The 244719-nt window shown below is 46.0% G+C and overlaps 7 protein-coding genes and 1 long non-coding RNA gene across 21 annotated transcripts; 4 read left to right on the top strand and 4 right to left on the bottom strand.

Moving 5' to 3' along the window:
- Positions 1 to 4987: 4987 nt before the first annotated feature.
- Positions 4988 to 55115, bottom strand: LOC141172635 (myelin protein zero-like protein 2). The gene is made up of 6 exons (XM_073657055.1): positions 54963 to 55115; positions 24417 to 24571; positions 13665 to 13875; positions 11937 to 12078; positions 9054 to 9125; positions 4988 to 7841 (listed from the first exon to the last, which is right to left on the bottom strand). The coding sequence occupies exons 1-5, from the start codon at positions 55015 to 55017 to the stop codon at positions 9077 to 9079; spliced, it is 612 nt and encodes a 203-aa protein (XP_073513156.1). The 5' UTR covers positions 55018 to 55115; the 3' UTR covers positions 4988 to 7841; positions 9054 to 9076.
- On the top strand, positions 54640 to 78891 carry CD3E (CD3 epsilon subunit of T-cell receptor complex). Of its 7 annotated transcripts, XM_073657050.1 has the most exons (7): positions 54658 to 54782; positions 54917 to 55118; positions 73091 to 73120; positions 74722 to 74934; positions 76914 to 77075; positions 77509 to 77552; positions 78522 to 78891. In XM_073657050.1, the coding sequence occupies exons 2-7, from the start codon at positions 55052 to 55054 to the stop codon at positions 78576 to 78578; spliced, it is 573 nt and encodes a 190-aa protein (XP_073513151.1). In that variant the 5' UTR covers positions 54658 to 54782; positions 54917 to 55051; the 3' UTR covers positions 78579 to 78891. The 7 variants fall into 7 exon arrangements, with proteins under 7 accessions (XP_073513149.1, XP_073513155.1, XP_073513151.1 ...); XM_073657048.1 differs by lacking the exon at positions 54917 to 55118 and having other exon boundaries at positions 54640 to 54782; XM_073657052.1 differs by lacking the exons at positions 54658 to 54782; positions 54917 to 55118 and adding an exon at positions 58205 to 58250.
- A 3304-nt stretch (positions 78892 to 82195) lies between these two features.
- LOC141172629 (T-cell surface glycoprotein CD3 gamma chain-like) lies at positions 82196 to 93095 on the bottom strand. Its single transcript, XM_073657044.1, has 6 exons — positions 92959 to 93095; positions 92721 to 92738; positions 88688 to 88873; positions 85684 to 85815; positions 83166 to 83209; positions 82196 to 82408 (listed from the first exon to the last, which is right to left on the bottom strand). The coding sequence occupies exons 1-6, from the start codon at positions 93017 to 93019 to the stop codon at positions 82340 to 82342; spliced, it is 510 nt and encodes a 169-aa protein (XP_073513145.1). The 5' UTR covers positions 93020 to 93095; the 3' UTR covers positions 82196 to 82339.
- Positions 93096 to 96780: 3685 nt separating this feature from the next.
- On the top strand, positions 96781 to 142746 carry UBE4A (ubiquitination factor E4A). 3 transcript variants are annotated; one of them, XM_073657035.1, is made up of 20 exons: positions 96781 to 96928; positions 99847 to 100016; positions 106810 to 106983; positions 108007 to 108119; positions 108558 to 108710; positions 108794 to 108953; positions 113048 to 113250; positions 113430 to 113621; positions 113772 to 114105; positions 114195 to 114321; positions 115639 to 115946; positions 129048 to 129180; positions 129701 to 129888; positions 129982 to 130082; positions 130692 to 130805; positions 131279 to 131453; positions 133742 to 133922; positions 134034 to 134181; positions 135325 to 135482; positions 142212 to 142746. In XM_073657035.1, the coding sequence occupies exons 2-20, from the start codon at positions 99896 to 99898 to the stop codon at positions 142348 to 142350; spliced, it is 3222 nt and encodes a 1073-aa protein (XP_073513136.1). In that variant the 5' UTR covers positions 96781 to 96928; positions 99847 to 99895; the 3' UTR covers positions 142351 to 142746. The 3 variants fall into 3 exon arrangements, with proteins under 3 accessions (XP_073513136.1, XP_073513137.1, XP_073513138.1); XM_073657036.1 differs by having other exon boundaries at positions 96916 to 96983; XM_073657037.1 differs by lacking the exon at positions 96781 to 96928 and adding an exon at positions 99094 to 99736.
- On the bottom strand, positions 132399 to 146201 carry LOC141172630 (uncharacterized). Of its 2 annotated transcripts, none has more exons than XR_012252499.1 (3): positions 146082 to 146201; positions 145931 to 145998; positions 132399 to 135235 (listed from the first exon to the last, which is right to left on the bottom strand). It is a non-coding gene; the product is annotated as an uncharacterized lncRNA (long non-coding RNA). The 2 variants fall into 2 exon arrangements; XR_012252500.1 differs by lacking the exon at positions 132399 to 135235 and adding an exon at positions 142386 to 143991.
- ANAPC4 (anaphase promoting complex subunit 4) lies at positions 146177 to 185305 on the top strand. Of its 5 annotated transcripts, none has more exons than XM_073657041.1 (30): positions 146177 to 146305; positions 147618 to 147767; positions 148055 to 148160; positions 148239 to 148371; positions 148686 to 148760; positions 149996 to 150022; positions 153043 to 153087; positions 153854 to 153938; positions 155933 to 156031; positions 156112 to 156195; positions 173568 to 173654; positions 174394 to 174458; positions 175695 to 175737; positions 175820 to 175896; positions 176179 to 176279; positions 176580 to 176631; positions 176845 to 176900; positions 177970 to 178016; positions 178096 to 178152; positions 178226 to 178282; positions 178497 to 178590; positions 179246 to 179343; positions 179457 to 179518; positions 180575 to 180613; positions 180694 to 180795; positions 182275 to 182352; positions 182818 to 182988; positions 183562 to 183685; positions 184600 to 184826; positions 185068 to 185305. In XM_073657041.1, exons 2-29 carry the CDS (start codon positions 147660 to 147662, stop codon positions 184789 to 184791), a joined length of 2364 nt encoding a protein of 787 aa, XP_073513142.1. In that variant the 5' UTR covers positions 146177 to 146305; positions 147618 to 147659; the 3' UTR covers positions 184792 to 184826; positions 185068 to 185305. The 5 variants fall into 5 exon arrangements, with proteins under 5 accessions (XP_073513142.1, XP_073513140.1, XP_073513141.1 ...); XM_073657039.1 differs by having other exon boundaries at positions 183562 to 183689; XM_073657040.1 differs by having other exon boundaries at positions 184600 to 185305.
- A 19799-nt stretch (positions 185306 to 205104) lies between these two features.
- Positions 205105 to 217832, bottom strand: PI4K2B (phosphatidylinositol 4-kinase type 2 beta). Its single transcript, XM_073657034.1, has 10 exons — positions 217367 to 217832; positions 212860 to 213014; positions 210877 to 211077; positions 209567 to 209698; positions 208686 to 208839; positions 208191 to 208324; positions 208014 to 208104; positions 206184 to 206317; positions 206007 to 206066; positions 205105 to 205778 (listed from the first exon to the last, which is right to left on the bottom strand). The coding sequence occupies exons 1-10, from the start codon at positions 217671 to 217673 to the stop codon at positions 205605 to 205607; spliced, it is 1542 nt and encodes a 513-aa protein (XP_073513135.1). The 5' UTR covers positions 217674 to 217832; the 3' UTR covers positions 205105 to 205604.
- Positions 217833 to 227093: 9261 nt separating this feature from the next.
- ATP5MG (ATP synthase membrane subunit g) lies at positions 227094 to 231315 on the top strand. The gene is made up of 3 exons (XM_073657032.1): positions 227094 to 227292; positions 229966 to 230126; positions 231122 to 231315. Exons 1-3 carry the CDS (start codon positions 227229 to 227231, stop codon positions 231218 to 231220), a joined length of 324 nt encoding a protein of 107 aa, XP_073513133.1. The 5' UTR covers positions 227094 to 227228; the 3' UTR covers positions 231221 to 231315.
- The last annotated feature ends 13404 nt before the right edge of the window (positions 231316 to 244719 follow it).

Below are 244719 nucleotides of genomic sequence, written 5' to 3'. Positions count from 1 at the left end.
TCATGTCCAATATTTTTTTTTTCCTGGGACCAAGTGGTCCTCGGGAAATATCGGAAACATGTTAGATTTTGATCCGAGAGTCGGATGAAAATCAGCAATGCAAGTCTATGGGTCTGAGAAAAAAAATCGGACTGCAGTCGGATGTCATCCAAGTGAGTGTGTTCCAATTTTCACAGGCTGTCAGAAAGGAGAAGATGGAGATACAGAAACCTTTTTTATTTTATTTTTCTCTCCACGTATGAGAAAAACTGACCCAACTATGATCAGGATAAGCCCTACATTTTCTCAAAAATACTGACATCTGAATAAGCCCTTAGGTTAATTTCCCACAATGAGTTTTTGGTGAATTTTTTTTACGCTGTGAAATTTGATAAAAATGCAAGTAACCTATTTTACGTAATGGGTGCAGAAATGTTGCAGAAAATCTGCAACATCAAAAACTCACCAAAAAAGCTCATTGTGGGAATGTAGTCTTAAGGCTATGTGCCCACGTAGCGTTTTTCAAGCGTTTACGCTGCGGAATTTCCGCAGCGTAAACGCTTGTTAAACGCTAGGTAATCCGCTCCCCATGGTCCCCAAGGGGATTCCGCAAGTTCTATGCCCATGCTGCGGATTTTTCCGCAGCGTTTATGCTGCGTTCAAAAATCCGCAGCATGTTCATTAATTTTGCGTTTCCGCAAGCGGAATTGCCTTGTGCAATGCATTAAAAACGCAAGGCAATTCCGCATGTGGAAAACGCGCGATAAGCGCGCGATAAACGCTCAATAAACGCGTGCGGAATTCTGCATGCGTTTTTCCGGGAGAGGACATGCGGAAATGAAACAGAAATTTTCTGCTTCATTTCCGCAACGTGGGCACATAGCCTTAGGCCACGGCCCCACTATCAGTATTTGGTCAGTATTTGATCAGTATTTTTTCTCAGGAGTGGGAGCCAAAACCAGGTGAGGAACAGAGAAAAGGTATAATAGAAGCAAGTCACCAATTCTGCATTTATCACCCACTCCTGGTTTTGGCTCCAACTCCTGAGAAAAAATACTGACCAAATACTGATACTTGGGCCGTGGCCTTAGACATATTTCTGAACTTTATTTTTTATTTTATTTTTTTATTATTGCAAAGTTTTTTTGCACAATTCCACTTCTGTAGGTTCGTGGAATAAAAAATTAAAAAAATATATAAAAAATCTCGGCCAACAAATGTTATCAAACTCCATTTTTTGCAAATAATGGCAACGTTGCCCTTTGCAAAACTTACTTAAAAAATAGCGCAGGTGATAAATGCTCTCCCACCTCCGTGGTTTTATTGGTGGGATTTAACCTGGTGAAGATGCTCCGTTATAAAAAGAAACCAGGAGCCTGCCAGATTGAATTGAAAAGTATGGGTTCATATTTGTGTTAGTTTTTCTGCTTTCTTGCTCCATTATTGAACCCTGAAAAAAATTAATTAATGGATGTGCCAGATCCATCACACAATGGACGCCAACAGACCTTGACATTCACATATCCTGGTTAAGGTTAAGTTCGATTATTGGGAGCAAATTTTTCTGCAGCTTTTCTGAAGCAAATTCCGCACATACTACATGCAGATTTGACACTTTGTATTGCAAAGAGTGAAGTCCATATGAAGACTTGACACACTGGGGATTTAAAAATCTGGACCTGATGTCAATTTCTGTGCAGAAATTTTCAGCAACGTGTGGATGAGATTTGTTGCAATGATATCAGTTTAGCTGGTACTGTATTTTCTGCACACAAATCTGTGCTGAAAATCAGAACCAAATACACATGAACATAACCTGAAGGTAAATGCAAATGGTGCAGATTGGCGTGCTGAAAATCCAGAACATGATACAGTACCAGCTAAGTAACATTTAAAAATAATCTTATATTTCTTTGAGTGTAAATTGATCTACGGGGCGGAATTTTTAGATCTGCAGTGTTGTCAAATCCAGAATTAAAAATCTGCAGAAAGAATTATCTTTCCAATGTATAGAGTGAAACCCAGAACATAATCCAAATCACATGCGGGTTTCGCTGAGGTGTCTGTCCCTCTGTAAAGAGTCTTCATGTCTGTGTCAAGTGTGACTTGCTGACACGTGTTCCATTATATCCTTCTATTATTTGTGTCTTAAAACCATCAGGTGTCACATATTGAGGTGACTTCTCCCTCTCCACCCTGGAGCAAACAGGTTCTTCAAGTTTCTGCCATGAAATGTGAGCAGGAAAATAAAGACAGGATGCAATGGAAAAAATAATTACCTGCAGTGATGACATCACGTACATGTGACCACTGCAGCCAATCAATGAGCAAAGTACCATACATGCTAACATCACAAGTGATTGGCTGCAGAGGTCCTTCTTTCCACCAGGCTACATAAATTAAAAAGGTATTTCCAGTATTTTTTTTTCTAATTCTTCATACTTGCCTATTGTAAAAATATTAAAATAAGTTTGTCTCACCTAATGCTACCTCTTCGCCACTGGTTCCGGTCTTTGTCGACAGGCTGCAGCGGTGATCTCACAACTACAAGTGACTACTGCAGCCAATCACTGGGCTCATCGGTGACATACTCAGCATGAGACCGCCAAGTATTTAAACACAAATGAGCGTTCTCACGAGCAAACGTTCTCACTTACCACTGCGGCCAGTGAATGGCTGCAGGGGTCATATCACTGTCGCTGCAAGAAGACGAACCAAAGACATTGCTGGTGAGTATTCTTTAGGATTTGTTTGTTTTTTTTGCACACGGTTTAAAGGGGTATTCCGGCTTTGCATTGGAAGGGTAGCCGGGCTAGTGACATCAAGTCTACTGATACATCCCATAAGTGGAAGCGAGCAGAGCCGGAATACCGCGCCACTTGCCATAAATATTTTTTTTACCTGGTGCAAATGCCACTTTTCTCCTGAATGTGGCGCTGTTCTCCTTTTGTTCCTGTTCCTCTCCATTCCTGAGATATGACCCCTTCTTCCCAGTATGTAAATCTGGTCTTTTTAACAAAGGGGGCATCATCCTCAAATCTTCTATGGGAGTCTAATTGAAAACCACACCCCCTTGGCTAAATATAATAGATTTAAAAACAGGGAATACAGGGCCATATCTCAGTAATTCCAGAAGACACGTGGAATCATGGGGGCTAGGAGTAACTGGAAACTCAGGACAGATAGAAGGGAAGCCAGCAGGGATGGATGCAAGTTGAAACACAGCAGTACAGATAATGGAGCAACCCAATCAATTAACACTAGAGTCTCAATCCCAAGACACAGGTCTTATATATGTCTAGAGAGATGATGTCAACTGATCAACTCTGGCCAACCTGCAAAACCCAATGTGGAGCCCAACGGAGGGCAACGGACAGAGGGGAAGGGAGCGGAGCCCAGTATACCCGGGTCAGGTGTATAATATGTGCTTTGGTTTACTCTACAGCCAAGGGCAAAGAGGACTATGCATGGAGTGGTGGTCGAGCATGTGCAGTGGAGCTAACAGAGACCCCAGACAGCTGTACTCAACTATTGCCATCAGTCTTATAGAGCATTCCTTATACACTCTCATTCATCATTTTGGACCCACTAACAGATATATTGCCAGAATCCCCCTTAAAAAGGGAATGTGTCATCAGAAAATGACCTATTGTTTTAATCAGGTTTTATGTTAAATATTTTTTTTTTTTACTTTTTGGATTTTTTTTTTTCATATCACCATCTGAAGTAAAAAATAAAAATTATCTTTATAGGGTGTAATTATATTCCTTCTTTTCCCTCCTCCTTCCAATTTCCTTCCCAACTCTCTTTCCCTACAGGATTATTTTGTGTATGTTGTTTGTATAATGTTTGTTTTACCCTTGAACATTTTGAAATCCCAATAAATAATATTGAAACAGAAAAAATAAAAATGAGAAATCTTGCAATTTTCACATTGACCACTGGGGCTTTTCTTACACTCTAATTTCCTGTCTTTTTAGGAAATTCACATGTACATTAGCCACAATGATCAGACATCTCATGCGAGTGAGCAAAGGTCATGGGTGCGGAGTCACCTGTGATAACGCCTATTCTGGTTGGTGGATCCTGTGTTATCAGTAGGGATGAACGGACCCATGGATGTTCGGGTTCCATCAAACTTTGGTCCAAAGTTTGGTTCGGGTACCAGAACTCCACCCGAACTTGAACCCAATAGAAGTCAATGGGGACCCGAACTTTGGTCTATCTCTCTCAACAATAAAACAGACTTCCGGGAGAAGTCTGTGTTCAGTACAAACCCCGAACTTAACTTGAGATGAGCGAAACTGAACTGCAATCAGCTGTGTATAAAAAGTGTTACCTGTCATTAAAATCCTGTCTGTGATGATAATGAACCTGCTGAAAACTCTTTCTGAAAGGACAGGAAGTATCAGTCTAAAATATCCCAAACTGCCAGTGTGAAAAGTGCAAGATTACCAATTTTGTTTTTAATAAAAATCGTGATATGAAAATGAAATTAAAATTTTTTTAAAAAAATGTACAAAAATGTAACACAAAAAAAATGTGATTCATATTCTGACGACACATTCCCTATAATCCACACATATAGCAGATGTCAAATTCTTGTCTGGAGCCCGGTTTTTGTAGACTTGAGACACAATTACGGTTAAGCTATGTTCACACATGTTGGGTTTTTCAGCGTTTTTTGCTGCAGATTTTTATGCAAAAATGCACAAAAATTTGCATCAGCGATTTTTCAGCGTTTTTGATGGTAAAATAAAATGGGGTTCTTTTTTTTCACAGAACTTTATGTACATGCATAAATAGAGAGAGAAGGACAGTGAAAAAAAATGCTGAAAAAAACGCATCAAAACCTGCATTTTTGACACAGCTGATTTCCTGCCAGAGATTAGGTTTTGCTTCAGATTTGTGATACTGAAAAACCCAACATGTGTGAACATAGCCTTATAGCCAATTTTTAAGTAGTTTAGCAGCTTTTAATAGGTCACTAAAACACTTTATATCCACCTTGATTTCATATACACACTTTAATATAAAAAAAAAAAACAGGATAACAAATTCTGTATATATACACATTTCACTAGATACATAGATATAAAACAATGTAATACAGTATATTCAGTCTATATGTATGGTAACAATATTACATGGAAAGTCGTCCAGAATACAGATAAGAAAGCAATGCTTTATTCTTATATAAAGGAAAAATGCTGGAACTAGGAAGATCCATAGTGGTCATCAATCTAACACTGCGAATACCTGTATGTTACCAGTATATTAACTTGACTAGCTTGTTTAATGAATGATTACTTTATACCCTTTTCTGGAAATTGTGAATCAAGTGTAATAGCACTACTCATTAGCAATCCTTCACAGGGGCGGCCTACCGGAGGATTCTCCTGCTCTGCTGTGGGCCAGTCCGAACCTGCTACAGAACAGCACAGCTCCGTGCTGTAGATCAGCTCATATTCTCTTCAATACGAGCTGATCTGCAGTACCTGACAGCGGCCACTAAACAGTGTACAGATTCGTTATCTATCAGGTATCATTTGATTGGTGGGGGGTGCCAAGTGTCGGGACCCCCACTGATCTTATAAAAGTAGTACACAGCCCCTTTAGTTAAAAAAGTTCTACCATTTCATTGTTGCTTGTTCCATGCATCTAGAATTAGACAGAATTTTTACTCCACTAGGGTTGTGGAGGACAATTGCACAAAAATTTTGCAGCGTGAAAAAGTTGCAAATGATGAATTAGTCTAAAAAATCTGGACAAGCAAAAAAGAAGAAAAACACAGACAAAACCAAGTAAGGGTATGTGCACAAAACATCTTTTTTATGCTTTCGAAGCCTACCCAAAAAAACACTAAAAAATTGCTAAAAAGAACGAACACATACACAAGCGGTTAAAAGAAGTGACCTGACTAGAGATGAGAGAACCCAAACTTAAAAGTTCGGGTTCGTAGCGAACATTTCGTGCACAGTGCTAAACTCCGAACACGGAAGTCAATTTTAATGTTCGGAGTTCCAGGGAGGAGGGAAGAGAGAGAGAGAATTTTCCAGTTCCAAAGTTCGGGTCCTCATTGTTTTCAATGGGGTTCAGGTTCAAGTTCGGGTACAGTTCTGGTATCCAAACCAAACTTTGGACTAAAGTTTGGGTCGAGCACCAGAACCCGAACTTCCACGGGTTCGTTCATCCCTAGACCTGACCATTCTTCAGCCAGCTTCCATTTGGAAGCCCCTCACTATGTTATACATAGCCATAAAATTTAAAAAAAAATCGTAGACGGCAAAGCTGCCACAAAAGACCGGATTAACGGCAAAAAAGACGGTTCTGAAAAAACACCGCCAGCGTTTTCCTGAAGCGTCTTCTGCTTTAAAAACACGACGGGTGTGACGGTCTCTAAAAGACGTTGTGTGCACATTCCCTAAGCAGAACGTAAAAAAAGGTGCAAAGTAAATAATAAGGTGCAAATAAAAAGGTTATTGTTTGCACCTTTTTTTTCTGGAGTCAAAATGGTTCTTAGACAGGGATGGATCGAGACCCAAGTGTTTCAACTATGTTTTTTTCTTTTTAACAATATAAAATCTTGCACACATACACTTACTAATTTACTATTTTACATCTCACAAAACAAACACCAGTTTATGGGGGAAGTTTTGTGCCGCAAAATAAAAGTAAAATCCCTGTAACAGTTATCAATGTGACTAAAGGCAGTGTGATCGGGATAGCAGCAGAGCGGTAAACTCTATGAAGAACTTGAATCAAGAAAGTTGGAAAATGAAAGCACATGAGGGTAAGTATGTGCGGGTGCGGAATTCAGTTATTGTTCTTGGAAATATTTATATTAAATCATACACAATTGGATATTATAAAATACAAAGCTCCTCATGGGAGTGTTCTTTTAAGAGAAATATGCCATGCATAAAGACTATAATTCATCAAAGCTCTTTTTCCAGTTTTCTGGTGTAAAAACACTTAAATTGTTGCAACATTTTTTGCATAATTCATAATTTAGTCCCAGCTTGATCTCCCGACTTTTTGAAAAGTAGGTGCAGCTTAGCCGATAGGGAGCGCAGCTGATAAATTTATTATAATTTATGCCAAAAAGATGGAGAAAATAATGGCAGAAATATACTAAAGTGACTAACTGGAGTTAATTACTTGCGGTGGTGCACGGCAACTGAAAGTTGCGCCAAATTCATTAAAGAGGAGCACGCATTTTGATGAACCGGAGCCAAAGCGTTTTATGATTTTTACACTTTTTGTGCATACCTGGACTGTTTTTGAAAAGGCGCAATGCCAAGACGCGTCCATTTTTTTTTATATGTATGGATGCCAGTCATCATTTTGCATAGAAAAATAAACGTGTAACAGAATGCAGAGCCATTAAATCTGGCACAGTCATAAACAGTTTGTAAACTCATTCATCCGTCTATATTTCCTGCAATGTGTCGCACTGTCAGCACAAGCATAAGCTCTGCCTATTTATAAAGTGTTTGACATTCATAGTCAATGTCCTATTCCGGTAAACCACACACACATTTACACCGCCATATTTCAAGTCTGTCATTCTGTCCATATTTTGAAGGGCAAAACACCCCTGGAGAGAAAAGAAGAGGTCCTCCGAGAAATGTCTTTTCCTCTTTTTTTTACTTGGATGAGTTTCCAGTTTTTTGGAAGAGTATATGGAGTGGAAGAATGCAAAGTCCATAAGATGCAGCAGGACGTTAGAAGAAGCCTCCATTCTCCGACTGTTAACACGTTCATCATCTGCTCGTCATGAAAGCTTCTTTAGGTAATGAGTCTGACATCACAGATGTAATAGACTGTAGGGCAGGATAATCTAAATTTTCTCAAATGACCTGTGTAAGACAGAAGAACAGTGAGAAAATAATTAGAACTTATGCTAATTTGGTTCACATGGCATCTGCTGGTTGGTTCACATGCACAAAGCTGGCGATCATCTGCAGAAAGTTTTGCTGGCAAACATGTATATTATTAAAATACTCCTGTTTGTATTGAATGGTTATAAAATGCTACAAACAATAAATGTAAGAATATTTTTAAAGGCTATGGCCATGACTTGTTTTTCGGTGGGGGTTTGACCATTTGGCAATGATTGCTCCTTTTATTTGATAGAAAGTTACATTGTTTCAAAAATAACTTGCATAGTACAATACACACCCTGGACCTTGCTGTTCACCCCCTGGACCCGGCTGTCCAACCCCCTGGACCCGGCTGTCCAACCCCCTCCCTGGACCCGGCTGTTCACCTCCTGGACCTTGCTGTCCACCCCCTGGACCTTGCTATTCACCCCCCTGGACCCTGCTGTTCACCCTCTGGACCCTGCTGTCCAACCCCCCCCCTCTAGACCCGGCTGTCCAACCCCCTGGATCCTGCTGTTCACCTCCTGGACCTTGCTGTCCACCCCCTGGACCTTGCTATTCCCCCCCCCTGGACCCTGCTGTTCACCCTCTGGACCCTGCTGTCCACCCCCCTGGACCTGGCTGTCCACCACCCTGGAGCTTGCTATTCACCCCCCTGGACCTTGCTGTCCACCCCCTGGACCTTGCTATTCACCCCCCTGGACCCTGCTGTTCACCCCCTGGACCCTGCTGTCCACCCCCCTGGACCCTGCTGTCCACCCCCCTGGATCCTGCTGTCTGGACCCTGCTGTCCACACCCCTGGACCTTGCTATACACCCCCCTGGACCCTGCTGTTCACCCTTTGGACCCTGCTGTCCACCCCCTTGGACCCAGCTGTTCACCATCTGGACCCTGCTGTCCACCCCCCTGGACCCGGCTGTCCACCACCCTGGAGCTTCTATTCACCCCCCTGGACCTTGCTGTTCACCCTCTGATCCTAGAAGCCCAGTGGGGGCTGATGGCAGAAATACCCATATTGTATTGGGAAAAAGTTGGTCCTGTAGGTTTATTTTACATCATTTTAGCTTTGTGTTTATTTGGAGTTTTGTGTTTTACTTTTGTGTTTATTCGGGTTTTGGGTCAGAATTTATAAATGGTATAATTCAGTTACATGTACTTCGCTATTTCTTTAGTTTACAGCCACTGACCTTTATGGTGGCTTCTCCAGGAATCACGCATTTACAGACGAATCATGCAATTTGTCATTTAACTTCTCACTACTAAGGAGGAAAAGGAATTGATAAATTAGTAACATATTTCAATCTCTTGCCAGAATATTGACTTAAGCTATGCAAATAAGCTCTCCTCCAGCCAAAAGAAAACTGCCTCTCTAGCGCCCCCTTTTGGAGATAGTTATCCTATAGTGAGCCATGCAACATGACTAAGCATGTCATTACCGGATCTCTTTCCCTCCTAATAGAAGAGATTACAATAAAAGCAGGAGATTTGAGAATTGTTATGTAAAGCGTAACAATCGGGTTTTTTTTAAACAAAAAAAATTTCCCATAAATCAATAGTACACATGAAAATAAGAAATTTTGTAATATGTTATCAGAAAAATCTGCTTCTTTCTCCTCCTTTACTAAATTTTCATTCCCAATTGATGGGTAAAATGTGTCTTCAGTGAAAACAGATTTTCCCATTACTGAGATGATAGCTGGTGCTTATAAAGTTCTATGGTGAACTGTAAGGCTGTGTTCCCACTATGAGTTTTTTAAGCGTTTCCGCAGTGGCAATTCCGCTGCAGAAACGCTTAAAAAACGCTTGATAGAGGGTCTGCCATGTTCCCCAATGATAATCCACATGTGGAAATTTCCGCTGCGGATTATCATTGCTGAAAAATCCGCAGCACTACCAATTATTTTGCGGAACCGCTGCGTTTTCGCTGCCATTGACTTGCATTGGAACGCATGGAATCTGCATCACTGCATCTGTACATGCGGATATCATGCGTTTCAATGTGCGGATGGTACCCGGGTGTGGAGGACAGGAGACTCTCCTCCGAACCCGGGTACCATAGAACCTGTAAAAAAAAGAATAAAATAAAAAATAGATATTATACTTACCTTCTGATGTCCCCCGGTGTCCTTGTCTCGGCTTGCCGGCAGCTCGCGGTAGACTAAATGGACCTGCGGTGACGTCATTTAGTCATGTGACGGGTCACGCAACCGCTGACATTGGCAGGTCCTTTAATCTACCGCGAGCTGCCGGCAAGCCAAGACAAGGACACCGGGGGCCATCAGAAGGTAAGTATAATATTTATTTTTTTACCATTCTTTCAGTCACACTATATAAATCCATGCTGGTTGCACAGTCACACTATATAAATCCATGCTGGTTGCACAGTCACACTATATAAATCCATGCTGGTTGCACAGTCACACTATATAAATCCATGCTGGTTGCACAGTCACACTATATAAATCCATGCTGGTTGCACAGTCACACTATATAAATCCATGCTGGTTGCACAGTCACACTATATAAATCCATGCTGGTTGCACAGTCACACTATATAAATCCATGTCGGTTGCACAGTCACACTATATAAATCCATGCCGGTTGCACAGTCACACTATATAAATCCATGCCGGTTGCACAGTCACACTATATAAATCCATGCCGGTTGCATGGATTTATATAGTGTGAACAAGTTGTCAAGCACTTTCCAAGTGATGCTAAAATCGCTTGGAAAAGCGCTTGTCAATCCGCATGTGGAAATGCATGTGAAGAACGCTTCACATCCGCATGTCCCTGGCAGGAAAAACGCATGTACAATCCGCATGTACAATCCGCATGTACAATCCGCATGCGTTTTTTCTGCCAGGGAGATGCAGAAATGCTCAGGAAAAATCCGAAGCATTTCTGCATCGTGGGCACATAGCCTAAGGCTATGTGCCCACGATGCAGAAATGAAGCAGAAAATTTCTGCAGCATTTCTGCATCTCCCTGGCAGAAAAAACGCATGCGGATTGTACATGCGGATTGTACATGCAGATTGTGCATGCGTTTTTCCTGCAGAATACATGCGGATCCACATGCGGGTTCACATGCGTTTCCGCATGCAGATTGACAAGCACTTTCCAGGCGATAGCATCACTTGGAAAGTGCTTGACAACTAGGTCACCCTGTATAAATCCATGCAAACAGCATAGATTTATATAGTGTGACCGTAAAAATAAAACAAATAAAGCTATACTCACCCCCGAGGCCCCGGCGTGGCTGCAGCGCTCGTTCCTGTCTGGTTCCCGGCTGCCGGCATATCGCGAGACAGAGCGGTGAAGGGCCTGCGGTCACATGACTGTGACGTCACCGAAGGTCCTTCAGCGCTGCTGGCATTCAGAGAGAAGACGCCGGACAAGTGAGTATAAACTTTATTTGTTATTTTATTCTTTTTTTACAGGTACAATGGTACCCAGGTCTGGATGAGAGTCTCCACTCCTCCAGAACTGGGTACCATCCGCACATAGAGACGCATAGAAGCCGCTTGTACAAATGTACAGTCGCGGTTTCTGTGCGCTTCCGCAAAATTAAATGACATGCTGCGGATTTTTGTACGTAGCATAAACGCTGCGGAAAAATCCGCAGCATGTGCATAGAACATGCAGAATCCCCTTGGGGACCATGGGGTGCAGATTACCTAGCGCTTCACAAGCGTTTCCGCTGCAGAAATTCCGCAGCATAAACGCTTGAAAAACGCTACGTGGGCACACAGCCTAAGTGTAGTTTCAGGAGAACTTGCAGCAGAATGTCTGTGTGTTCCACTAGCTCCTCCCCCTCAGTCTGTGTGTTCCACTAGCTCCTCCCCCTCAGTCTGTGTGTTCCACTAGCTCCTCCCCCTCCCAACTCCATAGAATTTTGTAAGCAACAACTGTCATCTCCTATCTCAGTAATGGGAAAATCTGTTTTCACTGATTACAGATTTTACCCCTGAATTGAGAATGATTGATCAGTCCAGGAGGAGAAAGAAGCAGATTATTCTGATAATATTTAGTCTTACACTCTCTTAATAAACCATCAGCGAAGCTTACCATTCCATCACGGCTACAGCGGTGCTGTGAGTCCTCTGCTTACGATAATAGCGAAAAAATACCACGGCTATTACTATTAGTATTATCACCACGCTGCCAACCCCAATGATCAGCGCCAGCAACATGATCTCTGAGAACTTCACTGTGAAGACATAGAGGGCAATGGCTGGTTACTGAGGGGCTGAAACAAACGTACAAGAGTTCAAAGAATAACACACAAAGATAGTATTGTTACACAGAGAACAAAATAGTCTGCGGAACTGGACTGATACAATGTATCCCTACTGTGAAAACTATAGCAGACTTGGAACAGGCTCCAGGTTTAATCAGAGGGACTGGTCACACTTCTGACCTGTCCATTGTAAAAAATACATAAAAAAAAAAATATTCTGAAGCATCTTAGAACTTTGCATTGTTCTGTTCCTCTATTATTTTTTTGGGAAATGTATGTATATATGAATAAATTGACCGGACCCCCTAACACTGACCAATCAGCAGACCGTGGAGGGACTCCTTATCCACGGAGAGAACAATCGAGCCCAGTTGTCAATATTTATGCAATTCTAAGAGGATCAATTCAACACAAAAGTGTTAAGAAGTAATGCTTCAGAATTCATTTACATGGGAATACCAGTATCTACCACAACAGACAGGTCAGGGGAGCAATTTGATAGTTTAGTAAATCGGTAACAAGTAACCCCATACAAAACTTAGAAAAGTCTGATAAGTTATAAAATGAATAAAAATGTATTTGATTAAAAAAAGAAAAGTCTGATAAAAATCTGTCATCAGCACTAGGCTAGAAATGGGTCACACAAGCTTATATTCTCTCATCCGGGAAAATTGGCCCATTATGCTGATGACACTCTGATCAGAGTCTGATAATAGTGTGATCCGATTCTCTCGGATGAGGAGAAGATGGAAAAAATAATGTCTCCATCTTCTCCATTCTGTCAATTGGACTGCACTCAGATGTCATCCAAGTGCAGTCCGATGTTTCCACCGACTCATTGACTTGCATGGCTGAGTGCAATCCGAATATCAGATCAAAATCTGGCATGCAGTGATTTTTACTTTGGACCGGCGGTGTCCTAAGAAAATATTGGACATGACCCCATAGGGTAAGATCGGATCGCATTCGGACCAATGTTTTGTCGGATCGCACTCGGACAGAAAATGCGCTCGTCTGCACCTGCTCTTACTTGCAGGATTTACCAATGTTTTTTGTGAATAATAAAATAGCACAATTGCTTTCTTTTCCATTCTCCCTAAAAGTGATAAATACAATTTAATCACAAAATTCTATATACCCCAAAAATTGCCATTAAAACATACAATTTCCCTCTAAAAAAACCCAAGCCATAATACAGCTATTCCAAAAAGTTATAGCTCTTGAAATGTGACTTAAAAAATAAAATCTAAAATTTGCCTGATCCAAAAAGGAGTATTTCAGGACTGAGATAATGGCGATATATCCTCAATATCACATCAGCTGGGCCCCTGGCACCCAACAGCCCATCCCTCACTAATAAGTAGATACCTGGTGTAGTGCCTGCTGGATATACACAGTATATACAAAAATCAGCCTAGCTCAGCCCACTTGGCTATTTCCATGGCCAGCGTGCAAACAGAGATATTTTAGCAATAATAGATTAATATGGGAATAACCCTTTAATATCTAAAACATTTGTGGTAAAATCACAAGTAGGAGTGTTAATGACTACTTGCCTTGGTCGACAACGCTCACCGTAATCTCCCCCATCTCTCCATGAGCATCTGGCGGATTCTTAACTTGGCACAGGTAGGTCCCATTATCTGTTTGCTGAATGTTCATGATAATGATAGACCCATCGCCGCGGTTAGTGTTCCCATCCCACACTGCGCGATTTAGGAAACGGCCTTTTTTCGGAGGATATGGCTCCCTGTAGAAGTAGAAAACCTAACAGAGCAAGAAAGGATTGAATAAAAATTAGTCCATTGTGTAGTATCTTGTGATGCACCATGGACTATCCCCCGAAGGCAGATTAGAAAAGGATTGGGCAGTTTGTTTTCAACATGCCCAATCATTTTCTTCTTAGAAAAGTAGCTGGTAGCAGCTTGCTCTCCTTTTCTCCACTTAAAACACATACACGTTATTGGGGGCTAGGAGGAGTAGCATTCGGCTGACACCTGTCTGTATGGCCAACTTAAAGCCCATCTGAGGGGCTCCTATGGGGTCACTGGGTGTCCCAGTGATGATGATGACAGTTAATGACTTGCTAAATTAGGACAACCCATTTTTAAAGGAGACCTGTCACTAGGTCAAAAGTGGCCAGTTTTTGTTTTTATTTTATTCCCACTACTCCCTTGAATATTCCACTTTTCTATTTTTTAAAATCCACCATACTGTTCCAATGATGTGGACCTTTTCATTTAGGACACATTTTTACAGTGTTTCCCGAAGGGGGTGTGGCTCACATGATCCTCAGGGGCGTGGCTCACATGATCCTCAGGGGCGTGACTCACAGGATCATCGGGGCATGGCTCACAGGATCATCGGGGCATGGTTCACAGGATCATCGGGGCATGGTTCACAGGATCATCGGGGCGTGGTTCACAGGATCCTCAGGGGCGTGGTTCACAGGATCCTCAGGGGCATGACTCACAGGATCCTCAGGGGCGTGGTTCACAGGATCATCGGGGCGTGGTTCACAGGATCATCGGGGCGTGGTTCACAGGATCATCGGGGCATGGCTCACAGGATCATCGGGGCATGGCTCACAGGATCATCGGTGCATGACTCACAGGATCCTCGGGGCATGGCTCACAGGATCCTCGGGGCATGGCTCACAGGATCCTCGGGGCATGGCTCACAGGATCATCGGGGCATGGTTCACAGGATCATCGGGGCATGGCTCACAGGATCATCAGGGCATGGTTCACAGGATCATCGGGGCATGGCTCACAGGATCATCGGGGCATGGCTCACAGGATCCTCGGGGCATGGCTCACAGGATTTACTGGGGCGTGTCTTAAGGCTGTTCTGCATTATTTTTCTATGAGCAGCGCCCCCTTGGTAAAGACTATAAAAATTAGCATTTTTGGCGTACTAAATAGAAAGGAACCATATGGCGTATTTTAAAAAGTGAAAAGCAGAATGTCCAGAGGATCAACAGGAATAAAAGGAAAGCAAAACTGAGCACTTTCAATCTACTGAAAGGTCCTCTTTTAAGCTGAAATGTCACCAGATTTCACAAAACAAGCTGTATATTAAATAGACCTATAAAAGGCTGATGTACTTACTATGAAAATCCATGCCATAGTAACTTTTTCAAAGTTTAATGGCCAGCTCTGGTTGGACTCATAAAATCCTCATTTTAATATCAGAATTATACAGCCATTCTGACTTAGATTTCCAAAGTAAGTACACCAGCCTCATTGGGTCCAGAAGATCTATAAAAAATTATATTCAGTTTGTATTAAGAAGTCTGGTGACAGATATAAACTTTAAGGTTGGAAATTGGTACTACAGATAATCTCTCCATGGGATTTGCACACAGCAGTGGTGTCTGCCACCAAAATATCTTCTTGTAGGACCTGTTGTACAACTGCCGTAGGAATGTCTACAAGTCCTTTCCTTTTTTATTAGAAACTCGCAGAACAGTAAGAATACAAAGAAGCTAAAAGACAACTTTCACAATGTGTTTTTTCCACTGCCGAGTATAGAGAGAAAACTAACTTTGCAAGTAGAGAAAAGTTTGTCTTGGCTCAACAAACCCAGCCGATGTCTTCCGTAACCAAGTAATAGTATTTGTCACTCCGTAAGAGAATTGGTACTTGAGTAGAGTTCCAATCCCTAAGTATAATTATACGGAAAAAAAACTTGGCACTCAGGTATGATGTAAAGTAAAGAAATTATTTATGCAATCCAAAATTATTCAGAATTGTTTCGGCCCTCAATCCGAACCTTCATCAGAATGGTGTGGATTGAGAGTGGTGATATGGACGCAGTGCCACGCCGCCAGTCACATTTTCCATGGCGCTGCGTCCATATTACCACTCTAAATTCACACCATTCTGATGAAGGTCCAGATTCAAGGCTGAAACTGAATGCCGAGCTTTTTCATATAATTATGTCTTCTGTAAGGGCATGGGAAAGTCATAGAGGGTTTCTATAGTGTATATACTCCGGAGATCTGTACCTTGTTTGCTACTTATAGAATGGAACATGTTCAGAAGCAACAGCATGGAGGACATTACACAGCAGTACTAAGCAGTGTAACTGTGAATCCAGCACTGGACTGAGATAAAACACTTTCTGTAAAGCAGCTGAAGAATCTGTGTGTGTGTGTAACGTGGAGCGGGGTGGTAGACGTGGGCGAGGTACTCATCTCTTACTTGTGCTATGAGGGCGCTACACCCTTGCAGGCCACATGTAACTGATTATGTTGGTTGGCCAGGACCAGATGTTTGACAGTTCAATGAGGGAGACCACCAGTCAAAAATAAACTTTTTACTCAATGATTACTTTGTGGGAATTATATACAGTACATAGTGGGTACACAACTTTATGAACGTTTCCTTCACAATATAGAGCATTTTCCTCACACAATTTCCATACCTCTTTACTCGCTTATTCTCTATCTTCACCGTTCATCTCTACTTCACCACAACCCAGCTCAGTACTACAGTCCAGTTAGCAAGAGTCCAAGTCTCAACCCGTGGTTCCGCGTATTCTTTCCCCTCTAGGGAACAATATTGCCAGTATGGACGGTACTCAACTTCTCTGTCCCTGACGCCTTGAAATTCCCACCGAGGCACTCTCTTCATCTTACGTACTCTGTCCCGTCTTCTCTCTGAGTTACAAACTCTGGGCTGCATTTCTAGGCGTCCTCTCCTAGGACCTGTCTCTGTCTTTCGGTCACTTCTATTCTTCCTTCCACTAGGATCATGCTACCCTCTGTCATGGTCTCCTCGCATATTAGGGACACCCACGTCATGCAGCACTGCTTACTGATCAGACCTTAGGTCTGCTTTCTATTCACAATGGGCACTATCTGACAGGAAACTGTCTCTGTCCCTTAAACTTAGCCCCTCCCACTTTGGGCTAGTCCTAATCTTTAAACTCTAACTCTCCCTATTGTCGGGCAACACACTATACCAACATCATTAACGCATATCACAAGTCACATTACACAATATAACATTACACTTGTTCTTCAAGGGGGAATGTGGGTAGTTTGTCCATCTCCTTACATGTCACCTACTCTTTCTCTCTGCAGCCACATTTTCCTCTTCCCCTATACACAGAATTTCATGGGAAGGGGTTATCTGAACCTTTAGTGAAGTGTCAGTCCATTGTGAATGATGAGCTCAGGGAAGAGAACAAGAGGACAAATGGTTCATGAGTGGAGAAAGAAGCAGATATCTCTGCAAAGTTTTTTTTATTATTGATTTATGCAAAGTTTATTGAAATGACAGCGATCATTTAAAATCCATATATTAGCACGCATAATGAATAGTTGTAGCATCTGTTATCACCTTTTATTTTCTTTACGATTCAGCGTAAAACACTTCAATATGCAAACACTACCATACCTGCAAAGGGTAACTTGATCGGACACATTTCTTTCTGAACAGACAGTAGGTCTCCTTTAGTACAGAGTTCCCTTTGTCTGTCTCCGAGCCTTGCCATGCTACATGCGCACACACAGGATAACCGTATCACTTTTGCATTTTACAGACTTCGTATTGTTCTAAGTAACACAGACAAGTAACTTTACAATCAGTGTAAAACTCGTTCTAGCCATACAAGTCATTATGGGGGGGGGGGGACTAAATGCAAAATTGTGCACAAAGTGAAGGTATGTTTACACTAAATGATCACTGGTCTGTAAATATTTACTGATTGGCGATCATTGTAAAGCCTGTTTCCACATTCCAATTGCGCTAAACAATACACACTGATCGTTCAGTGCACATACAGTACAGACCAAAAGTTTGGACACACCTCATTTAAAGATTTTTCTGTATTTTCATGACTATGAAAATTGTACATTCACACTGAAGGCATCAAAACTATGAATTAACACATATGGAATTATATACTTAACAAAAAAGTGTGAAACAACTGAAAATATGTCTTATATTCTAGGTTCTTCAAAGTAGCCACCTTTTGCTTTGATGACTGCTTTGCACACTCTTGGCATTCTCTTGATGAGCTTCAAGAGGTAGTCACCGGAAATGGTCTTCCAACAATCTTGAAGGAGTTCCCAGAGATGCTTAGCACTTGTTGGCCCTTTTGCCTTCGCTCTGCTGTCCAGCTCACCTCAAACCATCTCGATTGGGTTCAGGTCTGGTGACTGTGGAGGCCAGGTCATCTGGTGTAGCCCCCCATCACTCTCCTTCTTGGTCAAATAGCCCTTACACAGCGTGGAGGTGTGTTTAGGGTCATTGTCCTGTTGAAAAATAAATGATGGTCCAACTAAACGCAAACCGGATGGAATAGCATGCCGCTGCAAGATGCTGTGGTACCCAGGCTGGTTCATAATGCCTTCAAATTTGAATAAATCCCCAACAGTGTCACCAGCAAAGCACCATCACACCTCCTCCTCCATGCTTCACTTTGGGAACCAGGCATGTAGAGTCCATCCGTTCACCTTTTCTGCGTCGCACAAAGACACGGTGCTTGGAACCAAAGATCTCAAATTTGGACTCATCAGACCAAAGCACAGATTTCCACTGGTCTAATGTCCATTCCTCGTGTTCTTTAGCCCAAACAAGTCTCTTCTGCTTGTTGCCTGTCCTTAGCAGTGGTTTCCTAGCAGCTATTTTACCATGAAGGCCTGCTGCACAAAGTCTCCTCTTAACAGTTGTTGTAGAGATGTGTCTGCTGCTAGAACTCTGTGTGGCATTGACCTGGTCTCTAATCTGAGCTGCTGTTAACCTGTGATTTCTGAGGCTGGTGACTCAGATAAACTTATCCTCAGAAGCAGAGGTGACTCTTGGTCTTCCTTTCCTGGGGCAGTCCTCATGTGAGCCAGTTTCTTTGTAGCGCTTGATGGTTTTTGCAACTGCACTTGGGGACACATTCAAAGTTTTCCCAATTTTTCGGACTGACTAACCTTCATTTCTTAAAGTAATGATGGCCACTCGTATTTCTTTACTTAGCTGCTTTTTTCTTGCCATAATACAAATTCTAAGGCTGTGTGCCCACGTAGCGTTTTTCAAGCGTATATGCTGCGGAATTTCCGCAGCGTAAACGCTTGAAAAACGCATGTATATCCGCACCCCATGGTCCCCAATGGCATTCCGCAATGTCAATGCCCATGCTGCGGATTTTTCCGCAGCGAATATGCTGCGGTCAAAAATCCGCAGCATGTTCATTAATTTTGCGGAAGCGCTGCGGAATCAATGTGCGGATGGTACCCAAGTCTGGATGAGAGGAGACTCTCATCCAGACCTGGGTACCAAATAACCTGTAAAAAAAAGAATAAAATAAAGTTTATACTTATCTTCTGATGTTTTCCCTCCGTCGCGCTGTTGTCTGAAGGACCTGCCACGTCATTGAGTCATGTGACCCATCACATGACTCAATTACATCACCGCAGGTCCTGCACACAACAGCGTGAGCCGCTCAAGACTCCGGACGGGGCAGAGAATGCATCAGAAGGTGAGTATAAACTTTATTTTTTACCATTCTGAACAAGTTGTCAAGCACTTTTCCAAGTGATGCTTGGAGAAGTGCTTGATAACCCGCATGCGGAAATGCATGCAAAGACGCCTCACAAACGCTTCTACCTGGCGGGAAAACCGCATGTAATATCCGCATGCGATTTTCCCGCCAGGGAGAAGCGTAAAAAATATGCTTCAGGTCCGCAACGTGGGCACATAGTCCTACTGAATAGACTGTAAGGCTATCAGCTGTGTATCCACCTGACTTCTGCACAACACAACTGATGGTCCCAACCCTATTTATAAGGCAAGAAATCCCACTTATTAAACCTGACAGGGCACACCTGTGAAGTGAAAACCATTTCCGGTGACTACCTCTTGAAGCTCATTAAGAGAATGCCAAGAGTGTGCAAAGCAGTCATCAAAGCAAAAGGTGGCTACTTTGAAGAACCTAGAATATAAGATATATTTTCAGTTGTTTCACACTTTTTTGTTAAGTATATAATTCCACATGTGTTAATTCATAGTTTTGATGCCTTCAGTGTGAATGTACAATTTTCATAGTCATGAAAATACAGAAAAAAATTTAAATGAGAAGGTGTGTCCAAACTTTTGGTCTGTACTGTAGGTTGCCATTGTTCTTGGCAGCGTGGATCCTGTTTGCACAGAACAATGTGCTGCTGAGAACAATGATATTTGAGAAAACCTAAAAATCAGTTCACCTAGAGAACGAGTATTTTGCTCATTCATCGGGTGAGCGGCAGCCTGTTTACATTGTAAGATTATCGTTCTTAGAAGTCTTCGTTCACCGATAATCTTTCAGTGTAAATGCACCTTAATCCCTGCAAGTCATAAAGATGCGGTATCAATAATGACCAATTTACATATCAGTCTTTTTTAACATCCAATTTGCCCTTTTCACCCCTACAGAACCAACATTCAGCGCTGTTTCCTTATCTTTATTGTCTTTTTGTATGCTTTTACACTTATCGGCCATTACAAGGGCCGATAATCAACAAAATCTGCATTCGCAAAATCAGCAGACAAATAAGCAAATCTTTTATCATTACTGTCGACAGTTCATCTCTCGTGTAAACAGGGAATCTGCTACAAAGACTAATGCAAACATTACACGGATTGTATTAACGACGATTAATTCTCATATGGTTTGCATCGGCAATAGTAAAAAGCATTTAAATGAGAGTTTTTTTATTTCACCATTCGGCACCAAAATGCTTGTGCACGCCTAGCACTAGATAAGAATATCTAGATAATTGCTAAAACATTTGCATAACATATGTTTCAATGGTCACTATTATCTCAACAAACTTTGTATAAATCATAACGAAAAAGCAAATATAAGAAAGTATCTAAAATATTTTATCAGACAGATCTGCTGCTTTCAACACTTATGAGCCACTTCTCCCCACACTTCCTCCTGAATTCATCATTCACTTTAAAAAAAAAAAAAACAGCTAAAATCCGATGTAGACTAATGGATTTTAGCTGTTTTTCAGCAGCCATCTAATCGTTCAGCTGATCGTTCGGCCGCAGCTATCTCTGCTCCCATACACAGGAGAGCTTGTTCGGCCAAGCGTTCTCTAGGAGACGTCCATAGCCAGACATATCGGCAGAAGGAAAACAAATGGAACGACAGTCCAAAATCGGACATGTCCGCTCAACATCTTCCCTGATAAACAGTCCCATACACATTAGACTGACAGCCGAACACGTTGATATCAACTAGTCTTGGCCAACGCTAGTCTATTGTGTATGGAAGCATCAAGATGACCTGCCAGCTCAATGAGGGATCAGATTACAGCTGCTTATTGAAGTCTATGAAAGCACCTGCTTTCTTGTAAGTGTTTTATCTCACTCCCTAGCTGGATTCATACCATATAATGTCCTCCACACTGCTGCTTCTAAACCTACTACAAAGAGACAGCAGAATTGAAATCCCTTATGTCTGTGTGTCCTGTGTATGGGAGAAAGCATGAATTTACCTTTAATAACCCTATGTAAATATTCTAAGTAATTGCATTAATCACTATTTTCTAATATGTTGTTATCATATAAATATAAAATGTTCCCTTTATCATCAGGAACATTTGTATAAAACAACTGGGCAGCTAGAAAAGCATCAGATCCCTTACTCCTCAGCTAGCCTTTGGGGTATGTGCACATTAAGTCTTTTTAATGAGTTTTTGGAGCGGAAACTGAGCTTAAACTCCCAAGTTTTTGAGGAGGATTTGGAGAGTTTCCGTATACTTTCTGCTCCAAAAACTCCTGAAAAAAAACAACAAACAACTCAGTGTGAACATACCCTTTGGGAAGATTCACACTACAAAGTACAGTACAGACCAAAAGTTTGGACACACCTTCTCATTTAAAGATTTTTTTGTATTTTCATGACTATGAAAATTGTACATTCACACTGAAGGCATCAAAACTATGAATTAACAGATGTGGAATTATATACTTAACAAAAAAGTGTGAAACAACTGAAAATATGTCTTATATTCTAGGTTCTTCAAAGTAGCCACCTTTTTCTTTGATGACTGCTTTGCACTCTCTTGGCATTCTCTTAATGAGCTTCAAGAGGTAGTCACCGGAAATGGTTTTCACTTCACAGGTGTGCCCTGTCAGGTTTAATAAGTGGGATTTCTTGCCTTATAAATGGGGTTGGGACCATCAGTTGTGTCATGCAGAAGTCAGGTGGATACACAGCTGATAGTCCTACTGAATAGACTGTTAGAATTTGTATTATGGCAAGAAAAAAGCAGCTAAGTAAAGAAAAACGAGTGGCCATCATTACTTTAAGAAATGAAGGTCAGTCAGTGCGAAAAATTGGGAAAACTTTGAAAGTGTCCCCAAGTGCAGTTGCAAAAGCCATCAAGCGCTACAAAGAAACTGGCTCACATGAGGACCGCCCCAGGAAAGGAAGACCAAGAGTCACCTCTGCTTCTGAGGATAAGTTTATCCGAGTCACCAGCCTCAGAAATCGCAGGTTAACAGCAGCTCAGATTAGAGACCAGGTCAATGCCACACAGAGCTCTAGCAGCAGACCCATCTCTACAACAACTGTTAAGAGGAGACTTTGTGCAGCAGGCCTTCATGGTAAAATAGCTGACAGGAAACCACTGCTAAGGACTGGCAAAGAGCAGAAGAGACTTGTTTGGGCTAAAGAAAACGAGGAATGGACATTAGACCAGTGGAAATCTGTGCTTTGGTCTGATGAGTCCAAATTTGAGATCTTTGGTTCCAACCACCATGTCTTTGTGGGACGCAGAAAAGGTGAACGGATGGACTCTACATGCCTGGTGACCACCGTGAAGCATGGAGGAGGAGGTGTGATGGGGTGGGGGTGTTTTGCTGGTGACACTGTTGGGGATTTATTCAAAATTGAAGGCAGACTGAACCAGCATGGCTACCACAGCATCTTGCAGTGGCTTTCTATTCCATCCAGTTTGCGTTTAGTTGGACCATCATTTATTTTTCAACAGGACAATGACCCCAAACACACCTCCAGGCTGTATAAGGGCTATTTGACCAAGAAGGAGAGTGATGGGGTGCTACGCCAGATGACCTGGCCTCCACAGTCACCAGACCTGAACCCAATCGAGATGGTTTGGGGTGAGCTGGACCGCAGAGTGAAGGCAAAAGGGCCAACAAGTGCTAAGCATCTCTGGGAATGCCTTCAAGATTGTTGGAAGACCATTTCCGGTGACTACCTCTTGAAGCTCATCAAGAGAATGCCAAGAGTGTGCAAAGCAGTCAGTAAAGCAAAAGGTGGCTACTTTGAAGAACCTAGAATATAAGACATATTTTCAGTTGTTTCACACTTTTTTGTTAAGTATATAATTCCACATGTGTTAATTCATAGTTTTGATGCCTTCAGTGTGAATGTACAATTTTCATAGTCATGAAAATACAGAAAAATCTTTAAATGAGAAGGTGTGTCCAAACTTTTGGTCTGTACTGTAGGTACATGTCCACTATGTTGACCAGAAAAGAAGAAAAAGTATTAAAAAAAGTTTATAAAAATGTTAAAAAAATAAAACATTTTAAATTACCATAACCCCCTTTTTACCTATAAAATAATGATAAATAAATACACATATTTGGTATCTCCAAATCCAGTCTGTTGGATCAATAGTGTAAAGAAAAGAAATAATGAGATGCCAGAATTGCTGTTGTAACCTCTTTAGATGTCACCATATAATTCTGATATATACGGGTGTACTTATATGTACTTGTATGGCGGCAGTAGATTCAGCGGACGCATTAGGTGGTGTTTTTCTCTCTATTTTTCCATGTCTTGTAACCAATGTCAGACTGGGGTACCAAGAGCCCACCAGTAACCAACTCCAGGGCCCCGCTATTCCGCTACATGCAAATGTGACATTATCCTCAATCACAAATGTATATAACAGTGAACTGGGTAGATTGTTAAATGAATAAGATGCTGCCTTTGTCTATACATAGTGATTCATATCTAGTCTGCTCATATAAGAGGGTGGTGGCCCACCAGAGGATTCCCCTGTTCTCCTGTGAGCCAGTCCGAGACTGCTTGTATTTTTCCATGTTTTGTTTCTAGTTGTATATACATTTCTGAGTAATCCGGCATCTGCTTTCAGTGAGTAAGTATTGCGCCATCGGTGTGTGACACATGTACTCACATGCTGAGGAAGAGGAAAACCAAACAGAATCCTGGAATTACTTCACAAGTCTGACTGGTTCACGTGTCATCGTCCTCCATAAGTGGAATCATTAGGATAAACACTAACAGTAATTAGAAATCTCCAGCTGCAATGCTTGGCTACTTACAGACTCATCGTTGCCCCCTGAAAGAGGGCGAAACGTCCAGGACACAGACACATCGTCACCCAGCGCCACATACGAACTGAACATACACTTCAGCCGGGGATCTGTTCCATTCTGAACCTGGAGCTCCTTTGAGGTATATACTTCCATTGATGAGACTGATGGGAAAGGAGAAATTATATTTGTGCATTACGGGTGAAACACAAGCCCAGATCACAACTGACCCGCCATACCTAAGCAAAGAGTGTGTCCCTGCCCGGCCCCACATTAACATCAGGCGCGGCGGTTCAGATATTTTAAGGCCCTGGCACAGGAATATAGCGTCTGTGTATATTTTGGAGGTGTTGGGTCTGGTTTGGGTTCTGGTTTGATGTCCATATTAATTTAGAGGGTCTCGGCTGTGCTCTGTATGTAGGGTTTCTGATCTAAGATCTTTACTCATTTAGGGGGCCTGGGCTGAGGTCTGTATGTAGGGGTTCTGGATTGGGGTCTGCGTTAGTTTTGAGGGTGTGTATTTAGGGGTTCTTGACTCTGTATTCATTTTTGTGATCTGTTTTAAGGTTTCTGGATGGAGATCTAAGTACTTTAGGTGGTCTGTTCTGGGGGTCTTTATTAGTTTAGCTGTGCTAACTTAAGGTCTGTACTTAAAGGGGTATTCCCATCTCCAAGATCCTATCCCAATATTTAGTAGGTGTAATAATATTAGCAAACGCCTCCAGTTAGAAATGTAGTATAGTTTTTCTGATTCGCTATGTCTCTTTCCTCATGTGCAGGCATTGCAGTAGCTTAGGTATCCATGGTTATGACCACTAGCAATTAGCTAACTGTCACTACATCAGTGGTCGTAACTATGGATACCTAATTCCTGCAATGCCTTGCACATGAGGAAAGACGTAGCGAATCAGAAGAACTATACTGCATTTCTAATTGGAGATATTTGCTAATATTATTACACCTACTACATATTGGGATAGGATCTTGGAGACGAGAATACCCCTTTAATAGGCTCTGTTCTCAAGGTTGATCTGGGGAAATCTAATGGTTGGTCAGAGATCTGTATTTAGTTAGGAGGTTTTATTACTTTAGGAGTTTTGTTCTAGCGTCTGTATTTAGGGCTTGTAGACTGGGGTCTCTGTTTTTACGGGTTTAAGTCTAGGCTCTGTATTAGTTTACAGGGTCTGTTTTAGAGGTTACTGACTGGGATCAAATATGTTTGGGTGATCTGTTCTGGATTCTGTATTTAGGGATTCTGGATTATAGTCCGTATAAACTTGGGGGGAGGCTAGTTTGAGGATTTTATTTAGGAGTCCGGACTTGGGTCTATATTAGTTTAGGATCTAATAAAGAAAATGACGGCACTTCCACTATAAGAAATAGGTGTGAACAGGTGCTTACTAAGAGGAGCTACCTCCATATACAATGAAAAAACAAAGTAGCACTCTGTAACGCTGAGTATGTGAATATGAAGTATGAAATATGAATAGCATTACTGCTGTAGAAAATAGAAATAAATGAAAAATATTTGAAATTTTTTTGCGCGTGTAAATATGAAGTATGAAATATGAATAGCATTACTGCTGTAGAACATAGAAACACATGAGAAATCTTAGTGCATAAATTTGCCAATTCATGTGTACGTGACAGCGGCGATAAGGCGTTTCTCAATGTCAGGACCTACCAATGTGAATACCTCTCTAAGGGACATCCGTCTGCTTATGTGTGGGAAAGTAAGATCCTGATGCAATTAAAACCACCTGCGGCATGGGGGTGGAGTGCTCAGTCAAAGCTTGAATCTAATAAAGAAAATGACAGCACTTCCACTATAAGAAATAGGTGTGAACAGGTGCTTACCAAGAGGAGCTACCTCCATATACAATGAAAAAACAAAGTAGCACTCTGTAACGCTGAGTATGTGAATATGAAGTATGAAATATGAATAGCATTACTGCTGTAGAACATAGAAACAAATGAGAAATCTTAGCGCATAAATTGGCCAATTCTGTTCTACAGCAGTAATGCTATTCATATTTCATACTTCATATTCACATACTCAGCGTTACAGAGTGCTACTTTGTTTTTTTCATTGTATATGGAGGTAGCTCCTCTTGGTAAGCACCTGTTCACACCTATTTCTTATAGTGGAAGTGCCGTCATTTTCTTTATTAGATTCAAGCTTTGACTGAGCACTCCACCCCCATGCCGCAGGTGGTTTTAATTGCATCAGGATCTTACTTTCCCACACATAAGCAGACGGATGTCCTTTAGAGAGGTATTCACATTGGTAGGTCCTGACATCGAGAAACGCCTTATCGCGGCTGTCAGGTACACATGAATTGGCCAATTTATGCGCTAAGATTTCTCATTTGTTTCTATGTTCTACAGCAGTAAGGCTATTCATATTTCATACTTCATATTCACATACTCAGCATTACAGAGTGCTACTTTGTTTTTTTCATTGTATATGGAGGTAGCTCCTCTTAGTAAGCACCTGTTCACACCTATTTCTTATAGTGGAAGTGCCTCATTTTCTTTATTAGATTCAAGCTTTGACTAAGCACTCCACCCCCATGCCGCAGGTGGTTTTAATTGGATCAGGATCTTACTTTCCCACACATAAGCAGATGGATGTCCCTTAGAGAGGTATTCACATTGGTAGGTCCTGACATCGAGAAACGCCTTATCGCGGCTGTCAGGTACACATGAATTGGCCAATTTATGTGCTAAGATTTTCATTTATTTCTATTTTCTACAGCAGTAATGCTATTCATATGTCATACTTCATACTCACATACTCAGCGTTACAGAGTGCTACTATGTTTTTTCATTATATTAGTTTAGGGGGTCAAATCTGAGGAATGTAATAGTTGATCAAGTTTCTGTATTTCTCGCTATCTGTAATTCTGAACCATGGTCTATGTTAGTCTAGGGATCAGGTTTGGGTTCTATGGCTTCTGAACCATGGTCTGTATTAGTCTAGCAGTCTGGTGTATGTATTTAGGAGTTCATACCTGGGGTCTGCTTTCTGATCTGGTCTGGGGACTGTAATAGTCAGTCAAGGATCTTTGTTTCGGATATTTGGTCTGGTGTCAGTCGTTTAGAAAAGCAGCGCATATGGCAGCCATCCAACCCAGCGCCGTTTGGGCGATTTCACAATGCGTTCAGTGACCCCATTGGGGCTTTCGTCCAAACCCACCGCAAAATGGGATTAGGATGTATGCGCCAACGGGGCCATAGACTATCTTGGTTCTGACACAGTGAACATACACTCTGACGTGCATCATTTTCGAGCGTGTACGCCTACTGAAGGCGGACACAGATGTAGCAGACTGCGTCTGGTTGTCCGCCTCCAGTAGGTGTACACCCCCAAAAATGGTGCGCGCCAAGAGCGCACATTCACTCTGTCGGCACCATGATAGTCTATGACCTCATTGGCGCTTACATCCAAATCCAATTTTGTAGGGAGTTCAGACGTAAGTCCCGACTGGGCAACTGAACAGTTACCTAAACGCAATGCGAAAGCACCCTTACAAATCACTGCTGCTGTTGCTCATTTAGTTGCTTCTTTTTTTTCTGTAATTTTAAGAAAAGAACTAATACAACAGCCACGGTGCTTTACACGTATAAAACAGAACCGGTTTCCTGCATTCCTCTGACAAGTCCCACGTGTCTGTGCCATAATCTGGATTGCAAATATGGTGTCCTTGGTTCGTTTTAAAATGGAATCCACAGCATTCATTGATGGTGGAGTGAGTGATGGCAAGATTTTGTTGGGGAAATCATAGGCTATGTTCCCACGATGAGTTTTTCGTGAGATTTTATGCTGTGTATTTTCGAAAAAATACAAATAACCTATTTTACTTTATGGCTTGTAGAAAATCTGCAACATCAAAAGCTCATCGTGGGAACGTAGCCTTAAGGCCCCGTCACACTTAGCGACGCAGCAACGATCCCGACAACGATACGACCTGTCAGGGATCGTTGCTGCGTCGCTATGTGATCGCTGGGGAGCTGTCAAACAGGCAGGCTCACCAACGATCAGGGGAGCAGCGACATCGTGGAAAGAATCTTTCCACGATGTCCTGCTCCTGGTTACGAGCCTGCTGAAGCAGGAGCAGGCTGGTAACTATGGTAAACATCGGGTTACTAGGGGCACACGCGCTCCTAGTAACCCGTTGATTATCATGGTTACCACTCTGCTACAGTGAGCGGGAGGTTACCGCTCACTTTAGCAGGCTCGTAACCATGATAAACAACGGGTTACTAGGTGCGCGTGTGCCCCTAGTAACCCGATGTTTACCATAGTTACCAGCCTGATCGCTGCTCCCGCTGGTCACACACAGCGATGAGTGCTGACCAGCGGGAGACGAACGACCAAAAAATGGTCCAGGACACTTTGCAGCGATCAGCGACCTCACAGCAGGGGCCTGATCGCTGCAAAGTGTCACACATAGCGACATCGCTGGTGAGGTCGCTGTTGCGTCACCAAAACCGTGACACAGCAGCGATCTCGCTATGTGAGATGGGGGCTTTAGGGCTCGGGTGAAGAAATACCCAGCTATGACTCTGCCCCTATTGTTAGGTGGCAGAAATTCATGCTGAGACTATTGTGCCACAAATTTGCTGCTATGTGTGCACCAAATCTGCACAAAAATTAGCCCCATTGTCATTCAAGGGGTTTAACACTGCGCTTTTCCAAAGCAAAAACCTTATTCACATGCAGATTATCCACCAATCACACCTGTGAAATCTTTAGTTTGGATTCACACATTTCATTTCAGGATGCAAGTAAAGTAACAAAAAAAGAGGGCACACAAAAGGGAGAAAATCTATCAGCCTTTTCTTTTACGGTACACTCACACAGAGTTTTTTTAATGTAGTTTTTGCCATAGATTCTTCACTAACATCCACATCAACGAACGCTTCAAATCTGCTTCCTATCGATTTGAATGAGAAAAACGTTTATTGTGCTTGGCACAAATGTCCATTCTTCAACACATTTTCCAAGCTTAAATCAGTTTTTTATTACAGCTTTTGATGCAAGTTGTTTTTTTTTGCCAAAAACAGTCTGTTGCTAAACCCCATATTGAAATTAGAAAGGCAAGAAAAACCACACTAAAAAATGCGACAAAAATGGCACAAAAAAACGCAAGTTCTTCCAAAACTATGTGCTTTTAGGAGCAGTTTCTAGATGTGGATTTTCAGCCAGAAAAATCCATGTCAAAAACTCCATGTGAACAACGGCTAATACTTTACATTGCTTCATTCTTTCATAAAAAACTGATGTCCTCAACATGGTGAACCCAGGACAGCTGGATAATGAGTGACAAGTTGTGGCTTCATATCTACAGTTTCTAATTAATAGGTCAGCTAACCCGAGTCACATATTAACCAATATCCAAGCTCTAAAATAGTTGACACACGTCGCCAATTGTGGGTTCATATTGACACCTGGATGTGCAGCAAATTCCTTAGGCCTCATTCAGATGTCCATTTTTTTTTTTTTTTTTTGCATACACGGAAAAATGGACCATTTTTCACCAGTGTGCTTCATACGATTTTCATCCATTCTCAGTACGTATCTTCATTTTATGGCATCTATTTTTCACATATGCAAAAAAAATATATATATACATTCCAAGCTTCTCCTCCTACCCAGCACACAATAAAAAAACGGACTGCACTCAGATGACACATAGATGGCCTCCGTGTGCCGTCTGGGTTTTTTTTTTTTTTCAGTCCCGTTCACTACAATGGACAAGTTTGATCTGCAAATCATATAACAAACAGATCTGTCTCCCTTTTTTATTTTTGCGGACAGTTGGTCAAAAAAAAAAAATGTACGTGTGATCAGCCCCATAGACAATAGTGGGTAAGTGTGCTATTCATGAAAAACAGATCAAAACAAGTAAGTGAAAAATGGACGTCACTCAGATGTATATGGATGGTATCCAGGGGCGTAACGACCGCGGCCACAGAGGTCACGACCACAACCAGGCCCGTGAGGGTGGGGAACCCGTTGATGACTCCACAAATTTCAGCTGTATGTGTGTCCTCGGACGCACATTCAGCTGAAGTGTCTTGCGGCACACAGACTCGTCGGGTCCGTGCACAGCAGTACACGCTGCCGGCCAATCAGAGGCTAACAGCTGACGTCAGCGTGCATGTAACTGGGGGCGCATGGCAGTGACGTCAGGCGCTCCCGTCACTTGCACGCTGAAGTCAGCTGCCGGCTTCAGAAGAAGACGCCATGCGGCGGGAGAGCGGAGGGAAGGTGAGTATTTTTTTCTATGCATTAAAGAACAGCAGCAGAACGGGGGTGTCATGAAAGTTAGCCGCCATCTTAGGCATTATATGTCATACCTGAAGATATTCCCTATTGTCATTTCTAAAAATCCCTCACACAGCTTCTACCATGTCACAATTCTCCAGCCCCAGGTAAACAGAGCAACTCGCCCCCTTGATATGGGCCAGCTCTGTTGTGTCCAAGCAGGACAGAGTCAGCTAGTCCCCAGGGGGGTAATTAACACCTTGATGTCACTCGAAACCAGAAGCAAACCATTTGTGCAAGCCTGCAAACCTCTCCATTGTCCCAAGGAACCATGTGCTTTCTTTGTGGAAAATGGCCACCAAAAGCTACAGATACACTATCAATTCATAACCACACGATACAAGTTAGGGAACCCGAATAAAATATATCATGTGGGGAAGGTGCCCGCGGACACAATCATGGGACTTATAAATCCATGAGGGGCCTGGAAAGCTAGATATTTAGAAGAACCATATACAAGGTCCCAGGGGAGGCATGTTTAGAGTCAATGGCTTCCCCAGAAGAGTGGGATCACGACGAGACCTCTGGTGATACGATGAGATCACCCCAGGGAAAGTTATGGGTACTTTTCCCAAATGGAGCCAAAACTGGCATTGGTAGGGGGGGCGGGGCTTAGTAAACTGACATTACCAAGAGTGGGCGTGACAGGACTTTAGTATAGCCGACAGCCAGAAACCCCCTCAGTTTGGACCCAGGAGATGATGTGAACAACTCCTAACGTCGGGTCCAGGTCTCTGAGTGGGAGGCGCACCTTTGCCATGTGCTACTGAGGCCTGGATGACTGCAACTAAGCTTGAACCTGTGGGATAGCAAATCCTCCCTTGCACCACAAGAACGGTAACTGATTTATCGTTGTTATTCCTGTGTTTTGTATTCCTAATTGTTATATCTCTTATTCTGGCCAAATACCGTTGTATAGCTAATAGTATAGCTTTGTAATCTAGTGTATTCTTATAATCGATTAAATCATAAATTAATCGTGGGCTGTATCCTTTACTCTGCATATACGAATCCATTGGTCCGGAAACGCTTGGCTGAAACGCTACTGGGTTGGTTCCTGACCCGATACAAGTCTATTAACGGACCGGGCTTGTATCAAACGAGAACTGGTGGCAGCATACCATCTGGGGGATTTGAGGAAGGCTGGCAGTGACGGTCGGACGTGTGGATATATATTACTGGTGCGGCCAGGGAAATATATATACCGCCCTCGCTGCAGAGGGCCTCAAATACCCAGAGGGCTACAGGACGGCCTCTCCGACGACCATTTACTCTAGGTGCAGTACCTTGACTGACCTGAGAGGAAAGGGGGCGCCAGAGAGTTGTGCCTGTATCGTGGCGTCACGGATTGGTGACGTGTAAGGGACAACACACCACCGTGTTTTCCCCCGCTGGTAGTAGCTTCCTGGCACTACTTACTCTAGGTGCAGTACCTTGACTCACCTGAGAGGTAAGGGGGCGCCAGAGAGCTGCACCCTCCGGCCGGCATTTCATCACATTGGTGGTTGAGCAGTGGGATTGCAGAGTATAGTGTACGTGGGATCCCTACTCACAGACAATAAAGACTGCCAGTGGTAATTTCCACTGCTGGAGTCTTAAGGTCACCCCAACACTAGATGGTCAGAGTAAAAAAATTATAACAAGGTGTGTGCAAACTCAGGGTTGCAGCGGTGTCAGTGACCCAAGGTTACCAAGATGGCGGAAGGCATCAGGAACAAGGTGAAGGAGAAGACCAATGCTTTGGTCGGTGAGCAGTTGGGGGAGGACAATGTTACTCATGGCGGGGAGGAGCTCAGCTCGGGCACCTCAAGGAGCCAGACCCCAGTACTCGGTCCCGCAGTGGACTGCCCACCACCTGCCCACCACAGCCTGTCCAGCATGGATGCCCTACTGCAATTGGCCCTGGCCAGTCAGCGGTCTGGGGACACCGCCACTTTTCGGCTCCTCATGGATGAACGCCGGCGAATAGAAGAGGCGGAGCGTGCAGAACGAGATGCGGAGCGCAAGCATCAACTGGACCTGGCTCAGTGTGGATTCCTTCCAGCACCTCCAGCACAGCAGGAGGCGAAGACCTGTAAAGTCCGATCCGAGGACTTCCCCCTGCTTGAGAAAGATGGAGACCTGGACTCCTTTCTGTTGGCATTCGAAAGGACCTGCCTTCAACACCATCTGGCCCGGGATCAGTGGGCAAGATACCTGACCCCCCGTTTGAGGGGTAAGTCCCTGGATGCCTTGGGGGACTTACCTGCCGGGGAGGTACAGGACTACGACAGCATCAAGCGGGCTCTAATCCTGCAGTACAACCTCACTCCGGAGTCGTACTGCCAGAAGTTCCAGAGCCTGCTGCGTGGCCCCAAGGACACCTGGACCGATCATATGCGGGCGCTGTTGAGAGCCGCAGAGCACTGGACCTCGGGTCTAGCGCTTACTACCCGCCAGGAGGTCCAGGAACTATTTGTCACGGAGCAGTTCTTGTGCAACTGCCCGGAGGACCTCTGACAGTTCCTCCGTGACCGAAAACCAACAGGGGCTTCTGCTACAGCCGCCCTGGCAGATAAGTATGCCAATAACAGGGCACCTGAGCCGAAGAAGTCTGCCAGCAGCACCTGGAGAGGGGGTAAGCCCAATCCTGCCCCTGTTTCCCCAGCCCCCAGAACACAAGGGGTGTATCCCCCTGTTGCCCTCTCCAGGCAAGTGACGCGCCCCCTGGGACATATTCCTTTTTGAGGGGAATACCCGGCACCGGATCAGATGGGGGGTTGTAGTCTCCGAGCGGCTGTGACCCGGCCCGTGCCCAGGGCGTCAAGCTCAGTGTTATGTGGCAGTCCTACAGATGTTATTAAGAGTTCTTTTGTGTCGACTACGCCACCCGTTGTGATGCGGTCACTGTGGCCGCCGCTGCAGCAGGGTCCGCTGAGGCTGATGGTGCAGGTGCAGCTTGTGATGATATAACCCCCAACGGGTGGGGTATAGCCTCAGGGGGGACAGGTGCAGAGGATGGGGGTTGTGGTGGTGCAGTGCAGACGGCAGTGAAGACAGAGTCGGGTTGTGCAGTTAAGGGTGTTTACTTACTGCAGATGTTGTACTGGTCACTCCAGCTCCGAGTGACCACCCGAGCCGTGCTGCGTCCACCAGGTCCTGGATCCAGCCAACCCCCAAACAAGTCCGGAGCGTGGCCCTGAGCTCTCCTTCTGTCCCGTTCTCTGGCCGTCCCCACCAGTGATCCACCTAGGTCCAGCTCCCTCGGGCCTTCTGTTGGGACACCCTTGGCCTTGGGCTCCCTGACCCTTCATGTGGTGTGCCTTCGGGGTGGATGTGGTGGGTGACCGTGGCAAACGCTGCCCACGGTCTCCGGTCTCTGGCTGGGGAATGTTTTTACCCCCACCAGCTTGGGTTCCGGTACCCTGATGCCGACTCTTCACCCGGGGTTTTAATTTGGGATCTTAGAGTCCTGTTCTTCTGTGCCTCTGGGTCTCTCTCTTCTCCTCTCTCACTCTGGGTCTTTCTTCTCCTCTGCTCCTGACTTGTTCTCTGCATCTGACCCTGTTCTTAGTTGGTGCCCACCTTATATACACCCTCTATGTGTGAGCTCAGGTGACCAGCACCCAATGAGCTCCTAACTTTACCCAGGCTGCTCCCCCTATCTGCCCCTACACTACTTGGGATGTACCACCCCCCCTCCCACTCCAGCCAGGAACAGACTCGGTCGTACCTGCACATTTCTAAGTGGGAGTACCGTCGGTCTGCTCCTCGGAAATGGGATGTGTGTAGTGCATGCAGCCCACCGAGCTCAGTTCCACACTCCATCCTTACCCGGGAGTGGAATATCACACCTCTGGGTTGAGGTGCAATACCCCTGTAGCAGCCGAATCCTCAGGGTGCTACATTCCCCCCTGGTAAATCACAGCACGTCCTCGGGCTGTAAGACATAAAACATCTCCAAAACATACAAATTTTTCATATGAACATATAAAACATATAAAACATTATATAAAACTTTTCATATAACATTCTCGTCGTCTCTTGTTTCTGGTTCCTCCTCCTCCGGACACTGTGCAACGTGTGTCCGGGAAAAGCGCGACAGTCTCTTAGAAAAACTGGTTTTCTATAAAACCGGTAGGGGGCGCTTTAGGACGCGCAACTATATACAGGGGAAGTTGGCCGCTCTCAGTCCTCGGCCAGGTAAGGAGGGAAAGGGAATGGCTGCTCACAGTCCTCAGCCTGTGGGATTAAGGGGTTAACGGGTGAACAGTTCACTCAGCTGGTCCCAACGGGGACTATATTAGCAACAACAGTTTCAGTTTCTTTATACCCCGATCGGGTAACTTATTTACAGCACCTGCTCTGCCGCACTCAACGGCGTCTTCCTCCTGCTCTTTGCTTGTAGCTGGTGGTAACTTCAGACCCGTCCGGGTCCTCTTGCTCCTCCTCCTCGCACCGCAACTCCTCCTCCGTCAGGCGGTGTACGTGGAGGGCGTAAGGTCCTTTGGCACACTTGTGCCGGGTGAAGGTGACCTCGTCTCCGATGTAGAGGTCACGACCTCTGTGACCCTCCGGCAGATGGGACTCAACGTCTCTGCGCGTTACAAAAACGTCGCCGGAGGTGTTGTGGTCTCTGATGAAGCCCCACCCATGCTGCTGGTTGAACTTGATCACTGTCCCGATGGTGCGGGGACAATGCGCTGCACGGGGGTCCCTCCTGGTTCGACTCTTCTGCTCGGCGCTCCGTACTTGGGCCTGTTGCTCCCGGACCCGCCTCTCTCTCCGCTCCCTCGCAAACTCTTCGAGCTGCTGTCGGCAACACTCAGCACGCTCTGCTGCAGCTGCCCTGGTTTCCTGAGTGAACCCCATTAGGTCTTCTCCGGTGGGGTCCCACTCAAATTGGGCTTCTTCCAGAGGAGGCGAGATCCTTATCACGGGCTTCGGAGCCGGAATCAGGGGTGCACACATGGCCCCAACTCTCCTCTGGTGCTCCAGTTCATAATACTTCTGGGGCCAGATGAAAGGCTGCCCGTCCGGCCACGTGTGCTGGGCAAACAAGTCCTCTCCCAGACGCGGCACCCTTGGTTTTACGGGTGCGGGCGCGGTGGTGGTGGCGCCCGGGTTGCCCAGGCCTTGCGGCCAGGCCTGGGGCACCTGGAAGGTGAAGGGCACCGTTAGGACGGCGGCACCCTGGGCTACCTGGCCTTGCGGCCAGGCCGGAGGCTCCGCGGAGGTAGGGGGCGCTGTTGGTGATGCGGCGCCCGGGGGTACTAGGCCTTGCGACCAGGCTGTTGGTACTTCCTGCTTGGTCACGCTCGGGGTCGAGGCGTGTGACGTCACAGGGGTCGCGGCGGCGGCTTCCGGTTGGGGCCTAGTCTGCGTCGGTGACATGGCGTTTTCGGGCACAGCAGGGGGACTTTCGGGCTCTGCGACGGGGAGCTGGGGCAGGTGGGCGGTGTCCCGGCTTGGGGTATAGACGTCCCCTTTACCTGCCTCCATGCGTTCGGCTCCCTTCTCGGCGCCGTCTCCGGCCTTTGGTCCTCCCGCGCCATCCTCAGAGGCGGTCTGTCTCCTCATCTTGGCTGGCGTGCTCCGGGTCTTGGTTTCAGCTTGCTGGGCCATCTCCCGGCTCCATTCCGCCAATATCTCGCGCTGTACCCGGGCCATCCTCCGTGCGAGGCCCTCCAGGGCAGTCTGTGCACACTCCCGGTCTCGGGGGAGCTGTGCAAGGACCTCCACTAGGCCTAGTGGAGTCGTGGTGTCTAGCAGGCTCCTGACCAACGGGTCGGTGCTGCTCTGCTCTTCTTCCAGCAGGCTCCTGGCCAGCGGGCCGGTGCTGCTCTGCTCTCTGGACATCTCCGGGTGAGCTTTTCTGCTGCTCCTCTCCAGGCTTCCTGCCTCCGGGTGCGCTCGCTCCAGACTGCTCCAGGCGGCACCCATCTTCGTTCTTTTCTTTCGTCTCCTCCCACTTCGAGGGCGGTCCCGGGGCAACTCGGTGACTGTCAGCTCCAGGGGTAGTTCTTTCACGCTGACAGACACCTCCAGCATCACAGTCTCTGTTGGTGGGGGCGGTTTCCACTTTTGGCGCCATTTTCTGTCCCGGCCCACGATGGGAGGCGGCCTCTTGCCCTCCTTTGGCACGCCCATAATGGCGTCCGCTGCTCTTCCAAGGCGGGAAATCTTCGGATTTGGCGGGAAGCGTCGCCCAGTGGCGGGAAACTCTGCAGATGGCGGGAACAAGCTGGAAATGGCGGACAATCGGCGGGAAACGACCTGTGATGGGGTCCGATGGCGTGGACCCTCCGGAACCGGCGGGAGACTTCTTTCTGAGGTAAACTTGCACTTTTCTTCAGGCACGCAGTACCCGGGTGTTGCGGGCACGTAATCCTGCCGACTACGCCAAAGTAGACGCGCCCCCTGGGACATATTCCTTTTTGAGGGGAATACCCGGCACCGGATCAGATGGGGGGTTGTAGTCTCCGAGCGGCTGTGACCCGGCCCGTGCCCAGGGCGTCAAGCTCAGTGTTATGTGGCAGTCCTACAGATGTTATTAAGAGTTCTTTTGTGTCGACTACGCCACCCGTTGTGATGCGGTCACTGTGGCCGCCGCTGCAGCAGGGTCCGCTGAGGCTGATGGTGCAGGTGCAGCTTGTGATGATATAACCCCCAACGGGTGGGGTATAGCCTCAGGGGGGACAGGTGCAGAGGATGGGGATTGTGGTGGTGCAGTACAGACGGCAGTGAAGACAGAGTCGGGTTGTGCAGTTAAGGGTGTTTACTTACTGCAGATGTTGTACTGGTCACTCCAGCTCCGAGTGACCACCCGAGCCGTGCTGCGTCCACCAGGTCCTGGATCCAGCCAACCCCCAAACAAGTCCGGAGCGTGGCCCTGAGCTCTCCTTCTGTCCCGTTCTCTGGCCGTCCCCACCAGTGATCCACCTAGGTCCAGCTCCCTCGGGCCTTCTGTTGGGACACCCTTGGCCTTGGACTCCCTGACCCTTCATGTGGTGTGCCTTCGGGGTGGATGTGGTGGGTGACCGTGGCAAACGCTGCCCACGGTCTCCGGTCTCTGGCTGGGGAATGTTTTTACCCCCACCAGCTTGGGTTCCGGTACCCTGATGCCGACTCTTCACCCGGGGTTTTAATTTGGGATCTTAGAGTCCTGTTCTTCTGTGCCTCTGGGTCTCTCTCTTCTCCTCTCTCACTCTGGGTCTTTCTTCTCCTCTGCTCCTGACTTGTTCTCTGCATCTGACCCTGTTCTTAGTTGGTGCCCACCTTATATACACCCTCTATGTGTGAGCTCAGGTGACCAGCACCCAATGAGCTCCTAACTTTACCCAGGCTGCTCCCCCTATCTGCCCCTACACTACTTGGGATGTACCACCCCCCCTCCCACTCCAGCCAGGAACAGACTCGGTCGTACCTGCACATTTCTAAGTGGGAGTACCGTCGGTCTGCTCCTCGGAAATGGGATGTGTGTAGTGCATGCAGCCTACCGAGCTCAGTTCCACACTCCATCCTTACCCGGGAGTGGAATATCACACCTCTGGGTTGAGGTGCAATACCCCTGTAGCAGCCGAATCCTCAGGGTGCTACACAAGGAACAGACGTAAGACGTTGTCATCATTGCAACAAGCCAGGACACTTTAGGGCTGAGTGTCCCCAGCACTAAAAGGCCCCATCCCAGTCCCAGAGAGCGCCCAATGTTCTGTGTGTGGGAGGGGGTGGTGGTAGGTCCCTGGACAATATCCAACCCATCACCATAGGCCGTTCTGCGGTCATGGGACTGCGGGACACTGGCGCTGAACGAACCCTTGTTCGGCCTGAGGTGGTGTCCCCTCAAGACTTTGTACCGGGAAAGACCCTTTCCGTCTCCGGGATTGGAGGCGTGGAGCCGGCACTTCCCGTTGCCATGGTGTATTTGGATTGGGGTGCCGGGAGGGGGATGCGGGAGGTGGGAGTAACACCAAATAATCCCACAAACGTTTTATTAGGGACCGACTTGGGGCGGCTAGTGTCACAGTATGCACCCATTGAACCCCCAAGTTCGGCTCCCCCAGAATGTCTTGATTTATCTGCTTCTAACGCCAATAATGTTGTATGGAGTGTGTCTCCTGCGGACGAGGAGGGAGTGGAACCTGAGAGTAACACACACACAGACACAACACAAACAGGGTTGTTAGTGAGAGCAGGTGAGGAAGGTGAGGATGCCCCCAGAGGTGCTCAGCCAGAGCACAGGGACCTCTTGTTCTCCGGTGAGGGAGGAGGGGGGCAGGATCCTGTAGAGGGAGGCTGAGGGATGGAGAGGAAGGTTGCTACCGGCAGTGTAGGGCTTCCAGGAGAATCCAGGCCACTGAGTCTAGGGCCTCTTCAGGGGGGGAAGCGAGCCATGGGGGGTGGGGGTGTCCCAGGAGAGGAACCGCCAGGTAAGACCCCAGAGCAGGAGTTCCCCACATCCGGGATGTCAACAGGCCTAGGAAGCCTGCCTGATCTGGTGGTTTGGTCAGAAACCAAGGGGAAGCGGGCACTACCCACGGTCACAGCGGTCATAGCCGCTGTCACCAGGAGTGGGAGCACCGGAGCCCAAGGAGCCTCGCAAAGGTCCGAAGGCTTCCCCATTTCTGACCAAGTGGCAGCTGGGTCAGACAGCGGCCAGGAGACATGTCCGGAGGTGCTGACGGAAGATGTGGCAGTTTCTTCGATTCTTGCCCCATCGAGTCAGGAGTTTTGGGCTGCGTTGGAAGCCGACGACAGCCTGAAAGCGCTCAAGGAGCGGGCGGCACAGCCTCCCTAGGACTCAGACGGCGAGCATGTGGTCTGGGACCAGGGACGGCTGTACCGGATGACGGTCCAGCAGGGTTCACCGGAGGCGTGGCCCAGCGACCGACAGTTAGTGGTACCTTATCCGTTCAGGGCGGAATTGTTGCGGCTCGCACACGAGATTCCGATGGCTGGACACCTGGGGATCGCTAAAACCAAGGCCAGGATAGCTCAGCATTTCTAGTGGCCTGGGAAGGAGCCGAGGCGACGGCCTACTGCAAGTCGTGTGTCACCTGTCAGAGGGTGGGGAAGTCGGGGGGGCGCTCCAAAGCCCCACTGATACCTCTGCCAATCATTGGAGAGCCTTTCTCGAGGGTGGCTGTGGATCTCGTGGGACCCCTGCCCACTGGCCCCCTGCGGGAAACGCTTCATACTGACTGTAGTAGACTATGCCACCCGTTACCCGGAAGCGGTAGTTTTGTCGTCCACTAAGGCCGACAAAGTGGCAACCGCCTTATTGGAGATCTTCTCCAGAGTAGGATTTCCCCAAATACAGGTGCAACACCTGGTGGCCAGCCCGTATCACCCACAAACTAATGGCCTGTGTGAGCGGTTCAATGGCACCTTGAAACAGATGCTTAAGATGTTCGCCGACTCCTACGGGAGCGACTGGGAACGTCTTCTCCCGCACCTGCTATTTGCTTACTGGGAGGCTCCGCAGGCCTCAACGGGGTTCTCCCCCTTTGAGCTCCTGTACGGGCGACGTGTACGGGGACCCCTGGCTCTGGTGAAGGAAGCATGGGAAGGGGATTTAGCCTCCTCGGAGGTGTCGGTCATCGAGTATGTCGTGCGCCACCGGGACAGGATGATGGCCTTGGCAAAGCTGGTGCAGGACAATATGGCCCAGGCCCAGGCTGACCAGAAGCGGTGGTACGACCAGAATGCTTGTGAGAGGACCTACCAGGTGGGTCAAAAAGTGTGGGTACTGGTCCCCTTACCACAGAACAAGCTTCAGACAGCCTGGGAAGGTCCATACCTCGTGCACCAGAAACTCAACGCCGTCACCTATCTGGTCACGCTGGACCACGCCCGTGGAAGGAGGAGTGCCTTCCACGTGAACATGATGAAGGCTCATCATGAGCGGGAAGCGTATGCCCAACTAGTGTGCAACCTTGCCGAGGAGGGAGAGGTAGAGACACTCCTGGATCTGCTCGCCCAAGCCAAGGCGGGTGGATCCATCGAGGATGTGAGGGTTGGTCACCAGCTCACTGAGGACCAATGGTCCCAGCTGGAGGCCACCCTGCACTCCTTCCGGGAGCTGTTCAGCAGCCTGCCCGGAAGGACTGAGATGGCTGTCCACGATGTGGTCACCGGCGATCACCTCCCGATCCGGCGTTCAGCATATCGGGTCTCTTTCGAGGTGCAGGAAAACCTGCGCCAATAGATAGACGAGATGCTGAAGCTGGGGGTGATCCAGGCATCCAACAGCGCTTGGGCCTCACCTGTAGTCCTCGTTCCTAAAAAGGACCGAACTACGCGGTTCTGCGTGGATAACCGGGGGCTCAACGCGGTGACGGTCCCCGATGCGTTTCCAATACCACGCATCGATGACCTGCTCGATCGTATGGCTGGGGCCAAGTACCTGACCATCATGAATCTGAGCTGGGGATACTGGCAGATTCCCCTGACCCCCGCGACAAGGGAACGCTCTGCCTTTATCACCCCTTTCGGACTATACGAGCCCACGGTGATGTCATTCGGCATGAGGAATGCCCCTGCCACTCTTCAGCGGATGGTCAATACGCTGCTTGAGTGACTTGGAGGGTACGCGGCTGCGTACCTGGACGATATTGCAGTCTTCAGTCCCACCTGGGAGGATCACCTAGAGCACCTGCGGCAGGTGCTCGGTCGGATCCACTGGGCAGGCTTGACCATAAAGCCGGAAAAGTGCCAGCTGGGCATGAGTGAGGTCCTCTACCTGGGTCACCGGGTAGGCGGGGGTGTTCTGAAGCCAGAACCTGGAAAAGTGGATGCCATCGTATCCTGGCCCACCCCCAGGACCAAAAAGCAGGTGCTGTCCTTCTTGGGGACTGCCAGGTACTACAGGAGGTTCGTTCCACACTATAGCACCTTGGCCAAGCCCCTGACGGACCTCACCAAGAAGAAGCTGCCTGTCGCAGTCGACTGGACTGTCGCCTGTGAGACAGCCTTCAGGGCACTCAAGATCGCCCTAAGTAGCTCCCCTGTACTTCAAGCTGCCGACTTCGACCGGCCGTTTGTGGTACAGATCGACACCAGTGACTTTGGCCTTGGTGCTGTGTTAAGTCAGGTCAACACGACAGGCCAGGAACATCCTGTCTTGTACCTGAGCAGGAAGCTACTGCCACGGGAGGTGGCCTACTCCAGGGTGGAAAAGGAATGCCTGGCAATTGTATGGGCCCTCCAGCGTCTGCAGCCCTACTTGTACGGGAGCCATTTCACCGTGGAGATGGACCACAACCCCCTCAGCTAGTTACACACGGTCTCTGGGTCGAATGGAAGGTTGCTACGCTGGAGCCTCACTCTACAGCACTATCACTTCTCCATTCGCCACAGAAGAGGCCGTGACAACGGTAACGCTGACGGGTTATCCCGGCAAGGGGAGGGTGCAGAAGGACGCATGGGAGAACACAGGAATTTGTTACCCCCTCGCGCCATCTTATAGGGGGAGGTGTCATGAAAGTTAGCCGCCGGCTGATGCGCTACTGGGTTTGTTCCTGACCCGATACAAGTCTATTAACGGACCGGGCTTGTATCAAACGAGAACTGGTGGCAGCATACCATCTGGGGGATTTGAGGAAGGCTGGCAGTGACGGTTGCAGGTGTGGATATATATTACTGGCGCAGCCAGGGAAATATATATACCGCCCTCGCTGCAGAGGGCCTCAAATACCCAGAGGGCTACAGGACGGCCTCTCCGGCGACCACTTACTCTAGGTGCAGTACCTTGACTGACCTGAGAGGAAAGGGGGCGCCAGAGAGTTGTGCCTGTATCGTGGCGTCACGGATTGGTGACGTGTAAGGGACAACACACCACCGTGTTTTCCCCCGCTGGTAGCAGCTTCCTGGCACTACTTACTCTAGGTGCAGTACCTTGACTCACCTGATAGGTAAGGGGGCGCCAGAGAGCTGCACCCACCAGCCGGCATTTCATCACAATCATATCATATCACAAACAGACCTGTCTCCCTTTTTAATTTTTGCGGACATTTGGTAAAAAAAAAAAATAATGGACGTGTGATCAGCCCCATTGACAATAGTGGGTAAGTGTGCTATTCATGAAAAACAGATCAAAACAAGTACGTGAAAAATGGACGTCACTCAGATGTATATGGATGGTATCCAGGGGCGTAACGACCGCGGCCACAGAGGTCACGACCACAACCAGGCCCGTGAGGGTGGGGAACCCGTTGATGACTGCACAAATTTCAGCTGTATGTGTGTCCTCGGACGCACATTCAGCTGAATTGTATTGCGGCACACAGACTCGTCGGGTCCGTGCGCAGCCGTACACGCTGCCGGCCAATCAGAGGCTAACAGCTGACGTCAGCGTGCATGTAACTGGGGGCGCATGGCAGTGACGTCAGGCGCTCCCGTCACTTGCACACTGAAGTCAGCTGCCGGCTTCAGAAGAAGACGCCATGCGGCGGGGGAGCGGAGGGAAGGTGAGTATTTTTTTCTATGCATTAAAGAACAGCAGCAGAACGGGGGTGTCATGAAAGTTAGCCGCCATCTTAGGCATTATATGTCATACCTGAAGATTTTCCCTATTGTCATTTCTAAAAATCCCTCACACAGCCCCTACCATGTCACAATTCTCCAGCCCCTGGTAAACAGAGCAACTCGCCCCCACCTCTGGAGATCAGTCTCAAGGAACTTCTTTGATGTGGTAAATAGATGAGCCAGCTCTGTTGTGTCCAAGCAGGACAGAGTCAGCTAGTCCCCAGGGGGGGAATTAACACCTTGATGTCACTCGAAACCAGAAGCAAACCATTTGTGCAAGCCTGCAAACCTCTCCATTGTCCCAAGGAACCATGTGCTTTCTTTGTGGAAAATGGGCACCAAAAGCTACAGATACACTATCAATTCATAACCACACGATACAAGTTAGGGAACCCGAATAAAATATATCATGTGGGGAAGGTGCCCGCGGACACAATCATGGGACTTATAAATCCATGAGGGGCCTGGAAAGCTAGATATTTAGAAGAACCATATACAAGGTCCCAGGGGACGCATGTTTAGAGTCAATGGCTTCCCCAGAAGAGTGGGATCACGACGAGACCTCTAGTGATACGATGAGATCACCCCAGGGAAAGTTATGGGTACTTTTCCCAAATGGAGCCAAAACTGGCATTGGTGGGGGGGGGGGGGGGGGGGGCGGGGCTTAGTAAACTGACATTACCAAGAGTAGGCGTGACAGGACTTTAGTATAGCCGACAGCCAGAAACCCCCTCAGTTTGGACCCAGGAGATGATGTGAACAACTCCTAACGTCGGGTCCAGGTCTCTGAGTGGGAGGCGCACCTTTGCCATGTGCTACTGAGGCCTGGATGACTGCAACTAAGCTTGAACCTGTGGGATAGCAAATCCTCCATTGCACCACAAGAACGGTAACTGATTTATCGTTGTTATTCCTGTGTTTTGTATTCCTAATTGTTATATCTCTTATTCTGGCCAAATACCGTTGTATAGCTAATAGTATAGCTTTGTAATCTAGTGTATTCTTATAATCGATTAAATCATAAATTAATCGTGGGCTGTATCCTTTACTCTGCATATACGAATCCATTGGTTCGGAAACGCTTGGCTGAAACGCTACTGGGTTGGTTCCTGACCCGATACAAGTCTATTAACGGACCGGGCTTGTATCAAACGAGAACTGGTGGCAGCATACCATCTGGGGGATTTGAGGAAGGCTGGCAGTAAAGGTTGGACGTGTGGATATATACAGTCATATGAAAAAGTTTGGGCACCCCTATTAATCTTAAGCTTAATGTTCTATAAAAATTGGTGTTTTTGCAACAGCTATTTCAGTTTGATATATGTAATAACTGTTGGATACAGTAATGTTTCTGCCTTGAAATGAGGTTCATTGTACTAACAGAAAATGTGCAATCTGCATTCAAACAAAATTTGACAGGTGCATAAGTATGGGCACCTCACCAGAAAAGTGACATTAATAGTTAGTAGATCCTCCTTTTGCAAAAATAACAGCCTCTAGTCGCTTCCTGTAGCTTTTAATGAGTTCCTGGATCCTGGATGAAGGTATTTTTGACCATTCCTCTTTACAAAACAATTCCAGTTCAGTTAAGTTTGATGGTCGCCGAGCATGGACAGCCCTCTTCAAATAATCCCACAGATGTTCAATGATATTCAGGTCTGGGGACTGGGATGGCCATTCCAGAACATTGTAGTTGTTCCTCTGCATGAATGCCTGAGTAGATTTGGAGCGGTGTTTTGGATCATTGTCTTGCTGAAAGATCCATCCACTTTGTAACTTCATATTTATCACTGATTCTTGAACACTATTGTCAAGAATATGCTGATACTGAGTGGAATCCATGCGTCCCTCAACTTTAACAAGATTCCCAGTTCCAGCATTGACCACACAGCCCCAAAGCATGATGGAACCTCCACCAAATTTTACTGTGGGTAGCAAGTGTTTTTCTTGGAATGCTGTGTTTTTTTGCCACCATGCATAACGCCTTTTTGTATGACCAAATAACTCAATCTTGATTTCATCAGTCCACAGCACCTTCTTCCAAAAAGAAATTGGCTTCTCCAAATGTGCTTTTGCATACCTCAGCCAACTCTGTTTGTGGCGTGCTTGCAGAAACGGCTTCTTTCGCATCACTCTCCCATACAGCTTCTCCTTGTGCAAAGTGCCTTGTATAGTTGACCGATGCACAGTGACACCATCTGCAGCAAGTTGATGCTGCAGCTCTCTGGAGTTGGTCTGAGGATTGTCCTTGACTGATCTCACCATTCTTCTTCTCTGCCTTTCTGATGTTTTTCTTGGCCTGCCACTTCTGGCCTTAACAAGAACTGTCCCTGTGTTCTTCCATTTCCTTACTATGTTCCTCACAGTGGAAACTGACAGGTTAAATCTCTGAGACAGCTTTTTGTATGCTTCCCCTGAACAACTATGTTGAATAATCTTTGTTTTCAGATCATTTGACAGTTGTTTTGAGGAGCACATGATGCCACTCTTCAGAGGAGATTCAAACAGGAGAACAACTTGCAAGTGGCCACTTTAAGTAGCTTTTCTCATGATTGCATACACCTGGCTATAAAGTTCAAAGCTCCATGAGGTTACAAAACCAAAAAAAGTGCTTTAGTAAGTCAGTAAAAAGTAGGTAGGAGTATTTAAAACAAGAAAATGATAAGGGTGCCCATACTTATGCACCTTTCAAATTTTGTTTGAATGCAGATTGCACATTTTCTGTTAGTACAATAAACCTCATTTCAAGGCAGAAACATTACTGTGTCCAACAGTTATTACATATATTAAACTGAAATAGCTGTTGCAAAAACACAAATTTTTATAAAACATTAAGCTTAAGATTAATAGGGGTGCCCAAACTTTTTCATATGACTGTATTACTGGCGCGGCCAGGGAAATATATATACCGCCCTCGCTGCAGAGGGCCTCAAATACCCAGAGGGCTACAGGACGGCCTCTCCGACGACCACTTACTCTAGGTGCAGTACCTTGACTGACCTGAGAGGAAAGAGGGCGCCAGAGAGTTGTGCCTGTATCGTGGCGTCACGGATTGGTGACGTGTAAGGGACAACACACCACCGTGTTTTCCCCCGCTGGTAGTAGCTTCCTGGCACTACTTACTCTAGGTGCAGTACCTTGACTCACCTGAGAGGTAAGGGGGCGCCAGAGAGCTGCACCCACCGGCCGGCATTTCATCACATTGGTGGTAGAGCAGTGGGATTGCAGAGTATAGTGTACGTGGGATCCCTACTCACAGACACTAAAGACTGCCAGTGGTAATTTCCACTGCTGGAGTCTTAAGGTCACCCCAACACTAGACGGTCAGAGTAAAAAAAATTATAACAAGGTGTGTGCAAACTCAGGGTTGCAGCGGTGTCAGTGACCCAAGGTTACCAAGATGGCGGAAGGCACCAGGAACAAGGTGAAGAAGAAGACCAATGCTTTGGTCGGTGAGCAGTTGGGGGAGGACAATGTTACTCATGGCGGGGAGGAGCTCAGCTCGGGCACCTCAAGGAGCCAGACCCCAGTACTCGGTCCCGCAGTGGACTGCCCACCACCTGCCCACCACAGCCTGTCCAGCATGGATGCCCTACTGCAATTGGCCCTGGCCAGTCAGCGGTCTGGGGACACCGCCACTTTTCGGCTCCTCATGGATGAACGCCGGCGAATAGAAGAGGCGGAGCGTGCAGAACGAGATGCGGAGCGCAAACATCAACTGGACCTGGCTCAGTGTGGATTCCTTCCAGCACCTCCAGCACAGCAGGAGGCGAAGACCTGTAAAGTCCGATCCGAGGACTTCCCCCTGCTTGAGAAAGATGGAGACCTGGACTCCTTTCTGTTGGCATTCGAAAGGACCTGCCTTCAACACCATCTGGCCCGGGATCAGTGGACAAGATACCTGACCCCCCGTTTGAGGGGTAAGTCCCTGGATGCCTTGGGGGACTTACCTGCCGGGGAGGTACAGGACTACGACAGCATCAAGCGGGCCCTGATCCTGCAGTACAACCTCACTCCGGAGTCGTACCGCCAGAAGTTCCAGAGCCTGCTGCGTGGCCCCAAGGACACCTGGACCGATCATATGCGGGCGCTGTTGAGAGCCGCAGAGCACTGGACCTCGGGTCTAGCGCTTACTACCCGCCAGGAGGTCCAGGAACTATTTGTCACGGAGCAGTTCTTGTGCAACTGCCCGGAGGACCTCTGACAGTTCCTCCGTGACCGAAAACCAACGGGGGCTTCTGCTACAGCCGCCCTGGCAGATAAGTATGCCAATAACAGGGCACCTGAGCCGAAGAAGTCTGCCAGCAGCACCTGGAGAGGGGGTAAGCCCAATCCTGCCCCTGTTTCCCCAGCCCCCAGAACACAAGGGGTGTATCCCCCTGTTGCCCTCTCCAGGCAAGGAACAGACGTAAGACGTTGTCATCATTGCAACAAGCCAGGACACTTTAGGGCTGAGTGTCCCCAGCACTAAAAGGCCCCATCCCAGTCCCAGAGAGCGCCCAATGTTCTGTGTGTGGGAGGGGGTGGTGGTAGGTCCCTGGACAATATCCAACCCATCACCATAGGCCGTTCTGCGGTCATGGGACTGCGGGACACTGGCGCTGAACGAACCCTTGTACAGCCTGAGGTGGTGTCCCTTCAAGACTTTGTACCGGGAAAGACCCTTTCCGTCTCCGGGATTGGAGGCGTGGAGCCGGCACTTCCCGTTGCCATGGTGTATTTGGATTGGGGTGCCGGGAGGGGGATGCGGGAGTAACACCAAATATTCCCGTAAAAGTTTTATTAGGGACCGACTTGGGGCGGCTAGTGTCGCAGTATGTACCCACTGAACCCCCAAGTTCGGCTCCCCCAGAATGTCTTGATTTATCTGCTTCTAACGCCAATAATGTTGTATGGAGTGTGTCTCCTGCGGACGAGGAGGGAGTGGAACCTGAGAGTAACACACACACAGACACAACACAAACAGGGTTGTTAGTGAGAGCAGGTGAGGAAGGTGAGGATGCCCCCAGAGGTGCTCAGCCAGCGCACAGGGACCTCTTGTTCTCCGGTGAGGGAGGAGGGGGGCAGGATCCTGTAGAGGGAGGCTCAGCGATGGAGAGGAAGGTTGCTACCGGCAGTGTAGGGCTTCCAGGAGAATCCAGGCCGCTGAGTCTAGGGCCTCTTCAGGGGGGAAAGCGAGCCATGGGGGGTGGGGGTGTCCCAGGAGAGGAACCGCCAGGTAAGACCGCAGAGCAGGAGTTCCCCACATCCGGGATGTCGACAGGCCTAGGAAGCCTGCCTGATCTGGTGGCTTGGTCAGAAACCGAGGGGAAACGGGCACTACCCACGGTCACAGCGGTCATAGCCGCTGTCACCAGGAGTGGGAGCGCCGGAGCCCTAAAGAGCCTCGCAAAGGTCCGAAGGCTTCCCCATTTCTGACCAAGTGGCAGCTGGGTCAGACAGCGGCCAGGAGACATGTCCGGAGGTGCTGACAGAAGATGTGGCAGTTTCTTCGATTCTTGCCCCATCGAGTCAGGAGTTTCGGGCTGCGTTGGAAGCCGACGACAGCCTGAAAGCGCTCAAGGAGCGGGCGGCACAGCCTCCCCAGGACTTAGACGGCGAGCATGTGGTCTGGGACCAGGGACGGCTGTATCGGATGACGGTCCAGCAGGGTTCACCGGAGGCGTGGCCCAGCGACCGACAGTTAGTGGTACCCTATCCGTTCAGGGCGGAATTGTTGCGGCTCGCACACGAGATTCCGATGGCCGGACACCTGGGGATTGCTAAAACCAAGGCCAGGATAGCTCAGCATTTCTACTGGCCTGGGATAGGAGCCGAGGCGACGGCCTACTGCAAGTCGTGTGTCACCTGTCAAAGGGTGGGGAAGTCGGGGCGGCGCTCCAAAGCCCCACTGATACCTCTGCCAATCATTGGAGAGCCTTTCTCGAGGTGGCTGAGGATGTCGTGGGACCCCTGCCCACTGCCCCCCGCGGGAAACGCTTCATACTGACTGTAGTAGACTATGCCACCCGGTACCCGGAAGCGGTAGTTTTGTCGTCCACTAAGGCCGACAAAGTGGCAACCGCCTTATTGGAGATCTTCTCCAGAGTAGGATTTCCCCAGGAAATGCTCACCGATCAGGGGACCCAGTTCATGTCGGAGCTGATGGAGTCCCTATGTAAGCAAATACAGGTGCAACACCTGGTGGCCAGCCCGTATCACCCACAGACTAATGGCCTGTGTGAGCGGTTCAATGGCACCTTGAAACAGATGCTTAAGATGTTCGCCGACTCCTACGGGAGCGACTGGGAACGTCTTCTCCCGCACCTACTATTTGCTTACTGGCAGGCTCCGCAGGCCTCAACGGGGTTCTCCCCCTTTGAGCTCCTGTACGGGCGAAGTGTACGGGGACCTCTGGCTCGGGTGAAGGAAGCATGGGAAGGGGATTTAGCCACCTCGGAGGTGTCGGTCTTCGAGTATGTCGTGTGCCACCGGGACAGGATGATGGCCTTGGCAAAGCTGGTGCAGGACAATATGGCCCAGGCCCAGGCTGACCAGAAGCGGTGGTACAACCAGAATGCTTGTGAGAGGACCTACCAGGTGGGTCAAAAAGTGTGGGTACTGGTCCCCGAACCACAGAACAAGCTTCAGACAGCCTGGGAAGGTCCATACCTCGTGCACCAGAAACTCAACGCCGTCACCTATCTGGTCACCCTGGACCACGCCCGTGGAATGAGGAAGGCCTTCCACGTGAACATGATGAAGGCTCATCATGAGCGGGAAGCGTATGCCCAACTAGTGTGCAACCTTGCCGAGGAGGGAGAGGTAGAGACCCTCCTGGATCTGCTCGCCCAAGCCAAGGCGGGTGGATCCATCGAGGATGTGAGGGTTGGTCACCAGCTCACGGAGGACCAATGGTCCCAGCTGGAGGCCACCCTGCACTCCTTCCGGGAGCTGTTCAGCAGCCTGCCCGGAAGGACTGAGATGGCTGTCCACGACGTGGTCACCGGCGATCACCCCCCGATCCGGCGTTCAGCATATCGGGTCTCTTTCGAGGTGCAGGAAAACCTGCGCCAAGAGATAGATGAGATGCTGAAGCTGGGGGTGATCCAGACATCCAACAGCGCTTGGGCCTCACCTGTAGTCCTCGTTCCTAAAAAGGACCGAACTACGCGGTTCTGCGTGGACTACCGGGGGCTCAACGCGGTGACGGTTCCCGATGCATTTCCCATACCACGCATCGATGACCTGCTCGATCGTATGGCTGGGGCCAAGTACCTGACCATCATGGATCTGAGCTGGGGTTACTGGCAGATTCCCCTGACCCCCGCGGCAAGGGAACGCTCTGCCTTTATCACCCCTTTCGGACTATACGAGTCCACGGTGATGTCATTCGGCATGAGGAATGCCCCTGCCACTCTTCAGCGGATGGTCAATACGCTGCTTGAGGGACTTGGAGGGTACGCGGCTGCGTACTTGGACGATATTGCAGTCTTCAGTCCCACCTGGGAGGATCACCTAGAGCACCTGCGACAGGTGCTCGGTTGGATCCACCGGGCAGGCTTGACCATCAAGCCGGAAAAGTGCCAGCTGGGCATGAGTGAGGTCCTCTACCTGGGTCACCGGGTAGGCGGGGGTGTTCTGAAGCCAGAACCTGGAAAAGTGGATGCCATCGCATCCTGGCCCACCCCCAGGACCAAAAAGCAGGTGCTGTCCTTCTTGGGGACTGCCGGGTACTACAGGAGGTTCGTTCCACACTATAGCACCTTGGCCAAGCCCCTGACGGACCTCACCACGAAGAAGCTGCCTGTCGCAGTCGACTGGACTGTCGCCTGCGAGACAGCCTTCAGGGCACTCAAGACCGCCCTAAGTAGCTCCCCTGTACTTTAAGCTGCCGACTTCGACCGGCAGTTTGTGGTACAGACCGACAGCAGTGACTTTGGCCTTGGTGCTGTGCTAAGTCAGGTCAACACGACAGGCCAGGAACATCCTGTCTTGTACCTGAGCAGGAAGCTACTGCCACGGGAGGTGGCCTACTCCACGGTGGAAAAGGAATGCCTGGCAATTGTATGGGCCCTGCAGCGTCTGCAGCCCTACTTGTACGGGAGCCATCTCACCGTGGAGATGGACCACAACCCCCTCAGCTGGTTACACACGGTCTGTGGGTCGAATGGAAGGTTGCTACGCTGGAGCCTCACTCTCCAGCAGTATCACTTCTCCATTCGCCACAGAAGAGGCCGTGACAACGGTAACGCTGACGGGTTATCCCGGCAAGGGGAGGGTGCAGAAGGACGCATGGGAGAACACAGGAATTTGTTAACCCCTCGCGCCATCTTATAGGGGGAGGTGTCATGAAAGTTAGCAGCCATCTTAGGTATGATACGTCATACCTGAAGATATTCCCTATTGTCATTTCTAAAAATCCCTCACACAGCTCCTACCATGTCACAATTCTCCAGCCCCTGGTAAACAGAGCAATTCGCCCCCACCTCTGGAGATCAGTGTCAAGAAACTTCTTTGATATGGTAAATAGATGGGCCAGCTCTGTTGTGTCCAAGCAGGACAGAGTCAGCTAGGCCCCAGGGGGGTAATTAACACCTTGATGTCACTTGAAACCAGAAGCAAACCATTTGTGCAAGCCTGCAAACCTCTCCATTGTCCCAAGGAACCATGTGCTTTCTTTGTGGAAAATGGCCACCAAAAGCTACAGATACACTATCAATTCATAACCACACGATACAAGTTAGGGAACCCGAATAAAATGTATCATGTGGGGAAGGTGCCCGCGGACACAATCATGGGACTTATAAATCCATGAGGGGCCTGGAAAGCTATATATTTAGAAAAACCATATACAAGGTCCCAGGGGAGGCATGTTTAGAGTCAATGGCTTCCCCAGAAGAGTGGAATCACGACGAGACCTCTGGTGATATGATGAGATCACCCCGGGGAAAGTTATGGGTACTTTTCTCAAATGGAGCCAAAACTGGCATTGGTAGGGGGGGGGGGGGGCTTAGTAAACTGACATCACCAAGAGTGGGCGTGACAGGACTTTAGTATAGCCGACAGCCAGAAACCCCCTCAGTTTGGACCCAGGAGATGATGTGAACAACTCCTAACGTCGGGTCCAGGTCTCTGAGTGGGAGGAGCACCTTTGCCATGTGCTACTGAGGCCTGGATGACTGCAACTAAGCTTGAACCTGTGGGATAGCAAATCATCCCTTGCACCACAAGAACGGTAACTGATTTATCGTTGTTATTCCTGTGTTTTGTATTTCTAATTGTTATATCTCTTATTCTGGCCAAATACCGTTGTATAGCCTTGTAATCTAGTGTATTCTTATAATCGATTAAATCATAAATTAATCGTGGGCTGTATCCTTTACTCTGCATATACGGATCCATTGGTCCGGAAACGCTTGGCTGAAGCGCTACTGGGTTGGTTTCTGACCCGATACAAGTCTATTAACGGACCGGGCTTGTATCAAACGAGAACTGGTGGCAGCATACCATCTGGGGGATTTGAGGAAGGCTGGCAGTGACGGTCGCAGGTGTGGATATATATTACTGGCGCAGCCAGGGAAATATATATACCGCCCTCGCTGCAGATGGCCTCAAATACCCAGAGGGCTACAGGACGGCCTCTCCGGCGACCACTTACTCTAGGTGCAGTACCTTGACTGACCTGAGAGGAAAGGGGGCGCCAGAGAGTTGTGCCTGTATCGTGGCGTCACGGATTGGTGACGTGTAAGGGACAACACACCACCGTGTTTTCCCCCGCTGGTAGCAGCTTCCTGGCACTACTTACTCTAGGTGCAGTACCTTGACTCACCTGAGAGGTAAGGGGGCACCAGAGAGCTGCACCCACCGGCCGGTATTTCATCACAATCATATCATATCACAAACAGACCTGTCTCCCTTTTTTATTTTTGCGGACATTTGGTAAAAAAAAATGGACGTGTGATCAGCCCCATAGACAATAGTGGGTAAGTGTGCTATTCATGAAAAACAGATCAAAACAAGTACGTGAAAAATGGACGTCACTCAGATGTATATGGATGGTATCCAGGGGCGTAACGACCGCGGCCACAGAGGTCACGACCGCAACCAGGCCCGTGAGGGTGGGGAACCCGTTGATGACTGCACAAATTTCAGCTGTATGTGTGTCCTCGGACGCACATTCAGCTGAAGTGTATTGCGGCACACAGACTCGTCGGGTCCGTGCGCAGCAGTACACGCTGCCGGCCAATCAGAGGCTAACAGCTGACTTCAGCGTGCATGTAACTGGGGGCGCATGGCAGTGACGTCAGGCGCTCCCGTCACTTGCACGCTGAAGTCAGTTGCCGGCTTCAGAAGAAGACGCCATGCGGCGGGGGAGCGGAGGGAAGGTGAGTATTTTTTTCTATGCATTAAAGAACAGCAGCAGAATGGGGGTTATATACCAGGATGGGGCCCAGGATAAGGGACATATATTCCAGGATAAGTGACATTTATTCCAGGATAAGGGACATATATGCCAGCATGGGGCCCAGGATAAGGGACATATATTCCAGGATAAGGGACATATATGCCAGCATGGGGCCCAGGATAAGGGACATATATACCAGGATAAGGGACATATATGCCAGCATGGGGCCCAGGATGGGGGATATATATACCAGGATAAGGAGCATATATACCAGGATGGGGCCCAGGATAAGGGACATATATGCCAGGATGCGGGATATATATATACCAGGATGGGGCCAGGAAGGGGAACATATACATCATGATGGAGGGCATATATATATGTATAGCCCATCGGACTCTAGTTACACCACTGGTGGTATCCGTGCACTATCCTTTTTTTTTTTCCACAGACCCACTGATTTGCATTGATATGCCTCCATTTTTGGGGGTGTATTGGTGGTGCGGGTGTAGAGTTCTTTTTTTTTGTCTTTAAACACTCAGTCCCTCTTAAAAAAAAAAAAACACTGAAAAAACCCATGCCAATGGAACATTTACTCATCACAGTCTATCTGTGAAAAACAGACGTCTGAATAAATCGAAGGGCTGCATTCAGATGGACAGAAGTTTAGTCGGTCGCACACGGAGCCTTGTAATTCAACGTGCGAGTTCACATGAGCGATTTTCCACTTGAATCGCCATATAGGTAAGAAATAAAATAATCACAGCGTGCACAGGTCTGGTCCGTTTTGCAGATGACACTCTGCTAGCTTTACATGGCTTTTGCACTCGTCTGTGATACTGGGAACACACAGGGCTGCACCCACAATTTGTGCACGACTTGACCGTGAATTTAAACAGTTTTTCGAATGGAGCCATGACGCTGTAACCGGGAAATTTCTGTTTGTGCAGTCCTCTAACATAGATTGCAATCTAGAGCGTCCCTTTTAGAGCCCCCATATTGCATAACTGCCTGACGTAGCAGCTGTTGGACATGTATATGAAAAGGGCAAGACGAGACATATCAGCGGACAGACGTCAGGAGGGAGAAACCCCAACGAGAGGCTGCAACAACCACGATCAAGACTCCAATCTGGTCGCTACACCCAATGGTCAGAGTGCAACTACCCCCCCCCCAATGAGTCACAGCATAGAGGGCCAAGCCCAAGGGTAATCATAGGGTTAATAATCCCAACGCCATTATTTAAACTAAAGACCTCACTAGAATATTCTTGGATCCTTTTAGTTTCATGGATCTCAACTTGCAGGACGGATAAGTTGTATGGACTTACCTGCAGCCACCAGGGCTATCCGGACGGCTAATCCGAAGGAGCTGAGAGCAGGCATGGCTGTGAGTTTGGAAGCCTGTCCTTCCTGAGGAATGTCTGTACAGGTTCAGGGGAGTGGTGTTCCCACCTGTAGACGCAGCTCCTGTTACGTTGGGTGGGGTTAGTATTTACATGTATCTCTGTCAGACAAATGCAGGCGTGACGGACTCAAGAAGGACTGAAAGCAATCTGGGAAATAGTTTGTCATAGGAACTTGGTCACATAGTTCTCGGCTGGGTCATCTAATACGTATGGGGTGACTGGTTATTTAACATCCATGGATAAAAGAAAATTCAGCTCTTTATTTATGGAGTTGCCAACTGTAAACTCCTGGAAAGTTTGCAAAACAATCTTTGGATTTGCAGTGAAACCAGATGAAGCAAATAAAAATCAAATGCTTCTTCTATCCAACAGTGAGGACATGATTTTTATGCACTTCATCTGGACTTGGTGCAGAAAATCAAGGGAAGGTTGCAAGGCGGTATTGAGATATCACAGCTCCACAAATCCCACGTATAAAGCCTACTGAAATGTTTCACATGTACGACCCGGTGCTCATGTAATTCCCCTTATACTGATAGTACAGTGGCTTGCAAAAATATTCACCCCTCTTGGCTTTTTACCTATTTTGTTACATTGCAACCTGTGTTTAAATATTTTTGTAATCCGATTTGTGTGTGAAACATCAGCACTAAATTAGTCAAAGTTGGTGAAGCAAAATTTGAAAAATATAGGAATAAATTCAATTCATGGGATCAAATAAATAAAAATTGTCACGTGCATATGTATTCAACCGTTTTGAGATGAAGCCCCTAAAAATTTCTGGTGCAAGGAATTACCTTCATAAGTCACATGCTTAGTGACAGGACGTCCAACTTTGTGCAATCTAAGTGTCACATGTCTGTCAGTATATACACTTTACCTTTTCTGAAAGGCCAGAGAGGCTGCAACAACATTATGCAAGAGGCTCCACTAACCAAACACCATGAAGACCAAGGAGATCTCCAAACAACACCATGAAGACCAAGGAGATCTCCAAACAACACCATGAAGACCAAGGAGATCTCCAAACAACACCATGAAGACCAAGGAGATCTCCAAACAACATCATGAACACCAAGGAGATCTCCAAACAAGTCAGGGACAAAGCTGTTGAGAAGTACAAGTAGGTTGGGTTATAAAAAAATATCCCAGTCTCTGATGATCCCCCGGAGCACCATCAAATCCATTATCATCAAATGGAAAGAACATGGTACCACAACAAACCTGCCAAGAGAGGGCGCCCACCAACACTCTCAGCCCGGGCAAGGAGGGCATTAATCAGAGAGGCAGCACAGAGACCAGAGGTAATCCTGAAGGAGCTGCAGAGTTCCCAAGCAGAGACTGAAGTATCTGTCCATACGACCACAATAAGCCGTACACTCTATAGAGGTGGCCTTTATGGAAGAGTGGGCAGAAAAAAGCCTTTACTTACACACAAAAAATTGTAAGACTCATTTTGAGTTTGCCAAAAGACGTGGGAGACTCCACAAATGTATGGAGGAAGGTGTTGTGGTCAGATGAGACCAAAATGGAACATTTTGGCCAACAAGGTAAACACTATGTCTGAAGCCAAACCAACACAGCTCATCACCCCAAGAACACCATCCCCATAGTGAAACATTGTGGTGGCAGCATCATGCTGTGGGGATGTTTTTCGGCAGCAGGGACAGGGAAAATGGTCCGAATCGAGGGGAAGATGGATGATGCAAAATTCAGGGGTATTTTTGAGTAAAACCTGTTTCAGTCTGTCAGTGATTTGAGACTGGGACAGAGGTTCACCTTCCAACAAGACAATGATCCAAAGCATACTGCTAAACCAACACTCAACTGGTTTAAGGGGAAACATGTAAATGGTTTGAAGTGGCCGAGTCAAAGCCCAGACCTTAATCCAATTGAGAATCTGTGGTCAGACTTGAAGATTGCTGTTCACCAGAGGAAAACATCTAACTTGAAGGAGCTGGAGCAGTTTTGCCTTGAGGAATGGGCAAAAATCCCAGTGGCAAAATGTGGAAAGATCATAGAGACTTAACCAAAGCGACTTGCAGCTGTAATTGCTGCAAAAGGAGGCTCTACAAAGTACTGACTTTAGGGGAGTGAATAGTTATACTGTGCTTCAACATTTTGCGTCCTGATAGCCTATGAGATGTCAGCGTCCCCCCGAAGGTGGTGCAATTATGTCACTGCATTGTGCCACATGTGCCAGGCCCACTTTGTGTGCAGGGAAGAAAGAACTCATCTGCTCAGATTAATAGAGTATAAACTTTACTTTCTTGTGGGGAGTAACATTATTTGTTTTAAAGTCATCATTACATTTAATAGGGCACCAAGGGGCAATTAAAAAGTTCTAAAGGGGCATTATTTGTTTCAAAGAGTATTTAGGGGACTTTATTTAATTTTACAGGGCACTAAGGAACATTAGCACTTTTTGGATGTCATTAAAACTTTCCAAAGTGGACTTTTTTTTGTTTTGGGGTGGACATTATTACTTGGTGGCCTGGGCACTGGCAACCCACACTACGCCGCTGTGTATGAAACATGCAACAACATAAAAAAACAGCGAAAGCAGCCACAGACCACATTCACACAGCTTTGCCTTCGTACTTGCTGTTTTTGCAGTGTGGCAATGCTATGAAAGAAAACTGCACCAATAACACTCCATATAAATCTACCCTAAGGCCAAATTCTTTGAGACCGCACCACAATGCCACATGTCAGCACAGCCATTGTGGAATTACTGCGGGAACGTCTAGATTTTGATACTAATTTTTGGTTGCGGTTTTCTTGAGCCGTTCCAGGAATTATGCCTCTAATGTAGATTGTCCTGCATTAAAGTAAAAAATGCAAAGTTTTCAAACAATAAATGAAATTACTGGAAAGTCTACATTAACAGCGTTTTTGATTTTTGCAATTTTCGGCCGATTTTACACGTCCTACATAAGAGGCCGGTAACTCCAGTCAGTAGAGTTTTTAAACTAGAGACGGGGGGGGGGGGGGGGGGGACCAAGGAAATAGGTGGGATGTGAGGCAAGCAAGGGGGAAGGGGAGAAGTGAATATAATGAGGGTGGAGAGGGGGGTGGGGATAGTACAGTTAGATCGTTAGAGAAGAATAGGATGCGAAATAACCCCAAAGTTTTATCTTGCATGCTGACCAACGCAAGAAGCCTGACCAATAAGGCGGATGAGCTGCGGGCGCTTATATCGGAGGAGAGGTATGACATCGTAGGTATAACAGAGACTTGGCTAGACGATAGTTACGACTGGGCGGTAAATTTAACAGATTATAGTTTATTTAGAAGGGACCGGAAACAGGGGAAGGGCGGAGGAGTCTGCTTATATGTAAGGTCACGTCTAAAGCCCAGACTAAGGGAAGATATAGGAGAGGGAGAAGAGGGGGTCGAGTCCATGTGGGTAGAGATAGAGGGGGCAAAAAATAATAATAAAATATTACTGGGGGTCTGCTATAAGCCACCTAATATAACAGAGGAGAATGAGAAACTGCTATTAGGACAAATAGACAAAGTAGCAAAACATAATGAGGTGATTGTAATGGGGGACTTCAACTACCCGGATATTGACTGGGAAACAGAAACCTGTAGATCGCAGAAAGGAAAAAGGTTCTTGACAAATATCAAGGATAATTATCTCTCCCAACTAGTGCAGGAACCAACGAGAGGGAAGGCCGTGTTGGACTTAATATTGACTAATAGGCCTGATAGAATAACTGAGGTACAGATAGGGGGGCACCTAGGTAATAGCGATCATAATATTATCAATTTCAAAATGCCCTTCAGTAGGGTTATCAATAAGGGAACAACTAAAACATTAAACTTTAGGAGGGCGAAGTTTGATCAGCTGAAAGAAAACCTTCAACTTATAGACTGGGACAAAGTTCTTAATCAAGGAAATACGAATAGTAAATGGGAAACCTTCAAAAGAATTCTGAATACTCAGTGCGAGAGGTATATACCGTATGGGAATAAAAGGGCCAGAAATAAGAGGAAACCAATATGGTTGAATAAGAACGTAAAAGGGGCGTTAAATAGCAAAAAAGAGGCATTCAAGAGATTAAAACAGGAAAACAGCAAGGAGGCACTAATGTGTTACAAGGAAAAAACGAGAACCTGCAAAAAAAAAATAAAAATAGCAAAGGAGGAAACAGAGAGACGTATTGCTAGGGAAAGTAGATCAAATCCCAAACTGTTCTTTACGTATATAAATAGTAAAAGGATTAAATCGAATAATATTGGACCGATAAAAAGTGATGAAGGCAAAATCATAGAGAAAGATGAGGATAAAGCTAATCTATTAAATAAATTTTTTTCGTCAACTTTCACAAAGGAAAAAGAACTAACAGGCGAAATGAGAAGTGACAAAATTAATCCTCCACTAAGTATGACAAATCTAACCCAAGCTGGGGTACAGAAACGCCTCAGTAACATTAAAATAAACAAATCACCAGGACCTGATGGCATACACCCACGGGTACTAAGGGAACTAAGTAATGTGATAGACAGACCGTTATATCTTATATTTAAGGACTCTGTTGAGACTGGGTCTGTGCCACTTGATTGGCGACAGGCGAATGTAGTGCCAATATTCAAAAAGGGAGGAAAAAGTAACACCGGAAACTATCGGCCGGTGAGTCTGACGTCCGTTGTGGGCAAAATTTTTGAAGGCTTTATTAATGAGGCAATCATGGAGCATCTTGATGCTAATAATCTATTAACCCCGAACCAACATGGATTCATGAGGAATCGCTCCTGCCAAACAAACCTGATTGACTTCTACGAGGAGGTTAGCTCTCGAGTAGATCAGGGGGAACCAGTGGATGTCGTGTATCTCGACTTCTCAAAAGCGTTCGATAGCGTGCCACATAATAGGTTGGTATACAAAATGAGAATGATGGGGCTGGGGGAAAATGTCTGCAAGTGGGTAGCTAACTGGCTAAAGGATAGAAGGCAGAGGGTGGTTATAAATGGAATATACTCAGATTGGGTAAGCGTCACTAGTGGGGTACCACAGGGGTCTGTACTAGGCCCAATGTTATTTAATATCTTTATTAACGACATAGTCAGCGGGATAAATAGTAAAATATCAATATTTGCAGATGACACAAAGTTATGTAAAACAATTAATACAAAAGAGGACAGTGCAGACCTACAGAGGGATTTGGATAAGCTGGGTAGGTGGAGCATTAAATGGCAAATGAGGTTTAACGAGGAGAAATGTAAGGTCATACATATGGGAAGGAAAAATGGAAGTCACCAGTACTCACTGAATGGGAAACCATTGGGGAATTCAGAGATGGAGAAGGACTTGGGCATCTTGATTGATAGCAAACTAAATTGGAGTGCCCAAAGTCAGGCCGCTGCTGTAAGGGCAAACAGGGTAATGGGATGTATCAGAAGAGGTATAGCTGCAAAGGATGAGAACATTGTTCTTCCACTGTACAAAGCACTGGTCAGACCACACTTGGAATACTGTGCTCAGTTATGGGCCCCAATATATAGAAAGGATATAAATGAGCTTGAAAAGGTACAAAGGAGGGCAACAAAATTAATAAGGGGAATGGAGGGACTGCAATACCCAGAGAGGTTGGCAAAACTAGGACTATTCAGCCTGGAAAAGAGAAGGTTGAGGGGGGACATAATAAATGTGTACAAATATGTTAGGGGACAGTATAGAGATCTTGCCCGGGATTTGTTCAAAAGGAGGGATATTACGGTAACAAGAGGGCACTCACTAAGACTGGAAGAGAAAAGGTTTCAGCACCAGCATAGGAAGGGGTTCTTTATGGTAAGAGCAGTGAGAATATGGAATTCACTGAGTGAGGAGACGGTAATGTCGGATTCACTAAACCAGTTCAAGCGGGGACTGGATGCTTTTCTAGATACCAGGCAGATTTCTGCATATACTTAAAAATAGAATAAAATGGTAGGTTGATACAGGGATTTATTCTGACTGCTGGTTTCAGAGTCGGGAGGGAATTTTTCATCAGGTGAAGATTGGCTAAATCATTTGGGGTTTTTGCCCTCCTCTGGATCAACTTTAGCAATTACAGAACTAACAGGTCGAACTTGATGGACGCAAGTCTTTATTCGGCTTTACTAACTATGTAACTATGTAACTATGTAGATACGGTGGTTGTCCAGGTCTTCCGATCCTAGTATGGTCCACGTGTCAAGTATATGATAGACCGGGCCTATGGGCTTCTTCACTCAGTTTCTTTTATGTGCATTTTAGAGTGGATTCTTCTCCAAAATCTGCATAAAAAACAGCCAAAAATACTCTTTAAATAAGCTTCCTATTAATTTCTGTAGGAAACCACACCTAAAGTGTGGTTTTAGGAAAACCCTATTAAGCTATTTGCACATGGTGCTTTTTAGACACCGATGCAGCTGCCAAGTTTTGCCAGGCGAAGCCGCTTCAGGAAAACGCCGGCAGTAGATTTTCTAGAAGTGGTATTGCCATCGTTCTTGCAGGGGCTCCACCACAAGTGTCTTTTACTCTGTACTGTGAAGTATGGAGAGTGCAGGCAGCCGCCTAAAGAAAGAGGATATCACATAATTTAACCACTCCAGGATTTCCGAACCCCAAAGTGGAAGTGATAAAAGATGGAACTTGTGCCCAGCAATGTCGTTTTGGCATTGCTGTGCATTATGATCATTTTATGCTGCATTTTTTTCGGGCAGATCCTGGGCAGAATATGTATGTACTATTGTAAAGCACATGGTGTTACCCTTTTCAAAGTGTTTTTTTCTACATGGAAAAAAAGTGATATGTCAATTTTTGAGGCTGATGTTCACAGGACCAAGGAGAGGCGCGCGTCAGGGTTGACCGATGTTGAGCCTGAACGTCTCCTTTAACGAATGGACAATTCTAAAATCTATACAAAAGATTGACAGGTATCAGCTGCTGATAACTTTTAATGGTTAACCAAAAAGATAAGGATAAATCACAAGGATTTGATCCTACTGAGATCTCTTCATCAGGTCAGGGCATTGTCACATGCTGACCCCTTGCACACAAAGACCGGAAGGACCACCGGAGTGTATGCATTGGATCTTCAGTGTGTTTGAATAGGTGAGTAGTGTTTATTTTGTGTTTTTTTTATTATTTTACAGAAACTGGGTAACCTCTTTAAAGTAAATCAACCTCCTTGGGTGACCGTAAATTAAAGAATACAATGAAAATCAATGGCTTAGTAATTGGTGTTGGGTTTTTCGGATGATCTGCTTATGCAGCGTTTGTTGCTTTTTGATTCCGGAAAGACCTATTTTTAAATAAAATGGCTTCGGAAAATCGATGTGGTTGTAACTGTGGGTTTTAGTATTGCGCATATGTGAGAAAATGCAGGTGATGTGTTCGCAATGCGAATTGTGTAGATAGGGGTGGTAGAGTGATCAAGAAGGGGGGAGGAGAAGCCAAAAGACTCAGAGAGACAGGAAGCCCAAAGACAAGGAGATTGACACATCAAAGAGATTCAGTTCAGCAAACAGAAAGTAGAGAAATGTGAAAAGAATTGAAGTCAAGGAGAAAATAGTCAAAGAAGATAGAAAAATAGCAAATACCGGATAAATATCCATCACTGTCTGAAACAAAAAGTTGTAGATGATGAGTCCGAGGGTCATACTTTCTTTGCTGTTGGTTGGACTTTGTATTGGTGAGTAAATAGATGAGTCCAAAAATGTCATTCAAATATAGCAGAAAAAAATAACAAATGTCTTTAAAGCATAAAAAGTATATATCTTAATCACAGATGGGGGCCGTAAAGGCTGCAGCAAAAATGTAGTGGCACCTGCAACAGGCTGCTTCTTTGTTCAGCTTAACCTATGACCAGGTTATATATTTTAATGATATTTCCTAACACATAACATTTGGTAATATATATGTTATTACCTTTCACAATTCTTGACTAGTTAAGACCTGTGTTCCCTTTACTATTTTTTTTTTTGTTTGCAGAAGCGGAAATTAACTTTAGTAAAACAAAAGTTAAAAAAGAAAAAGTTTCCCTTTTTCTTTTTTAAAATCCAGTTATACTTTTGCAAAAAAAAAAATATAATGAAAGGAAAGGCAAATTGTCCAACCCTTAAATAACTCCTTTGAGTTAGAAGTACATTTCTTAGGTCATTGTTCTTTATTACTTTAATGTACCCGATCCACTGGACTAAGTGTATTATCTAGGAAATTCTAGCAATTTCCAGTCGTTTTAGACCTCAACTTTGGCTTTGTCTCAATTGACTTGTTTTGATTCTAACTTCCTTTTGTAAGCGTCTAATATAAGAAATAAATGACTAAATAACCTGAAAAACAAAAATGTCTTCCAACTATTAGACTATACTGGGTTTTAAGTTTAACTTAAGTTTCTGATAAGCTTGGGTAGTAAGTTTAAGAAAGATAAAATATATATATGTACATATCACTAAATTAGAATATCATATATTATATAGAGTCATTACAGAGTGATCTATTTCAAGTGTTTATTTCTGTTAATGTTGATGATTATGGCTCACAGCCAATGAAAACACAAAAGTCATTATCTCAGTAAATTAGAATACTTTATAACAACAGCTTGAAGAATGATTTTAAAATCCTAATTGTTGTCCTACTGAAGTGTATGTTCAGTAAATGCCCTCAATACTTGGTCGGGCTCCTTTTGCATCAGTTACTGCATCAATGTGGCAATGTGGCATGGAGGCGATCAGCCTGTGGCACTGCTGAGGTGTTATGGAAGCCCAGGTTGCTTTGATAGCAGCCTTCAGCTCCTCTGCATTGTTGGGTCTGGGGTCTCATCTTCCTCTTGACAATACCCCATAGATTCTCTATAATAGATTCTCTGTGGGGTTAAGGTCAGGCGAGTTTGCTGCCAATCAAGCACAGTGATACTGTTATGTGTAAACGAGGTATTGGTACTTTTGGCAGTGTGGACAGGGGCCAAGTCCTGCTGGAGAATGACATTTCCATCTCCAAAAAGCTTGTCGGCAGAGGAAAGCATGAAGTGCTCTAAAATGTCCTGGTAGACGGCTGCGCTGACTTTGGTCTTGATAAAACACAGTGGACCTAAACCAGTAGATGACATGGCTCCCCAAACCATCACTGATTGTGGAAACTTCACACTAGACCTCAAGCAGCTTGGATTGTGGCCTCTCCACTCTTCCTCCAGACTCTGGGACCTTGTGGAGTGTGTCAATGACTGCCTTCTGGACATCTGTCAAGTCAGCAGTCTTCCCCATGATTGTGGAGCCTACGGAAACAGACTAAGGGACCTTTTTAAATGCTTAGGAAACCTTTGCAGGTGTTCTTTGTTAAATATTTTAATTTACTGAGATAATGCCTTTTGTGTTTTCAGTGGCTGTAAGCCATAATCATCAACATTAACAGAAATAAACACGTGAAATAGATCACTCTGTGTGTAATGACTCTAAATAATATATGAGTTTCACTTTTTGTATCGAAGAACTGAAATAAATTAACTTTTGATGATATTCTAAATTAGTGAAATGCACCTGTATGTGTGTGTGTGTATATATATATAGTGAAAATAAGTATTTGATACTTTGCCGATTTAGCAAGTTTTCCCACCTACAAAGAATGGAGAGGTCTGTAATTTTTATCGCAGCCACACTTCACCTGTGAGAGACAGAATCTTAAAAAAAATCCAGAAAATCACATTATATGATTTTTACATAATTTGCATTTTATTGCATAAAATAAGTATCTGATACAATAGAAAAACAGAACTAAATATTTGGTACAGAAACCTTTGTTTGTAATTACAGAGGTCAGACGTTTCCTGTAGTTCTTGACCAGGTTTGCACACACTGCAGCAGGGATTTTGCCACCGCCTCCATACAGATCTTCTCCAGATCTTTCAGGTTTTGGGGCTGTCACTGGGCAACATTGAGTTTCAGCTCCCTCCAAAGATTTCCTATTGTATCCAGGACCTTGAAATGCTTCTTACGGAGCCACTCCTTAGTTGTCCTGGCTGTGTGTTTCGGGTCATTGTCATGCTGGAAGACCCAGCCATAATCCATCTTCAATGCTCTTACTGAGGGAAGGAGGTTGTTGGCCAAAATCTCACAATACATGACCCCATCCATCCTCCCTTCAATACGGTGCAGTCGTCCTGTCGCCTTCGAAGAAAAGCACCCCCAAAGTATGATGTTTTCCCCCACCATGCTTCACGGTTGTAATGGCTTTCTTAGGGTTGTATTCAACCTTCTTCTTTCTCCAAACACGGCGAGTGGAGTTGATTCCAAAAAGTTCTATTTTGGTCTCATCTGACCACATGACTTTCTCCCATGCTTCTTCTGGATCATCCAGATGGTCACTGGTGAACTTCCAACGTGCCTGGACATGTGCTGGCGTGAGCAGGGGGACCTTGCGTGACCTGCAGGATTTTAATCCATGACGTTGTAGTAATGTTTGAGACTGTGGTCACAGCTCTCTTCAGGTCATTGACCAGGTCCTACCATGTAGTTCTGGGATGATTCCTGACCTTTCTCAGAATCACGAGGCAAGATCTTATAGGGACCCCCAGACCGAGGAAAATTGACAGTCATCTTGTGTTTCTTCCACTCTCTAATAATTGTGCCAACAGTTGTTGCCTTCTCACCAAGCTGCTTGCCTATTGTCCTGTAGCCCATCCCAGCCTTGTGCAGGTCTACAATTTTGCCCCTGGTGTCCTTAGACAGCTCTTTGGTCTTGGCCATGGTGGAGAGGTTAGAGTGTGATTGAGTGTGTGGACTGGTGTCTTTTATACAGGTAACGAGTTCAAACAGATGTAATTAATACAGGTAATGAGTGCAGAGTAGGAAGACTTCTTAAAGAAAAAGTGATCAAATACTTATTTCATGCAATAAAATGCAATTTCATTATTTAAAAATCATACAATGTGATTTTCTGTTTTTTATTTTTAGATTCTGTCTCTCACAGGTGAAATGTACCTACAATAGAAATTACAGTCTTCTCCTTACTTTGTAGGTGGGAAAACTTGCAAAATCAGCAGTGTATCAAATACTTATTTTCCCCACTGTATGTATATGTGTGTGTGTGTATATATATATATATATATATATATATATATATATATATATATATATATATATATATATATATATATATATATATATATATATACATATACAACCCCTGGCAAAAATGATGGAATCACCGGGCTCGGAGGATGTTCATTCAGTTGTTTAATGTTGTTGAAAAAAAGCAGATCACAGACATGGCACAAAACTAAAGTCATTTCAAATGGCAACTTTAGGGCTTTAAAAACACTAAAAGAAATCAAGATTGAAAATGTGGTACTCGGTAAGGGTAATTTTTTTCAGACCAAGCAGAGGGAAAAAATTATGGAATCACTCAATTCTGAGGAAAAAATTATGGAATCATGAAAAACAAACACACAAAAGAACACTCCAATACATCACTAGTATTTTGTTGCACCACCTCTGGCTTTAATAACAGCTTGCAGTCTCTGAGGCATGGACTTAATGAGTGACAAACAGTACTCTTCATCAATCTGGCTCCAACTTTCTCTGATTGCTGTTGCCAGATCAGCTTTGCAGGTTGGAGCCTTGTCATGGACCATTTTCTTCAACTTCCACCAAAGATTTTCAATTGTATTGAGATCTGGACTATTTGCAGGCCATGACATTGACCTTATGTGTCTTCTTTCAAGGAATGTTTTCACAGTTTTTGCTCTATGGCAGGATGCATTATCATCTTGAAAGATGATGTCATCACCCCCAAACATCCTTTCAATTGATGGAATAAGAAAACTGTCCAAAATATCAATGTAAACTTGAGCATTTATTGAAGATGTAATGACAACCATATCCCCAGTGCCTTTACCTGACATGCAGCCCCATATCATCAATGACTGTGGAAATTTGCATGTTCTCTTCATGCAGTCATCTTTATAAATCTCATTGGAATGGCACCAAACAAAAGTTCCAGCATCATCACCTTGCCCAATGCAGATTCGCGATTCATCACTGAATATGACTTTCATCCAGTCATCCACAGTCCACGATTGCTTTTCCTTAGCCCATTGTAACCTTGTTTTTTTCTGTTTAGGTGTTAATGATGGTTTATGTTTAGTTTTTCTGTATGTAAATCCCATTTCCTTTAGGCGGTTTCTTACAGTTCGGTCACAGACATTGACTCCAGTTTCCTCCCATTCGTTCCTCATTTGTTTTGTTGTGCATTTCCTGTTGTGGAGACATATTGCTTTAAATTTCCGGTCTTGACACTTTGATGTCTTCCTTGGTCTACCAGTATGTTTGCCTTTAACAACCTTCCCATGTTGTTTGTATTTGGTACAGATTTTAGACACTGCTGACTGTGAACAACCAACATCTTTTGCAACATTGCGTGATGATTTACCTTCTTTTAAGAGTTTGATAATCCTCTCCTTTGTTTCAATTGACATCTCTTGTGTTGGAGCCATGATTCATGTCAGTCCACTTTGTGCAACAGCTCTCCAAGGTGTGATCACTCCTTTTTAGATGCAGACTAACGAGCAGAACTAATTTGATGCAGGTGTTGGTTTTTGGAAATGAAAATTTACAGGGTGATTCCATATTTTTTTCCTCAGAATTGAGTGATTCCATAATTTTTTCCCTCTGCTTGGTCTGAAAAAAATTACCCTTACTGAGTACCACATTTTTAATCTTGATTTCTTTTAGTGTTTCTTAAAGCCCTAAAGTTGCCATTTGAAATTACTTTAGGTTTGTGCCATGTCTGTGATCTGCTTTTTGTCAACAACATTAAACAACTGAATGAACATCCTCCGAGACCGGTGATTTCATAATTTTTGCCTGGGGTTGTGTATATATATATATATTACAATCATATTTCTTGTCATTTTATATTGTGCTCTTCTTGTATGTTTCTTTCTCTAATCTTCATTCCTTTTTACTTTTTTTTTTCCCAAGCTATAAGACAAATTAAAAAAACAATAAGGCGACAAAATATACAGAGACAGAAAGATAATGAATCTTCTTAAACTGCTGATAATCTTAATTTTTTTTGCATAACTCTATAGTATATGAATATGGTCAATTATTAAATACATATACGGATGGACAAACTGTTATTTTGAACTGATGCCTGAATTGAGCAGGAAAATTTCTAGAAAGACTTCTAAAATCATTCTAATTAAGAAAATTATAAGGTAATGTATCAGGTCTAGTGCCAAGCGTGCAATCCTAATTAATCAGAATAATAAAATGGCAGATTATTTCATATATTAATTGAATATTTTCCAAAAAGTGTAAGTGGTGGCAACGTTTTGAAAATATAATGAGCACATGAGTATTTTGCACAATGACATTATCATAATTATGGTTCACGTATATGCATCACATCGATAGTTACAGTGTAATTGCACTTTCACAAAACTTTTGACAAATCAGAAGTTTTTATTGGTTGAGGTTGAGGTGTTGAGACCCTCACCGATCACTAAAATGAAGTTGCAGAAGTGTTGAGCCGTGTGCTCCTCTCCTCCAGTCCATAGAAAGTTTGTAAGTCTTGCTTCACCTACCGAGTAGAAACAAAGCCCTGCTGAACACTTCTGCCCTTTACTGTAGTAAATGGCCAGGGTTTCGGCTCCAAGACCCCACTGATCAAAACTTCTGATGTGTCTACATTTTGTGAAAATGCTGTTACTCTTTAAACTTTTTTAGAGATGATTTGTTCTTTTCTCTTTGGAGAACTCCTCATTAAATGGATTAAAATAGGCCAAGAATTCTACAAGTTCATCCAATATGGTTATAAAAGTTTTCTATATCATACTCTACCCCTGCTGTAAATTATAAAGAATAAATGACTTTTGTGGCCACTTATAAATGAAGCTGCAGGCTGAGCTCAGAATATCAGGGTGACAAATAATAATCTTTATAATTTATGGTGGAGGGTACATTATTCCTTACAATACACATCTCAACTCTTTGAGGGATAATTCTGTCCACCACTAATATAACCAGAACTTTTTCCAACGTCTAAAATATTTACATTATTAGAGATGTGTTTTGTATCATTTGGAACACTGTACCTGCTGAAGAACCTCTTTTTCAAACGCAAAGAGGGAGCACTAAATGAGTCCATCACTGATTGTTCACAGGAAGTGTTTACTCCTGCGTCAGACTATTTCTGCATGTAGAGATAAGTAGTATATATTATCCCCAGCGTGTGATGTATTGGTCTTCAAAGGAACAATCAGCTTTTGAGGTTAATTTGATTGCAGCAGGAAAATGTGTAAGTGTAAAGATCGGAGCAACTATGACAAAGCCAACTGGTGATGGCTAGATGTCTTGGTTATGGAGTTCCCAAAAGTAAAGGTCTTGTACGATGTTCCTTGTATGGCTAATGTCATGCGTCTGGGTTCGAACCCTTGAGCCTGCGCTTTGTGGTCGGCTTCTCTGTCCACTGAGCCACAGCAGCTACACCTTTTCTCTGGGTGTTTATTGTCTTGTATTCTTGCTTAAGTCTTTTTAGGTTGACAAGTGTTTTCATGTATTCATTTGTCTGCCCTATCACCTTTTGGGTTCGGCTTTATATACTTTCCCCCTGATGGTGTTTCCTGCTGGTGATGGCAGCATAAGTCCGAGCTGCCATCGTTTAGTCTGTTGTAAGGGCTGTTCCAGACGACGTTGGAACCGCTATGGACTGCATGGTCAGTATCTCTAGTCTGTACAGGAACCAGCAGAGTCAGTTGCAGGTTTTTTAGTGTTTTACCTCTTTTTCCCTATGTGATTTGTTATACAATCATAACAGCTAGCATCTACCATAGATTGTCCAAGGAAGGACAACTGGTGACAGGGTTGTGGGTGCCCATATCTTTCTCAAGCACATGGGGAGCAAAAGTGGGACCGATTCCACAGAAGAGCTAATGATAATGGAAATTAGGGGAAAAGTTTTGTTGTTGACATACATTAAAATTACAGCTCAAAAAAGGTTGTGCAAATGCTTTTGGTCCAAGACTTGTGTGAGATTCATTGTTGTTGCTAAACATGATTGCTAGACATCTTGGTCAGAGAGTCTCCAAAATCACAGGTATTGTGAGATGTTCCTTGTATGGTTAGTATCAATCAAAACTGGTCCAAGGAAGGAATACTGGTGAGCAGGTCGTAGATACCTGAAGCTTTCTTATGCACATGGGGAGCAAAGGTGGGATTGATTCCACAAAAGAGCTATGGTAGTGGAAATGAAGGAAAAAGTTACTCTTGACGTACATTGTCCTCACGGCTCGAAAAACATTATGAAGCACGTTGTTTTTGGCCACAAGACTAGTCCAAGCTTCATTGTTGCATGAGACATGTACAGATGTAATAGAGGTTGATGGGGTCTCAGTACCAAACTATTTCACACATCTCTTTGACAAAAACTTTAAAAAAATGGTCTTCTCTAAGGATTTTCTTCAGTTTTGTGTCCTTTATGTCTCCATGGACAGAGACTACAAACGAACGCTATTGCCTAATTTTTCTTTACGTCTCATTGGATCAAAGGTAGAAACACTTTTGAGACAAAGTTTAAAAAATAAGACTAAAGATCAAAGGCTTATTTCTTCGAATGATTTTTCTATTTTCTAGAGATCCCACAGTTTATCACAACTGCCAGTATGATCATAGTCAGATTTCTTGGAATTAATTCCTCTTTTCTTCCGCGAAACCCGAAACTTCATGTAAGGGGTTGAGGTGTATGCAGAGATGGGAATTCCTTCTATATTAATTGAATGACTTTTTTCAGCAAAATATTTAATTATTTCATTAAGAAGCCTATGTTTGTATGTGTGTTTATATGACAATTTTATTCACTCTCTTGGTTTGCATAATTTTTTTCTGCAACCACCATAAACTTTAAAGGAGATGGTCACACAGATGAACCATCACTTTTCTATGAAATTCAATGGACATTTGCTGTCATTTGGTAAACAGGGTTCCTGGAAGCCCCAATTTTTCTACACCTCTAAGGCATATATTTGGGATGTTCATACAGCTCTGGCAAAAATTAAGAGACCACTGAACAGTTTTCTATTGGAAAGCATGGAAAGACTGGTGAAAAGCATAGCAAGACGAATTAAAGCTGTGATTAAAAATCATGGTTAGTCCACCAAATATTTATTTCTGAACTGTTCCTGAGTTAAAACATGAGTAATTTGAGGTCTGAAAGCACTGTTTCTTTTTTAGTATTTTGACGCTTTATCATTTTGCTGCAAATAAATACAAAATTTTTAGCTTTGAATTTTGGAGACATGTTGTCAAGTAGTTTATAGACTAAAACAACAATGTACATTTTACTCAAAAATATACCTATAAAGAGAAAAATCAGAGAAAATGAAAATTTTGCAGTGGTCTCTTAATTTTTGTCAGAGCTGTATATGGGATACCCCATTAAAGTAGTTTTTGCACTCCCAATAAATCAACTAAACATACTATAAATGTCTGATCAGTGGATGGTCCAAGTACTGGGGACCCAACCATGATCTTCTCCTTTGCGGTGGAAAAATTGAACACTTGCTGTGTTGTGAGTTGCAGTGCAATTTCATTAATGTTAATGTGACTGTGCTGCATTCCTAATTGCCTCCTGGTTGGGAGTATTGCTACAACAAGACGATGGTGGTCTTTACTTAAGGCGCCCAAGCACATGAGATTTAGCCAACCGCCATACTCGGACTGGCTCACGGGTGAGCAGGTAAATCCCCCGGTAGGCCTCTTTGCAAGAGAACTCCTCTACATCCGCCCCTGTATAAGCAATTGTAGGCACAATACATTTGATTCACCATGTACAAAAAAAGTTGGCATCTCCTCATTCAATAAACTATGCAGTTTATTATTCTAAAGAAGCATAGGTACATTTGTGAAAGAGGATAATGTAAAATTTGCATGTAGATGAACAATGGGGTCCCAGAGTCAATGTTACTGGTGGTTCTTTGGCACTCCAGTCCGACACTGCCATCAGCGATCTCTTCCGACTCCCCAATAATAAGCCGAGTATTCATGTTTTTTTTAAAGGAGAGAGGAAGAGGCGGCGGCTTCTCTTAAAACAAAAAGATATCATTGTAACCTTCCCGATTCTAAACTATTGAACATTCTAACATTCTAAAAGCCCATTTAGCTGAGCCGAAAATCGACACGTGTAAACATGTCAGTGACCACTTGATGAAGGAGAAAAAAGCTTGATCATCAGAGGGTCAGATTGTGTATGCCAGCATAACAATCATCACTATCGGCAGCACATCTCTCTTTGTAAGCAAAGATGTGCTGCCGAGAACATAATACTGTATGGGGATAGAGAAGGATCATATTAACAGTTCCCACAATCTGTGTAAAAAGACCAATAAACGAGTGCTGATAGAACGATGCTTAAATAGTGCCGAAGTCGACCCATCTAAAAATGCATTAGGAATGCCAATAATCGTCTTCTTCTCCCCCCCAAAATGAGCATCCTGATCAATTAAGTTTTCTCCTGTCTGTGTCAAGGAAGAATTATAAAAAAAAAAAAAATCAATAAATAAATAAGAAATGAATGTGCTGTTAGTCTTTCCTGTAAAATAGAAATACTGCACAATATCTGATTTTTGTGCTCCGTGTTGTGGGCAAAAATGAATATTATTTTGTGCCTTCCTTTCACAACATTAGACAGGACATACTGTATACCTGATCTTTATAAAAAAAAATAGTTTAAAATGCGATGCAAAAATGATCTTACTGAATAAGAAACTCATCCAGCAAAAATGGAACGTAAATGTAACTAATAATGAAAAAGTTACGATTGTCAAAAAGTTGTGAAGGTAAACAAAAAGTTAAAAACATTTACACAGAAACATTTTTGTCCTTGTCTTTAATTTGCTTTTCTTTTCATGGCTTGGAAAATGATATTTTTTTAGAAGACATAGGGTTTATTTCACAGCTGATCAGATAATTATCAGATATTGCATTACGTTTGGGGACATTTATTAAGATGCAGGGTAAGATGGATTAAGCGTTCACTCATATTATTATGTGACTGATAGAGAATGTGTTCATTTGTGTTTCAGATCACTTTTTGGCCCAAGATCAAAGTCTAGGTAAGACACTCATGATCCATCATCGATATAATCACTGTCGGTCAATGTGTAAGCGGCATGTGCTGCCCATCTATATGAGGACCATTTTACTGTGTGCCCCCATACTGTATGCATTTGCCCTTGTAATGAGCGCAGGTGGACTTTTGGGCTGATTCGCCCGTGTAATTGTGGCTTACGTTTCTGAACCCCATACTAGTTGGCTGCAGATGATCGTTACATGAAAATGCAGTTTTGAAAAAAAAAGTATTTCAATATCTATTGATCCTTTGTAATTCCTAATGTCAGTCATTGAAAAAAAATTAAAAATTCAACCCCTTTGGTGCTTCTTAAATTATCACTGCTATAAGTGAGCCCATATCCAAGGGATTGTGCCATTTCTAAAAACATCTTGGTGAAAGCTCTAAGCTGGCACCGGTAGAAATTGCTGGGTATCTACTGTACCTCTTTACACCACCAATTTAATATGGAAGTAAATCCAGTGAAAGCATTTATTCTAGGGGAAAATATCTCCTGATTCAGTCCCATACTGACGTACCCAAACTTAAAGAACCAGTTGACCCATACTTGCCAATCTTTTGGGCTGACGTTTGATAAGAAAAGCTCCCTGTGCCTCCTCTTTCTCAATCGAGTCCTCTCTATGTTTTGTGAATGCTCCCTGAATTTGGGTGCATCTTTAGACCCCCAAAACCTACTGTCTGTAAGGTTTAGGTAACGTATGGGAGATTTGCCAACTCCTCTTAGAGTCCGGGAAGCCTCTCCTTCTCCTAAGGGCCATTTGCACATTTCAGGAGAATGGTTGCCCTATGGCTTCTGGAGTTTTCATGCCTTCACACATGGATTAATCTGAACAGCATTCTAAGAGAGGTTGTCCAGCAAGACACAATTGTTTAGTGATTGACTTATAAGTGGAAAAATATAGAAATTTGCCTTCGCTCTAAGACATTAATTCCCAGCACTGTATGCTGAGGAGTTATGGTGATCATGTTCTTTTATAGCCACACGATGCAAAGCAAAACTGCTCCCCCTTTCCGCCACACGTTGCGTCTCTCACCCCACCAGGTTGCATTCCCCACCCCACTTACTGACTGCACCTCTTTTGGCCTCAGCTCTAAGCAAAATTATAGCAGATACCAGCGGAAATGGAAATACCTAAAATGGAGCTGGCTTTGTTGGGTTGGAAGGAAAAATTTGTGCCACAAAAGATACCAGGACTTATAGTTTTCAGGGGTGCACCTGTGTTGCGCCAGATGTATTATGTGCTTTAAAAACTTTGGGGGAAATTCCATTCTCCAGTCTTAAACTATTCCATGATCTATTAAAATGTGCCACAATTTTTTAACAGGTTCATGTCTCTTAAAGAATTTGGCCCATCTTTGCCTGCTTTTGCACTAGAAAATTATATTTATACCGGTTTTGTGCTTTGATTTGTAGTATCATTTACTCCAATTTTTTTGTAAGAAAGAACAAAAATGTCAATTTTTTTTTTTTTTTTTAGCAAAAATGGTGTTTACTAAATTGCAACATATCACTATGGTAATTACTTAGGAAGCAGGAATTCAGTTCTGTTTGTCAATTTACCACTTTTCTGTGTGTTACAACAGATGAAGATCGAGATCACAAATTCCAGGTGGATATCACAGGACTCGTAGTGACAATTACCTGTCCTAGTGGTCAAAATTACATAGATGATAAAGAAAAGAAGAACCAGAAAACCCTGAATGAAAATAAAAACCAGAAGATCCTGGAAAATTACTCTTCAGATAAAAATGGGTTACACAAGTGCAACCATGACTTCCTCTATCTACATGCATACGGTAAGAAAAAATGCATAAAGATTTACCAAATAGTATTATAGTAAAGACTGAGATTTGTATATTTGAGCTATCCGTATATTGTATATATATCTTTATAGAGTAGATAAGACAGGATCTAACATTCACAAATAGGAGATGTCACAGCTCACCTCCTTCTCCTGTACAATGACTGATAACACCTCTATATACAGTAGATAACACAGGATCTGCCATTCACAATAGCTGATATCACAGCTCACCTCCTCCTCCTGTACAATGACTGATAACACCTCTATACACAGTAGATAACACAGGATCCACCATTCACAGTAGGTGATGTCACAGCTCACCTCCTCCTCCTGTACAATGACTGATAACACCTCTATATACAGTAGATAACACAGGATCCACCATTCACAGTAGGTGATGTCACAGCTCAGCAACGCCTCCCCCTACTAAACTCAGCTGCACTAAGGGTATGTGCACACGATCAGTAAACTCTGCAGATTGGATGCAGCGCACTTGCGCTGCGTGCAAACCACAGTGTTCTACATTACAAGCAGAGTGGATGGGATTTCAAGAAATCCCGTGCCCACTATGAGTCTCCGTGCACCTGCGGATCACCCGCGGACACGGACATGCCATGCGTCTTCACAGACCGCAGCATGTCAATGCGGAGTTGCTAGTCTCCATAAGAGAATCAGTGCAATGTATTGATTGCAGTGAATCTGCACGGTCCAATGAACACATGCGGATTCACCTGCGTGCAGAGAGTATGCTGCGTCCAAAGCGCTGACAGTACTGACCGTGTGCACATAGCCTTCCTCTCCCCTCACACTGACCCATGCAGGAGGTTAGACCAGGAGATCAGGGCTCTATCATTACATCTCACACAGAGACACCGCTCTCAACTATGGTGGAGGCGTGTTCTTCTTTCCATTGAGTGCTGCTGCCTGCTTATGATTGGTCAGCATCATACAGGGAGAAGAAGTACACCCCCCCCCCTGTGAACACTATCCGATATCACCCACTTGGACTTAAAAAAAGTTAACTCATTAGACACCAGATACTTACATTGCTAATATCTCCACAATGGAGAAGCAAAATAAAAAACAACAACACTTTTTATACCCCTTTGCAGCCACAATTACATTGTGTGTCCACTTCAACATGACAAATTTGGTAACAAGTCCTCTGTAATGGTTACACATCGGAAAAATGACTCAAGTGTGGTGGACAGACGGTATTAGAATGCAACAGTCTTCTTCTTTAGATTTCTCTGGAGAGACGCAAGCTTAATGGTTACACTTCCAACAAGGGACACAGACATATTGGTTACACATCTGAAGAAGTGCACAAGTGTTGTACCCCTGGAGAGACCCAAAGCCTCACCAGTTAGAGGCTGAAATAAAATAATGTAGCTATTAGTGGCGACTCTTCTTAAAGGATCTTGACGTTTGCTAGTGGTTTAGTTTTGGATCCCTAGAATCCGGAAGACCTACCTGGACTTCTAATGTAAGGACTGCCTCATTTCAACCTGTACACTTTTTGTTTCTCAATCTCCAGTTGTAGTTGGCTTTGCCTATGCTGGAAGTTTTGGCACAGTTATGAAGACTCCTCAGAGGGAGACCACTTAAGCAAGGGGGCTATCTTCCTAAGTACACCCTGAGCGGCACCGCACCATCACACTCTGGATCCAAGCTCACACCACATAAGACACCTCTTCACTGGAGGGTCGGCTATAATTTTCAATAACATGGTTCTGGGACCAAAACTCCCAGGAAAACAACCGCAACTTAAGGGGGAAAGCTTCAACCACAGGAAACTCTACATATAGATCTAACATATCAGCAATGTAGAAATATTGAGATAGAACATGTTTACAAAATAACAAACATTTTTGTTAGCAGGTAACAATGGGAGACAGAAAATGCCCTCATCTTGCATTGTACGATGTTCTTGTAGCCACATCTGAAGTCATGTTCTCCTCTCTGTTGTAGTTTGTGAAACCTGCACGGAGGTCTCCTTTCTGATGGTGGCTTCTGTTGTGATCGCTGATTGCCTGATCACCATTGGAGTTTGTGTTTTTGTGTATATGTTCTGTAAGAAAAAACCTGCTCAAACTCGAGAAAATGGGTTTGCCAAAGGAGCTCGCAAAAAAGGTATCCAATAAGGCACAAAAGTAAATTATCTATGGATTTAAATAAGACTTTTCACTTGCATAACAAAAAATTATTTTATTACCTAGGGTAAATGCCGCTGTTCTTCTGAATCCGGCTCTGTTTTCCTTTTATTTCTGCGCCTCTCCATTCCTGAGATATGGACCCTTCTTCCCTGTAGGTCTTTTTAGTCAACTGGGCGTGACCACAGAGAAGAGTTGAGGGCCACGCCCATTTGTTAAAAAGTCTAGATTTACAAATGGGAAAGAAGGGGCCATATCTCAGGAATGGAAAGTCGCAGGAACATAAGCAAAATAACGCCGCATTCAGGAGAACAGCGGCAACAAATAAATAATATTTTTGGCAAATGACGGGTCCTCTTTAATTTCTGCATACAGAGTGTAAACACTATGATTTTTTATTTTTTATCATACAGGCAACAAAGAACTTCCTCCCCCTGTTCCCAATCCTGATTACGAGGTAAATATAGAAGAACACGATGCGACATATTTGGAATGGAAATGACTGCGGCGGTTTTTATTATTTAATACTCAAATACCTAAAATGTAGGGATTTTCTGACTACTATTTACTCTGGTTTCCCCCACAAGCTCACTGACACCCATTCTCCATGCCACTCTGTCTCCATATAGTCTACCGGCACGCTCCTCAGTAATTCGTTACACATGGTTATTCCACTCCCCGAGGCCATTTTTAGATAATAAAATAAAGAGTTGGGACCATTGGATCGTTAATATGAGCTCACTGATGGATTCTCAGTTAACTCATGCTGCAACCAACAATAGACAGTGCAACACACAGGCTATTGAAAGTCAATGGTGCAACATTTAGCCCAAAATAAATGCATTTTGGTAAGAACAAAAAAATTGTCACCAAAGTTGACAAAGTGGAGGGAACGTATACTAGCAGCTATGAACTTCTGCTCAAAACTCAGGAGCCTCATAGCTGGAGTGCAGTTTGCTTTGTTAAGAGGTATTTCACTAGCAGGGTACCACGGACCCTCCTCTCTTTTCCTGACCTCAAACATTAACTTTTTATAGACTCCCCTCTACCCTCTCATGCCAGCACCAAACTGGTCCTGCACTGATACTGGGCACCTACGACTGAAAGCTGGCCACCAAGAATATCAGAATGAGTATCGTGGCTACTCCATGTGCCGCCCTTGCTAGTCCTCCATAGAGACACTGGCAGAAAAAAAAGGGGGGGAGGCACCACATGACATGGTACATAACACATAATAGCAAAAGTAAGAAGAAACTTTCTTAAAGTGACATACACACAGTTTTACATGAGGGGTAGAATTTGAGGATTTCCACTTTGGAATTGTTGACTTCCGACTCATCTAATATTTTTCGCCCTACCAGAAGGACTAGAATGGCTGTACTTTTTATTTCGAGTTAATAAACGCTCTTCTCTTTTATTGTTGCAGCCAATCCAGAAAAAAAGGCAAGAAGTATACGATGGATTAAATCAAAACTCAAAATGATTTTTGTCAGCCCGCTTATGCTTCAGCAATGCATCTCTTATTATTTTTCACGTTGTATGTGTGTGAATTTGTTTTTTGTACATCCCATTTTTCCATATTGAAACACATCACTTTGGAACCGTTTCATTGTTAAAATAAATACTCTGGGAAAATTGCACATAAAAATGTAACATTTATATGGAAACCCCCGTGTATTTATGGTGTCCTTTAATAACCGATCAAGGAAAATAGTGTTATATAAAACAGCTGGAAAAATGGAGGAAAAAATGAAATTTATTGTGATGGAAAATCAAAATAAATAAACTGAAAATTGTGTAAGATTCTTCATTTGTCATTGTGTTTTTGTTTGTTTGTTACACAAGTTACCTAGTCTTTCTTATGTAAACTTGTCCCCTTGATTCTGGATTCTACTCAGTTTTTCTAATTGGCAACTTCAGGGGCTGTGAGGACGACACAGTGTGTATGTGAGTGTGCACGACGACACAGTGTGCACGATTGCTGCTCAGGAAAATAGCGAATGTGTTATTGGAAAATAATTTATTGATTAAAGAGGGTTTTTATGTTAGAATGTATCACTTAAAAAATTATGTTTTTACAATTTACATGACTACTGTATATAGAGGTGTTATCAGCCCTTGTACAGGAGGAGGTGAGCTGTGACATCACCTATTGCGAATGGTGGATCCTGTGTTATCTACTGTATATAGAGGTGTTATCCGTCATTGTACAGGAGGAGGAGGAGGTGAGCTGTGACATCACCTATTGTGAATGGTGGATCCTGTGTTATCTACTGTATTATATAGAGGTGTTATTCGTCATTGTACAGGAGGAGGAGGAGGTGAGCTGTGACATCACCTATTGTGAATGGTGTATCCTGTGTTATCTACTGAATATAGAGGTGTTATCAGTCATTGTACAGGAGGAGGAGGTGAGCTGTGACATCACCTATTGTGAATGGTGGATCCTGTGTAATCTACTGTATATAGAGGTGTTATCAGTCATTGTACAGGAGGAGGAGGAGGAGGTGAGCTGTGACATCACCAATTGTGAATGGTGGATCCTGTGTTATCTACTGTATATAGAGGTGTTATCAGTCATTGTACAGGAGGAGGAGGTAAGCTGTGATATTACCTATTGTGAATGGTGGATCCTGTGTTATCTACTGTAGATAGAGGTGTTATCAGTCATTGTACAGGAGGAGGAGGTGAGCTGTGATATTACCTATTGTGAATGATGGATCCTGTATTATCTACTGTATATAGAGGTGTTATCAGTCATTGTACAGGAGGAGGAGGTGAGCTGTGATATCACCTATTGTGAATGGTGGAGCCTGTGTTATCTACTGTATATAGAGGTGAAACCTACAAAAGACAAAAATATATCTCATACCCTACCATCATTATATATAAATGTAAAGCAAAGTTGCATAATAAATATAGGGTACTTAGTGAACTATTTTTGATCAAAAAAAGTATACAAGCCGTCCCACCAGCGGCAAGGTGACCCTAAATTGGGACGGTACCTATACTGCCTACATTAAAAACCTTACTGTATATCAAAGTTGAAGTAATGCATATAAAAGGGTAGACAAATAGGACCGGGTCCCAACTACAGACCACCTAGGCCCGTGGTAAGCTACATATATACTAATCAGCTCAACAAAGGGGATGCCACACCCTTAAATTGCACAGAATGCAAACAAGACAAAAAACCAAGCAATGTGAACTGAGGTCTAAGATGGTAGACATGCAAGAAATAGGAGCATGTTCACACTAGCAAAAAGAAGCAAAACCTACAAAAGACAAAAATATATCTCATACCCTACCATCATTATATATAAATGTAAAGCAAAGTTGCATAATAAATATAGGGTACTTAGTGAACTATTTTTGATCAAAAAAAGTATACAAGCCGTCCCACCAGCGGCAAGGTGACCCTAAATTGGGACGGTACCTATACTGCCTATATTAAAAACCTTACTGTATATCAAAGTTGAAGTAATGCATATAAAAGGGTAGACAAATAGGACCGGGTCCCAACTCCAGACCACCTAGGCCCGTGGTAAGCTACATATATACTAATCAGCTCAACAAAGGGGATGCCACACCCTTAAATTGCACAGAATGCAAACAAGACAAAAAAACAAGCAATGTGAACTGAGGTCTAAGATGGTAGACATGCAAGAAATAGGAGCATGTTCACACTAGCAAAAAGAAGCAAAACCTACAAAAGACAAAAATATATCTCATACCCTACCATCATTATATATAAATGTAAAGCAAAGTTTCATAATAAATATAGGGTACTTAGTGAACTATTTTTGATCAAAAAAAGTATACAAGCCGTCCCACCAGCGGCAAGGTGACCCTAAATTGGGACGGTACCTATACTGCCTATATTAAAAACCTTACTGTATATCAAAGTTGAAGTAATGCATATAAAAGGGTAGACAAATAGGACCGGGTCCCAACTCCAGACCACCTAGGCCCGTGGTAAGCTACATATATACTAATCAGCTCAACAAAGGGGATGCCACACCCTTAAATTGCACAGAATGCAAACAAGACAAAAAAACAAGCAATGTGAACTGAGGTCTAAGATGGTAGACATGCAAGAAATAGGAGCATGTTCACACTAGCAAAAAGAAGCAAAACCTACAAAAGACAAAAATATATCTCATACCCTACCATCATTATATATAAATGTAAAGCAAAGTTGCATAATAAATATAGGGTACTTAGTGAACTATTTTTGATCAAAAAAAGTATACAAGCCGTCCCACCAGCGGCAAGGTGACCCTAAATTGGGACGGTACCTATACTGCCTATATTAAAAACCTTACTGTATATCAAAGTTGAAGTAATGCATATAAAAGGGTAGACAAATAGGACCGGGTCCCAACTCCAGACCACCTAGGCCCGTGGTAAGCTACATATATACTAATCAGCTCAACAAAGGGGATGTCACACCCTTAAATTGCACAGAATGCAAACAAGACAAAAAACCACGCAATGTGAACTGAGGTCTAAGATGGTAGACATGCAAGAAATAGGAGCATGTTCACACTAGCAAAACCTACAAAAGACAAAAATATATCTCATACCCTACCTTAGTGCAGCTGAGTTTAGTAGGGGGAGGCGTTGCTGAGCTGTGACATCACCTACTGTGAATGGTGGATCCTGTGTTATCTACTGTATATAGAGGTGCTATCAGTCATTGTACAGGAGGAGGAGGAGGTGAGCTGCGATATCACCTATTGTGAATGATGGATCCTGTGTTATCTACTGTGGATAGAGGTGTTACCCGTCATTGTACTATATGTATTGTGACTACTTGTAATAGGCAACTGATGAGTGTCCCAGTGGTGAACTCTCTATTAATCGCACTTTTCTTTCATGTAGCCCCATGGACTGAATTGACCATATGCTAATATTAGGGTCCATTGCTGTATACTTCTCTCCTTTTCTATATCTTGTACTCTTATTTCTCTCTCTTGCACTCAGGTTTTCAGTTACGTTCTTGTCTCCACTTCCTTTTCGCTCGGCTTTGAACATGCAAAATCGCAGGTGGGAGATTCTTCCCCCCTCTGTCAGCTAAATAACCCCACAGGATTTCCGTTGTTTTCATGCATTTATTCAGCACAGAAAAACAGATGAGGACAGACAATATTTTCCATTGCTGAAGGTTAAAATCGTGTCATGAAGTCAACGCCAACATTGCTAAATGCTCCGAAGCGCAAAGATGGAGAGCGCACCGCCATCTCAAAAGCCTCCTCTCTTAGGGCGCGGAGCGAGGTGGCTGTACTGATCGTTATCACGCCGGCCCAACACCTGAGAAAAGAGAATAAAGATCATTATGGGCAAGAAACTAACAGCCACGTGTAAATAAAACCGTATCCTGCCCGCTCAAAATATAGCTCAGTTTATAGCTTAGTGTCCGTCGGAGGCAGACATGACCTTCACCTGTTTATTTTCTGCCTTTACTTTTTACTTTTAAGCTTTTTTTTAGGCAGTGTGGATGTCGTCCACCACATTGATTCCCTTAGTCCTGGGTGGAAACAGGGTAATCTCCACCATAGTGTACTTCCCTGCGGGTGCCAGTGTCGACACAGTTGTGCAAGACCACTAAAAGGAATGACCGAAGATGTTGGATAGGTAAGTATGTTATGGCCTTATCTGACCCTGCCCCGTTCCTTCTCTTTTCTAAAAGTTTTCTACTTATGGGACTGTTATTTCCCTTTGGGGTTCCTATCTGTTCTGCATTTCCCTGGGAGCCCACCATTGTGACCCTCTTTGCAGGACCACCTCAAATGAACGCTCCTCATACTGCTGTTTTTCAGCTCTTATGGAGGTCCTCGTCCAGTTTTTGAGGGTCCCTTCCAGGCCCCTTTGCCTCCGGTGCCCACAGTTGCTCTTTCTCTACTTTCGGACACATTCCAGGGTTATCCACCTAGCGGCAAAACCTAGTCCCCCTGTCCTGTGTTCCCCAATAATATTAACAAAAATAGTAATTTATTCAATTTCAGCCATCAGTTTCGCATCATATACTAATGCTACGGTATTACTCACCGTCCATGTTACCACTCACCTGATAGTCAGCATTGTCTTCAATCAGATTCTGTTTGTCAGAAGCTAAAAAGAGTGAAAATAGCTTTAACAAATAAATATATTGATGATATAAGTCTCTTCATTTTGAGTTTGGTGTATTTTGGACTTCAGTGTGCAGAGGGCGGGGGCCGTGGACGTGGGCAGATGATAATCCTCATGATTTATGCAAAAAGATGACATGATCTGATCAGTATTAAAATAAACACTTTATGACTCCTCAACACAGAGTAAGAAAGCTCATGAGTTCAAGTGTATTCAGTCTCTGCCCCCCCCCCCAGCCTGACTGACTGCTGCAGCTTATACTGAGCAGTGTGAGATCGCAGCAGCGAGGAGAGACACTGAGGAGCTGCAAGTCAGGCTAGGCAGGCAGAGATTCAGCAGCAGGGAGGAAGGACTTTGAGTAGCTGTCAATGAGCCTAGGCAGGCAGAGATTTACAGGTGCTTCTCAATAAATTAGAATATCATCAAAAAGTTTATTTCTGTTCGTCAATTCAAAAAGTGAAACTCCTATATAATATAGAGTAATTACACACAGAGTGATCTATTTCAAGTGTTTATTTCTGTTAATGTTGATGATTATGGCTTACAGCCAATGAAAACACAAAAGTCATTATCTCAGTTTATTAGAATAATTAACAAAAAAACACCTGCAAAGGCTTCCCATGTATTTAAAAAGGTCCCTTAGTCTGTCTCAGTAGGCTCCACAATCATGGGGAAGACTGCAGACTTGACAGATGTCCAGAATGCAGTCATTGACACATTCCACAAGGAGGGTAAGTCACAAAAGGTCATTGCTAAAGAAGCTGGCTGTTCACAGAGTGCTGTATCCAAGCATATTAATGGAAAGTTGAGTGGAAGGAAAAAGCGTGGTAGAAAAAGGTGCACAAGCAACCGGGATAACCGCAGCCTTTAAAGGATTGTTAAGAAAAGGCCATTCAAAAATTTGGAGGAGATTCACAAGGAGTGGACTGCTGCTGGAGTCACTGCTTCAAGAGCCACCACACACAGATGTATCCAGGACATGGGCTACAAGTGTCGCATTCCTTCTGTCAAGCCACTCATGACCAATAGACAACACCAGAAGCGTCTGACCTGGGCCAAGGAGAAAAAGAACTGTTGCTCAGTGGTCCAAGGTGTTGCATTTCATTTGGAAATCAAGGTCCCAGAGTCTGGAGGAAGAGTGGAGAGGCCACAATCCAAGCTGCTTGAGGTCTAGTGTGAAGTTTCCACAATCAGTGATGGTTTGGGAGCCATGTCATCTGCTGGTGTAGGTCCACTGTGTTTTATCAAGACCAAAGTCAGCGCAGCCGTCTACCAGGACATTTTAGAGCATTTCATGCTTCCCTCTGCCGACAAGCTTTATGGAGATGGAAATGTTATTCTCCAGCAGGACTTGGCCCCTGTCCACACGGCCAAAAGTACCAATACCTGGTTTACACAACAGTATCACTGTGCTTGATTGGCAGCAAACTCGCCTGACCTTAACCCCATAGAGAATCTATTATAGAGAATCTATGGGGTATTGTCAAGAGGAAGATGAGAGACACCAGACCCAACAATGCAGACGAGCTGAAGGCTGCTATCAAAGCCACCTGGGCTTCCATAACACCTCAGCAGTGTCACAGGCTGATCACCTCCATGCCACATTGCCGCATTGATGCAGTAATTGATGCAAAAGGAGCCCGACCAAGTATTGAGGGCATTTACTGAACATACATTTCAGTCAGACAACATTTTGGATTTTAAAATCATTTTTCAAGCTGTTGTTATAAAGTATTCTAATTTACTGAGATAATGACTTTTGTGTTTTCATTGGCTGTAAGCCATAATCATCAACATTAACAGAAATAAACACTGGAAATAGATCACTCTGTCTGTAATGACTCTATATAATATAGGAGTTTCACTTTTTGTATTGAAGAACTGAAATAAATTAACTTTTTGATGATATTCTAATTTTGTGAGAAGGACCTGTACTTGCAAAGAAGAGTGACACTGGGGAGCTGTCAATCAGGCTTGTTAGGAGGATATTCAGCAGGGAGAAAAAACACTGATGAGCTGTGAATCACCCTAACTGAATGAAAATTCAGCAGCAGCAAAGAGGAGGGACACTGAGGAGCAGTCAATCCCGTTTTGGTGGAAAGATATTCAGTAGCAGGGAGAAGGGACACTGAGGATTTGTCAATCAGGCTAAATAAGTGGAAGATCAGCAGCAAGGAAGGGAGAGCTTAAGGAGCTGTCAATTAGGCAATGAGGAGGTACACTGAGGAGTTGTCAGTCAGACTAGGTGGGTGGAAGATCAGCAGCAGGGAGGGGGGACAAGGAACTGTCAATCAGGCTGGTTGGGCAGAGATTCAGCAGCAGGAAGGAGGGACACTGAGGAGCTGTCAATCAAGCAAAGACTGAGTTTAAATTGTCAAAAATGAGCCACATAATAATGTACGCAATCTACTTTGTGAAATATGGTTACATATCTAAGATAGGAATTATCATCTAACCTCGTGCTGGGCGGCGCATTTCTGATCCAGAAACAAAATATACAGCCATGCCGATAAGACCAATCATAATGACATCAGCTACGATGAAGCCAGCAATGGTTCCCGGGTTCAGCTCTATGCAGTTCATGCACTCTGACAAACAGAGAAAGTGTACGCTTATATTAATGGTAAGGTGCTATAAAAAATTGCAATGGGGTTGTAAGGCAAGAGGGTAGCAAAAGGTGGACATAATAACTTTTGTCCCTAGGCATCAAACTAATACATTCTCATCTTTGAATTACTTGTAAATATTTAGCATTAGTTTTGTTCTTTGATCTCCTGTTTGTCTGTGTGTAGTCTGACTTAAGAGGACAAGACTAGTAAAAGTGATTGTAGGGCATACCCCCTAACTCACCTGTTATGTCTGGTGGACTACCAGCAATGGAGGGATCTCCTGGACTCTCAGAAAGCCGCAAAACTCCCACATGCCCCATAATATACCCATCTACACCCATTCCTGCATTTTTCTAGTCCCTAGGGTCCTGCCTAGGACCAAATCCAGATAGATATGGTTTGGGGGCTGCAAACGGTGAAGGGACTTGTCTGGGGCATGTGAACGGGAGAACTAGTCACAGCGGAGGACTGGTCTGGGGTTTGTACGCAGAGGAGGTCTGGTCTAGGGTCTGTGCGCAGAGAAGGTCTGGTCTAGGGTCTGTAAGCAGAGGAGGTCTGGTCTAGAGTCTGTAAGCAGAAGAGGTCTGGTCTAGGGTCTGTAAGCAGAGGAGGTCTGCTCTAGGGTCTATACGCAGAGGAGATCTGGTCCAGAGTCTGTATGCAGAGGAGGTCTGGTCTAGGGTCTGTAAGCAGAGGAGGTCTGCTCTAGGGTCTATAGGCAGAGGAGATCTAGTCTAGAGTCTGTATGCAGAGGAAGTCTGGTCTAGGGTCTGTAAGCAGATGAGGTCAGGTCTAGGGTCTGTAAGCAGAGGAGTTCTGGTCTAGAGTCTGTATGCAGAGGAAGTCTGATCTAGGGTCTGTACGCAGAGGAGGTCTGGTCTAGGGTCTGTAAGCAGAGAAGATCTGGTCTAGGGTCTGTAAAAAGAGGAAGGTTTGGTTTAGATTCTGTGAACAGGAGAGGTTTAGGGTTTGTATGCAAGAGTGATCTGGTCTGGGGTCTTTAAACAATGGAGAACTAATGAAGGGTCTGTAAACAGGGTAGATCAGGTCTAGGGTATAGCCCCCCGTCTCACATAGCGAGGTCGCTGATCGCTGCAAAGTGTCCTGGACCCTTTTTTGGTCGTTGCCCTCCCGCTGGTCAGCACACATCGCTGTGTGTGACCAGCGGGAGCAGCGATCAGGCTGGTAACCATGATAAACATCGGGTTACTAGGGGCACACGCGCACCTAGTAACCCGCTGTTTATCATGGTTACCACTCTGCTACAGTGAGCGGGAGGTTACCGCTCACTGTAGCAGGCTCGTAACCATGATAAACAGCGGGTTACAGACCCTAGACCAGACCTCTTCTGCTTACAGACTCTAGACCAGACCTCCTCTGCTTACAGACCCTAGACCAGACCTTCTCTGCGCACAGACCCTAGACCAGACCTCCTCTGCGTACAAACCCAGAAGAGGTCTGGTCTAGGGTCTGTAAGCAGAGGAGGTCTGCTCTAGGGTCTATACGCAGAGGAGATCTGGTCCAGAGTCTGTATGCAGAGGAGGTCTGGTCTAGGGTCTGTAAGCAGAGGAGGTCTGCTCTAGGGTCTATAGGCAGAGGAGATCTAGTCTAGAGTCTGTATGCAGAGGAAGTCTGGTCTAGGGTCTGTAAGCAGATGAGGTCAGGTCTAGGGTCTGTAAGCAGAGGAGTTCTGGTCTAGAGTCTGTATGCAGAGGAAGTCTGATCTAGGGTCTGTACGCAGAGGAGGTCTGGTCTAGGGTCTGTAAGCAGAGAAGATCTGGTCTAGGGTCTGTAAAAAGAGGAAGGTTTGGTTTAGATTCTGTGAACAGGAGAGGTTTAGGGTTTGTATGCAAGAGTGATCTGGTCTGGGGTCTTTAAACAATGGAGAACTAATGAAGGGTCTGTAAACAGGGTAGATCAGGTCTAGGGTATAGCCCCCCGTCTCACATAGCGAGGTCGCTGATCGCTGCAAAGTGTCCTGGACCCTTTTTTGGTCGTTGCCCTCCCGCTGGTCAGCACACATCGCTGTGTGTGACCAGCGGGAGCAGCGATCAGGCTGGTAACCATGATAAACATCGGGTTACTAGGGGCACACGCACACCTAGTAACCCGTTGTTTATCATGGTTACCACTCTGCTACAGTGAGCGGGAGGTTATCGCTCACTTTAGCAGGCTCGTAACCATGATAAACATCGGGTTACTAGGGGCACACGCGCACTTAGTAACCCGCTGTTTATCATGGTTACGAGCCTGCTACAGTGAGCGGTAACCTCCCGCTCACTGTAGCAGAGTGGTAACCATGATAAACAGCGGGTTACTAGGTGCGCGTGTGCCCCTAGTAACCCGATGTTTATCATGGTTACCAGCCTGCTCCTGCTTCAGCAGGCTCGTAACCAGGAGCAGGATATCGTGGAAAGATTCTTTCCACGATGTCGCTGCTCCCCTGATCGTTGGTGAGCCTGCCTGTTTGACAGCTCACCAGCGACCACATAGCGACGCAGCAACGATCCCTGACAGGTCGTATCGTTGTCGGGATTGTTGCACCGTCGCTAAGTGTGACAGGGCCTTAAGTAAACTTGGAAGGACGGGTCTGAAGTCTGTAAATGGGAAGAATAGTCTGTGGTCAGTATACTAGGAAGTCCATATAATTAAAATCTAACACTAGGATAAAAGCTTCATGACTTTTACCACATAAAAAAAATAATTAAAAAGTCTTTTAATTATTTCCAAAAGAAAACAGCCTTGTTTTTGAAACATGGACAGTCCCTTTAATGCTTTGTAACCCAGCTAAAAGAAAACTCTATAAAATCAAAAGTTTCTCCCCACAGCAGAAATGACAGTGTATACTCACTTCTCACAAACACATGGAGATATTTAGTGTCTCCACCGTCATCAGCTTTACTGAAGGCATAGACTTCACGAGGATCATTCCATAAGGAGCCCAAATTCAGGTGCTCACTACAAGCCATTTGTCCACCACCCACATTCATCCAGTTATAATTACCACATTTAAGGTACAAGTTGTCATCTTTTTCAACTGTGACAGAAGAAAGAAACAAATTGTTTATAATAACAGTATGTCTGGTTATTATATGACTTGTAGCCTGCTTTTTTTTCACCAGTTTTCCCTTCTGCAGGCTCTGCTTGTAATCTACAGTTGTTTCTGAGCTAGTGGATGGAAACTAGCAGCTATGGTGTCTACTTTACTCAGCACACACAGACATGAGTGATACCTGCTTCCCTGTCTCTAGGAAGCACATGTTTATGAAGGAGATTACATAGCTACTGAGCAGAATAGCTGTGAATCCAGTCCTGGGATGAGATAAACACTTACTAGAAAGCAGAAATACTGTCCATGAGTGTATTTGTCGCTCTCGCTTTCACTTTACTCCTACCTCTTCCCTCTCAGTAGACTTCAATAATCTTATCCCTCAATAAGAAGGCAGCTGGTCTTGTTTTGACCAAAAGGGATTTTAGCTATTTTTTATAATGAAAAATTAGTTAAAAGTAACCTGTCACCAGAAAAAAACGTTATTAACCTGCAGATATGGGGTTAATCTGTGCCGACGCCACCCCTATGACTGGAAGCTGAACGCTGCCAGGGGGGAATAAAGTTCATTTTCTCCCAGCAGCGTTCAGCTAAGTGCAGACACCGGGCAGATTAATAACGCTACTAACTTGCAGCTTAACCCCATATCTACAGGTTAATGTTTTTTTTTCTGGTGACCGGTTCCCTTTAAGGAAGCAGAGGGATCAGAAGAAGTGACTCATAAATGGAGAAAAAACATAAAATATATTGGAAAGTTTTCCATGTATTTTTGTACTATTGGTTTATGCAAAGTAAAACAAATATAGAACTTGACTGTCAATAATTAATTTATCTTCCTTAGTCAATGTAAATTTACTAAATGCCTTTAGTGATCTCATAAAGTACATGCTTTACTCTAATATATGCAATCTTATGGGTCAATATAGGGTCTCGGACCACGTATGCATGGTAAGTATTTTCCGTGCATGCGCATTTACAGTAGATGCAGTTATAGAGCTGTCCCATGTATGTATTGTTGGGGAGGACACATAAATTGGGGGTGGAAACCAGCCGGAACAGATCACATGGTTGGATGGTCGGCACGTGATCTACTAGTATGAAGACAGACAGGGCCATATGGGATCTATCAGGCTCAATGATAGAGAAGAATGGCATATTAGAAAGTACTTACACTTTGCATTGTGGCATTACTGGAAAAAAACATGGCATCCTTTGTAAAGCAGCAGACCCGGTCAGTTTTGTATTAGGAGCAGAACTCTGAGCAGGACCAACGCCAGCACCTGGCAAACCCAAGTAAGAATGGGGCCCACATTGCCTACTCTGCCCAGGTTTTACCTTATAATATAGAGCAGATGTGCACACTGCTTACATGGAGCAGGCTCATGAGCTGAGTCTGCTCCATACTACGCGGGTGTTGCGATCGGAGATAGTGCTCTCTCAGATGCTGTTATCAATCATGAGAGCGGCATTTAAGAGACTGGAAATGGGGCAAGGTCTCCCTTCGAGTGCCCATCGACTGCTCTGCGACATGATTGCAATGTGCCAGTGACATTGCTATTGATGACGGCGTGGGAGGATACTTTATTGCAGTACATTGTACAAGCGATCAAGTGATTGCAGGTTCAAGTCCCCTGAGAGGGACCAATAAAAATGTTTAAAAAGACAAAAAAAATAATGTAAATATAATATTTCAAATCCCCCTCTCTTTTCCCCGTCTAAAAAAAGAAACTCTAAAAAAATAAAAAAATGTGTTTGCTATCACTGTATGTATAACTGTCTAAACTAATGAAATACCACAATGTTTATCCCATACTGTGAATATAGAAAAAAAAATTAAATGGCAAAATTGAAGGGTTTTTTCTTCACCTTGCCGCCCCCAAAAACAGAATATAAAGACATCCTTAAGTTGTATGAACTCCAAAATGGCAATGCTAAAAACGACAAAAGGCAAAAATAAGTCCTGATATAACTATACTGATTGCAAAATAAAAAAGTTACAGCTTGAAGAAGAAAAATCTAAAGTGAAGAGGGTCCCAATGGGATACACCTGGAGATGGCCCTGATGTTGAGTATACTTTTTTTTTTTCAAGTATATCAGGTGATTTAAAAAATAAATAATAAGATTTATTTTAATATTCAAGGGTAATAAACCCCTGACGCACAGTCAGCAGCTGCATTTAAAATAAAAAAATAAATATATATATTAAATAAATATATATACATATATATATATCATATGATATATATAATATATATATATAAAATAATAATATAATATAATGTATAACATAATAATTTCCATTTTGAAGGCTCAGAGAAAGCCATTTGGAGACTGAAAACTGGAAGGTAAGAATCTGCTTTAATATACAAATCTTTTATAGGCCCGAAAAGAAAACATGTCTTTGTTTCCCATAGCAACCAATCAGAGAGCAGCTTTCATGTTTGAAATTGCCCTGGTAAAATGAAAGCTACGCTGTGATTGGTTGCTATGGGCAACAGTTTTTCTTTCACATAGTTATGCTTAATTTGCCCCTAATTTTTCTTATTTTTACAAGTAAACTGATTAATAAAAATGTAATAAATGAAATTAACATTGTTCTAAGCTTGCCTCATAGCAAATGGGGGTTGGACTCCATATTAATACCTACGGATTCAGGATGGGAAATTATAAAAGTTCCTATAGGTGTAATGTGGATGGGGCACACACATTTCTCCATATAATTCATGTACGTCGATCAGCAGATTGGATCAAATTCACACACACACGTCTCCACTTAGGATCGCACAGATATGTGAAAATAGGAGCTATGACGAACGGATCCCATTGAATTCTATCAAACTCCCCTGATTTATAAGGATCTTTGAGTTTTTTTGACAGCAATAATAGCTTTGTAGACAAACAAAGATACTAAGAAGTCTTTGGAAATGTTTACACAGATTTTTTTAGGTGTTATTTGGAACATGTCTGCTCAAAAAAAACGCCTGAAAAATTGCTAAAAAATAATACAGGAAAGAATATTCCCATTCATTTCTATTGAAAAACGACTTTGCTGTTCATACGTTCAATTTATTGGATTATTTTTAATCAGGATTCCAAAATTTTAATTCAGGATTCCAAAAATGCCAAATTGACCTGTCGTTTTATGAAGCCGCTCCATATTTTACAATACAAGTCAATGGGAAAGCTACAAAAAAATGCGTGTCTTTTTTTAGCGTTTTGTAAATCTTTTTGGGGCATATTTTTAATAAATTAAATAATAATAAAATATAAAATAATAATAATAATATGAGAGAAAATTGCACACAAAAATCCAATTAAAAATGTGTAATAAACATTATCAAAAAATGCTTCAAGGCAAAAAAAGATGCCTAGTAGGAGTTTCCCTGAAACGGTTTGCGATGGAAAACTTGTGAATATATATATATGTCCTGAATACACATTGTCTTCCCTGACCGTCCCCAAAATATAGCCATAGAATAGGATATGGCCACGGAATATAGACCCAGCAACAAGCAAAGATTCCCCTCCTTTGATGTTATGCATTAAGATTAGGGCTCCGTCTGCACGGCGACTTTTGCACAACATAGATGGCCATGTCGCATTGACGGTGTAGCACAAAACATAATAGAACTGTAAAAAACATATGTAACCAAAAATCCAAGTTTGATCCATTTTTGGACTGTGGTTGGCTTGCAAACTGGCTATGATTTGCTTGCATGTCATATTATTTTTTTGCAACAATTAAAAAAAAATAAAAAAAAATCGCAGAGCCATGCAACCCTGGCCTAAATAATCCAAGACTATGACAGTCACATGTAATGAGAGGTTACTTACACAATTCAGGGTCTTTATCTTTAGCAGGAACATCAGTATTTTCAGGAGAGACAGAAAAAAAAAATGAAAATAAGTCATCACAAATGATAATTGCATTTCCTTTTCTTAGTGCACAGATTCCCTTTTATCTGCAGTTGCATCCCTCAAATTTAGTTTAATATCTGTAATATCTGCAATATTTAAAAAAAAACAAAAAAAAAACCTAATTTCCACCATTTTCCATCTCCCCTCTACTGACCTTGTGAAAAGGCGCCCTTAAGGAGGAAAGCAACAACTAGCCCAAAATAAAGGGTGACCATGATGATGTGTCGGGTTGATTCCCAGCACTGTATATGATCAGTAATGAAAGCTTCTCTACCTTTTCTGTGCAGGAAACAAATAAATGCAGCTGACGCCGTCGTCTTCCTGTGTTTCTCAGCCTGTCATGTTTTTAAATGACTGTCATTTAGGGTTTAACTTGCATTGAGGCCGCTTGCACTTGACATGAAGTACAGCGATATTTTGGCATCATGGTCATGATTGCAACCCCAGGACCCTCCTGGGGCACTACTAGTCTGCTCACTTGCCATCAAGATTTGTATTCACAGGAACCAAGACAGTACCCAACACTGGCCACTACACAGTGGTGACAGACGTATAGTCATGGCCATAAGTTTTGAGACTGTCCCAAATTTTGGTTTTCACAAAGTTTGCTGCTGCAGTTTTCATAGTGACAATTCACATTAGCTCTAGATTGTTACGAAGAGTACGAGATGAATTGCAAAAAATGTAAAAGTCATTCCTTGCCATGAAAATTAACTTGAGAACTTGATCTGCTTATGTGGCGCCCCTGCGGGTTCAGTCGCCACAGAGGTACTGCATCTCATCCAGAGGTGTGGTATCCCACTCTCAGGTAAGGAGGGAGTGCTTCCCGGGACCCTAACACCTTCATCCAACACATCCACTTCAGAGGGATGGGCGAGTTTGCTCCTAAGGGAGAGCACAGTCCCTGGTCGATAGCTGGAGGGCGAAACCATGTAGTGGGTGTGGGTGGAGGAAGAAGTACAGGGGAGCACTTCAGAAGGAGCATATAAAGAGGGAACCACCTTGGGAGAGACAGATGAGTCCAGTCAGAGAAGACAGTCTGAGGAGAAGGAGCGAGAGCAGGAGCTCTGTAGGAGCTCTGCTCAGAGGAGCATGCCTAGAGTAAGAGGCCCAGGAGGGCTGGCAGGACGAGGAAAGGAGCAGAGGAAGGCTCCAGGAGTGAGGGGATCCCAGGGGCACAGGAAGTGCGCCCGAATCTGCAGGAACGTGGAGGGATCAGGCCGCAAAGGGGACTGGCCCCTAACTAGTGGAGAACTACAAGGCTCAGCTAGAAACCGGGGGCTTCTGTACTATCAGTGTGCAGCTGCTCACAACCGCAACTACATCGCTAAAAAGGTAACCACATAGGATTCAGGGGACTGCAGGTCGCCCGCCAAAATCCGAGATTACCGGCTTGGGACACTGGTTGCAAGGCGCAGGGCAGGAGGGTGAGAGCCAGCTCAGGAAGACGACCGAGGAAGGCACATAGAATGGGATCCCGTTATGTACTTCTGAAACACCTGGGAGTTTGCTGAACCCCTGCCTTGGTAAACACAGGACGGCGTGGGAGGTTACCCTTGTCCTGGTAACCTGGAGTTTAACAACTGTGAGTAAACCTTGAAGACTGCACCCCACTGTGTCTTAGAATTATTATCTGCGCCATCCCCTGCACTACACTCCACAGCAACATCTACCTCATCAAATCATCCCTACATTGCCCTGGAGCTTAGCTCTACCTGTGGAGAGCTGAACCAACTCTGCTGCGTCACCATCAGCTCCAGGGGATCTGCACCGCAGCGGCGGCTCCATATAGCCGCATACCACAGGTGGCGTCACGAATATTAAACTATAAAAACTATAATCCCCTTTTATTGACCGCCCTGGGTCACGGACAGAGTCACTGCCAGTGTGACATCCCCTGCACCGACCGGCCCGGCACCGAGTACCCCATGGCCCAGGGGGCGCGTCACTTACACAACTTCAGTGATCTTAAAGTTTTAATGAGGACAAGGCAGCTGATATGATTCTGTCATGCTGATTGAATTTTAGCAGCAGACTGGTTGCTTTAAAAGGACACGATTGCTTCCAATTAAAATGGCTTTACAGGCAAGAACATTGCTGCTTGGAAGATTGCCCCTAAATCAACCATTTATTGGATCATCAAGAACTACAAAGAGAGAGGTTCAATTGCTATGAAGAAGGCTTTAGGGCATCGAAGAAATATAGCAAGTGTTAGGACCGAATCCTAAAGAGGATTCAGCTACAGGATTGGTTTAACGCCAATGCAGAGCTTGCTCAGGAATGGCAGCAGGCAGTGGATCTGCACCAGGAGGCTGGCCTGAAGTCAAGAATGTCAGCAAAGAAGCCACTTCTCACCAAGAAAAACATCAAGGACAGACTGATATTCTCCATGAAGTAGAAGGATTGGATTGCAGAGTACTGGGGTAAAGTTATCTGATGAAGCCTCCTTCAGATTGTTTGGGACATCTGGAAGAACGATTGTCAAGAGAAAAAAAGAATAAAGAGGTTGTCCACTACTTTTTCATTGATGACCTATCCTTAGGAAAGGTCATCAATGTCTCATCGGCCAGGGCCTGCTACCCATGCTGATCAGCTGTTATCGGTGTTGGCGACGGAAGAACTCACTTGCGGAGCTGGCCGTCTTCTGATAGTGGCAGAAGCTTGGCATTTTTCCGCAATGATAATCCGCAGCGGAAATTTCCACAGCATGTGCACAGCACATACGGATTATCATTGGGTAACAAGGCAAACTTTCTACCAAGCGTTTTTTAAGCTTTTCCGCTGCGGAATTGCAGCTGCAGAAACGCTTAAAAATGCATAGTGGGCACACAGCCTTATAATCCTCATAGCCTGTTTCTCACTACTTATAGTCATATCTAGCTTGGAGCCTGTAAGCCGCTGTCAGACACCTCTGCTCTTTCTTTCAGTCAGCAATGAGCCTTAATAGTCTATTGTTTATTTTTACTGCACATTTTGGCTAAAAATAATTGTTGCAATTATGCTTCATTAGAAATGTTTTACCGGCTCTGTTCACATTGAGCTTTTGCAGTTGTTTTTATCTCCAAACTCCTCCTAAATAAAAAAAAAAAAAACTGCTTCAAAAACTATTGGAAAACTGTTCCAATTTATTTCTATAGCAAATTCACTGTAATATTCATAAGAGAAGTTTTTATTTTTAACTTTACTTAACTTTTGAATAGAAAATTCATTTCACTTCTGTAAAGCAGATGTTGAAAATAAACCTCTTCAGATTAGACACTGTTCAATTAAAAGGCTACAAAAAAACTAGAACACTTTCGAAAAAAACTTTCCTAAACTCTTCAACACAGCTTCAATTTTCCTAGTGTTTTGAGGAGTATTTGGAGAGAAAATCTCTTGGGAAAAAAAAACAGAAACAAATGCACATTTCTGGCTGCAGAATGAGTTCAATGTAAATCCATCAGTGATGGGAAGCTTTTAACCTTTTTTTTTTTAGCTCTTCTCGGCTGTTTTATGACCACATCAAAGTTGAGCTGAACTTTCATGTGGCCAAACTTTACCTTGAAGGAGGTCAGAAAAAGACTAATAAAAGAGTAACTGGCTCCCCGACAAATCGAGCTCACTGATGGACCCTCAGTTTAATCATTCTGCAGCCAACAATAGAAGTATAGAAGGAATTTTTTTTTTAAGAGAACCCATTTACAAAGTTTACTCTTAACCCAACATACATGCACTTAATTTAAAAAAATGCAACTGAAGGCATCTATATGTTTTAATCTAATTACACTGTTTGCTGCAGACTGCAGAGCATCACCCCTATCATAGTATAACCCTAAAATCCCCAACTATGCAGAGCATCTCCCCCTCTCTCCATCATCACCACCACCTCCTCCCTCTGCAGAGCATGTTTCCTATCAGTCGCAGTGTGCTGAGCCTTTCCCTGCAGAGCAGCCCAGCGCTCTCCTCCTGCAATGCACAGCGCAGCTTCTAGCTCCGCCCCCTGTCATACGCCCCTCCCCTTCCACGGCTATACTCGCTCATAAGCCCCGCCTCTTCCTGACTGGTCACATGATCGCCTGTAACCCTTTCTGCCCCGCTTGTGTGGTTGGGGAGGGCGGAAGCGGAAGTGTCAGGAAGGCAGAGCGGTGAGTCAGTGGCTCCGGGCTGTGCGCACTGTCCGTATGGCACGGCCGTGTATACGTGCGTGTGTGTATACGTGTGTGTGACGTTTCGCTGGGACTCTCATTACTCTCTAGGATGTAGCAGAGATGAATGTGTCGCCTGCTGATGTCACACAGCGGGTTTACATGGGACTGCAGCATTGTACTCCACTCCTGGTCACCTGACAAGCCGACTCTTCTCTCCTTCTATACCCCTGGCCCCGGGTGATGTCATCTGCTCATTAACCCCTTCCCTTCTTCCATGAGCCATAAATTTTCTATCCCCCCCCAAGCCCCCCATATGACGCCTTGTTTATTGCGGGACGAGTTGTGTTTCTCACGCATGTTGTTTATTTTTCCATATTATGCACTGAAAACGCGGAAAAAAAATCCCAAATGCGCTGAAATGGGGGGAAAAAATGCAATTCCGTCATTGTTTTTTTTTGGGGTTTTGTGTGTTATGCGGTAAAAGTAACCAGGCGGTGTTCTCCAGGTCACTACGACGCAGACCGTGCCAAATTCAGACCGTGCCAAACTCGTCCAGGTTTTTTTTTTCATTTATTTATTATTTTGTAATTTTATTTTTTAATTTTATATATATTTTTTTTATTTTATTTAATTGTATAATATTTATATATTTCTTTTTTTTATTTTGTAACTTTAATTGTATAATAAATATTATTATTATTATTATTATTATTATTATTATTATTATTATTATTATTATTATTATTAATAATAATATTTACATTTTAGTGGTTAAAAAAAAATCTGAACTTTTGTCAACACAACTTCACTTGTCGCTGTTTTCCGAGACCCGTAACTTTTTAATTTTTCCATGGTCGGATCCACGTGAGCACCTGTTGTTTCTCTGCCGATCTGACAGGTGCATCAACTGGGGAAAAAAAAAAGGCAATTCTGGCATCTCAATATTTAATGTTAACTGACAAAAATGTTATATTTTCACAGACTAAATATTTTTTATTTATTTTTTGGATAGGGATATATATATTTTGCGTGGATCTTATACTTATTAATCATCACGGATTAATTTTTATTAATTAAGTGTTTTAGTTATTTTTAGTAAATCTTTGAAAGAAGAATAATAACAAAAACTGATAAAAAGGTGACGCAAGAGTGACGTTACAAGGCAATTACAACCTCACTCTTCACCATCGTAGAGCAAAAGTCCAGGTTTAAATTACCAATGGAGATTTAATTTTTTTTTGTTTGTTTACAGTGACTCTTATTTTTATTTTTTTAAATTTTTATTTCTTTTTTTTTTACTCCCTTTTTGGGTCTTGAACCTGTGACCTTTTGGTTGCTTGTATTCTGTGCTGTAATATCGCAAGTATTGTGAGTACGTAGTAAAAACAACTATAGCTGGGCTTCATGGGTGTACCAAGATGGCGGCAGTTAGGGACTTTCATAAGGCTCCCCTGACTCATGGTGATACATTGGCACCCCGTGACTGCGTCATGGGGGTCTTGATGGGCCTCAGGCGCTGCTGCCTCTGATCAACCATTTAAATGCTGCTTGATCGCTGCTGTTCAACCATCAAATAGCTGCTATCAGAGCTCGATCCGGCCGCTGCTGCTGGTTTTATAACTCCAAACACAGCAGCAACATAAAAACAAGAAAATCCCTCCAGTCCTTCATATTAAAAAGGGTTTTCTTTTTTCATCCCTTTTATAGTTTATTATTTATTATGCTTCACTTATATGGCGCCATCATAGTCCTTAGTTCTTTACAGACATCATTATCACTGTTCCCATTGGGGCTCACAATCTAAATATTGTGATATAACAATCTGATATCTTGAGGACAAACCTTGTATTCGCAATGGAGAGACATGTCTCTCTGTTCATTTCTAAGATCGCCGAGTTTATTATTTTTTTTTACATTTATTTATCAATTTTTTTGCATCGCTGATTTCAAATCTGTACTGGGGAAAAAAAAAAAACCTGTTGCAGATTTCACTTTAAAATCGACGGGAGGCTGTTTGTGGACAGAACATGCACTATAGACTGCATGTGAAATCAGCCGAGAAAATCTGCAACAGAAATTAATTTTGCAGCTTTTTTTTTTAAAATGTAATTAAAAAAATGATATTACGTTTAAAAAAAAAAAAAAAAAATCCGCTTAATAGATCTTTTTCTTTCCTTGTGGATCTTTTGTTAAGGTCGCATCCAATTGCCCACTAATGTACACCAGGAAAATTCACCGCTTTTTTTTTATGTACCTGTGGCTGTGAATACCTGCAAACAAGAACAAGAAACATAATGCTCCAGAGCAGGCTGTTCTCGTGGTTGAGGTTCTGAGAGCCTCCAGAAAACTTTAGATTTTTGGGATGACACCATTTTTATTTCTTTATTTATTTCTGAGCGGGGAAGAAGGCTCTGCAGTTAGAGAGCAGCACTCTTTTCATTATTTATGGAACAATGAATAAAGCGGTTATTTTTGGGCACAGTGCAGACCTGAACGTCTGGATCGGAGGAGGGCCATCCCAACCCTCACCATCAGCAATAATCTCACCCATCAGAGCCCTGCCGTCCCTTGGTACTGTTGCCGATAAGCACCGCCCTTTTCCTTTCTTCCTTTTCCAGCAGGGGTATCTTGTGACCACTGCAGTCAAACAGCCACTACTGTTTGGCTGCAGTGTTCAGGTGCCATCCAAAATCACAAAAGAAAGCTAGGAGACGGCTTCTTCCTTCTTGGATGGCACAAGACCGCTGCAGCCAACCAGTGACCGCTGTACAAAGTGAGATCAGTGTGGGTAGTTGTATCCGGTAGGTGAGTGATGGTATCTTTTTTTTTTTTTTTTTTAATTAAGATAATGCGGCCGTCCCCGTAAAACTGTAACCCCCATATATCTAACCTGCGCTCACGTTACTTCTCCGCAGATAAGACGCCTCCACATCACACACTACATGGACCCTGCTGCTTAGCAAAATGACGGATCAAGAGAACAACAACAGCATCTCGACAAACCCGTTCGCCGCTCTCTTCGGGTCGATCGCTGAAGCTCGGCAGTTTGTCGCTGTGCAAAAGGAGCAGCAACGGCAGCAAAATGGCAAGTAACATAAGGAGAGGGGTTACAGCACCAGTTGCCACTATGTCACTATGGTCAACATGTCACCATTAGTGTTGAGCGATACCTTCCGATATCAGGAAATATCGTATCGGATTGGATCGGGCCGATACCCAAAAAGTATCGGATATCGCCGATTCCGATACCGGAAACCAATGCAAGTCAATGGGACACAAATATCGGAATGAAAATAAACCCTTTCTTTCCTTGTAGGTTAATTCTACATGAAGTAAAACAACTAAGAATAATGTAGAATGACATGAAAAGCCGGCAATTCATCAGCGGCATACACCGGTACCCGACAATTTACAACAGAAAGAATAGAGCATCACACATAGATTAGATAGATAGAAACATGTCAGTCACATATATATGAAGTACAGTGACAGTGTTGCTTACTGTACTTGTCATTTAGTGTAAAGGATTTATTAAAAAAAATATTAGTGTTTTCGTGCACCGTCTCTTTAAAAAAGCCGGCCGGCAATTCAGCAGCGGTACCCGACAATTTATAACAGAAAGAATAGAGCTTCACACATAGATTAGATAGATAGAAACATGTCAGTCACATATATATGAAGTACAGTGACAGTGTTGCTTACTGTACTTGTCATTTAGTGTAAAGGATTTATTTAAAAAAATAATAGTGTTTTCATGCACCGTCTCTTTAAGAAAGCCGGCCGGCAATTCAGCATCTGTACCCGACAATTTAGAACAGAAAGAATAGAGAATCACACATAGATTAGATAGATAGAAACATGTCAGTCACATATATATGAAGTACAGTGACAGTGTTGATTACTGTACTTGTCATTTAGTGTTAAAATAAAGGATTTATTTAAAAAAAAATTGGCGTGGGGTTCCCCTTAATTTTAGGCTCTAGCGGAGGTTAAGCAGACAGCTGGGGCAAATGTTTGAAGCCTGGGAAGGGGGTAATACCCACGGAGCTTCCCAGGCTACTAATATCAGCCCCCAGCTGAATACCTAGCCTTTACTAGCTATTAAAATGGGGGAACCCCCCCAAAAAAATAACGTGGGGTCCCCCCTAATTTAATAGCTAGCACAGGCTAGGCAGACAGCTGGGGGCTGATATTAATAGCCCAGGAAGGGTGCCATGAATATTGGCCCCCTCCCAGGCTAGAAACACCAGCCGTCAGCCGCCCCAGAAATGGCGCATCCATAGGATGCGCCAATTCTGGCACTTAGCCTCGCTCTTCCACGCTGCCCTGGTGCGGTGGCAGGGGGTAATAGGGTTGGGGTTGATGTCAGCTTATAATGCCAGCTGACATCAAGCCCAGGTTAGTAATGGAGAGGCGTCTATAAGACACCCCCATTACTAACCCCATAGTCAAAGTTAAAAGAAAACACAAACACCCAGAGTAAAGTCCTTTAATTGAAATAAAGACACAATTCTTTATTGTTCTAAATTAAACTATACTTACCATCACGCCCATTCCAGCTGAAGCCAACGATCTCCTGCAATAAAAGAAAAATAATAAAGCAACCTCATCCTTACCTTTCGATGGTTCCCAGGACAGCTCCAGCTCTGCTACATCGAGATGACAGGATGGACCGCAGCAGAAAGCTGCCATCCAGCCTGTCATCCCGCGGACACTGAGAAGCGCAGGCATGCTTGCGCTCCTCAGTGTCTCTCTGTGACGTCATCCAGATGAGCCGAGTTCATGTCCAATGAACTCAGCTCACCTCATGCACGTCACTGACAGCGTGGGAAAGTTCTCCTGCACTCAGCGCTTCAGCGTGAGAATTCTCCCACGCTGTCAGTGACATACATGAGGTGAGGTCATGTCCAATGAACTCAGCTCACCTCATGCACGTCACTGACAGTGTGGGAAAATTCTCACGCTGAAGTGCTGAGTGCAGAAGAATTTTCCCACGCTGTCAGTGACGTACATGAGGTGAGCTGAGTTCATTGGACATGACCTCGGCTCATCTTTATGCCGTCACAGCCAGACATTGAGGAGCACAAGCATGCCTGTGCTTCTCAGTGTCTGCGGGATGACAGGATGGATGGCAGCGTTCTGCTGCGGTCCAGCCTGTCATCTCGATGTAGCAGAGCTGAAGCTGTCGTGGGAGCCATGGAAAGGTAAGGATGAGGTTGCTTTATTATTTTACTTTTATTGCAGGAGATCGTTGGCTTCAGCTGGAATGGGCGTGATGGTAAGTATGGTTTAATTTAGAACAATAAAGAATTGTGTGTTTATTTCAATTAAAGGACTTTTTTCTGGGTGTTGTGTTTTTTTAAATACTTTACTAGAAATTCATGGTGGTCATGTCTAATATTGGCGTGACCCCATGAATTTTGGGCTTAGGGCCAGCTGATAATACCAAGCTGGCCTTAACCCCTTTATTACCCAGTGAGCCACCGCACCAGGGCCCTGGATGAGTTGGGTACAGCGCCAGAAGATGGCGCTTCAATGAACGCGCCATTTTCTGGGGCGGCTGCGGACTGCAATTTGCAGCGGGGGTGGCCCAGAAAGCTTGGGTCTCCCTGCGCTGCGGATTCCAGCCCCCAGCTGCATAGTTGTATCTGGCTGGACACAAAAATAGGGCGAAGCCCCAAGCATTTTTTTTTTTAATTATTTCATGAAATTCATGGAATAATTAAGAAAAAAAGGGCTTCCCTATATTGTTGTGTCCAACCAGGTACAAATAGGCAGCTGGTGGTTGGGGGCAGCCCATTCCTGCCTGCTGTACCTGGCTGGACACAAATATAGGGCGAAGCCCCACGTCAATTTTTTTTAAAATAAATCCTTTATTTTAACACTAAATGACATTTGAGGAGTTAATAAAGATGCAGTCCCTAAATTATTATTTATTTTTTAATTAATTTTTCCCAAAACTTTTGACGTGGGCTTCGCCATATTTTTGTATGCCAGCCAGGTACAGCATCCAGCTTCTATGAACGCGCCATTTTCCGGGGTGGCTGCGGACTGCAATTTTCAGCGGGGGGGGGGGGGAGAAAGCTTGGGCCTCCCTGCGCTGCAGATTCCATCCCCCAGCTGCCTAGTTGTACCTGGCTGGACACAAAAATAGGGAGAAGCTTCACGTATTTTTTTTTTTTAATTATTTCATGAAATTCATGAAATAATTAAGAAAAAAAGGGCTTCCCTATATTGTTGTGTCCAACCAGGTACAAATAGGCAGCTGGTGGTTGGGGGCAGCCCGTTCCTGCCTGCTGTACCTGGCTGGACACAAATATAGTGCGAAGCCCCACGTCAATTTTTTTTTAATTATTTCATGAAATTCATGGAATAATTAAGAAAAAAAGGGCTTCCCTATATTGTTGTGTCCGGCCAGGTACAAATAGGCAGCTGGTGGTTGGGGGCAGCCCGTTCCTGCCTGCTGTACCTGACTGGACACAAATATAGGGCGAAGCCTCACATAATTTTTTTTTAATTATTTCATGAATTTCCTGAAATAATTAAAAAAAAATTGACGTGGGGCTTCACACTATATTTGTGTCCAGCCAGGTACAGCAGGCAGGAACGGGCTGCCCCCAACCACCAGCTGCCTATTTGTACCTGGCCAGACACAACAATATAGGGAAGCCCTTTTTTTCTTAATTATTCCATGAATTTCATGAAATAATTAAAAAAAAAAAAACGTGGGGCTTCTCCCTATTTTTGTGTCCAGCCAGGTACAACTAGGCAGCTGGGGGATGGAATCTGCAGCGCAGGGAGGCCCAAGCTTTCTGCCCCCCGCTGAAAATTGCAGTCCGCGGCCGCCCCGGAAAATGGCGCGTTCATAGAAGCTGGATGCTGTACCTGGCTGGCATACAAAAGTATGGCGAAGCCCACGTCAAAAGTTTTGGGAAAAATTTATTAAAAAATAAATAATAATTTAGGGACTGCATCTTTATTAAGTCCTCAAATGTCATTTAGTGTTAAAATAAAGGATTTATTTTAAAAAAAAATGGCGTGGGATCCCCCATAATTTTAGTCTCTAGCGGAGGTTAAGCAGACGGCTGGGGCAGATGTTTGAAGCCTGGGAAGGGGGTAAAACCCACGGAGCTTCCCAGGCTACTAATATCAGCCCCCAGCTGAATACCTAGCCTTTACTAGCTATTAAAATGGGGGACCCCCCCAAAAAAAATGACGTGGGGTCCCCCCTATTTTAATAGCTAGCAAAGGCTAGGCAGACAGCTGGGGGCTGATATTAATAGCTCAGGAAGGGTGCCATGAATATTGGCCCCCTCCCAGGCTAGAAACACCAGCCGTCAGCCGCCCCAGAAATGGCGCATCCATAGGATGCGCCAATTCTGGCACTTAGCCTCGCTCTTCCACGCTGCCCTGGTGCGGTGGCAGGGGGTAATAGTGGTGGGGTTCATGTCAGCGCCAGCTGCCATGAAGCCCAGGTTAGTAATGATGGGTGTCTATAAGACACCCCCATTACTAACCTACAAAGTGTTAAAAAGAAAAAACACACTACACCCAGAAAAAAATAATTTATTTGAAATAAAACACCATTTTATTTAATTCTTAGTTTACTAAAAAAAAATAGTTACCTGTCCACGTTCCTGCGCTGATCTCCCATGCACAGCTGTCACATCTGGAGATGGTGACAGCTGTGCATGGCTGCTGTAAGCTCACGCTGCCGGGAACACGTCCGCTCCCGGCAGCGGGAGCCACTGACTGAGGTTACCGGAGTGCATTCAGGCAGCGCAGCTCCGGAGACCTCCTTTACGGCAGTGCTGTACCGTGGGAATTTCTCACGATACAGCAGTGCCGTAAAGCAGCTAACCGGAGCAGCGCTGCCTTAACTCTGGTGAACCCTTACGGCCCCGTCATTCTAGCGGCGGCAGCGGTTCAGAGCGGTCACATTCTATGTGGCTGCTCTGAACTGGAGATCTTCGTGGGACACTCGTGGACTGCTACGGAGGGGTAAGGATAAGGTTGTGGTTTATTATTTTATATTTTATTACAGGAGATCGATGGCTTCGGGGAATTAGGTGTCTAGGTGAGTATAGGTGTAGTTTTTTATTTTTTACTTTATTTTAGGTGACGATCGGCGGGGACAGGTAATGTATAAACTAATTTCTTTTAGGTAACCACTGGCCACCAATGACATGTATCTAACATTTATTGGGGACACAGTAGGGCAATTTATATAGCAGGATCAGGCTGATGGGAACTACTGCTCCCATCGAGCTGATCCTGCTGGCACGAGTGGACGGGGGACAGACATAGGCCGATGGGAGTAGTAGTGTCACATCGGCCTATGTCTGCCTGCACGCACAGACACCCCGCACACACACCCCGCACACACACACACCCCGCACACACACACCCCGCACACACTAATCATGACGGGTCTGGGAGGTGAGGCTGACCTGTGCGGCCGTGGGAAAGTTCATGTGAGTTCATGCAGTCAAGCATGAACTCACATGAACCCTCTGAGGGCACCGCGGCTACTTCAAATGAACAGCTGATCGGCATCACCTGATACCTCAGCTGTTCATTTGAAATAACCGGCGGGAAAGCGCAGCACAGAACGGGAAAGCCGGCGGTGAAGTCTTTTCACTGCCGGCTTCCCCGCCCGGGTCCTTCGCTCCTTGGTGCTGCGCTCCCCGCCCGGTCCTAATTTACGATTGGGATTGGAGGTGGCGAGGGGAGCGGAGGATCGGGGTGGGAGGCTGCGGGGAAGCAGTATGGGGCTGTGTGATTGTTTAAAAGCCGGCGGCTTTTTACCGCCCGCCGGCTTTTAAACAATCAGGAGAATTCTCCCACGCTGGGATGGCATTCTGATGACAAGCTGGATCGCAGCTGAGCGCTGCCATCCAGCTTGTCATCCTTCACAGACACTGCAGAGCGCAGGCATTATGGGAACTTCCGATTCCGGTATTCGATATTATAAAAGTATCGGAATTAAGTATCGGAATTCCGATACAGTGAATATCGGCCGATACCCGATATTTCAGTATCGGAATGCTCAACACTAGTCACCATAGCAAGTATGTGAAAAGGAGGACCGGACAATAGTGGAGGAGGAACTGCAGTGTTATGTATGACTTTATTTTTGGTTTAAAAGTTGCACTAAATTCTAGTCTGCAATCTTCATTCCTTCATTAATTTTCAGACCTCCCCCGCCCTCACCCTTCCAATAAGCCGTTTGAAATCTGCTCATTTTCTCATGTGAACGTGTCCCTTCCATTCATACAGTCTGTGTGTCCAGGATGCTGGTGTCTGCACTGGATCTTGTGTATTAGCCCAGCTTTATTTCCCTTCTATAGCTCCTGCAAGATAATGCGCTTTCCCCATATCTACAACCTTACTAAGCTGCCCTCACTGAGACTGTACATGCTTTCCCCCAACTCTTTAATTCCTGATCTACTGAGTACAACCTGCTCCAACCCTCCCACCCCCCTCCGAAAAGAGAGGGGGAGAGCTTTGGTGGGTTTGTGTCAGATTTTCTAGCTATCTATGTAAATTACTTGCTCTGCTGCAGCAAAATGGTAGGAACTTTTTAATGAAGATTATTTAGAAAGATGCTCAATGTCACATTTAGGAAGCAGATGCACAGTAAAAAAAAAAAAATAAAAAAATAATAAAATAAATAAATAAATATATATATATATATATATATATATATATATATATATATATATATATATATATATATATATATATATATATATATATATATATATATATATATAATATAATATAATATAATATATATATATATATATATATATATATATATATATTAATCAGTATAAAGTTTGACTAGTCCAGTAACTAACCTCTGACCCGTGTAGAATACGCAGGAGAGAGTCAGGACGACTCTGACAACAGCGTCTCAGAAAGCCTGGACGATTGCGACGACTCTGTGGCTGAAATAAGTCGCTCGTTCCGTTCTCAGCAGGAGATCTGTGAGCAGCTGAACATAAACCACATGATCCAGAGAATCTTCCTCATCACCTTGGATAACAGTGAGTATTGGCGGATCTACGTCCTTTACTGCATTTCTTAACCCTTTAAGGACGCCGCCATTTTTCATTTATGCACTTTTTCTTTTTTTTTTTTCCTCCAAGAGCTAAAGCTATTTTAGTCTTCCATCTGCTTAGCTGGCAAAGAGCTTGTTTTTTTTTTACACGTTTTACTCTTGAATAACATAATTTACTTTACAATATAATGTGCTGAAAAGCACGGTGAAATGGAGAAGAAAAAAAAACCTGTTTGCCATTATTTTATTGTTTTTACAGCAATTTTTTTTTGAATTTTAGTGTCTTAAAAAAAAGTCTAAACACGAGGCTTGTCACAGTTTTTTGAGACCTGCAACTGTTATTTTTTAGTTGATAGAGCTGTAGCTGCTTGTATTTGTACCAGTTTGATCACTTTTTATTGCATTTTAGGAGGAGATGCAGATATATATATATATATATTTTAAATAAAGTTTAACTAATCCCCGCTTCTTTTACCGATTCAAATATAATTAAAAAAATGAGCATATTTGCTATCACTGCACCAGTAAAAGTCCAATAAAAATTACCATATAATTTATTTTCAATGTTGTTTTTTTTTTTTTTTATTACTTTATTCTTGAGTCTCCCTAGAGATTGGAATCTGCAAATAGACTTGAGTGTTGCAGCATTTTGTAAAAAAAAAAAACATGATCTATGAAGCCAACCTTCATAGATGGGAGCCTTCAGAAGGCTGGTGATTTCCAAGGCAACCCATTGTGATTGCGTTGCTTGGCGATGGGCGCCTGAGCGCATTCCCCATCGGATCATGACGCTTAAATGTCTCTCTTTCTCTCTGACAGCGGCATTTAAGTGGTTAAACAGCAGAGATCATAACTAGCTCCGGTCGCTGCTGATCAAGGCAGGGGCCGGCTGTATAAATGGAGGCTATTACATCTGCTTGCACTTTCCTTGCAGAGAATCGCTTTGTGTAATCTCTTACATGTTTCCTCTAGTCCATTTGTAAGTTTTATTCCATGTTCTGTCCCGTAGGTGACCCCAGTTTAAAGAGCGGGAATGGCATCCCTCAGCGCTGTGTGTATCTGGAGGAGCTCGGATCTGAGCTCGATGGACAGGACTGGCTGGATATGGATAACGTAGAACAGGTAGATCACACGACATCCACACAAGATAAGTCAAGTAGATCTGTACTTTTAAAGGGGTTGTCCGGTCAAAAACCAAGTGATCTTCTATAGGCGATAACTTATTGATCGGTGGGGGTCTGACTGCTGGGACAAGCGCTAATTGGGAGAACGGGGATCTTTTATTCCTGGCTCGACCACCGCACCATTCATTCCCTGTGGGGCTGCACTCTACTTTTTACGGCAGCCCCATACTGAATAAACGGCGCAGCGATCGGGCGTCTGACCTACCACTCTGTTCTGTAAAGGAGACAGTTGTGCTGATTGATGCGGGTCCCAGCGGTTAGATACGCTCTGATCAATAAGTTATCGCATATCCCGGAGAACCCCTTTAATGCCATAGGAGGTACAATCCCTCCATTATTTCTTACAGGGAGCAGTACTTTCTTATTCTGATTTCAGGCCTTGTTCACACGGCTTCTTCTCCCTGAACCTGGGAAATGCATAATCTGTATGACATCGTCGGGAGCCCCCAATTTGTCTGCAGAACGAGATGCAGGGGAAAAGCATATCGTCCCATTCTTATTCTCCTGCTTCCAGAGAGCCAAGAAGGAGGTGAGAGCTTGTTTATGCCATGACCTGTCGACACTGTTCACACCACAATTCTTTTGTTACCTTTTATGTAATTGTCTTAACAGGTCACTAAAGTGCCGGAGAATCTGCTGCCATATGCGGTGCGCTGTAAGGCACTAACCGTCTCCAATGCTCGCACTGTTCTGCTGACACCGGAGATATATCAGGGGCAGGATGTCCCGGCTCAGGTGGTGGACCTCATGCTGGAAGGACTGCGCGGAGCAAGTAAGTCCTTGTTACATAGCCATCTGCATCTGTCATTCTGCGACTTCTAGATCAGTGGAGGCCAAATAGTGGATTTTACTCACAGTAGATCTCTCTTAAGCCCTGAAGGTTCACATTTCTGGGTGCATGTAAATACTTTCTAGTCTAAGGCTAATAGGAAAATCACAGGGCCTTATCCCAAAAGCTGCATTTATTACCTCTGTACACAGCAGGGACTTGTCCCCTATTGCCGCCTCCATACACAGCAGGGACTTGTCCTCTATTACCTCTGTACACAGCAGGGACTTGTCCCCTATTACCTCTGTACACAGCAGGGACTTGTCCCCTGTTGCCGCCTCCGTACACAGCAGGGACTTGTCCCCTGTTGCCGCCTCCGTACACAGCAGGGACTTGTCCCCTGTTGCCGCCTCCGTACACAGCAGGGACTTGTCCCCTGTTGCCGCCTCCGTACACAGCAGGGACTTGTCCCCTGTTGCCGCCTCCGTACACAGCAGGGACTTGTCCCCTGTTGCCGCCTCCGTACACAGCAGGGACTTGTCCCCTGTTGCCGCCTCCGTACACAGCAGGGACTTGTCCCCTGTTGCCGCCTCCGTACACAGCAGGGACTTGTCCCCTGTTGCCGCCTCCGTACACAGCAGGGACTTGTCCCCTGTTGCCGCCTCCGTACACAGCAGGGACTTGTCCCCTGTTGCCGCCTCCGTACACAGCAGGGACTTGTCCCCTGTTGCCGCCTCCGTACACAGCAGGGACTTGTCCTCTATTACCTCTGTACACAGCAGGGACTTGTCCCCTGTTGCCGCCTCCATACACAGCAGGGACTTGTCCTCTATTACCTCTGTACACAGCAGGGACTTGTCCCCTATTACCTCTGTACACAGCAGGGACTTGTCCCCTATTACCTCTGTACACAGCAGGGACTTGTCCCCTGTTGCCGCCTCCATACACAGCAGGGACTTGTCCTCTATTACCTCTGTACACAGCAGGGACTTGTCCCCTATTACCTCTGTACACAGCAGGGACTTGTCCCCTGTTGCCGCCTCCGTACACAGCAGGGACTTGTCCCCTGTTGCCGCCTCTGTACACAGCAGGGACTTGTCCCCTATTACCTCTGTACACAGCAGGGACTTGTCCCCTGTTGCCGCCTCCATACACAGCAGGGACTTGTCCTCTATTACCTCTGTACACAGCAGGGACTTGTCCCCTATTACCTCTGTACACAGCAGGGACTTGTCCCCTGTTGCCGCCTCCGTACACAGCAGGGACTTGTCCCCTGTTGCCGCCTCCGTACACAGCAGGGACTTGTCCCCTGTTGCCGCCTCCGTACACAGCAGGGACTTGTCCCCTGTTGCCGCCTCCGTACACAGCAGGGACTTGTCCCCTGTTGCCGCCTCCGTACACAGCAGGGACTTGTCCCCTGTTGCCGCCTCCGTACCCAGCAGGGACTTGTCCCCTGTTGCCGCCTCCGTACCCAGCAGGGACTCGTCCCCTGTTGCCGCCTCCGTACCCAGCAGGGACTCGTCCCCTGTTGCCGCCTCCGTACCCAGCAGGGACTCGTCCCCTGTTGCCGCCTCCGTACCCAGCAGGGACTCGTCCCCTGTTGCCGCCTCCGTACCCAGCAGGGACTCGTCCCCTGTTGCCGCCTCCGTACCCAGCAGGGACTCGTCCCCTGTTGCCGCCTCCGTACCCAGCAGGGACTCGTCCCCTGTTGCCGCCTCCGTACCCAGCAGGGACTCGTCCCCTGTTGCCGCCTCCGTACCCAGCAGGGACTCGTCCCCTGTTGCCGCCTCCGTACCCAGCAGGGACTCGTCCCCTGTTGCCGCCTCCGTACCCAGCAGGGACTCGTCCCCTGTTGCCGCCTCCGTACCCAGCAGGGACTCGTCCCCTGTTGCCGCCTCCGTACCCAGCAGGGACTCGTCCCCTGTTGCCGCCTCCGTACCCAGCAGGGACTCGTCCCCTGTTGCCGCCTCCGTACCCAGCAGGGACTCGTCCCCTGTTGCCGCCTCCGTACCCAGCAGGGACTCGTCCCCTGTTGCCGCCTCCGTACCCAGCAGGGACTCGTCCCCTGTTGCCGCCTCCGTACCCAGCAGGGACTCGTCCCCTGTTGCCGCCTCCGTACCCAGCAGGGACTCGTCCCCTGTTGCCGCCTCCGTACCCAGCAGGGACTCGTCCCCTGTTGCCGCCTCCGTACCCAGCAGGGACTCGTCCCCTGTTGCCGCCTCCGTACCCAGCAGGGACTCGTCCCCTGTTGCCGCCTCCGTACCCAGCAGGGACTCGTCCCCTGTTGCCGCCTCCGTACCCAGCAGGGACTCGTCCCCTGTTGCCGCCTCCGTACCCAGCAGGGACTCGTCCCCTGTTGCCGCCTCCGTACCCAGCAGGGACTCGTCCCCTGTTGCCGCCTCCGTACCCAGCAGGGACTCGTCCCCTGTTGCCGCCTCCGTACCCAGCAGGGACTCGTCCCCTGTTGCCGCCTCCGTACCCAGCAGGGACTCGTCCCCTGTTGCCGCCTCCGTACCCAGCAGGGACTCGTCCCCTGTTGCCGCCTCCGTACCCAGCAGGGACTCGTCCCCTGTTGCCGCCTCCGTACCCAGCAGGGACTCGTCCCCTGTTGCCGCCTCCGTACCCAGCAGGGACTCGTCCCCTGTTGCCGCCTCCGTACCCAGCAGGGACTCGTCCCCTGTTGCCGCCTCCGTACCCAGCAGGGACTCGTCCCCTGTTGCCGCCTCCGTACCCAGCAGGGACTCGTCCCCTGTTGCCGCCTCCGTACCCAGCAGGGACTCGTCCCCTGTTGCCGCCTCCGTACCCAGCAGGGACTCGTCCCCTGTTGCCGCCTCCGTACCCAGCAGGGACTCGTCCCCTGTTGCCGCCTCCGTACCCAGCAGGGACTCGTCCCCTGTTGCCGCCTCCGTACCCAGCAGGGACTCGTCCCCTGTTGCCGCCTCCGTACCCAGCAGGGACTCGTCCCCTGTTGCCGCCTCCGTACCCAGCAGGGACTCGTCCCCTGTTGCCGCCTCCGTACCCAGCAGGGACTCGTCCCCTGTTGCCGCCTCCGTACCCAGCAGGGACTCGTCCCCTGTTGCCGCCTCCGTACCCAGCAGGGACTCGTCCCCTGTTGCCGCCTCCGTACCCAGCAGGGACTCGTCCCCTGTTGCCGCCTCCGTACCCAGCAGGGACTCGTCCCCTGTTGCCGCCTCCGTACCCAGCAGGGACTCGTCCCCTGTTGCCGCCTCCGTACCCAGCAGGGACTCGTCCCCTGTTGCCGCCTCCGTACCCAGCAGGGACTCGTCCCCTGTTGCCGCCTCCGTACCCAGCAGGGACTCGTCCCCTGTTGCCGCCTCCGTACCCAGCAGGGACTCGTCCCCTGTTGCCGCCTCCGTACCCAGCAGGGACTCGTCCCCTGTTGCCGCCTCCGTACCCAGCAGGGACTCGTCCCCTGTTGCCGCCTCCGTACCCAGCAGGGACTCGTCCCCTGTTGCCGCCTCCGTACCCAGCAGGGACTCGTCCCCTGTTGCCGCCTCCGTACCCAGCAGGGACTCGTCCCCTGTTGCCGCCTCCGTACCCAGCAGGGACTCGTCCCCTGTTGCCGCCTCTGTACACAGCAGGGACTCGTCCCAGAAACAGCATTTATCACCTCCCTATAGAACAGGTGATAAATGTAAGGTATATTACTGGGACCCCCACCAATGATCCAGGGAGCAGGGGATCCTAGGAATTGGTCACACAACATTTTGTTAATTCATTTTTTGGGGGCAAAATGCAGCATTTTACATTTACTTGAATTTCATTCTTGTGGCGTCTATTCACTTCTATGGGGGTCTCGATGGTCATATACCTACAGATTATATATTTATCACCCTGTGGATAGGTAATAAATGTTGTTGGTGGGATACACCTTAAAGTTTTTGAAAACTGGCGTTGGTCTTGCACAAACTCGACGACAGGTAAAATACAATGATGGGGCTGATATTACGATGAGGGGGGCTCCGGTGCAGTAAATCCTCCTGGGATGTCCCCTCCAATATATTGTCATTGCTGCAGTTAATATCTGGTAGAAATGAATGATGATCTCTCGCCCGTTCTCCATGCTTCTGTTCCAGACTTTGACGAGGTGGTGGAGTTTTTGGAGGAGGTGATTGAAGCCCTTCTGGCTGATGAGGAGGTGCAGTCTTTCAGCGAAGTTTTTCATCCAGTATTTGATGTGATCCTGGAACGAGTCAAGGACTTGGATCTCTGCCAGATGTTGCTCTACACGTACCTCGACCTGCTTCTGTATTGCACCCATCAGAAGGACATTGCAAAGGTGACTCGCTTTACCTGTGACGCATACAGTTTTGTTCAATAATGTGTCACCTTGGCATTGCGTCCCCTCAACATGACGCCCCTGACAAAAGCCTCTGATCCTTTTAACGGTGTCATGCGGGACATATCTTTCCTTGGAAACCATTACTTTCTCACTCTTGTCTGCTTTTACATTTTCAGGTTTTTGTTGCATATATCCAACCTCAAGATCCAACAAATGGACACCAGTATCAGAAGACATTGCTGGGGGAGATCCTTAGTATTTCTTGCCTTCTGCGTACCCCGGGAGTGGTAGAAAATCATGGCTACTTTGTGAACCCTTCACGCTCCAGTCCACAGGAGATTAAAGTGCAGGAAGCCAATATACATCAGGTAATGGAAGTCATGGTGTGCGGCCCAAACCTAGAGGGGGTTCTTCTACCACATTTATCACTGATCCCTTCAGGGGATGATATACAGCACCTCTTCCATTAACTGTGCATGTCACTAATACAATTTATTCTCTTTTTTTATCTTGTCTAGTTCATGGCTCAGTTTCACGAGAAAATTTACCAACTTCTGAAGAACCTTCTCCAGTTATCTCCAGATACCAAACATCTCATCTTGTCCTGGCTGGGGAACTGTCTACACGCCAACGCAGGTCGTGCTAAAATCTGGGCCAACCAAGTTCCAGAAATCTTCCTGCAGACGTATGCCTCGGACAGCTTCTTCCTCAATCTGGGTGCCGCCCTGTTGCGGCTGTGCCAGCCTTTTTGCAAACCAAAGTCGGCCCGCCTGTTGACATTCAATCCCACGTACTGCGCACTTCGAGACATTAACGAAGAAGAACGGAGGAGTCGGAACATACACATGAAGGGTAAGCAGAAATCTGAAAGATCCCAGCTGTGCATTTACACTTTTTTGCAATATGTACGATTTTTTTCCTATAATTCTTTTTGCACACAGGCCTGGACAAAGAGACTTGTCTTATTCCACCGGCTGATGATCAGCAACCAGACTTCCCTCAGAACTTTAACTTGGTGACAGAAAACCTGGTGCTGACACAATACTCCCTTCATCTCGGCTTTCACAGGTATTCCATGTCCTCATCCTTCAAGGGGGTGTCTACTACTTTGACAAAGTTTAAAAATGGGGCCATGCTGGCACTAACATAAAAAAAAACACACTCATCTACTGTATCCCACCACTCTTTCATACTGCTGCTGATGTCCCCCAACGCTCACGTGGCTTTCTCTTCTGGGGCGGTGGGGTGTCCATTGATCCATGCTGTCAATCAGCAATGACTCATTGGCTGTAGTGGGCACAGTCCACCCGAGCCATAGGAAGTTGCTGGGAGACTGTTTGGTTCTTCCGGTTCAGGTGGAAGATCATTACTGCAGGTAATAAGTGACCACTGATCGACTGCAGTGGTCCCCAACCCACTCCCAAAGGAGAAGCCGGGTGAGCAATGGGGGACATCAGAAGTATGGAGGAGCCGTAGGGATACTAAGCCCCCGAAAGGAGAAGCCATGTACGTGGCAGGGGACATCAGAAGTAAGGAGGAGCAGGGGGGATACCCAGCCCCCCAAGAAAAAGCTGGATGAGCAGCAGGGAACATTAAAACATTGTGGAGGAGAAGCGGGGATAGTAAACCCCTAAAATTACCCCCCCCCAAACGCAGAAGCCGGGTGCGCAGCGGGCACATCAGCAGTATGGAGGAGCAGTGGGGATACTGTACCCAACCCCAAAAGGAGAAGCCGGGTGTGCGGCGGGGACATCCGAAGTATGGAGGAGCAGGGGGGATACTGTACCCAGCCCCCAAAGGAGAAGCTGGGTGACCAGTGAGGGACATCGGCAGTAATATCCATAGGATATGCCATAATTGTATAGTAGATTGGATATATGGGACTTTTATTTATCTCAGAGACGGAGCCATGACGCTCGTCGCTGTCAGTGCTGAAATGGTTCTAGTTTTCATTTATTCGTATGGCAATTTCTGACCACCTCTCCACATGTTAGGCTATGGGTTGAACTAGATGGACTTAGTTTTTTAAGGTTGAAGGAAGACTATGTTACTGAAAGCGGCACATGACGGATCCTTCTCGAGTTAGATTCTGGTGCATTGGTGGGATCCTCATTTACTATACATTTTTGGTACATTCTATAAACATACCATAAGTGTACAAGAGATGGGAATACCCCTTTAACATAGCAGTACAGGAGAAATGGGGGTCTTTAAACTCTAGTAGACTAGAAATCTTTTTTTTCTCACGAGTCCAGTTGATTTTAGCTTGATGTTAACTGCTTGGAATAGTTAGTGTGACCAGTTACTGCTTTATCAGGTCTCCTGCATTACGAGATGACAATAATAAATCCTATAATATCATTATTTTACAAATCTCTTTCCCAGGTTGCATGAACAAATGGTGAAAGTAAACCAAAGTTTGCACAGACTGCAAGGAGCATGGCGCGATGCCCAGCAGAGCGGCGCTCCTGGCTCAGAGAATTTACGGGAACAATTTGAGCGACTTATGACGATCTATCTGTGCCTGAAGGCCGCACTGACCGAACCGCAGACTCTCCAGAACTGCCTCTATCTTCAGGTCTCCACCGCCCTTCTCTTGGTGCAGATCGCTCTGGGCAATCGAGGCACAGAACCAGTTTCACTTACCTTCCCAATCCCCGACGTGCAGCACAGCGCCCTCGCATACATACCAGGTACCAAGGCATCTACTCACTGAATCTGTATTATCACATGTCGGCAGGTAAAGTAATCCACACCTTATACTAACACTAGACATAAATATACAGAAAGCGATTAAAGGGGTCTGTCCAGGAATAACATCTCATACAATATATGATCACTACGGTTCCCAGCACTGACGACTCCTGCAGATCATACCAAGACCCCCATCTAAATGGAGCGGTGGTCATGCATTCGTACTACCAATCCATTCAAATTCTATGGGACTGACCTGCACTGCACTCTGCGGTCTCTGTCAGCCCCATAGACAATGTTTGGAGCTGTACTGCACATATGAGACCACCACCACATTTACTGGGGACCTTGCCATCCTGGCAGTGGGACCACCAGTGATCAAGAAGATTCAGTTGGGTCTTCCGTGGCTACAGGAATAGGGACTCTGCCGGCTATATATATATATATATATATATATATATATATATATATATATATATATATATATATATATATATATATATATATATATATATATATATATATATATATATATATATATATATATATATGATATTTATTAGTTGGGTGAAGCCATTTATTGTCAAACTGTGGGGGTCGTGATGACATTCCACTCGTCCTCCAGTCACTCCAAATTCAAACTATGAGCATGGGTCAACCATTCAAAGAATGAGTCAGACAACAAGCTGGTTCAAGCTCAGAGCATGCTCAGAAGACTACTACAGTCAACGTCCTCAGCAATGTTCTGCCTTTATTTTTTACATGCACAAATCTAAATACACTACATAATGGGGAGGGGATAGGGGTTGTCCGGGGCGGGGTAAGCCATGAAAGTCCAGTGTCTGGCCACTCCTGATTGGTCCACATCTCCTTATCTCAGTCTCTGGGCAGATATTGCAGCCGTCAGCTTATAATCTTGTTTCGTTTCTCTGAAATAAGTCTTGGCAACACTAGAAATATCTTAGTTTAAGTTTCGATTTGAGCACTACGTAGCAAGGAAAGCTTATTGTTATATGACACAAAACGGTGGTTAGTACATTAGCAAAAAAGCGTATAAAAGTTACAAAAGTATAAAAGTTACAAATATATATATTCTCTTTTACCCCGACATTCCCCCCTAAACACTAAGCTTTCCTTTGCTTTGGGGCCTTTGAGACTGTCCATGTGTGGGGAGAGGGGAGGTGGATTTCTTCACCCAATCATCTTAGAAGCTGCCCCCTTATGGGACGCCCCCAGACAATCGAGCCCTATCCTGGATGACACATGGAGTTCTCCCAACTGTCCCTAAACTAAATCTCTCAATTGGACTTTGTCATGGGGGGGCTGGTCAGGCTTGTTCAAAGGAGTGTATTTCTCCATATCTTCTCTTGATTCAGAAAGGTCCCGGAGGTTGGGACAGCATTGGTTATAGCTTTCCTGTATAAGGGGACTATGCAGCACAGGACTACCAGGCCCAATACTAGTAGACCTCCCATTACTAGACAAACTTGTTGGAAGAATCCCTTGAGCCCTCCCAACCAACTTGAGAAAAAGGAGGTATCTACCCCTGTGTGGTAGCTGTCCACTCTGGGACAGACAGTAAGCATATGGAAAGGATATAGAAGAAGGTAGTCATCTTTTATAGACTCGTTCTGTCTCTCGTGCAGTGGGAGGCGTGAATCCAGGTGCTCTTGCCCTCAAGCTTCAGAGCCGTCGGGGTGGTGAGAAGCACAGTGTACGGTCCCTCGAACCGCGGCTGGAGGCAGTCTTTCCGGACAAACTTCTTCACATACACTAGATCGCCTGGGATGAAATCATGTACTGCATCACCTGTAGATTCTGGGAGAGAAGCAGATACTGGAGAGCGGGTGTTAGTCAATTCTCTAGACAAGGCAATCACAAATTTTACCACTCTATCATGTGTTTCAGACAACTCTTGGGGCCTAATCTCTCCTATCTTGGGTGGGGTCCCAAACAAAATTCTATAGGGAGTCAGCCCATGTTTGGCCTGAGAAGTGTGTGTGATATGATACAATACTATAGGGAGTAGGTCGGGCCAGGGGAGGGGATGATCTTAGGTCATTTTCAAGAGCTGGGTCTTGAGTGTGGAATTCATCCTTTCCACTTTGCCTGAACTGGCAGGATGGTATGGAGTGTGGAGGCTCAAATCTGTTCCCAACATGTTCCAGAGTTCTTCGTAGATATTTGCTGTGAAAGCTGGTTCTTGATCCGATTCTATGACTTGGGGAACTCCAAATCTGCAGGCAATTTCGGTGATCAGTTTCTTGGCTGTGACTTTAGCAGTCATGTTGACAACCGGGTAGGCCTCGGGCCAGGCTGAGAACATATCCACGGCTACCAAAACGTACTCCTATTTTCTTGCTTTAGACATTTGGATATGGTCGACTTGTATTCTCTGCCAAGGGTAGTCTGGTTTAGCCAGGTGTTGGAGAGGGACCCGTGCCGTACACGTTGGGTTGCAGGTAGCGCAGACAGAGCAGGATTTTGAGTACGCAGTCACAGTGGAAGAGATTCCGGGTACAAAGTACAGTTTCTTGATCCATGCCAAGGCTTGACTCTTTCCTCTGTGTGTAGGCCCGTGAGCCCATGCTGCCACAGCTGAGTACATACGTCTAGGCAAGCAAAGCTTCCCATCCACTTGGTAAAAAGTCGAGTTGACCTTTGAATCTTTGCGACCTGCCAGCACGGCTCCTGCCGCTTTCCATTGCTTGACTTCTTCAGTGGGGGGTCTTCCTTTGTTCCTCACACAATTTTTCTTTAGGCATCCTGACCCCCCTGGATTCCACTCGTGTCTCCACTGGACTTGTATGGTCTTCCGCCGGCTGTTTTTTTTTTTTGGCTCTTGCTCTAGTGAGCGCCACAGCTACGGTTTGCAGGGTTTCTCCCATCTCTTCTTCCTTTTCCTGCCACTTTGATGACACATTCTCCACTGCTGCAGTCTTGGCTGCTTGGTCAGCTAGGTGGTTGCCCCTGGCTTCCCTGGAATCTAGTCTTCCATGAGCCTTGACCTTGATAACAGCAACCTGAATGGATAGTTCCAGGGCCTTCATTAGGGCCTTAATCCATGAGACATGTTTCACTGGTGTACCTGCAGCTGTGATGAATCCTCTAGACTTCCACAAGAGTCCAGAATCATTGCAAATTCCATATCCATACCTGGAATCGGTATATATATATATATATTCGCCTTTGTTCCTGCTGCCAGGTGGCAGGCCTCTGTGAGAGCCATAAGTTCAGCTTCTTGTGCAGACATGTATGGTGGTAGAGCTTCAGCCTTCAGAACTGTTAGGTCTGTTGTGACAGCATATCCCGTGTGGAACTTCCCTTGAGAGTCTGCGAAACGGGATCCATCAGTCCATAGGTGCAAGGCAGGGTCTGCGAGCGGATGTGCCACCATATTCTCTGGAGCAGAAGTCTCTTCCTGCAAAATTTTTATACAATCATGAGGTTCCACCAATGGACCTTCACCCTCTTCACCTTCCCCCCCTAGAAGGTGGAGGCAAAGTGGCAGGATTGATAGTCAGACATCTGGTCAGCTGACTTGTCAAGGAGGATGTGAGCAGCGTGGAACGCCTTAAGGCACGGGGGGGGCAGTTCGGGCGACAGGGTCCAGGCGGGCTGAGTAGTAGCCCAAAGGCCGATACTTATGATCATAGCGTTGTGCTAGAACTCCAGAGGCATGACCTTCTGATTCCGAGACAAAAAGGTGAAATGGCTGAGTATAGTCTGGTAAGCCCAAGGCCGGGGCAAAAACAACAGCCTGTTTAAGGCGGTCAAAATATAGTCTGTGTTGATGAGAAACACGTGGATCTTCAGCATGAAGCCAAACTGAGCCTTCATCCTTGAGACAGTCGTACAGAGGTTGCATGAGCTTTGAGGCATCAGGGATCCATTGCCTGCAGTAAGTGATGAGGCCCTGGAAAGTCTGCATAGTGGAATAGGTGGTTGGGAAGGTGATATCCATGATGGCTTGTTTTCTTTCTTCAGTCAGATGTCTAGCACCTTGTGATATACAATGTCCGAGGAAAATGACCTTGGGCAGACACCATTGGACTTTGCCTTTCGAGACTTTACAGTTAGCTGAGTGAAGAAACCAGAGAAGGGATGCTGACATCTCTGGCAAATTTTCTTCAGTGCCACAGAGTAAAAGATCATCCACATACTGTAGAAGGGTGACCTGAGGGTTCTCTTGAACCCATGGCTCCAGAATAGACTTCATAGAATGAGTGAATTGGTTAGGAGAGTTCTGGGCTCTTTGCGGAGTCCTGGTTCATGTAAACTGTGCTCCTTGAAAGGTGAAGGCAAAAAGAAACCACGAATCTTCATGTAAGGGTATACTGAAGAAGGCGTTGGCCAGATCTAACACCGTAAACAAGGTGGCCGTTGGAGGCACCTGAGACAAGAGGGTGTTTGGGTTAGGTACCACTGGAGTTTCTAAAATGGTAGCTGCATTGACGGCTCTGAGATCCTGAACCAACCGGTATCTTGGAGACTCTCCCGGAACGGTTTTCTCTTTTACAGGAAAGAGGGGTGTATTGCATGGAGATACACATCTGACAAGGACTCCTGATTCCAGGAGGGAAGCGATTTGGGTACTCAAGCTTTGTTCTTGTGCAGCCTTGAGGGGGTATTGTGGCAACCGTGGATACTTGTGTCCAGGCTTGAGGTGTACTCGGACCGGGGGAACCTGCAGGAGGCCGACGTCCTCTGGCCCACTGGACCACAGAGAGTGAGGTTGTATGGTCATCATCATGAGAGGGAAGGCTTTAAGAACACAGCGGTCTTCAGTCCCTTGTTCGGAATGAGGGTCCCGCAAAAGAAGCTCCATACCATGGTTTCCGAAGGTAATTGTTGCCTTCATCCGCTCTAAGAGATCGGCTCCCAACAGATTGACAGGGCAAGTTTCAGAGACCAAGAATCTTGTGAGTACTCCGGTGAACGGTCCTGCAGACACAGGGACTGTGAGTGGAGAGGAAATATGTTGGCCTTCCACCCCAACACAGGTGAGGGTATCTGGTGATAGGGATACAGAAGGAGGGAGCTGTGCAGAGGAAATGACAGATGTGGCCGCCCCAGTGTCCACCAGGAACTCCAGTGGTTGATGGTCCACCTGTAAAGTGACAGTCTCTGAGGATGTGGTCAAGGCTACCACACTCCCAACATAACATTCGTCCTTCAGAATCACGAGGTTGTCTTCTGTTTCTAGCTGATCCCTTGTCATCTCTTCTGTCTTGTTTTCTATATGTGGGAGGAGTATCATCACCTGTGCCTTTAACCATTACCCACTTGATTCCATGTTGGTTGCCAGGGGGTGGGTAGCTTTCTTGAGCTTGATATACCATGGCAGGAGCGGCTTTCTTCTTTGGCTTAGTATCCTTTTCCATTTTTAGCATGGCTTTTTGGAAAGCTTTGACAATGTTTACTGCGTCATTAAAAGAAGAAGAACGAATCTCGGGCCGTACTCTCAGGACTTCATCTCTGAGAGCGTCTTGTAGGCCATCTACTAGGGCCTGAACCAACAGGGCGGCCTGCGTCTTGACGTGAGAACTGTATCCAAGATCCTCAAAATGCATGCTGAGTCTTGCAGCATATCTTTCCACAGAGTCATCAGGGTCTTGTTGAACATTTTGTACAGACCCAGCTTGATCTGACAAGCGATTCTGAGCCCAGGCTTTTAACTGTTTCATGTATTCTAGGCCGGATTCATAAGTACTAAGGGATCCTGCTTTTGTGGAATCCATGGCCTTTTGAAAGCTCTCCGTTTTCGGCTAAGTGAGCCTGGCATTCTGCAGCCAGAGTAGAACCAGCAGCAAGGGAAATTTTGCGAGCCAATCCTCCAACATGGCTCATACAGGTGTTTGCAGGGTTGACTATGGCCCCCACCCGATGTGTAAGGATATCACCATAGCCTATTGACAGAGTGACAGGGCGTCCTGATGGGTCTACTAGATTACGGGAGCGGCAGGGGTCCTAAACTTCTGAAAGACTGGGGGGTGGTGGTGCTCTTTCAGCAGTTGCTTGGAGCAAGGGCCGGAGTACGGGTAATGGATGTGGGGTGGAGGATGCCATAGGAGACGTATGGGGTAAAGGGTGGGGGCTGGAGTATCTTGAGCCCATCCCTCATCTGGCACCGTATCGTCTTGAGTAACAGTATGTTGGCGGAGGGAGAGCAGTCTGGCCTGAAATTCTGGGGAGTTGAGGAGGATATCCCCAGGGTTGTGGGTGACTCCCATAGGAAACAGGGGAAGCGTCTCAGCATCGTGGACTGGAGCAGAGGGTGTCACATTAGTTTCAGATGGGTGCTCTGGGACTGCGGGCTTTTCCACCTGTGCTGGTGGCTGGTAATATGCACCGGACGGATCTAGTAGTGGATATAGGCTGGATTGGGGCTTTCCGGGCCTCCCACAACAAGTAAGAGGTGTAGCAAGATGGCTGTGGGAGGGAGGAGTTAGAGTGGAAATGGGATAGTTCTTGGAGGCAGGAAAAGGTGTAGTAAGATGGCCGTTGGAGGGAGGAGGGGGGAGTGGGGGTGGGATTGTTCTTGGGGGCAGGCTGGGCATCGTGCCATGGGCGCCCCCCCCCCACAGACACAGCAGAACTTCGGGTTCTGCTGTCAGCACATACGACACATCCATCCTTCCGATGATTTAGCGTCGGCGCCATTATAGGGTGGTGGCTGAGGGCTCGGTGTAGTGACAGGCATCAACGGGGTTACGGCCAATTTAGGGTCACATAACAAATCACATTCTGCAGCTTTCATGTATCCGAGCAAAGGCTCGGCATTCTCTGTTCCCCCCTGCACCATCTACTCTAAGATGTGCTTGCAGAAATCCTCACCCAACTTTCCCAACTTCTGTGTAACACATTCTTTCTAAACTGAAGACTAAAGCCTGCCTGTACTGGATAAGCTTATCATATTCTACAAATTCCTAACATTCTTCTTGCCTTCTTGCCTTCCCGTAACTCCACTAATTGGCTTAAAGGCCACAGCAGCATTCCACAACTTACGAGATCTTTCAAATTTAAATATACGCAACATTTTCTTATAGAATGCAATGATCTGTCGCGACTCAGATCACTGGTGCAGTCCACAGGTCGCCATTCCTCAGTGTAGAGCACACCTCAATACACTGATGAGATAGAGAGACACCTCAATCTATCTCCTTTCCTAGCCTTGAATGGCGACTTTACAGTGCGACTCACCACGGCACCCTGACTACAGGTCACCACCCGTCAGTGTAGAGACACCTCGATACACTGATGAGATAGAGAGACACCTCAATCTATCTCCTTTCCTACCACGGTACCACCCGACAGTGTAGAGACACCTCAATACACTGTTTCCTAACCTTGACTTTACAGCAGTCTCTGTGTTAGACGAAGAGTACACCTCAATTCGTCACAGATTCTTTCTCCCTTACACTACAATTCAGGAATGCTTTGTAACCTTGACTATCAGTTACGGGAGGCAGCTATCTAAGAAAAGTACAGTGACCGGGGGAGGAGGAGGTGGTGTGCACACGAGCACGCGCAGGCATGCGACGTCACTCGTTTTAACACTTGCTGGTTCAGGACGTGGTGCGGGACGCCTGAGGTCTCACCACTTGACCGGTCACCCACCCAGATCCAACCTGACAACCCAACAGGAACCGCTGCGGCTGACACACAGGCAAGTGAGACATATAAAATACATCTCAACTTACCGTGTTCGATGGAGGTTGATCAGGCCTCAAATTCAGCCACCGCGGTCACCACCAGGGAAATCAGCAATATGGGTCCGGGAGGGCGGCGTACCGCTAGCCACGCCGCACGTTGGGCGCCATTTGTGGGGGTCGTGATGACATTCCACTCGTCCTCCAGTCACTCCAAATTCAAACTATGAGCATGGGTCAACCATTCAAAGAATGAGTCAGACAACAAGCTGGTTCAAGCTCAGAGCATGCTCAGAAGACTACTACAGTCAACGTCCTCAGCAATGTTCTGCCTTTATTTTTTACATGCACAAATCTAAATACACTACATAATGGGGAGGGGATAGGGGTTGTCCGGGGCGGGGTAAGCCATGAAAGTCCAGTGTCTGGCCACTCCTGATTGGTCCACATCTCTTTATCTCAGTCTCTGGGCAGATATTGCAGCCGTCAGCTTATAATCTTGTTTCGTTTCTCTGAAATAAGTCTTGGCAACACTAGAAATATCTTAGTTTAAGTTTCGATTTGAGCACTACGTAGCAAGGAAAGCTTATTGTTATATGACACAAAATGGTGGTTAGTACATTAGCAAAAAAGCGTATAAAAGTTACAAAAGTATAAAAGTTACAAATATATATATTCTCTTTTACCCCGACAAAACTACTGTGTTTTCTCTTTTTAAATCTTAATGACAACCAAAAACATCCACATGACCCTGATCAAAAGTTCACATACCCTGGTGACTTTGGCCTGATAATATGCACAGAATTTGACACTAATGGGTTTGAATGGCTACTAAAGGTAACATCCTCACCTGTGACCTGTTTGCTTGAAATCCGTGCGTGTGCATAAAAGCTGAGCGAACTTCTGGGATCCAGACAGACTCTTGCATCCTTCATCCAGCCACTGACGTTTCTGGATTTTGAGTTATGGGGAAAGCAAAAGAATTGTCAACGGATCTACGGGAAAAGGTAGTTGAACTGTATAACACAGGGAAGGGATACAAAAAAAAATATCCAAGGAATTGATAATGCCAGTCAGCAGCGTTCAAACTATGATTAACAAATGGAAAATCAGGGGCTCTGGAAAAACCAAACCACGGTCAGGTAGACCAACAATAATTTCTGCCACAACTGCCAGGAAAATTGTTCTGGATGCAAAGAAAAACCCACAAATAACATCAGCTGAAATTCAAGACTCTCTGAAAACTAGCGGTGTGGCTGTTTCAAGATGCACAATAAGAAGGCACTTGAAGAAAAATGGGCTGCATGGTCAAGTCGCCAGAAGAAAGCCATTACTGCGCAAATGCCACAAAGTATCTCGCCTACAATACGCCAAACAGCACAGAGACAAGCCTCAAAACTTCTGGAACAAGGTAATTTGGAGTGATGAGACCAAAATTGAACTTTTTGGCCACAATCATAAACGTTACATTTGGAGAGAGGTCAACCAGGCCTATGATGAAAGGAAACACCATTCCTACAGTAAAGCACGGAGGTGGATCGCTGATGTTTTGGGGATGTGTGAGCTACAAAGGCACAGGAAACTTGGTAGAAGTTAAAGGAAAGATGAATGCAGCACGTTATCAGCAAATACTGGAGGCAAATTGGCACTCAGCCCGGAAGCTGCGCATGGGACGTACTTGGACGTTCCAACATGACAATGATCCAAAACACAAGGCCAAGTCGACCTGTCATTAGCTACAGAAGAACAAAGTGAAGGTTCTGGAGTGGCCATCTCAGTCTCCTGACCTCAATATCATTGAGCCACTCTGGGGAGATCTCAAGCGTGCAGTTCATGCTAGACAGCCCAGGAATTTACAGGAACTGGAGGCTTTTTGCCAAGAAGAATGGGCAGCTTTACCATCTGAGAAAATAAAGAACCTCATCCACAGCTATCACAAAAGACTTCAAGCTGTCATTGATGTTAGAGGGGGCAATATACGGTAATAAGAACTGGGCTATGTGAACTTTTGATCAGGGTCATCTGGATGTTTTTGGTTGTCATTAAGATTTAAAAAGAGAAAACACAGTAGTTTGACAATAAATGGTGTCACCCAACCAATAATTGTGAGTGGAGAAAAAGTTTTTTTGTTATCATTCATATTCTCTGAAACAAGGCCAAGAAAGAAAAAATTCTGCCGGGTGTATATGTGTGTGTGTGTGTGTATATATATATATATGTATATATATATATATATATATATATATATATATATATATATATATATATATATATATATATATATATATATATATATATATATATATATATATAAGTAGTATTCAACCCCCTGCAGATTTAGCTGGTTTGATAAGATGCAAATAAGTTAGAGCCTTCAAACTGCAAACGAGAGTAGGTTTTATGAACAGAAGCATAAATCTTACAAACCAAAAAGTTATGTTGCTCAGTTGAATTTTATTAAATTTTAAACATAAAAGTGTGGGTCAATTATTATTCAACCCCTATGTTTTTAATATTTTGTGGAATAACCCTTGTTTGCAATTACAGCTAATAATCGTCTTTTATAAGACCTGATCAGGCCGGCACAGATCTGTGGAGTTATCTTGGCCCACTCCTCCATGCAGATCTTCTCCAAGTTATCTAGGTTCTTTGGGTGTCTCATGTGGACTTTATTCTTGAGCTCCTTCCACTAGTTTTCAATTGGGTTAAGGTCTGGAGACTGACTAGGCCACTCCAACACATTGACTTTTTCCCTCTTGAACCAGGCCTTGGTTTTCTTGGCTGTGTGCTTTGGGTCGTTGTCTTGTTGGAAGATGAAATTACGACCCATCTTAAGATCCTTGATGGAGGAGCGGAGGTTCTTGGCCAAAATCTCCAGGTAGGCCGTGCTATCCATCTTCCCATGGATGCGGACCAGATGGCCAGGCCCCTTGGCTGAGAAACAGCCCCACAGCATGATGCTGCCACCACCATGCTTGACTGTAGGGATGGTATTCTTGGGGTCGTATGTAGTGCCATCCAGTCTCCAAACGTCACGTGTGTGGTTGGCACCAAAGATCTCGATCTTGGTCTCATCAGACCCTTGAACCAGTCTGTCTCAGAGTCCTCCAAGTGATCATGAGCAAACTGTAGACGAGCCTTGACATGACGCTTTGAAAGTAAAGGTACCTTACAGGCTCGTCTGGAACGGAGACCATTGCGGTGGAGTACGTTACTTATGGTATTGACTGAAACCAATGTCCCCACTGCCATGAGATCTTCCCGGAGCTCCTTCCTTGTTGTCCTTGGGTTAACCTTGACTTTTCGGACAAGCCTGGCCTCGGCACGGGAGGACACTTTCAAAGGCTGTCCAGGCCGTGGAAGGCTAACAGTAGTTCCATAAGCCTTCCACTTACGGATGATGCTCCCAACAATGGAGACAGGTAGGCCCAACTCCTTGGAAAGGGTTTTGTACCACTTGCCAGCCTTGTGACCCTCCACGATCTTGTCTCTGATGGCCTTGGAATGCTCCTTTGTCTTTCCCATGTTGACCATGTCTGAGTGCTGTTCACAAGTTTGGGGAGGGTCTTAAATAGTCAGAAAAGGCTGGCAAAAGAGATCTTTAATCCACACATGTGAAGCTCATTATTCTTGGTGCCTGAACTACTTCTTAATACTTTAGGGGGACCAAACAGAATTCTTGTGGTTTGAGGGGTTGAATAATAAATGACACTCTGAATTAACTTTTAACGTTTTTTTAAAAAAAAAAAAAAAAAAAAAAAATTTGCTGCAGTGCATTTCCCACTTCCAGGCTGATCTACAGTACAAATGTCACAATGCCAAGTTAATTCCGCATGTGTCAACCAGCTAAATCTGCAGGGGGTTGAATACTACTTGTAGGCACTGTATAATATATACACACATATATTCTTTCATGAGTTTTTTACAAGTTTATGACCAGTTATAAAATGTGTTCAAAATGCTGCCCATTGTGTTGGATTGTCAATGCAACCCTCTTCTCCCACTCTTGACACACTGATAGCAACACTGCAGAAGAAATGCCAGCACAGGCTTCCAGTATCCGTTGTTTCAGATGCTGCACATCTCGTATCTTGATGGTATGGTGTGGTATATGGGGTATAAAGATAGTGGGGCCATTCTTCATCAATGGAAACCTTAATGCCACTGGATATCTGAAATTGCTACATGATGATGTGTTGCCCTCTTTATGCACTGAAGATGGCACGTTCCCTGAGATTTTCCAACAAGATGCTGCACCACCACATTATGGGTGTCAGGTCCGAGTATTCCTACATGAACAGTTTCCTGGAAAGTGGATTGGTCGTCGTGGGCCAGTTGAATGGCCACCAAGGTCTCCCGATCTGACCCCCTTAGACTTTTATCTTTGGGGTCATCTGAAGGCAATTGTCTATGCTGTGAAGATACGTTAAAACCAAGCACACCATTGTTTTTCTTATGAAATTCTCAATAAGTTTGATGTGTCACATGACGCTCTTCCCATTGAAAAAATAAAGTAGGATCCAAAATGGCCGCCATGGTCACCACCCATCTGGAAATTTTTCCCCCTCCCATATGCTAATGTGCCACAAACAGGAAGTTGATATCACCAACCATCCCGATTTATATATTTTTTTTGGGGGCGGGGGGATAGAAAGTATTCAAATCCAGGACCCCTCACTGATCCATGGGATGATAGATTGGACTGTATCATTGATCGCTTTAGTTTCCCTGCACAGAAAGTTTAGGGAACTTGGACTCTATCCTGCCGTGCGGGTGACCATCAGCAATACTGTGCAGGGAACATTGGTAAAGAAATCAAAGCGCTTGTATAGTACTGAGGATCAGCAGTCTGGTCCTTCCTAATCAGAAAGCCTAGTACGGTGCCATCAGTTTTTGGATGGGAACCAGAGCATAAACTTACCCTCACTGTTTGTTAGTCTGCAGAACTTTCTACATGCACTTAAAATAAACAGTCTTGTAGAAATTCTTCAGCTGGGTAATCTGTGAACTACTGTACACTGTGCAGAAGGGAGAGGCTCCTGCTGCAGATAGTTGTCTTACAGCCAGACATGGGAAAGTAAGGCGATGGGAGGATATGGCTGTGCTCTTAACAGAAGCACTTTTCAATGGTATGATCGCTGGAGCACACAAGCATCCAGAAGCCCTAACACATCAGAGAGGGCACAGTTCAGACCAGTGGTGCAACTATATTGATATAGGAGCGCACCCCAACCATCAAACAGGACGACGGATAGCAGAGGAGCGGTGCGCTATCCAAGAGAGGACATGTGAAAATAAAGGAGGAAGTATTGGGGTAAATGTTTATCTTTATTTTCTGGGGCATTTTCTCTGTTTGCTGATTTTTTTTTTTTACAGGCCGTAAGTTCTAACCGCACACGATGTAGCTGGTTTGATAAATCTATTCCCTCACTTCTCTTCATTGCACAGAGTTCTTTGCCGATAACTTGGGAGACTTTTTCATCTTCCTGAGACGGTTCGCAGATGAAGTTTTGGAGACGGCGGCAGAATCTCTGGAACAGATACTGGATTTTATAACAGTGTTTACCGGCAGTGTCGAAAGGTGAGGAGGCGGTATAAATGGCACGGGGGCTCTGCCGGAACTTCATGTCAGCAGGGACCAAAAAATATCAGAAAACGCTAAATGATATAATAACTTGAAATGGAGATTAAAGAGAAAATACAAGCAATTTTGCAATTTACTGCTTATTAAAATTTTCAGGCGTTCTTGAGATATTAACAGCCTTGGAGGTTGTCGGTCTTGGAGACCGACAACCTCTGCTAGGCAGCAGAATATGCACTTACAAGCTCTTTTCTATCAAGCTTGTAAGCACTATCTTAAAGCCTGACTAGGATTGCTGGAGCGAGCTGCTGCTGCTAGTTTCAGCAGTGTGCTTATAAGCTAGACAGTAGCGGTGGTCGGTCTCCTAGGCAACAAGCTGTAAACATGAAAGAAGAGTGTTAATATCTCAAGAACGGCTGAAAATGCAAATAAACAGTAAATTGGAAAAGTGCTTGTATTTAGAAGTTATATCCGTTTATGAAGATGGGGGAAATAACAGTTGAAAATAATTGTATTTTAGGATGAAAAATCCACACCTCCGTGCCAAGCTTGCAGAAGTACTGGAGGCCGTCATGCCACATTTGGAGCAAACTCAGAACCCGCTCATCTCCAGCGTTTACCACCGCCAGAGAATCTTTTGCTCCTACCGACATGCCCCCCGTCTGGCCGAGGCACTTATAAAGGTGTTCGTGGACATAGAGTTTACCGGTAGGTGGTCGGGTCTGATCTGCATTCGTCAAGGATACGACATTCATGGCTGCAATGTCTGCGTCTCTTAATCTGCAAACTGTTTATTTGAAGGTGACCCGCATCAGTTCGAGCAGAAGTTTAACTATCGACGTCCCATGTATCCCATCTTAAGATACATGTGGGGACAGGACATCTATCGGGAGAGCATCAAGGTGAGCGGAGGTTTGGATACATCAGTAATGTATTGGATCCAGCAGGGATCAGCACCGTCACTAAAAGCTATGACGCCGCCTTACTTATGTCACAGAGGTCTACGATTGGCTGCAGCGGTCACATTATCGAATGAGGTGCCGTTCAAGTTACTTGACCGCTGCGGCCAATCTCTGCAATCCTGTGACAGATGAACGGCGATGTCATCGCTTCCAATGATGGTGCAGACTATAGTAGTAACAGCAGCTGAGCATGTCAGATTTTGTTATTTTTTTCACTCCATTCATGCCCTCCCCCGTAACGTTTTTAATTAGGCCCTTAAAACTCTTTTAGGCTTTGTTCACACATTGCGTTTTTGCTGCTTTTTTGCACTCATTGCTTTCTATGGGTAAAAAAAACACTGAAAGAATTGACTTGTGCAGTCAGGAAAAAAATAAAAACAACAATGTGCATGAGATTTCTGAATTCTCCGTGTTTGCTGGTACTGAAAAAGCAGCTTTTAATTTTCATTAAAAAATGCAGCAAAAATGCAACATGTGAACACAGCCATATTACCTGTTCCCATAAAAAAAAAAAATTCTGAATTAATCTACTTCGTTTGTGCCCTTCAGAAACTGGCAGATTACGCCGCTGAAAACCTGGAGGCAGTGAACCCTCCTCTGTTTCTGCGCTTCCTTAACCTGCTGATGAATGATGCCGTGTTTTTACTAGATGAGGCTATCCAGGTAAGAAAGAGAAGATCTAGGGCAACCCCATAATCTGTGAGCGGCATCAGCATTAGGAGTCTAAAAGGGGTTAGCGAGGAATAGAAAAAACATAGTTGTCTTCTTTCACGAACGGCGCCACCTCTGACCATGGTTTGTGCTCGGTACTGCAGCTCAGATCCATTCACTTGGGATCAGATACAACCCATGAAAGAAAGCCGCCATGGTTTGTCTAACCCTCGAGGCCCATTTACACAGACTGAATTCGGTCTATGAGGGCGCAGTCAAGCAGCCGTATAAATCGGACCGCCGCGGCTCCTGACCTGAGCGTGACAGCTTCATACATTTCTATGCAGCTGTCATTCTCTGGACTGAAGATCCGCGGCCGGTCCGATCTATTGGGGGGTATTTGCTTCCATGCTTTGTACCTTGGTTACATTATTTAACGTCACCTGAGGTCATTTTGCTGAATTTTTTTGTTTTCTGCCATCCAGTACCTGAGCAAAATCAAAGTCCTACAGATAGAACGGGACCGCGGAGAATGGGATGGGCTGAGCGCTGACAGCCGACGGGAAAAGGAGTCCAATCTGCTCATGTTCGGACAGCTAGCCCGCTTTCACAATATTATGTCGAATGAGACGATAGGAACCCTGGCTTTCCTCACCTCCGGTAATGACGCACCCAAAAATTTCCTACATGACAATTATTTGCTGATCGTTGAGGGTCCCACGGATCCTGAGGACGGCACCCTGTCTGAATAGAGCAGGGGTCCTCAAACTACGGCCCGCGGGCCACATGCGGCCCGCGGAGGACTTTTATCCGGCTCGCCGGGCTATGGGCGGAGGAGAGGAGAGCGGTGTCAGCGCCCGCCCTTCTCCGCCGCTTGCTCAGGGCCCCGGCAGGCGGATACTTACCTCTCCCCGTGCCTCTGCAGATCCGCTGTCTTCCTGCTCTGCGCTTCCTGTGACGTCTCGGGTCAGAGGGCGCGGTGACGTCTTTACACCGCGCCCTCCCGAGTGCCATCACAGGCAGCGCAGAGCGGGACAGCGCCGCCGCGACGCTGGAGTCCAGACCAGAGCAGAGCAGCGGCAGAGGCAGCAAGTCAGAAGTGAGGTGAGTATTGGATTTTTTAATTTTTTTTTAATGTATGGAGGTATAGGTCATTATATGGGGGGGTGACATCCTGCAAGGGGTATAATATGGGGGGGTGACATGCTGCATGGACCATTATATGGGGGGGTGACATGCTGCATGGGGCATTATAAAGACAGGGGAGTGACATCCTGCATGGGGCATTATATGGGGGGGGGGGGAAGGGACATCCTGCATGGGGCATTATATGGGGGGAAAGGGACATCCTGCATGGGGCATTATATGGGGGGGGGGGTGACATGCTGCATGGGGCATAATATGGGGGGGGTGACATGCTGCATGGGGCATAATATGGGGGGGGTGACATGCTGCATGGGGCATAATATGGGGGGGGTGACATGCTGCATGGGGCATTATATGGGGGGGTGACATGCTGCATGGGGCATTATAAGGGGGGGGGGACAGCCTGCATGGGGCATTATAAGGGGTGGAACAGCCTGCATATGGCATTATAAGGGGGAAACAGCCTGCCTATTGGGGACATTTACCTGCCTATTGGGAACATTTACCTGCCCATTGAGGACCTATGCTGCCTATTGGGGACATTTACCTGCTTATTGGGGACCTATGCTGCCTATTGGGGATATTTACCTGCCTACTGAGGACCTATGCTGCCTATTGGGGACATTTACCTGCTTATTGGGGACCTATGCTGCCTATTTGGGACATTTACCTGCCTATTGGGAACATTTACCTGCCCATTGAGGACCTATGCTGCCTATTGGGGACATTTACCTGCTTATTGGGGACCTATGCTGCCTATTGGGGATATTTACCTGCCTACTGAGGACCTATGCTGCCTATTGGGCACATTTACCTGCTTATTGGGGACCTATGCTGCCTATTGGGGACATTTACCTGCCTATTGGGAACATTTACCTGCCCATTGAGGACCTATGCTGCCTATTGGGGACATTTACCTGCCTATTGGGGATATTTACCTGCCTACTGAGGACCTATGCTGCCTATTGGGGACCTTTACCTGCCTATTGGGGACCTATGCTGCCTATTGGGTACAGTTACCTGCCTATTGAAATGCCGGTTGATTTAACTTTACTTGTTCTTCATTTTAAATATTGTATTTGTTCCTGTATTGTTTTTTTTACTACAAAATAAGATATGTGCAGTGTGCATAGGAATTTGTTCATAGTTTTTTTTAAAAAACTATACTCTGGCCCTCCAATGGTCTGAGGGACCATGAACTGGCCCCCTATTTAAAAAGTTTGAGGACCCCTGGAATAGAGTGTGCACACAACCACTTCAATCATTGTCTACAGGACTGTGGGATACACCTGAGCCATGTACTTGGTTATCTCCATCAGTCTCATAGACAATGTATAGAGCGGTAGTGCACATGAGCGGCCATCAGCCCATTCAGATGGGGAGCTTTAGGGTCCCATTATTGAGATTGCTGAGGGGTCCGAGCATTAGGACCCCCCCCCCCCGATCCCGCAGGTTCACCTACCCTGTAGATAGATAACTTGCAAATTTGGGGCAACCCCTTAAGTTCAATGGAAATTTTTCAGTGTTTTTGTTGACAGCAGTGCATCATGATTACAGCACATATGACCACTGCAGCCCATCACAAGCTTAAAGGTGATGTCAATATAGACTGCACATGCCACTGACTCTGGTGATTAGCAGCCGGGGTCATGTCCGTAGTAGTTCGGATGTCACTACTGAAGCCTGTCGATCATTGGTGCAGCGATGGACTTGGGGAGCATGAATAGTTCTGTTATTTTTGTTTGTTTGTTTTTTAATACAATTTTTTTCCTTTTTTTTTTTTTGTTTGTCTTTTTTCCCAGACATTCGCTCTCTTTTTATCCAACCGTTCCTAGCAGAGCGGATCATCTCCATGCTGAATTACTTCCTCCAGCATTTAGTTGGCCCCAAGATGGGAGCATTGAAGGTTAAAGATTTCAGCGAGTTTGACTTCAAGCCTCAGCAGCTGGTTTCGGATATCTGCACCATCTACTTAAACTTGGGGTAAATACGCAACTGCTGAATGATCGGGGACCCCGATATTTCACCATCGGGGCAAGGCTCATGTTCATAACTAGCTCACTTAGTAATAAAATATCCTCTTCTGTGCTGCAGAGATGAAGAGAACTTCTGCGCCTCTGTGCCAAAAGATGGTCGCTCCTACTCGCCAACGCTCTTTGCTCAAACTGTGCGGGTGCTGAAGAAAATCAATAAGCCGGGAAATATGATCGTAGCATTCACAAACATGGCAGAAAAGATTAAGGTAAGACAAGTGGATGTCCTAAGATCATGCTCAAATGTAGCACAGAGGTATTTTAATTGTCTTTCTCCGTAGGCTGTGTTCCATTGTTATGATGTTACAGTAGTTTTTTCCCTTTGTTCCTGGGCAAAATTCTATTGCATTTGTGTCTTAATACATTTTTTTTTTATTCTTAGGCTGTGTTTTAAGTGTTTTATTATGATGATATAACAATGTCTATCTTTACAAGCTTCACTCCAATGTGATGTTACAATAAGATTGTGTTTATTGCTAGGCTGCATTTCTATTGTGATGACGTCGCAATAGTGTTTGTTTTCATTCTTAAGGAGAATTCCAGTGTAATGAGGTCACAATCACATTTGTCACTATTCCTAGGCTGTGTTCCATTGTAATGTCACCATAGTTTTTGCCTGTATTCCTAGGCTTTGTTCCATTGTGATGTCACCATAGTTTTTGCCTGTATTCCTAAGCTGAATACTTTTACAGTGAAATCACAATAAGTTATTTAAGACCACGCACGTACATTGGACAAGTAGTCAGCCGAACCTGACTATTACGGTGCACTCAGCCAATATTTTAATGCACATGGGGGCCCTGATTCTTTTGCCAAATAAAGATCTGGCATGTCCAATTTAGTTATTGTAGCGACTCTCAGAGAACACAGGAGCACTCAGCAGAGTAAGCGTTCCTGAGTATAGGAGAGATGGCTGGCGGCCAATCATTTGTTTCTTTTTAGGCTGTGTTCCATTATGAGGATGCCGCTATATGGTGTTTCTTTTTAGGCTGTGTTACATTGTCAGGATGCCGCAGTAGTGTGTTTCTTTCTAGGCTGTGTTCCATTATGAGGATGACGCAATACTGTGTTTCTTTCTAGGCTGTGTTACATTGTAAGGATGCCGCAGTATTGTGTTTTTTTTCTAGGCTGTGTTTGATTATGATACTACCTCTTGTTTTTTCTGTCTTTCCTTCAAGTCTGCATTTTTTTATGCTGTCACTGTAGTGTCTTTCAGTTCGCTCCCAAGGATTCAGAAGCAGAATTGTATTTCGTTAATTCAGTCTGAAAAATACAGAGAATTATTTCTCAGAAATAATTAAAAGAAAGTTCTGCGGTCGTTGGTATAATCATAAATAACCTTCTGGTTTTAGTCCTTAGCGGACCAGCAGCAGCGAGAAGAAGAGACGTACGCTGATGCCCCTGATGAGTTCCTGGATCCTATAATGAGTACTGTCATGTCAGACCCTGTTATCCTTCCCTCCTCCCGGGTCACCGTGGACAGGTCGACAATTGCTCGACATCTACTTAGGTAAGTGCGAATGTAGTGAATTATCATGCTTTATACTATGGGGAGACTATCAAATAAGTGTGTTGGGGACCTTTTAGGAATCTGGTAGCAAGTGTGCTTAATGGTCCAAGCTAACAAAATCTAAAAATATTAATCCAATACGGTGAAACCTGAAATGGAGGAAAAGAATTGCTGTTTGTTTTTTGTTTTTATATCTCCTTACCTCCAGGAAAAATAAAAAAAATAAACGCAATTCCTCCATTTTTTTTTTTTCAATGTTCACCATATTGGATGAATATTTTTAGATTTTATTAGTTTAAAAAAGGGAAATAAATGAATATCTTCCAAAAATTGTACCTATAAAAATTAAAAAAAAATATTCAGCTTGCCCCAGAAAAAAACAAAAAAACAATCCCTTATACAACTCGATTGACCAAAAATTAAAGAAAATGTATGCCTCTAAGAATATAGCAACTAAAAACAATTTTTTCCAAGTTTATTTTTCTCTTTCCCCATGACGGCACCACGGAGAGAGGGGATCCGCCCTTCAAGGACAGGAAACTTACAAATAAAAAGGGCGGCACCTCTCTCCCGCATCAGTTGGTTTCCTGTCCTTGACGGGGACCTACAGATGGAAGAAAGAAAGAAACGGAAAAGAAAGGAAGATAGAAGAAAGATGGACTTGCCCGGCCAGACCGGTTCAGGCAGCGGGGGTTCCCTGCCTCGGCTGGTGCGGTGTCCTGTAGCGCCACCGCTGGGGTCAGTGGGCCTCTAGGGTGGCAGGGAGACGCAGCGCAGGGAAAGACTGGACTGCCGCGGTCTCCAAGTGGTGTCGGGGCCCAGGTCGGTAAGTATGGCGGGGCTTCCGGGGCTCATGTTAGTGAGTATGCCTGAGCTCCGGGGCCCAGGTCGGATGCTTGCCTGGGCTTCTGGGGGAACGCGCTCGCTCCCCTCTGACGCGGTCGGGCGCGCGCGCACCGTAAGTGCCGCGGGTCCCTCTGGGAGCGGCGCGTTTGAACGCCCGTGCGGGAAACCGAGGGACGGCTTGCACAGGAGGGGGGGCGTCCCCCCATGCTGGAGGCGCACAGCGGTGGTCAAGCCACGGGGGGAGGCACACCTCATGACACAGCGGTGGACAGGCCAGAGGGGTGAGCGGACCCCTATAGAGGTTAAATTGCCAGGGAAGCACAGGGGAAGTGCTTCCTGGCACACTCTGGCACTCTTCAGCTATGAGCGAGCAGGAGCTACAGAAGGTGCAGTCCCTGCACCCCCACTCACCATCACCTCAGAAACACGGGAAGCGTACAAAAGGACCTTTCACGCCAACACAGCCAAGGTGACGGTGGAAGCGGCCGGTCTGACAGGTCTTCACAACGTGGCAATAACTCCAGCGTGGCGTCAACCTCGAAGAAAGACCCAGCTACTGGAACGGGTTCCTCTTCAAATCCGGTATTCCCTCTTACAACTGGTCGGTAAGTGATCTTCGTGAAAGCTCACTTGTAACTTGGGGCCCCCCTCTCTTTTCTTCTCTCTCAGGGAAGGAAGAGTACGGGCAAGTCCAAGCACAGGACCTGCGCGCTTTGCGCAGAGGATCTGCCCACCACGTGGCAAAAAAGACTGTGCAACTCGTGCATTGAACAGACAATCTGTGAAGAGACCCCTAAATTCACTTCAGAGCTCAGATCCCTGATTAAGTCTCAGGTTGAGGATACCTTTAAGTCCCTGCAGAAGAGGGGGAAGAAACGAGAAAAAAACAGACACCTATCCCCTGTATCAGAATCTAGTAGTTCAGACTGGGAGGGGGTAGTCTCCGATTCATCCTGCTTATCATCTTCGTTATCTTCCGGAGATGGGGGTCGTAGCTGTTTCCCTATAGAGGGTACAGATAGTTTGATTAAAGCAGTTAGGTCCACTATGGGGTTGGTAGATCCTCACCCTAAAAAAATCAGTCCAGGATATGATGTTTAGGGGCCTGGAACAAAAGAAAAGGAGATCTTTCCCTCTTAATGATAAGGTACACTCCCTGATTAAGAGGGAATGGAAAAAAACGGAAAGGAAAGGGTTGTTGTCGCCTAAAAGGAAATACCCCTTCGAAGACCCAGTATGCTCCTTCTGGGGGAAGGCGCCAAAGTTAGACGTAGCAATAGCCAAAGCCTCTAAAAATTTTTCCCTGCCATTCGAAGACATGGGGGTGCTGAAAGACCCAATGGACAAAAAAGCAGACTCCTTCCTGAAAGGAGCTTGGGAGGCGGCATGGGGGGGGGTTAAAACCCACAGTGGCAGCCACATGCACAGCCAGATCTTTAATGATCTGGCTAGATCGGCTAGAAGCGCAACTGAAAAACAAAACGTCAAGGGATAACATACTAGGCTCCATCCCAGTAATGAAGGGCGCAGCAGCTTTTATGACTGACGCATAAGCCGATTCTGTCAGAAAAACTGCCAGCCTAACGCAGCTAGGCGGGCCCTCTGGCTCAAATGCTGGCCAGGTGACCACCAAACAAAATCTAGGCTGTGCTCCATCCCTTGCGAGGGTGAGTTCCTATTCGGATCTACTGTGGATGATATCCTTTGCAAAGCCGGGGATAACAAGAAATGCTTCCCGGTCCTCTCCGGTACTTCATTCAGGATGTCCTTTCGGAGCACGAAATTTTAGGCACAGGAAAGCCCCCAAAGACCAGGACAGGTTGGAGGATAGGAGACAAAAAAAGGCCAAAGGGTTTATGTTTAACAGGCCCCCCCCCCCCGTGATAACAGGAAACCCGCCCAATGAGAGGCAGCCCCAGGTGGGGGGGGGAGACTTCTCCATTTCCTCCCAGCCTGGGAGAAAATATCAAACAGTTTTTGGATTTTAGACCTGATAAAATCAGGACTAAGATTCCAGTTCCACTCCATTCCCCGTCCAAATTTCTTCATAACCCTTGTGAGGTCTTCAGGGGTAGAACAACTAGCTCTAGAACAGGAGGTTCTAGGCCTAATAGGGAAAGCAGTCCTTCAGGAAGTCCCCGCTCCGGAGGAAGGCGAAGGATTCTACTCCCCTCTGTTGCTCTTGAAAAAACCAGACGGGACGTTCAGGACTATCGTGAACCTAAAAAAAATTGAACAAATTTCTAAAAGGTACAATCGTTCAAGATGGAATCAATAAAAACATCAGTGAAATTGTTGTTCCCAGACTGTTTTATGGCTGTCCTGGATCTGAAGGACGCCTATTATCACGTCCCCATACACAGAGACTACCGGAAATTCCTGAGAGTAGCGATACCGCTGAAAGGCATAATCAAACACTACCAATATATGGCTCTTCCCTTCGGGTTAGCGATAGCACCAAGGGTCTTCACAAAAATAGTGGCAGAGGTAATGGCCCATCTGAGGGAGCAAAACATCCTAATAATCCCGTACCTGGACGATCTGCTAATAGGCAACTCGTTCAACCATTGCAAGGACCATCTAGGAAGAGTCATGGGTTCCTTGACTAATTTAGGCTGGCTTCTGAATCTAAAAAAGTCCAGGTTGGAGCCGCATCAAGTGCAAGAGTATTTAGGTATCCTATTAGATTCGAGGAATCAGGAATGCCGTCTCCCGGCAGGGAAAATCCAGAGTATGATGGCCCGAGTATCCCATGTAAAGAACCATCCCTATATGACACTGCGGGGAGCAATGTCCCTTCTAGGTTCCATGACTGCCTGCATCCCGGGGGTCCGCTGGGCTCAGTTGCACACCGTGGACTTACAATGGGAAATCTTGGGGGCGAAAAGGTCACTAAAAGGGCACTTAGAAGGTCGGCTAACTAAGTGTCAAAATCCATCCTCCAGGTAGCAGAGAACAATCTAGAGTCCCTATCTGCACTCCACATAAAAGGGGCAGAAAATATAATGGCAAACTTCCTGAGCAGGACAAGCTGAGACAGGGCGTGTGGGAGCTGAATCAGCTGGTGTTCAACCAAATCACGAAGGCTTGGGGGAACCCTTCCATAGACCTATTCACCAACTGGCAAAACAAAAAAGTGGACATATTCTGTTCAATCAACCCCAAGGGGAACCCAGCGGCATTAGATGCCTTCTCAATTCCATGGAACCACCAGCTAGCTTATGCCTTTCCTCCGATCGCTCTGATTCCGGCGGTTCTGAGGAAAGTCAGGGAAGACAAGGCAAACATAATTCTGATTGCCCCCTTCTGGCCAAAGAGGCCTTGGTTTTCCTGGCTGAGGATAATGTCCACCTCCGACCCCTGGGTCCTTCCGAAAATTCCGGATCTCCTCTCTCAGGGACCGGTCCTTCACCCTCAGGTAGCAAACTTGCACCTGACAGCCTGGATTTTGAGAGGGTGCTCTTAAGAGAGAGAGGGTTTTCCCGCAATTTAATCTCCACCCTACTGCAGAGTAGGAAACCCGTAACCACCAGACTCTACGGTAAAACCTGGAAAAAATTCCTCTCATTCACGGGTTTGAAAGTATTAGGGGAGGCCCCCATTACTGCCATCTTAGAGTTCCTTCAAAAGGGGTTGGAGCGGGGTCTGGCCACAAGCACTCTAAAGGTTCAGGTTCCGGCACTAGGAGCCCTATACAACTGCGACCTGCCAAGGAATAGGTGGATCTCCAGATTCATCAAGGCATCTCACAGGTCCAGGCCCATCCCCTCCCGGAATACTCCTCCTTGGGACTTAAATTTAGTTCTTTCAGCCCAGACCAAACGTCCCTTTTGAACCTCTAGCGAATGCATCTCTTAAAATGTCTCTTCTAGTAAGCCCTCACATCGGCACGTAGGGTTAGCGACATACAAGCCTTATCAGCAGGGCCCCCCTTTACGCAAATTCTTGAGGACAGGGTGACACTTAGGAAGGTATGCTGGCTCAGTCCTAAGTTGAGATCACTCTTCCACAGGTTTCAGGAGGTCACCCTCCCTTCCTTTTGCTCAAACCCAAAAAACAAGTGGGAAGAAGTCCTACACACCTTAGATGTCAGAAGGTGCATTATCCAGTACTTAGAGGCCACACGGGAGTGTAGGAAGGACAGGTCTCTCTTTGTGTGCTTCCAGGGACCTCGGAAGGGATGGAAAGCTTCCAAGAGCACTCTGGCAAGGTGGATAAGGGACGCCATCTCCCTGGCATACTCCTCGAGTGGGGAGACCGCCCCAGAGGATTTAAAAGCTCACTCGACTAGGGCAGTGGCAGCCTCCTGGGCGGGGAAAGCTGGGGCTTCAATTGAGCAGATATGTAGAGCTGCACCCTGGTCTTCCCCTTCTACATTCTTTAAGCACTACCAGCTGGATCTAACCTCTTCTTCGGACCTTACCTTTGGCAGAAGGGCTCTGGAAGCGGTGGTCCCTCCCTAAACGAGACTTCTCTGCAATTCTCTCCGTGGTGCCGTCATGGGTAAAGAGAAAGACGTAGTTACTTACCGGTACCGGGATTTCTCGGAACCCATAATGGCACCCGTACATTTCCTCCCTTCACACATGGGTGTGCACATTTATTTATTACCTATGTTTAGTCACAGGGTGTGTCTGGCAAGCTCCTTTTAAAAATTTTAAAATTTGTGTTACTAACCTGGGGGTTCTCTCTGTGCTCTGTAAACAACTGATGCGGGAGAGAGGTGCCGCCCTTTTTATCTGTAGGTTTCCTGTCCTTGAAGGGCGGATCCCCTCTCTCCGTGGTGCCGTCATGGGGAAAGAGAAATCCCATTACTGGTAAGTAACTACGTCTTTTTTAAGTACCGTATTTTTCGGACTATAAGACGCACGCCAAATTTTGGGGTGGAATATAGGAAAAAATTTTTTTTTATAAGATGGGGGTCCGTCTTGTAGTCTGAATAGGTATCTTACCTGGGGGGCGGTGGAGCGAGGGTCACAGGAGGCAAGGTCCTTCAGGAAGCCGGTGCTCCAGCAGCAGGGAGTTGCGGTGGTGGTGGACCAGGATCGCAGGGCCCTCTGTTCCCTCCCTCAGAAACCTGGCGGCTGCAGCAGAAGAGGTGAGATGGGGCTAGTGTCTGCCTGGGGGCCGGTAAGCAGCGTGCAGGCTTTCCGGTGTGCGCGGCCATCTTCCTGAAGCTGTGATCTACAGGAAAATGGCTGCCCGATCTACCCGTCTGCCCATGCGCCGGCTCGGGCGGCCATTTTCCTGGGGATCACAGCTTCAGAAAGATGGCCGCGCACAACGGAAAGCCGGCACGCCGCTCGCCGGCCCCCTGGCAGACACCAGCCCGCAGCATCTCACCTCTTCTGGTTGCCGCCGCCGGGTTCCTGGAGGAGGGAGGGAACTGAGGGCCCTGCGACCCTGCTCCACCACAACTATCAGGTATCCGGCTCTACGTTTGGACCATAAGACACCCCCCCCCCCCCCATTTTCCTCCCAAATTTGGGGGGGGGGGGGGTGCGTCTTATGATCTGAAAAATACGGTAGTTTAAAACTTTTATAAACTTGCTATCACCATGACCGTACTGATTTGTAGTTACCAGGTAATTTGTAAGACAAAGTAATCATAGAAGCAAATGGCAAAAAACAATGTAATTACTGTTTTTTTTTCACCATTTCACCACACTTGCAATTATTTTTCCCTTTTTTTTTTTTTTTGCTACCTTTTATATAGTGCCATTAAAAACTACAAAAAAAATAAAAAAAGAACCCAGACCACTGAAATGGCAAATGGAAAAAAAAAAAGGTTACGGCTCTTGGAAGAAAAGGGGGTGGAAAAAAATGTAATAATCTTCCGTTCCTTAAAACGTTACAATGATTTTTTTTTTCTTTTTTCTTAAGTGACCAAACTGACCCGTTTAATCGCAGCCCTCTGACTATGGATCAAATCAAACCAAACCGTGACCTAAAGGAGAAGATTTCCAAGTGGCTGTCGGAGCGCAAGCAGCAGAACGAAGAGAACAGGAATCGGGCTTTATAGATGGACTCAGACGCGGGAAATCTGTCCGCAGCTTTGATAGCAGAAACGTTCAGATTCCGGTCGTGTTCTTCCCCTGCTGGACGATACGGGGAGAGAAATGGAGGGCTGACCTGACGAATCATCCACAAAGGGGGGTGGGGGATAATGTGACAAATCTCATTTTAGCATATGTAACATATATTTAACTACCGATCTGCCAAAGTGGTCGCTGTGACCGTCGCCTGCTCTTGTAATTTGGGAATGTTTGTAAGACTTTAGCACAGTAGATACATCGTGTATCACACACATCCCCACATTATACGACCCAGCTCCTTATCTTCCAGGCATATCCTCAGATGTAATTTATGTAATTCATGAATATATTTTATTCTACACGTTTGCAGCAGAGCTAGAAAAGTTGATTCGTTTTTTTCTCCGTATTGTCTGACTGCAAAACCTTTTCTTGCTGTGAATTCCAGTTTAAAGGATTATTCCCATCTTCGAAAAAACGTTCTTGTAAACCCGAGGCGATTCGCAATTTACTGTCTGTTTAAAATTTTCATTCATTCGAGATATTAACACTTTTTCTGTGTGGTTACAGCTCATTGCCTAGGAGACCGACCTCCGCTGCTACACATCAGATCATGCGCAGTACTTACAAGTAGAGATGAGCGAACCTGATTTTAAGAGAGAGAGAGAACTTTCCAGCTCAAAAGTCTCTTTAATGGGGTTCAGGTACCCGAACTGAACTTTAGCATAAAGTTTGGGTCTGGTACCAGAACCAGAACTTCCACGGGGTCCACTCATCCCTACTTACGAGCTCTTTTCTATTCAGCACTGTTTTAAAGCCGGCTGGAATATGCTTCTAATCCCGGCTAGCTTCAGCTCTGTGATTAAAAGGTATAGATAAGTGAATAAAATGAATATAAAAGGTGGTCGGTCTCCTAGGTAACCAGCTGTAAACCGTGTTAATAGCTCAAAAATGGCTGTAAATTTTACAGTAAACTGCAAAAGTGTTTTTAAAAATGTCCACTTATGAAGATGTGAATAATTTGTTAACAAAAAATGGAGACGTCGCGGTTTTTAACTTGGCTGGTAAGGTTTAATCTGTGCATTGAGTCATTTAAAGGGGTCATCTGACGCTGTCCGGTACCGCTCAATTCCGCTTCAGAAGTGAGAGGAGCCGGTGATTTTACAACCTGCTTAACGCTGTACTATGTCGCAGCAGGTCGTAAAGTCATAAGAAACAACGCATAAGAAAAGGGCTCTGGATGTCGTCCGATGATCCTTTTTTAGAGGGGTTGGTAAGATCTCATAAATCAATGCGCTGTGCTCAGATCTGTGCTGGTGCCACGCCAATCATCTGTGGTAGCCATACTTGCACGGAGCCAGAATAGCGCAACTCTGCACAGTGGCCATTCTCCTAGTCTCTTCAGTGGGAGCTGCGCTGCTGGACAGCGGCCACTATGGGGTCCGGAGCTGCGCGGTTCTGGCTTCTGATGTTTACATCCAGCTGCCATAGGACCCCCTAGAGGCTATTTGGGAGGTTGCACCACGGCTGTTGGACCTCCTCTGATTCTGGACATCCCCCTTTAAGATCTATGCTGGAAGGAAGATGAGGCTTCTCATTCTCTAGATATTAGGTAGATCCTAGCTGTGGACCTGTAAATGAATCATTATCCTCATTAATAAATTCTAAAAAAAATATATATATTCCATTTTTTTCTTCAATTTTACGCCTTTGAGTGGCTTTGAGTCTCTGGAAGATACAGAATCTGCCTCGTTACTGGGGACAGGACCCCCCATACTGAATGAGTAACACGCTAAAAGCCACATTGCTGGTGATTAATTGGTTGCACACAGTAAAGGGAGTCTTCAGCGTGTTCAGAACCCTTGGTGCAGCCAGGTCCGTGCTCCTTCCTTTACACCGACTTTTTTTTTTTTTTCTCCCAATCTGTCCTCGCCCTTTTTTTTTTGGCTGCTTTAAAACCAGAGCTGTCAATCAAGGAAGAAAAGGGCGGATCGGTATAGAAAACAAGTAGGTGGGAAGGTGCCCGAAACGGTTCGGCCACACTGAGGGTGCACCAAGCGCCTGTGCTTGGTTTAAAAAGTCATTTTGTCACGCTCTTTCCTCTAAAGTGTTGTCTCGGTTCCTTGTGCAGGAGCACACAGCTCCCCTGCCGCCTCCTGGGCTTCTGCTTGATGATAGCCTTTATCAATGGCATCCATGCACCCAGGGGTGGATTAAGAGTAGCAAGGGCCCTGGGCGGTTTAGCAGGCATGCCCCCCCCCCCTTACACACACCTGATGTATCGCGTGAAATATCACATGATCCCCTTTGATAGTTCACATGAAATTATTTTGGCACAATATTAGTATATTAATTTTTTTTTTTTTTACATTAATTGTATGACTTAATATTGAGCACAATTAAGTATGCTGACATCCCCTATATACAGTATGAGACCCTACACACAATATGAGCTGCCACAATCCTCCCATACACAGCGGGAGGCCGCACGGCACCGTCTATACACAGCGGGAGGCCGCACGGCGCCGTCTATACACAGCGGGAGGCCGCATGCAGTCACACACACAAACATATACATAGACGCATAAACACATTTGAAACACAAAAATACATATAAACAGACCACACAATGATATACACACACACATCCATATCCCACGGCTCGGCTCCAGTCCTCCGGCTTCTCTCTGGGGCAGCAGTGCAGGCCGGGCGCACACTGCCGCGCACAGGGCCGTGTCTCCTAGCTGTGTCGCGGCCGGGCCAGCACACAGGGAAGTTAACAGCTGCAGTGCTGGCCCGGCCGAAGAAGAAGCAGCGGCCAGGCTCCGCAGCTGGGGAAGCGGTCCGGAGGCCCCCCGCCTCTGACTGCCGGTATGTGTCGCAGCGCCGCACATATGAGTGCAATCTGGCCACGGACGCCCCGGGCGGTAGCCCAGATCGTCCTCGTTATAATCCGCCTATGCATGCAGCGCCGGCCTGAACCGTGCACGCTCCAAAGCTGCAAGCAGAGCCGAATTTACCTCTGTGACGTTGGAGCAATGCGGGGAAGGGGGGCGGGGCTCTGGAGCAACGTGGGGGGGGGGGGCGCCAGAGCAACGAAGGGGGGGCTCTGGGATGTTGGGAATAGCGCATTGGGATCTGCAGCTGACTGGGGGGCTCTGGAGCAATGCAGTGGGGATCTGGGGCATAGAAGCAACGCAGGGGTGCGCTGCAGCTGACTGGGGGGGCTTCCAACGATGTTCACAAGCTCCATCGACAGGAAAGTGCTCCTCAGCACCGTGCAGGCTTGACCACTGCTGGCAGACAGCACAGGTGGCCGGTAACCTAGTCAACGAGCGGTAAACAATCACATTAAAAATCACTTTTTGAGAACAGGTGGGATTTTTAGTAAAAAGTAAGTTGCAGAGTTACTGGGAGGGGGCTTTGGAGGGGGAGGGGGGATAAAAGCGCTTTGTAATTTTAACCATTCATGATCAGAATAACAATTGGAAAGGTTTTTCTGTTTCAGAAAACCTGATCCCAGGTGCAGTTAGGTTAAGAATAAAAAAAAATTACATGTGCATTACTCACCCCTCCCCAGGTCCAGCGCCCGAGTGTCAGTTGCAGCTTGATGTCTGGTATTGTCTGCAATGTTGGACCTGGGGAGAAGGAGAAAGGGAAAGTTTGGTTGCTGAAATCAGAAACTCCCACAAGGCTGCAGAGGGCCCGAGCTGACAATAACCTGATCAGCAGCCAGTGAGTGCAGCCCCGGCCGGCTGAGGACTGGGGCAGGAGCAGCTTTACAGGAGTTACTGTGAGTTCGGTGGGCGGTGCACTGTTATACTGCGGTCATGTGACTGTGACGTCACCCTATAGCCTGTAGTAGACTACAAGCGCGAAACTGAAATATGTGACGTCAGGAGGCGGGGCCTCGTCTACTTCCGCTGGTGAAGCCGGCGTTGGGAGGTCAGTGAGTGCCGGCCCGGGTGTAGCGCTGCGGCTGCAGGTGGCTTCTGTCACCGGTCTGACGTGCGGTATATGCTGCGGTACCTGCACTACACACCCTGTACCTGCTCTGCTGTGCGCGTCCTCCCGTCAGTGACCGCAGCTGCTCCGGGCGCAGACTGGCTGCAGTCACTGCTGGTCTCAGGCTTTGTATTTTGGAGGGATGGAAGGCGGTATAATGAGTAATGTGGACAGTGTCCTATGTAGTGATGGCACCTACAGCAGCCGCGTCATGTGCAGCATATGTATCCAGTATGTAGACAGTGTGGGGCACTCAGCCCTTTTATCACTCCGCTCCAACGGTGTATGTCTTCCTCCTGAATCTTCCCCATCACCTGTGAGTGATATTATTGAGAAGTGGAAGGAATCGCGGCAACTCAGCCACCAAGGGGAGACCCTGTAACATTACAGAGCGGGGGGCCGAGTGCTGAGGAGCAGAGGGCAGAAAAGTCACCACCGCTCTGCTGACCCCATAATTGCAGAGTCCAGACCTCTGGTATCTGCATAAACACTGCGCCCCCGCCGGGATCTTCATGTCCGAGCAGCTGTATGCAGCCGTACATCACCAAGCACAATGCCTAGCGTCAGATGGAGCGGTATAAAGCCGCCACCACTGGACTCTGGAGGAGACGTGTTCTGTGCAGTGATGGATCGCACTTCTCTATCTGCGTCTGATGGAGGAGTTTGGGTTTGGAGGACGTTACCCCCTGACTGCATTGTGCCGCTGTACAGATGGTGGAGGAGGATAATGCTCTGGGCTGTTATCAGGGGTCGGCATTGGGCCATTAGTTCCAGTAAAGTAAAATCTTAATTCTTCAGCACAAGATGTTGTGGACAATTGTAGCTTCAGCTTTGTGGGAACAGTTTGGGTTTCGCCCTTTTCTGTTCCCCATGACTGAGACTAGTGCATAAGGTCCATGCAGACTTGGAGGGGAGTTTGGTAGAAGAACATGAACCCACAACTGGACTGAAGATTGTGAGCCCGGCGTCCTCCCCAACATCAGGGTCTGACCTCACAAATGTTCTTCTGGATGAAGGGGCAAAAATTCCCACAGACTCCTCCACAATCTTGTAGAAATCCTTCCCAGAAGAGCGGGGACCGTAATATCTGCAGAGGAGCGACTCCATATTAATGTCTATGGGTGTGGGATGGAGGCCATATAATCTACATTACTTTAGTTGACATAAGACCAAACATCAGAAACTCTATTCTCTGACCCGTTAGCAATGGTGTGGTAATGGAAGGGAATTACTAACGTTTCTTTCCTTGCAGACGGCGGTGCGGAGCTCTTATTGGAATAGCTGAGATTCTGCGATGCCTTCATTTCGGCAAGTCGGGGAGAAGCAATTACCCCATGAAATTCTCTTTATGTCTTGGTCTCCCAAGAGAGATCTGATTGCACTTGTCAACAAAGCCGGAGAGGTAAGTGTCAGAATCAGACGTCGTTCTGATTGTTTGCAGCGATACATGGTTTCCGTTATGATTTAGTAAACTTTATAAGGAAGGTTAGAGGTATTCCGGCCTCCAAAAATGATCAGACCTGCAAGCGGTAGAGGATCAGTAGAGATTGTGTTGGATCCATTTGCAGGACCGGGTCCAATGGCCACGTCTGTAATCTGTGTCCGTCAGATGGGAGCCCTGTGTAAAAGTACAGAAAATATACAATGTGGTTGTGAGTTTTGCACGTTCATGTTGCCTTGTCTCACCAGGTGTTGCTCCACAGATTGGCCAATATTCAACGAGTCTGGATTTTACCCCCTAATGAGAATACAGGCAAAGACGTGACCTGCTTGGCATGGAGACCTGACGGCAAAAGTAAGTGAACCCTTCTGTTTTGTCTATGAAAAAAATATTCATTGCACTAACTTCTGGCTTCTATGCATGTACCCAAAGTTTTGGCGTTTGGTCTGGCTGACACCAGGAAGGTCGTGCTTTGTGATGTCGAAAAGCCTGAAAGCCTTCATTCTTTCTCTGTGGAAACGCCAGTGTCCTGCATGCAGTGGATGGAAGTAACGGAGGAGAACAGGTGAGTTCACGGATAGTCCTGGACGACCCCTTTTAATGACCTCAAAGATACTGATGACCTATTCTAAGGCTGTATAAATTGGACCAAGATTGCACGGACTGGCCGGCGGCTCTGCCGATCCGAGCGTGACTGCTTCATGTATTTCTATGCAGCTGTCACTCTCGAGTCAGGAGAGCCACTGGCCAGTCCGTGCACTGCGTTCTGATCTCGGTCCAATGTATATGACGCCCTAACAATTGCAGATCTGCATAGGACGGATTAATGGCTGCTATTATGTGATCTCTAATATCAGAATTTTTTATATCTTATCCCAGTGTCCTAAAGTCATTTTACAGTGCAGAAGACGAGTCCAGTTCGCTTCTTCCGAGGCTGCCTGCTTTGCCCAAAAAGTAAGGATCTATTGTTGACATAGTTTACTATACTTATGTTTCTTATGTACTTATGTCATATGTGGAAACTTGTGTTTCCACATATGACTTTTTTTTTTCCTTCTATGATCTTTAATGTGTGGCGAAACTTTTCTGTAAGTGTTCTGTTTGCCTCCTCACTCCCCTTAATTTACAGGTATCTCCCTATACATACAGAGAGGTATAGACCTGTCAGAGGTGATTAGAAGCTGCTGCTTTTTGGGACGGGTCATCTTTCCATCATGGGCTCCAGTCGCTGCTGTTAACCATCTGATGGTGGCATTTAAATGACATCATAGCCCCCCAACTCTCATCGGCCCCTGCAACACGATGGGGGGTTACCTATACGTTATTATGGCAGCCGGGGGTCCGCCGAAGACCTCCTTGCTTCCATCTTGGTCTCTTGTGAAGCTCGAACGCAATCTAGACTCCATAGGAGAACCACAATTTCACTATATACTGCAATATTATTGTACTGCAGTATATAGTATAAGCAATCGGATAATTTTTAGGCCTAAAAATAAAGTGAAAAGTAATAAAAAAAAAAAATGAAATCTCAGAAATGGCGATACAAACCAACACTATTTTTTTTCTTTTTGCCAACTTATTTTTCACCATTATTAAAACTAAGCAAGTAACCGTACTGACCTGGAAGATCTTGTTTCCAGGTCAATGTTATCGTGTAATAAACACCGTAAAAACAACACCACCCCCACAAAAAAAAAAAAAAAAAATAGAAGAAATTTTTTTTATTCCCCTTGGAATTTTTTTTCTCTCTCTGTACATTTTATGAGAAAATTAACATTCAAGACTACAACTCATGTGCTCCCTCCCCTAGAGAAAACAACTAAACGTGCCTTCGTACCATTAAGTCACTTGGAAAAATAAAAAATGATCATGGCTCTTGGAACAAGAGGAGGAAAAATTAAAAATAAACTAGAAAAAAAGAAAAAAAAAATTGCCTGGTCCTGAAGGGGTTACTAGGATAGGTCTGCGGGGTCTCGGTAGGCATTTGTCTGGCAGTTTAGTACCCAGATACTTTTGGAAAAGTTTGATCTTATTTTTTTTTTTTTAAGTATAATTTCACATGCACACGTAAGTTTTACATTGTTGCACAGATGGAGAAGTTGTTGAAGGCCACACATTGTATATGTAAATGTTACATTTCCTCTGAATACTTTCACTTTGTTAATGAACTTTTTTTTTTTTTTTCATAGCTACAATGCCACAGCTAAAATATTCAGGTAAGGAAAAATTAAAATTAGACTTTATTGATTGAAAATGCAAAATATATAAATCTATACTATAATGCCGGCACGTAACACTCCACTTATTTGGCTATGACATTATTTGTCCCATTATTAAATATTGATCTATGTGATTGAAAAGGGACAAAACGCCAACTGAAGTGCGGCAGTTTATAGGACAATCGAATAGTTGCGGGTTCAAGTTCCCATAAGAGGTCTAAAAAAAGAAAAAAAAACAACTTTTTTTTTATTTATCACTCTTATTCCACATTGCAAAAAAATAACATTTCTCTTTCCCCACGACGGCACCACGGAGAGAGGGGATCCGCCCTTCAAGGACAGGAAACCTACAGATAAAAAGGGCGGCACCTCTCTCCCGCATCAGTTGGTTTCCTGTCCTTGACAGGGACCTACGGATGAAAGTTCCTGAAAAGGAATGAAGAAAGAAGAAAATGAGGACTTACCAGGCCCGGCCAGACCGGTTCAGGCAGCGGGGGTTCCCTGCCTCGGCTGGTGCGGTGTCCTGCAGCGCCACCGCTGGGGTCAGCGGGCATCTAGGGTGGCAGGGAGACGCGGCACATCAAGGAACTAGGATCGCTGCGGTCTCCGGTGGCATCGAGGCCCAGGTGGTGAGTATGGCAGGGCTTCCGGGGCTCGGGTTAGTGAGTAGGCCTGAAGCCCCGGGGCCCGGGTTGGAGGCTTGCCTGGGCTTCGCGAAGACGACTGTCGGGAGAAGTCGCAGCGTCTGGGCGCGTGCACGCTGGCTCTCCCCCTGACGTGAAGGGCGCGCGCGCCGGAAGTGACGCGGGGCGCGCGCTCTGGGAGCGGCGCGTTCAAACGCGCGCGGGAAACTGACCGCACAGTGGTGGCCTAGCGGGGGGGGACGGGACGCCGGATAGCGCAGGTGCCAGGCCAGTCTAGAGTTTAAATGGCCAGGGAAGCACAGGGGAGTGCTTCTTGGCATTCTCTGGCACTCTACAGCTATGAGCGAGCAGGAGCCCCAGGAGGCGCAGTCCCTGCACCCCCACTCACCATCGCCTCAGAGGAAGCATATAAAAGGATCCTCCAGCGGCCCTTCACGGCAAGGTGACGGAGGAAGCGGGCGTTCTGGGAGGTCTTCACAACGTGGCAAGGACTCCAGCGCGGCGTCAGCCTCGAGGAAGGACCCAGCTACTGGATCAGGTTCCTCTTCAAATCCGGTATTCCCTCTTACTACGGGTCGGTAAGTGATCTTTGTGAAAGCTCACTTGTAACTTGAGACCCCCTCTCTTTTGTTCTCAGGGAAGGAAGAGTATGGGCGAGTCCAAGCACAGGGCCTGCGCGCTTTGCGTGGCGGATCTGCCCACTGCATGGCAAAAGAAACTGTGCAACTCAATCATCGAGCAAACTATCTGAGGAGACCCCTAAGTTTGCCACCGAACTCAGATCCCTGATTAAATCTCAGGTGGAGGACACCTTTAAGTCCCTGCAGAAGGGGGGTGGGGAAACAAGGGAAAACTAGACACCTATCCCCAGTGCCGGAGTCCAGTGGTTCAGACGAGGAGGGAGTAGTCTCCGATTCATCGTCTTCAGGGGACGGGGGTCGTAGTTGTTTCCCTATAGATGTAACCGATACCTTGATTAAGGCAGTTATATCTACTATGGGGTTCGTGGATCCTCACCCTAAAAAGTCTATCCAGGACATAATGTTTAGTGGCCTAGGACAGAAGAAAGAGATCCTTCCCTCTTCATGATCAAGTACATTCTCTAATTAAGAGGGAATGGAGAAAACCAGAGAGGAAAGGGTTGTTGGCACCCAAAAGAAAATACCCCTTTGAGGACCCTGCGTGCTCCTTCTGGGGGAAGGCGCCTAAAATTGACGTCGCGATAGCCAAGGCCTCTAGGAAGTTCTCCCTGCCATTTGAGGACATGGGGGTGCTGAAAGGAGCTTGGGAGGCGGCAGGGGGGGGGGGATAAAACCCGCGGTAGCAGCCACATGCACGGCCAGATCTTTGATGGTCTGGCTAAATCAACTAGAAGCGCAGTTGAAGGATAAAGCCTCAAGGGATGATATAATAGACTCCATCCCACTGATGAAGGGCGCAGCGGCTTTTCTGGCTGACGCCTCAGCCGGTTCTGTCAGGCTGGCAGCTAGGGCTGGGAGTTTTTCAAACGCAGCTAGGCGGGCCCTCTGGCTCAAATGCTGGGCAGGCGACCTCCAAACGAAGTCTAGGCTGTGCTCCATCCCGTGTGAGGGGGAATTCTTATTCGGGTCCACTCTGGATGATATCCTGGACAAGGCCGGGGATAAAAAAAAAAAACGCTTCCCGGTCCTCTCCGGTACTTCTTTTAGGAGATCTTTCCTGTCCTTGAAGGGCGGATCCCCTCTCTCAGTGGTGCCGTCATGGGTTCCGAGAAATCCCGTTACCGGTAAGTAACTACGTCTTTTTTTTATTATTTTATCACTACATCCGCAAAACCCCAATCCATGAACCTATAAAATCAATTGATCTTTATGGTAAAAGTCATAAAGAAAATAATTGAAACCCCAGAATTGCTGGGGGGGGGGTGTTTATCACTGAATCTTCCTAAAAATTGCAATAATAAGCTATCAGAACATCTAAAATGGTACAAAAAAACCTAAGCTTTTTCTTTCAGAAATTTCTGCAACCTTTGCATAGATCTGAACAAGCCTTGCAGAAATCCATGCACGTGCTGCCGAAGCAACCCCAGATAAAGGAAAAAATGCAGAATTCTCCCTAAAACTAATATGCCCATTAATAAACGTGTCCTGAGCAAACTAGAGCTACTTCTGCTGTTGGCTCTCGTTACGTCACTGTGAGAAGCTGCATTGTGTTAGGAGCGGAAATGCTAAAATGTATAAATCTTTAAAGTAATAAAACTTATTAATAATAGTGAATGCTCTTCTTCTGCCATCACTGGAGCTAATAAACTTCATGGTAATTCAGTAGTCTAATAAGTTTATATGTGGTGTCAATAGTTTCACTAACTTTTCTTAACTTTTTTTGTTGTTGCAGTGAAGAGAAATCTGATGAGATAATAAAGCTTTTGGGAGATGTACGGTAGGTAAAGTACTGAGAGTTGCCATGAATCTTCTTTTGTTGCTTACATGGTTTCCATTCTTCTTGAATAAGTAGCCCCAGAATTAGAACCAGTGTCTGATTGCTGGGAGTCCCCTCCAATCTCGAAAAAGTAGGTCCTGCTCCCTGACGCTTCATTTATTGGCTATCGGACTGATGGAGATGGCTGAGAACATCGCTCGTCCGTCTTCTCCGGTCCTATAGATAATGATTAGTGTCAGTGCACACGTTTGACCTCCTTGTTGTCAGCGATCAGACATTTCACAGAATAGGTGATAGGCATGCGACAGACATGAAAAAGTCTGGAGACGTCATCATGGACGTTATTTTTCCTAATGCTTCATCCAGCAAGACCGGTTTCATGATGAATCAGTGGTAGCCTGGGTATGTATGTTGCATCCAAAGCAGAATCAAACATACAGTATATAATTATATCCATCCATAGTCAGCAAAAAACAACGGCCCTACATCAGTCTGTCCATTAGGGCTCATGCTGACGTCTGTGCAAATGGGTCCGAGCATGGACTGGCCGTAACAGGGCAGCTTCATGTATTTCTATAAGGCTGTCACCCGCGGCCAGTCTGTGCATTGCGGTCCCAGATAGGACCGGTCTGCAGGAGCCCTTAGCCTAAATACCTAAACGTCGTCCCCTAGAGTTTATGTTCATTACAATTTATTTTTTCAGATGCCCTTTAGGTTTCTGATCTGCCTTCTATATTTGATATATTGTTTTTCCTTGTTCCTTAAGACTTAATGCTTTGGTTCTCGGTGGAGTCTCGGGGGAGATTGAGATCTATGCGTATGGCATGTACAAGATTGCGACAATCACAGAGGTAAAATGGATAATCTTATAGTATCATTGTGAAGAATATTGTAGATATAATTCCATGTCAATCAGTGTATCCTGTTTGGCAGGGGATTATAATGGTCTACAGTGTACAGCTGTAACCGGACACTGCTTCAGCTAAGAAGGGAGGGGGCAGAGAGACAGTGAGTGACAAATGACTCACAGCAGCTCTCAGCCATGGAGCTTTTACAGGAAGAGCCCCTGTGGACCCCAGCCATGCGGCATGCCCTGTGTGTCAGACAATTATAATTCAACAGCGAGTTATGGGAATACGATACATCCAAGCGATACACCAAATAGATTTTTGGAATGTCACCCTGGCTTCCAGCACAGTCTAGCTCGTAGGGATGGAGAGATACACGGCATAGCCTTTCGGAAGCCCCTAGGGCCACTGTGTTTGGTCTCCACGTGTAGCAGGGTCCGGCTGGATCCGATGACACCAAAACCAGCTCCCTAGGTCCATCCATCAAGGAACTATAGCCCATTTTAGTTTGGGAAGCTTATAGCTGAGAAAGGCCAGGGGTGGAGATTTAGGTCCAGCCCAGGGGGCATGAGGGGAAGTGACCCAGAGAGGTTAAAAGCTCCTGCAGCTATAGCCCAGTGCTTTTTCTCTGGGAGGTTGCAACAATACATCATGTGAGGGAAGGCACAGAAAAGAGAGGCACCCACAAGCCTCCCATGTGGCAGCCCCTCCCCCGCAAGCCAGGCCTTTCATCTGACTGGTAACTGACACTTACTATTTGCTTATGTCTTTTGTACCACTACTATTGTGTTTGCATCTCTGACCATTATGTATGTATGTATGTATAACCCTTATGTATATAGTGTATTGTCTAGTGGGCCCTTAAGGAGATTAAATGTATACTTTAACCGTGGGCTGTTCTTTTATCTCGATCCACAAATCCTCATGTCCGTTGTTCAGCTTAATCCTCACTCTACCTGGGCTGGTCCCTGGCCTGATATAACCACCCGGTCCGCTAGCGGGAATTATATTTAATAGGAACTGGTGGAAGCTTTACCAGGCCGACAAGGTTTTGCTTCACTGGGACTAGTGAAGGGGCCTCTCAGCCTGTCAGGGGTGCGAGTGAATGTGGTGCCACGTCAGTGACTGAGTGGGCCACCTCTTCTCACTCCCAGTGCCTTCCTGTACCCGTGTGGACAGGGGGTGTCTGTGTAGAACTGTACCAATCTGAGTTTACACATCCATTGAGGGGTGCAAAGGGCAGATCCATATCACGTGTTCCGTCTGACGTAACTGTGATGTCAAGCGGGTGGCGGGGTGTGGATCCTTCACAAATGGTGGCAGCGGTGGGATTCTGCAGGATCTCTCTGGTACCGTTCTTTACACTTAATGATTTGGTCTTCGGTGGAGTCTCGGGGGAGATTGAGATCTTTGCGTACGGCATGTACAAAATTGTGACAATCACAGAGGTAAAATAGATAATCTTATAGTATCATGCACAAGAATACAGCAGCATACCCTTATATTATCTTCTGGTGCCATATTACACAGGCATTCACCCTGGATGCTCCATACAGTGGCACATGAAGAGTCTATGGAGTCCTGCGCGGTCTGTGGCACGGAGTCCTGCGCGGTCTGTGGCACGGACCCATGCAGAAAACAACCATTGGGAAAACACTAGTGATGAGCGCAAGTGCTCATTACGCGAGTTTGCCGAGGGTGCTCAGGTCTGCACGTACATGGGCTATCCCCGCATGTTTTGTGGCTGTCAAAACGGGCGAAACAAGCGCCCGCGGGGACTCGAACATCTCATTCGATCATCCGCGATACTCGTTGCATACCCAAGCACCCTAGGCAAACTCAAGTTACGAGCACTTGAGCTCATCACTAAAAAATACTCAAATATAAGAACATGTTTGCCCTGTTCCCATTTCTGCCAACTTGCCTCAGTCCTGCACATGAGATGGTGCCCCTTCTTCATCCATGTTCACGTCTGACCTCCTCTTTTTGCATTTCAGGTGTTCGGGTCGTGTCTCGGCTTGTGCTTGGCCAGTGATTTAAAGTCCCTTTCTGTCATTACTGAGCTGACTACAACTTCGGAGATCACCTATTTCCAGGTGAGGAGCGTATTCTGTACTGGGAGGACTGGGAACTGTTTGTTTTTTATATCGGTTCTTATTTTTCTTTTTTTTTCTAGCTGGATACTAGTTTACTGTCCGAATATTTACCGGAGTTGACCCGAATGGCGAGAAAGTTTACCCACATTTCAACTCTTCTTCAGGTAGTCTGCTGGACCTTGTTGTTGTATCATTGATATGCACTCGGCTTTTCCTAGTATATACATTTATCTATCAGCATAGTGTCCATAAACCAAGTTCACCAGACGGAGGCCACAAGTGAATCCTTTCAGCCTCCATCTGCGTCTGTGTCACCGCATAGTGTATTTAAAGGGGTTGGCCAGTTTTCATGTTTGCATTTTCTTTATTTATTCGTTCTCCCATGACAGCACCACGAGAGAGAGGATCCGCCCATCAAGGACAGGAAACCTGCAGGTTAAAAAGGACGGCACCTCTCTCTCGCCTCAGTTTAGGTTTCCTGTCCATGATGGGAGACCTCGCAGGCTTACCTGCAGAAGATGGTCTCTTGCCCCAGAGGGAGCCACAGGGCGCTGGGATGGAGCTGTCGGTCCTGGGCCTCTGGAGACGCCACGGCAGGGCTCATTGGGGCACCTCTGTGTGCGTTGCGGCAGGCGTGACTTCCCCTCATGGGAGGTAGATGTCCGCCATGTGTAGAGCCGCTAGCGGACGTCCTCCCCCCCACCCTCCCCCCCACCGCTGTATGAGGCAGGAGATCCGGGCCCTGCCGGCGGGGCACGTGACAGGCGCGGCCCTGTAATGTATTTCCAGTGCGTCGGGGACGTCACCGGAAGTGGGCGGAGCTCGCGCGAGCAACCAGGAAGTGCACGCAAGCATGAGGACGCCGAAGTGTCCACAAGAAAGACAACGTCAGCTGGGCAGGCGGCGGTGAGCCCACCTGGGGGAGGGGAACCACGAGGGAACAACTAACTCCCTCCTGGGTTTGTAAAAAAACAAACAAAAAAAAACGGAACAACCCACACATGGTACCTGGTATGGCCAGTATAAAAGAGTCCTGGCAACATACAGAGGTGCTTCCCAGCCCATTGTTACCTTGGTAGACATGGGAGATTCGCAGGAGCAGCTTTCACCTCAGCAAGAACAACTGCTGCAGGAGCAGCCCTCTGGGGAGCCCTCACAACTGGTGGTGCAACGTCATTCCCGGTCTGGGTCTAGTCGTTCAGCTAGGAAATTCACCACTAAGAGCAGAAAAAATGGTCCGGTTCAGCGTGATTCCCCGCCGGTTATGATGGATTCTTCTGCTTCTACGGTACCAGATATTCTGTGGGGTAAGTGGAATCTTCGTGGAAGTTCTACTAATAGTTTCCTCCTCCTTTTTCTTTCTATAAACTCCTCTTTCAGAGCAAGAAATGTTCAGCTAAATCTAAACATAAAGAATGTGCCTTATGCAGCAATCCGCTCCCAGATGCATATATTAAGAAATTGTGCCAGCTGTGTATTAACAAAGTAATGACGGAGGAAACCCCGGAGTTTTCCCTGGGCCTAAAGACTTTAATTGGAGAGGAAATAGGCAAGGCTTTGCAAGGCTCAGAATCTACTCATATTTCTCGGGAACCTCAGCCGGGTTCAGACTCTGACATATCTGACGTTTCCTCCTCCGCTCTCTCTTCTTCTGATAGTGAATCGGATAGACAGTGTTTTCCTCTGCAGGAGGTTGATGCCTTGGTAAAAGCTGTCCGGTCTACCATGGGCATTGTAGACATGAGGGCAGAAAAATCTGTGGAGGACCTAATGTTTGGTGGATTAGGTCAGAAAAAGAGAAAAGGTTTTCCCGTGAATACAAAAGTTAAAGACCTCATTGATAGAGAGTGGAAAAAACCTGACAGGAAGGGCAGTGTTCCTCCATCTTTCAAGAGGAGATACCCATTTGAGGATGCCATATGTTGCTCTTGGTCAAAAGCACCAAAGCTGGACGTTGCTGTTGCTAAAGCGGCAAAAAAGACTTCCCTCCCGTTTGATGACATGGGAGCATTAAAAGACCCCCTGGACAGACGAGCCGATACCTTCTTAAAAGGTGCATGAGAGACAGCTGCAGGAGCACCGAGACCAGCAGCAGCAGCCACCTGCACATCTAGAGCCCTGATGGTTTGGCTGGAACAGTTAAACAGTAAGCTAAGGGATGGTGTCTCTAGGAAGGAGATTATTTCTTCCCTTCCATTGGTTCAGGGTGCAGCGGCCTTTCTTGCTGATGCGTCCGCGGACTTAGTCAGATTGGCAGCAAAGTCATCAGCTCTGTCAAATGCGGCTCGACGAGCGTTATGGATTAAATGCTGGCCTGGGGATGTACAGACAAAGTCCAGACTGTGTACAATCCCTTGCAAAGGGGAATATCTCTTTGGCCAGACTATGGACGAATTGTTGGAGAAGGCCGGCGATCCTAAGAAGGGTTTTCCATCGGTACCTCTACCCTCCTTTAAGAGATCGTTTCGGAAAAGAAAATTCATCCGAAGAAGATTCTTCAGGGACAAGTCCGAAGAAAGATGTCGAAAAGGTAGAGGCCTTCTCTTTGGTTCATCTCCAAAAAATGAGCAGAAGCCAGGGAATGCACAATCAGCCCAGGTGGGAGGGAGATTGTCATTATTTTTCCCAGCTTGGGAACAGATTTCTCATAGTAATTGGATTTTGAGCCTGATTAAATATGGTCTAAAATTTCAATTTCAAGCTTTTCCTCACAAGAGATTCATGATTGTTCCCTCTAGTTCCTCCCCAGAATGGCAGACTGCCCTCGTATCGGAAATTCAAGTCTTAATAAGGAAAAACGTCCTGATTGAGGTTCCGGATTCAGAAAAGGGTCTCTGATTCTACTCCCCACTCTTCTTGGTCCCGAAACCGGATGGGAGTTTCAGGACAATTATAAATCTAAAATCTTTAAATAGCTTCTTTAAAGTAGACACTTTCAAAATGGAATCCTTGAAAACAGTAATAAAATTGCTTTTTCCCCACTATTATATGGTAGTTCTCGATCTCAAGGATGTGTATTACCATATTCCCATTCATAGTTACTATCAGAAATACCTGAGGCTGGCCATTGAAATTGAGGGGGTGGTTAAACACTTTCAGTACACTGCACTTCCCTTTGGGTTAGCAATAGCCCCGCGAATTTTCACCAAATTAATGGCAGAGGTTATGGCCCATATAAGAGGTAGAGACATTCTAATAATCCCTTACCTGGGTGATCTCCTGATAGTGGGAACCTCTTTTGTTCAATGCGAGGCCCACCTTCGGGTGACCATGTCTGTCTTGGAGGGCTTGGGGTGGTTTCTAAATTTGGGAAAATCTAGATTAACTCCACTCAAAGCTCAGCAGTATCTGGGGGTCATGTTAGATTCTAAAAAACAGTTATGTTATTTATCTGAAGAAAAAATTACAAGAATCCAGGGTTTGGTAAGACAGTGTATGGATAAACCCACTATGTCACTCCGTAAAATGTCCATATCAGATCCCTGGATCCTTCCGGAGATTCCGGACCTTCTCACTCAGGGTCCGGTTTCCCATCCTCCAGCCTCGAGTCTCCATTTGACGGCGTGGAATTTGAGAGGGTGCTGTTAACCAACAAGGGATTCCCCGCAAATGTAGTAAATACTCTCTTGTCTAGCAGAAAACCTGTTACCACCCTTTATGCTAGGACCTGGAGGAAGTTTTTATCATTTACTGAATTTAAACCAGAGGAGGGGCCCCCTATTGGGAAAATACTAGAGTTTCTGCAACGGGGCTTAGAGTTGGGGCTTACCACTAGTACCTTAAAAGTACAGGTGTCTGCTTTGGGAGCTTTGTTTTCTTCCGATATTGCAGCTAATTATTGGATAGCACGATTTATGAAAGCTTCCTTTAGGTGTAGACCCATTATCAAAGCAAAATCCTCTCCCTGGGATTTGAATTTGGTCCTAGATGCCTTAACTAATCCTCCCTTCGAGCCCCTAGATTTAGCCTCCCCAAAAATTATTTTCCTTAAAACAGCCCCGTTAGTGGCCCTGACTTCAGCCAGAAGAGTGAGTGACATACAGGCTCTTTCCATATGTCCGCCATTTACTCAGATTCTGGATGATAGGATTGTATTAAAACCTGACCCAGCCTTTCTTCCAAAAGTAGTCACTCGGTTCCATAGAACTCAGGAGGTAATTATCCCAACTTTTTGCTTTCCCCCCAAAAATCAAAAAGAAGAGAGGCTACACACTTTAGACGTGAGGAGGTGCGTACTCAAATACCTACAGATTTCACGCAGTTTTAGGAAGGATAATTCCCTATTTATATGCCATCAGGGGACTAGAAAGGGTTGTAAGGCCTCAAAGTCTACGATTGCAAGATGGATTAGAGAGGCCATATCCCTCGCCTACTCCTCAGGGAATAAGGAGGTTCCGGAGGGGTTGAGAGCTCATTCCACCAGAGCGATAGCAACCTCCTGGGCGGAGAAGACAGGGCTTTCAATCGAAGAGATATGTAAGGCTGCCACTTGGTCTTCTCCTTCTACCTTTTATAGGCATTATAGACTGAACCTGGGTGTCTCTGCCGATCTCACCTTTGGGAGAAGGGTGCTTCAAGCTGTGGTCCCTGCCTAATTTCCTTTCGTCTCTGTAATTCTCTCGTGGTGCTGTCATGGGAGAACGAATAAAGCCTTAGTTACTTACCGGTAACGGGATTTTTTGGAGCCCATGACAGCACCCGTATATTCCCTCCCTTCACTGGTGTTTTGCACTCCCGTAGAGTTGGCTTTCCTTTGTTTTGTGCACCTTTGGGAGAAGTTGGTGAAAGTAATGTACTTAATGTAATGATGTGTTTATTGTAACTAACCTTGGCTGTCCTCTCATGCTCTGTTAACTAAACTGAGGCGAGAGAGAGGTGCCACCCTTTTTAACCTGTAGGTTTCCTGTCCTTGATGGGCGGATCCTCTCTCTCGTGGTGCTGTCATGGGCTCCGAAAAATCCTAACGGTAAGTAACTAAGGCTTTCTTCCCCATATTCCACAAGACATAAGTTTTTCATTTTTCCATCGATATATTTGTATGTGTATATATAATATATATATATAATTGTAATATTATTATTATAATGTATATATTTGTTGATTTTGCAGGAGATGAGTTATGGCTTTGAGTGACCCTCGTTCATTGTCCTGAAAAAAGCTCAGAAAAAAAAAATTCCAAGTGGGGTAAAATGGCGTAGAGAAAAAAAATCCTGCAATTTTGCAAACACTTTTTTTTTTCAAGTGCGCAATAAAAATGACCTGGTTACAGGATTCTTTAGGTCAGCACAAAGAACTGATGTGCTTTATAAATAATGGCAACCCTTTGTCACTGTGGTCATGTCACGGGGCGGCACTGAGCATTGGAACAGAGACTCACCAAAGATTACCCACTGAAATCCTGCTGTCAGAGGCATTTAAGTGATTAACCGGTTCCCGACCGCCCACTGTAGATAAACGTCAGCGCTTGCCGGGCTCTGTGCAGCGCCGACGTTTAAAAACGGTGGGTGGTCTCGCAGTGCTCAGGACCCCCAGGGTCATGCAAGCACTGCGATTCCGGTGCAGAGCGTTAGCTCTGACAGGGTACATCATCGGGACCTGATTAGATCAGGTCCCAGTGATGTTAACCCTTTGCTGTCTTCTATATGCTGCGATCTATAGTGATCGCGGCATATAGGAGACAGCAGGAGGAGAAGGGGTCGTCTTACTTACCTCCGAAGACCTCCTTTTCGTTTGAGGACCTGGGGTTGCTATGGCAGCTGGAGGTCACATGACCGCCTCCAGCTCTGCCATATATGGTGTCCTTCCTGTCTGGCTTCAGCCTGTATGTAGCTGATGCCAGACAGGAGACTGACTGAAACAGTCAGTGAAGATCTCATGTAATGTAATATATGTCTATTACATTACATGAGATCAGTGATCAGAAAAATAAAAATTAATGTCCCATACAGGGACTAAGTAAAAATGTAAAAAAAAAGTTTTTAAACTATTAAAAAAAAAAATCGCAAAATAAATAAAAATAAATAAATAAAATATTAAACCAATAAATCTGTATATTATTACAAAACCAAAAAAAGTACACATATTTGGTATCGCCGCGTCCGAAACAACCCGAGCTATAAAACGGTCACACTAATTAACTCCTTCTGTGCACACCGTAATAAAAATAAATAAATAACGGAGCAAAAAAATATGCGTTTTCATCATATCGCCAAAAAAGTGGAAAAAAATGCGATCAAAAAGCAGAATAGAAATAAAAATGGTACCACTGAAAACTTCATCTTCTTCCGCAAAAAAAAGCCGCCATACAGCTCCATCAGTCGAAAAATAAAAAAGTTATAGCGCTCAGAATAAAGCAATGCAAAAAAAATAATTTTTTTTCTATAAAATTGTTTTATTGTGTAAAAGCGCCAAAACATAAAAAAAATACAGTAAGTGTAGTATCGCTGTAAACGTACTGACCCGAAGAATAACGCTGCCTGATCACTTTTACCACACGCAGAACGGCATAAAAAAAAACCTCAAAAAACAATTCCTGAAGTGTTTGTTTTTGTTAACTTTACCTCCCAAAAAACGGAATAGAAAGTGATCAAAAAATGTCACGTACCCACAAATGGTACCAATAAAAATGTCAACTCGTCCCGCAAAAAACAAGCCATCACATGACTCTGTCGGCCGAAATATGGAAAAATTATAGCTCTCAAAATATGGTGATGCAAAAACTAGATTTTGCAAAAAAAGCGTATTTTAGTGTGTGACAGCTGCCAAACATAAAAACCCGATATAAATCTGGTATTGTGGGGGTCGTGATGACATTCCACTCGTCCTCCAGTCACTCCAAATTCAAACTATGAGCATGGGTCAACCATTCAAAGAATGAGTCCGACAACAAGCTGGTTCAAACTCAGAGCATGCTCAAAAGACTACTACAGACAACGTTCTCAGCAATGTTCTGTGTTTATTCCTACATACACAAAACTAAATACACTACATAATGGGGAGGGGAAAGGGGTTGTCCGGGGCGGGGTAAGCCATGAAAGTCCAGTGTCTGGCCACTCCTGATTGGTCCACATCTCCTTATCTCAGTCTCTGGGCAGATATTGCAGCCGTCAGCTTATAATCTTGTTTCGTTTCTCTGAAATAAGTCTTGGCAACACTGGAACTGTCTTAGTTTAAGTTTCGATTTGAGTAATATGTAGCAAGGAAAGCTTATTGTTATATGACACAAAATGGTGGTTAGTACATTAGCAAAAAAGCGTATAAAAGTTACAAAAATATATATTCTCTTTTACCCCGACATTCCCCCCTAAACACTAAGCTTTCCTTTGCTTCGGGTCCTTTGAGACTGTCCATGTGTGGGGAGAGGGGAGGTGGATTTCTTCACCCAATCATCTTAGAAGCTGCCCCCTTATGGGACGCCCCCAGACAATCGAGCCCTATCCTGGGTGACACATGGAGTTCTCCCAACTGTCCCTAAACTAAATCTCTCAATTGAACTTTGTCATGTGGGGGCTGGTCAGGCTTGTTCAAAAAAATGTATTTCTCCATATCTTCTCTTGATTCAGAGAGGTCCCGGAGGTTGGGACAGCATTGGTTATATTTTTCCTGTATAAGGGGATTATGCAGCACAGGACCACCAGGCCCAATACTAGTAGACCTCCCATTACTAGACAAACTTGTTGGAGGAATCCCTTGAGCCCTCCCAACCAACCTGAGAAGAAGGAGGTATCTACCCCTGTGTGGTAGCTGTCCACCCTGGGACAGACAGTAAACATATGGAAAGGATATAGAAGAAGGTAGTCATCTTTTATAGACTCGTTCTGTCTCTCTTGCAGTGGGAGGCGTGAATCCAGGTGCTCTTGCCCTTAAGCTTCAGAGCCGTCGGGGTGGTGAGAAGCACAGTGTACGGTCCATCGAACCGCGGCTGGAGGTAGTCTTTCCGGACAAACTTCTTCACATACACTAGATCGCCTGGGATAAAATCATGTACTGCATCACCTGTAGATTCTGGGAGAGAAGCAGATACTGGAGAGCGGGTGTTAGTCAATTCTCTAGACAAGGCAATCACAAATTTTACTACTCTATCATGTGTTTCAGACAACTCTTGGGGCCTAATCTCTCCTATCTTGGGTGGGGTCCCAAACAAAATTTTATAGGGAGTCAGCCCATGTTTGGCCTGAGGAGTGTGTGTGATATGATACAATACTATAGGGAGTAGGTCGGGCCAGGGGAGGGGATGATCTTGGGTCATTTTCAAGAGCTGGGTCTTGAGTGTGGAATTCATTCTCTCCACTTTGCCTGAACTGGCAGGATGGTATGGAGTGTGGAGGCCCAAATCTGTTCCCAACATGTTCCAGAGTTCTTTGTAGATATTTGCTGTGAAAGCTGGTCCTTGGTCCGATTCTATGACTTGGGGAACTCCAAATCTGCAGGCAACTTCGGTGATCAGTTTCTTGGCTGTGACTTTAGCAGTCATGTTGACAACCGGGTAGGCCTCGGGCCAGGCTGAGAACATATCCACGGCTACCAAAACATACTCGTATTTTCCTGCTTTAGGCATTTGGATATGGTCGACTTGTATTCTCTGCCAAGGGTAGTCTGGTTTAGCCAGGTGTTGAAGAGGGACCCGTGCCGTACACGTTGGGTTGCAGGTAGCGCAGACAGAGCAGGATTTTGAGTATGCAGTCACAGTGGAAGAGATTCCGGGTGCAAAGTACAGTTTCTTGATACATGCCAAGGCTTGATTCTTTCCTCTGTGTGTAGGCCAGTGAGCCCATGCTGCCACAGCTGAGTACATGCGTCTAGGCAAGCAAGGCTTCCCATCCACTTGGTAAAGAGTCGAGTTGACCTTTGAATCTTTGCGACCTGCCAGCACGGCTCCTGCCGCTTTCCATTGCTTGACTTCTTCAGTGGGGGTCTTCCTTTGTTCCTCACACAATTTTTCTTCAGGCATCCTGACCCCCCTGGATTCCACTCGTGTCTCCGCTGGACTTGTATGGTCTTCCGCCGACTGTTCTTTGGCTCTTGCTCTAGTGAGCGCCACAGCTACGGTTTGCAGGGTCTCCCCCATCTCTTCTTCCTTTTCCTGCCACTTTGATGACACATTCTCCACTGCTGCAGTCTTGGCTGCTTGGTCAGCCAGGTGGTTGCCCCTGGCTTCTCTGGATTCTAGTCTTCCATGAGCCTTGACCTTGATAACAGCAACCTGAATGGGTAGTTCCAGGGCCTTCATTAGGGCCTTAATCCATGAGACATGTTTCACTGGTGTACCTGCAGCTGTGATGAATCCTCTAGACTTCCACAAGAGTCCAGAATCATTGCAAATTCCATGTCCATACCTGGAATCGGTATATATATATTCGCCTTTGTTCCTGCTGCCAGGTGGCAGGCCTCTGTGAGAGCCACAAGTTCAGCTTCTTGTGCAGACATGTATGGTGGTAGAGCTTCAGCCTTGAGGACTGTTAGGTCCGTTGTGACAGCATATCCCGTGTGGAACTTCCCTTGAGAGTCTGCGAAACGGGATCCATCAGTCCATAGGTGCAAGGCAGGGTCTGCGAGCGGATGTGCCACCATATTCTCTGGAGCAGAAGTCTCTTCCTGCAAAATTTTTATACAATCATGAGGTTCCATCAATGGACCTTCACCCTCTTCACCTTCCCCCCCTAGAAGGTGGAAACAAAGTGGCAGGATTGATAGTCAGACATCTGATAAATGTTATATTGGAGGGCAACAATAGGGAACACTGCAGCCGCAGGTGTCTTTGGTTGGTGAGATGTTTCGGAGATGTTTGTTGCAGAACAGCTGAGAGATCATGGCCGGCCTGTATAACTAGATCATGTCCAAGGACGATATCAGCTGACTTGTCAAGGAGGATGTGAGCAGCGTGGACCGCCTTAAGGCACGTGGGGGCAGTTCGGGCAACAGGGTCCAGGCGGGCTGAGTAGTAGCCCAAAGGACGATACTTATGATCATAGCGTTGTGCTAGAACTCCAGAGGCATGACCTTCCGATTCCGAGACAAAAAGGTGAAATGGCTGAGTATAGTCTGGTAAGCCCAAGGCCGGGGCAGAGACAACAGCCTGTTTAAGGCGGTCAAAACATAGTCTGTGTTGATGAGAAACACGTGGATCTTCAGCATGAAGCCAAACTGAGCCTTCATTATTGAGACAGTCGTACAGAGGTTGCATGAGCTTTGAGGCATCAGGGATCCATTGCCTGCAGTAAGTGATGAGGCCAAGGAAAGTCTGCATAGCGGAGTAGGTGGTTGGGAAAATGATATCCATGATGGCTTGTTTTCTTTCTTCAGTCAGATGTTTAGTACCTTGTGATATACAATATCCGAGGAAAATGACCTTGGGCAGACACCATTGGACTTTGCCTTTCGAGACTTTACAGTTAGCTGAGTGAAGAAACCAGAGAAGGGATGCTGACATCTCTGGCAAATTTTCTTCAGTGCCACAGAGTAAAAGATCATCCACATACTGTAGAAGGGTGACCTGAGGGTTCTCTTGAACCCATGGCTCCAGAATAGACTTCATAGAATGAGTGAATTGGTTAGGAGAGTTCTGGGCTCTTTGTGGAGTCCTGGTCCATGTAAGCTGTGCTCCTTGAAAGGTGAAGGCAGAAAGAAACCACGAATCTTCATGTAAGGGTATACTGAAGAAGGCGTTGGCCAGATCTAACACCGTAAACAAGGTGGCCGTTGGAGGCACCTGAGACAAAAGGGTGTTTGGGTTGGGTACCACTGGAGTTTCTAAAATGGTAGCTGCATTGACGGCTCTGAGATCCTGAACCAACCGGTATCTTGGAGGCTCTCCCGGAGCGGTTTTCTTTTTTTTACAGGAAAGAGGGGTGTATTGCATGGAGATACACATCTGACAAGGACTCCTGATTCCAGGAGGGAAGCGATTTGGGTACCCAAGCTTTGTTCTTGTGCAGCCTTGAGGGGGTATTGTGGCAACCGTGGGTACCTGTGTCCAGGCTTGAGGTGTACTCGGACCGGGGGAACCTGCAGGAGGCCGACGTCCTCTGGCCCACTGGACCACAGAGAGTGAGGTTGTATGGTCATCATCATGAGAGGGAAGGCTTTAAGAACACAGCGGTCTTCAGTCCCTTGTTCGGAATGAGGGTCCCGCAAAAGAAGCTCCATACCATGGTTTCCGAAGGTAATTGTTGCCTTCATCCGCTCTAAGAGATCGGCTCCCAACAGATTGACAGGGCAAGTTTCAGAGACCAAGAATCTTGTGAGTACTCCGGTGAACGGTCCTGCAGACACAGGGACTGTGAGTGGAGAGGAAATATGTTGGCCTTCCACCCCAACACAGGTGAGGGTATCTGGTGATAGGGATACAGAAGGAGGGAGCTGTGCAGAGGAAATGACAGATGTGGCCGCCCCAGTGTCCACCAGGAACTCCAGTGGTTGATGGTCCACCTGTAAAGTGACAGTCCCACAGGCGGCCGTGAGATGCGTAGCCGGGAAAGTGGACACTGGTTGACCGAGCCGTCATTGGCGTGGATGAGATGGTTCACGGGAAGGTCCATGGTTGTGTGGACCGTCATGAAATGAGCGGTCATGGTACTGTCTGCGGGTTGGACAGTCTCTGAGAATGTGATTAGGGTTACCACACTCCCAACACAACATTCGTCCTTCAGAATCACGAGGTTGTCTTCTGTTTCTAGATGGTCCCTTGTCATCTCTTCTGTCTTGTTTTCTATATGTGGGAGGAGTATCATCACCTGTGCCTTTAACCATTACCCACTTGATTCCATGTTGGTTGCCAGGGGGTGGGTAGCTTTCTTGAGCTTGATATACCATGGCAGAAGCGGCTTTCTTCTTTGGCTTAGTATCCTTTTTCATTTTTAGCATTGATTTTTGGAAAGCTTTAACGATGTCCACCGCGTCATTGAAGGAAGAAGAACGAATCTCGGGCCGTACTCTCAGGACTTCATCTCTGAGAGCGTCTTGTAGGCCATCTACTAGGGCCTGAACCAACAGGGCGGCCTGCGTCTTGACGTGAGGACTGTATCCGAGATCCTTAAAATGCATGCTGAGTCTTGCAGCATATCTTTCCACTGATTCATCAGGGTCTTGTTGAACATCTTGTACAGACCCAGCTTGATCTGACAAGCGATCCTGAGCCCAGACTTTTAACTGTTTCATGTATTCTAGGCCGCATTCATACATACTAAGGGATCCTGCTTTTGTGGAATCCATGGCCTTTTGAAAGCTCTCCGTTTTCGGCTAAGTGAGCCTGGCATTCTGCAGCCAGAGTAGAACCAGCAGCAAGGGAAATTTTGCGAGCCAATCCTCCAACATGGCTCATACAGGTGTTTGCAGGGTTGACTATGGCCCCCACCCGATGTGTAAGGATGTCACCATAGCCTATTGACAGAGTGACAGGGCGTCCTGATGGGTCTACTAGATTACGGAGCGGCAGGGGTCCCAAACTTCTGAGAGGCTGGGGGGTGGTGTTCTTTCAGCAGTTGCTTGGAGCAAGGGCCGGAGTACGGGTAATGGATGTGGGGTGGAGGATGCCATAGGAGACGTATGGGGTAAAGGAGGGGGGGCTGGAGTATCTTGAGCCCATCCCTCATCTGGCTCCGTATCGTCTTGAGTAACAGTATGTTGGCGGAGGGAGAGCAGTCTGGCCTGAAATTCTGGGGAGTTGAGGAGGATATCCCCAGGGTTGTGAGTGACTCCCATAGGAAACAGGGGAAGCGTCTCAGCATCGTGGACTGGAGCAGAGGGTGTCACATTAGTTTCAGATGGGTGCTCTGGGACTGCGGGCTTTTCCACCTGTGCTGGTGGCTGGTAATATGCACCGGACGGATGTAGTAGTGGATATAGGCCGGATTGGGGCTTTCCGGGCCTCCCACAACAAGTAAGAGGTGTAGCAAGATGGCCGTGGGAGGGAGGAGTTAGAGTGGAAGTGGGATTGTTCTTGGAGGCAGGAAAAAGGTGTAGTAACAGGCATCAACGGGGTTACGGCCAATTTAGGGTCACATAACAAATCACATTCTGCAGCTTTCATGTATCCGAACAAAGGCTCGGCATTCTCTGTTCCCCCCTGCACCATCTACTCTAAAATGTGTCTGAGCCTGGTGCAGGAGTCCTAAATCACTCAACTTTCCCTTTCTCTGTGTAACACATTCTTTCTACACTGAAAACTAAAGCCTGCCTGTACTGGATAAGCTTATCATGTTATACAAATTCCTAACATTCTTCTTGCCTTCTTGCCTTCCCGTAACTCCACTAATTGGCTTAACTCCTACAGCAGCATTCCACAACTTACGAGATCTTTCAAATTTAAATATACGCAACATTTTCTTATAGAATGCAATGATCTGTCGCGACTCAGATCACTGGTGCAGTCTACAGGTCGCCACTCGTCAGTGTAGAGTACTCCTCAATACACTGATAAGATAGAGAGTACCTCTCAATCTATCCCTTCCCTAACCTTGAATGGCGACTTTACAGTACGACTCACCACGGCACCCTGACTGAGAGCAGAACCCCTCCTTATGAGGTTTCTCTGTATAAGACGAAGAGTACCCCTCAATCAGTCTTCTTTCCTACTACGGCACCACCCGTCAGTGTAGAGTACACCTCAATACACTGATGAGATAGAGAGTACCTCTCAATCTATCTCCTTTCCTACTACGGCACCACCCGTCAGTGTAGAGTACACCTCAATACACTGATGAGATAGAGAGTACCTCTCAATCTATCTCCTTTCCTAACCTTGAATTTAGAGCAGTCTCTGTGTTAGACGAAGAGCACTCCTCAATTCGTCACAGATTCTTTCTCCCTTACACTACAATTCAGGAATGCTTTGAAACCTCGACTATCAGTCACGGGAGGCAGCTATCTAAGAAAAGTACAGTGACCGGGGGAGGAGGAGGTGGTGTTCACACGAGCACGCGCAGGCATGCGACGTCACTCGTTTTAACACTTGCTGGTTCAGGACGTGGTGCGGGACGCCTAAGGTCTCACCACTCGACCGGTCACCCACCCAGACCCAACCTGACAACCCAACAGGAACCGCTGCGGCTGACACACAGGCAAGTGAGACATATAAAATACATCTCAACTTACCGTGTTCGATGGAGGTTGATCAGGCCTCAAATTCAGCCACCGCGGTCACCACCAGGGAAATCAGCGATATGGGTCCGGGAGGGCGGCGTACCGCTAGCCACGCCCCACGTTGGGCGCCATTTGTGGGGGTCGTGATGACATTCCACTCGTCCTCTAGTCACTCCAAATTCAAACTATGAGCATGGGTCAACCATTCAAAGAATGAGACAACAAGCTGGTTCAAACTCAGAGCATGCTCAAAAGACTACTACAGACAACGTTCTCAGCAATGTTCTCTGTTTATTCCTACATACACAAAACTAAATACACTACATAATGGGGAGGGGAAAGGGGTTGTCCGGGGCGGGGTAAGCCATGAAAGTCCAGTGTCTGGCCACTCCTGATTGGTCCACATCTCCTTATCTCAGTCTCTGGGCAGATATTGCAGCCGTCAGCTTATAATCTTGTTTCGTTTCTCTGAAATAAGTCTTGGCAACACTGGAACTGTCTTAGTTTAAGTTTCGATTTGAGTAATATGTAGCAAGGAAAGCTTATTGTTATATGACACAAAATGGTGGTTAGTACATAAGCAAAAAAGCGTATAAAAGTTACAAAAATATATATTCTCTTTTACCCCGACATTATCTCTGTAATCGCACCGACCCGAAGAATAAAGTAATCTAATCAGTTATATCTCACTAGGAACGGCATAAAAAATAAATAAAACAAATATTATTCACCTGCTACTGATTTGTTTATTATGTCTCCCAAAGATCCCAGTAAGGCTCTGCTCACATTTATCCTGCGCTCTGCGCTGAGCACTTACACCAGAGTTTCCGTGTAAATCTCTGAAATACGTGATTCAGCCAGAACCCATGATGGAAGATTCCCTGTAATGAGGCAGATATAGGCCACTGTGGACGCCGTCTAGCCTGGGATCCCACGGTGTCATTTGTTTTAGGCGTGCATAAAAGTGCGGTTGGCCACAGTTTTGTGCACTTCTGAAAAAAAGGACACCACTAAACAGAGGCCAGACGGAGTCCAGAGTAACTCTGCTGCCTCATTACAGTGAATGGATCCCGCAGGGGTTTCATCTGAATTACATCACTTGGAAATTTAGATGGAAACCCCGATGTAAGTGCTCAGCCTAGAGCGCCGGATAAATGTTACATAAAATGTTCCCAATAAAAGCTTCAACTCAGTCCTCAAAAAAAGCTAGTCCCCACTCAGGTCCATCATCTGTTAAAAATATAAGGGACTTCCAAGTTACTGGTAGCAGAAAGGCTCTGGAAAAGCAAAATGGTCCTTGGCTCCCAAATCCAAATGCCTATTCTACAATAATTTGTTCTCCAATTGTCAAATAGCACTCCGTCCCCCCCAGATCTCGCCATATGGCTGAGCGGTACGATACAGCCACATATGGGGTATTGCCACTTTTAGAAGAAATTGTGTGACACATTTCGGCACCATTTTTACCCATTGCCCTGTGTGAAAATGTAAAATCTGAGGGTAAAACATTTTTTTGTGGTAAAAATATAATTATGCTTTTTTCACTGCCCAATGGTATAAATTAAAAAATTAAAAAATGCTCACTACTTCCCTAGATGAATTCCTTGAGAGGTGCAGTTTACAAAATGGGGTCACTTGTGGGGGTTTCTGCTGTTTTGGCATGTCAGCGACTCTTCAAATGTGACATGGTGTCTGCTGCCTATCCCAGCCAACATAGCGCTTCTTTCTCTTCCGAACCCTGCCGTACACCAAAGCAGTGGTTTTCCCCCACATATGGGGTATCGGCGTACTCAGGAGAAATTGTACAACAAATTTCATGGTGCAATTTATCCTGTTACCCTTATGATAATGCAAAATTAGGGAATGAAAAACATTTTTTATGGGAAAAATGTGAAAATTTTATTTTTATGGCTCAATATTATAAACTTCTGTGAAGCAGCTGGGGGTGCAAGGTGCTCACCACACATCTAGATAAGTTCCCTAAGGGGTCTAGTTTCCAAAATGGTGGCACTTGTGGGGGGTTTCCACTGTTTAGGCACATTAGGGGCTCCCCAAATGTGACATGGCGTCCGCTAATTATTCAAACAAATTTTACATTCAAAAAGTCAAATGGCGCTCCTTCCCTTTCAAACCCTGCCATGTGCCCAAACAGTAATTTGCCTCCACATATGGGGTATCAGCGTGTTCAGGAGAAATTGCACTACAAATTTCATGGTGCAATTTATCCTGTTACCCTTATGATAATACAAAATTAGGGAATGAAAAACATTTTTTGAGGGAAAAATGTGAAAATTTTATTTTTACGGCTCAATATTATAAACTTCTGTGAAGCAGCTGGGGGTGCAAGGTACTCACCACACATCTAGATAAGTTCCCTAAGGGGTCTAGTTTCCAAAATGGTGTTACTTGTGGGGGGTTTCCACTGTTTAGGCACATCAGGAGCTCTCCAAACGCAACATAGCGTCTGCTAATTATTCAGACAAATTTTACATTCAAAAAGTCTAATGGCGCTCCTTCTATTCCGAACCCTGCCGTGCGCCCAAACAGTGGTTTTCCCTCACATATGGGGTATCAGCACGCTCAAGAGAAATTGCACAAAAAAATTTGGGGTCCACTTTTTCATGTTACCCCTGTGAAAATAAAAAAAATTGGGTCTAAAGTAACATTTTTGTGAAAAAAGTTAAATGTTAATTTTTTTCTTCCACATTCCAAAAATTCCTGTGAAGCACCTGAAGGGTTAATAAAGTTCTTGAATGTGGTTTTGAGCACCTTGAGGGGTGCAGTTTTTAGAATGGTGTCACTTTTGGGTATTTTCTGTCATAAAGACCCCTCAAAGTGACTTCAAATATGATGTGGTCCCTAAAAAAATGGTTTTGTAAATTTTGTTGGAAAAATGAGAAATCGCTGGTCAACTTTTAACCCTTATAGCTCCCTAACAAAAAAAAAATTTGGTTCCAAAATTGTGCTGATGTAAAGTAGACATGTGGGAAATGTTATTTATTAACTATTTTGTGTGACATATCTCTCTGATTTAAGGGCATGAAAATTCAAAGTTTGAAAATTGCAAAATTTTCAAAATTTTCGCCAAATTTCCGATTTTTTCACAAATAAACACAAGTTATATCGAAGAAATTTTACCACTATCATGAAGTACAATATGTCACGAAAAAACAATCTCAGAATCAGGGGAATACGATGAAGCGTTCCAGAGTAATTACTTCATAAACTGGCAGTGGTCAGAATTGAAAAAATTGGCCTGGTCACGAAGGCAAAAACAGGCTCTGGCACGAAGTGGTTAAACAGCAGCGATCAGAGCCAGCTCCAATCACTGCTGTTTAAGGCAGGTGTTGGCTGTATAATAAAACTGGCACCCGCAGTGTGAATGCTCGTTCTGTTCTGGGGACGTCTCACATTTGCTTTTTTCTTACGACAATCATTTCCTTTGTATTGTGTGCAGTATTTAAAGCTATCCCTGACTTGTATGTGTGAAGCTTGGGAAGAAATTCTCATGCAGATGGATTCTCGACTCACTAAGTTTGTACAGGTATGTACTGATCGTCCTTATGGGAGACTTAAATGGGTTATACAGCTTTTATTTAGTTTTTATTCCTCAAGAATAGTGAAAAAGATGTGAGCGAAATACTCACCTTGTGGCCGGCTCGTCCTTGCTTTTGTCTAGTTTTTTGTATTTTTCTCCCGCTTTTCATTTGCGCCTTTTTTAAAGTCACTTTTTTTATGTCGTCGTCTTTTTTTTTATATATAGTTTACCATTTTGGTTGTATTTGGTCTTTCCAGATGTTTTTCCCTGATTCATGCATTTGCCACTTTTTGCACAAATATACTTCATTTTACACCCCCTTCCTCGCCCCCAGTAGTGATTTTATGTATGCCAGCAATTTTTACAATATTTTGCAAAATGTGCAACTTTTTGCACTAAAAAGTCACAAAAAAAAGGTTGAAGACAAAAATAAAAACAATTTTTGACTTTGCAAAACTCATGAACAATGTACACCATTTTTGAAGAGTTAGGTGCAAATAACATCAAGACAAAAAAAAATGCAAATGACATGTATATATTTTTGTTTCTTTCAAATAATATGGCTTACAAATACTGATGTAAAATACTGACCAAATACTGAACATGTGAACATGGCCTAGTATGAAGGCTCAAATCAAGAGTAAACAAAGGCTTGGCTCAAAAGCTTAATCTATGACCTTTTACTTACAACTTTTTTCCTTGCGTCTTCTTTGCGTAATATAAATAATATTCTTTATGCTTTTAGGAAAAAAATACAACAACTTCTGTCCAGGACGAGTTCATGCAGCTTCTGCTTTGGGGTAAAGCCAGGTAACGTTGGAGCCCAATCTCATAGTGGTACAAGAGGAGTATCCGTCACCGAATTCAAGGGACGGGGGGGTTAATTAGTAATTTTTGACACATTTGCATTATGGGCATTCAGTTATATAATGTCTTTTTACTTTTTCTAATGTATTTCTGCCATTTTCTATGTCTTGGGGCTCATTTACACCACTGTATGATGGCTGTTTTACAGTTTCTGGTTTCTACAGAGCTATAATCCAGTGCCTATAGTGGGGAGTGGGGCCCTACTGCATTACTGCATGCCTCTGACCTTACACGTAATTATTATGTATGATTCTGACAGAATAAAGAAGAATGACTTGTTCTGATATTCTCCAATATGCAGCTGTATCAACAAATTACTTTTTTACCATATAGTTTGCAACAACCCATGTAATAGAGCCTTTAAAGAAAATCTGTCACTTGCCATAAATATGTAATTTGTTACCTGGTGTAAATGCCGCTGTTCTCCTGAATCCGGCGATGTTTTTCTTTTGTTCCTGCTCTTCTCCGTTCCTGAGATATGACCCCTTCTTCCCTGTATGTAAATCTAGAAAAGGGGGCGTTGTCCTCAGCGCTTTTTCTGTGGGCGTGTGCTAGAGGACCACGCCCCCTGGCGGAAAATACTGCATTTACATAGAGGGAAGAAAGAGCCATATCTCAGGAACGGAGAGGCGCAGGAAGAAAAGAAAAACATCGCCGGATTCGGGAGAACAGCGGCATTTACACCAGGTAAAAAAATTACATATTTCTGACAAGTGACAGGTCCTGTTTACATAAGCAACGATTGATTTGCTGTTCCGTCGATCTGTGCACGTTATGGTCAGAAACCTGCTAGTGGAAGGCTTCGTTCAATTTTTTTTTTGTGTGTGTGAGGTATCCGATTTTTTTTATCCATTTTTACCATCAGTGTGTGGTTTCGTTTTCTCATATACAAAAAAAATGTAAGTTTCCCTCACACATAAGGCAGTATAACATGTACAGTGCTCGCATGGTACACAGCACCCGAGTGCAGTCCTTTTTTTTTTCTTCTTGAATGGGCAACGTTGATTCGCAAATTTGATAGACCCGATGTCTGAACAGCCCCATAGACTAAAATATCCATTTGTTTTATTCGTGAAAAAAACGGACATGTAGATGAGGCCCGAACCAACTTTCAGGTCTCCAAAATAATCCTTCACATGATTGAGACTAACGATTGCATTTTTTGTTTTTGGCCTTTAGTCCCGAGCTGCAGGCGCTACTGATGAACCAGCTGACCGTAAAGGTGCGTGTTCACTCCTCTATTCTCCCATTCAGAATAATTGAACATTGAAACTAATAGATTCTGCTTTTTTTTTTTTCATCAGGGGCTGAAGAAGCTCGGACAGTCTGTCGAGTCTTCATACTCCACGATTCAGAAACTGGTCATCAGTCATCTGCAGAGGTAAAAGCTCCGATAATGTCCAAAGGTTACATGGCGCTAAATAATGTGAGTCCATACAGACCACCAATATTTACATAGAAATGATTGTAAGTCCCTAGAGACATAAGTGCACACAGACCCCTCTGCTGCCTTCCAGGATATCCATGGTACATTGTGTTTTCTTATTTGATATCCTTTTTGCAGAAATGACATCTGATAACTATAAATTTTAGTGCAGCTGAAATATATACAAACTAAAAACTGTTGGGATTGGTGACTGTGACTTGTCCTCTGTTCTCGCAGCGGTTCGGAAGCGTTGCTCTACCACCTAAGTGAGCTAAAAGGGATGGCCTTGTGGAAGCAGAAATACCAGCCGCTTGGTTTGGATGCCAAAGCAATTGCAGGTGCGTCGATGGGCGATGAGCAAACACTCAAGGTCCATTCACACCAAAAATCATTTCACCCGACGAACGAGCGTTTTGCAGCCTGTTTAGACAGCACGATCATCTTCCTAAAAACGCTCGTTCGTCGGGTGAAATTATTATTTTTTTTTTCTTGCTGCACAAAAGATCACCATTCTCCTGTGTAAACAGGACTCGGACTGGTGAGAACAGCAGCAGCCTATGTGCCGGCTTTGGATGCACCTAGCGACTTTTGTAATGCTTTACACATAAATGACTGCTTTTCGCCTCTTTCTGTTGCAGATGCAGTGGCGTCAGTCGGTTCCTTCATTCTTAAAGCCAATGAACTTCTCCAGTAAGTGGCGTGTATGCGTACTGATGAGATATAGCATCTTGCGTATGAGATTGGATCGATCACGCCGTCGCCTGTCTAATATGTGTTAGTATTAGGTGTCACTACAAATTACCTGTACATATACTGTAAGATTTTATTAAAGACCAGACATACTATGATTTGTGGTGGTAGACGGGATGCCCGCGGTGACACTTCTCTTCTACTTTTTTTCAGAGTTATAGACAGCGGCATGAAAAATTTCAAGGCGTTCTTTCGATGGCTCTATGTAGGTAAGAAGAATAATCAGTTCTTATACAGGGATAGCGGATAGGGACTGATTCACACCACCGTATAGCGGATGTGTTTTCTCATCTGTAATATGGTCACAAGTCCCAATCTGACAGCCGGCCTTGTGATCCAAACAAACAGCCTCATACACTTTATTGAGAAAAGTATGTGCCCCCTTGACCTTACCCCTCTAGGATCTTTTATGACCTCCATAGACATTAATATGGAGTTGGCTTTTCTGCAGATATGACGGCTCCCACTCTTTGAGATTTTGGAGGAGTCTGTGGCAATTTTTGCCCCTTCATCCAGAAGAGCATTTGTGAGGTCGGGCCCTGATGTGGGGAGGCCAGGCTACAATCTCCATTATTTTTGTTTGATGGGGCTGAGGTCCAGGCTTTGTGTGGCCTCTCATGTTTTTCCTCCCCCCTACATGTCTGTATGGGCCCTGGGCACAGTAATGGGGAACTGTTTCCACAAAGCTGAAGCTACAGTTGCCCACAATGTCTTGTGCTGAAGCATTAAGATTTCCCTTCACTGCAACTAATGGCCCAATGCTGACCCCTGATAACAAGCCCATAGCATTCTCTTCCTCCACCATCTGTACAGCGGCACAATGCAGTCAGGGGGTAATGTCCTCCTGGAATCACCAAACCCAGTCTCCTCCATCAGATTCTAGATCGAGAAGTGCGATCCATCACTGCACAGAACATGTCTCCTCCAGAGTCCAGTGGTGACGTCTTTACACCACTCCATCCGACGCTCGGCCTTGTTCTTGGTGATGTACGGCTGTATGCAGCTGCTCTGCCATGAAGCTCCCGGCGGGGGCTAATACCAGTGGAGGTGTGGACTCTGCAGTTATGGGGTCAGCTAGCAGTGGTGACTTTTCTGACCTCTCAGCCCCCCGCTTGGTAACGTTACGGGTTCTTCACTTCGTGGCTGAGTTGCTACATCACTCACAGTTGATGGGGGAAGATTTAGGAGGCAGGAGTGTTTCACTGACTTGTTGTATCCTTTGTACATGCAATAACACAACTCCTATAAGTAATGCTCCCTAACGCTGTGTCTTTGCAGCAATGTTGCGGATGTCAGAAGATCACGTCCTTCCTGAACTGAATAAGGTAACCGATGGTCGGTAATATCTGACTAAGCCTCAGTGTCTGCGGGATGGAGTCTACACATCTTCTTCTTTGTGTGCAGATGACGCAGAAAGACATCACCTTTGTGGCAGATTTCCTTACAGAACATTTCAATGAGGCAAGTCTCTACCATTATATGGCTGTTCATACACCGCCTGCCATATTTAATCCTGCCGTATATTGCATTGTAGGCACCTGAGCTATATAACCAGAAGGGCAAATATTTCAACGTGGAGCGAGTTGGGCAGGTAAGACGTCTATTACTTATTACTGAGATTTGTTTTCTCACTTGGGGAAAACTTTTTAATCCAAATTTCCTATTTCCGTGCACGCACCCCTAGCTCTTCGAGTACGAAAAACGAAGGGGCCATTGCCCGAGGGGAGGGATACGGCCCCATTATTGTGTCCTCTGGTACGGCATAGGATGTTTAAAGGTGACACCGTTCTCTCTGAAATCTCTAGTATTTAAAAGATGAAGATGACACCTTGATGTCGCCCCCCAGCACAGAAGGGAACCAGTGGTTTAACTTCCTCCAGGACAGCGCTCCTTTGAAAGGTATTTATCCAAAACTGGAAATCAACTTTTTTTTTTCTGTTTTATGGGGGTCCATTATGCTTCACTTACCAGGAGTGTCCTCGGGGGATCAGTCTAGTCTTTAAGTGTCAGTATACCCTAATAAAAGAGCCCTGCAGACAACGCTATTAGCTATGATAACCAACAAAAAACTTTTGGGTTTTTCTTTTTTTTTTTGGGTGGTCACTGTATGGCACCTATGTAACTTATATGTCCGAACCTGACAGTTTTTGCAGGTCTCATCGACCCTATAATATTTCAAATTTTCCCTGCCTGATCATTTTGTTTTCAGGTGACATAATCCGCCACCAGAAGTATCCAGCAGCAGCTTAAATTTTGTGCGCACGGAGTTTCAGGAATCGCAACTTTTTTGGAGGAGCTTTTCTTGCAAATTTTTGGAAGAGTTTCTTTTTCCTGAAGCGTATCTTGCAGCCTTTTGATTTGACAGCAATTTCCATCTGGAGAACGTGCACTTTTTTTTTTTTCCTTTGCGTTTTTCAGAACTTCACCAGGAAAAAATAATGCTCAAAAAAACTCCTCCTGTAAATAGCAAAGTCCCATAAAAATAAACATCAAGAGTTTTTGAAGGGGATTTCGGAGCGGATCCATTAAATAATGTATTCATTTTCCTCCTTAGAGAGCCCATTGCTGTTTCCTTACTATCCAGAAAAATCGCTTCATTTCGTGAAACGACAGATGGAGGCCATTATTGACCGATGTCTGGAAAAGCCGGCGGTAAGACACGGCTTCTTTATTTACTTTGTGTTTGTATGATTTATTTTATGTTCTACAATGAGTTTTTTTTTACAGTCTGGTGGATTTTTCTTATATGTACGTTATTCTTACAGGACATCATAGGAAAATCTGTTCAACAGAGACTGTATATTCCATTATATCATTCATCGAAGAGGTAACTTACTGCTTATGTTATTACTATATTTTTAAATCAGTGAAACACAACAAAATGTATGTATTAAATATAAAATTTATCTAATCTATGCAAAAAATACAGAAATCTTGTAACTTTTACACTACTAGGCCTTTTAATAAACTTATAATTCCTGGTCTGTACAGAGGACTTTTCAGCAGTATCATTATAGAAAGGATTACAATAACTGATAACACCTCTATATACAGTAGATGACACATGATCCACTATTCACAATAGGTGACGTCACAGCTCACCACCTCCTCCTCCTGTACAATGACTGATAACACCTCTATATACAGTAGAAAACACAGGATCCACCATTCACAATAGGTGATGTCACAGCTCACCACCTCCTCCTGTACAATGACTGATAACTCCTCTATATACAGTAGATAACACAGAATCCACCATTCACAATAGGTGATGTCACAGCTCACCACCTCCTCCTCCTGTACAATGACTGATAACACCTATATACAGTAGATAACACAGGATCCACCATTCACAATAGGTGATGTCACAGCTCACCTCCTCCTCCGCCTGTACAATGACTGATAACACTTCTATATACAGTAGATAACACAGGATCCACCATTCACAATAGGTGATGTCACAGCTCACCTCCTCCTCCTCCTGTACAGCTCACCTCCTCCTCCTGTACAATGACTGATAACACAGGATACACCATTCACAATAGGGGATGTCACAGCTCACCTCCTCCTCCTCCTGTACAGCTCACCTCCTCCTCCTGTACAATGACTGATAACACAGGATACACCATTCACAATAGGGGATGTCACAGCTCACCTCCTCCTCCTCCTGTACAGCTCACCCCCTCCTCCTGTACAGCTCACTCCCTCCTCCTGTACAATGCCTGATAACACCTCTATATACAGTAGATAACACAGGATCCACCATTCACAATAGGTGATGTCACAGCTCACCCCCCCCCCCCCCTCCTCCTCCTATAATGCCGCGCCTCGCTCGCTGTAATTATTAGTGTGGAATAGGTGAATGTTTCTGCTTTTCTCGCAGTGAGGAGTCCTGTCCGCGGCTGATTTCTTTACCATCCCTGTAAGTTCATCGCTACTTTAGGGCTACACATTTCGGGATGATCTCCGGCTTACGGCCCCTTTTTCTCTCCCGTTTCACAGCTGGAACGATAAATCCCAGAATCTGCACTACGTCATGTTCTGCATGAAGGAAAGCTCCGACACCAAGCTGTTCATCTTCCGGCAGCCGACAGATGTTACCAGGTATTAAGAGGCGGAATAACAAAATAAAACAATGTGGTTTACAATTACTATTTATGTCCAGGATTTTTAAGTGTTCAAGGAAAACGTCACAAGGGGGGAATGATTTATTTTCAGTCCGGTTCTCTTATTCTCCTGTGAAGCTGAAGCTAAACCCTTGGACGCTTTTTTCGCTCTTCATGCATCTTTCACACGGCCAAACTAAACCCCCCCCCCATGTCAGCCGACAACGAAACCAGGGGGAATGTTATTTTCCCTTCCTCATTTTAGGTCATTCCCTGACCCGTCGTCTCTCCTTACATGTCTATTTTAGTAATTGCTGGTATTTCTCATTAATTCCAGAGCATCTTCACTCATAATTTTTATTGGTGCCGTTCCTCTGTTATTCCTCCTACAAATGTTTGACAGCAAATAGTCCTTGGAGGTCTCCTGTAGTAGACTGGGTGCACTTTCTCCTTATTCGACACCTCTGCATAAGGGCAGCGAGCGCCAAATGTCGTGGTCTATGGGCGCCGAGCGCCAAAGGTAGCGGTTTATGGGCACCGAGCGCCATTGTACTGATCTACCACAGGGAATACCACCCTGGACCGTTGGCTGCCTACTCTCTATATGATTCTATATTGACCTTATGCCTGAGGAAGGGTAAAACACCTGAAACGTTGTAGATATTCTCCTTTCACTGTGTGGTGGATTTCCCTGAATAATATAGTATCTTGAGGCAGGCCTGTAATCTATGGAGTGGTTTCCCCATTGATCGAATTATGCTTGATGGTTGGCTATCCTGGAAATTCACCCCTTGAGGCTTACTTACCACAATAATCAGTGGTGACTTATCACTACTATTTATGCGGTAACACCCAGTTGTCTATTTATAAATGTCCATGTGAAATAACAGAGGTACGACATAATGCGAATAAGAAATGAGAAAAGATGATCCAGAATTGTTATTTCACGACTATCATGACAACCAAGTGGCTCTCCACAGGTGGGATACTGGGAGCAGGTGCACACATGGCGATCTTGGCTTTTTGTTAACAGACGTACATGTCCGATACATGTCTGGAGGGGTTAAAGTGAGAGCTACATGTGTGTCTGCAGTGCTCACCACCGGATTTCCTATCTTTGCCTCGATCGCAACTAGAGCCGTGTCCTAAAGCCGGGAGTCTTAGCTTTAAAATAAGACAATTGCGGCTCAGGTGCGATCCAGGCTGAGATGCAGCCAAAAGTGACGTCTCCTTCCTTCTGCAATCAGTCGGTGTAAAGGAGAGGAGGGCAGCGGGGGGCTGACAGGCTGCTGGCAGAGGAGGAGAATCTGATAAATGATCCTCTCCTCGGATAAGACTGGATTCCCACATTGTATCGTTCCCGCAGAGGGTTGTGGGCAGACTGCGTCGCTCAGGACGGACAGTCTCAGCCGGTAGGAGTTGTCGTCGGACATCGCTCATCCGTTGTATATTAACATCTGTGTTCTTCTTCCTCTAGATCTGTGAATGACGCGTTCGTTGCAGTGGAATTTGGAGGTTCCTTAAACAGAAGCTCGTGTGAAAATCCAGAATCCATGTAGGTCTTCTGGTAGTGTCCTTAAATTGTTAAAGGGACCAAAAGATGATCACCCATCCATTATTAGAACGTTGGAGGTCCGACACTCCAGCCGAGACCCTCACTAGGGTCAGCGACGGCGGCCAGGAGGAGCTGAATGGAGCGGCCGCCGGTGTATTCGCCCTGCCGCTTTATTCATTGTCTCCGTGAATGCCAACGATTGTGCCGCAGCCAATAAATGGAGCAGCGGGGCGCATGTGCGACCATCTTCGTCATCTCCAGACCCCAGTCTTTCTGCCAGAGGAGAACATGGAGTAATGTTTTCCCTCCTCTATCACCCATTTTGGTGATGCTATTATCAGATATAGAAATCCTGCCCAGCGTCTGCTCCGGAGTTTCCCCAGAGAGATATTGACTCGGTGGAATCTGTGACGTTGCCGGCATTATTGTGGTTACTGACACAGTGCCGCCATTTCTGCTCCTCAGACATTACAGCTGTCTCGACGCTCGTTTTTATGAAGATGAAGTTGTGACTTTGGTGCTAAGAGATCACAGCGAACCGGAGGGGAAGGACCGGGTGTTGGCTCTTCTCCCGCTGTCTACGGTGTATTCTGACCACAGGGCAGATCGTCCTTTCATTAGAGATGCAAGTAAGAGGTAAGAATCGGTGAACGTAGTCTTTATAGAGTCACAGGGGGTAGACGTATGCGGAGGAAATGGTAAGCGTGCCATCTATCATAATATAAAGTGCTATCCTGGCTGGAGGGCTACTAGGCCGGCGTAAATTATCCAGTCAGTCGCCAAGTGTCTTGCTGGTTTGATGGCCGATCCCTGCACTTTTTACTTAGGCCAATGTTCTCAATTATTTTGCCGTTGCTGTAAAAAATGCATCACGAATGCTAGGTGTGAACAAGTCCTGAGTGCTAATCAATAATTGCTCCAATCGCAGCCATTTAACCTTTTAGACGCCACTGTCAATTAAAACAGCAGCATGTAAGGGTTTAGGAATAGGACGGCTGTCCCTTAGACTCCCATCGGCCTTCCTTCAGTGCAATGGCGGGGGTGCCAATGATATCGTACAATGATACAGAGCCCCCCATATCTGCCATGTTTGTAAATCTATGTATGCCCAGGCTGTGGGGAACACATATAGTATTTGGACCCTGATATTTTACATCTGTTGTCATCAGTACGAGATTTAATCCTGATTATTCATGTGACATTGCACAGGCTGGAGGAGCAGGGTGCCGACATCCCCTCTTGCACTGCTTACCTGGAAAATCAGTGGCGCGTCCTGGAGAATATCAAAGCTCATTATGTGTCTGTGAACGGAATACGCAAAGTGGCATCTGTGGTAGGTGAGGCTGCCCCGGTTCCTGGGGTAGGTGAGGCTGCCCCGGTACCTGTATGTAACAATGCATGCAGAATAATAACTATCAAATGAGAAGTTTCATCTTTTCCATCGTATTTCTGTTATTCTTCCGATGCCCTGTGCACTCAGCCATAATGAAGTATCCTCCCGCATCGTGTCCGCCAAGTTAACATTAAAAGTTGATTGGTCTGGACATACAATTATATCTCCCATAATTATTTCAAAGCTACATTTCCCTGGTTAGTAAGGTGGGTCCTGACTACACCAGTGTTTGTAGTCTGTTACCGTGGACACGCATAGCTCCGCAATTAGAGCTGTAGACACAAAACAATAGAGGGATTTGCAGTCGTTTTATTTAGTATTTTAAATGCATTGGACACATAAAAAAAATTGTTGCAAAGATGGATTTTTCACATTTAAACATCCTGACCATCACTCACCCGGTTTATATATTAGACTTGTTTACTTAAAGGGGTATTCCAGTTTAAGAAAAGTATTGCATATCTCCCAATCTAGTGTTCATCCCACCACAATTTCCCTTTTTGGGAGCAGAATGGGGAACTTATGACTTTGACGTAGTGTAGGTGAATGGAGCGGCAGGTCGTGCAGGCCCCCAGACGCTATAGTCAAAGTCTGTGAAAATACGAATATAACCGAATACTGCGGTTGGTGGCAGCGACCCCACCGTAGACTGTAGTGGGATGACACCTGGGACGTTCAACTGCTCTTGGCCATGGTCTTACCCGGGAAGAACGAGGGATACATGTGGTGCTAAACGCAACCGGCATCTTCATGGAGCGTTTTATGTTCTCTCCAATTCTGTAGCGTTTTCCTCCCAAAATCTATTGGTTCTCTGGGTACTGAAAAATGTTTTCTCTATTCTTTTTATTATGCAGCTAAGTTCCAATCTGCGACACGTACGAGTGTTCGAAATGGACGTGGAAGACGATGGGGAAGCAGACGAAGAAGAGGAAGAAGAATCACATTCTCAAGAAGTAACGGAGGAAGACTTGGATCATTCCACGGACGAGGCACCGAACAATGGCCTGGACGCTGTAGATGTTACAGAAGAAAGCCTGGAGCCCTGACACTGCGAGAAAGCGTCGCCCTCAGCTCACATCCGGTGGGCATCATGCAGGGAGGGCTGCCTATGTGCACAATGAACGGGTAGACAATGGCATCCAGAAATAGATATCGGTATTGTACGAGCCAAAAGATTTAAGGTTTAATGGCCAATAAGGTTCTGGATGCTGCTGTCCACAATATTATGGAGCGTATACGATAAACTACCATTTGGGTCAACCCTAGTAGGCAGCACCATATCACCAATTGTTTATGGTGGCTATTTTTTTTTTTTTTTTTAGGTCTTTACTGCTGGAGTGCTCCATATATAATCAGAAATTAACAGAGGCAAGACCCCCACCAATTGCTCAAATAAAAGACCCCTTAATCTCCGATTTGCCTTCCTCTATGAGGATTTTTGCACTGTTGGCTACTGGTGTCCAATATATTATTGTGTTGGATACCAGATCTCTGTAATAAAAAGTGTCGACAAATTTACTAGTTTGTCTGCAGTTCTGTAATAAATGCAAATATTATGGTCTTCTGTGTTTTTTGTGTACGAATTTAGGTCAAAAGTCCTGTTGAATTGTGCCGTTGACTTAAAGCTTTGAAATAGCTTTCATACCCTGTGACCTTTGCATTTTATTGGGATTTCATGTGCTCTATCAATCAACACAAAGTAGTAAGTATTTGTGAAGTGTTAAGGAAATATACTTTTACACAGTACCGACAACTTGTTCTTACAATGAGTCTATCAGTATCATAAGGCAAAGCAAGGGTTAGCAGCCTTCCAAAGCTGGATTACCAAGGCCTGGTTGCGAATAGCCCAGGAAGCCTCCACTGCCCGGGTGCTGTGAGCCTTAACTCCTGGAGGGGGTGGCCTGTCTTTTACGTGGTATGCCTCCAGTATAGCCAAGCTAATCCAGCGGGCGATGGTAGATTTTGAGGCAGGGAGGCCCCTGCGACGACCCTCAGGGATGACAAATAAGGTATCAGAACGACTGAATGAAGCGGTTCTTGATAGGTATACCCCTAGAGCTCTGACCAGGTCCAGCTTGTCAAGGGAAGTTTCAAGGTGATGGACCGGAGCTGGGCAGAAAGAAGGCCAGACGATGTTCTCGATGTGGAAACAGGAGACAATCTTAGGAAAAAATGAAGGAACTGGTCTGAGGACCACCTTGCTCTGATGGAGAACGAGCAAAGGAGAGCGCTGCCAGCTCAGAAACTCTTCTGATTGACATGATGGCAACCAAAAAGTCAATCTTCCAGGAAAGAAAAGAGGATGCGATATCCTGGATGGGCTCGAAAAGAGATCGCTGAAGAACCCCTAGGAACAGATTAAGATCCCAAGGATCTACTGGAGGACGATATGGTGGCACCAGGTGAGCAACGTCCAAGAGGAAGGTCTTGACCTGGGGGCGAGATGCCAAATTCCATTGAAAAAGAATTGAAAGCACAGAGATCTGACCCTTGAGTGTGCTAAGGTAAAGGCCGGAGTCGAGGCCCAACTGCAGAAAAGCCAAAACAGATAGAAGAGAAAAAAGACATGGGGGCAGAACGGTTGTGTTCAAACTATCGAAAAAAGGCCTTCCAAGTCCGATGACAGATGCGTGAGAACATGGGCTTTCTTGTGTTGATCATGGTCTGTATGACCTGGGATGAAAACCCTGCTTCCCTCAGAACCATGACCTCAGTGGCCATGCCATTAAATTCAGAGACCGAGAATTCTGGTGGAAGTGGTCCCTGAGAGAGTAGGTCTGGACGCTCTGGCAGTTTCCAGGGCACGTCCGCAAGCAGATTGACTAACTGTACACCAGGCCATTCTGGGCCAGTCCGGAGTCACCAGGATTGCTGGAACTCCCTCTGCTTTGCTCTTCTTGACGACTCTGGATCAGCCAGCGGGGGAGGCGGAAAGAGGTAAGGAAGCTGAAATTGAGACCACAGAATGACCAGGATGCCAACCGCCAGAGGGTCGCAAGATTTGGCTACAAAGCGAGGCACCTTGTAATTCATCCGAGACGTCATTAGATCGACGTCTGGGGTGCCCCATCTCTGACAGATCTGGTCAAATACGTCGGTGTTGAGAGACCACTCTGCCGAAGAAAGACCCTGACTACTTAGGAAGTCGGCGGCCTAATTGTTCACCCCCGGAATGTGGACTGCCGATATCACTGGTACGTGCCGCTCGGCCCAAACCAGGATCAAGGCTACCTCCGTCATGACGGATTTGCTGCGTGTTCTGCCCTGGCGGTTTACGCCATGGCGTTGTCTGAATGCGGACTGGATGTCCTAACAGGAGGTCCTGCCAGTGGAGCAAGGAGAGGTAGATTGCTCAAATCTCCAGGAGACTGATCGGCAGGGATACTTCCTGAAGATTCCAGTGACCCTGGACTGAGATGTAGGAAGACCGCTCCCCAGCCGAGGAGACTTGCATCGGTTGTGACAACCTACTACTGGAAAGGGAGGGATGATCTTCCGAGACGAATGGAGGAGGAAAGAGCCCACCATGTTAACGACTGCCTCACTCGAGTGGGCAACATAAAGGGATGATCCAGGGATGAGATTCTCTTGTCCCAAGTTGACAGGAGTGTCAGATGGAGAGGACCGGTATGGAACTGGGCAAGGGGCACAGCTTCAATGGCGGCAATCATCTTCCCCAGAACGCTCATCCAGAGGTGAAGGGACAAAGGGAAAGAATGCTTTGGAGAGTGAATTCCCAGCCGAAGAGCAGAGATCTTTTCTTCTGGGAGTAAGAGTTTTGCTCGGGCTGTCAAACAACATGCCCAGGAATTTTAGTCATTGAGACAGAATCAGGGAAGATTTCGCTGTGTTGACTATTCAGCTGAGACAAGCAAGTGTGTCCAGGGTGAGCTGAAGCCTCTGGCAACAGTCCTGTAAGGTTGGAACCTTGATCAAAAGATTGTTTAGATAAGGAATGATCACAATCCCTCTAGATTGCAAAATGGCCATGACAGTTGCCATCACCTTCGTGAACACCCTGGTCGCAGAGGCTTGGCCGAAGGGGAGAGCTGTGAATTGGTAGTGATTCTCGGAGGAATCTCTGATGTGACACGCAAATCGGAATGTGCAGGTACGCGTCCTGAGTGTCCACCGAGCAGAGAAATTCCTCAGGTTCCATCGAGGAGATCACCAAGCGAAGAGACCCCATTGTGAAGTGACGGAGACGTACTCTTCAGTTTAGACGTTTGATGTCCAGGATTCGAAGGAGGGATCCATCCTTCTTTGGGACAACAAAAAGGTTGGAATAAAAACCTGAGAAGCGTTCGTGAGAGGGAACGGGTGCGACGAATCCTGCCTAGAGTAGAGAGGAGATGGCCTGAAAGAAACCTGGGACCTGAACTTGAAGTTTTGGGGGGGTGGGATATGAAAAAACATCTTCCTGGAGTGGAAGAAAACTATCATGTAGCCTGAAGTTCTGATCTTTTTGACCCAGGCGTCATTGACCATGGACAGCCAGACGTCCCTAAGTAGAGAAGACGGCCGCCCACCCTGGTAGAAGACCCATGTGGGGATAGGCCATCATGCTGAGGAGAACCCGTTGGAGGGGGATCAGGACCCAGATCTTGAAGAGCGACCCTTGGCACGCCAGTTAGGGGAGGGTTGAAGGACGTCTTTTGTCGCTCCCGATGGGCGGAGGGGTGGTCCTGCAGGGAGGAAGTTCCTGGTGAGGAAAAGTGACAAAACTAAAGAGCACGCCTCCTTGCAAACGGACGTTTTGGTTTGGGCTGAGGGAGGGAGGTGCCCTTACCCCCTGTAGCATTCGAAATGATCTGATCCAACTTAGAGCCAAAAAGTCTAGAACCCTGGATGGGGAGGTTAGTAAGGGACTTCTTGGAAGTCAGATCCGCATTCCAGGCCTTAAGCCAAAGAATTTGCCGTATAGCAATGAGGTTGCTGGTAACGCAGGCAGAGCAACTGGCTGCATCCAGGGACACGGTGAGCAGGTACTTCCCTGCATAAGCAATTTGGTATGCAAGGTCAGCCAGCTCGTGTGGAGAGGCAGCTGATAGGATGCCTTGCCGGAGGAGCTTTGCCCAGGCGAAAACAGATTTGGCTACCCACGTGGAAGCAAAGGCAGGGGAGAGGGATGCACCCGCAGCCTTGAAGGCTGATTTGATTAGAGCCTGAGGGTGTTTTGCACGTTAACCCCTTAAGCCCTGGAGCATTTTTCGTTTTTGCTCCCCTTGTTCCCAGAGCCATAGCGTTTTTATTTTTTGGTCAATATGGCCATGTGAGGGCTTATTTTTTGCGGGACGAGTTGTACTTTTCAAAGCCATTACTAGTTTTACCATATCCTGTACGGGAAAACGGGAAAAAAATTCCAAGTGCGGTAAAATTGCAAAAAAAGTGCAATACCACAGTTATTTTTTATTTATTTTTTTACCACGTTCACTGAATGCTAAAACTGACCTGCCCTTCTTATTCTACAGGTCATTACGAGTTCATAGACACCAAACATGTATAGGTTCTTTTATATTTAAGTGGTGAAAAAAAATTCCAAAATTTGGTAAAAAAAAAAATAGCGCCATTTTCTAAGACCCGTAGCGTCTCCATTTTTCGTGATCTGGGGCTGGTTGATGGCTTATTTTTTGCGCACCGGGCTGACATTTTTATTGATAACATTTGAGGTAGATGCGATGTTTTGATCGCCCGTTATTGCATTTTATTGCAATTTTGCGGCGACCAAAAAACGTAATTCTGGCGTTTAGAATTTTTTTCTCGTTACGCCGTTTACCGATCGGATTAATTCTTTTTTTTATATTGATAGATCGGGCGATTCTGAACGAGGCGATACCAAATATGTGTATGTGGGGTTTATTTTTTTTTGAATGGGGCAAAAGGGGGGTGATTTAAACTTTTATATTTTTTTTTATATTTTTAAAAACTTTTTTTTTTTTTTTTTTACTTTTTGCATGCTTCTATAGGCTCCATAGGAGACTAGAAGCAGCAACTATCCGATTGCCTCTGCTACATACAGGGGACGAGCAGGTCCCCTGCATGCAGCAGAAATGGTCCTGTGCTATGAGCGCCGACCACTAGGTGGCGCTCATAGCGACAAGATCATGATAACCACAGGCGTCTGCTGCAGACCCTGGGTTGTCATGCACGCCCATCGGCGACCCGCGATCACGTGACTGGGTCGCCGGTGGGCGGGGCTTATGACGCGCTACCCGGAAGCGCGCGTTAAATGCTGCTGTCGGAGATTGACAGCGGCATTTAACATGTTAACAGCTGCGGGTGGATCGCGATTCCACCCGCGGCTGTTGCGGGCACATGTCAGCTGTAAGAATCAGCTGACATGTGCTCCGTTCAGTGAGGGCTCAGCGCAGCAGCCCTCACTGAACGGGCGGTACGCAAATATGCGTACTAATACGTCCCCGGTAATTAAGGGGTTAATGACCAGGCCAATTTTTACAATTCTGACCACTGTCACTTTATGAGGTAATTACTCTGGAACACTTCAACGATCCCACTGATTCTGAGTGTTTTTTGTAACATATTGTACTTCATGATATTGGTAAAATTTCTTTGATATCACTTGCATTTATTTCTGAAAAAAATTGGAAATTTGGCGAAAATTTCGCAATTTTCAAACTTTGAATTTTTATGCCCTTAAATCCGAGAGCTGTCACACAAAATAGTTAATAAATAACATTTCCCACATGTCTACTTTACATCAGCACAATTTTGGAACCAAAATTTTTTTTTTTGTTAGGAAGTTATAAGGGTTAAAAGTTGACCAGCGATTTCTCATTTTTCCAACAAAATTTACAAAACTATTTTTTTTAGGGACCACATCACATTTGAAGTCACTTTGATGGGCCCTTCTGACAGAAAATACCCAAAAGTGACACGATTAGAAGTTTATTAACCCTTCAGGTGCTTCACAGGAATTTTTGAAATGTCAAAAAAAAAAAAAATGAACATTTAACTTTTTTCACAAAAATGTTACTTTAGACCCCAATTTTTTTTATGTTCGCAGGGGTAACAGGAAAAAATGGTCCTCGCAATTTGTTGTGCAATTCCTCCTGAGCACACTGATACCCCATATGTGCAGGAAAATCACTGTTTGGGCGCACGGCAGGGCTCAGAAGAGAAGGAGTACCATTTGACTTTTTGAATGTAAAATTTGCTTGAATAATTAGCAGACGCCATGTTGCGTTTAGGGAGCCCCTGATGTGCCTAACCAGTGGAAACCCCCCACAAGCGACACCATTTTGAAAACTAGACCCCTCAGGGAACTTATCTAGGTTTGTGGTGAGCACCTTGAACCCCCAGGTGCTTCACCGAAGTTTGTAACACTGAGCCGTGAAAATAAAATCAAACTTTCTCCATAAAATTATCTTTTAGCCCCAAATTTTTTACTTTCACAAGAGTAAGAGGAGAAAATGGACCCCAAAAACGGTTGTGCAATTTCTCCTGAGTACGCCGATACCCCATATGTGGGGAAAATAGACTGTTTGGTCAGTCGGCAGGGTTCAGAAGGGAAGGAGCACTGTGTGACTTTTTGAACGCAAAATTGTCTGGAATCGAGAGCGGACACCATGTCGCGTTTGGAGAGCCCCTGATGCGCCTAAACAGTAGAAACCCCCCACAAGTGACCCCAGTTTGGAAACTACACCCCTCAAGGATTCTATCAAGGGGTATAATGAACATTTTGAACCCAGAGGTACGACACAGAATTTGATAACTTATTCCATATGATGACCTAATGTTATTAGCCTTGAGCGCAAGTGCTCACTACTTGAGTTTGTATTGGGTACTTGGGTATGCCTCATGTATCGTGGATACTCAAGTGACATGCTCGAGTCCCCGCCCCGCATGTTTCACGGTTATTAGACACCCCAAAAAAAACATGTGGGGTTCGCTCGTGCATGGCAGAGAATCCCCGCAAGGTTTTTTTGGCTGTATAACAGCTGCAAGACATATGGGGCGGAAACTCGAGCACCCGCGATACTGTGCATAACAGAGCACCCGATGCAAACTCAAGTAGCGAGCACTTGCGCTCAAAATTAGTCGCCATATGGTCGTCATTTTTTTTCTTTACTTTTGAAAAAATCCCAACCCCAACACAACCCTATCCCTAACCTTAGAGTTTATTTTTGACGCCGTTCCTCGTGTGGTGTAAGTGATTAGACGACTTTATTCTTCGGGTTGGTGTGATTACAGTGATATCAAATTCATATCGTGTTTTTATGACTGACAGCTGTCACACACTAAAAACCCCCTTTTTTTTGTTGCAAAGACTAGTTTTTGCATCGCCATATTTTGAGAGCTATCATTTTTCCATATTTTGGCCGACAGTCATGTGATGGCTTGTTTTTTTGCGGGACAAGTTGACGTTTTTATTGGTACCATTTTCGGGCACGTGAATTTTTTTGATTGCTTTCTATTCTGATTTTTGGGAGGCTGATGGAGCTGTATGGCGGCTTGTTTTTTGCAGGACAAGATGACATTTTCAGCGGTACCATATCTATTTACACTTGTCTTTTTGATCGCGTTTTATTCCATTTTTTGTTCGGCGGTATGATAAAGCATCGTTTTTCGTTTCGTTATTTTTTTTATTGTATTCACTAAAGGGGTTAACTAGTGGGACAGTTTTATAGGTCAGGTCGTTACAGACGCGGCAATACCAAATGTGTGTACTTTTATTGGGCTTCTTTTCAGAATATTTATGGGTACAGTATATTTTTTGGGATTACTTTTTTGGATTATTTTTTCATTTTTTTTAAATTTTTACAATTTTTTTTTTCCCCACTGTTACACTTTGTCCCACTACGGGACTTTCATTTTTTGGAGTCTGACCGCTCGCACTGAGCACGATCTACCTATCTTGTTGATGCCCGGTGACCTGGATGTCGTCATGACGACATCGGGTCACCATGGCAACTATCCGGACCCGGCCTACACAGCGCGGGACAGAGGCAAGTATGTGGCGCTTACTTCCCCTTGCTCCTGGAATGCTATGATCGACTTTGATCGCAGCATTTCGGGGGTTAATGTGTTGGGAGCGGTGCGGGACCGTTCCTAGCACATAGTACCGGGTGTCAGCTACCACAATCATCTGACACCCAGCGGCGATCGTGCCAGCACAGCCTCTGTACGGACACGATCGCCAGGGTGTATTAATACGTATCTGGTCCAATAGGCCCAAGGCTCAGATACATATTAATACGCCCCATGTCAGAAAGGGGTTAATGACCAGGCCAATTTTTACAATTCTGACCATTGTCACTTTATGTGGGAATAACTAACGCTTCGACTGGATCCCCCTGATTCTGAGATTGTTTTCTCGTGACATATTGTACTTCATGATAGTGGTAAAATTTCTTCGATATCACTTGCGTTTATTTGTGAAAAAAAAACAGAAATTTGGCAAAAGTGTTGCAACTTTGAATTTTTATGCCCTTAAATCAGAGAGATATGTCACACAAAAATAGTTAATAACATTTCCCACATGTCTACTTTACATCAGCACAATTTTTGAAACTTTTTTTTTTTGTTAGGGAGCTATAAGGGTTAAAAGTTGACCAGCGATTTCTCATTTTTCCAACAAAATTTACAAAACCATTTTGTTAATGACCACATCACATTTGAAGTCACTTTGAGGAATCTATATGATAGTGTCATTTTTGGGTATTTTCTATTCTAAAAACTGCACCCCTCAAGGTGCTCAAAACCACATTCGAGAAGTTTATTAACCCTTCAGGTGCTTCACAGGAATTTTTGGAATGTGGAAGAAAAAATGTTAATTTTTTTTTTTTTTACTTTTTTTCGCAAGGGTACCAGGAAAAAAAAACAGACCCCAAAATTTCTTGTGCAATTTCTCCTGAGCTTGCAGATACCCCATATGTGGGCGAAAACCACTGTTTGGGAACACGGAAGGGAAGGAGCGCCATTTGACTTTTTGAATGCAAAATATGCTGGAATAATTAGCGGGCGCCATGTTGCGTTTGGAGAGCCCCTGATGTGCCCAAACAGTGGAAACCCCCCACAAGTGACACCATTTTGGAAACTAGACCCCTCAGGGAACTTATCTAGATGTGTGGTGAGCACCTTGCACCCCCAGGTGCTTCACAGAAGTTTATAATATTGAGCCGTAAAAATAAAATTTTCACATTTTTCCCACAAAAAATGTTTTTCATTCCCTAATTTTGCATTATCATAAGGGTATCAGGATAAATTGCACCATGAAATTTGCTGTGCAATTTCTCCTGAGTACGCCGATACCCCATATGTGGGGGAAAACCACTATTTGGGTACACTGCAGGGTTCGGAAGGGAAGGAGCGCCATTTGACTTTTTGAATGTACAATTTGTTTGAATAATTAGCGGATGCCATGTTGCGTTTGGAGAGCCCCTGATGTGCCCAAACAGTGGAAACCCCCCACAAGTGACACCATTTTGGAAACTACACCCCTCAGGGAACATATCTAGATGTGAGGTGAGCACCTTGAACCCTAAGTGCTCAGGAGGGAGGGGGACATTTGAATTTGAGAGCGCAAAATTCACTGGATTTCTTTTGGGGGGCTAAGGCATTGCACTTTTCCAGAGCCTTTGTACTACCAGTAATGTGGAAGACCTGAGTGGCGACTTTCTTTTTTTTGTCGATTGATTTGAAGCTTTTGTTATGTAAAATGTTCCTAACATTTTGGATCACGTTTAATCCGGCGCTCTACGCTGAGCACTTATATTTAGGTTTCCATTTAAATGTCCGAGTCATCGAATTCAGATGAAATCCCCAAGGGATCCATTCACTATAATGAGGCAGCAGAGTTACTCTGGACTCCGTCTGGCCTCTGTTTAGTGGTGTCCTTTTTTTCCAGAAGTGGACAAAACTGTGGGTGACGGCACTTTTATGCACGCCTAAAAAGACTGACACCGCCGGATCACAGGCTAGATGGCGTCCACAGTGCCTCCATCTGCTTCATTACACGGAATCTTCCGCCAGGGGTTTCGTCTGAATCACATATTTCAGAGATTTACACGGAAACCCCGATGTAAGCGCAGAGCACAGGATAAATGTGAGCTGAGCCTTACTGCGATCTTTGGGAGACAGAATGAACAAATCAACAGCAGGTGAAGAATTGGTTTTATTTTTTACGCCGTTCCTCATGCAGTATAAGTGATTAAACAACTTTATTCTTCGGGTCGGTGCGATTACAGTGATACCAGATTTATATTGGGTTTTTGTGTTTGGCTGTGGTCACACACAAAAAGACACTTTTTGCAAAAACTAGTTTTTGCATCGCCATATTTTGAGAGCTATAATTTTTCCATATTTCGGCTGACATCATGTAATGGGCTTGTTTGCTGTGGGATGAGTTGACGTTTTTATTGGTACCATTTTCGGGCAAATGATATTTTTTGATCGCGTTCTATTCCTATTTTTGGGAGGCAGAATGAACAAAAACCAACAATTCAGGAATTGTTTTTGGGTTTTGTTTTTTTTTTATTATGTTCCGCGTGTGGTAAAATTGATAAGGCATCATTATTCTTCAGGTCAGTACGTTTACAGCGGTACCACATTTATATTGTTTTATGTTTTGCCGCTTTTACACAATAAAAAATATATTGTAGAAAAAATAATTATTTTTGCATCATTTTATTCTGAGAGCTGTAACTTTATTTTTTGGCTGATCGCGTTTTATTCCACTTTTTGTTCAGCAGTATGATAAAGCATAGTTTATTTTTTACAGTGTTCACTAAAGGGGTTGACTAGTTGGACAGTTTTATAGGTTGGGTCGTTCCGGACGTGGCAATACCAAATATCAGCTGACACCCGGCGGCGATCATGCACGGACATCCTGTGCACGCAAAATCGCCTAGACATATCCATACGTCCCAGTCCACAGGGACGTACTGATACGTCTCATGTCACAAAGTGGTTAAGAGAGGAACTGTTGGGTGAAGACTTAACAGTCTTGGCGGACAGGCGGGAGACCGGCGGTGACTCTGCCACTTACTAATGAGGTCCGGATTAAAAGGGATAAAGAATATCTAATAGCTTCCTGCCTGTTTGTTAGGCAATCCCTGCATGTGTCACAGCTGTTTAACAGCCGTGACACATGAAGCTGCGACGGCATTAACAGATGCCGAGCTCCCGCGCATGCTCACCAAAAGGTTTAACAACACACACTCGCTCAACACTAGTGGCGGTAGATAGGTTAGGCAAAGGTTCTAGGACCTGCACCAGGGACTGATAACTTGGTCCTTCAACGGAGAAGATGTCCTCCTTCCTGCACCATATTTTTTTAGACTGTGGAGAAGACTGTGTCGACCCCTAGAAGAAGAGGGAAGGTCGCCTGAAAAGGGACCAGCATCTTCCTCCATGCCCGCTCCGAGGAAGGGGCTGGGGAACAGGCAAGGACCGGCCACCAGTAATCACCCTGAAGCACCGTGAGGTGACAGGGAATAAGGTCCTGCCCAGCAGACAGAGTGGATGATGTGGGTGACACCACACTGCTCTCTTGGTCGCTCGTGTGTGGGAAAACAGGGTGAGAAATTACAGCCCGTTACCCTGGGAAGAACCTGAAAAGGAAAAGATTAATAAAAAAAAATAACAGGACGGATCTGAGATCAGATCCAGATCCGCCTCCTACTGACACGAAGCTTAAACTGACAAGCTTTGTGCCAGTCGGTGGGATTATACTGCTTACTGACAGCAGCATAAACCATGGTTACCTGTGTCCCCCAATGAGATAAAAAAAAAAAAAAAAAAACTTGTGAGTTTAAAGATCTTAAAATGTTTTATTTTTTCCCAAAGTTTTACAATAACAAAAATAAAAAATTAAACTTTTTTTTTCAGATTAAAATAGTTCAAAGTACTTTTAAATCAGTTATGAAACCAAACACATCAGAGAAAGGCTTAAAAGTAGTGTACAGAATTATCCACTAGCATCTGGACTGATTTCTCTGGTCTGGTACCTGTAATGCGCATAGTTGAGCGAACCGCTTTAACCAAACCGTCAATTTCGTTAAGAGGGAAACAATGCTGACCCGCACCACTGTCCGAGGATGTGGAAGATGAAGAGGCTGAATCATCAGAGTCCAACTCATAAGCCGACGACAGGGAGACATTAGGGGCTGGGGAGATTTCACAGTCTGTGTCCACCTTTCTCTTAACTTTTTTAGAGAGGATTTTACTGATTTCAGATTTAACTAGGGTTTTCAATCCTGAGGCAAAACTAGGGGTCTCATTCACTAGAGTCTGGTTGATACAGGATTGGCATAATTTTTTAGGATATGAGTCAGGAAGAGACGGTGTTACACAATGCACATTCAATATGCTTGGACTTGGAGGCACACTTCTTCCCCTATCCAACATAGAAGAGGAGAAGGGATACTTCATTACGAAGTGAACTTTCTCGAACATCACGTACCCAGGTGGCTCAAAGGGCTGGTACCGGTTTGGAGGCAAGACCTCTCTCAGCCGGGGGATCATCCCTGGAGGCTGCAGATTCGTCCATTCTGCTGGAGCCACGATGGTTGGACCTGGACGCAGATCCTCTCCTTCCTGAGGATGGGACATTACCAGTAGCTCGAGGGCGACGTGTCTCTTGAAGCTCGCCAAGCGGCCGCTGAGATGGTGAAGACGGCAGCTGCTGAACTAGCTGCTGCTCACTTTCCGTCTCCATGATAGAGAGAAGTGAAGCTGGGAAGCCCGGAACAACAGTGCTTGGGTAAATAGTTGCACCTGTTCCATCTCCTCCTCCTTTTAAATTTTAATTACATATTCCCCCCCCCCCCTTTTAATTCCAGTAACAGGTTCACCTCCTGCTGGTCGCTGCGGTTAATACTGCACAACCTCAGCGTTCGGATACATGTGACCGGAACTTCCTGGTCCGGTCACGTGACCGCCAAGGGGCGCGGTGATGTCATCAAGCCGCGACTTCACACAGGAAGAGGCCGGAAGTGAGCGCCCGCACATGGAAACGCCAAGACACTCCAGCCACCACTATCCAGATAGGGGTACTCTCCTCCAGAGTGATGACGGGGCTGTCCACCCCGGATTGGGGCGCAGCACTCACCACTGCATTTCCAGGGAAAAAATGCCAATGTGGCTGCCACCCCAGACAGGGCTCAGCTCCCACTGACCAGCAAACACCATAAGTACTGCACACTCCAGAGCGCCATCATCTGCAGGTTGTCGACGGGGCCGCCACCCCAGACAAGGGGCAGCCCTACAATCCATGGCAACACAGGTTTCCATCCTCTGCACAGTGTTGGTGGGACTGCCACCCCTGACAGGGGCACAGCTCCCACTGTGGTCCGGATCAGCACAGGGGCAGCTCACCCTGACTGCAGCAAAGAGTTGATAGGGCTGCCACCCCAGATAGGGGCACAGCTCCCACTGCTATCCGGCGCAAGATGATGCTGGGGCATTACCCAGATAGGGGCATCCCCGCATAACCGAAGCTGGAGCTGCCGACTCAAGATAGGGGCGCCGCTCGACAGCCGTCTTCCATATCCCCAGAGCTTCATCCGGAATCTTCCACAAGAAAGCCTGCTATAGGTTCCCTCCATCAAGGACAGGAAACCAAACTGAGGCAAGATAGAGGGCCGCCCTTTTAAGCCTGTAGGTTTCCTGTCCTTGGTGGGCAGATCCCCTCTCTCTCGTGGTGCTGTCATGGTCGACAGATAAGTTAGTGGGGTGGATATTGAAAGACAAGCAGGTGTGAAGGGTATTATAAATGATTGCTCCCACGTGCAGCACCGAGCATCAGGACTTAGTTTGAACAGTCATCCTGTGCTGATGAGTCCCTTTAAAAGACGTAGTTACTTACCGGTAACGGGATTTCTCAGAGCCCATGTCGGCACCACAGAGAGAGGGGATCCGCCCTTCAAGGACAGGAAACCTACAGATAAAAAGGGCTGCACCTCTCTCCCGCATCAGTTGTTTACAGAGCACAGAGAGGACGCCCAGGTTAGTAACACAAATTTTAACATTTTTAAGGAGCTTACCAGACACACCCTGTGACTACACATAGGTAATAAATAAATGTGCACACCCATGCGTGAAGGGAGGGAATGTACGGGTGCCGTCATGGGCTCTGAGAAATCCCGTTACCGGTAAGTAACTACGTCTTTCTCCTTCCCCCATGACGGCACCATGGAGAGAATTGCCGTTTGGGAGGAACCACCGCTTCCAGAATCCTTCTACCAAAGGTGAGGTCCGAAGAAGAGGTTAGATCCACCTGGTAGTGCTTAAAGAATGTAGAAGGGGAAGACCAGGTTGCAGCTCTACATATCTGTTCAATTGAAGCACCGGCTTTCTCCGCCCAGGAGGCTGCCACTGCCCTAGTCGAATGAGCCTTTAAATCCTCCGGGGCGGTCTCCCCACTTGATGAGTATGCCAGGGAGATGGAGTCCTTTATCCACCTTGCCAGTGTGCTCTTGGAAGCTTTCTGTCAATTCCGAAGTCCCTGGAAGCACACAAAGAGACCTGTGGTTCCTATACTCCCGTGTGGCCTTTAAGTACTGGATAATGCACCTTCTGACGTCTAAGGGGTGTAGGTCTTCTTCCCCGTTTTTAGGATTTGAGCAAAAGGAAGGGAGGGTGACCTCCTGCGATCTGTGGAAGTGTGATCCCACCTTAGGAAGGTATGCTGGGTCAGTCCTAAGTGTCACCCTGTCCTCTAGAATTTGCGTAAAGGGGGGACCTGCTGATAAGGCTTGTATGTCGCTAACTCTACGTGCCGATGTGAGGGCTACTAGGAGAGACGTCTTAAGAGATAGGACTTTTAGAGATGCATTCGCTAAAGGTTCAAAGGGATGTTTGGTTAGGGCTGAAAGAACTAAATTTAAGTCGCAAGGAGGAGTATTCTGGGAGGGGATGGGCCTAGACCTGTGTGATGCCTTGATGAACCTAGAAATCCACCTATTTCTGGCCAGGTCGCAGTTGTATAGGGCTCCTAGTGCCGCAACCTGAACCTTTAGAGTGCTTGTGGCCAGACCCCGCTCCAACCCCTTTTGCAGGAACTCTAAGATGGAAGTAATGGGGGCCTCCCCTAGTACCTTCGAACCCGCAAATGAGAGGAATTTTTTCCAGGCTTTACTGTAAAGCCTGGTTGTTACAGGTTTCCTACTCTGTAGTAGAGTGGAGATTAAATTCAGGGAAAACCCTCTATCCCTTAAGAGCGCCCTCTCAAAATCCAGGCTGTCAAGTGTAGATTTGCTATCTGAGGGTGGAGGACCGGTCCCTGGAAAAGGAGATCCGGAATCTCCGGAAGAACCCAGGGGTCGGAGGTGGACATTATCCTCAGCCAGAAGGGGGCTATCAGAATTATGTTTCCTTGTCTTCCCTGACTTTCCTCAGAACCGCCGGAATCAGAGCGATCGGAGGAAAAGCATAGGCTAGCTGGTGGTTCCATGGAATGGATAAGGCATCTAATGCCACTGGGATCCCCTTGGGGTTGACTTGAGAAGAATATGTCCACTTTTTTGTTCTGCCAGTTGGCAAATAGGTCTATGGAAGGGTTCCCCCAAAACTCTGTGATTTGGTTGAACACCAACTGATTCAGCTCCCATTCGCCCTGCCTCAGCTGGGTCCTGCTCAGGAAGTCTGCCGTGATATTTTCTGCCCCTTTTATGTGGAGTGCAGACAGGGACTCTAGATTGTTCTCTGCTACCTGGAGGATGGATTTTGACACCTGTAGTAGAGAATGGGACCGGGTCCCCCCCTGGCGATTTAAGTATGCCACTACCACCCTGTTGTCTGAAAAAACTCTTACATGGTGTCCCCGTAGGGTGTTTAAGAATTTTGAGAGAGCGAATTTTACTGCCAGAAGTTCCTTCATGTTGGAAGATACCCCTTCCAAATCCTCTGACCAGACCCCCTGAGCTATTTGGTCATTTAGGTGAGCCCCCCACCCCCCGGAGCTTGCATCTGTAGTTAGGACCTGCGACACCGAGATTGTCCATGGAACACCTCTGGTTAAATAGTCCACCTCCGTCCACCATGTAAGGGAAAGCGAGGTTTTTGATGACAAAATTAGCCGACCTTCTAAGCGCCCTTTTAGTGATTTTTCTGCCCCCAAGATTTCCCATTGCAAGTCCCCGGTGTGCAACTGAGCCCAGCGGACCCCGGGGATGAAGGCAGACATGGAACCTAGAAGGGACATTGCTCCCCGCAGAGTCATAGAGGGATGGTCTTTCACATGAGATATCCGGGCTATCATATTCTGGATTTTCCCTGCCGGGAGACGGCGTTCCTGATTCCTTGAATCTAATAGGATACCTAGATACTCTTGTACGTGATCCGGCTCCAACCAGGACTTTTTTAGGTTCAGAAACCAGCCTAAATTTGTCAAGGAAACCATGACCCATGCTAGATGGTCCTTGCAATGGTTGAACGAGTTGCCTATTAGCAGATCGTCCAGGTACGGGTTGATCAGGATGTTTTGCTCCCTCAGAGGGGCCATTACCTCTGCCACTATTTTTGTGAAAACCCTTGGGGCTATCGCTAGACTGAAGGGAAGGGCCGTATATTGATAGTGTTTGACTATACATTTTAGCGATATAGCTACTCTCAGAAATTTCTGGTAGTCTCTGTGTATGGGGACGTGATAATAGGCGTCCTTGAGGCCCAGGACAGCCATAAAACAGTCTGGGAACAACAATTTCACTGACGATTTTATTGACTCCATCTTGAAGGATTGCACCTTTAGAAATTTGTTCAATTTTTTCAGGTTTACAATTGTCCTGAATGTCCAGTCTGTTTTTTTCCTGAGGAACAGAGGGGAGTAGAATCCTTCGCCTTCCGCCTGTGCAGGGACTTCCTGAAGGACTGCTTTCCCTATTAGGCCTAGAATCTTGTTCTAGTGATAGTTGTTCTACCCCTGTTGACCTCATGGGGGTTATGACGAAGTTCGGACGGGGAATGGAGTGAAACTGGAATTTTAGTCCTGTTTTTACTGTTCGATATTTTTTCCCAGGCTGGGAGGAAATGAAGTCCCCCCCCCCCCACCTGGGGCTGACTTTCATTGGGCGGGTTTCCTGTTGTCGCTGGGGGGCCTGTTAAACCGTTTGGCCTTTTTCCTCCTATCCTCCCACCTATTGTGGTCTTTGGGGGGGGGGGGGGGGGGGGGGTTTCTGCGCATAAATTTCCTGCTGCGAAAGGACTTCCTGTATGAAGTACCGGGAAGCATTTTTTGTTAGCCCTGGCTTTGTCAAGGATATCATCCAAAGTAGATTCGAATAGGCACTCACCCTCGCAAGGAATGGAACACAGCCTAGATTTTGTTTGGTGGTCACCCGGCCAGCATTTAAGCCAGAGGGCCCGCCTGGCTGCGTTAGAAAAACTCGCAGCCCTGGCTGCCAGCCTGACGGCATCGGCTTATGCGTCAGCCAAAAAAGCTGCTGCGCCCTTCATTACTGGGATGGAGCCTAGTATGTTATCCCTTGACGTTTTGAGTTTAAGTTGCGCTTCTAGCTGATCTAGCCAAACCATTGAAGATCTGGCTGTGCATGTGGCTGCGACTGCGGGTTTTAACCCTCCTCCTGCCACCTCCCAAGCTCCTTTCAGGAAGGAGTCAGCTTTTTGGTCCATTGGGTCTTTTAGCACCCCCATGTCTTCAAATGGCAGGGAAATTTTTTTTAGAGGCTTTAGCTATTGCTATGTCTAACTTTGGCGCCTGCCCCCAGAAGGAGCATACCGGGTCTTCGCACGGGTATTTTCTCTTAGGTGACAACAAGCCCTTCCTTTCTGGATTTTTCCATTCCCTCTTAATAAGGGAGTGGACTTTATCATTAAGAGGGAAAGATCTCCTTTTCTTTTGTTTCAGGCCACTAAACCTCATATCCTTGACTGATTTCTTAGGGCAAGGATCTACCAACCCCATAGTGGATCTGGCTGCCTTAATTAAATAACCCATACCCTCTATAGAGAAACAACTATGACCCCCACCCTCAGAAGATGATGGAGATAAGCAGGACAAATCTGAGTGTACCTCCCCGTCCGAACGGCTAGATCCTGATACATGGGATAGGTTCCAGTTTTTTTCTAGTTTCTTTCCCCCCCTTCTGCAGGGACGTGAAGGTATCCTCAACCTGGGATTTAATCAGGGATCTGAGCTCTGAGGCGAACTTAGGGGGGTCTCCTCGCAGATTGCTTGTTCAATGCACGAGTTGCATAGTCTTTTTTGCCATCTGGTGGGACTTGTCCGTACTCTTCCTTCCCTGATGAGAGAAGAAAAGAGGTGGGGGGGGTCCCAAGTTACAAGTGAGCTTTCACGAAGATCACTTACCGTCCCATTGTAAGAGGGAGTACCGGATTTGAAGAGGAACCCGTTCCAGTATCTGGGTCTTTCCTCGAGGTGGACGCCACACTGGAGTCCTTGTCGCGTTGCGAAGACCTGCCAGACCGCCAGCTTCCACCGTCACCTTCGCTGTGTTGGCAGTCACTGGGGGGTCCTTTTGTACGCTTCCCATGTAGTGGAGGTGGTGGTGAGTGGGGGTGCAAGGACTGCACCTCCTGCTCACTCATAGCCAAAAAGGTGCCAGGCAGCACTTCCCTTGTGCACTCCCGGCAATTTAACTCCTATGGGGCTCCGCCCCCCTCACCTGGCTTGTCCACCTTCCAGCATGGGGGACAGCCCCCTACAGCAGAGTCTATCCCTCCCAACGTTTTCTTTTGCTGGGCATCCCAGTTCCCACGCGCGTTCAAAACGCGCCACTCCCAGAGGGCACCGCGGTGCGCGTCACTTCCGCTGCGCGCACCCAGGCCGCCGACACCCAGTGGTGCACTGCGGCTCGCATCAGAGGGAAGGCGTCAGCGAGCGCGCCCAGACACCGGAGAGGCGTTTAGCACGCGCTTCCGCATTGGCCCCCGGAAGCCCAGGTATGCACACCGACCTGGGCCCCGACACCACTGGAGAACGCGGTGGCTCCGGTCTTCTTCTGCGCTGCGTCTCCCTGCAACCCTAGAGGCCCACTGGCCCCAGCGGTGGCGCTACAGGACACCGCACCAGCCGAGGCAGGGAACCCCCGCTGCCTGAATTGGTCTGGCCGGGTCTGGTAAGTCCATCTTCTTTCTGTAGGTCCCCGTCAAGGACAGGAAACCAACTGATGCGGGAGAGAGGTGCCGCCCTTTTTATCTGTAGGTTTCCTGTCCTTGAAGGGCGGATCCCCTCTCTCCGTGGTGTCGTCATGGGGAGAAGGAGAAAACAGAGCTTAAACTTATTTTCTGAAAATGGAAATTCATGGTCCCACTGTGGCTGTAGTTTCATTAAAATTTCTATTCTCACCCTTCCCAGGTCCAACTTAGCTCCCAGGGTCTTATTGCCTGCAGTGTTGCAGACATTTGGGTCTAACTTCCAGTTGATTTAGGGTCTGCTGCACTCTTACCACTTTATGCCTGGATTGCACGTGCAACTTTTTTTTTTGAACATACAAGAAAATGTTTTGTTGACACCGAGTGACTAAATATATGGACATCGCAGTAAACCGCTTTAATCCCCCACCCCTCCAAAAAAAAAAAAAATAAAAAAACAAGTTGCTGGAGCTAATTTCAACATGTATAACTCCTGAGCCAGCAGTGGAAAAATCAGGGTTGTCTGTTTAAAAAGTGGCAAAACTACCGAGGGACGACGACTCAGAAATCCCTCTCAACGCCCCCACTGATCAATCAAAGCGGTGTATGAGCTCAATAAAAAGTCAGGAAACTGACCTCAAACCGGTCTGCCGGACATAAAAAAAGGTCTATATAAATTTAAACACATGTATATAGAAATTTTTTGGCAATTGGGCTTTAGTAACTTTTGTACAATTTCTGGCTGCAAAATCAGTTCACTGAGAATCTATCAGTGAGCTTGTTCTGAAAATTTGTAAGTTCTGTTTTTGTTTTTTTCTGAACTCCTCAGCTGATTTACAGTGGTGTCAACGTTCAGTCTAACTGATGTGGAGTTACAAACAGTCACAATATGCTCACTGATGGAATCTTAAGTTAACTCCTTCCATAGCAAGGAAAAAAACCTTAAAGGTGAAATGGTGCAATATTTAGCAAACTATAATTTGGGTTATTATTATTTTTTCTTTGTTCATTAAATACATGCATTTAAAAAAGTGCTGAAAGGTGTTAAAAGGATATACCGTAAAGTGTTATAGTGTGGCAGTCCAAAATATGTGACACTAAAGTGATATGAAACATGTACAGTATTACCATCCCAAGACTAAACCATCATATGAGTTGTGCATTTCACAACTCACCAAGTTGAGCATCCTTTTTCCTTTATACCACTACTTGTCTGGGTAACAGCGCTATTGGCGCCCCCTCTCCATCTTATTTAACATCCTAAGACTAAAACATTCTCCACTTGCGTCAATCCAAGGAGGGTTTTATTTTCTCTTACCTTAACAAGTATACAGGGAACTTTAGAAAAATATAATCAGAAAAAAAAAAAAGTGCATCTCATAGTGAAATCCCAAACCCCCATGTGGTTATTTACCACGGGGCCCAGATAATATTTCATGTTTTATAAATTATTCACAACCCAGAATAGCAATTTGGAAATGGAGGCGGCGTCATTCCAGCATATAGAGACCCTGGGGACGGCGGGAGGATTGGCTGAATGCACTACTTCATATATTAAAGAAAAGGGAATATATAAAAATACAGTACATGTCAATGCAGTCCTACCAGCGTCCCTGATAAGAGAACTGTAAACGGAGTTACATTCATAGGTCACTGCTTCCCTTGGTGAGGCCGGCGGTTTGGCAGTTATACAGGACTGACAGCAGTTTTCACTCTTTGCAGTGTTTGTGCAAAAAACAGCAGCTTTGTGGATTTAAGACATGAGGTACCGTTCCCTTCCCGGCGGCTACCAGGAGGAGAAGAACGGCTTCCTGCAGTGGAAAGTCTGTGTGAAGGCGTTGCTCAGGTGGACGATCCGGCCCTGGCTTCCGCTACGACTTCGCTCCACTACTACTTTAGGCATCTGGACAAGCTGAATGGGCGACTTCTCGTCCTTTAATGCTTGAGTCAGATTCAGGATCTGATGGAAAGAAAAGGAAGTTACTGCACTGTGCTCCTTGGCACAACGATGGACTGAAGACATCCCTATCCCAGGGTTATGATCTTGAAAAGTCATCGGTATCAAATTGGTGGGATCCCCACCGACTAGCTGGATTTAGTTCCCATGGCGGCCGGATAAAACCATGTCTTACCATTGCAACTGCAGCAGTCTCATCCACCAAAAAATAAAATAAAAACCACAACCTACCTGTCCTCTCATTACAGACATCTGCTTCTCAAACGTTGCCTTGTCAAACCCCTTATCAGTCTGCGGAAATAAAACACGTTTTATTCCCAGTCAGCCGACCAGGTAGATTGTTCTTATAGAGTGCAGAATTTAAAAAAAAAAAAAAAAAAAAAACCCACACACATCTTTCCCACTTACTTTGAAAAGCTCGTACAGATCTTCACAAAGGTCCTGTACAAAGTTCATATCAGAGATGCGGGGAAGGATCAGATCTCTCGTTTCCTGACTGAAGGGAACCTTTGCCTGAGGAAGCCAAGCCCAGAGGAAGGGGTCTGAAGAGGGGAGAGAATGGGGAAAATAAGTGTATTTGCTGCAACATACATTAATAAATTAGCCAAAGATCACACAATGGCGATGTTACATAGCACCATGAAGAAAGTGAATGGTTCGCTGTGAGTCTTGCGAGTTGCAGCAACCGTGAGACACAAATCTCAAGAAACCCAAATCTGAATATCTTGCAGTTTAAGCATTTCAGTCACAGCAACTTTTGGGGGTAAATTAATACCCAATTCTGTGATAAAGCATCACTGAGCGTTGCTGTCTCCCATCGGCCGACTTAGTCAGTCATTCCCACCACTTTTTATACATATAGGCTAAAACTTATATTAAACCGGAAAGTGAAAATATACACTAGTGGCCAAAATTGAGGCAACACCCTCAAGATTTATGAATTTTTAGCATTTTGCCAATACAAATTTCATGAATGTTTTTGATTTCACAGTAAAGTTTTTAAGTAGAAATAACAAAATCTCATAGAAACACAATATAAGCAGGAAATTTGTTCATTTGTCGACAAATTGGACACTATTGTCACTCAGATGACTGTGGGAGAAAAGCCATTTGTCCTATTTTCATATCTAACACTAAAATGTTAATACTTAGTTGGACAGCCCTTGGCCTTGATAACGGCCTGGCATCTACTTGGCATGCTACCAGTTTGTGTAAATCAGATGGTGTGATGATAGGAAACCATGATTTGATGATGGCTGCAATGAGTTCTCGCTGTTTTGACACCTCTCTCGAGCCGAGCCGAGAGATTCTCAATAGGATTGAGATCTGGGCTGTTTCCTGGCCAATTTTTGTCCTTGAACCAAGAGAGACATTTTTTAGCTGTATCGCATGGGGCTCCATCTTGCTGAAAAATAAACGGTGTCCCTTCACCAAATACATCACGTGCCGAAGAAATGAGTTTAGGCTGAAGGACTTCCTTGATGTCCTTTTCAGCATTAACTGTTTCTTCAATTACCTGCAGCCTACCACCTGCATCTCTGGACACGCAGCCCCCTACCATAACACTCAGAGGATGCTTCATGGTGGGTACTGTACCCTCTGGCAACCAGTCCTCTCCAGGTCGTCGAACGTAGCAGACACCGTCGCTGCCAAAGATGTATATGTGTGTCTCATCGCTCCATAAAACATTTCTCTATTGTTCACTGGTCCATTTACAATGTTCTTTGGCCCCTGCAGACGTTTCTGACGCTGTGAGGCATTCAAAAATGCCTTTTTACCTGGTATTCTGGCTCTTAACCCCGCGTTTACCAGTCGTCGCTGAATTGTCCGATCGGACACTGTCACTCCGGTGTTGACAAGCTCCTTGTTGATGTCAACAGCAGTTGATTTCCTGTTATTTAGGGAGATTCTAACAATTCCAGTCTCTTGAAACCGCTTACACACTTTGAGAACGAAAACATGTAATTGCTTACCTTTTGATGACAAACTGGCTTTAAAATATAAAAACCGCCTTTTAATCACAAAATATCTGTCTTACATCACACCCAGGTCACTATAAACTAACATAGAATACATATCGCAGAAGAGGGCATGTGTTCAACTAAGTATGTCAGTGAAAACTTCCATTAAATATTGGTGATTATGAAAAACTGCAGGTGTTGCCTTAATTTTGGCCACTAGTGTATACAGCGTAGTGTATTAGCACACATCACCAAAAAGTTAAAAGTGGCTCCTTACACGCTCTCCATTCATCTGGATGCTTAAATGGAAATGCCAGACCATTGTCAATCGCAGCAATTTGGATAATCGGCTCCTTTTCTGTCCACTCCTGAAACCAAACAAAAAACAGCAATGAGCATCTGAGCAGACCAATAATGAGCAGGAAAGGCACGTGCTACACACAAGACATCTTGCCTTAGGTACGGGGCCATCGCCAGCTTTCTCAGAACCTTCTATGGCTTTTTCAGAACCTTCTATGGCTTTTTCAGAACCTTCTATGTAATCCTCTTGGCTTTCATATCGAATTAACCAGTTGTCATTGCCTCGGTCTGCAAGAAGAAACAAGTGGCAGGACATCAGCATGATAAGCCAATAGTTCTATAAAAAATCACCACCCCAAAAAATAGGCCAAAAAAAACAGTTGGTCACTTCCCAAGTGCCAGCTGGAGTCGCTGATAATAAAAGGTCCACTGCTATGGGCTTATAATTGTATTTATAAGGCTCGTTCCAGATCACCGGCTCAGGTAAACATGACGCCTTTCAGCCAGTGACTATACAAAGTGTTCATTTGTTTGCTGTATTGATAATTAAAGGCAGAACATCACAACGTAAAAACCGGGGATATGCTGCCAACAATAGGTCCAGTTGTATTAACACCGACAAGCGCTGTGTAGGTGCCTTCTCACTTACCGGTGTTTCTTATCACATAGTCTAAGATGACCAGCCTCTCAAACTGACATTGCAGCTGCTTTCTGGTGTTCTCGGGTAAAGGTTCAGTTTCGAACCTCCTCAGCCAGTAGTCGGCTTCCTTATACCCGTCCACAAAAAGCTGAAAGGAACCGACCTGCAAAAAAGAAAGGCGAGTGTTTGCAATGTAATCCACATCGCTTGAGATGACCTCTTTAAATGTGAAAGGCAACAGTTTAAAATAAATAATCTAGATCCGGTTTTAAGATTGGAGAGACTCCATTCTTTAATGATCTGCAAACTCAAGAGTGGGCCCTTACCCAAGTAAGAGGTACGAGGCACCGGCCTGCTTGTGCAGCTCTGAAGCTGGCCAGATCCGGCCAGCCTCTGTCCCCCCGCGCTTGTCCCATGCTGCAGTGGTAAAGTCGGTTCTGCTTGCAGTCAGGGAGGGCGCTCAATTTGGACCAGAGCTACAACCTTGCAGCTGGTCTGAAGTGTCAATCATCAGGAGTGCACCATTCCCTGCAGGGGGGCAGTAGCTGATCGCTCCAGAAGAAAACACTTTTAAAAGCATTGGATAAATCCTGGAAGGACATCATATACGTTAAGTCAACTTTACATGTGGATTCTGAATAAAAAAAATTTGTAGCTACATCGTTGGGGTCCAGGTGTCAGGACTGGGTGCTTCACAGAGAGCCATAAATCAGCAGTATCGGTTCTATTCACATCATGGTTTCAATTCTAAAACAAAGGGAATGACTGCGCTCGCTCCGTCACCCACAGATGACACCCAAGCACCCTACTGACTTGTAACCGGGTCTGTCGGAGGATCTCTCGCTGCACTTTTGGCGTTTTATGTAATGGAGGCTGCGGCAGCTCCTTACCTTGGGAGGTAAACCGATACGGTGAAATTTGCGACCCACTTTTGGCACTTTTTCTAAAGCATATTTTTTGCCTCTTGATTTAGCACGATCTATTGCACTGTAATTAAAGGTTTCGCTGACGAGCCAGACTGCCTTAAAAAGACAAAAAGGGGAGAATAAAATAAAAAGGAACAGGTAAGAGTTAAAAAGTGAAATTTAAACAGGAAGGCTGGTGGAGAGGAGCCTGCCAACAAGACAAACATTTACACTAGGCCAGCAATCCTAAAGCCAAAAAGGCAGTGACCTGCAAGTCAATATAAGATTTGATGAAAACTATGAAGAGGCAGAAACTGGTGCGTACGGGAATGGAAGACTACAACTCCTCTGCTCCACCTGCAATAATGGGGGCACAGTCTTCATCTGAGGTCAGGAAACAGAATGAAGTTCTACTTCTAGGTTCTGCATCTGTGTAGGGGGGGGGGGGGGGGGAGCGGTGACAGCAGGTTCTGCATCTGTGTAGGGGGGGGGGGGGGGGGAGCGGTGACAACAGGTTCTGCATCTGTGTAGGGGGGGGGGGGAGCGGTGACAGCAGGTTCTGCATCTGTGTAGGGGGGGGGAGCGGTGACAGCAGGTTCTGCATCTGTGTAGGGGGGGGGAGCGGTGACAGCAGGTTCTGCATCTGTGTAGGGGGGGGGGGGGAGCAGTGACAACAGGTTCTGCATCTGTGTAGGGGGGGGGGGGAGCGGTGACAGCAGGTTCTGCATCTGTGTAGGGGGGGGGGGAGGGGGGAGCGGTGACAGCAGGTTCTGCATCTGTGTGGGGGGGGGGAGCGGTGACAGCAGGTTCTGCATCTGTGTAGGGGGAGCGATGACAGCAGGTTCTGAATCTGTGTGTGTGTGTGTGTGTGTGTGTGTGTGGTGACAGCAGGTTCTGCATCTGTGTAGGGGGGAGCGATGACAGCAGGTTCTGAATCTGTGTGTGTGTGTGTGTGTGTGTGTGTGTGTGTGTGTGTGTGTGTGTGTGTGTGTGTGTGTGTGTGTGTGTGTGTGTGTGTGTGTGTGTGTGTGTGGTGACAGCAGGTGCTGTATCTGTGTAGGGGGGGGGGGGGGAGCGGTGACAGCAGGTTCTGTATCTGTGTAAGGGGAGCGGTGACAGCAGGTTCTGTATCTGTGTAGGGGGAGCGCTGACAGCAGGACGATCAAGCTGTTCCCATCATGTCTCCTGTACAGTAGCAGTGTAATCCATTAACAGTTTCAGTGATTATTGAAAGCACAATACAGTCCAGTATACGGCCCACACTACTGAGAATTATAAAACACAAATGCCATTACCTTGGTTTTGGGTACAACTCCTAAGCCCAGTTTTTCATCTACTAAATATGCTCCAGCTTCAGAGAGGTATCCCTGGTTCGGGACAAGGCAACCGCGTCCAAAGCAGCAGGGGCAGCAGACTTTGTGAAAATATTTGGTCCATTTTGGGTTAAGGTGACCGTAAGGCTCTTCGGATTTTGGTTTAAACACTCCAATTGTTTTCTAGAAAAGAAATAGCAGAAAGAAAAATAAATAAATCAGACAGGATCACAATGACTGATTACACCTCTTTATACTGTAGATAACACAGGATCCACCATTCACAATAGGTGATGTCACAGCTCACCCCCTCCTCCTGTACAATGACCTTTGCCCATATTAGTGCAGCATAATACATAGAATAGGACATGCTCGGAGTATAAATCTGAGCTAGAGAAGTGCGCGGAGTAGGTGTCACATTTCTTTCCTTCTCCTCTTGGCAGCTTATACCCATTAGCAGAAATCCCCGGCGGCTGAGGTCGCTCTGCAGCCTGAGATGGATGGAAAGCACTGTCTGAATCTACATATTTCATTGTGGACAATGACTTTGCAGGAGCGCCACAGCCAAACTTGCAGAGTGAACGTTTCACATGGAGGAACGTGCAAGGTGCGACTATACCATTGTTACCAATTCATGATCGGCTCACCAAATGCAAAGGACCTTAAGGACATGTTTACGTTTTTTTTTTTTTTTTCCTACACAGTTTTTCTGCTTGGAAACAATTTGAAGAAATGCTCCTTTTTTCTACAGGTTTTTTTTTTTTCGCAACTTTTTGATCAGAAAGGGATAGGAAAGTAGTTTTTCAAAACATCTTGAGAAAAAAAAGAATCTTAGTGTAAAGAAGCACTAGGGGCCAGATTAATTATGGCTGGGGATTTATTCACCAGTGTTAGTGACGGATGTCACCGAATTCATTTAGGGGCGCACACCTTCACCCATGCTCCCCTCACTGACAGATCCGAAGGTCAGCAAACATTTTGTAACTTTTAAAAAGTTTTTTTTTTTACACTAGAAAGCTAGTGAAAACAACTGATGAATCGGGGTCAAGTGTTCTCCACCTTGGTCTCCCTAAGGCTGTGTGCCCACGATGCGTTTTTAATGCGTTTCCGCAGCGTTTTTGCAGCTGCGGAAATGCATTAAAAAAGCATGGTAGAAGGGCAGCAATGTTCCCCAATGATAATCCGCATGTGCTGTGCACATGCTGTGGAAATTTAAGCGGCGGATTATCATTGCGGAAAAAAACGCAGCACTACCAATTATTTTGCGGAAGCGCTGCGTTTTCGCCGCCATTGACTTGCATTAGAACGTGCCAATTCCGCAAGACTGCATCTGTACTTGAGTAATTGGCGCGTTCTAGTGTGCGGATGGTACCAGAGTGTGGAGAAGAAGACTCTCATCCACACCCAGGTACCATAGAAACTGTAAAAACAAGAATAAAATAAAAAGTAAAGATTATATCCACCTTCCAACGGCCCCCGGTCTCCTTCCCTGGGCTTGCGGGCAGGACTGAAGGACCTGCGGTGACGTCACAGTCATGTGACCGCAGGCCCTTCAGTGCAGTGTCCCGCGATCAGCTGGCAGCCAGGAAGGAGCGAAGCAACACACGCTGGGCCATCGGAAGGTAAGTATAGGTTTATTTTTTTATTTTTAACCATTCTCTCGGGTCACACTATATAAATCCATGCCAGTTGCATGGAATTATATAGTGTGACCAAGTTGTCAAGCACTTTCCAAGTGATGCTAAAATCGCTTTGAAAGCGCTTGTCAATCCGCATGCGGAAACGCATGTCAATCCGCATGTATTTCGCAGGAAAAAAGCATGTACAATCCGCATGCGTTTTTTCTGCCAGGGAGACGTAGAAATGCTGCAGAAATTTTCTGCATCGTGGGCATATAGCCTAAGCCTACAGGGGAGATTGTCATTATCCTGCAGGCGTACAAATATCGGGGTGCTGAATACCCACCGCCTTTGGATCTTTAACAAAGTAGCTTCCACTTGATCCCTGGGATATTCGCTCTGGGAAGACCCCGCCGTCGATGGCTTGCTCCGCTCTGTGAATGATATCGGCAAATTCAATATCATCCAGAATGACGTTCAGCTCTTCGTGAGCAGCGTGACCTACAGATTAAATAAAAAATATATACGATTAATGGTGATCGTGCGAAACAAGTGCACACCTATAATACAGATAATGATGTGTCTGACCGAGTGTCGCCGGCCCCTGAATCACATCGTAAGTCACCATCTCATTGATTTCCCTTACTGTCTGGTCCTCATTACCTGCGCGATAACTAGTCCTGATGTCGCTGCGCCCTCATTATAGGATCGCAACCATCTCAAATGACAGAAGGAAAAGCCGGATACAGAAGGTGTAGACGTCACGTGGACTTTTCCCGGGAGACTGTTGAGTCCGTAGTCTCAGTCGCCATTGGCTGAGTCATCTGAGCTCCAGACTTCTGCCCTCGGTTTATGTCACCGCTTCCCTCAGCCATATATCCATCTCCCAGGGAACACACTTATATGTATGTGAGACTTATCACTGCCAGACGCCATAAATAGGAGTACACGGCTGCCACGTGTGCAACTGTAACATGACATCAGAAAATGCAAACATATCTACAATATGCACACGACCGATCGCAACTCTGAAGCCCCCCCGTGTATAGCATGACCCAAGGAGGCACAAGCCCTCTGGAGGGGTCTGGCCGTATCTGCCACAAGACTGAGGCAGCAGATCCTTTTGTGTCCTGTAAGCCGCTTGTCACGGCCCCCATTGATCGGACTTGTTTTCCAGCAGATCCCACAGACTGTAGGGCCGATAGTCGCCATCTTGCTCTCACCACCATGTTCCTCCATTCCTGGACAATATTGCCCATTATGGATTATCTTGTCCATGTCACATATATCAGGACTCAAGGTTTCCCAGCAGACCGTCACCCCATCACACGGCCTCTGCTTATCTCTTCCCCAATAAAGTGATGGACCCATCCGTCCACGTGATATAACACAAACAACATGATTTATCAGACTAGTTCACCTCCTTCCATTACTCCATGGTCCAGTTCTGGTGCTCACGTGCCCATTGTAGCATTGGATGGGGGTCCGCACGGGCACTGAACAGTCTACAGCAACACTTTTCAGCAATTTGTGCTACAGTCATTCTTATTGATCGCCTTCGCTCCCCATATGCCTTGTGAGCTCAAGACCCCATTATCTCATGACGGCCCTTACTTTCCACTTTCGTAGGTGCTAACCCCTGTACACCAGGAGCGCTCCGCAAGTCCTGCCATTTTGGAGATGCTCCGACTGTCAGCCATCAAAATTTGCCTTTGCACCCTACGATTGCCCATTTTATTCTTGGTTCTAACACATCAACGTGAAGGACTGATCACAAAAAACTGCAATGCAGCCACCATAAGCCGAGGGGGTAACACATGTGGTGCGAGGAGCAGTCATATTAATAGCTTTTAATTAGCAGCGTTCTTCTGATTTCCTGTTTCACACATCGCACATCCCCCCCCCCAGCCCCCAATGTCGGACGTCCTCATTAATATCCATCTACAAAAAACTAAAATTAGCATCTCACCTATGGAGAGGCGATATAACGCTCCTCCGAGACACCAGAGGTGTAATAACAGCTGATCTGAGATTTATGTAATGGGGATAGTTACTGGATACGACAAGGAATAGCAATGAGCGGAGAGAGCCGTGTGCACGCTGCCACTCACTGGGGGGTCTGATACCAGCCAAATCTTGCCCCCCCCCCCCCCCGAGGTAGGATCCACATGGGTCACACATGTATGAGATATCCTACTGAGACCACCGCTCTAAACCTATGGACTAAGTTCAGGGGGAAATGTGATAACTTACTGTTCACTACGGTCAGCCTCTCTCCATAAAACTCATAAAAAATAAAAAAGTTATGTTTACTTTTCTATGGCGTGCCCTTCATTCATGCTTAACAATAAGAGCATTTACTCAAAGATTAGCGCAATGTCAACACTCAAGGTAAAAAAAAAAATGGGAGCAATAATGTGCTCCGGGAAGCTTTGCATTTCCTCCTGCACGGTCAGGTCATAATATTCAGTCCGATGGGGGTCTGACAGCTGTGACCCCCACTAATCCCAAGAATGGGGCTCTGAAATGCCCCGTCAGGAGGCAGCAGTGGTCACAAGCATGGCTACTGTACTAAGCCTTTTAAAGGGAATCTGTCACCAGGTTTTTGCTACAACATAATGTAGGGAAAGAGACCCCGATTCCACTTCCAGCAATGTGTTGCTTTGTGTCACAACAGCTGTACCCAGTAATCAATTTTTAGATGTAGCAGAGCTCAGTAAGCTAACCCTGCCCACCCACTGATTAACAGCATTCTGTGTACACTATATATTGACAGCAAGCCGCTAATCAGTGCTGGGGCGGAGATGGACCCCTGAAAAAACAGCACACAGCCTAATAAGTGACATCTCTGAAATCACCTTCTCTGCCTCTACCTCATTCTGCCCTCAGATTACAGCGCAAAAACCCTTCTGACAGATTTCCCTTAAATTGGTACAACCCATTTTCGTCCACATCAGATTAAAGATCTGGTGCAGAGTCAGAGCGCGGCCCTCTCGTCCCTGAAGAGGGCAGAATTGTTCAACATTTAACACCAAAATAAGGGACAAGCACCCGATTCTCTGCCACAACAGCTAAAAACCAACACAGAAATTTCTCGTAACGTGTAGATGAGGGTGGTGGAAACCTAATACTTTTCCTCATATAATGTGTATGTGCCCCCTCCATTCATCAGGAGCTTTTCTGACCTCCCATCCGACCTGCATAGACATCAATATGGAGTCGTCCTCTGCAGATATTAAGGCTCCTGCTCTTCTGGGAAGGATTTCTATAAGATTTTGGAGGAGTCTGGGGGAATTTTTGCCCCTTCATCCAGAACATTTGTGGGGTCAGACCCTGATGTTGGGGGGAGGCCAGGCTCACAATCTCCATTATAGAATAGGGCTGAGGTCCGGGCTCTGCTCGGCCGCTCATGTTCTCCCCTCCATGTCTGTATGGAGCTTGTGCACTGGGCGCAGTCATGGGGAACAGAAAAGGGCGAATCCCAAACTGTTCCCACAAACCTGATACTACAATTGTCCACAATGTCTTGTGCTGAAGCATTAAGATTTTCTCTTCACTGGAAACAAGGAGCCGAGGCCGACCCTTGATAACAGCCCATAGCATTATCCTCCTCCACCATCTGTATAATGCAGTCAGGGGGCAACATCCTCCAAACCCAGACTCCTCCATCAGACGCAGATAGAGAAGTGCGATCCGTCACTGCACAGAACACGTCTCCTACAGAGTCCAGTGGTGGCGGCTTTACACCACTCCATCTGACGCTCGGCATTGTGCTTGGTGATGTACGGCTCCAAGCAGCTGCTCGGACATGAAGATCCCGGCGGGGGCGCAGTGTTTGTGCTGATACCAGAGGAGGTCTGGACTCTGCAGTTATGGGGTCAGCAGAGCGGTGGTGACTTTTCTGCCCTCTGCTCCTCAGCACTCGGCCCCCCGCTCTGTAATGTTACGGGGTCTCCACTTCATGGCTGAGTTGCTGCGGTTCCTTCCACTTCTCAATAATATCACTCACAGGTGATGGGGGAAGATTCAGGAGGAAGAAATGTCATGGACGGACTTGTTACCCCAGTGGCTCCTATTACAGAACCGCGCTGGTATCAGAGAGATCTGCACCACCGGCCGCTCTGTCACATGGTAGTAAAGGCAGACGGCACGACAGGGAGGGGGGGGGGGGGGTGGAAATTATACACTAGGGGGGCAAGTTAGAAAACCTGAGCACAAAGTATATAGTATGAGGTAGCATTACACATTTGCTAAATACAGATCCTGTGCCCACCCTGCACCCCTTCCCGCTCTGACCACCAGGCGGCGCCCCGCACTCACCCCCTTCCCGCTCTGACCACCAGGCGGCGCCCCGCACTCACCCCCTTCCCGCTCTGACCACCAGGCGGCGCCCCGCACTCACCCCCTTCCCGCTCTGACCACCAGGCGGCGCCCCGCACTCACCCCCTTCCCGCTCTGACCACCAGGCGGCGCCCCGCACTCACCCCCTTCCCGCTCTGACCACCAGGCGGCGCCCCGCACTCACCCCCTTCCCGCTCTGACCACCAGGCGGCGCCCCGCACTCACCCCCTTCCCGCTCTGACCACCAGGCGGCGCCCCGCACTCACCCCCTTCCCGCTCTGACCACCAGGCGGCGCCCCGCACTCACCCCCTTCCCGCTCTGACCACCAGGCGGCGCCCCGCACTCACCCCCTTCCCGCTCTGACCACCAGGCGGCGCCCTGCACTCACCCCCTTCCCGCTTTGACCACCAGGCGGCGCCCTGCACTCACCCCCTTCCCGCTTTGACCACCAGGCGGCGCCCTGCACTCACCCCCTTCCCGCTCTGACCATCAGGCGGCGCCCTGCACTCACCCGCACTGCTCAGCAGACTTTCCCGGTCGGAGGACGAACTGAGCCGCGCTCTCCCGTTCCTCGCCGCCTTCGGTGAGGTGACCCCGGTCCTCTTTAGCAGCGGTTCTTCTTCTCCTACTTCATCTTCCCGTGTTCGGCCGGAGAAAAACCTGACGGCACTGCCCGGAGCCGCTCTGCCCGCCGCCTGCGGAGTAGTGACCGGGGTCTGTGGCGAGGCCGCTTCTTCACCCTCAGCAGACGACTCCAGAAACACTAACAATGGCGGGGACTCAGCCCGTTCTTCCTGCTTCTTCTCCTTCTCCGCCATCACACCGCGACCACCGGAGACATCCCGCACACTGACCACAGGAACCGTCCACACACGTCACCACACTGACTTAGATGCCTCCTATTGGCTGAGCCGTGTCACAAAAGCCACTCCCATTGGTTGCTACCTGCCCAAATAATACACCAACCGCCGCACATGCGCGATTCACTGGAGAGATGGTCATGTGACATAGAGTGACAAATCAGCGCTTCCGATAATGTATAGCCCGAGGCAGATTGCGACTTCTACGTGTTAAGCCGCGCCCCTCACCGTTGCTCCTCCCCCACAGGTGTTTCGCCTTTCTCAATAGCAGGATAAATGTCCCTCGCTGCTCTCCATCTTGTGATCATCACCCCTCCCCCCCACTCTAGGTGTAATGTGGGGATTTTGGTCCAATCCGTTAACTCCTTCATCACTGGGTGATTCTTCATTTTTTTGCCGGTTCATTTTTTTTCTTCCTATTCTTCAATGAGCAATAACTTTTTAACTTTTTCTTTTAACGGGAAAAATAATTACAGGTCATCTGAAAAGTTGCAAAAAATGCAATCCTGCCATTGATTTTTGGGTTTTGTTCATGGCGTTCATTGTGCCCTAAAAGTGACCGGGAAATGAGATTCTCCAGGTCAGTGCGATTATGGTGATATATATATACACACACTGCTCAAAAGAATAAAGGGAACACTCAAATAACACATCCTAGATCTGAATGAATGAAATATTCTCATTGAATACTTTGTTCTGTACAAAGTTGAATGTGCTGACCACAAAATCACACAAAAATCAATGGAAATCAAATTTATTAACCAATGGAGGCCTGGATTTGGAGTCACCCCCAAAATTAAAGTGGAAAAACACACTACAGGCTGATCCAACTTTGATGTAATGTCCTTAAAACTAGTCAAAATGAGGCTCAGTATTGTGTGTGGCCTCCATGTGCCTGTATGACCTCCCTACAACGCCTGGGCATGCTCCTGATGAGGTTGTGGATGGCCTCCTGTGGGATCTCCTCCCAGACCTGGACTAAAGCATCTGCCAACTCCTGGACAGTCTGTGGTGCAACGTGATGCTGGTGGATGGAGCGAGACATGATGTCCCAGATGTGCTCAATTGGATTCAGGTCTGGGGAACGGGCGGGCCAGTCCATAGCTTCAATGCCTTCATCTTGCAGGAACTGCTGACACGCTCCAGCCACATGAGGTCTGGCATTGTCCTGCATTAGGAGGAACCCAGGGCCAACCGCACCAGCATATGGTCTCACAAGGGGTCTGAGGATCTCTTCTCAGTACCTAATGGCAGTCAGGCTACCTCTGGCGAGCACATGGAGGGCTGTGCGGCCCTCCAAAGAAATGCCAAAGAACACCAGGATTGGCAAAGTCGCCACTGGCGCCCTGTGCTCTTCACAGATGAAAGCAGGTTCACACTGAGCACATGTGACAGACGTGACAGAGTCTGGAGACGCCGTGGAGAGTGATCTGCTGCCTGCAACATCCTTCAGCATGACCGGTTTGGCAGTGGGTCAGTAATGGTGTGGGGTGGCATTTCTTTGGAGGGCCGCAGCGGTAACAAATATGTATATATATTTTTAATTTGTTTTATTTCTAATGGGGGAAAAAAGGGGGGTGATTTGAACTTTTGTGTTTTTTTATTTTTTATTCTTCTAACCCCTTAATAACCTATGACGTATTAGTACGCTATAGGCTATTACCCCCGGTTTAGCGCGGGCTCCGACGCTGAGCCCGCACTGAACTGGGCACATATCAGCTGATTCTTACAGCTGATATGTGCCTGCAACAGCCGCGGGTGGAATCGCGATCCACCCATGGCTGTTAAACAGTTAAACGCCGCTGTCAATCTCTAACAGTGGCATTTATCAGCGCCGCGTCGGAAGCGCGGCCTTAGCCCCGCCCATCGGTGACCCCGTCACGTGATCGCGGGTCACCGATGGGTTGGCATAACAACCTGGGGTCTGCAGCAGACCCTTGTGGTTGTCATGTCTCGCTAGCTATGAGCGCCACCTAGTGGTCGGCGAAGGAGCATTTCTCCTGCATAGAGGCAATCTGCAGGAAACTGCAGCTTCTAGTCTCCTATGGAGACAATTGAAGCATGCAGAAAGTGTAAAAAAATGGTTTTAAAAATATAAAAAAATATAAAAGTTTAAATCACCCCCCTTTTACCCCATTCAAAATAAAATAATAATAAAAAAATTCCACATACACCTATTTGATATTTCCACTTTCAGAATCGCCCGATCTATCAATATAAAAAAAAGAATTAATCCGATCGGTAAAAGTCATAACGAGAAAAAAATTCTAAACGCCAAAATTAAGTTTTTTTGGTCGTCACAACATTGCAATAAAATGCAATAACGGGCGATCAAAACATCGGATCTACCCCAAAATGATATCAATAGAAAATTCAGCTCGCAAAAAATAAGCCCTCACCCGGCCCCAGATCCCGAAAAATGGAGACGCTACGGGTATCGGAAAATGGCGCCATTTTTTTTTATTTATTTATTTTTTTAGCAAACTTTGGATTTTTTTTTCACCACTTAATTTAAAAATAATCTATACATGTTTGGTATCTACGAACTCATAATGACCTGGAGAATAAGAATGGCGGGTCAGTTTTAGCATTCAGTGAACGTGGTAAAAAAAAAAACAACTGTGGAATTGCATTTTTTTGCAATTTTACTGCACTTGGAATTTTTTTCCCATTTTCCAGCACACGATATGGTAAAACCAGTGATGGCGTTTAAAAGTACAACTCGTCCCGCAAAAAAATAAGCCCTCACACGGCCATATTGACTGAAAAATAAAAAGGCTATGGCTCTGGGAAGAAGGGGAGCAAAAAATGAAAACGGAAAAACCCAAGGTCTTAAGGGGTTAATATTTTTTAAAATTTATTTTTTCTTTTTACTGTATTTGTTAGTCCCCTTAGAGGACTTGAAGCTGTGGTCGTCCGATCGCCTGTGCTACACATAGCAGGGTTTCATCCCTGCTATGTGTATCAAAAATCACAGTCTCATGAACGCCCGCCACAATCTGGCATTCACAGGGGGATCGTGATGACAGACATGGGGGTCTTCTGCAGACCCCCAACTGTCATGACAACCCTTCGGCGCCCCGCAATCAAGTAACAAGGGCACCGATTGGCGCGCTTCCGTCATCAGTCTTCAAGGGGTTAAAGAAAGAAAAAACCTTGTTGCCGTTTTCTGAGTCTTGTAACTTTTAGTTTTTTCTCTGTTAGAGCCATGTGACGGCTTCTTTTTTATGCAGTGGAAGTTGGGGGTGATCAAAGTGGATGGAAGCGAAAAACAGCAATTCTGGGGTTCCTATAATTCATTTTATATTTTTTATATTTTGATGGTACTTTTTGTGGATGTGACAATAACAAATGTTTTTTTTTTTTAATTTTATTCTTGAACTGGGAGAAGGGGGGGGTGATTCGAACTTTTGTGATTTGTTTCATATTTAAAGGGGTTGTCCACTATCCTTAGGATAGGTCATCAATGTCTGACTGGTTGGGGTCCGACACCCAGCACCCCCGAAGATCAGCTGTCATCGGTATTGGTAGCGGTTACCAACCGGAAATGCTCAATTGCGGAGCTGCTCCGTTTTCTATTAGTGGCCGTGGCCGGGTATTACTCATACTCCTCCTATTCAAATCAATAGGAGGCAGACGTGCAGTAACCGATTGCGGCCACTAACAGAAGATGGAGCAGCTCCGCAATTGAGCATTTCCGGTCGGTGGCTGCCGCTGACAACGATGACAGCTGGTCGGAGGGTGTGTTGGGTGTCAGACCCCAACCAGTCAGACCTTGATGGCCTAGCCTAAGGATAGTTCAATGATAAAGTAGTGGCCAACCTCTTTACAAAAAAAATTCATCTAATTTTTTAGTCCCATTTGGGGACTTGCAGCTGTGGTTATTTGCTCATTTGTTCAGTATAGTGCCCTGTGTGGAGCAGGCACTGTTGGACAGTATACTGCCCAGTGTGGAGCAGGCTCAGGCACTATTGGACCGTATAGTCCCTTGTGTGGAGCAGGCTCAGGTACTGTTGGACAGTATAGTGCCGTGTGGAGCAGGCTCAGGCACTGTTGGACAGTATAGTGCCCTGTGTGGAGCAGGCTCAGGCACTGTTGGACAGTATAGTGCTCTGTGTGGAGCAGGCTCAGGGACTGTTGGACAGTATAGTGCCCTGTGTGGAGCAGGCTCAGGCACTGGACAGTATAGTCCCTTGTGTGGAGCAGGCTCAGGCACTGGACAGTATAGTCCCTTGTGTGGAGCAGGCTCAGGCACAGTATAGTATAATGTGTGGAGCAGGCTCAGGCACTGTTGGACTGTATAGTGCCCTGTGTGGAGCAGGCTTAGGCACTGTTGGACAGTATAGTACAATGTGTGGAGCAGGCTCAGGCACTGTTGGACAGTATAGTCCCTTGTGTGGAGCAGGCTCAGGCACTGTTGGACAGTATAGTGCTCTGTGTGGAGCAGGCTCAGGGACTGTTGGACAGTATAGTGCCCTGTGTGGAGCAGGCTCAGGCACTGGACAGTATAGTCCCTTGTGTGGAGCAGGCTCAGGCACTGTTGGACAGTATAGTCCCTTGTGTGGAGCAGGCTCAGGCACTGTTGGACAGTATAGTACAATGTGTGGAGCAGGCTCAGGCACTGTTGGACTGTATAGTGCCCTGTGTGGAGCAGGCTTAGGCACTGTTGGACAGTATAGTACAATGTGTGGAGCAGGCTCAGGCACTGTTGGACAGTATAGTGCTCTGTGTGGAGCAGGCTCAGGGACTGTTGGACAGTATAGTGCCCTGTGTGGAGCAGGCTCAGGCACTGGACAGTATAGTCCCTTGTGTGGAGCAGGCTCAGGCACTGTTGGACAGTATAGTCCCTTGTGTGGAGCAGGCTCAGGCACTGTTGGACAGTATAGTACAATGTGTGGAGCAGGCTCAGGCACTGTTGGACTGTATAGTGCCCTGTGTGGAGCAGGCTTAGGCACTGTTGGACAGTATAGTACAATGTGTGGAGCAGGCTCAGGCACTGTTGGACAGTATAGTCCCTTGTGTGGAGCAGGCTCAGGCACTGTTGGACAGTATAGTGCTCTGTGTGGAGCAGGCTCAGGCACTGTTGGACAGTATAGTGCTCTGTGTGGAGCAGGCTCAGGCACTGTTGGACAGTATAGTGCTCTGTGTGGAGCAGGCTCAGGCACTGTTGGACAGTATAGTGCCCTCTGTGGAGCAGGCTCAGGCACTGTTGGACAGTATAGTCCCTTGTGTGGAGCAGGCTCAGGCACTGTTGGACAGTATAGTCCCTTGTGTGGAGCAGGCTTAGGCACTGTTGGACAGTATAGTACAATGTGTGGAGCAGGCTTAGGCACTGTTGGACAGTATAGTACAATGTGTGGAGCAGGCTCAGGCACTGTTGGACTGTATAGTGCCCTGTGTGGAGCAGGCTCAGGCACTGTTGGACAGTATAGTGCTCTGTGTGGAGCAGGCTCAGGGATGTTGGACAGTATAGTGCCCTGTGTGGAGCAGGCTCAGGGACTGTTGGACAGTATAGTGCTCTGTGTGGAGCAGGCTCAGGGACTGTTGGACAGTATAGTGCCCTGTGTGGAGCAGGCTCAGGCATTGTTGGACAGTATAGTGCCCTGTGTGGAGCAGGCTCAGGGACTGTTGGACAGTATAGTGCTCTGTGTGGAGCAGGCTCAGGGACTGTTGGACAGTATAGTGCCCTGTGTGGAGCAGGCTCAGGGACTGTTGGACAGTATAGTGCCCTCTGTGGAGCAGGCTCAGGCACTGTTGGACAGTATAGTCCCTTGTGTGGAGCAGGCTCAGGCACTGTTGGACAGTATAGTGCTCTGTGTGGAGCAGGCTCAGGGACTGTTGGACAGTATAGTGCCCTGTGTGGAGCAGGCTCAGGCACTGTTGGACAGTATAGTACAATGTGTGGAGCAGGCTTAGGCACTGTTGGACAGTATAGTACAATGTGTGGAGCAGGCTCAGGCACTGTTGGACTGTATAGTGCCCTGTGTGGAGCAGGCTTAGGCACTGTTGGACAGTATAGTACAATGTGTGGAGCAGGCTCAGGCACTGTTGGACAGTATAGTCCCTTGTGTGGAGCAGGCTCAGGCACTGTTGGACAGTATAGTCCCTTGTGTGGAGCAGGCTCAGGCACTGTTGGACAGTATAGTACAATGTGTGGAGCAGGCTCAGGCACTGTTGGACTGTATAGTGCCCTGTGTGGAGCAGGCTTAGGCACTGTTGGACAGTATAGTACAATGTGTGGAGCAGGCTCAGGCACTGTTGGACAGTATAGTCCCTTGTGTGGAGCAGGCTCAGGCACTGTTGGACAGTATAGTGCTCTGTGTTGAGCAGGCTCAGGCACTGTTGGACAGTATAGTGCTCTGTGTGGAGCAGGCTCAGGCACTGTTGGACAGTATAGTGCTCTGTGTGGAGCAGGCTCAGGCACTGTTGGACAGTATAGTCCCTTGTGTGGAGCAGGCTTAGGCACTGTTGGACAGTATAGTACAATGTGTGGAGCAGGCTCAGGCACTGTTGGACTGTATAGTGCCCTGTGTGGAGCAGGCTCAGGCACTGTTGGACAGTATAGTCCCTTGTGTGGAGCAGGCTTAGGCACTGTTGGACAGTATAGTACAATGTGTGGAGCAGGCTCAGGCACTGTTGGACTGTATAGTGCCCTGTGTGGAGCAGGCTCAGGCACTGTTGGACAGTATAGTGCTCTGTGTGGAGCAGGCTCAGGGATGTTGGACAGTATAGTGCCCTGTGCGGAGCAGGCTCAGGGACTGTTGGACAGTATAGTGCTCTGTGTGGAGCAGGCTCAGGGACTGTTGGACAGTATAGTGCCCTGTGTGGAGCAGGCTCGGGCATTGTTGGACAGTATAGTGCTCTGTGTGGAGCAGGCTCGGGGACTTTTGGACAGTATAGTGCCCTCTGTGGAGCAGGCTCAGGCACTGTTGGACAGTATAGTCCCTTGTGTGGAGCAGGCTCAGGCACTGTTGGACAGTATAGTCCCTTGTGTGGAGCAGGCTCAGGCACTGTTGGACAGTATAGTGCTCTGTGTGGAGCAGGCTCAGGGACTGTTGGACAGTATAGTGCCCTGTGTGGAGCAGGCTCAGGCACTGGACAGTATAGTGCCCTGTGTGGAGCAGGCTCAGGCACTGTTGGACAGTATAGTCCCTTGTGTGGAGCAGGCTCAGGCACTGTTGGACAGTATAGTACAATGTGTGGAGCAGGCTCAGGCACTGTTGGACTGTATAGTGCCCTGTGTGGAGCAGGCTTAGGCACTGTTGGACAGTATAGTACAATGTGTGGAGCAGGCTCAGGCACTGTTGGACAGTATAGTCCCTTGTGTGGAGCAGGCTCAGGCACTGTTGGACAGTATAGTGCTCTGTGTGGAGCAGGCTCAGGCACTGTTGGACAGTATAGTGCTCTGTGTGGAGCAGGCTTAGGCACTGTTGGACAGTATAGTACAATGTGTGGAGCAGGCTTAGGCACTGTTGGACAGTATAGTACAATGTGTGGAGCAGGCTCAGGCACTGTTGGACTGTATAGTGCCCTGTGTGGAGCAGGCTCAGGCACTGTTGGACAGTATAGTGCTCTGTGTGGAGCAGGCTCAGGGATGTTGGACAGTATAGTGCCCTGTGTGGAGCAGGCTCAGGGACTGTTGGACAGTATAGTGCTCTGTGTGGAGCAGGCTCAGGGACTGTTGGACAGTATAGTGCCCTGTGTGGAGCAGGCTCAGGCATTGTTGGACAGTATAGTGCCCTGTGTGGAGCAGGCTCAGGGACTGTTGGACAGTATAGTGCTCTGTGTGGAGCAGGCTCAGGGATGTTGGACAGTATAGTGCCCTGTGTGGAGCAGGCTCAGGGATGTTGGACAGTATAGTGCCCTGTGTGGAGCAGGCTCAGGGACTGTTGGACAGTATAGTGCCCTGTGTGGAGCAGGCTCAGGCACTGTTGGACAGTATAGTCCCTTGTATGGAGCAGGCTCAGGGACTGTTGGACAGTATAGTGCCCTGTGTGGAGCAGGCTCAGGGACTGTTGGACAGTATAGTGCCCTGTGTGGAGCAGGCTCAGGGACTGTTGGACAGTATAGTGCCCTGTGTGGAGCAGGCTCAGGCATTGTTGGACAGGGACATTCCCGGTCAGCTGCTGCAGTGAATGGGGCTGATTGCAGTTCCCTGCACTATGGTCTGATCGACTGTAAGGAGAAAAACTGTGAAAGGGACACAAAGCAGAAGTAACTTAGTTTTCCAAATTGTGGGGGTCCCAAAAGTCAGACCCCAATGACCATTAATTACTGAAATGGGAATAATGCTTCAATTGTCCAGCTTCGGCGAGGACAAGGTGGGCTAAAAGAATTACCAATCTCTGGATCCAACGTCAGGAGTCCATTTAATAAATCCTTACACAAGACCAGTTCACCTAAACCACAGTGCAGCCAGTCGTGCTCAGTGTGAATGTGCAGGTTCCTTCCAGGCTTTTGGTCTCTCTATAGTGATCTTTCTGTTATAAAATCTCATTACGCCCTCTACTGGACAAATCTATTATAAAAAAATATCAATAAATAAAAACGTGTTGGAAAACTTTCTGCTATTCCCATCTTGGAGAAAAAAAAACCTTATGTCAGATTTGGGCCATGCAGTAAAATAAAACGTGCAAAGAGCACATCCCACTTGTACTGTCTGGCCGCCTTGAAGGGGTTGTCCACTTTTTGGTGCCTTTTTTTTTTTACTACTCAAATTAACAAGTTGTGCAATTGGGTTTCAGTAAAAAAAACTGCTGCACCTGTTTGCAGTCTTAAGCCTCTACATTGCACTGTCTGAGTTAACTGAGGCTCCATCAGGGAGCTCCTTCTGACAGGAGAGTCTGTAGCGACTATCTGTCTTTTCTGAGCTCCTCTCAGCCTGCATCAGAGCTGAATGTGCACAGAAACAAAAAGCCTGTATAAGAAGAAAGGTGCAAAATTGATTTTTAGCCCCAAATACATGCATTTAAGTAAAAAAAGAATCCTCAAAGGTGGACAAGCCCTTTAAATTAAGCCCAGACAGGACCCATCTGTGATACAGGCTGTGTTTTATGGAGCACAATTTGCTTTTATATCGTCGCTTAGTGTCTAGCAGGTGATTTCTGGTCGCCATCCCGACCCCATTACTAGCCACAGCTGTCACCTAGCCGACCGACTGTAGCACCAGAGCCTTAAATCCCGCACAAGCCAATGAGAAGCGGCGACGGCAGTCATGTGACGAGGCCAACAGAGCCCTAAATCCTGCATCAGCCAATGAGAAGTGGCGACGGCAGTCACGTGACGAGGTCAACCGAACCTAAATCCTGCACCAGCCAATGAGAAGCGGCGACAGAAGTCACGTGAGGAGTCGGCGTTCTATCCCTCAGCCCTTGCCAGTCTCGTCTGCTCTGGGCGGGTGACATTGGGAGACGCTCTATCCCCAGTCCGCACTCGTTGCTCCCCGGCGCTGGAGGTCACTTTCCGCTCCTGACGCGCTCGCACTCAGGCCTCACACAGACTCCCGGCAGCACAATGGCGCAGGCGGCACAGAAACTGGTCAAGACCCTGGCGGTGAAGACCCCTCAGCTCGTGAGCGGTGAGAGAGGGTCTGGGGGTCTCTGGTGGGCTGCGCAGGGGGACAGATATGGCCTCCATCCTTATAGCATTTCTACAGATATCGGGCGCGGTAATTATCAGTGCTGTTTCTATGACGCATTTCGGCTGTGTGCCCACGTTGCATTTATGAAGCAGAAAATTTCTGCTGCATAAATGCAAGTCCTCTCCCGGAAAAACGCATGCGGAATTCCGCACGCGTTTATCGCGCATTTTTCGCGCGTTTATCACGCGTTTTCCACATGCGGAATTGCCTTGCGTTTTTTATGCATTGGACAAAGGCAATTCTGCTTGCGGAAACGCAAAATTAAATGACATGCTGCGGATTTTTGAACGCGGCATAAACGCTGCGGAAAAATCCGCAGCATGTGCATAGAACTTGCGGAATCCCATTGGGGACCATGGGGTGCGGATATACATGCGTTTTTCAAGCGTTTACGCTGCGGAAATTCCGCAGCATATAAGCTTGAAAAATGCTACGTGGGCACACAGCCTTAATTTTGCGTTTCCGCAAGCAGAATTGCCTTTGTCCAATGCATAAAAAATGCAAGGCAATTCCGCATGTGGAAAACGCGTGATAAACGCGCGAAAAATGCGCGATAAACGCGTGCGGAATTCCGCATGCGTTTTTCCGGGAGAGGACTTGCATTTATGCAGCAGAAATTTTCTGCTTCATAAATGCAACGTGGGCACATAGCCTTAGCTGTGTGCCCACGTAGCGTTTTTCAAGCGTTTATGCTGCGGCATTTCCGCAGCGGAAACGCTGGTAATCCGCACCCCATGGTCCCCAAGGGGATTCCGCATGTTCTATGCACATGCTGCGGATTTTTCCGCAGCGTTTATGCTGCATACAAAAATCCGCAGCATGTCATTTAATTTTGCGGAAGCGCAGCGGAACTCCCGCCATTGACTTGCATTGAGACGCACAGAAACCGCGACTGTACATTTGTACAAGCGGCTTCTATGCGTCTCTATGTGCGGATGGTACCCAGTTCTGGAGGAGAGGAGACTCTCATCCAGACCTGGGTACCATTGTACCTGTAAAAAAAGAATAAAATAACAAATAAAGTTTATACTCACCTGTCCAATTTTATCTGGCCCATTTTTGGGGATTTGTGTGAAATTGTCCAATTTGCCTTTTTTTCTGTTTCTTTTGTGTTGTTCAAATACACATAAAGGAAATAAACATGTACATAACAAAACAAGTAATTGCAATAATTTTCTGGGAGAAATACTTCATTTTCTGGAAAAAATTCATGGGTGCCAACACTTTCGACCATGACTGTATGGAAATTGAGGGGTCCTCGGTGGGCTCATATCATGGCCAAGGTCTCAGTGCACAGTTATGCACTCTGTTACTGTGCTTGGATCCTCCCCTTATGTTTGACAGTGCTCACTTTAGAGTGCTGCCTGAATCCGCAGCCCTGTGTGCACTTGCATTGCAGGAGCCGAGAGGACACAGTGTCGGTGCGTGCAGGTGCGCTCTCCTCCATCTCTTGTCTGTCTGCAGCAGCCTCTCTCTACACACAGGAACACACAGAAGCGAGCAGATGATAGTGACAGGAGATGGGATGAAGAGCACACTCTGTGAGCGCAATCGCCCAGCTCTTGCAGTGTCTGTGTGTTCTCTTCCCCCTCTCTTGACTGTATCTTACACCTGTTATAGTGTGAGCCGCCGCTGCAGAAAGTAGAGGAATGAGAGCTCATCTGCACGCACTGACGCTGTTTGTGCCCTCGGCTCCTGCAGGACTGCGGATTCAAATCAAGCCGAACTCCAAAGCCAGTGCTGTTAGTCAGTCCTAGAGGAGGTGCAGAGGATTGTAATTTAGGGGGCGGAATGGTTCACCAAGGGTGCACAGAGTGCCCCCTCCAATAAAACTGTTCTTATATGAGACAAAAATAGTGAAATCTAGGCGCAGATCGCCTCTATGTAGTAGAAATGCTCACTTGCTATGAACGCCGACCACTGGGTGGCGCTCGTAACAATCGAGACATGACAACCACTGGGGTCTGCTGCAGACCCCAGGTTGTCATGCCAACCCATCGGTGACCTGCGATCACGTGACGGGGGTCACCGATGGGCGGGGCCTAGGACACGCTTCCCGGAAGCGCGAGTTAAATGCCGCTGTCAGAGATTGACATCGGCATTTAACTGGTTAACAGCCGCGGGTGGATCGCGATTCCACCAGTGGCTGTTGCAGGCACATGTCGGCTGTATAAATCAGCTGACATGTGCCTGGTTCAGTGCGGGCTCAGCGCTGGAGCCTGTGCTGAAACTGGGTGATGGCCTAGGGCGTACTAATACTGACCACGTCGGAAAGGGGTTAAGTGCCATGAGCCAGAAGGCATGCCTGTCGCCTTCCCCATGCCATTGCATTGCCGATTAGTTGCTGTGGCACAACAGATGGCACCATATTTGTGCACCTATAAAGCTCCACTTGTGGCGTCATGGGGGGAGTTTCTTTAAACTTAGACTCTGCCCAGACCGTACATTGAGAACCCCCTTTGGGCATGTTCACACGTGACCTGATTTTACACTCCTCTCTGCATTTTCGATGTCTTTCCATGGCTCATTTTGGATTTTACTTTTGTTTTAAAGTCTGCAAAGTGAAGCCCTGCTGCGTCTGTTATTTCACGTGTTGCTTTTCTCTTGCAGCCGCCGTCACCTACTCTAAGCCACGGCTTGCCACTTTCTGGTACTATGCCCGCGTAGAGCTGACGCCACCCAGCCCTGCAGAGATTCCAAAAGCCATTGAGAGCATCAAGGGACTGGCTCAGTCCTTCCAGAAGGGCCGGTTGTCTGAACTGACCGTCAGGGTAAGGTGGAAGATTGAGGGAAAGAGTCCTTTACCATTAGATTTTATTTTTATTCATATGACGGTTTGTTTTTTAAATATAAAAATGTTTTAGAACTTTTTCCTGATATTTCAGTAATGTGTATAATGTTATATTCATTAGCATGTTCGTGCACAAATAAGTTGTAAACTCCCGATTGCCGTATGCAAATGAAGCCGGACTAGTCTGAGGACACTGTCATCTCTGGGCGTGTTTGACAGCCTCTGCACTAGCGCGTCTTTGTCAATCCACCTCTGATCCTCACTATTACCCAGGCAGATCGCTCCTCGCGGCGTCTCTGGTCTCCCGTCGCGGTTCTGTTCGCGCTCCTCGCGGCGTCTCTGATCTCCCGTCGCGGTTCTGTTCGCGCTCCTCGCGGCGTCTCTGGTCTCCCGTCGCGGTTCTGTTCGCGCTCCTCGCGGCGTCTCTCGTTGCCTTCCCGTCATTTATTGATCTTTACCACCTCTCTCCACAACATATTTCCAGAGAAGTTGCCGCAAGACTTTCCCATTAGTGATTAAATTGGAGTTGTAACCATTTGTGCGTAAAGGGGCTACCCACTACGTAATATCAATATCCGATCGAAGGGGTCTGACACCCGACACCTCCACCGTTCAGCTGTTGTCAGCTCAGACGGTGTCCAGCTCCATACAGTGGCCATTCCCAGGTACTGGAGCTCAGCACTTTTTACAGGGAATGTATTCTAACCTGCTGAACTGAGAGCAGCCACTGCCCAGTGTACTGAGCCATACACTTTATACATCCAGCTGATCGGTGGGAGTACCAGGTGCTGGACCTCCACCGATGTGGTACTGGTGAGGATAAGTTCATCCATATCTCAGTAATGGACGACCCCTTTAAATATATCTGTTAGTCCCATGCACTCGGCTTAAGGTCAAAAACTTGTCCTTGCTATAATGGAAAACGTGTGTGTGTATATTTGTATTAATTGTCTTGATGTTTCTGTGTCTCTACAGGAAGCCTTGAGGAACGGCCTGGTGGCCACCGAGGTCCTCTTCTGGTTTTACATTGGAGAATGCATCGGGAAAGGCGGCCTGATCGGATACAACGTCTGACATGTTTATCTGTTCTAGTTTCTTTGTCGTATGCTGACCTGTGTCTGTAAAAGCTATGGACTCAATAAATGAACCTCCAAGAGGCATTCCCACTCCTCAGCGTATACATTGCATCATTAGATCTGTGGATTTTTTTTTCTGTTCTAGTAAAGCAAAGTGCAGGCCTTGCACCTGATTGCTTGCACTCAGACAGGGCGACGTGAATGTAAGTCACCGGCACGATTCAGGGAATACGCTTTTCACACAGATGCACGATTTATCTGAAAAAAAACAAACTGCAGTATGCACTGGTCAGATTTGCAGATGAGATGGGGTGTGCATAAAAAGAAAAAGCAGAGACATGCTGAAGGATATGTTATGCATCAGTTCGTGCAAGTGAAAGCTAAGCCCATCTGCTAGGGCAATTGAGTGAACAAGTTTCTATAAACACTGAGGCATTACCTGCAAACATGTCCGCCCTGTTGATGAGCATGGCTTTTAACCGCATTCATCAGCGCACTGGGATCTGTGCTGTTGCACATCGAAATCCAAGATAACTGAAGATTTTGATCCCCGCTGTTTAGGTGCATTCACACGCAGCAGATTTGCTGCAGAAATTACTCCATTCAGATGACTCAAAATTGATTTTAGTGTCAAATATCTGCAACAAATCTTCAAGGTGTAAATGCACTCTTGGGCTATATTCCCTACGTGCAGAGACTGCTCATTATTCCCTTTTAAAACAACTTTTAGAGAAAACGTGTTTTTTTTTTTCTCCTATAAGTGCACAGTGTTCAGGAGTTTTCATGAAATTACATCCACTTTGCTTGGAAATACTGCATCATTTAAGCTACATGAGAACATATCCTCAGGCTGGAAATGAGCAAAATTCAATTTTTAAGCTAAAGTCGGAAGTAGATCAACAGGAATCAAATCCTGTCTTTATATTTTCCAATTACTTTGCATCCTCTCCAGGCTTTTCCTCCAAAAAATGAGAAAATTGAATGTGATTCCAGTATGCAGCAGCCACGGTTTCTTATGACCACATACATGAGGTCAACCTTGTGCAACACTAACCCTGCTAAGAATTGCATACAATTATATTAGCTTAGGATTAGAGACCTGCAACCTACGTCAATTTTTTTTCTTCTAATGATTGGCCTTCCGAACTAAAGCTTGAAAAAAGAATTTCCTAAATATGTTTACTTATCTAACTAGATTCTCGCTATTAATGTAGCAGCCTCCAGCAATCTGGAAAAGTAGGCAGTTTTTATTAAAAAAAAATAAAATAAATTTAAATATATATATCTCAATTACACACTCACAGGATACAAAATAATGTGGTGTGTGTATATATAATTACATAGGATAGAAGGGATAACAAAAGAAAATGATTAAACCTGATGTCACGGCAATGGCTCAGAGCTTAGCGGAGGGGGGTACTCCTTAGGAAAACGGACAGAACCACATCAAGCTGTACCTTCCAAGGACTGACGATACAAAAACCCAAACTCAGCTTTTTATTAGATCAAGGTTACGCCCACATACTTTCCCCTTGGTGAGTTCATTTGGGAGCTGGTCGTGGGATGTTCTAAGTCTTTTTAGAGTTTTATGAAATCTCTAACTTTCAGGATATCTTCACCTCTGGAGGTCCCAGGTGGTAGATGGGAATGATAACGACACTATTTCAATTTTACCTTTCTATAGGAATGAAACATGGCATGGATAGCATCATCCATCGGACCAATATTAAGTTGGAGTGGTTAGAAAGGCCTTACGATGACGTGAGTGATTACGTTATTTTCGTCCTTTCACCACGATGACGAAAATAGAATATTTACGGGAGATCTATCAGTGCAAACCCCAATATTCATCATTGGCTCCAAAGTGTGTAGTACTTTGTTCAGAGGCTGAGACCTACGTTTCCAAGGCAAGATCTTTCTCTGTTCAAACGAATCCTAGCATTGGTGTCTGGTTCTCAGCCGGTTTCCTGTTTCAATTACCTGGTCACTGCAGTAGGTCCCTGCCTCAATTGAAGTTGAAGTGTCACCTCTCTCTCACTTCCCCAGTTATTTACTCTTTCAATTTCTGTTATGGGATTAATTATTTGTTCAATGTGAGGGTGATACGTCCCCTCTCTGGGGATGTCTTTATAGATTTAAATTTTTCTCTTTACGACATCAACTTTTTGTTTGTGTTTTGAATCTCTGCTTCTGTAAATTTTCATTATTACTACGTTTATATGACTCAACCTCCAGCTATGTTGCTCTTCATATTTGCTACTACAAATACTCGAGGTAATACTATAAATTTCAAATGAGAGAGAAAAAAAAAAAAAAACTAATACAGGGGTTGAGTTGAAAGCAAGTAAAATTGTACGCTATAAAAGCATAAACTATTTTTGCATCAAGGAATGCAGCTAAAGCACTAATGCAGGGAAAATAATATGAGCGGGATCGCTTATATGTGTGTGACACTACAAGATGAGCAGCTATCAATCTGGCACCATGCAAATAATGCACTGTCTTTAAATAGCAGTAAGGTTTCAAGAGTTGAGAGGTATGATTGCTCGAATATTCACCAACCAATGTCTCTGATTTATGTTTCAGGGGTGTAATAAACATGTGACCTGGAAAAACTTGCTTGTGGTTTTCCTGCAACTTTTCTTTGGTCTAGAAAGGTCATTGAGTCATTTCCATTAAAGGGAACCTATCAGCACAGATATTTACATGCTGATAGTGGCAATGTGCAAGCTTACAATCAAAGAGAGTACCAGTGCTATGGAAGACTTCCTGCCTGGTGCCGGTTCCCAAGACTACCTTCCCGGGGGACTATAGACCGGTGGCCTTAACATCGCATGCGATGAAGTCCTTGGAGAGAATAGTACTTGCTCACTTGTGTCCGAGGGTGATGGCGCATACTGATGCTCTTCAGTTTGCGTACCGGCAGGGACTGGGGGTGGACGATGCTGTAGCGTCTCTGCTACAAACAGTACATTCCTTTTTGGACAATGATGGAACCACAGTGCGTGCTTTGTTCTTTGATTTCTCTAGTGCGTTCAACACATTACAGCCACTCTTACTGCGTGGAAAGTTGATTAAAATGGCGGTGGATGAGGGACTTGTGAATTGGATAATTGACTACCTGTCGGATAGGCCACAGTTTGTTAGGTGGGGTACGGCTACATCAGATAGTGTACTGAGCAGTGTCGGAGCCCCGCAGGGAACAGTGCTGTCGCCATTCCTCTTTACACTGTACACAGCTGACTTTCAGTATAAATCAGACCGTTGTCACCTCCAGAAGTACTCGGATGACTCTGTGATAGTTGGCGGTATTGGGAAGGACCAGGATGAAGAGGAATATAGAAGGGTGGTTGCGGACTTTGTAGTATGGTGCCAGGCTAACCATCTAGAACTAAATGTTAAGAAAACCAGGGAGTTGGTGATGAGCTATGGAAGGTGCAAGAAGGTATGCCTACCTGTTACCATTGACGGTCAGGATGTGGAGATGGTGGACAGTTTCAAATATTTGGGAGTTTACCTGGATAGCAAGCTAGACTGGAAGTGCCACATGGAGAAGGTCTACAAGAAGGGGATGAGTAGATTGTACTTCCTAAGGAAGTTAAGGTCGTTTAATGTGTGTGGCAAAATGCTTGAGGTGTTCTACCAATCCATTGTGGCTAGTGCCACCTTTGCGGCAATAATTTGCTGGGGTAACAGTGTGCGTGTTGCTGACGCCAACAAGCTCAACAAACTTATCAAGAAGGCTAGCGCGACGGTGGGCCTACAGCTTGGGACTTTTGAAGAGGTGGTAGAGGATAGGATTAAGAAGAAGTGCAGAGCTATAATGGGCAACAACACACACCCGCTTTATGAACTGTTTGTGAAACAGAAGAGCACATTCAGCAATCGCCTAATACAACTAAGGTGTAAAAAGGAAAAATACAGGAGATCGTTTGTTCCAACAGCTATGGGGGTGTTTAACAAATGTCTGAAAAGCAATGTCTAAAGCATTCCAAATGTTATGTTATCATATGTGTCATGTTCGAGATCTGTGTTCTGCTGCTGTGATACCGCAATTTCCTCCGGGATAAATAAAGTATATCTTATCTTAAATGGCATTTATTCTTCCTGTCGCCACTTGCTTCAGTTATTGGGGTGACACGTGTTGTATCACTCGCCCTGCACCTTGACTCTGCACACAGGCTGCAGTGTTACGTCTCACCTGCTGAGGTGGATCCTCCAAGCCATCGGTCCAGACCAGCAGCTATGCAGCACGGACAGATGACGTTGGTGCAGCAGGGGAGATGCAAATAGAATAACTTGAGCTGTTGTGGCAGAACGGCAACAGGAAGAACAAACGGGAATAATGGGATCTGATGAAACGGAGTTGAGATTACGGAAACAAACCTAACGGTTGTAATTCACACGGAAGCAGATGGGATCCAGCGATGAGGAATTGGTGAAGCAGAGCTGAGCTGCGCAGAAGGTTGAAAGGCAGACGTGGTCTGGCGACATAAGATTAGCTCTGCATAGAAGAGCTCAGAAAGCAGAGCTAAGTTGCACAATGATATAGTTGACTCTGCAATATAGCAGAGCTGAGTTTGTCGCAGAGTCCAATGAACTGCTGGCAGTGATTTGACAGAGCTAGGTTTGTCACAGTGTCTAAGGTACAACTGGCCAGTTTGCAGGATAGCAAAGTTACCCAACAATGTAGCAGAGTTGGGTTTGTCAAATAGTCCAAGGATGAACTATCCAGTGTTAAAGCAGTGTTATTTATCAATGTAGCAGACTTGGGTTTGTCACAGAGTCCAAGACAGAAGGTAAAGCAGTGTTAACCAGCAATGTAGCAAAGGTGGATTAGTTTCAAAGTCCAAGACAAAGCATGAAGGCAATGATGGTAGTGGTGTGGATACTATGGAGTCGAGAGGGTGGAATTAAAGGTGTCTGTTGGGTTGCCACCACATTCTGACATGCAGAGGAAAGAGACGTCCAGCAGAAGGAGGCAGAAGCGGGTCCTGACGCTGGATCTAGGAGAGGTGAGTGACAGTTTTTCACTGTCTATTTGCCCGATACCTGCATGGAACTCTTTATTCAGCTATATTCTTGATGTAATTATTTTTGGCTAAATATTTAATCTTTATGGTCTATCTGGGCATATTGGCCTTGATGTACTGTAGGGGTCTCATTCCACTTGTTGATAATGTTAAGCTAGATACAGTGGCTTGCGAAAAGTATTCACCCCCTTTCTACCTATTTTATTACATTACAACCTGTGAATAAATATTTTTGTAATCTGATGTGTGTGATGCATCAGCACTAAATGGTCTTAAATTGAAGTGAGAAAAATATAGGCATAAATTTAATTTATGGAATCAAATAACTAAAAATTGGCATGTACATATATATTCATCCCTTTTGCTATGAAGCCCCTAAAAACTTCTGGTACAAGCAATTCCCTTCATAAGTCACATGCTTAGTGAAAGGATGTCCACCCGTGTCCAATCTAAGTGCCACATGTCTGTCAGTATATACACTTTACCTTTTCACAGAGGCCACAGAGGCTGCAACACCATTAAGCAAGAGGCTCCACTAACCAATCAACACCATGAAGACCAAGGAGATCTCCAAATAAGTCAGGGACAAAGTTGTTCAGAAGTACAAGTCAGGGTTGGGTTATCAAAAATATCCCAATATCTGATGATCCCCTGGAGCACCATCAAATCCTTTATCATCAAATGGAAAGAACATGGTACCACAACAAACCTGCCAAGAGATGGCGCCCACCAAAACTCTCAGCCCGGGCAAGGAGGACATTGATCAGAGAGCCAACACAGAGACCAAAGGTAACCCTGAAGGAGCTTCAGAGTTCCCAAGCAGAGACAGCATCTGTCCATACGACCACAATAAGCCGTACACTCTATAGAGATGGCCTTTATGGAAGAGTGGGGAGAAAAAAAGCCTTTACTTACACACAAAAATTGTAAGGATCATTTTGAGTTTGCCAAAAGAGGTGGGAGTCTCCCCAAATGTATGGAGGAAGGTGCTGTGGTCAGATGAGACCAAAATTGCACTTTTTGGCTACCAATGTAAATGCTATATTTGGTGTCAAACCAACACAGCTCATCACCAAGAACACCATCCCCACAGTGAAACATGGTGGTGGCAGTATCATGCTGTGGGGATGTTTTTCGGCAGCAGGGACAGGGAAAATGATCTGAGTCGAGGGGAAGATGGATGGTGCGAAATACAGAGATATTCTTGAGCAAAACCTTTTAGTCTGTCAGTGATTTGAGACTGGGACGGAGGTTCACCTTCCAACAAGACAATGACACAAAGCATACTGCTAAACCAACACTCGAGTGGTTTAAGTGTAAATGTTTTGCAGTGGCAGAGTCAAAGCCCAGACCTTAATCCAATGGAGAATCTGTAGTCAGCCTTGAAGATTGCTGTTCACCAGAGGAAACCATCTAACTTGAAGGAGCTAGAACAGTTTTTCCTTGAGTAATGGGCAAAAATCCTAGTTTCAAGATGTGGAAAGCTCACACAGACTTATCCAAAATGACTTGCAGCTGTAATTGCTGCAAAAGGAGGCTCTACAAAGTACTGACTTTAAGGGAGTGAACAGTTATGCACACCGAAGTTTTCAGTTCTTTTGTCATTATTTGTTGTTTGCTTCATAAGAAAAAGAAAAAGAAATGTTCACAGTCGTCGGCATGTTCTTTACATGACCTGATGCAAACCCTCAAGAAAAAAAATTTGAAATTCCAGGTTGTGAGGTAGCAAAACATGTAAAATGCCAAGGGGGTGAATACTTTCGCAATCCATTGTATAATGTCTTCAAAACAATGGGTAAACAGACGAAATTAAGTGGATGATGAAGAATTTCTAATGTTTGTGGCCACACGTCAAACTTATCTTTTTCCATCTGTAGTAGATAGCTCTAGCTCTTCCTCTTTCTTGGGAAGTGTTTACAGTCATCACAGTGTATTCTGACTTTCTGACAGATAATATTTTTCTCTTAGCTCATCTCAATGTCATGGTTAGGTCGCCACTGTTACGGATCCGGGTGATGGAACCTCTGTGCCGTGGTGCAAGGAGGGACCCAGAGGGGCGTAACTAAGTATCAACTCAGGCCGACCCTGGTCGTACGGCAGCTAACGACTCCGTGACCAGGGAGGGACCGAGCAGAGGGACCAGGTGCTACTCTGGGGACGACCTTGTAAGAGAGCAGGTGGCTCCCAAGGGTCAGAAGACTGGGACTGACCGGTATAGCGGATGGGCACAGCAAGCAGGCAGAAGTCTCTGGGTTAGCTGACGGGTGGTCACGGCACGTGACGGCAGAGCGGGCTGAAGTCTCTAGGTTAGCAGACAGGTGGTTACGGCAAGTGACGGCAGGAGCCTCCAGGTAGGCTATCAGGTGGTCACGGCAAGTGACGGCCAAGCAGGCTGAAGTCTCTTGGTTAGCAGGCAGGTGGTCACGGCAAGTGACGGCAGAGCCTCCATGTAGGCTAGCAGGTAACAGGCAGGTAACAGGTGAGTGCTCCCAGGTGAGCAGACTAGCAGGCACGGCAGGTAGCAGGCAGGTAACTGGCAGGTGCTTCCTGGTAAGCAGGCGGGCTTGCCCATAGACAGACTGGCGGGTTGAACGGAAGACAGACTGTCGGGCTGGAGAGTAGTCAGGCTGATGGACTGGAACAGTAGTCAGGCTGGCAACTGGACCTGAGGGCTGAAGCAGAGGTAAGAATACTTGTGCAACAACTATTGCTCGGGCAACTCCATTTTGGAGGAGGTGCCTTATATATGGGGGGTCCTCCGGCTATTGGCCGGGGACTCTTTAGGGCGACGCGCTCGGCCCCTTTAAGAGAGAGGGAGCGCGCGCCCTAAGCACAGTGCCCGGGAAGCTGTGCGTGCCGGCAGCAGGAGGAAGAGGAGCGCGGGAGGATGCCGCACGGGGAGCGGGGAGGTGAGAGAGACGGCTTCTCTGCCTGGCAGGGGGCAGAGACGCCGATGCTACAATACCCCCCCCCCCCTTTACGATCCCTCTTTTTTAGGCCAGACAAAAAATTTTCTAGGAGAAGCGGGGCATGGATGTTCTCCCTGGGTTCCCAAGTTCTCTCCTCTGGGCCAAACCCCTTCCAATCCACCAGTAAAAAGGTTTTCCCTCTTACCCTTTTGGTGGCCAGAATATTCTCTACCTCAAAAATGTCCTCAGCGGAAACCGGAGCAGGGGAGGAACCTGGATTGTTGGAAAAAGAATTAAAGACAGCTGGTTTGAGGAGAGATACGTGGAAGGAGTTGGGAATCCGAAAGGTGGCTGGGAGTCTTAGCTTGTAGGCCACTGGATTGATCTGTTTAAGGACTTCAAAAGGACCGATGAACCGAGGGCCCAACTTGTAGGAAGGTATTTTGAGCCAAACGTGTTTGGAGGAGAGCCAAACCTTGTCTCCCGGACGGAATTGAGGCGGATCCAGACGTCTCTTGTCAGCATGTCTCTTCATCCGCTCGGAGGACCGAAGAAGTGCGGACCTAGCACTCTCCCAAATGGTGGAAAACTCGCTGACCAGAAACTCTGCAGCGGGGTTGTCCACAGAAGTGGAGACGGGAAACGGAATCCGGGGATGTTGACCATAGACTATAAAGAATGGAGACTTGGAAGATGATTCGCTCTCATGGTTATTGTAGGAGAACTCGGCCCATGGCAAGAGATCCACCCAATCAGTATGGTGAGCGTTAACAAAGTGCCAGAGGTAGCTGGTAAAGATCTGGTTGATCCGCTCCACTTGACCATTGGACTGTGGATGGTAAGCGGAGGAGAAATCCAGGGTGACATCCAGCAGCTTACACGTAGCTCTCCAGAAACGTGAGGTGAACTGAACCCCTCGATCTGACACGATGTGGAGGGGTAAGCCATGGAGACGGAAGATATGAAGGAAGAAGTCCTTAGCTAGCTCTGATGCAGACGGGAGACCAGGCAAAGGGATAAAGTGGGCCATTTTAGAAAAGCGGTCAGCGACCACCCAAATGACTGTACAACCGGCAGAGACAGGGAGATCTGTAATAAAGTCCATAGCAATGTGTTGCCATGGGGCATCAGGTACGGGAAGAGGCAAGAGATGACCGGCAGGTAGATGTCTGAGAACCTTGTTGCGGGCACAGGACGAACAGGCTGAGATGAAGTCTACCACATCCTTGCGCAGGGTAGGCCACCAGTAATGCCGGGTGATAAGCAGGAAGGTCTTCTTTTGGCCAGCATGGCCGGCTAGTTTAGATGAATGACCCCAGCGAAGAACCTTCTCACGATCTGGTACTGCTACAAACGTCTTACCGGGTGGAAGACGAGTTAGATCCAAGGGAGCCACCTTCATCACCTTGGAGGGGTCGATGATGTGCATAGGCTCCTCCTCTTGATCGGAGGACAGGAAGGATCGGGACAAGGCGTCGGCTTTGACATTCTTGTCCGCCGGGCGGAAATGCAGGACGAAGTCGAAGCGGGCGAAGAACAAAGACCACCGGGCCTGACGCAGATTGAGTCTTTGGGCATTTTGGAGATATGCCAGATTTTTGTGATCCGTATAGATGATCACCGGGTATAGAGCCCCTTCCAGCAGGTAGCGCCATTCCTCCCGTGCCAATTTAACGGCTAACAATTCTCGGTCTCCAATGGAGTAGTTGCGCTCAGACGCGGAGAAGAGTTTGGAGAAGAAGCCGCAGGTTATCATTCTCCCGAATGAAGACTTTTGGGTGAGCACCACTCCGGCTCCGGAGGAGGAAGCATCAACCTCCTGGTAGAATTGTTTGTTGCAGTCCGGACGGTGCAGTACCGGGGCGGAGGAGAAGGCTTGCTTTAAGGAGAGGAAGGCCTCCTCAGCTTCGGGCGACCATACCTTAGGATTTGCACCCTTACGGGTGAGCGCAGATATGGGGGCAGTCCGGGAAGAGAAGTGCGGAATGAAGAGACGATAGTAGTTGGCGAAGCCCAGGAATCGCTGAATCGCCTTCAACCCGTCCGGACGGGGCCACTTTAGGACCGCAGAGAGCTTCTCAGGATCCATTCGTAAGCCTGTCTGGGAGATAACGTAGCCTAGGAATGGAAGAGAGGTCTGCTCAAAGAGGCACTTCTCGTATTTAGCATACAGGTGGTTCTGCCTGAGCCTAAGCAGGACCTGACGAACATCCCTCCGGTGTGTGGGAAGATCCGGAGAGAAGACCAAGATATCGTCCAGGTATACCACCACACAGGAGTAAAGAAGATCACGGAAGACGTCGATGACCAATTCTTGGAAGACAGCGGGAGCATAGCAGAGACTGAAGGGCATCACACGGTATTCATAGTGACCGTCACGGGTATTGAATGCCGTCTTCCACTCGTCTCCTTGACGGATTCGGACCTGGTTATACGCTCCACGTAGATCCAGCTTGGAAAAGATCCTGGCGCCCTTAAGGCGATCAAACAATTCGGAGATGAGCGGTAGGGGATATTTGTTTTTTACCGTGATCAGATTGAGTCCCCTATAATCAATACAGGGACATAGCGAGCCATCCTTCTTCTTGACAAAGAAGAACCCGGCTCCAGCCGGGGAGGTAGACTTCGGATGAATCCCCTAGCCAGATTCTCCTCAATGTACTCAGACATGGCCCGGGTTTTGGCCGCCGACAACGGGTAAATACGCCCACGGGGTGGAGAGGCGCCAGGTACCAGGTCGATCGGGCAATCATATGGCCTATGAGGTGGCAATGTCTTTGCTTCCGTTTTACCGAAGACATCCGCGTAGGACCAGTAAGAAGCCGGTAGACCGGGTAAATTAGCTGGGGTAGGTGGTGGACGAGTCGGGCGAGTCGGAACCACGCAAGTCCTATGGCAGTCCTGACCCCACCGGAGTACTTCACCGGATTGCCAGTTCAGCACGGGTTCATGTATCTGGAGCCAGGATAGACCTAGCAATAGGGAGTGAGAGAGTCCGGAAAGCACATGGAAGGAAATTTTCTCAGAGTGCAGCATTCACACCTGCAGGGTTATGGGTTCAGTGACGAGCAGGATGGTCACCGGAAGGAGTCTTCCATCCACGGAGGCGACTGACAATGGTTCAGCCAGAGGTTTGGTGGGAATTCGGTATCTCTCTACCAGGGACTGGGAAATAAGGTTTCCAGCAGCTCCAGAATCCAGGTAAGCGATTTCAAAATGACGGTTCTCTCCCCAGGAGACCAGGAGATAGAGACAGACAAAGTCAGGGATGGATAGGGCTTACTTTTGCCTAGGACGACCTCTCCGAGCGGTCCTAGACACTGGAGTTTCCCGGCTTCTCCGGGCAGGAACGGATCAGGTGCTCCTTACTGCCACAATAGAAACAGCTCCCCTCAGCTCGGCGTAACTCTTGGCGAGATTTGACCATCTTGGTCTGGTCGATCTGCATGGGTTCGGGCGAGTGCGCCCGGGGAGTGACTGGTTGAGAGGCAGGTCTCTGGAAAGTGGGAGCAAGGCGGGGAAACTTTCTTTCCCGGGTGGTCTCTTTGCTGCGTTCTTGCAACCGGATGTCAATCCGGGTAGCTAGTGACACCAGGTCATCCAGGGTGGTAGGAATGTCCCGACCAGCTAGCTCGTCCTTTATCCAACCGGAAAGGCCCTCCCAGAAGACGGACACCAGGGCCTCGTTATCCTAGGCAAGCTCAGAAGCGAGGGTACGGAACCGTATGGCATATTGGCCCACGGTGAGACTCTCTTGGCGGAGACGTAGCAGAGAGGAGGCTGAAGAGGTTTTTCGTCCTGGTTCATCGAAGACTTTCCGGAAAGCAGCGAGGAAAGACGACAGGTCGGACACCAGGGGATCCCCTCTCTCCCACAGGGGATTTAGCCATGCCAGTGCTTCCCCAGTGAGATGGGACATGATGAATGCCACTTTGGCCCGGTCGGAGATGAACTGATGTGCCAAGAGTTCAAAGTGCAGGTGTTAGAACCTTGCTCTTAGGTTTTTTCCTTTGCTGGTCACATGACCTCGTTGGCCTATTTAATCCTGCTCCGCCCTTCTGGCTTTGCTGGACTTCATTGTATAACTACTTTCTAGCTAGCCTGTGCTCTGTATCTAACTCTGTTAGTTTTCTTGGTCTACGGACCTCAGTGTTCTATATATTTTGTTTGTTTGTCTGTCTGCTACTATTTCTGTTAGGAGGTGTCCCATTTTCCTCCCAGTCCTTAGTACTTGTAGGGATTCCTTCCCCACATCTATAGGTCTCCGTACAGACTAGCTTAGGACTTTAGCAGGTCTGATCGCAGGATCAGGTTCCCTGTTACATCGTAGGGATTCAGCTGAGTTCTATCGTAGGGACAGATTTCCTCTCTTTCCTTAGCTCTGGTAGCAGAACATAACAGTAAGTCCAGCCTGCAAATTCTCTAAGGAAAGATTTTTCTGTTCCATCATGGTGTCGGTTCAGGATTTGGCTCATCGCCTGCAGGGACTCTCTCTGGAGGTGGCCGAGCTCCGTCAGCACGTGAGTAACTGTCCTGGAGCACATTTCTTGGAGCCTAAGGTATGTTTGCCGGATTTATTTTTTGGTGAACACCGAGAATTTTTTTCATTTAAAAATGCTTGCTTATTGTATTTTCATTTGAGACCCAAGTCCTCTGGGGATGAATCCCAGCGCATAGGGTTCATAATGTCACTTTTGCGCAAAGAGCCTCAGGAGTGGGCCTTTTCTTTGCAACCTAGTGATACATGCTTCAGATCAGTGGATAGTTTTTTTCTGCTTTGGGACTATTATATGATGATCCTGACCATGTCGCATCAGCTGAGACTGAGTTAAGACGTTTGAAACAGGGATCAGGTAATGTGGAAAAATATTGTACTCATTTCCGTCGTTGGTCTACTCAAACAGGGTGGAACGATTCTGCTCTGAAAAGTCTATTTCTTGCTGGGCTCAATGAAAGGGTTAAAGACCTGCTAATTGCTTATCCTACACCTGAAGATTTGCAACAGGCTATGCAATTAGCTATACGGGTGGATAGGAGACTGCGTGCAAGGGTTAATGAGAGCAAATCCTCTGCTATGTCAGTTTCTGGTTATGAGAATGTGTGTACTAACAGTGGTGAATCGATGGAGATTGGATCGGTGGCACCTCGCTCTCAAGAGAAAGACCGTCGATTTTCTGAAGGCTTGTGTTTCTATTGCGGAAAATCTGGTCATTTGATTAAAGGCTGTGAGCTTCGTATGAAGAAAGAAAAAAAAATGGTCAGTCATGCCCGTTTAAATTCCAAGGGTGTATTTTTAGCTGCTTCCACGATTGCTCAGGAAAAATTAATGGAATTTCGGGTGTTTGTTGATTGTGGATCTACTCTGAATGTAATTGATGGGGGATTCTTGGAAAGACTCAATTTAAAACCCGAACCTTTATCATCCCCCATTGCTGTGGTTTCTGTGGATGGTTCCCCTTTGAAGAATATTACTCTCAAGGTCTGTGAATTTCCTCTCACTATTAATGGTGTTCACCATGAGAAATTGGATTTGGTAGTTTTGAATAACTTGCCTT

The sequence above is a fragment of the Phyllobates terribilis genome, unplaced genomic scaffold (genome assembly GCF_046119375.1).
Source record: "Phyllobates terribilis strain yellow unplaced genomic scaffold, ASM4611937v1 Scaffold_12__6_contigs__length_324123572, whole genome shotgun sequence".
Classification (NCBI taxonomy): domain Eukaryota; kingdom Metazoa; phylum Chordata; class Amphibia; order Anura; family Dendrobatidae; genus Phyllobates; species Phyllobates terribilis.
Note: the sequence above shows the minus strand (reverse complement) of the source record. Positions and strands in the feature narration are given on the sequence as shown.

Bases quoted from the DNA above. Each gene is read 5' to 3' on its own strand.
- LOC141172629 (XM_073657044.1), bottom strand. From the start codon at position 93,019: ATGGTCACCCTTTATTTTGGGCTAGTTGTTGCTTTCCTCCTTAAGGGC. The intron at 83,210-85,683 runs GTTAGATGATAA...CACTCTTTTTAG, and splicing joins AATGCGCCGCCCAGCACGAG to CTTCTGACAAACAGAATCTG. The intron at 82,409-83,165 runs GTGAGTGGTAAC...CTCTTTTCTCAG, and splicing joins AAGACAATGCTGACTATCAG to GTGTTGGGCCGGCGTGATAA.
- UBE4A (XM_073657035.1), top strand. From the start codon at position 99,896: ATGACGGATCAAGAGAACAACAACAGCATCTCGACAAACCCGTTCGCC. The intron at 129,889-129,981 runs GTAGGTGGTCGG...GTTTATTTGAAG, and splicing joins CGTGGACATAGAGTTTACCG to GTGACCCGCATCAGTTCGAG. The intron at 135,483-142,211 runs GTAAGTGCGAAT...TTTTTTCTTAAG, and splicing joins ATTGCTCGACATCTACTTAG to TGACCAAACTGACCCGTTTA.
- LOC141172635 (XM_073657055.1), bottom strand. From the start codon at position 55,017: ATGCCTGCTCTCAGCTCCTTCGGATTAGCCGTCCGGATAGCCCTGGTG. The intron at 12,079-13,664 runs GCAAGTAGTCAT...ATGTCTTCACAG, and splicing joins GGTGAGCGTTGTCGACCAAG to TGAAGTTCTCAGAGATCATG. The intron at 9,126-11,936 runs GTAAGCTTCGCT...TTTCCTCCTTAG, and splicing joins GCTGTAGCCGTGATGGAATG to TAGTGAGAAGTTAAATGACA.
- ATP5MG (XM_073657032.1), top strand. From the start codon at position 227,229: ATGGCGCAGGCGGCACAGAAACTGGTCAAGACCCTGGCGGTGAAGACC. The intron at 227,293-229,965 runs GTGAGAGAGGGT...TTTCTCTTGCAG, and splicing joins GACCCCTCAGCTCGTGAGCG to CCGCCGTCACCTACTCTAAG. The intron at 230,127-231,121 runs GTAAGGTGGAAG...GTGTCTCTACAG, and splicing joins TGTCTGAACTGACCGTCAGG to GAAGCCTTGAGGAACGGCCT.
- CD3E (XM_073657048.1), top strand. From the start codon at position 54,665: ATGTATATGAAAAGGGCAAGACGAGACATATCAGCGGACAGACGTCAG. The intron at 54,783-73,090 runs GTCAGAGTGCAA...TTTGTGTTTCAG, and splicing joins TCTGGTCGCTACACCCAATG to ATCACTTTTTGGCCCAAGAT. The intron at 73,121-74,721 runs GTAAGACACTCA...GTGTTACAACAG, and splicing joins GGCCCAAGATCAAAGTCTAG to ATGAAGATCGAGATCACAAA.
- PI4K2B (XM_073657034.1), bottom strand. From the start codon at position 217,673: ATGGCGGAGAAGGAGAAGAAGCAGGAAGAACGGGCTGAGTCCCCGCCA. The intron at 213,015-217,366 runs GTGAGTGCAGGG...TTTAATCTGTAG, and splicing joins AAGTCTGCTGAGCAGTGCGG to GTCACGCTGCTCACGAAGAG. The intron at 211,078-212,859 runs GTGGGTATTCAG...TTTCTTTTCTAG, and splicing joins TTGTTAAAGATCCAAAGGCG to AAAACAATTGGAGTGTTTAA.
- ANAPC4 (XM_073657038.1), top strand. From the start codon at position 147,660: ATGCCTTCATTTCGGCAAGTCGGGGAGAAGCAATTACCCCATGAAATT. The intron at 173,655-174,393 runs GTATGTACTGAT...TTATGCTTTTAG, and splicing joins GACTCACTAAGTTTGTACAG to GAAAAAAATACAACAACTTC. The intron at 179,519-180,574 runs GTAACTTACTGC...CTTTTCTCGCAG, and splicing joins TTATATCATTCATCGAAGAG to TGAGGAGTCCTGTCCGCGGC.